Below are 243,793 nucleotides of genomic sequence, written 5' to 3'. Positions count from 1 at the left end.
ATCAATCAGAAAAGAAAAATATTGACACGTGAAGGCAAAAACAGATACATGTGAAAGCTCTGGGGTATGGAAATTCTTGGTATTCGGGGGACGGCATGACATGCCAAGATGGTATATGGGCGGCTATCATGGAAAATATGATCAGATTTATTACTGGAAAAGAATTACAGAGTGGCTGACTTGTTTGTTTGTTTATCTGCTCTCTCATCTGTCACCACTAAAATGTACGCTCTGAAGGGCAGAGATTCTCGTGGGTCTTGTTCACTGCTTGTGGCAGAGCAGCTAATGTGCCCAGTGGCCACCCTCCCCACTTGCTTTTAGTCATGGAAGCCCCACCTCCACTCAGCATTAGCGAGGCATGTGTTTGCCAACCAGAGCACACTTCCTCTTGCTTCTAAGTCAGGCTCTGCATCTAAGCAACTGCTAATAAATTGTGAATACAGAGATTACCATACTAGGTAAGTTTGACAGAGAAAGACAAATATCATACGATATCACTTCCATGCGGAATCTAAAAAAAAGATAGAAAGGAACTTACTTACAAAACAGAAACAAACTCACAGACTTAGAAAACAAACTTATGGTTACCAAAGAGTAAAGGTGAGGTGGAGGGAGGGATAACTTAGGAGGCTGGGATTAACATATACACACTCTTATATATAAAATAGATAACCAGCAAGGACCTGCTGTGCAGCACAGGGACCTCTACTCAATACTCTGTAACAACCTATGTGGGAAAAGAATCTGAGAAAGAATAGATATGTGAATACATATAACTAAATCACTTTGCTGTACACCTGAAATGAACACAACACTGTAAATCAACTATCCTCCAATAAAAAATAAAAATGTAAAAACAGTCATTCTTTAATTTTCAGGTTCTGCCTTAAAATTGGCCCCTTTCTGCAGGCTGGACACGGACATAGTGAGGATGAGCCATGTGAGGACCACAACTTGAGAAAGGCCAAACCTCCAAACAGAAGGAGCCCAAGTCTTCTGATGACACGCGGAATGGAGTTGCCTCCCAGGCCCAGCTGCCTGCTGACCTCCACACGGCGAACGAGAGAAAAAATAAATGTCCGTCTTGTTTTGGGGTCTCTTTGTTATAGCTCTGTGATGAACTGAATCGTGTCTTTCCAAAATTCATAGGTTGAAGCCCTGACCCCAAATGTGACTGAACTTGGAGATAAGGATTATAAGGGTGAAATGAGATCATAAGGGAGGGGCCCTATCGAACAGGACTGGTATCCTTACAAGAAGAGGAAGAGACACCGGATGTCTCTCTCTCTCCTTCCCTCCACACCGCCCTGCCCCCAGCCCCCGCAGTGCTCACACCAAGGAAAGGCCATCTGAGGACACAGTGAGAAGACAGCTGTCTATAAGCCAGGAAGAGAGGCCTCACCAGAAATCGACCCTGGTGGCACCTTGATGTGGGTCTTCTGGCCTCCAGAACTTTGAGAGAATAAATGCACTTCTGTTCTTTCCAATACCCACTCTGGGGTGTTTTGTTACAGCAGCCCCAGTGGACAGACACAGCCTCTTAGCGTTTACCCTGACTAATACAGCTGACCCTGGAACAATACTGGGGTTAGTTCACCTCTTACTTATTGTCAGGTCTCCATATCCACAGTCATTCCACATCTGGAAGTTCAACCAATGACAGGCCATGTAGTGCTGTAGCATTTACTACTGAAAAATATCCACACGTAAATGAACCTGTGCAGTTCAAGTTTGTGTTGTTCAAAGGTCACCTGTACACTGCTGCATCCCTAGTGCCTAGAACAATGACTGGAAATTAGTAGATGTGCAGTAAATATTATTTGGATAAATAATGAATAGAACACAAAGACAATATTTAATCTGTACAGTGCTATAAAGATGTAAAGAATTAACAGATGCTAACAGATCATATCTGTCCATTCACCCATCCAACCATTCATCTTTCTACCACCCTGGTTGTATTTTCAGGAAAATGAAAACTCATCTTTGAACTCTGATCAGTGCCTTCTCTCCCACAGTCCACCCTGAATCTACCCACTGCCAGCTCCTGTTAATTTTATCACCTCTATTACTCTATAATTTTCTACCATTACAGTGTAGAATGGTAGAAAATTATAATTATCTCTTGCTTACTTTATGATAATTGCTTCCAAACCATTTCTTCTTGTCTCTGTAGTTGAACCTGTTGCAGAGACTTTTAGTTGCTTCTCTTAAATCCATTTTGGCTTCTGGGAGCAGATCCCTCATTTTATTTAGTTTGACAATATACTCTGAAATAACGCTAATTCTCCACTGCTTCTGCAGCCTAGGTGCAAACACAGGACTCAATTCTGGCTGAGGAGATACGAGTGGAATTTGTTGGGTGAGGTTTCTGGAAAACCTCTTTCAAAGAATAGAAATAGCCTGTCACCAGGCTACTTTTTACCCTTTCCCCCACTCCTTTATTTTTGTTGCCTGGAATTTGGGAGTAATTGCTGGAGCTCTAGCAGCTATGGAAATGTGGAAGGTAGATAGGATGTGTGTCAAGAGCCTCATTTTACAGATGAGGATACTAGGGTTCAGGATCATACAGTTAGTAGATGTCAGAGAAAGGACTAGAACCCAGGTGTCAGGTGAAGCTGAGGGGTGACAAGGAACTTTGGAACTATGGAATGAGCTATGGGATTTGGAGATTTTATACATGCACACAAGCCAGTGCACGCAAACATATACACACACGGACTCTCGAGTGGATATGTGTTGCTTTTGCCTGTCTCCATACCATCTACCCTTTTCTGATAACACAGCCTTTCTCTTCTGGAACAGCCAGTCTTTCAACTGAAGTTGTCATTCACCTGCCTCAAGGTGGGCACATAATCCCGGCCCTCTTGACAATGTGATTAGTCCAGAAGTGGACATGTAACCCAACTGGAGCCAAAGTTCTTTCTGAGACTGTCACTTATTCACTGCATGTGCACTTGGGCCCATGTGCATCTCAAAGGCTCTGTCTCTTTATCCAAAAAAGGATGATAAGTGTATTACCTGCTCCTCCACTTGGTGGTTCTAAAAACGAGCTAACATAATTTAGTAAAGGCCTCCAGCATATGCTGGATGTTCACTTACTATTAGCTGTTCTTTAGATTTCTTTGGAAAGCTCTCAATTCCTGGGACACCATCAGTCTCTAGAATAGAAACTACTGTTACATGATATTAACAATTAAGCCCCCAAACCTCACTTAAATCTCCTGTTCTGTTTGCTCACTTGTTCCCCATCACACAGACAAGAGGTTTCTGTCTCTGATTTTCAGAATAACCACTTCAACTGATTCAAGTGATGAAAAGACAAACCTTGGGGACAGTCCCCATCCTTTATGTGTATCCAGAATGGCAAACACAAAAAATAGGATTAAGAAAGTCTGCATTCCTTCTCAATCTGGTAATCTTAAAAACTAGAGACATGTTCATTCCAACTTGAATCAAGAGTCCAGAAACAATGTGAAACACAAATGTTTGGGTGTGGTCATGGTATTTATTCATAGTATATTTTCACAATGTATTAATAATGGAGAATAACACTTACTCATACATTGAATATAACCTCCTGGGGCACTCTGGAGTTTGTTTGGGTTTGGAGAATACTGCCAGGTTTCTCCTAATCTCTTTGGTTTTTGGAAGTGGGAGGGTTTCTCAAATTGAGTGTCTGACATGGGTGATGACTGTTCTTCAATCAGGTTCGAAGGGCAGAAAGACCATGGCTTTGGCACTTCCATTCTGGAAAGAAGTAACAAACGAGACTTCCAAAGATGAATGGAATCCAAAGATTAATGGAAGATGAGAAAGACTCAGGCATCTTGTACTCCACAGTTTATTTCTTCTCACGAATGCCAATTACTGCTGCAGCCATGGACACCGGCAGGGTTTTAGGCTCATGGCCCAAAGGGGTCAAGTCGCCAGCCAATATTTTCATGCGAAAGGCAGTCCTGATGACTAAGAATCTGCTTCTGAGTTTCTCCAGGTGTGCTGAGGTGTTGAAGGTAACCCCACGCCATGCATCCTCTGTCACAACTGTTCACATAGACACCACTTCAGAATATCTTGGCAAAACGCTGAGTGGTTCTCATTTGCTCAATGTCACTTCGTAATGAAGCTGCTTGGGGGTGTCTCTATTTAACCACAGAGAGACCAAGGCACCATGAACTGAAGCAAAGTATTGATAAGAATAACAGCAAGAACAAACTCCAACTCTCTTCCCAAAAATGCATGTCCCAAAACAAGGGTAAACAGTTGGTCTTATTTTTTCCAAGTGATTCTGTCCATTGGAAGTTTTTCTTCGGCTTCTCCCTTTTATTAAAAGTGTTTATGTTTCTGAGTCTGATGATCACTTAAATACATACAATATTAGCACCAAGGCAGCGATTTTTTTTCCCAGAGATCACATGAAACTCAATAGATATTTAACATAATTAATAGCCGGTACAATCCATGACATCACTAAGTTACTGATTGGCTACTGATACGTTCCTAGAAATGCCAAAAATATCCTCATACGACTCTTGTAGCACCTTGATGGTGGACAGGTTGTTTTTAAAAAAATTATGATTTTAAAAAAGTAACAATAAAACATTTACAGATAGAAAGTAAACAATAGTGTACCGTGATAATGAAGGATCACTTTTGTCATAGTACTACATATAATGTAGAGTACGTAAAATGCAGTGGTCTGACTGCAGGGGACAAAATAATGTGAAAGGCAGTCATAATAGAATCATTTTACGTACAAAAATATTTCATCACAATAAATAATTTCAAACATAAATATTAAACTTTACATCATTAGGATATTCCACATTTATATACACACACATATACACATGTATATATATGTGTGTATATATGTATATATATGCATATGTACACACATACACAAGCAAACAAGTCCTCACACACAAACACACACACACACACAAACACAAATTTTAAGGCGGAGGTATTTCATCACTATCCTTCATCCATCCCATAATGGCTTCCTCTTCAGAGCACCTGAAAACAAATGAACCAACCAGGAAATGTAAATCTTCTGTCTCAAATTACATAAGTCAAGAGTAAGCAAACTATAAATTTTTACATATAGAACTTGAAAATAACCCTTACTATTTTCTCTGAATTTTAAAAATAATGCTTGCTATAAGAAACATGGGAATTCCAGGGGTATATAAAGAATAAAATAAAAAATCACTAGCACATGATTCCCCCAACGTGGGATAATGTTCTTCAAATACTTGTATATTTCCTTCTAGTCTTTTTTATACATACATGTAAATATTATGTACACGTGCTCATGCAAATGTTAATATATGAGGGTGAGTCAAAAATTATCCACACTCTGGTTATATTAAAACTTCTGTTGGCCGCACTATCTTATCAGCACGTTCTCTTCAAGGCTACTGTCTCCCCAGTCACTGCTGTGCAGGTGTGAATGTGTTACATCAGTTCATTTGTAACTGCAGTGTGAGCAAAAATGGATGTACCGCTTGTGATTTGCACGAAAGAAGAGCGGCGAGCAGTGATTTGTTTTTTGTGGTCTGAGGGTGTGCATGTCCACACACTTCTGCCCACACTGCTGACACCCCACAAAAACTTCATTCTGAAGTATTAAAGCATCCTCCCTATAGTCCTGATCTTGCTCCATCAGACTTTCACCTGTTTTGTCCCCTGAAAGCAGCCTTATGAGGATGAGGATTTACTTCTGATGAAGTGAAGACAGCGGTACATTCGCGGCTCATAGCTCAGCCTAAAACATTTTTTAATGAGGGAATACAAAGGCTTGTTGACAGATGGACAAAGTGTATTGCAAAACAAGGAGATTATGTCAAAAATGATGTATTTGTCTTTTCTAAAAGTTAACTACAATAAATTCTACAGCCAGAGTACGGATAATTTTTGACTCACCCTTGTACAGAAAACGCATACACAAATTTTATTGGATATAAAATACATATAAAATGGGGATCTCTTATGGATACCTGCTGATTTTGCCTGTCTCCATCCTATCTCCTCTTTTCTGAGCTCAAGTTCTTCTACTCTGCTATCTTGCCTCCAACTTAAAAGCTGTTATCCCATCTTCTCTTTTCTGATAACAAACTCCTTCTGGTCCTTTGAGAACCATCACTCTTCCAAATGAAGCTGTCAGTCACCTGACTCTAAGTAGGTACATGATCCCAGTCTCTTGGATGTTGTGATTGGTTTGAAAATGGCCATGTGACCCAATCAGAGCCAGAGTTCTTGTGCAGAACAGATGCTGGAGGTGAGCCTTTACTTAGGGTCATGAGCTATAAAGATGATGTAAGCCTAGAACTGCCAGGGACCACGGTGTGAGGGAGATGATGTGCCTGAGAATAAGGCCACTTAAGAGGCAAGCGTTGCTGATGGATGGAGAAAGAAAGAGTCCTGATGACTCTGAGCCTCTAGATCCAGCCACACCTGAAGCTAGTCACTGTTTCGACCTCTCAGTTACTTAAGATGGTAAGTTTCTTTGTCTTTTCTGTTTTTTTTCCTGTTGCCTCCTGAAGTAGAAATAATCCTAATTTGAGATCATAATTTTGAATATGGATGTTTAATTAAACATTGATATCGATACATAAGTGTCAACTAGGTTCTCTTTTGCCAGCATCTTGAAGAGCCTAACAAGCTAATGGGCTGCTGGAAGCTTGAGGGAAGCTGTAAGAGGGTCACACGAGTTGGCTGAGCTCACCCCTTGTATGTGGAAGGCACTGGGTTGAGAAAAAGGGCGATCCGTTCAGTCCTCTGCCCAGCAGAGGGAGCACTTGCTGGCATAATGTAGTTACACCAGGGATTGTCAAATTTTAACAGGCACCACTCTCCTGCAGATTTGTTAAAATGCAGGTTCGGACTTTGTAGGTCTAGAATGAGGCCTGAGATTTTGCATTTCTAACAAGTTCCCACATGATTCGGATCATGCTGGTCCTTGGATGACACTGTGAGTCACACGTGTGCAGAAGAGTACACTAACTGAGAGGCTTTGGAGTAGGACACTCCTGGGTTATGCCAAGGGAATCCATCTGACCTTAAGCCAGCTGTTTAATTGCTGTGGATCTCAGCTTCCATCTGTAAAATGAGGATAACAGCCCCAGATCGTGGCTTTGCTGTGAGGATTCACTGAAATAATGCCTGCCCAGAGCTCAGCATGGTGCCTGACATACGGTCAGGGCTCAGTGAATGGCATTAATATTACTCTTGTAACATTCCTCAGCAGTATTTCTTAAAGGCTGATCTGTGAGTCACCTGCATCAGAATTCCTTGCATTAAAAATACAGATTCCCAGATCCACCAGAGACTTAATGCAGCAGGACGTCTAGAGATGGAGCCCAGTGAGCAGCACTTTTAATAAGCACTGCAGAGGAGTCTGGTGCAGGACGTCTAGGGACCACATAGCCAAGGGTGGAGAGCAGATGGCCTTAGTCATGTAAGGACAGATGAGACAAAGTTCGAATAGCACTGAGTCAGCTTCACCTGTCTGGTGGCAAGTGACCCACCCACATTTGCTAATCATTAGACTACAGAAAGAATGACAGAGATAGAGACAGACAGACAGACACTTACCTTAACTATAAAACTCGAACCTCCAGGCCAGTGCCAGAGGACGGAGCACATTTTCCACAGTAACCACCACATTTGCCTATGACTCGGGTACCATCCTGCAAAGAGATGCACCATCTTAGTCCACCTGCTGGAATAATATGTTCCCTGGGCTTGCACTGGCTTTTGGGGAAAATCATTCCTGTATACACAGTAGGTAGTGCTTCCGGATAGAAGCTGGGCCCAACATCCTTACCACAGTCTAAAGCAGGAGCTGATGAACGATGGCCTGTGGGCCCCCTGTTTTTGTGTGGCTCACGTATTAGCGGATTACATGTCAGTTTTTCTGCCTTAGTGTTTTCTCATCCTCTTTGAAATATCTTTACTTGTTTTTCTTCCATACCGACCATTCATGGAGACTAATTCTGTAGTCCCTTCACACTCAGCATGGTCTCCTCAAATATACAACAACTAAAGAGCCTCAGTAAAGTCTATCTACTCACCAAGAACCAAAGGAAACCACTCAAAAAAACTGCTTTACTTTTTAACTGATTATTGATGTAGTTGCCAATGTCAAGAATAGCGTTTATATTTTTAAACGGTTGAGAAGAAGCAAACTAAGAAACCTATTTCTTGATATGTGGAAATGACATAAAATTCAGATTTCAGGGGCCATAAATAAAGTTTTATCGGAAAACAGCCACATCCATTCATTTCCCTCATGTCTGTGGCTGCTTTCATGTTACAACAGCAGGGGTGGGTGGTCAAGACTACTCTTGTGGCCTCACACTGCTACTCTGCACACAAGTCACAGTGACACAGTATAACCTTTGTTTTGAGTGGCATGCATGTTGCTATATCATAACATTTTCTTTTGTTTTTTTATTACCAGTATATGTCAAAACAAGAAAAGAAGACAAAAGTAGACTTGACTATTGCACTTTTTTTTTTTAAGGTTTTTGTTGTTGTTGTTGTTGTTGTTGTTGTTTATGTGGGCCATTTTTTCACAGTCCGTATTGAATTTGTTACAACATTGCTTCTGTTTTATGTCTCGGTTTTTTGGCTGAGAGGCACGTGGGTTCTTAGCTCCCCAGCCAGGGCATCGAATGCCCAGCCCCTGCACTGGAAGGCAAAGTCTTAACCGCCAGACCACCAGGGAAGTCCCGACTACTGCACTTTTAAGGTACAGTAGCATGTGGATTATCCTGTTGTCACATTTAAATGGCAAAGCCTTGTGTTCATCATACAACACCACTGCGGCTGTGCTAAAGGAATACAATATACCAACACCACCACACTCAGCACGTGTCACAACATTCCCAACTCACAGGAAAGCAACGGTCAGGAATTTAGAAAACTTAAAACAAAATATCTCACTGCAGCATAATTCTTCACAAAAATAAAAAATCAAAATGAGTAAGAATAAAAGATGAAAATGTGTAAGTTTCCAAATGGCTCATCTGTTAGCAAAACAAATGTTTTCTATGAGTGAATGAAATCTTGTTTAATTGTAACAGCTGAAGAAATGTGTCCAGAGAAAATCAACTTAAGACTGCTATCCTTTTGGCAAGACCAGTTGCTCAAAAAATTAAGGACATTTGGGAACCACATCAATAATCCATTAAAAAACAAAGCAAATTACTGGAGTGGTTTCCTTTGGCTTTTTGTGAGTAGATTTTACTGATCCCCTTCAGTTGTTTATTTGAGGAGACCATGCTGAGTTTGAAGTGATCAAAGAATTAGTCTCCATGAATGGTCTGTGAGGAAGAAGTACGGGTGAGAGTATTTCAAAGAGGTTGAGAAAACACTAGTGCAGAAAAACTGAAGTGTAATCTGCTAAGATGCGTTGACAACTAATAATGGTGAGAAATACGTCTGGAGCAGTAAAAGCTTTAGTTGGACCGATTTACAAAGCTTGTTGAAATGTAAGATGTTTAAAGCCTATGATTATTCATTGTGGAAAATACATGAACCTACTGGTGGTGTTAATACACTTCTTTTTCTATCATAAACTTAACCTTCATCAGTTTTGGAAATTTGGGGTCAGGACTAGAAGCTGAATACCCTGACTTACCCTAACACACAGCACTTTGACGACTCAACTGTGGTAAAGTTTTATTGTGAATTTTGAGCTCAGGGCTGGGATTAAAAATTTTCTGAACAAGAAGAACTGTTCTCAATGACTGTCATTGGACACAACGGATTTGGACATTATCTTTTGCTACCAACTTGATAATGTTTCTTAATGAAATGAAGCTAAAATTACCAGGCAAAAGCTGAACTTATAAGCAAAAGTTATACTGTGGTAAAGTCATTTCAATAACAACTAACATTGTTTCAATCATAAATCATGTTAAGGCGCTTTGTACACTTCCCACTCTGTCAAATGTTAAAACAAGAAGCTTTATCGCTATTCCATGTACATTTATAGTGGATATATTTTCTGCACGTGAACTACGGTTCTAGTAGCATTTTTTGGACTTGGATGTAAGTGCAAAGGAAATTTTCATATTTTGAAATCAATCTAATGAAGTAATTGAGGAGCTTCCATCTCACCTTCAATTACAAGTGATTCATCTCTAATGTAGTGACATGGTGAAAGGCAAATATCAAGTGAAAAATCTAACAGAATTCTACCAGCGCCTGCCAAGGCATGAATATGCTCAATTAAAATGATGGGGTTGTGGACAATATCAGCGTTTGGCAATACCTATCCCTGCAAAAAGACATTTATAAAGATGAAGTACAGAAGATCTCATTTCACATCAGCATTAACAAATAGACATTTAGAATCAATTTTGATAACGGAGTACACTGATTAAGCAAAACGTTGTCCTCTCTCAATATTTCATTCTTTTCCTTGGTAGATCTGGGTAACAAAAATTTATACTCAATTATTCTTACATTTTGAATTTAATCATTAAAATTTTTGTGCAAATTTGTTTTTGCTCTTGTCATATAAATACATATATATTAGCAAAGATTTTTACCTCTTGGGACTTTCCTGGTGGTGCAGGGAAGAATCCGCCTGCCAAGGCAGGGGGCACAGGTTTGATCCCTGGTCTGGGAAGATCCCATATCCTGCAGAGCAATTAAGCCCATGTGCCACAAATACTGAGCTCGTGTGACACAACCACTGAGGCCTGCATGTTGCAACTACTGAAGCTCACGCACCTAGAGCCTGTGCTCCGCAACAAGAGAAGCCACCCCACTGAGAAGCCCATGCACCAAAACAAAGAGTAGCCCCTGCTTGCTGCAACTAGAGAAAGCCCATGGGCAGCAACGAAGACCCAACACAGTCAATTAAAAAAAAAAAAAAAGATTGTTACCTCTTGGCTGCAAAGTCTAAAATATTTACTATTTGGTCCTTTACAGAAAAAAGTTTCCTGAACCCTGGTTTCCAGCCTTGTGCAGGCTGACCCTGCCTGCCTGTCTGGGTTCCTTTTGCCCCATCCTTTCCCTCTACTCCCCTTCCTCTGCATTTTGTTGGGTTGTTCTTCTAACATGCCTCTTATAACAGAGGGCCTTTGCACATGCTACTCCTCTCACTGGAACTCTCTTCCCTCTCCCTCTCTGTGTGCACTAGACCACCCAACTTTTGCCTGGTAAATTCCTCACAACCCAGCCCAGAGGCCACTTCCTCTGAGAAACCTTTCTGATGCAGTTACCTGCTGTGCAGCACCCTATAAAATGGGGGTAGTTTTCTCTTTCTGTCTGTCTTCCCGCTAGAATGTAAGCCCCATGATGGCAAGGCCAGCACCTTGTTAAAATCCGAGGGTTTCCAGAAGCTGGCTGTGTATGGCTCACAGTGGTCTAAATACACATTTGTTGAAAGAATGAAAGAAAAAGGCTGAAGAAGTACACTCTTCTTTGTGAACTGCAATTCAGATGGCCCTGCTAATCAGTCCTCTTAATGCTTCCCCATGTTAGGAAAAACTCCCTGTTTAATTGCGGCATCATATTCCAATTTGTAAATTATCATGTCATATGAGCCACACCCCACCTTCGACTCCTGCACAAGGTTTGGCACCTAAGCTGTTATATTTTCCTCCACTGGGACTAACACTGGTGTGAATCATACTTGTGGGTACATTTCAGGATATCTTTGGGCTATATTTGATTCATAGGGCCAAACTATGAAAGTCCCTTGAAAACAATGGATAATCTCATTAAAAAAAAATAAATAAATAAAAAGAAAAAAACACTTGTCAATTTTGAAAAAACAAAAAAACCCAGAGAAAATAGTTTCACTCTTTTAAAAATCTGCATGTTTTTGATTATGAGTGAGATTAAGTTGGAAGAATGATTTCTATCTCCCCACTTGGTCTTGGTTTTAGAGGCCCATGTTAGTTCTGGAGCTAGTCTGACACTAGCAACGAAATCTGATGCCAGACCAACTGGTTTGCTAGCCAGGCACTTTTTCCCTAGGCTGATTTAGGTCTGGTAGCCTTAAGGATGTTGACGTTGACATAGTAGGAATGTCAGTTCTGTTTCACCAAAGCTTATTTTTTACTCAAACTCTTCCTGCCCCAGCAGTAGAGATTAGATTGCCTCAGGCTTGTATCATATCCTTAATAACCTCTTTAAGCCTCAGTTTCCTGATGCATCTGTAAAATGGGGATAATATGAGTTTTCCCTAATGGGTTTGCTGCAAATGAAAGAAAGCATAAAAGTGCTCAGCTTAGCAGTTGGCCTAATGTACGTACTCAATAAGTACTAGCGATCACTGTCATAAAGGTGCTTTTTATGTGTGGATTTCCATCATAGCCTGTTCTCATGGAGATGAGGAACAGTCTGGGAAATTATAAAATCGCTGATACTAGCTCTGCAATGTTCATGTTATTGCATTAACTAGGACTCTATTAATTTGATTTAGGTAAAGGCTGAACTAAAACATTTCTATTACAGAATAAAACATATATACTGAGAAAATGAATAGCGTAAACATGATTGTTATGGAAACAGTGCCTATTTCAGAAAAAAAACTTATGTTTTCTAGCAATTTCGAGGCACCCACTCCCAAACAATGAAATGCTAATTGTAAACCATTTTTATTTCTTCATTACAGCAAGCCCTCTAAAAGTCTTTTTTCAATAAATATTTTGTTAGCAGAGTTTGAGCTATTACATACAATTAAAATGAATGACTCTCTGTTCCATTAAAAAAAGTTTATAGTGGGGGAAAAAGATGGCGGCGAAGTAGAGAGACGTGGAGTGCATCCCTCTCCACAGATGCATTGGGAATGCACGGAAGGACGCAGTCATTCCCACAGAGAACCAGCTGAACACCAGCAGACGGCCTCGGACACCAGAAAGGACTGCGGGGAGCCCGACATAGCTGGTAGGGAGGAATCTGTGAAGGCTCAAAGAGGGTGAAGCGGCGGAGCTGTGGCAGACGGGAGGGAGTGAGAAACATACGGAGGGTCTGCAGCGCAGCTCAGCGTTCCTGGACCGAGACGTCGATCCGCGGCTGAACAGAGGGTCCAGGAGCGGGAGCGTGGGAACCGGAGAGCTGGTTCAGGGTGAGAAACATTGTTGCCGGTAGGGTGACGGACCGAGAGGACAGGAGGGAGGAGATCCGCGGAGAGGAGTGCCCGTCCCTGAGAGCTGCCCGGCCATGATGGCGGCTGGAGGCTGCAGGCTCACGGGCGGGGGGGAGGAGTCGCGCACATAGCCTCTCCTTCTCTTTCGGCGCCTCTGCAACAGGCAGTGGAGAGACGCCAATGGGCCACCTAAGGCGCTCAGGGATAACAAGCACCCTCAGGTGCTTGGGCGGGGCTAGATTAAAACCCCTTGCAATGCCAGCAGCAGGGAGGCTGCCGAGAGAAAAAACAACAACAACAACAACAAAAAAAACCCGAGAGAGGCCTAACTCTAAGACTTTCTGTTTATGCCTGAGCCACCTGTGTCCCTCTGCAACAGGCACCTCCAAGCCCGACTGAAACAACAGTGCCCGACTGAAACAACAGTGCGCCACTGCTCACTCACTCCCAGGAGAAGGAGCCACTATTGTACCCTCTCCCTCCCCACACACCGATGCTTACAGACGAACAATAAAGGATCCTCTGCTGGTCACAGAATAACGCAAAAAAAAAACCAAGGCAAGGAGAAGGACACTTACAGCTGAGACGCTAAGGAAACAGAAATAGTAGTATCAATACCTATTGCACTGGTCCATTCTGGGATCAGTTCTGGATTTTTTTTTTTCTTTTTCTTTTTCTCTCTCTTTTTTTTTTCTTTTCTTTATTAAATACGATCTTAGCCCTAAGGGATCTACAAGTTTTATAACATAATTTTTTAATGATATTTTTTATTCTTTTTTTTTTTTTTTTGCCTTTTTATATACTTCTATATCTAGCTAAGTTTTTGGTAGTACAGACAATATATCTCTTATACTTTCCTTTCATCCCTATCTTTTATACATTTCTATTCTTTTCTTTTTATTTGCATATTTCCAACCACAGTACACTCTTCTGTTCCCCTTTCTTCCAGCCATTTTAAGTTTATTTTATCTTAACATACTTATAAGCAACACTATCGGTCTGCTCAGACTCCTTGCTCTATTCTCCAGATGACGCACTGCCTTGGTATTTAATATTAGGCTTTTGTCTTTATCTTAGTTCTTAGTACAGTTGTCTAATTACATTCTGAGAATCTCCATTCTCTCTGGTGGTACTCTGGCTCTTTTCTATATTTGATCCTAGCTTACAAAATCTCCCTGGATTAATGTTTGTATGTGTAAGGTGTTATTTGTTTGTTTGCTTTTGCTTTTGTCTCTGATTCGTTCTGTTTCAGTTGTCAATTTCTGTTGGGTTTCTCTTTGAATATCTGATAGCACACTGGGGTTCTGTCAGGTCTTTCTAGAGCCTTATGTCCTAACGGATGCAGTAATTGTGTGTCTTATACATGTATGTGTTTCCTAGACTTAATATTCATTTAATCCAATACTTGGACATTAGTCTGAGGCTTGGACAGTCTTCTATAAACACCTCTATTGCTAGGACAAGCAACCCCAAAAGTTTGGACAACCATGAGGAAACAAAGAAACACCATGCAGGCAAAGGAGCAGGAAAAAAACCCACAAGACCAAATAAATGAGGAGGAAATAGGAAAAATGCCTGAAAAAGAATTTAGAGTAATGATAGTAAAAATGATACAAAATCTCGATAACAAAATAGAGAAAGTACAAGAAACAGTTCATAAGAACTCAGAAAAACAAACAGCAATGGATAACAAAATAACTGAAATTAAAAATACTCTAGATGCTATAACCAGCAGAATGACTGAGGCAGAAGAACAAATAAGTGAGTTGGAAGATAGAATGGGGGAAATAAACGCCACAGAGCAGGAAAAAGAAAAAAGAATAAAAAGAATAGAAGACAGTCTCAGAGACCTCAGTGATAACATTAAGCATACCAACATTCGAATTATAGGCATCCCAGAGGAAGAAGAAAACAAGAAAGGGTCTGAGAAAATATTTGAAGAGGTTATAGTGGAAAACTTCCCCAACATGGGAAAGGAAAGAATTAACCAAGTCCAAGAAGCACAGAGAGTCCCATACAGAATAACCCCAAGGAGAAATACACCAAGACACATATTAATCAAACTAACGACAATTAAACACAAAGAAAAAATATTAAAAGCAGCAAGAGAAAAGCAACAAACAACATATAAGGGAAAACCCATCAGGATAACAGCTGACCTTTCTACAGAAACTCTGCAGGCCAGAAGGGAATGGCAGGATATACTGAAAGTCCTGAAAGAGAGAAACCTACAGCCAAGAATACTCTACCCAGCAAGAATCTCATTCAGATTTGAGGGAGAAATCAAAAGCTTTCCAGACAAGCAAAAGTTAAGAGCATTCAGCACCACCAAACCAGCCTTGCAACAAGTGCTAAAGGAACTTCTCTAAGGAGGAAACACAAGAAAAGGAAAACACCTACAAATGCAAACCCAAAACAATTAAGAAAATGGTAATAGAAACACACATGTCAATAATCACTTTAAATGTAAATGGATTAAATGCTCCAACCAAAAGACACAGACTGGCTGAATGGATACAAAAACAAGACCCTTCTATATGTTGCCTACAAGAAACCCACTTCAGACCAAGGGATACATATAGACTGAAAGTAAAGGGATGGAAAAAGATATTCCATGCAAATGGAAGTCAAAAGAAAGCTGGAGTAGCAATACTCATATCAGACAAATTAGACTTGAAAGTAAAGACTGTTAAAAGAGACAAGGAAGGACACTACATAATGATCAAGGGATCCATTCAAGAAGAACATATCACAATGGTAAATATCTATGCCCCCAATATAGGAGCACCTCAATACATAAGGCAAATGCTAACAGCTATAAAAGGGGACATCGACAGGAACACAATAATAGTGGGAGACTTGAACACCCCACTTACATCAATGGACAGATCATCCAAACAGAAAATAAATAAGGACACACAAGCTTTAAATGACACATAAGACCATCTCGACTTAATTGATATTTATAGGACATTCCATCCAAAAACGACAGACTACACTTTCTTCTCAAGTGCACATGGAACATTTTCCAGGATAGATCACATCTTGGGTCACAAATCAAACCTCGGCAAATTCAAGAAAATTGAAATCATATCAAGCATCTTCTCAGACCACAACGCCATGAGACTAGATATCAATTACAGGAAAAAAACTGCAAAAAATACAAACACATGGAGGCTAAACAATTCACTCCTAAACAACCAAGGAATCACTAAAAAAATCAAAGAGGAAATCAAAAAATATCTAGAAACAAATGACAACGAAAACACAACAACCCAAAACCTATGGGATGCAGCAAAAGCAGTTCTAAGAGGGAAGTTTATAGCAATACAGTCCTACCTTAAGAAACAAGAAAATGATCGAATAAACAACCTAACCTTACACCTAAAACAACTAGAGAAAGAAGAACAAAGAAACCCCAAAGTGAGCAGAAGGAAAGAAATCATAAAGATCAGAGCAGAAATAAATGAAAAAGAAAGGAAAGAAACCATAAGAAAAATAAATAAAACTAAAAGCTGGTTCTTTGAGAAGATAAACAAAAGTGATAAACCATTAGCCAGACTCATCAGGAAAAAAAGGGAGAAGATGCAAATCAACAGAATTAGAAATGAAAAAGGAAAAGTCACAACGGACACCTCAGAAATACAAAACATCATGAGAGACTACTACAAGCAACTATATGCCAATCAATTGGATAACCTGGAAGAAATGGATACATTCTTAGAAAAATACAATCTTCCAAGACTGAACCAGGAAGAAATAGAAACCATGAACAGACCAATCACAAGTACAGAAATTGAGGCAGTGATTAAAAATCTCCCAACACACAAAAGCCCAGGACCAGATGGGTTCATGGGCGAATTCTATCAAACATTTCGAGAAGAGTTAACACCTATCCTTCTCAAACTCTTCCAAAATATTGCAGAAGGCGGAACACTCCCAAACTCATTCTACGAGGCTACCATCACCCTGATACCAAAACCAGGCAAAGATGTCACAAAAAAAGAAAACTACAGACCAATATCACTGATGAATATAGATGCAAAAATCCTCAACAAAATACTAGCTAACAGACTCCAACAGCACATTAAAAAAATCATACACCATGATCAAGTGGGGTTTATCCCTGGGATGCAGGGAGTCTTCAATATACGCAAATCAATCAACGTGATACATCATATCAACAAATTGAAGGATAAAAACCATATGATCATTTCAATAGATGCAGTAAAAGCTTTTGACAAAGTTCAACATCCATTTATGATAAAAGCTCTCCAGAAAATGGGCATAGAAGGAAATTACCTCAACATTATAACAGCCATATATAAAAAACCAAAAGCCAACATCGTTCTCAATGGGGAAAAACTGGAAGAATTCCCTCTAAGAACAGGAACAAGACAAGGGTGTCCACTCTCACCACTATTATTCAACATAGTTTTGGAAGTTTTAGCCACAGCAATCAGAGAAGAAAAAGAAATAAAAGGAATCCAAATTGGAAAAGAAGAAGTAAAATTGTCACTCTTTGCAGATGACATGATATTATATATAGAAAACCCTAAAGACTCTACCAGAAAACTGCTAGCACTCATTAATGAGTTTAGTAAAGTAGCAGGATACAAAATTAATGCACAGAAATGTCTTACAATCCTATACACTAACAACGGAAGAGCAGAAAGAGAAATTAAGGAAACTCTCCCATTCACCATTGCAACCAAAAGAATAAAATACCTAGGAATAAACCTGCCTAAGGAGGCAAAAGATCTGTATGCAGAAAACTTTAAGACATTGATGAAAGAAATCAAAGACGACACAAACAGATGGAGGGACATACCATGTTCCTGGATTGGAAGAATCAACATCGTGAAAATGACTGTACTACCCAAAGCAATTTACAGAGTCAATGCAATCCCGATCAAATTACCAATGGCATTTTTCACAGAACTAGAGCAAGAAATCTTACGATTTGTATGGAAACGCAAAAGACCCCGAATAGCCAAAGCAATCTTGAGAAGGAAAAATGGAGTTGGTGGAATCAGCCTTCCTGACTTCAAACTATACTACAAGGCCATAGTGATCAAGACAGTATGGCACTGGCACAAAAATAGAAAGGAAGATCAATGGAATAGAATAGAGAACTCAGAAGTAAGCCCAAACACATATGGGCACCTTATCTTTGACAAAGGAGGCACGAGTATACAATGGAAAAAAGACAGCCTCTTCAATAAGTGGTGCTGGGACAATTGGACAGCAATATGCAAAAGAATGAAATTAGAACACTTCCTAACACCATACACAAAAATAAACTCCAAATGGATTAAAGACCTACATGTAAGGCCAGACACTATCAAACTCCTAGAGGAAAACATAGGCAGAACACTCTGTGACATTCATCAAAGCAAGATCCTTTTGGACCCACCTCCTAGAATCATGGAAATAAAATCAAGAAGAAACAAATGGGACCTCATGAAACTTAAAAGCTTTTGCACAGTGAAAGAAACCATAAACAAGACTAAAAGGCAACCCTCAGAATGGGAGAAAATAATTGCCTATGAAACAACGGACAAAGGATTAACCTCCAAAATATACAAGCAGCTCATGCAGCTTCATACCAAAAAAGCAAATAACCCAATCCACAAATGGGCAGAAGACCTAAATAGACATTTCTCCAAAGAAGACATACAGATGGCCAACAAACACATGAAAAGATGCTCAACATCACTCATCATCAGAGAAATGCAAGTCAAAGCCACAAGGAGGTATCACCTCACACCAGTCAGAATGGCCATCATCACAAAATCCGGAAACAACAAATGTTGGAGAGGGTGTGGAGAAAAGGGAACTCTCCTGCACTGTTGGTGGGACTGTAAGTTGGTACAGCCACTATGGAAAACAATTTGGAGGTTCCTTAAAAAACTACAAATAGAACTACCATATGATCCAGTAATCCCACTCCTGGGCATGTACCCAAAGAAAACCATAATCCCAAAAGAAACTTGTACCATCATGTTTATTGCAGCACTCTTTACAATAGCCAGGACATGGAAGCAACCTAAATGCCCATCAACAAATGAATGGATACAGAAGATGTGGCATATATATACAATGGAATATTACTCAGCTATAAAAAGGGATGAGATGGAGCTATATGTAATGAGGTGGATAGAACTACAATCTGTCATACAGAGTGAAGTAAGTCAGAAAGAGAAGGACAAATATTGTATGCTAACTCACATATACGGAATCTAAAAATGGTACTGATGAACTCAGGGACAAGAACAAGGATGCAGATACAGAGAATGGACTGGAGAACTCGAGGTATGGGAGGGGGCGGGGGGTGAAGGGGAAACTGAGACGAAGCGAGAGAGTAGCACAGACATATATATATACTACCAACTGTAAAATAGTCAGTGGGAAGTTGTTGTATAACAAAGGGAGTCCAACTCGAGGATGGAAGATGCCTTAGAGGACTGGGGCAGGGAGGGTGGGGGGGACTCGGGGGGGGGGGGGCGTCAAGGAAGGGAGGGAATACGGGGATATGTGTATAAAAACAGATGATTGAACCTGGTGTACCCCCCCCCCCAAAAAAAATCCTTGCATCTGATTCTGCCAGAAGAAATATTCTTTTAAAAATATGTTGATTATTAAACATTCCATTAAATGTTAAAAAAAAAAAGTTTATAGCTCATACTTTTCATTCATTTCTCTGCTTTCTGCAGTCAATATGACCAAGGGAGGTTGAGTCATGTAATTCAGGAAAGCCAGCACATCTTTGATTGAAGTGTGCTTATTTGCATTTCTTTGGAGTATGCTAGGAGTGAAACTGCCCATAAAACACAGTATTTGTTTCTCTTTTTCCGAATATAGTCCTAATCACACTTCTTATATAAACGAATATGTGTATAAATATTAACTTCTATGGGATCATACAGAATGTGCATGTATATAAAAGATAGTTCTACTCTATTTGTCTGTAGTATGATTTCTATACTTGGTGGATAATTGGATTTTCGCAAATGAATTGTGGGTTAGGAGGCAGCTTGTGGTAGATAAATGAGGACTGATTCTGAGCTTGCTACACGTACACCCACGTATTTATTTCACGTTACCTTAACTCCACTGGTTGCAAATGAACTAAAAGATTAAAAGATAGGAACTGAGTCCCTCTCTCTTATGGTAATACAACTTCCATTAATTTTTAATTTTGAAGCAATTCTTCAATTTACAGCTCTTCCCCCAGAATAAGGAATGACTGTTCGGCCCCAGGGCCAGGCACCTTAGAAACACAGACCCCCAGCTCCCCAGGTACACAGAGCAGCAAAAAGACCTGAGGGCACCTCTCTCAGCCTGCCCAAATGAACCTCCCTTCACTGTGCCTGGCTCTGAAGGCCATTCCGGAACCTCCTCCTGGACAGAAGGCCAGACAACAGCTCTGAGAACAGGCATCCTTCTGGGGGTGGGGGGGATCTTCCAGATGGGGCTGAGGACCCTTTCACACCCTGAGCACATTCATGAGCTGAGGGTGCACAGAACATCAGGCAGAGGAGCTCAGAATGCCAACCTTTTCTCTCCAATCTCACAGCTGGGCCAAGCCCCTCTTCCTGTCTGGCTGCCCCTCACACACAAGCAGAGCAGAAACTTGGTATCCCTAAGCCAAGCAGGTACAGCTGAGGCATTTGTCCAGAAGTCCATCCCCGGGCCCAGGGGACATCCCACATGCCTTATTCCTGAGTGGGGTGGGGCCCACATGGACAAAATCCACGTGGTGCAGTGGGTGCCAGCCAGGTCCAGGCTCAGTCTCTGCTCAGGCTGCAGTCCCCTGTCCTTCTATCTTGAGCAAGCCTACTTCCTTCATCACCTTGACCAATTCTGCAACCTTACGACAAGCCTCAGGCCTATGAAAATGCTGTAACGTTAACAGTTAATACTTACTGAGCCCCTGCTGCCTGCCCAGTGACACACAAACAGCTTTATCTCCCTATTTCACGTATACTCCACAAGATCCCAACTGGGTCAGGACCACCATGGTCCCCATTTTATGGAGAAAGAAACTGAGACCCCTGAGAAGTTAAACAACTTGCCCAAGATGGTAGAGCTGGTAAGAGCATGTCAGGTGATCTGACATAAAAGTCTGGGGACTTACCCTCTATACTCTGCAGCCTCTGTGGGCTTTGATTTCAGTACCCTCCCAAGAATTCGAGGAGAAAGCTGGAGGAATGGGATTGAATGCACGTAAATTGCCCAATACATGGGGGCTATCTCAATAACAAAAATAATTATTCTTAAGTGTTAAGAAAAAAGAAAGGAAATTCTTTCCACTACACACAGGCAGCCAAGGGTGAGCCTGACACTGAGACTTGTTTTTACCATGTTTGTGCCTGCTGGTGAGACCATGTTCCTGCCCTCCGAGTGGTTCTGGTAATTCAGTTTTACCCTGAATGACTAGAGTTTTTCTATAGTTTTGCTTGGGGAAACCATTTTATCGCCGAGCGGGTTCAGAAAATGGAGGGTTTCATTGTATTTTTCTCTCCGTAGCTCCCAGCAGAAAAGCGAAGGAGAGTGAGGAGTGATGATGTGAGGACTGAATCAAGGCAGGGCTGTTTGGAGAGAAGATTAAGACTGGCCAGGATCGGTGTGCTGTAGAGGAGACCAGCCTCAGCCCCTTAGAAGCAAGATGGTGGTAAGTCATGGTGGGAATAGGACATTACAGTTTTCCAAAGTGTGTTCCGTGGAACACTGGTAATTCGGGGAAACTGAAAGGTGTAACTTTGAAAAGAAGGCTCTGTGGTTGGTTTAACTTAGGTCAGTGATTCTCAAAATGTGGTCCAGATCAGGGCATCAGCATCACCTGGGAAACTGTTGGAAATGTACATTTCAGGCCCCTTCCCAGGCTGGCTTTGTTTTAGCAAATCCTGGCCCAAGTTTGAGAACAACTGATTTAGGGAAATGCTGGCTTGGATAAAACCACGCAGGTTTCTCTCCTGTACACTTTATTCCAAACTCCAATACACGCATGCTTACTATGACTCTTCAAGAAGGAAATAAAATATACAAATTTTCTAAGTGTCTTTGGCTGCGGAAGCCTATTTTCATGAAGCATCCCTAGGGGATGCTGCTCTCTGGACTGCACAGCATGTCAGGCACACAAAGCATCATTTCTCGGGGCTGCTAGGAGCTAGAGATTGCTTAGTTCTGGCTCCCGAGGATTCACAAGGAGTGCTCGACAGACCCTTGAGATTAATTTTGAGCTCAGGCTCTCTGAGCTGTCATGGAACACCAAGATTTAAAAAAAAAATGCTGACAGACAATTGTGAAACCAATTCCCTTCAGCACAGGCATGACTACCCTAAAGGCTAGGGAAACAGCCAGCTCATCTTGGCAGGGCAGTAATCTTTGTATCCACAAAGTGGCGCTCCCGGCTGTAATTATATTTTTAGGTTCTGGATGAAAACTGCAATAATGACGCTACCAAACAGAACAGAAGCTTAGGTTACACAGTTTACACAGATGGCTTTCTATATAATCATGCTTTAAGTCTGACCACGTATTGGGCAATTAACTTTTTTGTTTGTTTCTCTCAGTCACTGAAACATAATATATGGTAGGAGCGAGGAAGAACGTGATTTCAGGGCACAGTGTGAAGCACACATTCTAAAGCACGTGTGATGTCTGTTGGCTCTCTTCATTCCTTTCAGTACAAGGAAAAAATTTTAATGATTAATTTATAAGCAACCGATATGGCCATTTAATCAGACTTGAAGGTGGTGATTGGCTTAGATAAAGAGGGAGTAAGAGAGGAGGTTTTTTTTTTGCTTTTTTGTTTTTTCCAAAAACACAAATTTAATCCCGGAAGCTAAAAAAAAAAAAAAGGGATCAGGAACCTCCGAGATTCTTCCCAGGATGTCATAATTGATGTACCTTCCCTTCCTGAGTGGAAGCTGGTTGATTGAGCTGTTTCCTTATGTTCTGATTTTGATAGGGTTTAGCAAATAAAAATACCAGGCATCCAGTCAGATGTGAATTTCAGATAAACAACATATACTTTTTTTTTTAGAATAAGTATGTGCCATGCAATGTTTCAGACATGCTTACAGTAAAAAACAAAACAAAACAAAACTTTCTAGTTTATTGGAAATTCAAATTTAACTGGGTGCCTGTATTTTGTCTGGCAACCTCACCTTGGAATAATACCCCACTTTCCAGTCCTCTTCTTTTTCCTCCCTTACTCACTTGTCTGAGGAGACCCAGAGGCAGAGGTCACAGCTGAGGCAGGACTGGGGCCACAGGCCACACCCTGGTAAGTTTCCCATTTGCCTGCGGGTCAGGCTGCCCCACACCCTTGCAACTTCTAAGCTGGAAAGGGCAGCGCTTTCTGCCCTGGCTTACACATTAGAGTCACGGGGCGGGGCGGATTTCAAATTCTCCCTGTGTCAGAGATTCCCCTTCAGGGAATCTGGGTAGGACCTGGGCACATACACTTTAAACCTTCCCATGTGATTCTAACACACACCCAGGCTGAGAAGCAGTACGCAGATCACAGCATCGCAAGCTGTACTGTGCTCAGGACCCATCTGGGACCTCGTTCAGCTGCAGGTCCTGTTCAGAAGCTCTGGGGCCCCAGAAAGTACATTGTCAACAAGGTCGCAGGTGATGCAGGTACTGCGGGGGGGGATTCCACCCTGAGCAGCAAGATTTTAGAGCCTGAAAAACTGACTTGCCGAGCCTGTGTTTCTTTAATTCTCTAGAAACCCTCCTCATGAATTACCCCTTCTTCTAGCCTGGTTTGTATTCAATTCTTCTGAAACAGACAGACATCATTGTCCCTAAGCTCACATAGGTGAATCGCATGTTGGCTAATTCACTGCAAGGTGTCTGAGCCACACACTTCCCTTAGAGGCTGCTGACTGCTTTCAGCTTCCTGGTTAGGCATCCTTCTAATTGTTCCAATGGTTCACAGGTTCACATCTCTGGGGAAGAATTCACCAGAAAGGAAGCAAGACTCTCTGCTCCACTTACCTGTACATGCCTCAACCTTCGATTTATGTCCTAAATTTTCTTCCTGACACTTTGTAAAATGGTTTGAGGAAGTGGGAAAGCACACCCGTTGCTTTAGCACCACGGCCACGGAGGGAGGAAGGAAGAAAAAACAAAACCCATCCCCCAAGCCATTGGTAACCTTACCGGCGACTTCTTGATGTCAAAGACGGCATAATTCCCTTGGGAGATCCATCTGGCAGATTCAGCTAGAGACAGACCGGTTCCGTAAAGGTTGATGCTAAAACGACCCTGGAATAAATGGCCAACGACAAAGACTTTTAGTCCACGTGACGTCCCGGGCAAAGGCCGCACAATAAAAGGTAACTCGGAGAAAGATATTAATTAATTATGATAGCTACTAATGACTGAGGGTTCTTTTTGGGGGGTAGGGGGTAGCTCTGAACCAGGCACTTTACATGCATCATCTCATCCATCCTAGCAAGAGCTCTTAGAAGGGAATTTTCTTTACAGATGGGGACAGCGAGCCCCGGCGGAGGTGATTAACTTCTCCAGGAGACACAGAGCCCAACTCACTTTTTCCTGACTTCAAAGTCCTCGCTCTCAACTACCGCTATTCTGCGTCCCTAACACAGCAATCCTGATGTTGCTCACAATTATCAGATTCCTTCAAGAACAAAATGCCACACTGTAATTTTTCTAACAAGATCTCGCTGCCAAAGCTTCCTGGGCATCAGCTCCCCGCGGCGCTGAGCACGCCGCGTCCTAAGCACAGCGGGGCGGGACTTCAAAGAAGAGGCGCGTTCTCGGAAACGGCCCGCAGAGGGCGCGCGCGGCCCGCTCTGGACTGCGGGGGACCCGCCACAGCTTCCAAGCCCAAGGAACCCAGACCTGCTCCGGCACTCCTTTCCAAACGTGGCCTCGAGTGTTTCCATGTTTATTTCCAAGGAGACGGTGCAGCAGAGAGTCTGTCTTGCTTTCTCCATCCGTCTCTGTGTCTTTCTTGCAAAAATGACTCCGCAAAGGCATCTAAAATAGATTCTTGAGGTTTCCTACTCCACCATGTACAGTTTCAGAGTTAAGTGTTCTTTCTGCGCAAACGGGTAGACGTGAGTGAATGCTTCCTCTCCGAGCCTTATGATCCAGTTCTTTGTCAAAACGGACTTTTAATAAATCAAGGAGAGCAGAGAAGTGGAGAAGCACATCCAATCAGACCTAAGTGTAAATGCAGCTTTTCCACCTGGGCAGATTATCAACTCTGTAAGAACCTCAGTTTGTCCAACTGTAAAATGGAAGGTAACACAAGTGCCTCCTTCAGCATAGTGTAGTCAGGGACTAAATGAAATTAGCCATGGAGTGAATGGCTGGTACCTAGCAGATACTCAAAAATACTGGTATCAGTCCTACATTTTCTAATTGTTTTGTAAGTGTAAGTTTTCTCTCTATAATATAATAGTAAGATTATCAAGGGGAGGGGCTTCGTATTGCTTTCTTTATATCAGTTATGGCTTATATGACTAGGCACTTGACAGAGTCTTACTAAACATTACATCCTAGCTCTTCCATGAAGACTTCCAGGATTAGATGTGACTTGGAGGTTTCCTCTCCATGTCGGTTCCATAAATACTCACTAAACAGAGTTTATGAACTCTTTAGGGGCCTTAAATTCCACATCTGTATACTGGGGACAAACAGGATTCCTATTCCCAGAGGTGATGGGAGGATTTAGTTTAGTCTAAAGCAGTGGATCTTATCAGAGGACAGTTTTGCTCCCAGGAGAAATCTGGCAATCTCTGGAGACATTTTTGGTTGTCACATCACAGCTGGTGGGTGTGTATGTGCCACTAGCAGCTGGTGGAGAGAGACCAGAGATCTTGCTAAATATCCTACAGTGCACGGCATGGTCCCCCACAACAGGAATTATTCAGCCCAAAACATCAATCGTGCTGTGGTCTGGGGGATGAAATTATTCTAGAATCCTGACTCTGCTACCTTTAGTGTGACCTCAGGCAAGCGAGGTATTATCTCTTATCTCTCCTGAGCCCATCTGTACAATGGGTCAATAAGATATAACCTGTGAATAAAAGGGGATTACAGAAGGTATAACACACCTAGCTCATTACCTGGCAGAGAGCAGGTGATATTTTAAAAATATTTTTGGAACTTGTTTTATGACAGTACTACACAGATGTTAGTGGTATGTTAAGTGGCTTCAGTACCCAGGTATGTGACCATGGCTACACTGGAGGCTCAGCCTCCTTGTCCAGCCTCCTCAGACACTGGCTGTGTTAGCCCACCTAGCCATGTGCTTATCTTACTGTAATTCCTGCCCTGAGGAGGGCATCCACACTGATCACAATGCCCGGGGCTCACTGTTGCCAAGGACGCCCTCTTCTCTCCTTCCCTATCCTGTTTCCCACAAAGACTGCCTGTTCCGCTGCATCGCAGAAAGTAGATGATCTGCTTTGACGTCAAAGTCCTTCAAAGGTCCAGGCTTCTAGCCTGAGGATGCCCTGGGCTGATCGGGTTGTTCAGTGTCTGAGCACATAGCCAAACAGACTACTTGCTAGCTAGATCTGCCCTTTCAGAGCAGGTGATAAACAAGAGGTTTTTCTCCTTAGTCTCCTTCTGGCCTTTTCAGGTGCAGGGATTTGCATTTTCAGCCAGGGTCCTAGTTGATAATTAGCACTCTAAAAGCTGAGTGTCATCAGAGGAGTTAAGACCTACTGTCCTTTCTAGCTCCAGTCTGGGATGTCTCTGCCCCTGAAGGCCTTATCTTCAGGGTCTAAAGGGCATGAGAGTTTTAGCTACTATCTCCTGTTGCTAATTTAAAAGAGTAAAGGTAATTAAGACAGGCATACACTAGATGATCCAGAAAAGTTAGCGAAAGATGTTTAATACCTCTGACAAAGGGAGGTTTTGTTCTCTGTTTGGACAAGGTGAATGCTTCAAAAGTCTTGTCTGGAAATGGGATCAGTCAGACGTGTCTACCATCATGGATCTGGACTCAGACACACTTGGGATAAAATCAGGCCTCTACTGAGCACCAGTGTAGTTTTGGGTAAGTTACCCTATGTCTCTAGACCTCAGTTTCCTCAACTGTCAAAAGGGGGCATTTTCATAGGATGTTGTGGATGATTAAATGCTACACTGATTTAGAAACACTGAGCACAGTGTCTCAAGTGCAGTAAACGCTCAAGAAACGCTATTAACACCAGCATCAGTAACGGTAATGCCGCATCCACTGTGATCAGGAAAACAAAACACACTCTGGCTGTATCTTGAGTTGAGGGCTCTTGGGGGCCTCCCACAGCAACAGCAATGGATGAGGAGGAAGATGCAGCAGACTGTCAAACAGAGCAGCCCTCCGCTTTGATTTCTCTGCAATCACAGATCAAAGGACAAGCAGGGCTCCAAAGCAGTTTGCATAGTCATGCTTTCTACAGACTTTTCCCTGGAAAAGTGATTTGAAAAACTCCCTTCTTTCATCAATATAGTTGCTGCTCAATAAACTTCTAAGGAATTGAATTCTAAAAGTTTCCATTATGGTTTGAAGAATGGGCTGGAAAAAATACAACTTACCCTCTCACTGGCTTTGCTTTTCTCACTTAGCAACTGCTTTAGTGTCAGAATTTAGCAAATCAATCAGTCCATTTGTCTCTGAATTATGAAATAACTGAATGCAAATTACCTCTCATTTACTTAAGTTTCCCCAAAGATGCACATATCGAAACAAGAAAATCCTGAGGCATTTGAGAAAGGCAGGACTCGCCAATCTATAAGCTGTTAAATGCAACCCATACGAATGGGGTGTTTGAAGTCGTCAAGTGCTCTAAAGAAACCGCACTTCAAAAGTCTTCAATTCCTGGGTAATGGAGAAAAGGCCTCTTTTAACATTCTGTCCTTTGTTTATTTTCTTTCTCCCCCGAGAGCTTCCTTTTCACTTCTCTAAAATGTTTAGCAATACTTTCTAAAGCTTGGGGCTGAGAAAACACGTCATTAAAAGAAAATTCAGATGTGTTTGTCTTTCGATGGTCTCTGTGGTTGTGTGTAAACGTGTCCTGGGGAGACAGTGCCTGGGGTCCTGAGCATCACCCAGCCCCGATTCCTAGAATCTGGGAAGGCCCACAGCAACGCGGAGAATTCCTGCCACAGCGTTTGACAACTGCTTTGTGAAGTCCTCATGTAAATCAACGGAAAGACTGGGGCCACGTTCTCCTGTCCAGAATCACCTAATGCATTATGTCTGTCCTGCCTTCTCCTTGCAGAAGTTTCTGGCAAAGACAGATGCCCGCTTTGCAAAATGAGCTCAGGAGGATTTTCACAGCCTATTCCAAAAAGCAAGAAAAAACTTGCCACACCTCTAAGGAGGCAAAAACGTGTGCAACTGTAGCCTGGGTAAGACTGCTGTTCAGCTACTCTGCTGGAGAGCGGATTCATGAGATACTTCGCACTTCCTGGTCTGAGCACTGCACCTTTATACATCTGAAATAGGAGTGACGGTTTTTCTGTCTCATGCAATATTCAGAATTTTTAATGGCTCACAGTGGGGTGTTGGAACCCACTTGTACTGGCTTTTGAGAGGCAACTGTGTGCATCTCTCCCCAACTCTCCATTTTGTGACATGATATTGACAACTTGAAACCAGTCAGGGAGAAAATTTACACCACAGAAATGGGCAAATGCTACAAAAGCATTGATCTTTTTCCCCCCTCTTCACCTGGAGAGCCAGTTATTAAACATTTACTGACATGTCACTGACTGCATAATATTTTGTTTTAACATCATCATTTGTTTAACCAAACCCTTGCCATGTGATATCTAATTTGTTTCTAAATTTTCACCATGACCGTAGACACATTTCGCTGAATGTGGATGTTTGGCCTGTAGCTGTGCTCATTTCCTTAGGAAACACTCTTAGGAGCGGAGTGACTGGGTTAGAGGCTGTGAGCATTTGTGAGACCCTTGACACAGGTGGCCAAACTGCCTTCCAGAGACGCTGTTCTAATTACACCTGCAGAAACAGATGCAGTCAAGGGTGGGGGTGGGGGGCAGGGGGGATGCGGCTCCCCGGCTGGGGGGTGGGGAGGCACCTCGCACGTACCTGGGGGCACTTGGCGGCGCTGTAGCAGTCTCCGGCGGTGGCAAAAGGGACGGGATGTCCTTCGCTTGTCCTGGCAAACTGTAGGTCAGTAGCTGTGGGGTTTTGGAGAAAGTGTTAAAGGGAGCAGATTGATGAGAGTATGAGAAAGAGGTAGGGAAGGGACAGGATGGTAATAAGAAGACAGAAGGGAAGAAGGAGAGTTAGAGAAATCGTAAGAGGGAATGGGAGAGAAAAGAAAAAAAAAATCAACCCAAAGTATGATTAGTGAGCAAATGGATCCAGATGTATACTTGCACTCCCCCCGCTATATCTGTGGGTCCGAGAGCTTCCTTCCCTGGGTTTTACCAGCACTGCCTGTCTTCTCACAGTATGGAAGCCAAAAAGGGGGTTTAAGATGACTTTGGAATCTATTCCTATATAAATAAATATATGAATCACCTCCCTTAAAAGTAGTGTAATTGGCTGATTGTGAATCTCCCGGAGACGGCGGCCTCCGAGGCTGCAGGACGCGGGAAATAAGCCAGCGAAGCATTTCCAGCTACTTAGCAGTTATTCCCCGAGGCTCATCTGTCCTCCCGTGGCCCAGCCACTGTTATTGCCAAAATGTGGAGCAATTAGAACCCACATCTTGAAAGTATTAATGGCAGTTTCTCAAGTTTGGGGCTAACTTGTAGTTAGAAAAAAAGCCAATAAAAACAGTGCTCGTGTCTTTAACCCTCTTCTAGCTGAGAACAGCTCTGGGATGGGGAAGGCCAATCAGGAGGGGACAGATGGAGAATCCTGCAAAGTCTGGGGGGAACTGGAGACCAGCTTTCTGCTCTGTCGTTCGGAAAGAGCAAGAGAAGGTCTTAATCTTTCTGCAGATTTGTGGCAGGGAAATCTGAGTCCCCCGACCTCCAAGGGTCTTTGGAGGGGCCCTTGCCCGCCTCAGCACGCAGAAGCCCTGGGTCTCAGCCAGGATGTTATCTAAGCGGGAAACTGCAGACTCTTCCCTCAGCCCTCATCCGTCTGCCTGACGGCAATTAAAAATATCTTGGTACAAATCAAGTTTAATCTACCTCCAGAGGAAAGCAATGCAAGACTACAGGAACAACGTTAATGAAGAAAAATTAATTATTCATTATTCCTGTGTTTTCCTCTATTCGAGGGGACGCGCTTAGATATGTGAGCTGTCTTTAACCACTCCTATGATTAATGTCCCTAACAAAAATGCAGTGTTAGCCAGAGTATGAAATCAGCCCACGCACAGGCTAGTTTAAAAAAAGGTAATTCTGTCCTCCATTTTTCTTCTGTAAATTGACAATCAGAGAAAATTAGTTTTATGTGTGTGTGTGTGTGTGTGTGTGTACACTGCTGGTGGGAGCCCAGGGTGGGGTGAAGATTGCTACATGAATTTCATAGATTTGGAGTTTGCATCTGCTACCTTAAACCTTCTTTTCCCTTCCAAACTTCTGCTGCCATGCTTGCTCTGCCCACCTCGACACCTGGCTCACTCCCACTTGGCCTCAAGGTCTCCATTTCAATGTCCTATCTTGGGGGATGCTGCCCTGACTCCCCCACGGCGATGGCACCCTTTAATGTGCTTCCACCTTCTCCATTCGTCACAAATCTGATGGAGCACTACCACGTGCTAGGCACTTTCCAGGCACTGTGGGGGGGGCAGCAGTGATCAAAAGGTGCAAACCTCACCCTCAGGCAGCTTCGACTGGGACTGCCATGCCTGGACCCTAAGTTCATCTTCACACCCTCCAGGCCTCGGCCCAGCCCCCGCGAAGGACACTTCGCCGCCCGAATGGAGAGACCCACGGACACATCCCCCAGGACATCCCAGGGAACTCACTGATGATTTGCATGGTGGTCAGGTCTATTCTGATCTTCTGGAAGCTGGAAAACCCAGCCGCCGTGTAGTCCTTCCGACACTGACAGTCATCACGTCGGCTCCCGTTGTAGGGACATTCCGTTGGGTTGTGCAACCTACATGACAGAGAGAATGTTGCAGTAAGGATGGGGAGGCAATTCCAGGGATCTCCAGGTGTCCGAGCTATTCTGAGCCTGAGCTCTCCTACCTGTGCCCATAAACCTCAGAGAAATTCTCAGAGTCGCCGTGGACCAGTGTCATGTACTCCTTGGGGTGGTCAGAGTGCATCCCTGCACAGAAGACCTGAAAGACAGACCAGAATTAGCCTGCAAGGGGCAGCTCGGAAATGGGGCGATGAGATCCAGGGCTGCTGGCTCTGAAACCAGTCTAGAAATAATGACCGAGCTGCGACGCGTACCTTCAGGAGCTTTCCCGTGACGATCAAGAAATATTCCCCATCTTCACCGGCACCTTTCAGTCTTTTTACCTCTTTGCAGTTCTGGGGCAACTCGCCTGGAAAACACAAACCGTGAAAACTGGCTGTGATTCTGCAGGATGTGCAGTGGCCGCGAACAGAAGGTGTTAAGTTAGGCACCCTCATGTTTGTTCGCAAGAGGGCCAATCTCTTAAAAATAACTTCTGTATTTCTGAAAAAGGCAGGCAAGCACATCAACAATGAAACTTGTTTTTCAAGCTCCAGAAAGATGGCTTTGGTTGGCCAACTTACAGTTATATATATTGTGGCAGGTTTTTCTTTCTTCAGGCTTCAAATCAGTGGGGCATAAGTGGCTGGGCTGGTCCTCATTGGTCAGACACTGCACAGATCTGTGCATCACTCCGACACCACAGGACACGGAGCACTGTAAGGAAGAGCAGGCTCAGAGATGTGGCTATGGAACCTGGAGGCGTGGGCTTCTCCTGGTGCGGTGCTCAGAGCCTGGGGGCTGGTACAGGACCCCATGTTGCTGAAAACACAGAGCTGACACAAACTGAGCACTTACTACAGGCCAGTCTCTGTGCTAAGTTTTATATACACACATCTGTACATACGTACCTACGTACCTACGTATGTATTCATACATATGAGATATATATACACACACACACACACACACACACACAATTTTCTCATCTTAGCCTCACAAGCACCCTATGAGATAGTATTAGCATTATTCTCTTTTTTTTTTACAGAGGGGAGACTGGGGCTCAAATGTTAGGAAATGTGTTTAAGGTCATGGTGGAGCCAAGATTTAAACCTTAACCACTTTCAACTGGTCCCAAACTTTTTGCCCGGTCATCACTTTGCATCAGTGAAAGCCCCGTAGTAAGGAGTCAGGCGGCTAGAGCAATTTTCCAGGGCAGGAATGCCAATATCAAATATTCCTACTCATTGTTACCCCAGTGCAACCAAGGATTCCTGATGTAGAGGGACTAGCACTTATAGATTTCTTAGTGCCAGAACCTACAGCAATGAACACCTCTGTAACCCTTTTTCAGTGAGAGACTAGAATTCTGGGTGCCTTCTAATTTTAAATCGTGGTAAAATATACGGAGCTTCAAAAGTTGCCATTTTAACCCACATGCTTTTTTATGCATGAACTCATTTCATCTTCGCAACCACCCATTTTGCAGGGGAGGAAACAGACGTGAACGTCTGGCACCTTGTCCAAGGTCGTGTAACTGGGAAGCGGCAGAACCAGGAATCAGATGGAGGCTGTCTGGCTTCAGGCCCTCCCCACCCCCCCCAGCCCCTCAAGCACCAGGCCATACGGCCCAGCAAGCAGAGACGCCTTCTTTCCCCTTCAGCCCATTTCAAAATGCTAACCCCTGTTTCTCACCCAGGGCTCTCCTGGAAGGACAGCTCAAGCAGGACGTGTTTAAGTCAGGGTTTGAGATCCAAAAGCTTGCCAATTTGATCGCTCAATCGTCTACTTACGCTCCCCCAGTTGCCAACTCTCCAGGTGGCCGAGACAGGGCATTCCCGCAGGTAGCAGCGCTGGACGCTGGGCGGCTGCGTGCCTGGGCAGTGGATGGTGGTTTGGTAGCTGTACTCGTAATTCTCCTTCCCGGTGTAAATCTCGCTACAGGAGACAAGCCTTTGTTTGTAGCCCTTTCCGCAGGTCACTGAGCACTGGGAAGAGAGGGGTAGAGAGCAGAGGTTGGAGTGGGGCCTGGGGGGCAGCCACAATAGGCCTCTGACCTCCACATCGAACGCTGACCCCGGGACAACAGGGCGGAGAGCTCTCACTTTATTAGCTGCGTATGCATCGCGCGCAGCAGCCCGTGGCACACAGAGGACATGCAGCCCTACAGGAGCCTTCCCAGACGGAGGGCTGCCACGACATCTTCTGGCCGCCACTGTGGGTGGGGGCGCCTCAAGCCCCTGCTCTGGATTTCAAGGGGAGGAGGGGGGGGGAGGCGCCCCAGCGGTCACTGGGTCCACTCGCAGCATCCACAGCCCTACACACTGGCGGACAAATCACGCGTTTCCAAACCTCCAATGACCGCATCAGAGAAGTGACCAAGTGGGATGGAGAGAGGGCCCGAGACCACCTGTGTACAAAATCCAGGCGCTCTGCCAAGAGAGGACTCAGGGACAATTTTCCTTCCCTGTTTGATAGTTTGCTTTCCCACCTGCTCTCCACTTAATTTCTTTCTCTCTCCTCTCTCCTTGGCTGTGTATCGTGACTTAAAATTAATGTTACCTTTCTGCTTCCTCCCACCCTGGCTCTCTCTAAATCATGCAGTCATTTAGGCCTTCTGCTATAAGTATACAGCATTTAAAAATACCCAGACAAGACAGAAAAGGAGAAGGGAAAGGTATTTTACTGGTGTCTCAGCTCTCTTCTGTGATGGGACATCTAATTGGTTATTAATAAGATTTTAGATTATGTTCAACCTCCTCAGCGAAGTATTTTCTATATTATTTTTTAAAGAAAACAATTGTTTTGATGATATTTTTGGGCAAAGTCATCAGATAATGGGCCACTCCCTCTGAAAATGTGACATAAAATTAAGGTAGAGTTTCAGGATTCTCGAAATCAAAGGTTCTCTGAGGGGGGACCAGATGAACCCTGGAAACAGTACGCAGCATGTGGTGTGTTTTGCTTTTTCTGGGGTGAGAGACCATAGCGTCCATCAGTTCTCATTTGCTATTAAAACCAGTGTCTCTTTTTCCTGGAGTCTCCTGAGCTATTGCTTTAAACCACATGGCTTGCTGCTCCTGTAACTTTTCTAGGGGGAAGACTCCCCTTGACACGGTCCTGGAGGGAGGAGGGAACTGGCCCAGCCACAGGCATGCAAAGCATCCTGGGCCCTCCTTCCAGCTGGCTCGAGACCTGGAAATGCTCTGCGTACATTTCTTCCTTCTTTGGCTGCCGCTGTTCAAATGCCCAAAGACGCAGTTGATGCCAGGCCAGGGGAGAGCAGGGCTAGTCTGAGGTGTTTCATGCATGGACAGACAGCTTACAAATGCTGTCTATCCAAGCTGTGGGTATTTTAGAGTATCTAACTCAGTGCCTGTGTACCCTGACCTCAGTCTGTACTAATTTAAACAAGGCTGTACGTCTGAGAAGGCAAATGCTAAGACCCTTTCTCCCTACCAACCAGGAGCAAAAGCAGCCCAGTGGCCATTTACGTGGGGGATGCAGTGGGAGACAGGCACTGATGGGTGGAAATGAGCCCCAAATATGGTCAGGTTTTATTCAGAGGCCTCCACAGCTCTGAAAACAGCTGGAAAGAACACACTCTTCAGTAGCTGTTAAGAGCATCCTGAAAATGTTGAGTGCCTCTGACTTCCTTAATCCATTTCAGACCAGAATTCTGAAGTATAATAGGTTCTCATCTCTGGGGAGGGGAGAGAGGAGTGAGGTGGGGAAGGTCTTACGGTCGACTCTCCATACCTTGGTGCCATGTGCGTGCTTCATCATGAGCGTAGGTTACTTTTCTAACTTGAAAATAACCATAAAGCAAAATGAAACAGTAAGTATGTGGGCTCCTTGTACTACTGATACACTTCAGGCCTAACCAGGGAAATGCACACGTGGGCCAGGGGTGATGGAGTCCTCTTCTCTAATACAGAGCACACAGAACTCTCCAGGTAATAAAGGCCCCAGAGAGAAGACATATCTTGCTGTGCTTTTGTATTTTACTAGAAGCTTTTCTAGAGGGGATTCTGTTCCCGTTCCTTGGGTATCGCTCCCCTTGCAGGGTCCCTTCCTATGGTCCTTGTATCTGTACATGGCAGGACACACCTGAGAATCTGCAGATGTGTTGAGGGCTTTAAAAAAAAAACAACAACTTCTCCCAGGGACGTCCCTGGTGGTCCAGTGGGTAAAACTCCGCACTCCCAATGCAGGGGTCTGGGGTTCTATCCCTGTTGGGTTAAACAGATCCCACATGCATGCCGCAACTAAGAGTCCGCATGCCACAACTAAGAAGTCTGCATGCTGCAACTAAAAGATCCTGCATGCCACAACAAAGATTCCGTGTGCTGCAACTGAGACCTGGTGCAGCCTAAATTAATTAATTAATTAATCAAAAAAAATCTCCCTATCTCATCTTTTGGGGGTAAAGATTAAGGTTATGTTAAAGTCACAGGAGTAACATGACTCAAGTCTTAGAAAGAGATAAAAACTCTTTCAGGATAATAATAACAACACACCAAAACCAGCTAAGATGCGGATGTCTAGCTTGGCAGTGTGACTGGCATACAAACTCCAGCAAGATGAGTGATCAAGAACCAAGCCAGAAACCAAGAAGAAGAGGCTCCCAGGAGGCAGAGAGGTGAGTGGTCCAAGGGATAGAGGCCTGGGGTGGGGGGGGCCAGAAAGGAAGGCTTTCTGCTACTGAGAGCCAGGGTGTGGCCTCGTGCAGCAGCCCAGAGAACCCAAAGTTAGGGATCATGACTTTCAAGGCACGAGGAGGGGTGAACTGAAGAGAAGAGAGGAGCCCCCTGCACCCCCTCCCCACCGCCCTTGGTATCTGAATGGGTTGGAACCTGTTCATCAAAGCCAAAGTAAGAACTTGGTATACCCCTCAAAAAATAATAATAATAAAATAAGTCAAAGTCAAGGACTATTTTGAACACTCATCTGGACTTCCCATGTTTCTGGCTGTCCAAGAGTAAATCTGCTTCTAATGATCCAGACCACAGCTCCCATCCCTTCTCTGAGAACAAACCAAGCACATGCAGGGTTGGTACAGAGTATGGTTTCTCAGCCTCAGCACCCCTGACATTTGGGCTGCATTGCTTTCTGTTGTGGGGCTGTCCTGTGCATTGTAGGAGGTTTAGCAGCATCCCTGGTCTCTACCCACCAGATGCCAGTAGCATCCCACCTCCCCCCGTTGTGACAACCAAAAATGTCTCCAGACAGTGCCAAATGTCCTGCAGGAGGGGAGTAGAGTGAAGGATGGGGAGACGTAGTTAGAAAAGACTTTAGGAACAGTTTTAGTACAGAAACAATTCAACACCCAACACACATATCATCTAAATGCAAGTATTCATTCCATTAAAACATGAAATCGCTGCCCTGTCAAACTCTTACAAGACTCCAGTGACAGCAAGCACCTTTGCTATGAGCCCAGATTCTAAATTCTTTGTGGCAAATGTTGATGTTATAGGTCTTTCAGTATTTGAAAAGGTCATGAGGTTTGTAAATATAATCGTGTGATTAGTACTATTGGTTTATTAATAATAAAAAGTGTCTAGGTAGGCACTGTGTACAGGAGGAGATGAGGAAAAATAGACACCTGAAATTCCTTGGATATTATGAAAAATTATTTCATTCCTCTGGATTGGAGGTTGTTAAATGGGGAGGCAGCATTTGGCCCATGAAGGAGGTTCACCCCACACAATGATTTAAACAAACAACATGAGTTCACATTTTAAGATTAGGAGTCTCACATAAAAGACCAAATTTTTGTCCTCCCTTGAAAATGCAGGTTTGGTTACACTGGACCCACATTTCTGCACGGCCTTTGTTGGAGTGGAAGACAGCCTACGCTGTTCCCCTTACACATCGTGTGCTAGTTTGTCACAGTCCCTACCATTCCCTATTGCCTCCTTGATACTAAGACATTTTCCTATACTTAAGTTTCTTCAGGCACCTACAGGCATCATATGAATGTGTAGCCTCTGCAAGAATTCCTTTCTAATCATACTAATAGGACACCAAAGTGAATCATAGAATGTAGAGTTGAGGGGAGCATGCACACCATCTCATGCACCTCCCCCACTTTGCACATGTAGGCATCTGGCCCAGGAAGGCTGAGGGACTTGTCTGAGGACTCCCAGTTCTCAGGAGTAGAACTGGCAGGTGGGTGTGAGTCTCCCACATTCCTGCTGTCATCACTCTGTTGCCCTTAGGCCATCGCTGACCTGAAGGCAGTTCCAGAATCCCCAGGACCGTACCTCTGACCACTCTCCTGTGATCCAGACATACTCGCAGGGTTGCAAACTACAGCTCTCGTGATCCACAGGCCGCGTGCTCATGTCACAATGCATGCCGTGAACCTCGCCACCTTTGTCCTCATCTACACACACCACCTTGCGGTACCTGGAGCCTTCGCCACACGTCTTGGTGCACTGTTAAAGACAGACAAAACGGGTGGTGAGGTGGAAGGATAATACATGATTTCTCATATCCTGTTATCATAATAATTTATTTTCCTTTCTATATACTCTTTAAGACTACAAGATTTCTCCAGGGCAGGCACTGTCAGACAACTCATTATTTTACCCCCATTACTTAACAGTGTAACAGAGAACAAATCTGATTCCAGGCTGGACCTATTCCTTTAGCTCCAGCCCTTGTGCTCTGTTACCTGTGCTGAGTCATGCTGGCTTTGCACCTTTGTAAAAGAATGTTGCCTACAGCCTGAAATATACATTATAGCTTATTTGCAAGGTTCTGACTTTTAAAATATAACATGATCCATTCATAGAAAGATAAAAATTGCAGAAAAGAAAATAATTCTTATTGGAGTATATAGGAACATGGTGATCAGACCTACTTGGACAGCTGCAAGAACAAAGGATTCTGGCACCAAGAAATCCGCAACAACCAGCCACACCCCCTCCCCTTTTAGTATAAAAGAAGCCTAAATTCTAACTCTGGTAAGATGGTTCTTTGGGGCACCAGTCCACCATCTTCTCCGACTGCTGGCTTTCTGAATAAAATTGCTATTCCTTGCCCCAACACCTTGTCTCTCGATTTACTGGCCTGTCATGCAGCAAGCAGCATGAGCTTGAACTTGGTAACAACAACACTGTTCCTGGCATAGAAATCAGCATTCAATTAAGTGGCTGCCTGAATGAGGCAATGAAAGTGTGAATGAATGAATTTCAGGCTTGGAAAGGACTCTAAGGCCTGATGACTTCACCCATTCAAACACTGAATCTCTTTAAAACTTATGGCCAAATGGTGTCAAAATACCTCTAGAGTCAGGGAAGTTATTCCTTGTCCAGGTGGCCCATTTCATCTTATATCACGGAACTAAGCCTATCTCTTTGCCAACTCTAGCCTCTTGTCCTACTTGTCGATTCCAAGGGAGCACAGAGGACAAGTTTTGTTTCCCACAAAACACCCCCTTCAGGGACTTGAGGAGAGATTTCCTGTAGCCTCTACAGCCTTTTTTTCTCCAAGGTGAACTGCTCTCATCCCTTGATCACTTGGCCAATATTCACCAAGTTTCTAAGAAGCGTCCGGCCCTGTGATGGGTCTGCATGAACAGGAGTGGACACACATAGCACAGCCCCAGCCCTCAGAGAGGAGCTGTATTTTAGTAGCAAAGACAGACATTAAAGTAGACAGCTAGGCAGCAAGATTTAGCCATTATTATGATTTTCATTTTTCAGATGAATAAACTGAGACTTAGCCTAAAGAACTGATTCCAGGTTATCCATCTCTTTGTGAGGTGAGCCGGATAGATATTTTTCATTCCCATAAACCAAGTGAAGAAAATAGAGCAAGTGGTATGTTTCATTCTAGGATGATCTCTGTGCTGACCCAAAATTTCTTATTTTTTTTGCTTTCACCAACAGCAAACCCCACCACAGAAGTTTTACCTTAGTTATCTGTGTTGTTAAAGGTCTCCCAAACCTGTCTTATCTGAAGCATTTGTGTCACCCAACATTTCAAGACTCTAAATTACATAAGAAAGCCACTGTAACTGACCTGTGTCAAAGACAGTTTAGGTTTCCTTTAACAGGGGATTACAAACCCTGTTGCCCCTGGGCCTCATCCAACTACTCTGAGCTGTCACTGTTCACATAAAGTCTTTTAAACTTTTTTCTATTAGTCTTTTTAGGGATGGCCATAGACTCCACCTCTCTTTTGTCTCTCACAACCTCCTTCGCTTTTATTACCCAAAGCATCGCAAAGGCATTTGAGTTTGGAACCCACACTGACTCAGAAATGTCTTTCTTGATATACCTCTTGCCTTTCTTTCTTTCTTTCTTTTCTTTTCCACCCCCCCCCCCCTTTTTGGTAGCAAAATATACATGATGTAAAATTCACCATTTTAATCACTTTAAAGTGTACAATTCAGTGGTATGTCATCACTGGTCATGTTGTGCGACTGTCATCACTATCTAGTTCCAGAACATTTTCATCACCCCAGAAGGGAACCCTGTACCCATTAAGCAGTCACTCCCCATTTCCCCTCTCTCCCAGACTGCGGCAACCACCAGACTGCTTTCTGTCTGTATGCATTTGACTGTTCTCGGTATTTCACAGAAATGGAACCATCCGATATGTGGCCTTTTGTGCCTGGCTTCTTTCACTTAGCATAATGCTTTCAACGTCTTGCCATGTTGAACATGGATCAGTACTTCATTCCTTTTTATGGCTGAATAGTCCATTGTATGAATGTACCACATTTTGTTTAGTCAAATGTTAATGGACGTTTGGGTTGTTGCCATCTTTTGGCAATTGCGAAGAGTGCTGCTATGACCACGCGTGCAAATTTGCATACCTAATTTCAGTTCTTCTGGGCATATCCTTCAGAGTGGAAATGCTGGGTCATCTAGTATACCCATGTCTTTTATAAGCTGCTTTGTTCTCTCAGAAGGTAGAAGGGATATGTATGTGGTTGTGTCCTGGCTGCTCCTTATCATTTGCAAACTTAACTCAAAATTTCTGCTGTTTGGAAGCAAATCTCTATATCTAGAGTATGGAATCATTCCTAATTTTTCTGGGGCACAAATATGAATAGAAAGCAGTGTGAGATGAGCACAGAGGAGCAGATGTCTTCCCACCAGAAAGGAGGCTGGCTGAGCAGGACACCTAGCTCAGTTCTGACTCAGCAGGTCTGGGGGTTTCTCTTCCCCTGGAAGATGCTGGGAATCACTGTGCAGGAATAATGTCTTTATTTCTTCATTAAAAAAAAAAGCCAAATGAGCCACTGAATGTAACAAAACCAAACAATGGTTAATCTGTGATGTGTAGATCTTTGCTTAACATACTTAACTCCCCATAGAAAAAGTAACTCCTTAGAAAATCAGGACTTAGGTGACTCAGAGAAGATCATGATTGTTGAGTGGCCAACCTGGACTAAAGCTTCCAGTGTCCTCTTTCATTTTCACTAATCCATAGGGCTTCAATCGGTACCAATAAGTAACAGTTTAGAGCAGAAAAGCAAAGATTACTAAATACTTTCTGCTTATCAGGTGTTTCTCCCTTGGTGTTAAATAATGGTTAACTACCATAAAACCTATTTCGCCAATGTTGGCAAAGGGTGTTGGGAAACCTTACTTTGAATATAAATTTTAGAAAAATTACACTAAGTAAATAAGTGACTTGCCCAGTGGTTTGGAATAAGTCAACAGCAGCTCTGAAAATCACTTAGCATGGCTTTTCTCCTGGAGTTTTAAATCCTAACCAGAGCACAGGGGCTGGGTAATCAGAAAGCAAATCCAGCCCATACTACAGGGTTTTATCAGCTCTCAGTAATATCACTTCTCCCACTCACCTAGGATTTATGACTCCTTCCTGTGTCTTGGAACATGATCTAGAATGTTCTGAAAAAAAGCTGGAGCAGCTCAACGAAGCTTATTTTAATTTCCAAAAGATTTTTCTCTAATTTCATTACAGATTTTAGAAAAAACTATACTAAGTATACGTCACACCATCAGCATCTTTGAAATTCAGCCCACCTGTAAGTCAGAAAGCGACTATCACAGCCCGGGGTTAACTTGGGCAGCTTGCTCATTGCCCCATGGGCTGTGTGTGCCTGTAAATGGCTGAAACTAACAGGAGGGAAAAACTGTTTAAATTTGAGGGTGAGGAAGATCTAAAATAAACTATTTTATTTAGCTAGGTTGGTTGGCCACAGGGTAATGGTCTAAAAGGGGCCACTTAATGCAATGGGTAGAAACTAACTTTCCTTAAAGGTTGCAACCAAGTTGCTTTACACTTTTTTGGTGAGATGCCCTAACTATGGAGGGAAGAAAATCATTCTTCATATCCACCTGCTCAACCTTTAAGGTTGCTGATTTTCTCCATGGATGAAAGAATGTGTTGTGTCCTTATTAGGGCCAGACTGTCATTGTCAGATAGTGTGTGGACAACCAAGTCAAAGAACAAATGGGGAGCTTTACAGCACAGTGTTCTGGATGTGCTACACAGAGTCTTTGGCTAAAAGGAACAGGGAGTACAAATCAATGTATCTAACACTGTTTTTGTTGTTGTTATTTTTAAACTCTTTATTGGAGTATGATTGCTTTACACTCTAACAATGTTTTAGGTTAAAAAAAGAAAAAGCAACCTTCAAATTACCAACAACTTCATTTTAAAAGTCAGGTATGTGGAGTTTGGATATCTTTGCCCCAAAATAGTATACTTGCAAGGGAAAAAGGCAGAAATAATGCTATGGAGACATTTTGTAACTTTAAAGTCATTCACTCATTCAGCCAATACAAGCACACCTCAGAGACATTGCGGGTTTGGTTCCAGACCATCACGATAAAGGGAACATTGCAATAAAGTGAGTCACATGAATTTCTTGGTTTCCCAAGGCATATAAAAGTTATATTTACACTATAAATATGCAATAGCATTATGTCTAAAAAATGTACTTAATTTAAAAATACTTTATTGCTAAAAAAAAAAAAGCTAACTCACCTTCAGCAAGTCCTAGCAGTAGCATCAAACATCACTGATTCCAGGTCACCATAACAAATATAACATAGAAAAACTGAAATATTGCGAGAATTACCAAAATGTGACACAGAGATACAAAGTGAGGGAACGTTTTTGGAAAAAATGGTACCAATAAGCTTGCTCAATGCAGGGTTGCCACAAACCTTCAATTTGTAAGAAACAAACAAAAAACCCACGGTACCTGCAAAGTGCAATACAGTGAAGCACAATAAAACAAGGGCTGCCTGCTTGCAATGGGCCAAGTTCTGTGCTGGGCACGGGGATACAGCCCTGACATCTTCCTACTTACCTTCTCTCTCTGTTACGACACCAGGGATGGCTGCTTCTCCCAGCTAGGGGTCCATGTGTCAAGAGAGCCAGCTAGCTGGTGAACCCTGGGGTTTAACACTCAGTGCCGCCTTGTATGGCTGTGTGAGCAGGTATGAGTTTCATAACAGAGAGTATGATGGAGGTAGAAGCCATCAGGGTATCTGCAGCTGTGACAGCAAGAGAAGAGGAAGGACCAGGAGTGGGAATTCCCACAACACTAAAAGGGGTGCCCAGGTAGTGGCAGAAGAGGAGGAGCTGAGTTAACCAGGCACGGGGAAGGTGGGGGAGAAGGGGACACTCTCGGGAGGGGCTCAGCATGCCCCTGGAGGTGGATGTTATGGGGAAGTGGGGCAGGGGAATGACTACAGCAGTTGGGGGTCCTTAGAGCCTTTGGTTTGAGATGGGGATTCCAGGAGGTGGGCAGAGGCCAGGTCATAGAGGGGCTTGTAAATGTCCTACACTCCTTAGGAGAAAATCCAAACTCTTGCCCTGGCTTACAGGACAGGTCTTAACCCAGGTGCTCCTGCAGGTCCAACCTCATTTCAGCCTTTTGGTCCCTTAGCTGACTCTGCTCCCAATGTGCTGTGCTTTTGTCCACGAACACGCTGGGCTCTGTCCTCCCTCCCTCTTCTACCTAGAATCACTTCCTCTTGACCTTTACCCAACCACCCTAGAGAAGGTAGGACTAGCCTATCGTTCTCTGTATCTATCTCAGCATTTGTTGTTGGGTTTTTTCTTTTTCCCCATCACAGCACGTTTCACAATTGCCAATATCACGTAACAGGTCTGTTTGCTTGTCTTCTGTCGGTCTCTCTCACGAGATAATTAATCCCACCATAGCAATTTCACATTTTCTATTGCATTCTTAATGCCTAGTGCCTGGCATTTTGCAGGTGCTCGATAAAGATTTGTTGAATAAATTAATGAGGGAATGAGTAATAAAGAGTTAATATCTGGCCCTTGTTCACACATCAAAACCCAATCACTCCCTATTGTAAACTTCATAAAATCTTTGTAAGCAACTGACCAATGACCTGCAGCTCATTACTAATTTTTCTGTGCTAAGAAGATGAACTTGGGACTCATTCTATAGCTGATCTCAGTAAAAGTTTTTAGAATCCAAATATGTATTAGAGTGGTCCAAGTCCCTGCACTGGGTCAGACAGCCATGGGGTGGGCAGCTCTACAAAGGCCAGAAAGATCCAAGCACAGCTTGTCCATGGCAATGTGACAAGAAAACAAGACAGCTGTTCTTACAGGAAAAACAGTTTGTTCTAAAAGACAGTTTAGAGTGATGTGATTCTAAATAGTTAAAGAAGAAAGGCCATCAATTAACAGGCATTCTTCTATAATGCCTTTGTTCTTCCTTCCCTCTCTCCCTCCCTTCCCTCCTTCCACCCAACTATTATTTTGTCCCTCCATTCATTCATAAATTCATTCATTCATGAAGTGTCTTCAGTGCTGTAGGTACTGTGCTAAATGCTAGAGAAAACTCTGGTGAACAAGCTTTCTGACCTCCAACAGCTGATAACCTAGACAAGAAAAACAGGCAGCAACAATTCAGAATGCTAACTGCTGAAGCAGAATATTTTCAGGGTGATATGAGACCTGAGAGGAGGGTCATCTGACTCAGTCATTTGAGGAGAGGTGTGATTAGCAAAGGCTTCTAAAAGGATGTGACGTCTTGCTTGCAGCCTGAAGGATAAGCAAGGGTCACTGATGTGAGGGAAGGAGCAGGGCAGCCACTTTGTGATACAGAGGTACTAGGGAGGAAAGAGAGCATTCTGGGTAAAAGTTAAAAAAGAATACTTGCAAGAACTGGGAGATTTACTCCTTAAAACTAAGAGATGCATAACCCACATACTCACAATTCAAGTTGGATTAAAAGACCTCTTCAGCTATAATTAAATTCATATATCAGATTATAATACTATCAATAAGTTTTTTATGATAGTAAATTTCAAAATAATTAAAAAGTTATATATTTTTTTAAACTCAGCCTCATGAGCATAATAATTCTAAAGTGAATAAAACGGAACAGTGAAAAGCTAAATAACTAGCCCAAAGTTGGCAGGTAATCTTAAAAGCCCAACATTGTGATATATGCAGGCTAAGCTAAAGCGCTGGTCATCACCTGAACCCTCCATCGGGAGTCCACTGTACCAAAGAGAAGTACCATTTGTGGAAGGCCTAAAATATGCTAGGCACTGCACTGAATCCCCTCACTTAATCTCACTTAATCCTCACTATGACATTCAGCAAAGCCCACCATACAATTCCCATTTTGCAGATGAGCTAACTGGAGCCCAGACATTTGAAGTCAATTTCCCTGAGCCACACGTTGAATGGTCTTTTGTTTACAACATGCTGCTTTTAGGGCATACAAAATCAGGACATGAATGTCTAGAAAGAGCATTTTTCTCTTCTCTAATAAATTTTTCTCTACGTCTGAAAGTCCAGGCTCTACCCTACGATACCGTGAACGAACACTGATGTTCCTTCCCCTGCACAGTCAACAGGCCTCTCAATGAACAAAAGGGGACCACTGAAGTGCTCCATCAAGACTCCCCCCAACCACAGGGCTTAAGGTCTGATCGTCAACCAACTAGACCAAGAATTTCACTTTTAGAAGGGGGTGGGGGTAGTCACCAGTAAAGAGAATTCTACTCTGATGCCAACTCTGTAGAAAGAGGCTGGCCAAGCCAATAAAAAAAAAGAATGCACCTTAGGTTTATGTAGACATGGGAGGCAGTGGAATATAAAGATTCAGAGCATGTGTTCCAGAGGTCAGGCTGCTGGGCTTCAAGTCCCAGCCTTATTACTTAGTAACTGCATGAACTTGGATGAATTAATCTAGCTAAGCCTCAAGCTTCCTCATCTTTAAGTGAGGATAAAAATTTATTTATGACATCAGAGAGTTACAGAAAAGGTTTAATGAGGTCCCCCATATTAAAATATTCAACGTAGTACTTGGTCCATAGCTTAACAAACAATGAGATGTATTATTTTTATTATCATCTGTGTCAGGGCCACTGCACTATATAACTCTAGAGGATGTCCCTCACACTGTAGCCTATGGGAATGATACCCCTGGGGTTGTGCCGTGTACCACCTGTGTGACTGTATGAAACATCCCTGATGATCATGCTATTGTGGGTATGTGGAACTTGTGCTTCTCAAGGTGGACACCTGGGTTATGTCTCATGAAGAGGAGGGTGCCATCTGCTATGTGCCTGGAGTGAAATACATCTTACCAACAAACAGGTGGCTTTTTAATAGTGTTCAAGGGGGAAGCAAAAGGGGAAAATGCACACTCGAAAAGCAAACAATAGCTCTTAGTTGTAAAGAATGGCTAAGAAGAAGAGCATCTCCCATGATGGGGTTGGGGGGTGGGGTTCCCCAGCATCTGATACATTGGGCTCTGGGACTGTGCCCTGGTATCTCATCAACATCCGCTCAAGATGTCACTAGATGAGGGGAAGAAAGTCAAGACACATGCCTGCACAAAGCACGTATCAGGTAAAATGGTAACAGAGTCAGTGAGTGTAGAAAAGGTGAGAATCAGAATGGCGGTGAAGGCTGACTGAGGACAGCCTGTATTATCAATTGACCACCCTGCTGACTGTTGAACAAGGACACTTGATCATGGAAGCAGGGGCAATTAATAATCACATCGGGACTGCCCCAGGCACAAACCAGGACCTCTGTAGGCAAACAGAACCAGGGGGACTATGAAGGTGGTTGTCCAGCTGCTAACAACATTCCCTCAAAGCCTTGTGGATGTGGGGATGTTGGGAGAGGACCACCAGTATGCTTTGTAAATGAGGAACAATGGCTTCTGACGGGGCGTTTCCCTCCCCCGTCCAGCTGCCCTGAGCCTCCCTTTGGCCAATTCAGTGTCACATGAGGGCTTCCCAGAGTCCTCCAACCTTCCTCAACACCCAGGTCCACTGGCCTCAAACTCTCCACTCTGGGTTCAGACAGATGAGAAAGCATGTTGGCAGGCGGGTAACTATCAAAATCCGCTCTTCTTGTTGCTTCTCTCTGGTCAACTTCTAAATTTAGCCACAGGTCAGGCTATGTTAATAGGTCTTCCGTTCTTATATGGAGCTTGAGAGCAATATTTGAGGAAGGATTTGGAGAGCCCCATCTGCATGACACATGCAAAGAGGTAAATTTCTAGGCACGTTTTGGATGATCAGAGAAGAGGATTTCCTCAGTGCGTATTAGGTAAGGTCTTCAGGATTCAGGAGGAACTGTCAATGGAGCTTGCATTTTCCCAACTGGCTCTAGCATTTTCAGAAGTTGGCTAAAGTGGGGGCTGTCAGCTTAGATTCATTTCTGAACATTCTCTTACTTTGTGCTCCTTGGAGCAGTCACACAGGGTTGAGTTTGGCAGGACGTGAAGATGGAGAGGGAGAGGGAAAGACTGGGCAGTGGTAGGTCGGAAGCAAGAATTACAAAGAGAATCAAATGGTAACACACAAGCAGAGAGAGATGAAGACCCCTCTTCTTCCTTCTCTATCTGACCCTGTCAATCCCCAAACCACTCGATTATTTCTAATTTTCTTGGAACAGCTTTGCTTAGTTATCAGTCCCTGTTTACAGATGGCAAACTTACAGTTCAGGAAATTAAGCATCCTTGTTCTAAGTCACACAGCTGAAATGTGGCAGTGCTGGCATATGAGCCCCATCTGTAGAATTCTAAAGCCTCTGAGGTTCCCAATAACCCATGTAGCTCAAGTACAATTAATTTGAAATATAACTGCTTTAGCTATTCCTCCCTGCCACTGTCTAGTGGTAGAAGTAAAAAACACAAAAACAAAAACAAAACAAAACTCTAGAGGGAAAATGAGCCCCCAAAAATGAGTAGACAGAGAGGGTGAGAGTCCTAAAGAAAAGAGATGACTGAAAACAACAGAACTAATCCATCAGGAGGGGGAGGGAGAAGGAAGAACACAGCTGCAAGGCTGAATCCCCACAAGGGGTAAGAATGCAGCTGTAAGAAAACAACTCCCATTTAAAACTGCATCAAAAAGAATAAAACACCTAGGAATAAATTTAACCAAGGAGGTGACATATCTGTACACTGAAAACTATAAAACACTGATAAAAGAAACTGAAGAAGATACAAATAAATGGAAGATATTCTGTGCTCATAGACTATAAGAATTAATATTGTTAAAAGGTCCGTACTACCCAAAGCATCACATGCAAAAGAATGAAACTGGACCCCAATCCTACACCATACCCCTGAACGTAAGACCTGAAACCATAAAGCTCCTAAGCACAGGGCACGAGCTCCTTGACATCAGTCTTGGCAATGATTTTTTGGATCCGACACCAAAAGCAAAGGCAACGAAAGCAAAAATAAACAAGTCAGACTACATTAAACTAAAAACGGGCAAAGGACCTGAATAGCGATTTCTCAAAAAAAGACCTACAAATGGCCAACAGATATGTGAAAAGGTGCTCAACACTACTAATCCCCAGGGAAATGTAAATCAAAACCACAGTGAGATGTCACCTTACACCTGTCAGAATGACTATTACCAAAAAGACAAGAAATAACAAATGTTAGCAAGGACGTGAAGAAAAGGAAACTCTCATGTGCTTTTGGTGGGGATGTAAGTTGGTGCAGCCACTCTGGAAAACACTATAGAGGCTTCTCAAAAAATTGAAAATAGAACTACCATATGATCTAGCAATTTCACTTCTGTATATTTATTCGAAGGAAATAAAATCACTAACTTGAAAAGATACAGTCACCCCCATGTTCACTGCAGCATTATTTATAATAGCCAAGATATGGAAACATCCTAAGTGTCCAAGTGAATGAATGGATAAAGAAAATGTGATAGAAAGAAAATGTATGTATGAATATAATTTAGCCATAAAAAGAAGGAAATCCTGCTATCTGCAACAATGTGGATGGACCTTGTGGGCATTATGCTAAGTGACATAAGTAGACAAATACAGTATGGCCTCATTTATATGTGGAATCTGAAAAAAACAAAAACAAACTTAGAACAGATTGCTGGCTGCCAGAGGTGGGGGAGGTACAGAGTAAGTGAACAGGTAAAGGTGGTCAAAGGTACAAAGTTCTAGTAGTAGGAGGAAGAAGTCCTAGGGATGTAATGTACAGCATGGTGACTACAGTTAACAACACTGTATACTAAACTTGAAAGCTGCTAAGATCTACTGTCTTAGTAGAAAAAAAAACCCTGTAACTCTGTGAGGTGATCAAAGGTAACTGTGACATAGCTGTTAATACTAAGTACACTTACTGTAGTAATCATTTTGCAATATATACATATATCAAATCACCAGGTTTTTACTTAAAGTTAATACAACATCATATGTCAATTATATACAGGGGGAAATTAAAATGGGAAAAAACTCACATTGCCATTAGCATCTGCATTAAAAAAAAGAAAAAAGAAAGCAGCTGCAATATCTCATAATGGTTTTAGAGAATTAACTTAGGATCAAGCCTTGCTTCTTCCACTTGCTAGGTGTGTAACATTTGGACAAATGACATTGGCCCTCCAAACCTCAGTTTCCTTGACTGCAAAATGGGATGATAATAATAATAATACCCACTTTGTCTTTTAAACCACTCAGTGGTTAAAGAGATTAAGTGAGGTAATAAACACAAAGCACTTAGCACAGTGCCAGGCACTGTCTTTCCCTGTACTGAAAACCATTCCCGGTGGGAAATTCTGTCTTACCGTCCCTATCTCTGAACCTTTTACAGCTTGTACTTTGTTTCATTTCAATGTCAGTAGCTATGGTTTTGATTTTTAATATCCTTCCCCCCTTTTCTACAACTGAATCTTCTGTACTGGAAACAGAGTTTCCCTCCTACTAATGTCCTACCCTTGCTGGCCAGACCACTCCCCAGGAAGGCTTAATGTTTTCTTTAACTAGATATTAACTTGGGGCGGGATTAAAACAAGTCTGTCTATTTCTGCATCAATGGAGCAGTTCTTCAGATGCCCTCAGTTTTTAATGTTGGAAATCCTTCACTAATTAATCAGGGTTTCAGAGGAGTGCCTGTCTTCTAACTGATGGCCAAAGTTGTGGAAAGAGGAAAAAACCCAGAGTAGGTCCTACCTAGAGTCTGCCTAGTGGCTGTCTGAACTCATACAGAACCCCATCTGAATACACATATTTAACATATTTCTTCCATCTCCCCCTCCTTCTGGGAAAGTTATCTTTATGCATTTGGCCCAAGGTCTGTTCAACGTTTTCTGGAGAAAGCCAGATTTAGAACATTCAAGAACACAGACATCGGAGCGGCAGAAAAAGGAGGCGCTCTCCCACCCTTGCTGGAGCGAATTGCTGGCCATCTGACAGCAAACCTTTTGGGAAAGAGCCAGCCTTGTCACCGTGCTGGAGGGCTTCACGGGGGAACGGATGTGATGATAGCAAGGGGGTTGAGCGAAACGCTGGCAGGTGCCCACTTCCTGGCTCTACTTACTTCTTGCCATTCCTCTGCCCTCCAAGCATAGAGCGGACACGGTGGGGCTTGGCAGGCGCGCTCCGACTCTGGTCTGGTGTACGGGTTGCACTCAATCTCTCTGGCTATTTTGTGTGTTCCCATCTGACAGCCCACATTTCTCCGCCGCACGCCTTGGCCGCAGGACACAGAGCACTAAAAGGACGAGAGTGCGTAAGTGGGAGCTTTGGGTCATTTGGGGGAGGGGGTGATCATAGGGTGGGGGGGAGGTCACAGATCTGGGGACCGCATTCCTAATCCAATGACCTTCACAGCTATCACAAGGCTTTCTAATTTCCAGTGAAAGGAACCCAAGAGAATGTCTTAAATCCGCAAACTCACTGTCTATCAAAGGAAGAGACTCAAGTTTGGGGGAAATCTTTCAATTTAACAAAACTCCTGGACGATGTAAAAGACTGGGAGAGATCATTCTGAGACATTCAGTACAACTTAGAAGTAGTGCTGCCATGTGAAATGAAAATCCCAAGTGATTTCTATCCTGGAAGGTTGGAGAGTCTTGAAAATCAGAGATACAGTTCTGTACAAGAGAACTGCTTGGCAGATGAAAAATATAACTCAGGGAGAGTAAGTCACTGAAGCTTTCAGAGCCTTAAAAGTAGAATTATTTTCTCTAGTCTCTACTTCTTCTTGCTCCTATTCCTAGAGATAGGGGATTTTTTTTAACTATGTAATTCACTAAAGTATCTTTATCTATTTACAACCTCAGATGAATATAGAAAAAATAAAAGCTGACAAAGAAAAACCATTTTCTTGGGTGAAAAATACTGCTAATCAGGCTGAAACATTTTGTTGACCAAGCTGCAAAACACCCTATTAATCTGTAATTAACTTTCCTCTAAATTAATTTTTTAATGGTTTCCTCATTGCTGGGTTTCATAATCTCACTTATGGGCAGGCCAAGAATTACTGTCTTTATTAAGCTTTTGACAGTCACAAACTAAAGGCAACATCTGATTGGAAAGAACAGCTTGTTATTTCACTTAGCTGTTAAAAAATTATTTCCAAGTTTTTGTGATAAGCTCAGCCTCTATTCATTTGTCTGACTGAGAAAACAAGCTTAACATACATTAAAGCCACATTCCTAAGAGGAAGTCTTCGTAAAGAATAGAATCACGCTTTTAAATTAGACAAAAATGCTTGTCCAATTAACCTGCAGCAGGATTCATCTTACTGAGGCTAATACGAATTTACTATCAAGAAGCACACCCTAATGAATTCTGCTGTATATTAACATTATTTCCATTTCAGATTCTAAGAAAATAGGTGATACTGTATAGAAGGCAGCTTCGGAAATCATATCATTTCAGATGAGTCTATGCCAGGCAGGAGCTTAAATGTTCACATCAAAGCTAGCTGAAGAGAAGGAAATACTTTGGAGCCACATAGCTACTATTGTTTGGGTTTAATTGTATTAATTGCATTGAATGAGTTTGTGACCCACAAGAAGCCAGACTTTTAAAGTCATTATGTTCTGGGGGGAATGAGAGGGTGCCTGAGCACAAGTGATTGCCTTGTCTACAGAGGATGGTCATTTAATACTTATGGGAGCTACATGTATATTTCCCATTGATTACACAGGAAATGAATGAACTGCAACGTGGGAGAGTTAGCACATGAATGATAGAAATCATCATCAACCACTGACAACAAATAACAACCAAAATACCCTTTGGCTATATGAATTTGGGGTCTGAAAAACAGTACACTTCTGGAATGCTGTATCCAAGTGGAAACACAAGTAAAAAATAAGAAGGATTAAGTTGAGTTTTGACATAGAGCTGAAACATATCTAAAACCTCATAATGCTTTAATAAGGTAAAGGAAAAAGGAAAAAAAAAACATTAAAGGCTTTCAGGGTGTATACTATTCAGGCTCTAAGTAAATGAAACTTCTTTTTGATGCTACTGTTTGTTACTGAGTAAATTATTACTTATGGTTCAGCAAAGGCAAGGTATTAAGAGCCATAAGCATCCAATATTTTAAAAATCATTTCTACAATGTTTGATTTTTTTTCAAAAGGCAAATAAAGATAGAGGAAGTTTCAATTATACAATATGTCACTGTGGTTTCTGATTTTCATAGTCTCAAAGCTAGCCTTGTATTAACACACTCAGAAGTTTCGACAGGACTTATATGCACAGCAAGGTATAAGCCCTGTCTCTGTGAATACTGTATCCATGGTAATCTTTGTTCAAGATGAAGTATACTGCATCAGAGTTAGTTCTCTAACTTTTCTTCCTGTGCTGTCTCAGGGGAGGCAACATTTTACATACAGAGCCAGCCAGGCTTGCTTGGTGAATTCTGAGAGATCTGTGCAGAAACCCCATGAATAAAACGGCATCAGAAAGACCTCTGCATGACCCCGGAGGTGCTGATGGTGCTGGTGTGTGCATGTGTGCGTGCTTAATTCTTCTTGTTTTATTTAGTCCAAAGTTTAGTTTCCTCAGAAGAAAAAGGTTGAGCAGTGTCTATTGACATGCCTCCCTCCTTTGCCCCCTCCCCCCCCCCCCCCAGCTATCATTCCTGCATGGTAGTCTATTTGTGCAGGTTTGAAAGTAGATGTTTTTAGTTCCAAACTACTGAGCTGGGAGCTGTGTTTCATCTCTCTGTACCCCCTACTGTGCAAGGCTAGTATGCAGAACTCACCGATTTAAAGGGGGAAACTTAATGCTTATTTCTATAGATAAAAAGAATCTCTGTGGAAGTTCTGATGTTTAGGGAAGTGTAGTATACACTTGAAAACCTGGAAAGAATTTTACATGCTTTCTTCCAGTGTGACTGCTGCAATCATGGCTGTGACATTATTTGAAGGAGGGATTAGCTTGAAAAAAAACTATATGAACCAACTTTAATAAATAACAACTGGTAACAATGATAGCAAACTTAGTAAGCACTTACTAGGCCGGGCTCTATTCTAAGGTTTCTCAACCTAATCATTCATTTTTGTTGGGGGCCGTCCTGTGCATGTCAGGAAGTTTAGGAGCATCCCTGGACTCTACCCCACTACATGTCGGCTGCATTTCCCCTCTTCTGCCAAAGTGAGAAAACCAAAACTGTCGCTAGACACTGTCCAATGTCCCAAGAGGTACAAAATTACTGCCAGTTGAGACCTTAGTTCTATGCTAAGCATCTTGCATAAAATATCTTTCATACTTCCTAGTAAACCTTTTAAGTAGATACTCCACAAATAAATAAAGCAAAGCACAGAGATAATCATCGTAACTCAGGCAAGAACAAAACCAAAAAATAGTCCAAGTACATTCTACCCTAGGCAATAAACCAGAGCTACTGTGGCTTCCAGTTTTAAAATATGGTGCTAATATTATGCAGCCTTTTGTACTACCTCAGCAAGCATGTGGGTGAAAAGCCTGTATTCAAACAATTCAACATCAATGCTTGCAGTTCAAATACAAAGTAACACAGAGCACAAATCACTAAGGCAACTCTAGTTCTCATCACTGACCAGGTGCATATGGTTTCCTTGATTTCTCAACTGACACACACTACACATTTGCCATGTTTCTCCATTAAACGCCTGTGGAATACTTCAGAATCAGACACCACAACCAAGCCACTCTCCTTGTAATTACAAGGAAAACCCCAATCAAAAATGGCTGGTAGGTTCATAAAGCAATTTGCCAGTTTCCATTTTGGCAGAAGCTTTTAAAAGTTGAGTTATTTCCATGAATTTAAGACACCACTGATTGCAAGACACAGTATTACATTTGTATCATTCAGAAAGAAAACAAGAGCAATTAATTAAATCATGGCCTTCCCATTGGTTGTTAGGCCAATCCTGACCGCAGAAATGTTAAAGTATGAAAAAAACAAGTATCTCAGGATTGAATGAATTCATGATTGCTGAATGGTGAAAAAGTGTTACTTTCATTCTAATCTGATCATTTACTGTTTATTCCTAATCCTCATTTGTTTAAAAAGCCTTTCTATAGGAATAAGATACATTAAAAAATTTATTCTGGAATGCTTTTGAATCATGGGACTACAGAGTCTTCACATTTATCAAGCTGAATTAAGAATCAGATGCTGATTATGTCTGAAAATTTCATCCCTTAGCTCTTGATCAAAATCAACTGAACAAAAAGAACATGAACTTTTGGGAAAAAAACGATTTCAAACTTCAGTGAGGATGTTTTCCAATAAAAGCTCTTCTTTTATTGGAAAAATTTCCTTGACACATTCAAGATTTTCAAAAGATGTAAAAGTGAAACATTCTACTTTAAATTTCAAAACATCAATTTTGAAGGAGAGACAAAGAAGATTAGCATGGCTATACTAGTTTCCTATCCCAATATTCTCTATGTCTTTTTATCATCATTTTGACATGATGAGAAATTGCAATAATTATTCTCCCTACCTTGTAGATGAGATGACTAGAATACAGCTACCAGCAGAAAACAGAAGGACCAGATATAAAATCTTCTAAATATTGTTGCAAATGGATAATGATTACTCTTGCTTTATATTACTGCCTTAGGGATATTTCTGTTTACCATTGGATCATTAGTAAACCAATCATCTTTAATCATGCAGACTGTCTTTCTCCATCAACCTCTGGGTCTGATTATTTTCAGGTATGCTTCTAAATTGCACAAATCAGATTTTACCCATGTAGCACTCTGTCTTGCCTGCTTTTATAATTCATTGCTACAAATCAAATCAGAGCATTAGAAAGCTGGCCACAGACCATTACATAACTGTGTTTACTTGCATTTTCCACAAAGGTAACTAGACTTTTCTAAGCAATCATCTTGAACAGGTGCAGTCCTTTCTGGGGAGGCATTCTGATAATCCTATTACCTTATGTTTGAAAAAACCCCAAGGGTTCAAACCTAATCATCCCAGCTTTGTAAGCAATTTTAGACTTCCCATCAAGATCACAGGATACTAGAGTAAAACTCACTCTGAGTTTACCAATAACGGGTGAAAGATTCTTTTAATCATCCTTTTATTGAATGAATTGGCCTTTATAGTGAGTATCATTTAAGTGCTCTCAACTTAATATACAGGACAAGATGCAAACAGATAAGTACAGGCCAAGGGACATAAAGAAAAGTAACAGAGCATGAAAGTGTACAAGAGGACAAGCTAATTAGTGTGGTATCTTAAATAATGTTGGCTGTAAGCTTTTACATAAATAGCTCCCAAAATAAAAAGGGCTGGAAGTTACAGATGACAGTAGTCACTTAGACAAACCATTAAGGATGACCAGTATGAAATACTGCCTAGAAATTTGATCCCTTAGGGAAGCCAGAGAAGGAACTAGCTCTGGCTGGGCACAGATGCTTTGATTGTTAAAACAACAACAACAACAAAAAACATGATCATTATGGTAAAAGCACTGAGAGGGATGAGGCTACCCTGCTGGGAAATGATGGAGGCCACATTTTATTTTTCTGTGAAGCGAATACAACCAGGAGGTATAGGGGAGAATGATGGCAGCTCAGGGCATTTAAGAAAAATTCATGTTTCTGGAGGAGTTTTCTATTAGTCGTGCTGAAGTGGAGGATTCTCAGCACCTCCTCATGTTAACACAGCCATGCAAAGCTTCTTTGGGGTCTTAGGAATCAAGATCCAGGCTCTGAAAGAATCAATTCTAGAGGCTGCCAGCCTTGAACCTAGTTTTGTATTCATTCTCCAGAGTATCTGCATACATCTCCACTGCAGAGGAGAACCACAAGTTCAGCAAAACCTCACTGAGTCAAACTAATGGAGAGAAATAGCACATTAAATACAGAACAGGTGGAAAGAAATTGGGCCTTGTTACTTTGAAGTAAGCACCTCAGCCAAGCTGAGGAAACAGACAAGTGTGGAGTGACAACATCTACTTTAAAGGCCAGGTATGAGTGACTTTTGTTCACCCATCAACTGTTTATAGGTAAATAGAAGCTTCTAAAGTTCCCTTTAGAATTCAACAGGGAAACTCTTCCACCCAGCTCCTGACTAGGTTACCAAATGTTTAGAATTAAGAGTCTAACTGTAATCAGTTTCTTGGGTACCTACCCCCCTTCCCCATTGGATATATACATATCACACTCATCCAAACAAAATATTACTCTTGAGAGCTTATTAGATTGAAGACAACTGAGCTAAGTAAGTGGCATTCATTACTGCATTAAATCCTCATAAGAGCTATATGAAGTCAGCTCAGGAAGGTCAAACAAATCACCCAAGGTCACAGAGCTAAGAAATGACAGAGAACTTCCCCATCTATCCCCCACCTCTATTGTATACAAGCTAACAGGCAGAAAAGAATTCTCTAATACTTTATGTCGACGGCCCTGTCTTTAAGAACCTCAAAGGTAAATTCAGACTCAATTCCTGTCCAGTAACCATAGTCAACCTTACTGGAATTTGAATTAGTGGTTTTCTAAGTGGTGAATAATAATAAAAATGCCATCAGCAAAGGATTGAGGGGCTACTCTGTCCTAGACAGCTGACATCTACATCTACCAGCACTGAGAATTAATCCTCACAACTGTCCTACTGTAGGTATTATCCAAAGTGCCAAGGGCTGAAGCCACTTGCCCAGGGCCCCACATCTAGTGAGTATCCTGACATAAAGCTGTTTCCCTCCCTGTCCCCGAGCTCCCCTCTGAAAAATCAAAACTGTGCAGGAAAAAAGGCCAACAGGCTGGTGTTAGCCACGTGGCTGAAGGTAAGTAAGCAGTTGTTAGAGGAGAAGCATTGCTCACCTGACTCCAGGCGCCAGCCTTCCACTTGGGGCATCTTCCTCCTCGGCACTTTCTGTGCCCATTTGGCTTAGCAAGGTGTTTACAGTAATCATTTTTTAAATGGCTTCCATCTTTTGCCATGCAGTAAACATTTCGTTGTTTATGCCCTCGACCACAAGAGACAGAACACTGAAATATAAAGCAATGGCAAGGTTGTTGTTGTTTTTTCTTTAAATCACAAGGAATTTGATAAAAACCTGTGTCTTGAGATATTACCATCATACCTAACAAAAGTCACCATTCCCCCCTTCTGCAGCGCCATTTTGGATAACATTTCAAGGCTCAACATGGAAGGAAGGTAGCACTGGAGAAAAAAATGCGGACAGCAGGAATCCCATCTAGTATTTTGGGTCACTCAAGAGTGAGGGTAAATCCTGGTAATTTAGGCCAGAAATGAAGCCCACAAACCTGAAATTACCATGCAATTCTGATTTAAAGAAGCCCTACTATGAATTAGTAAGGATTCCCTTTTGGACATTTCACTTCATGCAATCTCTGATCAAGATATTTCTTCAACAAAATGCCTGGTGATTCACTCTTTTGGATAAAGGTGCGTTTCCAAAATATAGATGTGTCCGATTTCCTAGTGAATTGATTTAAGGAAACTCTTCTACCACTTTTCAGAGGATAAGCTCTCATTTTCCCAGTCCATTGGAAAGGAGGTAAAAAAAAAAAAAGCATGTTAGAAACTGAAAGGTAAGTTAGCAGGTGGGTCTGTGCCAAGTTCGGGAGAGAGGCATTACCTTTCAACTTTGATCTGCAGGTTCACTGAACTGTTTTAAATGTGACCTTGTCTGACCACATCTAAGAAACTTGACTTTGATTTCAGAGTTGGTTTCTCAGAAAGGTTTGGGAATCAAAGTGCTCATGGAGTCAGGACAAAAATTTGATATGACAGCTTGTGGAACAGGCAAGAGGTTGGCCCCAATGAGTACGCTGAGATATTCAACGTCCATTGCCTCATTAGCGATTACAGAAGTCATTACCACTTGGATCATAAGCTTGTTGGCTCCGGTTTTCAAGACACGTTATTTCCCAATATAATGTCCTTACATTTCAGAGGGAAATGAGTTTAAAAATGAAGAGCAAAAAGTGAAAATACAATAAAAATAGATTTCAAGTGTCATTTTCTTCTACTCAATATTTCTAATTTCCCCTGCTAACTTTGTGATTTTTGTTAACTTAAATGGCCAAAGTGCCCTCTTATGCCTAATAGGTAAACACCATATAAAACATGTAATCTAATATAAATTCAAACACTATTACCAAACAAGCTCAAAGTGATCCTGTTCATAAATGTGCCAGACACGTTTTTCTAGTGAACATAAACCATTATAAAAATTTCAACAGTAGCTGCTAGAGAAATTTAAAATATGTATATTAATATGTTTGGCTATAACTTTTTACTTTAGGACGTGGAAACACTGTTGTTTTGGGCTCTCATCTTGTGAGTATTATGATTTGGAGTAGTCATTCTGGAACTCTTAATAAAGTATACAGTGTGGAAAGAAAGAGCCCAATTTAATTATCTACACCAAAACAAAAATATCCATCTTTCAACCTACAGTGTTTTGATGTATATAAAGACTTTAGGCTATAATTCTAGAAGCTTTTTAGAATGAATCGCCAAGAAGTATCCCTATAAAACCAATGGTCTAATAACTTACACATGGATAATCCCTATTATTAGTGACTAATTTTAATATTTAAAATATACAGGCACAGTTAGAATTTGAGGTGAGTTCATTTGTTTATTCAGCAAACATTTATTGAGCACCTACTAAGTTTCAAAGATTATGCAAAGTGCTGGGAGTACAGTGATAAATAAAACTGATATAATCCCTGCTCTCACGGAGTTTTACAGACCAGTGAAGGAGACCAGCATTAACTGACAACAAAAATAAATATATACCTGTTAACTGAAATGACTACTCTGAAGAAAACAGGCTGGAGTGGTTGCAAGAGGGCTCCCTGAGGTATTCCCTGGGCCCAGACCATGCAGAGCTCATAGATCACAATAATATTTTCCACGAGATGGAAAATCACTGAAAAGTTTTAAGTTGGGGTGTAAGACATGGTCTGATTTTTATTTCAAAAATTCTACTTTGACTACTGAGTAGACAGTGGGTAGAAATACAGCATAAGTGGAAACAATAAAACTGCTCAGAAAGCTAATGCATTTGTCCAGCAAGGGGTGATGGTGCATAGACTAGGGTATAAAGTGGAGGGGTGAAGGAAGCTGGTGAATTTAAGAAACATTTTTGGAAGCAGAAATGATGGTTCCTGATGGATCAGCTGTGGGATAGAGGAGAGAGGGCAGAGTCAGGAAGGCCTCCCGGGTTTCTGGTACAGGCAACTGGATAGAGTGATGACATGAACAGAGATGGGGAAAACAGCATTGGAAGTCAAGAACAAATTACTTTGTAGGAAATAAACTGAACTTAAAGGATATGGATTCATGGGTGGTAATTTGTGCTTGATTATGGTGAAGAAACGTGGTTATCTTATTAATCAGATGAACATGGGTCAACTTACAATAAGTCTACCCTGAAGGATCATCATTTCAATATACAAACAGTCCAGATGAGCTGTCCTCTAATTTGGAGGGGAGAAAGAGAGTCGGTGGAAATGCTGATTTAGTAATCTACCCCTTGGTCTGTAAATCGCATGAGGGCAGGGATTGTACTCCCAGCACTTTGCATAATTCTTAGAACTTAGTAGGTGCTCAATAAATGTTGAATGAACAAATGAAACAAATCCCATTGAGTGGTCACTGGAAGAGATAACCTAAAAGTAGGGAGCAATCTACAGAGGCAGAATTAGAAAAGGCACAGCTTTCTCCCACTCATTAGGTGCCAGGCATTGTTCTAAGACTTTATATACATTATCTCATTTAACCATTCCAATAACCATACAGATAGATACTATCATTGGAAACTAGTTTTTCAAAATGGCATAACCAAAATGCTTTATATGTATATCTCTTTTCCCACATGACTCCAATACAAGTGGCTAGATGTGTGTTGGGTACATAACAGCACAATGAAAATAATTAAGTTACCAACAACATCACTGATAATAATTCACCTGAGGGGAACCACTGGTGCAACCAACATCTATTGCCCATGAAATGAAGATGGATAAAGTTGATTCAAAATTTGACACCTTAAAAATCTTTTAAATATCTGGATTAGCTGCATCCCATCCATTCCTATCTGTGGTTTTCTTATTTGGAGACTTGAATGGAACTGACTTGGAGAAAAGGATGCCATACTTCAGCATGACTCACTACACTTATTATTTGCCTAAAGTTAAGATCTAAAAGCGGTAAGAAAATTCTCAAGGTATCTAATCTGATAGCAAACACTTTTCATTTCATGCTTTCTAACTTACCAAGGAAGAAAAGCAGCTGCTTGTGGAAATTTTCCTATCTAACAGGTTTATTAATGGGTCTATTATGATTTCATAAAGAAGTTATCATCTTGATAACCAAATAAACACAGGTTTTAGCTCTTCTATTCTAAGGGAAATTTCCATCTGATTATTTCCAGTCCTTTCCCAGGCACTGATTTTTGCATCAATGTGCATCACAGATATCATAGTTAAATTTAGTGTGTCACCTAGTACATATTATTTATTGGCTACATATCTGAGGGTTCTTGCTCTGAAGAATATTTAATTCCTTATATTTGCAGCCAAAATAGCCTCCTAGTTTAACAGTAGGACTTTTTTCTCTGGGGAAAACAACCCAACTTGTTTAAGAGAATGATTTCCCGCCCACAACTTTGAGCAACACTCTCAAACAAAGTAATCTCTGCTTGTTACATAGAAACACCAAGGTTAGTATTTCAAATGCCTGGGTTTTTGTTTCTGCGAGGTCATTCAAAGGGAATGTTTAATGTGGAGCTTTGTTCAGATGTTGTCTTAACTTTTTAGATGAAGGTCTAAGAGTCTGAAATCCTTGTATTTCACCACATCTGGTGGAAATGGAACTTAAGGGATAGGCGGTCTGCTCAGAACCTCGACTGAGGGCTGGCTCTCTCTCTACTGGTAGCGTTGCATGTGGTGCGGATTTGTGTCTCACTGTTCCTGGCGTGCTGTCCCTGGCATTAGGGATGCCCTGCATCAGTCCTTTCACTTATATTGAGGGGCTGGGTCTCTCAGTCACCGAGAAGCCAGCAAACAACTCCAGAGTGTCCGTCTGGATGAGAAGGGGTGAAGACCTAGAGAGGATCAGATCCCCAGTGTTGCCAAGGCTGCTGAGAACCTGGACGTCCAAATGGAGATGGAGGACCACATGGAATTGGTAAGGATGCCATAAGGAACCAAGAAGGAATAAGAAGGGGATGGTGGAGGTCAGGGATGCACATAGAATCTGGCTAGAAGGAAGCTTCTTGATGGGGCTGGATGATGCTGGGGCTCAGAGGAAGTACTGGGGTGGGTGGGGTGTGGACCAGGAATACCTGAGTTGTAGCAGATGCTTGATACCTAGGGGTTAATGAATGGTCCAGGACAGCCCCAGCAGAGTGTCTGAGCACAGTTTAGCACGTCTGCGTAATTCCTGTCTCCAAGTGATCTGTATACGTAAGATCCTGTTTATATGAAATGTGTTGTGGAGGATGTTGATCAACTAGCCCGTATTTCCACAAAGAGGATTAGCTGACAGCAGGTCCAAAATAAGAAAGAATTGAAAAGCCAAGAGAAAGGTCATATACTTGAAGCCACTACCAAGCTAAGCCAAGACTCTGCTTATCTAAGGATTTTTGACAATCATGTAGCTAACCATCCCTCTGAGACTGGTGGACAGAGTTCAGCTGTGAGACAGGAGACTCTACTAATTATTTTCAAAGCCTTTCCTTTGTGAGTCTATAAAATATGAAAAAAAAAACCCTAAATTACTTCATCTAAAAGAAATGAAGTGTGTCTTTTCATAACAACAACCCTCTCTTGATTCTACTTTCTTTTGGCCTTCGTTTAAAAAACATAAAGGCAGACCTCATCTGCAAAGTATGTTATCAGAAATGAGGCAATGCTTGTGCGCACAGTTCTGAACTGCCTTTGCCAATCACAGTGACAAGTGAAGTGAGTACTGCATGAACATCATGCCATCAGGAAAGGCAAAGGGGTTCCAGACTATACCCACCTTTCCACTGGGGGCAAAAAAAGAATGTGAGTGCAGAGATATAGGGATCAAAGTTTCAAACCTACTCAGTGCAAGACCTGGAAAACCATGCAGGTTTGTCACATCGAAAAAAGGTAGTGGCTACAATCCAAATACGTTTATTACTGTTTTCCTCACTGTAGGCACCGAGCAAATATTTATGGGGATGAATGAATGCGTGAAAGCTATAGCCATCACAGAAGTGTGCTATAAACCAAATGTCATGTTTTCCTAAAGGTTTCGAGAAAGAACCACCCGGAATCTGACCCACAGTGCTAATGCTGACCTGATTTGGCACAGTTATTTAGATTCAAAGAGGCCATCCCAACAGCACTCTTTCAGTTGGAGCAGAACTATTAGAAATCACACTACGAGTACTTACTATGAGTGGAACCACAGGCTGAAAGACACTGGCTTCTCCTACTTAATCCCTACAGCAAGCCTGTGGCTCAGGTACTATTAGGAATCCTTTTTACACATAAGGATACTGAGGGTTAAAGAGGTGACATCACTTGCCCAGGGTCACAGAGCCAGGAAGCAGCAGAGTTAGCCTTCAAATATACCACGCGCGTTTCCAGAACTGCCATTTTCTTCCTTAAGTTATACCGAAGAGAGGGCCTGGTTAAGAAAACAGGCTGCTCACCTCTGCTTACCCATGCTGACAACAGAAAACTAGGACTTCAAAGAAATATCTCTTAAGACTATTTTAGAGACTTCTGAATCCTTAATCTCCCAGGAAGAGGATGGTTACACAATGTATTTCTGACTTTAATACTTTCTTCACAACCTCTTTAGCACCCTGGGAAGAAAGACGCTATGAAAAGCAAATATATCATCACGTATAATCACATAAATGTAAATAAACAGTCACATTTCCCTTTGGCCAAAGCCACTCTCTGCTTTTCTGTTGGCCATTTTTCAAGGCCGATTCACTCTTTGCATTTGGCCTTGATGCCACATGGTGAACGATCATCTCCATTTACCGGTGACCGGCCCTTTGCGTGGTCATGAATGGAAGGTAACAAGTGGTCAGGTTTGGCCTGCCGGTTCACCAAGGACTGAGCTCTCAAACGTCAGAGCTATAGGTCATCTCAGAGATTATTCAGTCCATGTATTTGTTTTAAAACTGCAACACAATGGAAAAGGAGACACCTCATGCTCACAGTTACACAGTAAAGAAGGAAGAGATGTTGGCTTATAGCAGGAGCTCCTGCGCCTAGCACAGAACACTATTTGGTGCCCATCGCACTAGAGATTTGTGACCAGATTCTGGGGTTCTGCATGTTGCTTGAGAACCACAGCTCACCAGACATCCTGATTCTTTCCACTTTAATTCAGTCATGCTCACATAGAGCTAGCAGGATGGGCTGGGGCCAGCCAAGGCAGGCGCAGATTCTGCACCTCTGGCTCGGAGGGGTTGCCGATACCAACGTGAACAAGCATGGGTTTAACCATCTCTTCTCCTAAGGTACCAGTTACAGACAAATTCCAAGGGGTGGCTGTGCGTGGGGTTACACAGCTCACCCCATGGGTGCTAATCTTCACCTTGCTCTAAAACGTAGCTCTTCAGGTACAGGTTTTAGAGTCACACAGACCTAGGGTAGAGTGCTATCTGCCATTTTACCATGATGCCATTTGGAGCAAGTTACTCTCAGCTCAGATTTATTCTCTGTAAATTGTGGAGAACAGTGCTATGTTTACGCAACAGGGTTGTCTTACAATTAGATGAGACAATGCATACAAAGCTCTTGGTGTTCTGGCTGGACAGTGTAAAAATCAATACATGTTCACAGTTTCTGCCACTACTACTTCTATTCAGTGGATTCTTTAAAAATATCTCCTAACATGAAGTTTAAAAGGTGACTATCTTAAAAAATATATGTTCACTCATGGAGTCTAAAATTAACATTCTAATACAGGCACTGCTGGGTGAACGAGGAATTTACTCTGGCAAAATCTTCTCTCTTGTGAATGGGTGAAGAGCTTTCTTTTCTAAAGGTCACAGGGAGAGATTCCCAGAACAGACATAAATGTTGATGATTCCTTCTCTTCTGCAGTGCCCTTCCCACACTCATATATTACTTATTAATACGGTCTCTTCTAACCACAGAAGATGGAAAGACAAGTAAGAAAAAGAAAGGCACCACATCTGAAAGCCACATCTCTTTTCCACTCCATCATTTCCTGCTCACGCTTACTATCTCAAGAACTCCTTGTGTTTCTCTTTTTTGTTGTTGTTGTTATGCTATTTCTTTCAATGTCCTGAAACACAGAATCTACATCAGCAATAACCACCACCAAACACACATTCACTCACGTCCCTGCTCAGTTCGGCTCAGCTGTGGGAGTTGAATCCTTTGTCAGAAAGCTTATCTTCTTATTGGCAATGTGAACATGTTTAGGGAAATTTTTATAGGGCTTCTCACAATACAAGAATGGCTCTGAAACAGGGGCATCAGGGAACCAAAGTGCCCGAGGAGGAAAGAGAGAAAGCTTGGCCAGGAAACAAGGGCTGTGACTTCAGGGCGTAAAGCCAGTGTTGACAGGCCTGCCTGATGGCCGTTCATGTCCAGGACCACCGTGGTACTTATTACCATGAAAAGAAGCTGAGAAAGCATGAGATTGGCAGGGAACACCAGGGAAGAAAGCGGATGCAGGAGTCATAGTCATCGCAGCCGGATGGGGCACTGGGCTATCCTTCCAGCCCCACTGCTCCCAACACCCCAGCCTTTGCAACGCTACAAAGGTCTAAGATTGTGGAAGAAAGGGAACTAAGATTCACATGTCAGCTCTTGGAGCACATTTGAAGGCTCTTGTCAATACTATATCCAAGTAGGTGGCCCTGCATATGCCTCACAAGGAAGATGGCAGGGCCAGGAAAAGAAGGGGAGGCAGTGAGAGATGCTCATGACCCCCACTTCCTATCACCCTGAAGAATTATGAGCTACCAGACTCTCCAGCTGCCCCCTGCAGCCTCATAGTATAACAACTTCATAGTAGAGGAGGGAAATACATTTTAACATGAAATGTAGTAGCATATGAAATTAGCTGTGGAACTTGTGAAACCCAAATTGCGCGTCTTCTTATTCTGCAGGAAGATAAATATTCCAGTTTTTCTCCCCATCGAGACAGAAACAAAAACCAAGAAAATTTGCAAAAGCCGTACGTGGTGAATTCTAGCATGGACACACCCAATGGTGCCCTCAGGGATGTGAGGTATATCACATCATCAGGCTCTGTTATCCCTAACATGCCTTCTGAATCCCCATTCCCAAGCACAGTGCCTATTTTTGTAAGGCTTCTTTTTCCCTTTCACGGTTAGACGTGATCATTTTTTTGTAACCTGACTTCAGCAACGTCACAATGTTGGCATTTTTCAGGAAAGAGGTGAAGATGGTACCAGGACCCACACTCTGTGCTAGCCATAGACGTATTTATGAAGGTAGACTGGAAGATGGGGAGGGTAGTGGGTGAGATTTTTGTTTCAGCATCCTTTATTCTCGGCTGTTCCAAAGGTAGATGCAGAAGAGTCTGAGTGAGTGATGGACGTTATGGGTGGAGGGAACAGGGACCCAGGTTTCTTGGCACTCTGAAGGTAGATTAGAACTAAAGGCCCAGGCTGGAGGGTTCAAGGCACCTGGAGATGGCCTTCTGCTAGAAGATGATAGTGCTTAGGTAGACCCACTCATGACTTAGGCTACTGCCAGGTAGGCAGGGACAGACCGGGGAAGCTTAAGTCACCTTTTGGAACGCTTCTGTAGAAAAGCGATCCAGGCAGGCTGTCTTTGGACTTTCATGCACCCAACCAATGTCCAGCCCTTGAGCTTCTTCCTCCTCCCAGAGAGCCAGTCTACGTATCATTCAGCATTTAAAAGACATTAGGGCAGAGTTCATTTAATTGCCTGTTTCAGCCTTGCTTTCTCTGCCTGTCTGGCCCTTCTTCTATCAGCTTCATAAAAAGAACATCTTTATCTGCCAGCACGTCAAATATCTTACACTGAAAATTTTTACAGCGTTCGGGGGAAAGTAGTTCATGTAATGAATTTGCTTTTGGGTAGATATTAATGCCATCCCTGAACTGAAATGTGCATAGCTGAGTCTGTAATCAGAGAAGTATATCTCAGTAAGAGGGAAGAGGTCATCTTAACTGTTATTGAAGGAGATGCCCAGCCTCCAACTTTGCAATGCTCTACTGGGGGTTCAGATAAGACCAACTTCCCATCAATATGCACAAGTCAAGTCCTTTGTGGCTTTCCTTGTCTCCTCCTCCTGCTTACCTTTTGGTAAAGAAAAGGCTCAAAAGTACCACTATGAAAGGATGAGATGAGAATAAATAAAACCCAGCTAAGATGTAAATGGCTCACAACGTGGAAGACTGGGCACAGAAGTGGCTAAAATCACGGCTGATGGTTTTCTGTGAATTTAAATTATTCCTATACTACTCTGAAATTTATTCAAATGGAAATCCAAGGGTTGAGGCAGAAGCATGTGGTAGTTATGAACTCATTCAGACCCAGTTTGACCAGTACTATTTCTTCCTCTTGTGATCTTATGTAAGAAGCTTCACCAGTTATGAAGTGATGGTGAGTAAGCATCTTAAACCTAACGTGCCTGAAACAGAAGTCCTGATCTTCCTACTGTCTTCTTCATTTCAATCAATGGCAACTCTACCCATTCACTTATTTACTGCACAAGATTTGGAGTCATTCCAACTCCTTTCTTTCTCTTGTACTGCATAACTAAACTTGGAGCAAATCCTTCGGCATTACCTTAAAAATATGTCAGAATCCTACCACTTCTCACCACTTCCACTGAATACTCTCATCTGAGTTATTCCGATGGCTTCTAATGTGCTCCTTGCTTCTATCTTTGTTCCTCCTGTAGCTTCCCCTAAATTCAAAGCCAGACTCATTCTTTCAAAACAAATTCACATTTCTACTCAACTCTCCCTCCCCTCAATGGCTTCCTACCTCAGTAAGTATAAGCAAAAGTCCCTCCAATGGTCCTTTTCTCTGCCCCTCCCATGATCAACTTCCATGTTCCCCTCCATCAATTTCATCTCTAATCTCATATCCCACCACCCACACCCCCTCTATTCCAGCCACACTGGCCTTGCAATTGCCAAGATATGCCTAGCATACTCCTCTTTCCAGGTCTTCACCTGAAATGCTCTTCTCCTGTAACACCCTTCTCCTGGGTACCAACATAGCTTACTTTGGTATTTTCCCGGATCTCTGTTCAAATGTCACCTTTTATTGGAGACTTGCGTGACCTTAAAATTACAGTCACCACCTTCTCTTCTACGCTATCTTCTCTCCTCTTTAATTTGTTTTTATCCATGGCACCACTCACTTTCTTTCACAATATATATTTCACCTCTTTTGTTTTGTTTGTGACTTATAGGTTATCTCTCCTCCCACTAGAATGTAAGCTTGATGAGTTCAAGGATTTTGGTCTGTTTTGTTCACTGCTATCTCCCCAGTGCTCAAAGCAGTGCCTCGTTTATAGAAAACACTTGAATACTGAGGGAACACACACATGTGTGTATGAATGAATTGTATCTAATAGAGCCTAGAGCCACTTATCTCACAAGAATTTTTAAGGATGAAGCAAACATTCTAAACAATGCTCAGTTCATTGGTGAGGACCAAATAAATAACTACAGCTCTCTCCTATCTCCTCTCTCTATCCAATCCAAAACTAGCTAAGTACTTTTGTGGTTTAATATTTAATTCATAGTTACAGAACTGAATACTGCACAGGGGACACCTAAGAGGAAGGTTATCATATGATGTAAGATAACGAATAGCAAGGGGTAGAAGCTGGGAACTCAGAAGCCCACACTGTCCTGCACAGGCAAGACTAACATCAAAAGCTCGGCTCACAGCCACTGAGACCACCATATGCTGTTAGGGTCACAGAATTTTGTTTCTTCTCCCAAGAGATGTCACCTTAGATTGATACTTTTGCCAGACGGTAAAAATGTAGGCATACAGATTGAAAATAGACTACAAAGAAATGTAATGGACCAGAATGGGTTCTATCTAGGCCAGATATTGTCTATGTCCATTCTGGTTGGAAACATCTAAAAGCAAAACAAAACAAAAACAAAAACAAACAAAAAACACAAAAAACAAAAACTAAAGACTTATACCACCTACTCCAAAATAATGTGTCTAAGTTTGAGCCTGATTTTTTTTTAAGTTCCCTTTCATGTAGAAAAATGCTCTTAAAGTATAGGGTATTCAGGATTACAAAACCAGCATCAAGACTGAAATTTTTGGTAATTGTAGATAGAATTCGATAGAATTAAATCATTGCCACCCTCCTGTACACTCTACAAGCTAGCTACAACAAGCCTCCCTACTAAGTGAGGTGGTTATTACCAAATAATAGGATTAGGCCACCTCCAGCAAAATTTAGTTTTCTTAGTTCAGCAGATCTTTCCTTACAGATGTACTAGTTCACATTGTTCTAGCATGCTGTAAATGTCCAGGGGTAAACCAACCCTTTTTAGAGCTCTGGTCTGAGAGTGTTAGGTGACCAAGCCCAATTTCTGAGTTCCTTTGAAAACCATTCAAAACCAAGTGAAATGTTAAAAGGGCCTATTAAAAAACTCAGACCCCCAAAGACTCAACTTCAATGGCTTTTAAAAAGCAGAGGAGTGCTAAACTGGTTTTCACTAGGGCAAGAGCCTATTTTTGTATGTATCACAAATCAAAATCAGTATTTCTAGAAGTTTTGAAAACCCTTCCAGAGAGGGAGTTGGAAATCATGAAGCTTGGGAGTCAGTTGAGTCTGAATCCCAGAATTACTGATTGTTGGATGCTGGGACACTTGCTTAGTCTGCTTGAAGCTCAGTTTTTCTACCTGTAGCGGACACAACAGGGACAATTCTGCAGGGATTATATGAAAATTAGCAATAATGCTTACAAAACACCAGGCCCAAAGCTTGGCTCACAGAAGATGCTCAGTAAATGTGGGCCTTTTATTATTCTTTCCCCACTTCTTGTCAAATCCATCTGGCCTATGACAGACAGGCACTTTTATGTGCCACATAAAAACATGTAAGACCATTGGTCCTCAGTTGGTGACTGGGATGTGGAGAAATCCATTCATTTAGAAAAGTAAGATTTCATTGGTGGGTTCAACTTCTCATAGCCCAGAATAACCGGTAAGGTTATTATTAGGTAAAAGGCAAAACTCCATTTCTAATTTGAAAGCGCTTTTGACATAGTTAGTCCATTGGTAATTTAAGGATCCAATTACTTCTGGAAGGTGGCACCCATTTGTCTTATGGAGAACCAAGGTATTATCGACTTTGAGCTCTGATGTGTGTCTTTCCTTTTATGAAAATTTCCAGTCTTTCATCAAATAAAGTTTAAACATTGTGGGAAGAATTCAATATTTCATTAGAGTTTAGGTCCTATCATAAAACTTTTGAGGTTGATGACCGTGTCTTGGATTCATTTTGCTTGCCTTTCCTCTGCTGATAGATTTCTTCTCCAGTCTCAAAGATTTGGAGTCACTACTAGAGTTTACAGTCACAATTAGTGACCTTTTTGAAGAAGAAGAATTGGGATTGATTTTCCTTCTAGGGCCAGGAGATGGATCATCTAAAACATTCTCTGTCCCATGGATCTCAGAGTTGCGTCTGCCATTCTGATCATAAATACGTGTGTCTGTGTGGCACGGCAGTCTGAGGTTGGTAAATGCAGAGTAATTGCCAGCTGATAAAGCAGAAAGGATTTGAAAAGTGGAAAAGGAGAGGTATGACGGGATAGAATTTCAGAAACTTTCTTCCCTGGGAAGTTCATGTATTGAAAAGCTAGGTCAACGCCACACAAGTGAAGAAACTGATCAGGGCTCCCTCTGATAGGTTAAAAGAACAACTGGTGGGAAAATAACTGTGAAAACCTGGTGATCTCTACAACATTACAACATAATGATTACCTTCCCTGAGAGGAGGAAGAGAACAATTTTAAAACCTCTAAGACTTCTCTGACTTAAAAAAATAGGTATTTGGTATCAAGCAAATTTGGGAAATGCTGCAGACTATACCTGCTTAATGCCCGTGAGAATATGGAAAGGAAATTCTGCTGCAAGAAACTCATTGAACCACGAGGGAGAGATGATATTGCCCCCAGGGGATATCTGCCAATGTCTAAAGACATTTTTGGTTGTCACAACCAAGAGGATATGCTACTGGCATCTAGTGGGTAGAAGCTAAGGAGGCTGCCAAACATCCTATGATGCCCAGAACAACACCCCACAACAAAGAAGTATCTGGTCCCAAATGTCAATAGTGCCAAGTCTGGGAAACCCTGCTTCAGACGTATTCATAAGTCACGGAACACTTTCTATACCACTGTCTCAGTCTCTAGTCAGAAACTACGTTCTATTTTCCTACATAAAATACTCATTAGGATTAATTATGCTTTTATAAAAGTACCCCCCCAAAAAAACTCCTAAATATTCAACTTTGAAACCAATTCCTAGATATAGCTGGATCATTGCACATGTGCAAATTTTACCATGAATGACAGCAGTGCTGTTTGTTTGAAACATAAAATGCAAAGGAATCTCTATCTCTATCTATCTATCATCTATCATCAATCTCTATACTATCAGTGCTATCAGTTCATACAACCCGAAAGTATGAACATGTTGGAGTAACCCTTGTTTTCGTGGAAATTCCCATCCTCATTTATGCCTTTCTATTCAAGGTTGGTGGTCCCTGCCAAAGCTGCCATGCATCTATGGACCACACCAGGCACAACTGCACACGTTAACAACTTCCCCTCCCAGCTCCAAAAAAGACTGAGTGACACTGCTTGTTGGTTTGCAAATTCATAGTCTGGTGAGACAACTCTGAAACCTTCTATTTTCAGTTCATCCTTGAAAATCTTTAATTGCTGGGTTCCTAGGATTCCACATACTACTTGATGGAAAATGTGACTCTCCAGAGAGAATTGTTTCTGATGGCTAACCAGAGTCATTCAACGGGGCTTGCAGCTGTGACTTCAGCCTTGACTTTTGATCGTGAGTCCTCCCTCTCCTATGGGGACCATGCTGTGCATTGCGGGATGCTTGGCAACATCCCAAGCTTCTCTTCGCTAGATGCCAATAATACTTCTCAAACCCATCTGTGACAACTAATGATGTCCCCAGACATTGCCCAGTGTCCACTGGGAGATAAAAATCACCCCTGACTGAGACCACTGAATTATTCCAAAGTTTTCAGAAAGTCCTATGAGCTCTCAAAACTGAATTGATTTTAATTGGTTTGGTGGGGCACAGGGCACAAAGAGCTTTTTTGTGGATGGGGGTGATAAAGGGCCCACTGAACATCAGTTTAACAAGGTCAAAATCCTAGACTAAAAGAGTTGGGAATCCCTGGGCTTTGAGAACGTGACATGTACACGTAAAATCAGTTCCCATGCACAGCAATGAAGATTGCAACTATGATGAAACAAACAGGCTCTTCTGGACAGCACTTCCTCCCTGACATCACAGCTGTGACCTGCCACTGCTAAGGGGTTCCCGGATATTTCACAGCTGATTAAGAGACAACCAAGGAGAAGGAAATCATGATTTCACTAAGAAAGGGCAAACTACAATGTGGGAATAGGTGAGTTGGTTGGGCGAGGGCTTTTTATGAAGCACAAGGAAAACAAACAGCATGTATTTTGGAAAAGTTCTTTAGTTTTCAAAGGATTCTGGGCTTTGGGGAGCAATGGATAAGAAATGGGGAGTCTGAATTTGGCTAAGTATTTACTGGAATTTACTAGCAAGACTGGCAATGAAAGTCTGGATTTCCTTGGGAAAAGAGGAGCAAAAAACCCACACCATTCCCAGAGGCCTTTCATTTTAACTGTCTGGGTGGGAGGGGTGAAGGGAGGAAGGGACGAACAAGGAAGAAGTTGTTCATGGGAAAAAAGCCAGTGAAAAACTAGGAAAGATGCTGTTTATGCTGAGCTCAGACTAGAGCACCCACTTTTATTATGTTACAGTGCAAATCTGAGATTAAAAACAGCTTCCTAAATGTGTCAGAAATTTTAAAGCCTTGAAATAAATCCAAACCCCCTCTCTGCTTGCTTGTGAAGTAAAATGCACACACTGAACATATTTTATATTTCTTTAAGAATTAAAAAAAAACTTATTTGGAAAAATTTCAAACTTAAAAATTGCAAGAACATCACAAAGAACTCCCTCCTCCTCTTATTCAGATTCCCCAACCGCCAGCATTTCACCACATGTGCTCCTTCCTTCCTCCTCCCTAAATATATACACGTATGCCATTATTATTTGGTCTTTTCCTGAACAATCTGCAGACATAATGTCCCATCATCTCCAAAACTCAAGGACACTCTCCTACATAAATACACCTCTCTAAGTCAGGAAATCGCTACTCATACACCACCAGCATTCAAACCTATGTGTTTCTTTTGATGATTCCCTCCTACAAGTTAGTGCTTTATTTCCACAGTTTTAGGCCAGTGCTATATGGATTCCAGCTCCTGAGTAGCCAGGATTGCTCATTCATTCATTCATTCATTCAGATATTGTTGATAGTAGGCCTACTTTGTGTAAGGCACCAAGCTTGAACAGCGGGCCTCTACAGCCCAAAGGAAATTAAGGTCTGGAGCAATTCAATAAATGATTCAGTTAAAAGGATTTTCACTTGAAATGTGGTGGCCATGTCTACATTTCTTCCTTTGTTCTGGTCAGTTTTTTTATGTCATCTTTCCCTCACTTCATCTTACACAGCTCCCAAACCATAACCATCTCTTAACATGCACTTTCCACAAGGATGGAGGAACGCATCTGTAGTTAGGAGAATGAATGGTAAAGAACAAAGTGAATGCAAGGACAGAACTCACAGCGGTTGACTGTCCTACCAACATTAAGGAGAAAGACTTAGCATTGACAGAAGAAGACTTCAACTCCTGTAGCTTAGTTTAAGCTCAAGAAAGAGTCTGAAAGATATCTCAACACATTTAATGTGTTTTATTTCAAGCAGAGAGTTATTAGTGTGAGATCACTTTTTAATAAATTTTAATTTCACCATTTTTCATAATTCACTTGCAGTACAACAGCACATCATGTTCTACAATAAACCTAATCACCACAAACACCTACAAATCCCCTAACTGGCTTGCCCAAAATCTTCTCTCTTAGCCCAGTTATCTATGTATCCCCTGAACAAAGAAAAACACTTAGATTCATTATCTCCAGTTATTCTATTTCTTTGTATATTAAATGTCAGAAACATCACTTAATGTGTGCTTAATAAACACTGGATGCTTTTTTTTTCTCCAAATCTTATAGAAAGCCCCCATCTTGCTCTTCACCTCGTTTAAGAGAAACCATTTTTCATATTCATCCTTTTAGAGCTCTGAGCAAAATCTGTAAATGGCTCAATAATTCCAGGATGTTTCAAGTAGTTACAATTTGGAAAAACAGAAAATCTTAAACTGTAGACATCCTCTTTCCACAGCTTTTTACCACTTCACCAACTAAAGAGTAAGATGAGGGGAGTATGTCTTGGTTACTAGGTTCAAATCCTGGTTCAGCCACAGTAGGAACTAGAACCACCTAACTAACTTCTCTGATGGTACTAAGCTCATCAAGTAGAAGAGATTAAATCTGATGTGTGTGAACTGCTTTGCATAATTCCTAGCAGAAAGTAAATGCTCCAAAATATAAGTGTTTATATGGGTTGTTATAATAAAAAGTCAAAACTCACAATAATTATGGGAGGAAATGCACTGTACAAAATTAAGTGAGGGGAAAGAGCTCTTTTGCAGATAACTGAAGCAATCCATTCATCTACTTTCTGAGATACTTCAGAAGAAGGTGGCTTAGAGAGAGTTATTTGACTTATTTACCATTTTAGTACATAGACAATCTAAGGGTGATGATAATAAGGGCTTCTAAAAACAGACCACCAGAATGGTTTATAGTTTAATACAGATGGCAAAACGAATGGTTTATAGTTTAATACAGGGGCAAACGAACAAACAAAAAAACCCCACAACTCTATCTGGTCACTGGAAAAGAGAACTGATGACATCAGTTCTGATGGCATCAGAACTAATGACAGTGAAACAAACCATAATGGTTTTCTTAACACTGGGGAGGCGAAGTTAAATGTTGGCAATTACAGTGATGGAGGACACATTGCCTCAGCTCTGATTCTTCTCAAGTGTCTTTGAAACAGCTCCATAAACCTAATCTGCTTACCCTTTACCTACAGGGCTCAGTGAATACGAAAGCTGCCTTCCTGAAACTTCTCCTTCAAAGAGGGAATGATCTCTTGGAATTCAGCTTCTCAAGGTGGCTACCTGGTGTTGTCCATTTTTGCCTCCTCCTAAAAAGCATCACTCTAACGTTGCCCTTTCGACCCACAGAACACATAAACATTCTTTCTCCTTAACTGAACTTACTGCCATGATGAACTTGAACTCTGAGATGCACAAGAGGAGAGTTTGTTTTAACAGCTGCTTTTACACGGAGGCCTTGGAGTTACTACTCTCAAGACTGCTGGTTCTAAAAGCCTCTCTTTTCACTGTCCTATTTTTTCAATGCCCAGCTGTCAAGGAACACCCACTGAAATTCTCCCAAACAAAGGCGCAAAACAGAAGAAGGACAAGAGGATGGTAGTTGTTAGATGCAAGGGCATCTTACATAGGGACTCATTACATGCTGACATAGGGTTTTTCTCCCCAATTTATTTTCTATAAGTTTACTGATCCCTTGGCTAGTTGAATATTAATTGCTAATTGCCTGAGGTTGTCCTGTCTAATACAGTAGCCAACAGGGACAGGTGGCTGTTTATATTTAAAGTAATTAAGTTAAATACAATTTAAAATGCAATATCCCTATTGTACTTTGCCACATAATTAGTGCTTAATATTAGCCACATGTGGCTAGTGGCTTCTATATTGGAAAGCAAAGATAGAGAACATTTCCATTATTGTAGAAAGTTATTGGACTGCTTTGGCCAAGGCATAACCTCATTCTTATAAGAGAAAGGGGATGCAGGCCTGACTAAGAATGGTGGCTTTGTAGGTTCAGCCTATATTGATTATTTTCCATACTACTTCCTGTACACTCTTTTCTTAGCTGCCGATTTTCTATTTTACAAATTTCTAGAAAGGCATGTTGTAGTGATTAAGACAATCCATGAAAATGATCCCACTTTAGAGGAAACAACAACAGCAAGAAGCAAAGATGGTGATGTGGCAATCCACACATTCCAGATCTTTTTATTGGTACCTATTAAATAACAAATGGGGAGATGTACCCTCAGCCACAACTTCCCATGTTAGTGTGGGGAGGCTGAGGGCCCCTACAGGGAGAGGCAGAAAGCCAGGCCCTCCACTTATCCTGGCTCTCAGACGCCTAAATTCATGTCTGGGTTCTAATGTAAAGGTGAACAGAAGCATATTTCCTGATAGGAGGTTTTTAAAGGCTCCATGCCATCAGCAAGAGAGCATTTATCACTGAGAATCATTGGGTGATTGCACATTTAAAAGGAAAGACAAGATCAATAATTTATATTTATTGAACAAAGATCATTAGCAACCATGAAGATATGTGTGTGTGTGTGTGTGTGTATCCTAATAGCAATTTGTATTTTTATGGCTGTAGTGAGGCTGCCAGGAAAAAATAATCAGTTCTTCATGTGTTTAATTTTTTTTATTTAATATCAAATTTTCTTTCCCCACTAGAATGAATAGCTCTGATTGTTCATTGCTGTATCCTTAGCATCCAGAATAGACTAGCCCCACAATAGGCACATAAAAAGTATCAGCTGAAAAATGACTTTTTTTTTTTAAAAGGAATGACCTAGAGTCTTTTACTCCCTCCTCATAAAATAAATCTTCCTCAACTGCCTTTAATAATCAGGATTCCCTCCCAGCCAATTAGACTTGGCCTCAGCCTCTACCTCCCACTCCACATTCCAAAGTTTCCATTGCTGTCCATTCCAGAAGAGCAACTTGCTGACCTGAGTCAAGGGGGAGGACCTACACTCCTTCTCAGGGTCTAATGTCTCTCCTACCCTTGCTCCCACCCCCACCTTTGGACTTTTTAAAACTGTAAAAACAGAAATCTGTCAAGCTATCATGAAATATCAGCTGTCAGAAAGCAGGAACAGAATCTCTGATAGGCATACAATCACTGTAAATACTGAGGAAAAAAAAAAAAGTCCAGCTAAGTTTTATCTCCAATGAAACAGATGCAGGCCAGTGTTTTGCTTTTTTGAGCACATGTGAGATGAGTGGTTTATAGACTCTTAATCTACCCTGAGTTCAAATAAACTTTGTAATTTCACATGTAATGTTTTCACTAAAAAAAAAAAAAAACTATCTTATTTTTTATACTCCATATTGATAGAGCCAAATAATGTGTTTATTTCTTTTTTAAAAGACACTAGCAGTATGTTTAAGATGTCTTCGTTAGTGAAAAAAATCTTATATTTATAAAAAATGCATACACATTTAATGTGATAGTCCTTATAGCCAAAATCTTTATATCATCCTCTGAATCTGGCTAGTATGATATTTTAAAAAGAAAAAGGAGAATTGTTTGCCATTCCCTAAACATAATTAGTTGTTTGAAGTATTCATAGCTGCCGATTATGGGAATTTACTGATAATAGTTATAAATTTAGATTTTCTATTGCTGGAGTCAAAGCGACAATGTCAATACTAGCTAAATAACATTGAGTCTAAACAGAGTGTGAGTTTCAGCCATATCCTTTTATTGAATGTAAGCAGGAATTTAAAAAATTCATTCTGAACATGAGCTGTTTCTTTCTACCAAAATAAGCGGGATTAATATAGTCAAGTATACTGACATTGGGAGACACTGTTTTGGAAAAGATCCCTGGTGTTCTCCTTACTGGCTGCAAGTAATAAATCCTTCCTTCTCCCAGAAAGAAAAAAAAAAAGAGGTGTACTGACAGTGAAGTCATCGCTAAAGTAGATTATCACACAGTCAAATGGATTCATAAAAACACCTCTCTCAACAAGGTAATATGGGGGCTAAATGTGACACAGATTTGCTTAACTTGGCTTGGTACCTAGCAAATACTAAGTAAATGTTAGTTAGCCTCATCTGCTTTGGAGAAGTTACCTTATTCAGCACCTCATAAAAAAAACCCTCAAACGCATATAGGGACTCCCTTATTTTGGTCCTTTCCCCCTCAGTTACCATAACAAACTACAGTGCAAAACAGAAGCTCAGAGGGGAATGTGGAACCAGTAGAGATCTGAGGTTATCTTTACGATTTATCATTTTTTGAAAAGTGCAGGTTCTCTTAAAACTTTCAAGTATACTGTTATGTTTTCTTTATTTTCTTTAATAAGTGCTTCTGATATGTATTGCAGGTGAATAAAATTGATAAATGTTGTAAGTCTTTTACAGTTATCTGAACACAAAGAATAACGTATGATCAAACTGACACACCTTAGGTGAGCTTTTTCCTGTTCCTGCCTCCCCTGACATGTTTAGAACAATTTCTCCTAATCACTTGTTTTGTCTTCTGGCTATGCCTTATCACTATCTACAAATTCAGTAAGTGGAACATTCATGTTTCATAGTTGAGACTCAATGAATCAGGACAAATGTATTAGAAAAGAAAAAACCCAACAAAATATTAAACCTCGTATATTTTTGTTTATATCACTAAGCATCATTTCCAATTCAGAAATATTTTTAAAAGTATCCCTTTAAAATACACATTTTCAACTATCCAATTACATAAAGCTTGCCACTTGGCCACTCATATTTGGAAGAGGGATGGTACAGGTTGGAAGGGATTTACAAAATTAAAACGTGTCTTTTTAAAACCAAAAGAAACATATACATGCATTTCTAAGCACACAGCCTATTTGCCTTTACAGTCTGCTGATAAACACTGATTTTTAAACATTGTATATAAAATTAAATAACATGGAAAAAAATAAATATGCTTTATTATATAAACATAGAAATCTGTACTGCTCAAAATATTCAGATAATACTAGCCTTGGCTGCTTAAAATTGTATTCAGAAAGTATGGTAGTGATATTTACAATCTTTATTTCTGCTAGAGATAGATGCAGTGAGGTGATAAAATACTGATGTCAGACGTTTTCTCTTCCTACCTACAGAAGCTGCAAACTTTAATATGAAAATGAGGTAGACACAAATTCATAAGTTGGCCAGGCAGAAACAAAAGCACAATTCCTTCATGAGCTCATAAATTCTCATTATTCGGGTCGACAGGCATTATTCCAAAGCACCTAAAGCAAGGCTCAGAGAACACATTTAGGTTTGTCATGAAAAACTCACACAAGAAATTTCTCCTAAGGAGAACCACAGTCTCCAAGGCAATCAGCAAGCAGATACATGGGGCGATGCCAAAAGGAAGGCTAGAGGACCACCTTGGATAGGTGACATCACCTAGCAACCTTTTTGACTTTATCTCGAAGCAGCTTACTCTAGAATGCTACAGATTTTTAACCCACTTCCCACTACAGTTTGACAGCTCTCTTTCCAATTTATCCCTCTAGTCACGGGATGTGTGCATGCAATAGGCAAATCAGTGTTAAGAACCTTATTTCAAAACCAAAACATTACCAAGTCATAGTGCAAGGACACGTTCAAAAGAGAATAGAAAAGATGAAATCTGGGCAGGGTGTTTTTCACAATCACGATTCTAAATCTCTAGTGACCTGAGCCAGAACTAAGGGTCTTAAAATGGGTACTTGAACCCTACATTCACAGAAGCTTCATTTTAGGGAGTCTGGACGCCATGCTAACAGCCATTTGGAGTTTCTCTCTTAAATACTGCTCCTTAGTAACAACTGTTGAACTAGGCTATCTTCATTTTGACCTTGGAAAAGACCTACTCACACAGCAATAGTTGCTTCTCCACACTATCTCCAGCGTGGGAGTAAGTTGGGAAAAGAAAGCAACACGGCCAGAGGGGGACTAAAGGCTACCCTTGGTCTCTAAGAAACCTAGTTCACTTTCTCTTGAAAGCAACATGTTAGCACCTTGAATATAGTTTTTGTTGTTTTTAATGTCATTGTCAGTTACAATGATGAAGCACCATAGAAGTGGCTTTATGGCTATTAACACAATTCACTGAGGTATGCTTCAATTTAGAATTACCAAGAAATTGTACCAAAGCATCCATAAAAATCCACATAAAAGTAAAATCCAAATCCTACAGTAAGACTCTAAAAGGCTGCCCTTGTACACATAATTTAAGTAATATATTACAAATGGATATATTTAAATAAAATGCTTTTGATTTAGTTGTTTTAAAAATCACAATGAAAAGCCTTGTAAAAGTGGCCTTGCTCCCAGGCTGCAGAGGCATTTGAATATATATTTGAATAATGGTCACTTTACAAAGGAAGCATTAAAATCATTTAGGCAGCAAAAATATTTTCAAAATCCATGTATTTGCTTCTGTGCATTACAGAGCATTTAGAATCTCTCTCTTTTTCTCTGTGTGTTTCAGAAGACTATGTGTGGGCCCAAGAATGCCCAAGAACAACAACTACAATAAGAAAAACTTAAAGTCTTCAGTTAATTAGCAGATCATATTTTAAAATTTAAGCATTGAAGCTCTTAAAATATCTGTGGGAGAGGATGGTGAGCCAATGTAAAAATAAAAAAATTAACTGTTTAGAAAGTGTTCAAGAAAGAGAATGCTATGGAAACTAATGTATATATACTATATATATCATATATATAGTATATATACAACATATAATATATAATATTATTATTATATTATATATATACACACACACATACCCTCTGAGAGTTAGGAGATATTTCTTGGTCAATATTAAAGAAACACAACTTTTTAGAGAGCTACTAGATTTTTTGATATATACTCCAGCATGGTGTTGGTGTTGGCTGAGTGAAAAGGGTGAAAATGTAATGGGCTCAAGAGGGAAAATTTCATGAAAAATAATATGTAATAGGTGACTTACGGAAGCTGGAATGTCAGAAGATGTTCTTGACATTCTAAGGTTATTTCTGATCTTTTGCAAAATGTTCACTTTGGGAGTGCTAGTATTGCAGACAAAATACTCCGGGTGAACAATACATCTGAAATGCCCTTGAATAAAATCCTTACAGTCCAGCTGAATAGTACCAGTTGAGATAACACTCTAAATTCTTCTAGATTTCTACTTAATACAAAGTACAGTAGTTATACAGCTAGTGTTCTACCTGCAGACACCACCTCCAACACTGAAACCCTTGACTCTTAGAAGTGTCAATAGGTATTAGCCATGTCGGGTCAGTTAATCTGCTCTTTAGTTAGTTTTAGGAACGGTTAAGACATCTCCTCAGAACCCCATGGAATAAAAAAGGCTTTGGGATGTGACTGAATATAATATTAATTCAACTTCAGTGCAATCAATGTATTCACAGGAGGGTTTACTCTATTTACATGAAACAGACCTAATGGCTTCATACCTATGGTACACTTTAGCCACAGTATTGTTTTGACATAGCTGACCCTTCTGTTTGCCAAGAGCTGCCCCAGAAGTTTGCATAGTATTTACAAAGCGGCAAATCTGTCTCACAATGCCATTGAAAAACAGACCGCAAAGGAAGTCTAGGACCAAAGGAAAAAATGGTCTCAAACAGGCTTTGTGTCTTGATAGAAGAGAGAGAACATTTCAGATGCCTTGAATGGCATCAGGTCACTGAGTCCACTGTTGGTCTTTTGAATTTTCCAAATGACTTCAGTCGATTTTGTGGGCACAGCCTTTATGTTGATTGTGTTGAAAGCTGTACCCGAGTCACACAGAGGCAAAGTACAGTCACTGAATCAAAAATTGCTTTGGCCTCAATAAGCAGGTATCTTCCCATTAAAGTCAAAACTATCAGCTTAGAAAAGGAGAGAATATCTGCTTTTGAGTTGTCTGCTTAAATCACTTTGGACTTTGATAATGACATGGAGTTATTTAGTTTCTTAAAAAAAAAAAATACACACACAAATATATATATATATAGTCTAGTTCTTGGAAAGGATGCTACTTCTGGGAGTTGGCAAAAAGCCTGTATGAGGTACATGTATCCTGTAAAGTCACTTTGGCAATCTCATAAAAAAATTAATTCTGTTGTATGTCAATATGAAAAAAATAACAGACTGTGTATAGCACAGTTTCAGGGATGCCCTTGTGAGAAGGATAATTATCTGTCTCAAAGGAGTGACCCAGAACACCTTGGAACTGGGTGTTAGTTAGATAGTTTGGTTAACAAACATGAACAGTTAGGGCCGTACCGAACTCCAAGGGCCAGTACTCCATGCAGCGTCTTGAGGACAAGCATGTGTGTTACATTGCTCTCGATCTGGAGGCTTGTCAAGAATCTCACAGCTCAGATCTGGAAACCGTTCCCCGCTGGGCCGCTGACAGACCACCAGTCTTGTTCGCAAGCCTCCACCACACAGCTTAGTACACTGGAAGAAGAAAAAGGAAGGTTGCAGTTATTTTGTCTGAACAGCCAGTGGCAAATTTTCTTTTCCCATAAGAAAATGTCTTAGCCAAACTCTATTACGGTATCAGGCAAGATAAGTCTGTAGGCAGAATGAAGCTGAATTACCAAAAGTAACAGAGCAGACTGGAGCCCTCTACTTTCAGGGTAAGCATTGTTCAGTGAGCGTTTGCTCTTCATCTGTACTAAATGCTTTTATATATATTATCTTATCAAGAGGAGAGTGTAATTATTTGCTACATTTTACATATGGGGCAACTGAGCTTAAGAGAGGTTAACTTGATCAAGGTTAATTCAACAGCCGGTGTCTAGGATAAGATTACAGCCTTTTCTTTGAGGTATTCAAAACCAAAAATCAAAGAAACAAAAATCTAAAAACCACTCAGTACCAAATAAAGGAAATAATGACTTAGCTGGTTTTATTTTCTGGAAATCTCTAAAAGTTGCCACCAACCTTTGGCTATTCAGTGACTTTAGTCTCCATAGACCTTTCTGACGTTCAAACATTCTATGCTATCTCTGAATCTAAGGATAACGATGGCTTTCCCCTAGGATGCGTAAACAGTGTGGTGGGAACACGGGATAAGGTTCTGCCTGTTGGCTAGACCCACACTTCTGAGGCAGGAACAAATTGTATTTCTTGGACAGTACTGCTCTGCTCACATCCAGGAACACTGACTGTTCCCCTGCTGTGTCAAGGCCAGATCTCCCACAGAATTTGGAATGATCTGGTCCGTGCTGACAGCCAGCATCCCAGCAAATGCGTATACTCTACTGGCTCCAATCCAATTACAGAAGCTTAAGCACAGGCCCCACGGGACAGAACTTTACGAGGAGTTTTGGGAAACCCATAATACGCGAGTTTCCAAACCTGATTTCCCCTTCCCGCCTTTCAGCAAAGCCCTCCAGAATGACGTACTATCAACGAAAGTTAACAAAACTCTCCGTTATGAGTGCCTATGACTACTAGGTTACGTGGGTGAAAGCATGAAATGTGGACACATGATTTCTGTTAGCCAGGTGTGTGGTCTAACATGTCCGTCCATCTCATGTGTCTTTGTTCCCCTCTTGGCCGGAGGGGTTTCTCCACGATGTTAATCCTCATGTTTTATTTTATAAATTTTACAGTCAAGACAGAACAACTCAACAAACTCTAAATATGTGCTCTCCCTGTGGATTCAAGAGTAGAGAGATATATTCTTTGTTAATTAAATACAAAACAATAAACATCTAAGTCCTACACATGATAGTGGCTCAAAGCCCCATGCAACAATAATAGTAATACTAATGATAATTATTAGTAGTAGTAATAATTCTGATTATAACTATTATAATAGCAGTTAACTATGATTAAAGTCTATGGGCTAGGCTTTTGACATGCACTATCTCATAATAAATGTGAATATTACGAAGTGGGTGCCATTATTATTCCCATTTACAGGTGAGAATACAGATATTTGGCAAAGTTATACTATTTGTCAAAGCCACAAAGCTTGTAAGAGCCAGGGCTGGGAATGGGACCCAGTTCTGTCTGCTCCAAATATTCCAGTGCCTTTCATTGATCACAGCAGGCAATTCTTAAAAGCTGAAGAGTTTTATTGTTTGAGACTACACAGCTAATTATTCATGTCTACGATTAAAATGAATCACCTCTGATAGGAATAACAGCTCCTATTCATTCTAGTTCATCAAGGATTTGAAATATTGGGAAACACGATGTCTTGGGAACAAGGATGCATCACAAACACCTCCAAACTAGGAAGAAGATGGCAAAATTTCCATTGACTAATTTAACACACATGTTCAATCATTTTATTTTAAAAGCTCCCATGTTTTAATCAGCAGAGGTTAACAATTTACACTAGCATTTATCTGTATTCTCGCCTAACTTTTCTCTCCTATGTAGTCAAGCTGTCTCTATTTCTCAACAAAAGCACTTTTAAAATAGTCCAGAATTAAGATAGGTCTCCTAGTTAATCTGAAATCAAGAAGCTTTAACTAGAGCTGGTTCTTCTTCCTTCAAATGAACTATGAACAATAACACTGTTCGGTGTTTTGTATTTTTCCCAAAGGATGTATAAGTGGAGTTCGCGCTTACCTCTCCCCAGCTGCCATAAGCCCATTGAGGGCAAGGGCCAGATTCGCAGGCTCTCTGCTCATCGGGTTTGATTCTCTCCACGCAGTCGTTGGCGGTGTACCCGTTTTCATCCTGACACACAACAACACGCCGCTGGGACCCACCAGCACAGGTACTGGAACACTGAACACAGCAGACATCAGTCAACAGACTAATCTCTACCTCGATCTCCATATCAGGGTCACAAAAAGCAACTGGTTGAAGGGTCAGAGACAAATGTGGCAGAAACCAATCCCAAGTCGCCCACAACGGACAGAAAGCAATCCTGAGCAACCGTGGGGCTGTTTAATGTTCCTGTTTTAGCAATACCTGGAGGGCAGAAACACAGCTTCTCCCTTGCACATGTCAGGTCTCAGTAGGTGTTTAATAAATGCCTGAAGAGTGGTCATGTCTTCTGATTTCCAAAGCTGTCCTTTTCACCCTTTGCATCCCTGAGAGGTACAGATGTGCTGACTGACACCACAGTCTGCCCGGAAATTCTTTCCTTTTGAAAACTGCAAGTGCTTATTTAGAACCAACATTTAACTTCCCTTTCAACACAGGGGTCAAATCACATGCTTAAGGGATTGCCAGTTGTTGAAATCAAACTTCTATACTAACTCCTTCAATTACCCAAGGAGAGCATCACGGAACGTCACTTACATATCATTTCCTTGCAGGTGATGTTCCCTTCTCTCCCATCACAAAAGCCTCTACTCCCGTGACTAATGGTAGCAAAGTTTGTTTTCCTTCTTTCTGTTTATTCCCCAGTGGACTTGAATTCCTTATTGAAAACCTCTCTTCAGGTGCTACTCTCATGCTTGTCATAGAGTTATGTTCACCCTTCAGCTAATTTCCCACACAAGCTTTTCATAGCTCTCTTATTTATCTACATCTTGAGTGTTTTTTTTTCTTTCCATAATTTTCTTATCTTTTGAAACCCGATGTGTTTGCTAGTCTCCTTCACTCTGACCCTTAATTTGTAAAATCTGTTTGCTTGTAAAACAAGCATCTAGTCCTCCAAGCAATCCGATTCTCACAAATTATCAAGTCTCCAACCGCATTTGCAACATTGTTTTGAGTTCCCGGTTCCAATGGCGGATCACTGTTATCAAACCCCAGCTCAAACCAGTGCTATTTGAAAATCCTGGTAAATACTGCTTCTTGCTGGTTGGCTTCTTCCATGTAAAGATGCGAAAATGTTTATTTTTTTGCTTATTTTGCTGGACTTCAGTTCAATTTCCCTGCCTGTGCTGGTCAAATTATGAATGATTTTCAAATATACCGAGTTTAATTTTTAAATGTAGAGCAGGAAAATAGATTTATGAAATCTGTCTGAGCAAATATTTAGGTATTTTTGATTTACAAAAATCCTACCTCTATTTTTTGAGGGTTCTGATATACTTACTCTAAACCTAAAAATATTTGTTTTCTACCTTTAAACAGCTTATTATGTGAGAAACACAGAAAGCTATTATTTTAATCGGCCTTGGGGACCAGAATTCAAAACGTTAGGAAGGACCTTCCATATTGTGAACAGATTTGGAATATATATTTTGGCCCTTGAATTTTTTCTTTGATAATAAAATCTTGTATTATTTGTTTATTATGTCAGCTGTGTTATTGCCCCAATAAAACAGTATGCTCCTTCAGAGGGGATCAGTGTCACACGTGTATCCCTATTAGGTCCCATAGTGCTGGTCACAAGATTTACTGCCTAGTCTGATTAGAATTTCTGGAAGCAATAGTTCCATAACCCATATGCTACCCTCCCTTCAATATGGCTGAATGGAGCAAGGAAGGACAACAGATCCAAGGTCAGCTAATCCACTGGCTACCCAGTGACCAGTCAGATGCTTCCCACTGAGATTTTGACCAGAGTTAGTACAGGCTGGGGGCCAAGCAACTGCACCGCACGGTCTAGAACTTGCACTTGAACAGTTATGAACCCTGGGTCGGCCAAGGTCTACACACAGGTGAAGTATTGTACATCATAATTCTCCAGGTCCAATTTTGCCATTTTTTGATTAACAGGGATCCTTAGTTCCATTTCCATGTTGCAGAATTTCACTCTGGACTTCTTTTGCTAACAATTTTCCTATCCTCTTCAGATGTATTTTCCTAGGTAAACGTTCCTTCAAACAAACCTTGTACCTATCAGCCACACTGGACAAAACAAGAGAGAATGGCCACTAGGGAAGCAAGAGATGATGGACATCTCGTTTTTTACCTGCCTAGTATACCTTCCCTTAACATCTGGCAGCCCAATTTTCCTTTAAGGAACCGTTTCTCCACCAATGAACATCACCTTAGTGGGACTGTCTTAAGATGCTCTACATTTTCCTGATCGAGGAGTACGTGGAACGGGCTGAGCCAATCAGACTTTCCTGGGAATTTGAATCCTGAACAGAGCAACTCAAGGATGGCTCAGAGTTGAAAAGGGTTCCTTAAGACAGGAACTCCTTAAAGAAATTACCCTGTAGATACTGTTCCATCTAGATCAGGGATTGGCAAACCACACTGTAGGGGCCAAATCTGGCCTGCCAGATGTTTTTATAACTCAAGCTTTAGGGGAACACAGCCATGTCCACTTGTTTACGTATTGTCTATGCCTGCTTTTGTGCTAAGACAGCAGAGTTGGTTAGTCACAACACACAGCTGAAAATATTTATCATGCGGTCCTTTGCAGAAAAAATTTGCCACCCCCTAGGCTAGATCCCTGAAGATGCCCTGGTCCCAGTCTCTACTGGGGCTAAATCAACAGTTTTGTTTGTTTGTTTTGCTTTCCCTTGAAAGAATCAATTCGTTTCCTTTTGCTTGTAACCAGAGACCCCCAGTTGGTAACGCACCGAAAACCTCGCAGAAGATTCAAGTTTACGTAAAAATGTACTGTAAAATGAGGTTCTGATTCCAGAATCTACTGCAAACTTTAGATTCCATTCTCTAGAGTTCATGATTCTTTGCTGCCTTTCCTGCTGTGGCAGGCAGGGAGAACCATGCATCCTAAACCACGCAGAGATGCATATACAAGTACTCCTGGGAGTTAAGTCAGGCATGTCAAGCTTGAGCTGAGAAATCACATTGTCCACCTTCAGCCTCACTTAACATAGAAAAAAAAAATCCCCAAACAAAAAACAGGCACAATGAGGAGAAGAATGGTATTGCCCATTGCTGCAAAAAGGTTACCTAATCCTCCCTAATTGGGAACTCTGCCCAAGGGCAGAATCATTCAATCTTAAAGGAATGCATTACCCACAAATGTAGTTCTAAATAAGAATAGCTTTCAATGTTTTTTTTTTTTAAGTTCTAGTGTTATCATTAGAATACACATGTGTAGTTGTGAATTTTTTCAACTACAAAAATCACGGGACACTCAGTGATGACCTCTCTTGATCACCCTTCAATTTCTTTGAACCCAAATTTCTTCTAACCCAGGCAAAGGCAGCCTCAAAGTGGGAAGCAGGCAGGAGAATGAGGTGGTGAAGGTCCTAGGGAAGTTGGCAAATGTTCTGCTTACAACCAACAGGTGCAGCGTGTGAAAACACTCAGTGGCTATCTGCATTCACAGGAAAGTAAAATTTATTAAAACAAAACCATGGTGGGAAACTGACAGGTTCCTTCTAATGCTTTATTAGTCCAGAAATAATTAAACACAATGAGCAGTAGTAGAAGGAAACGAATAGTAAACAGTTAAAAAGAAGACTTCAAAAGTGATTAATAAACACCAAACTCCCCATAGCTCCCCAGGGTCTCTTGCTACCTTACCCCTCCTGCAGTTCCTTTAGACATGTCCAGTATTCAAAGATATAATTATTTTTTGGAAAATTATTCAGTAAAAAATTCTAAAACTTTCAAGAGCATATTTTTGCTTTGAATGTTAAATATTATTTATCAAGGTCTTCCTAATTTGAAGGACAAAGCTAACAATAATGATAAGAGATAATCATTGCCACTCATTAAATTTTCTCTCTATGGCAGGCAGAACACTTTATTTGCACCGTGTTTAATTCTTACAACAACCTGAGAAAGTTGGAATTATTGTTAACTTTGTTTTACAGATGAGGAAACAGGCTCAAAGAGGAGAGGGACCTGCCAAAGACCCCAAAATTTGAAAGTGCAAGTCCTTGGATTAAACAGAGGTATCCTCCTCAAAGCCTGTGCTGATCACCATTCGGTTATGGTATTTTTCCTCTAAGCACAGATTTTACCCCTACTTAGTGTTTTTCTCCTAATCCAAGACAATGCCCCACTACTACAAATAGCATAGCAACTGTGCCACTTTAAGACTACACTCATCTGGAAAATAGCAAGAAGAAAACGACTTTCATTAAAAATTCCCTTTCAGAAGAGTTCTTTCGCCCTCTTAATTTTTCTTAAGGTTAAGAGCCGCCTGCCACCTCCAGGGTCAATCGTCACGGCCTTCACAGTACCTTCCAGGGAGCTGCCTGATCAAGTCATCCAGCAGTGACACTCCCTCCTCCAACCAGTTACGGTAGCTTAGAGGTGCGTGCAGACTATCTCAAGTTACACCTCTTCTGGGACTGCAATTAACCCCAACAAATGAAAACGCACAGCACCCATCCCTCCTGAGATAAAAATGCTCCGAAGGCATTCTAGATTGTTTCCCTCCAAGCACCGCATCGAGTAAAAGAGAAGAAAGCAAATCCGAGAGGCTTCAGGGAATACTCACTGCTCCCCAGGGGCCGGTCCTCCACTGGTTTCCTCCGAGCACGTGGGTGCGGCTCGGGCTGACACTCCTGGGGCCATAATCCTCATTTTGGAAAGGGTGCTGAGCAAGGACACCATCTGGGGTCCGCTGAGGGCATGGGGCCATGGAACAGTCCTGGTCAGTTTCTGGGGTATAATCCGGGTCGCACTCACTTTGATCAATCACGCGGTCACTGTAGTTGACACAGACCACTTGCCGGGTCGTCCTACCTTGCCCACAGGTCACGGAGCACTACATTGGATGTTCAGAAAGAGAAAGGGTGGGTCATGGAAATGTGTATTTTCTGTAAGCAGCTCACCACTCAGCCAGTGGCTCAAACCCAAATCCCTGGCATCATCCCTTCTCTTCCCACCTCATGGCCATTTCACGGAGAAACCCCGTTGGCTCAGTATTCAAAATACAATCCCCTATCAGCCCCTTCTCACCATCTCCACCATCACCTTCCTAGTCCTGGCCATCACGTTTCCTTGCCAGGACTATAGCAGTGGCCTTTCATCGTGGGCTCCTGCTTGTAATCTTGACGCCTCCCCGACAACCCCAAGTCTGTTATCCACATATCATAAACTGTGACTCTTGCAAACAACAGTCAGATCATGTCATTCATCTAGTGACTTCCCAATTCACTGTGAATAATATCCAAAGTCCTTACCTTGACCTAGTAGGCCCTTCATGATGTGGCCACTGGCTACCTTTTTGACACATCTCTTATCACTCTCCACACACTACACTCCAGCCCCACTGGCCTTATGGATGCTTTTTGAGCAGGTCAAGAACACCCCATCTCAGGGTCTTTGCAGCTGCTCTACTTTCTGCCATACAACACGGATATCCATGTGGCTCACGGCTTCACTCCACGCAAGCCCTGCTCAAGGCAACGTGGGGCCCTTTCTGACCACCTTGTCTAAAAGCACACCACCTCTTGCTCTCTGCCATTACAGTGCTTGACCTTTTTTCTAGTACTTATCAGTATCTGGTGCTGTATCATGTATTTTTATTTTTATTTGCTCATTAACTGGAATCTCCATTGGAATGATCTTCATAAAGGCAAGGACTTTCTTATTTGTTGGTCACAGCTATTTCTAAGTAAGTTTTACAAATATCTGATGAGTAGACAGATGGGTCTGATAGATGTACGTATGTATGTATGTGGGTACGTGTATATGTCTGGAAGCTCAGGGCATGAAAGTGAGATTATTTACCATTTACTGAACATCATCTTTGTTCTAAGCATTTAACAGACAGAATCTCAATTAATCCTTACAACAACCTTATAAGGTAGGTATCCTTTTTGGCCTCTTTTAAGAGCAAAAGAAACTGAGGTTCAAAGACTTACACCAGACTGCTCAAGGTCATGCAGTCAGTTAATGTCAACATCCAGATTGTTACACAGCTCTCTTTGAATCCATTTCTCAAATTTCATATACATATTATGGTGTTTAGTGAGACAGTCATCTCCAATCTCTTTACGTATCCTAAGCTTTGTATTTACCAGACTTGGGAGCTTTTGCAAGGCAGAAAGCAGCAGCTACCTGAAGACAAAAGTTTTTCCCCTTTTATAAGAGTCCACAGGCGGTTCTTGTGTGCACAGGAGGTTGGGTCCCCAGCATTGTCTGAGGATTCCCACTTCTCACCCCTGCTAGGGAAGCCAGAGGCACAGGAGTTCAAGGGACCATAGGATGCAGCAGGCATCCAGATTCAAGCTGAGGCCCTCTCCTTACTCCCCAACTTCTCCCTGCCACTTCTGGCACTCCACAAGACTACTTCATTCTAATGTGACTTGCCTCAATTAAGACTGCATTTTCCAATCAGCCCAACAGGATGTAGGCTTAAGTAGACTGTAAGTTGATTTACACATTTTAAAGAAATGTGCATTTCTTGCACATCTGGCTACGATTCCTACCAGCTGCACATACATGGAGAAGAATAACTCACAAACCAAGTCCAGTTCTGAACTAGTACCTGTTGACCTTTGGGACCCATGACCCGTCATCCCCCTCATGGCTCCCCCAGTCCTCTCCCAATTCCAAAGAATTCACTTGCTTACAGGGCTCCAGTCCAGAGCCTTCCACTGCCCACAGGGGGTCACAGAACATTCTTCCTTTGCCACTGGTCTAGGCAGGGTCGCACAGGCACTCTCGTCAGCCACAGAGCCATCCTCATCCCGGCAGCTGACATATCTCATCCGGGTACCTTTTCCACAAGTGGCGGAACACTGGGTGATGGAGTAAAATAATGCAGAAATGTTATCTGAGACGATCACTAACTGGATAAAAACCTGCTTTCTAAAGTCATGTCAGAGAACATTTGCCTCCCCTTCCACCCTCCCTATTTCCTCCATTCTACTTCTTACTGGAGTCCAAGACCCAAATCGCCACTGGGTCCTTGGAGCACTGTGTGTGCTTCTCCCTGCTTCCGGGGCAGCTGGGGGAGGATGACAAGATGGTAATTCACAGTCCTAGACATGGACAGGAAGAAAAAGCCAGTTACCTTTCAGTCATGGCGTATTCAAACACAAGGACCAAGAATTCTAAGATTTCAGACTTCTGAGTGATTTGGAGAAAGTCACATGACATCTCTCAGCCCCAAGTACAAATTCAACTGAAAATAGGATATAATCTGAGCCCCTTTGTGGATGCCTTAATACAAAACCATATTTATTTACCAGTTTGCATGAAGAAAGATATTGTAAAATGACACACAATTTAGGAAAGAGCAGCATACCCTTTTAAAATTATTAACTGTTAATTAAAAAAATTTTTTTGAAGGCCAAATTCTGCTCCTATATTTCAATTCATGTCCTAATCAGATTTTGTAATCCATGAACTTGCATTATGAGTGTACCTGAAGATACCTCCTGAGGCCCCAAAGAAGGACAAATCTAGATATAAGAGGTGTATTCAATATCCCAAAGCCTAGAATTTATACCATACCCCTCGATAGCTCGGAGTACATTCCTATGATGGACTGAGGTTATCATGTGTAGGTAATAGTCCCAAATTTACAAATGGGAAGATGGAAGTACATACCTGCTCATGATTATTCCTAGCCTCAGTGGTTATCAAATGTTCTTTGATTAAATACACATGCATTAAATGCCCAGGATGTCCTGGGCATGGTGCAAAGTGCTGGAGGCACAGTGTTAAAGCAACTTCAGGAAGCTTACAAACTGAACAGGAAATTCTGTTATTTGGCTCCAGACCTTGCCTATTCCTCTGCCTGGGGTCCAAAGAATGGCACAGGGAACTTGTCACACAGTGAAGAATTTATTCACATGCTACAACTGCAGGAGCTGTCCTATAGTCAGTCCACGGATATTACTGAATAACTTAGAAATATATGTTGTGAATCTCTGAGGGAGTCGCTAAGTCCCTACTTTCTGCTTGTTTAGATGTCGTAGCTAATTCCAAGGCATTGATCATGCAGTTGGTTGGAACATTTCAATGAAGTAATAAAAATAAAGATGACACAAGTCACAAATGGTGTTTGGTTAATTGATCAGTGATGACAGCATGAACGACACTGCCATATGCATTTCCTTTTCTGAGGCTCTTCATTCATCAACAACACATGCTGCAAAGTAGCTGACTGAGGGTGCTCAGAGCCGAAACAGTACACTGCCCAGATGGGGGCTCAGAGCATGTGTTCTGGGCATAGTCTGGGTTCAAACCCTGTCTTCTGCAATTAGCTAAGTTGATCTGCAAACCCAAGTCTTCTCTTTACATATTCTCTTAACACAAATGATGGCAAAATCAAGGTCCACATGGAAGAGTGTGCTGGTGAATGATTATCAACTAGCTATCTTGAGAAACAAGGTGTGCTTATGTGTGTGTATAGATATGTGTGTACATATATACATACACACATATCACATACACATACATGTGTATATATATGCTTGTTTATTATAAGTTTTTCTGATATAAAGAATGTACAGCATAAAATTTACAAATAATAAAATATACAAATGTTTATTTTAAATTTCATAGAGCCAACTGATTCTCATAGAATACTTTTGTTGTTTTTGCTGAACTCTTAAATGTGTGGCTAAACAATGGTTGTCTGTCATTATGACATGAATGTTAGTTGATATTCTGTTTACATTTAAGAGTACGTGAAAGAGAAACAATGAAAATGTATGTCAGAGCTTTACTCACTCAGGGATGATATGAATAATTTCTTTGCTGAACCAGAAAATAATTTTCAAATACCAGAAAAATATTTTCTTAATTTTTTTTGTGTTACTTACAACATAACAGCTGCAGACACAAGACTTTTAAAAGTTTAGTCTGCATTGTTAACATTTGTTCCATCACTTTTTTAAGTCTAAACAATCGACACAAAAATCATTTCAACTCTGAATTGCAGCATTTGCTGATTTCTATGGTGTAAGAACTTTTACCATGGCCACTTTCAAGCTACCAACTTGATATCAATGAACACAGTTAGGAAGGGGTGTGCAGTAGCTCACCATTATATCGTATTGTCACCATGCAAATACATACAAATGTAACGTAAATCGTAGTAAAATACAGGAAAATAATTAGAACGGGGCAAGTTCTGAGTATTTCTCAACTTAATTTTTAATATCATCTATTTAGTTATAGGTTTATATTTTCAATTTTTAATAATGGCTGTATTTAACAACCAGCTCGCAAAATTTCTGAAAATTTACCAACCATTGCTTGCAAGCTGGAACACGCCAGCTCCGGCACATGCAGCATGAACATGTGATACTATCTGCCAAACACTACATTGAAATCATTAAAAAAATCTGAGTTCAAGAAACCAGCCCAAAGAGTCAACCTTTGCCACCCAATAATAATCAGAATCAAGCCTGCATACAATTCCAATAAGCAGAGAAGAACAAAACCGGTCCGTCAAAATATGAGATCCAAACTATAACAAATAAGTAAATCTAGAACAACTTAATCTACTGTTTTCTATATTTACGTAGTTAACTACGAAAGGACTTCAGTTTTGACTGAGCTCCTGGGAAGTTTTGGCATCAGTGCCCAAAGCCAATAACTGATTTGGACAAAAGACATTTACCTGCGTATCAGTGGGTCTAGTTGCTGCATTGCAGTCATTGTCATCCACCACTGACATGTAAGTCCCAATGATGCATTTCACTGCTCTTAGCTGGTATCCCTGTCCACAAGTGACACTGCACTGGGGGAAAGAAATAAAACAGAAAGTATATACAATCTAGCAAATGTTCTTTTTCCCTAACTTTTACCCATAACGTTCTATAAGAGAAAAATACTTTCATCACAGTGGGCCAGAGGGCTGGCACCCAAAGATATTAGGTCAAAGCAGGTAATCCTACTCTGTACAAAGTATATTGATCAATTATCAAGGTACTACATGGAATTATTTCTACCTCCCATTGGAAGTATGTTTGTAGGAGTTCAATTCCTTGACTGTGAACCCCTGAAAGGAGGGGAATACATTTCAATCATTTTTACATCTTTTAAACTATACCTAGCAAAATGCTGGAAAATTTTCCTAAAGAAACAGAGTTTGCATGAATATTTTTGTGAAAGAACAGCCTTTGCAATATTATTTATAAAAGGAAAAATATTAGAAACCACCTAAATAGACAAGAACCAAAATGCAGCTTAAATGCACCATGGCAAACAGATCATAAAGAAAATGTAGCCACTAAGCCTAATTGTTAGATTTTAAAAGCATTAAAAAAACAATAAGTAGAGGGAGTGACCTCATGGAAATGGTAGTTCAGAAAGATCCAAGAGTTGATCCCTCCACTGAAGCAACTCTTAAGCTGGTAAAAACTGGCAGGATCAGTTTTTTGCTTTTTGGGGTTCTTTTGAATTCTGAAATCTAATCAAACACTTAGCACCTAGGTGAGTGCTTACTGCCAAATTTCAGTGGGAAAGTGTTGAGACATTTTTGCTCTCCCCCCCACCATTACATATTCCTCTCAAATGCACATGGGAACATTCTCCAGCACAGACTGTATATTAGGCCACAAGTCTCAATAAATTTTAAAACACTGAAATCCCACAAAGTATGGTCTCTGGCCACAATGGAGTGAAGTTAGAAAGTAATAACAGCAGGAAAACTGAAAGATTCACAAATATGTGAAAACAAAACAACACAGTCTTAAACAAACAGTGGGATCAGAGAAGAAATCACAAAAGAAATTAGGAAGTACTTTCAGATGAATGTAATTAAAAAAATAAAATTTATGTTTTAATAAATACAAATACGCATAAAAAACAGTGCTCAGAGGGAAATTTATGTCTGTAAACATGTATATTATTAAAAAAATAAAGATCTCAAATCAATAACCTAACTTTACACCTTAAGGAACTAGAAAAAGAACAAACTAAACTCAAAACTAGCAGAAGGAAAAAAAAAAAGACTAGAATAGAAAAACAACAGAATCAACAAAACCAGAAGCTCGCTCTTTACAAAGATCAACAAAATTTATAAACCTTTACCTAGACTGATTAAAAAGAAAAGAGAAGATACAAACAACTAAAACCCGAAATGAAAGTGAGATCACTGCTGCTGACTCAACAGCAATAAAAAAGGTTAATGAAACTACTGTGAACAATTATATGCCAACATATTAGACAACCTAGATGAAACACACACACATGCCAAGCACACAGAGATTACCCAGAAACACACAAATCACAAAACCTGACTTAAAAAGAAACAGAAAATTTGAACAGACCTATAAGAACTAAAAAGACTGACTCAGTAATCAAGACCTAATAAAGAAATGTCCAGGACCAGACGGCTTTGCTGTTAAATTCTACCAAACATTTATAGAAGAATTAAGCACTAGTCACAACAGCCACAGGGGCAAACAACCCAAAATCCTTAGGGGGATAAATGGATAAACAAATTATGGTATATTTACACATGGAATATTATACAGCCATAAAAGGAATGAAGAACAGGTGTGTGCTACAACGTTGGATGAACCTTAAAGATATTATGCTGTGTGAAAGAATCCAGAGACACAAACAGTCACATATTGTATGATTCCATTTGTATGAAATACTTAGAATAAGTAAATTCATGGAGGTAGAAAGCAGATTGTTGGCTGCAGGGGTGAAGGGGAAATGAGGAGTAATGGGTAATGCAATGATTGCTTAATGGGTATTTGGGGTGGTGAAAATGTTTTGGAATTAGATAGAGGTGGTGTGGTTGCACGACATTCTGAATGTACTAAACGCCACTGATTTGTTCACTTTAAAATGGTTAATTTTGTTATTGGGTTGGCCAAAATATGGAAAAACCTGAACGAACATTTTGGCCAAGCAGATAATGAGTTTTACTTCAATTAACAAAAAACGGACCAAATACAATCCTAATAGTTTTTAAAACATAAGAAAATCATAAACGTATTAACTCTGCAGTACAGAGTTAGTCGTGTGGTTATCTTCTTTTTGCTAAATTACTTTTTGCAAAACTTCCCTATGAACATGTATTATTCTTCAATAATATTTTTTAAAAGTTTGTTGCCCTGAACTGCATGTTTAGTCAAAGAAAGGACAGATCTTTGGCTAAGACTGACTTGGTATAGACAGATAAAAAATAGGCCTGTCAGTTCCAAAAGATGTTACATTCAGATCTTAACAGTGGCCCTGAGCTGTGCTCTCCTCCTCTTACTATTCACAAGAGTTATGCAGATGTAGACAAAAAGGAGGCAAGATTTGGAGCTGAAGGGGACTCTCCCTGTTTACTCAGCATGATCAAACAAGATCAACCATTCTGACCGAGAATGCTGTGTAATGGAGAGGATTCAGAAAAGCGCCAATGTGAATGGTAGAAATTGTAAGGGTGTAGTAATAAAGCTGCTTTCATTTACTGCACGCATGTTGGAAATGAGACATAAGCCAGGGGGCTGAAGAGGCTGTGGCTGTGGCTGGACAGGGTGGAGGGAGAGTCATTCTTAAAGAGATTACGTAAGTGACAGCAAACAGCTGCTCTGCTTCTCTTGGGAACTTGGAGTGCTACTTAAATAGTACCCGGAACGCTTTTGCTTCTATATTAGGAAAGACTTAATTCCAAGAGTAGTGGCTTCTTACATGCAAGCCCAAGGGAGACTTTCACTCTCTCCTTTAAGAATAGCTCAAATGACTGTGAAACCTACAATGGGGGCTTGGAAAAGATTCTTTCAAAGAGAGATGATCCCTGTAACCTTTGATCTAATTAATTCTGTTTGAAAAGTCTGTCTTATTTATGAGAGGTGAGCTTAGGAATCATGACACCGGGAGCCAAAACATGTCTTCCAAATCCCAGTCCAGACCCTCCTGCCAAAGACACTGGTACGGGATCACATTCAGTAACAGACTCACAGCCACACGCTAGTAGATAACATCAGGCAAGAGATCTGTTGTGAATTTGTTCAAATGCAAGTGTGCTCAAGCTACAGTTTTAACCCAAGGGCGAAGACACGCATGTGGGTCTGGAAAGGGAATAATCAGCTCCAGGAGGGTGAGCGGCAGCCCTCAGAAGTGGGGCAAAATGGTTGCAGAGTTTCCAGCGCTTGGCGCCATGGAGGTACAGTTCATGCCATATGCCACAGCGGTTAAATCCCTGCCGCTGGAATGTCCCTCTGCAGGCCCGCTCCAGATAAGAAGGAAAGAATGTAGTTAAGAACTTTATCATTCAAAATACCTGTCCCCAGGGACCCGCCTGCCAGGACGCACATTCTGGTTGCTGACAGGCCTGCATGGAGGCTGGCTTGGTCTCAGGGTCACAGATTCTATCGTTTAATCGATCTTCGCCAAACTGACACCAGACCTGGCGGTGCTTATGCCCTTTTCCGCAGGTGACCAAGCACTGTAATAAAAGGTACAGCCACTCAGGGTCATTTCGGAACAATGCACTGTGGTTCCCAGGGATTAGTCATTGATTAGCAGGACCAGGTGTGCTCTTTTCCCACAGCAATTTCTGTCTCTCACTGCAATTTGTAAATACATCAAGGCTCATGCCTTTCACTCATTCACTCACTCGTTCATTCACTCTGTATTTATCCAGGCTCTGGGCCAGTTTCAAGCACAGAATAAATTCAACACAGCACCATGCTCTGAAATCCTGAAACACAGCATTCGTGGTTTGGGAGCACAGGAGTTAAGGGTGGGGAATTTATGAGTCAAACTAACCTGGTTTTTAACCCTAATACAATCAGCCGTGCATATACCAAGTCGAGTGATCTCCCTGTACTTCAATTTCAGTCTGTACAATGGGGACTACAATAGTGCCTCCTGCCAGCAATTGTGAAAACTAAATGAGAAAAACCCAAGTGAAGTACTCAGCACACACTCCTTCAATGAGTCTTACATATAATCGCCATTATCATCTACGTTCATTGTAGAAAACCTGAGAAATACAGGAAGACGTAAAAGAGGAAACTGTGACGATCCCCAAACCTCACTCCCTACCTAGGGATAATCATTATTAAAATTTTGCTGTTTTCTTCCAAGTCTTTTTAGCGATGGAAAACTGGATCATACTGAATATATACTTTGATATTTCCCACCGCCATTTCATCAAGTATTTTTGCAAAGTGTTGCGACTTAATTTGAGGTGATACTTTAGTTAGTATTAGCTATCTAAGTAGAACTTAAACCCAACAGCTTCTCTCATCTTTCTGTTGTTGTTGTTGTTGTTGTTGTTGTTGTTGTTTTTAACCAAATACAAGAATTGAACCTAAGGCCACTTATTTAACATAAAACACAAGCACTAGGTTTGTTGCTAATTTGTCCAGAAGTCAGACACTGTTAGTCACATGCACTCTTACTTTGCCATTTCAAAGGCATTACTAGTATTCTTCTAAGAGTCATGTTTTACTCCCTGTTGAAAGTAAACAGTTAATATTGCACTTGCACAGAGGAGATAAGGGAATGGCTGCAGAAGCTGTAGCAGGGAAACACCTCTTTCTCCACATTCCTGACTTGGCCCCCAAATAAGGCCATTTCTGGTTCCCTGCCACCTGCTCCTTTGAAAGAAGGTGGAGGAGGGCACCTGCTCCGTGAGAATCTCACGGGGAAATACAAACACTGTCTATACATGCGAGAAAGAGGCTCTGCCTTCTTCCTCTTGCTTTCCTGGGGCCACAAACAACGGAGGGTTTGCCTTATGCTTCATCAGGTAAGGGGCAAGCAAAGCATAAACCTGGAATACTCAGCCTGGTCCTTTCTCTTTTCCCCAAGTTTTCCACTAGCAACTGGATGGGTAATCAAACAGGTCACTCGCTGGCAACTAATTCTCTTATTTCAAAGGTAAGAGATCAGGGAACCTCATTTTTTACTTCAGATCTAAGCCAATGCTGCTTTATAATCAATAAAGCCCTGATTTCCTTTACAGCAACTTAGCCAGGGCTCAAAGAGGAGGGAAGGTTAGGGGCTGGAACTTCAAAAATCACCAATAGAAGCTAGCATAGCGGGTGATGCAGCTAAACCCGCCGTGACTCTGAGGTTGCCAGTGGACCAGTCATGTCCAATAAGACAGTCATGGGGCAGGGCGAAGACTGGAGTTGTTTCCTCAAGGGGAGGTGGGAGAAAGGTGCAGCTGTTTTGGCCTTGAACTGACCTGGGGAGACTCAAAACTGAGTATCAGGGACGACCTGGGGGACATGACAGCCTTCCCATCTCACCTCTGACCAGTCTCCCGACTTCCACTGTGGACAAGCGAACTCACTGCACTTCTGAAAGGTGACTTTCTCTTGGTGCGTGCACTTGCTATCATCCAGTACATCATTACGGGTGTTGACACAAATAGCCCGTCTCCTCTGGGTTCCACCATCACAGCTTTTAGAACACTGAAAGGACCAAAAAAAAAAAAAAAAAAAAAGAAATAAAACTGTTGCTCACTTTCTCATCAAGCACGCTCAAGATACTGGCTAGGCTGGCTTGTTTCTTCCAATTCTTAAGAAACAACCAACTGACAAAGCCTGGTCAATTCTAGTTGTTATCCTAGGGGTATCTCTTCATGTTATCAATTTATTTACCAGGTTTATCCCAAAGTCAATATGAGCAAACTAGCAGAGGAAAATAAAATCAGACATGGCTTGTGGGATATGAAAAAAGCGATTGGTTGAGTTGTTCCACCGCTCCCAGTTTCCTACATGCCATGCCCACGTCAAATACTGCAGATTGGTTGTGGTACTCTTTTCTGAAGTTTTAATGGGGGCACGCATTATAAATCAATCATGCTACTTTAAATGGGGTTTCTCAATGCAGCTCTGCAAGGAGCCATCATCAACTAATCAGATTTAGCTTCCAAGAAGATGACTCTCTGAGCGAAAACCAACTTACTTCAGTCCAAGCAGAATAGCGCCAGCCACCTGTGTTACATTCTCCTGAGCATTTTTCCCGGTTGCTTGGTTTGGGGTGACTGCTGCAAAAACTGTCATCAACCTTCTCAGTCTTTCCATCTAGCCTACTGTATTTGGCACAGTAGATGTCCAGCGTGCGGTAACCCAAGCCACACTGGGTACTACATTCACTCCTGCTGGCCACATGCCACCTGTGCATAAACAATGGGGAGAAACCAACATTTCTATTAAATATACGTCTTACTGACACTCGACTGGTGGAAGAGTTGAGTTCTGTTTTCTTCCTTAACTCAAATACCATGCAACCCAAAGCCACACTGAGTTACTGAAATTCAATTTTAAACCAACATTTTCATCTATTTTTCATGGCAGCCAATGTACATGGAAGTCACAGAGTGACAGAGGTTCTATCTTTGTGAAGATCCTCCCCCGATACAGTCAATCTGAAATTCAAGCAACCAAAACAAACAAACAAACAAAACACTGGAATTCAACAGAGCAAAAAAAAGCACTTTTATATTTAAAAGGTTCATGCAACGCAGCATTTCATTTCTCAAGTAGGCTGCTGTAACAGAGAACCACTGTTGGAAACACTCCCTAGGAAATCTCCTTTACGTGGGCCTGTGCTGGAAAATGCTCAATGAATATTCTGTGAATTAATAAAGGAATGGATAATTTGGACTGTGATTGTGAATTTCAAGTATGCTAAACTGTGTACATTTTATCTGTGAACAAAGACTGTAAGTTGCTTGCAGACATGAATCATAGTCTACATAACTCAATTACAATTTTTTTCAAGACTAATGTTTTAGAGCAGTTTTAGGTCCATGACAAAATTGGGAGGAAGCTGCAGAGGTTTTCCATATACCCCTGCCCCTACACACGTACAGCCTCCCCATTATCCACATCCCCCACCAGAGTGGTATATTTGTGACAACTGATGAACCTACGCTGACACATCATTATCAACTAAAGTCTATAGTTTACATTAGGGTTCACTCTTGATGTTACATATTCTGTGGGTTTAGACATATGTTTAGTGAAATATATCCACCATTATACTATCACACGGACCTAAAAATCCTCTGTGCTCCACCTGTTCATCCCTTTCAGCTCCACGATTATTCACTTTTAAAGTTAGATTTGAGTCTACAAAATTTTGTCAACTTTGTATCCCTAGTATATATAATAATCATTTCTTGGCACACAGTAGGTCCTCAGTATGTACTGATAAATCAAGTGGTTCTTTTACTGCTCCAGCAACAGGGATAGTGCTTAAAAAGGAAAAAAAAAATGCTTAAAATGAATAGAACAGTCTAAGTAAATGAGCTTGAAACATGTTTCGTTGACCAAACTTAGCAATCCCAAAAGGATGATTTCTTTATAATCTTCACTTGAATTTGTTCTTGATCGTTAATTTTCTCCTGCTCAGAAACTCGGCGGTTTGCCAAATACCAATGCCCTAAGAGTTCTGCCACCTACACTCAGGAAGAAAAGAGGAGCACTGGACACGTGCTTATCTTGGAATTTCTCACAAATGCTCAAAAGTAGGTCAGAGTTGACCCACTTCTACATTTGGCATGTAAAGTGGGCTACTGAGATTTTCCATGAGAGTGACATGGTATTTGGAGGATTTTGTTCTAACCGGAACATGTTATATGGGGACTGTAAAACAGTGCTTTATCTCATCCTGTCAAAGTTTAATCTGGGCAAACTCTCACTTCCCTAAGGAAGTGAGGCAAAAAATATGAACCAATTCAACAGAGGCATCTGGAACTTTCATCTGCGCTTTGATTCTTTGCTACCTTCTCTTTGCCTTCATCATCATTTCCTTGTGGAAAGGTTATTTTCCATCCTGGATAAGGGAGCCAGGTATCCTGCCCCCCGCCCCCTGCCCCCATAAAGCACACCAGCAGCTTGGGCTGGAAAAGTGTACCAGAGTTTCCCTGACATTCATACAATCTCCAGAATCCAGGCAGAGAATGTGGGGGAGTCTGTGGAAAGGGCATAGCACTGCTTTAGCAAAGTTCTCAAAATGTTATCACTTACTTCACTTATTATCACCCTGGAAAGTCATCTTACCTTCAGTGTTCTGAATTCATTCATTCATGTCATGTGACAATTGTAATGTGTTACTATACTGCAGAAAAGCAAAGTGTCTGTTAATAAGTGGAAACAGAAAAAAATGTGTATGTCTTCGTGGGTGTGTGGGGCATTGTGGCATTAAATAATTTGGGGAACTACGGATTTAGGCAGGTTCCTCTATTGCAGAATTTCTCAGGGCCTTCAAAGTGTTAATCCGAATTACGAATCTTCACATAGTGGAGAAGACAGTCAGTAATACTTCTCACACATACTGGTTTGCCAGGGATCATCTTCTGAACTAGTGTTCCATAAACACGTGTTGGGAAAATCTATTTGAGTTTGAGCTACCAGTACCAAATCTCTCTCCAGTCATTCAGTTTTGCACATAGATACTTGGCAGTAGTTAGTATAAATCACAATTACAGTGACTGTCAGGTTGACAGAAGATAGACAGTAATGCCTTCTTTGGGCTCAGTTTCCACATTTGTATGTTTTTCAATGAACAACTTTATTCTTCCAACAATCTGTAAAAGCCAGTAAGATATGAGGTTGAATGCTGACAAATAAACATGATCTTCTACTTAATTTCAGATGTGAGCATGCACCTGGCTAGTTATGAGGCTGTATAAATCCTAAACACCCCTTTCTCTTTTCATTTCTAAATTCTGACCCCCAAGGTCTGTCACTTCTACCACAGATGCTTCTACCAAAAGGCATGGCTAAAATTCCTTCACTTTCTTTTCTCTAATCAGTCAGAGGTGCTATCATCACCCAAGCCTATTCCCTGAGCTACTGTCTTCTTTTGGTATCAATAAAGTTTTTTTTAAGTATAAAAAAAAAAAACAAGTGGCTTTCTCCAAATGAGGAATTTAAAACAGCACCTTTGACATACCTTCTATACGAAATGCAATGACTTTAAGCCCTGACTTTATTTACCTAGTTATTGTGAAATGAGTTTTAATAAAAATCAGAATCAGAAAGACCTGGATGCAAATACAAGCTCAACATTTATTAGCTAGGTGACTCACTTAACCTCACTGAGCCTCAGCTTCCTTATCTGTGAAATGGGGGTGAGTAGGATCAATTTCATAGGGCTACTATGACAATTAAATGAAACAAGGCATGTGTAGCATTTAACCAACAGGGCACACACTCATGAAAAGTAGCTGCTGCTATTATTATTACCCTTGGTGTTTTATTTCCAACCAAGTTCTCAGTATCATGTAACTCTATGTAAACCAACACTACAAAGTGAAAGAAATCCAGTTGAGATCTTATGCATAATTCTACATAAAAGTCTCATGGATATCCAAGACTACCTTTCAATGCATTCACTTTGTACAGTGCGCTTAATTTTTGTTCTCTGTTTGAAAGCTTCTGATGCAGGAGAAACTTTGGAGAACATCAGATTCACCAGTGTTGTCACCAACTAAATGGTGGCTTATTTTAGAATCTGTTTGAAGTGAAAAATATTAGTTTCTCGAAGAAACAGTTCAAACGTGATCTTCACCTTCAACCTGGTGCTCCTTGAGTAAACTTTAAACAGGGTTCTTCCAAAACCATTTATTTATTTTTTATGGTCATGTTCTATTACTTGTGGTTCTTTGTACAAACCCGCCTTCCTTGCGATTATAAGAGCGTGCTCAGTGCTGCAGGCAGGTGGTGCACAATATGTGCATTGATCCTTTGAGACTCTACCAGCCCCAGTTGAATTCAGCCAGTGCAGAAATGACATCTGAAGGGATCCAAGTAAGGTACGCAACAGACATGGGGCAGAAAACTCCTCAGTATTATTTCTTTTCAGCAAGGAAGAAAAGCTACACAGAATGGAGTATCACCCATCGTTAACGACTGAATTAAAAAATGAAAACACTGTTCTCCTAGGGCTCAAGGCTACAGGCTCAAGGGCTGGATGGAGCACACTTGAATCCCATCACTTCACTAAACAGTGGTGTGACTTTGGTGAATTTGCTTAACTTCTCTCAGCCTCTGTCTTCCTTATTTTTTAAGTGGAGATAATAATACTACTTATGTCACTGTGCTGTTTGAGGAATTAATAGAATATTAATTATATAGGATATGTATAAATTAATAGGATATTATATTAATAAGAATATATATAAGAACTATTAATATAAGAATATTAACAGGATAACTTTGAACTGTTAAAACCAGTTCTTACAGACTTCTTAGGTGGCGCAGTGGGTGGGAATCCGCCTGCCAATGCAGGGGACACGGGTTCGATCTCTGCTCCAGGAAGATACCACATGCCACGGAGCAACTAAGCCCATGTGCCACAACTATTGAGCCTGCGCTCTAGAGCCCGTGAGCCACAACTATTGAGCCCATGTGCCGCAACGACTGAAGCCCACACGCCTAGAGCCCGTGCTCTGCAACGAGAGAGGCCACTGCAATGAGAAGCCTGCGCACCACAATGAAGAGTAGCCCCCACTCGCCGCAACTAGGGAAAGCCCATGTGCAGCAACGAAGACCCAACACAGCCAATAAAATAAATAAATAAATAAATAAATAAATAAATTTATAAAATAAAAAAAACCCGTTCTTAGTAAATGGTCGACTCTACTAATACTTTCAGAGTAGTACCAGTCTGAATGATATTCATATTATTATTAACTAATACTAGTTAATTATTAATAATATTATTTTCAGTGATAATTTGAAATAAGGCTAGTCTGATAATGTCACCTCTCCCAATTTAATGAAGTTATGCCTCAAGCAATCTATTCACCAACTCAATGTTTTTCCCCTAAACTTTAGTGATTAATTCAGTTCAGCAATTAGCTAACTATTTTTTGAGAAGACCTTAAGTCTACTTTAAGTAATTTAACTCCACTGGACGAAGCAATGGGTTTATGTGAACATTACTTAAAACGTGAATTAATACTGCCTAGTATAAATATGTGCCCTTTAACATCCTATTTTGTTTTTCATTTATTTTCTATAAAGACTTTTTGGAGAAGAAGTGCAGTGGGGTAGAAAGAAGACAGGGCTTTGAAGTCAGAGCTTTCAGGTCATGATTGGCAAAGATGTGGCACTTGTGCCACCCCCCCCCCCCACGACAGACATTACTAGTTGATCATAGCACTGCTCTCTTCTCTCAGAGCCTTGAGAGTGCCTAATAATCCTTACCCCAGCCCTAGAGGCTGACAACGCCACTTGATAGGATTTGGCATAGTGATGCAGAGCCTGCAAAATGTTTACGTATTCACTTTGCTACTTATGAATGATGAGACTTTAACAATTTCCCAAACCATTCCTTGCTGATAATTTCTTCTGCAAAAGGAGGATAAAGCACCAATTCATCTTACCTGCATTTAACTGACATGCAGACTATGCACGCAACCCCCACGCTGCTGAATATTCAAACATGACACAGTCGATTGCAGGAAAATAGAAAAGCTTTTTAATTCTCTAATCACTCACCATTTGTTGCCTCAGATCTCACACTTTTCTTAAATACAGAACCGTGTGCATATCTAGACATCTGTACATAAATTTTCTTCTAGTTCCTTCCACGACTCTACCTTAGTGCCTTGCAACTTTCACATATGTAAAAGTTCTTACACCGGGTGATAAACACTCTGGGTGGATACAGAGCATTATAGGTACTTTGATGGATGAGGTACCCCCTTTTCTGCTGCCTTTCAAAACAAACTTTTGCATTCAATGTGATTCAATCACAATAATACCTATGCAGTGAGTTGTGAGGGTCAAATGAGAACTTTTGGGGGCAAGTGCCACACTCTATCAACTATTTTTAATTCTTAGGAGGAGAATAAGAAATCTGCAGGCATATGTCTGAGATAATCAGTTTCAGAGGGATGGAGAATTGGCGAAAGCTTATTTTACTGAAACACAAGGCAGGGAGGGGGTCTAAAGACTAACATCCACACCGGCTCCTCGTGTGCAGAGACCTCCTACAAAACCCTCACAACTCAGTACTAAAGACCATGAGGAAAACACTGGCCTCACCTCAGGTCACAGTCTGTGCCGCAGGGTTCAGTGATGGGTGCTGGCTGGGGCAGCCAATCACATCTTTGATCAGAAACTGTAAGCTGATCAGATTCCCTGGTGCAAACAGGTTTTCTTTTCCGCTCCCCTAAGCAAGGAGGAAAAAAAAATTATTCAGACAAAGTAGCCGATTCCATAAACTATTTAGACCAGGGACTGGCACACATTTTCTGTAAAGGGTTAGATGGTCAATATTTTCAGATTTGTGGGCCATATGACCTCTGTCGCAACCACTGAACTCTTGTAATAGGGCAAAAGCAGCCACTTATAGATGATATGTAAAAAATTGGTGTGACTGTGTTCCAATAAAAGTTTATATATAAAAGCAGGAAGTGGGCTGGATTTGGCCCACTAGCTATAGTTTGCCAATTCATAATTTAGACAAAAGGAAACAAGATAGATCGCATATGACTACTAAATCTATGTTTCTGGAAAATCAATTTGGCAGAGCTCATTTTGCTTCACATATGATGAGGAACCCTAATATATCCTCAATCCCTTAAACAGCTCAACTTGCCAGCCCCAAGTGACCAGATAGATGCAGAGAAAAATTAGAAAATGCATACAGATAGAAAGGTTTATGGATTGCATGTATTTGGCTGCTTCCAAAAAAAGAATTAAAAAACACCCGAATCCCACAAACTCAACATAAAAGTAGATACCTTGGCAGGGTTTGCTGCATGCTTGCCAGGGTCCATGACTGTTCCAGTAAAACTGCTGGGGTTTGTCTTCAATTGGAATATTGAAAGAATAGCGCACATCGGGGTTGTATAACTTTCCCACCGATAATACCTGGGATGTGAAGACAAAATGGAGAGGGTGCGTGTGGGCCTAGCGGTTCTTGGAGTCAGAAAAGGGGCATGGGCTCATGGCCATGTTTTTACCTGAAGCAAAAGTTCTTGTTCAATGCGATCTGTGCAGTTAATTCTTTCCACGACATTGTCGGACCCGCTGTATTCTATCACGGCATTCCCAACACGGATTTCCCTTTTGGACATTGTGACAACAAAGTCTCCATTGAGCAAGAATTCTCCTTTACTGCCTGATAAAGCTGGAGATGAGAAAAGAACATTCATTGATTTGCTGCCATTTTCCTGTTTGCAAAATGAAATAATACTTTAGTAGGCAGAGAGTAAGAGTACAAAGAATGTGGACTTTTCAGCCAGACACGCACAGGCTCAATCTGAGCTTTGCCAGTTGCCAGCTTTGTGGCCTTGGGACATCACTTTCTTACTCTTGGTCTTGATTTCGTTATCTCTAAAGTAGAGATAAAAACACCTGCCCTTCATGGTGTCTTTGAAAAATAGCTGAAATATAATACAAGCATGCTAATTAGCCTGGGGTTTGTGATACAAGCTCTGCAATTACAGGATCACAGATGGCAGCAATGAGCTGTGGTTACCACAGTGGGGGGGGGGGGGGGAGGGAGAGCAAAAAAAGATAAAGAAGATTAACTGGATGGTGATGGATGGAAACTAAACTTTTAGTGGTGAGCAAGCTGTGGTGTATACAGAAGTAGAAATAAAATGTTATACATGTGAAACTTACATAGTGTTATAAACCAACGTTACCCCAATTTAAAAAAATTGTTATGATTTAAAAATATGTAGTAATAAAATGAACGTTTACAAAATTGATTCCCACACAAATAATGGTTTCTATTTCATATGAGGATTAGTTGAACCTATTGAATCTTTCTTAGTTTTCTTTGTTTAGACAGATGTTGAAATGTGAAAATCCATAGCCAATATGGTGCTCAAATATCACTTCTTTGGCGAGGCTCACTGAGGTAGCCAGCCTCCAAAAAGCCCCCAGTGATCCTTGCCTTTTGATAGTCACACCTTGTGTTGTCCCCTCCCACACTGAGTAGCTCTGACTGTGTAATCGCTAGGATACTGTGACTTCCAAGGCCAGGTCAAAGGCATTAGGGCTCCACCTTGCTCTTTCTTGAGTCTCTGGCTTTGGGAGAAGCCAGCTGCCATGCTGTAAAGATTCTTAAGCAGCCTCCCTGAGAGGCCTCTTGCAAAAAGCAGCGAGGAACCAAAGCCTTCTGCCAATAGTATCTAAGTGAAGCATCTGGTAAGTGGATCTGCTAGCCCCAGTCAAGCTTTCGGATCACAGCCTTAACTGAAGTCTTCACAGCCACTTTAGAAAAGACCTCAAGCAAGAAATACCCAGCTATGCTGCTCCCACATTCAAGACACACAGAAACTGGGATATTATATATACTTACTGCTGTAAGCCATTAGATCTTAAGATAATTTGCTACATGGTAAAACCTACTCAGACCATTCTTTTTAAAACTGCAAACCCCTCCCACTGGTGGCACAGATTCCATACTTCTTACCCCATTTCCCACCTTAATTTTTCTCCATAGCACTCTGTTTATGCTCTCTCTCCCCAAACAGGAAAGTAAGCAAGGATTTTTGCACTATTTTATTCACAGCTATATTTCAGCTTCTGAAAGAACATATGGGGTAGATGCTCAAAAAATAGTTTTTTTGGGGAATGAATCTACTGCAAATCTTGCAAAAGATGAAACAATCAGTGAAGCTGAAAAAGTAATGTTACAGAACGGCTTGAGTCAAATGCCAAAAAAACACTGGCCAGCTGAAACATGACAGAGTTAGACCAGTTAGAAATTTAAGAAAAGGAAAGGAAATGGACAAAGAAGACGAGATAACAGCTGCTTCACATGGAATAATTTAGTTATCCAGGTGTCAAGAGAGACTATTGAGAAAGTGAATAAAAACCTCAGGAAGCTTTTTAAAAAAAATGATTCCTTTTTAGATTTTACTGTTAAATTCAAACTTTAAGCAAAGAATATACTACTTTGCTATCAAATGACTTGACTGGAAAACTTAGGCAAAAATATTTACCAATTGGCTTATTTTCCATTCTAAAAACCTGGGCATGATTAAAATCAAAATACAATTTTGTTGAACGTAATAAAAAATAAAATTTATTTTCATACTTTTTGATTAATTTCTCAAGATAAAATCCCAATTATATCATGATAAAATCAAATCATATTCCAGTCATATCTTCCTCCCAAGTATTTACTATAAAAGTTTGGTTTTATTTTAAGTACCACTTTTTTTCCCCATTACTACTTCTCTTTGAATAATGAATTCTCTCATATTTTGAGCTTGACATGTAGCAAGTACTAACAAAAGCAGAACTAATAAACATTTGAGCACTGAACAAAATATTAGAAAGAAGCCCCTTATCTTCTGTAAGTTGTGCATGATTAGCAAATCTTAGCAGGGAGGGAACCCTTGAAATACACAGGCCATGTATTTATGTGAATAAAAGGAATGTAGAAATTTAACTCAAGGTTGGCAAATAGGTTTCCTCCCAGACACCAATGTCAATCATTTGGTACTAGCCATTCAAGAAACTATGCAGAACAGGATTCCTTGATAGCATCATGTCTTAGCAGCATTGTGTCATCTGTCTTGGCTGTGGGAAGGGGAAGAGCCAAGTTATCTTAGGTATCTGCCAGATTCTAACCTGTCTTTCATTGATGCAGTGATGCACTGTCTTCCACCATGCAGTACAGAAGCAATGCGCGTGTAGAGGAGGTTGAGAGGGTTTAGGGAAAGTGGATATCATACTCTTATGTGGAAATTGAGGGCTGCAATGAAGCTCTAAACGTTCCCTGTGGCTCACTAACAGCAGGGTCCTTGTTTTCGTGGATGTGGAAACCTCCCAGAGTTCACCCAGGTGGGCACTACATTGATGCAAGGACTGCTCTTTGCAGGATCAGGAATTAGCTGTATCAAATTTGGTCCCTACATTGGTACTTCACCTACCAGAATTCCTACCCTTATAAGCCCCATCTTGGCTCTGAGGTAAGAATAAGATGCCTTCATTTGAAATGGTTGGGAAGAGTGTGGTAACACAGGAAAAAAGCTTTTAAAAAGATAATATTTTTAAAAAAGGCAATCCAAGATCTAAGCTGCTTCTTTTTGATTAAAAATCCTGTGATTGTCCCTACTACCGACAGAACGTAGTTCAAACTCCTTAGCATCACCTTCCTGCATCTTTACAAATCTTATTTGACCTATTCTTCCAACCTCACCATTCACTCCCACCAATAAACCTCAACTTCCAGTCATGTTCATCCCCAGATCAGCTACACATTTTTCTATATGGATGTAGTAAACTGAAGTGGTTAAGGGCATAGGGTCTGAAGTCAGACCAATAAGGATTTTAATTCTTCCCACTTTCTGTCCGTGTGACCTTGGGTAAGCTACTCAGCCTCTCTAAGCCTCAGCTTTGTCCTCCGTATAACGGATTTCTTACAGGATTGTTATGAACATTAAACAAGACAGTGCATACAGGATTTGGTAGCCGGCAGATCAAAAATGCCTTGAAATGCATTGTCTCCTCATCATACTTTTATATTTGCTTCATTCATGAATAAGAAGAGCATGCCTTAAACATTGTTAAAATATTTTCTGAGGCCGGGTGGAAGTCTGTAATCATGGAAGTCTGTCTCCAGAGCCTGTGAACCACTAAAGTTTTCCAAGAAGTTGTTCAACAAATGTCCATTAAAGGAGCGAATGAATTCAGGCATTCTTTATCTTATGTACAAACTGAAAGCAATTATGTTTAGATACAGATTTCTAAAAATTTAAGTTGTTTGTTTCACTAGACTGCATGAGCCTCTTCAAGTAACGCCAACATTTAAAAATGTACTTTTATATGCCTAAGAAAGATCCCAGCCCATAGTAGGTGCTCAATGAACAATGCTGAAAGAACAAGTGATTGACTGAAACTGACACTCATGACAAGGAGAACAGAGAGCTTCCAGCCACGTAACTGTTTCCCTATCAGTATAACCTCTGAAAACCTTGTCTCCCCTGCAGCTCCTGCAGTGTGAGACCCACCGGCTATGCAAGATGCAGGAGTTTCAGTGGGTCGCTGGTTGGAGACGAGGTTGTTTCCGTGGCATCTCAGGCCTCGTGAGGCTGCCTCCTAATGGGGGTCACTTACATGGTGGTGGCAGGATGTGCTGCCAATAAAATCACCCAGTTCTTTCAAGTGAAGTCGCGTGCTAGCTACCCAACTGATGTTTCACTACAAGGGGGGAAATGACATGTCACAAGGCCGGTTCCATAAATTAAGCAATAATTCAGCTCTGTCTGTATTCAAAATGGAATCGTCTATCCTAGGTTAATTCTGGGGCTCCTTTCCAACGTCTCCAGGCTTCCTCTCAGGCTTATGCTGACTTGGGGGCATTTCACCCTTCATTGCATGCTCCTTGTCCCAGGAGATGGTGAGTAGGAAAGGAGATAGGAGTCATCAGGTGAAATGGAGTTCTTGCTTTATCTTGAACTGAATCGATTCCTGTCTTCCCACTGCCACCATTCATCAAGGGCTAAGTATCCTGGAGACAAATAAGCACCATGGAAATGGCTCCTTTTTCTCCTAAAGAAATACGAACATGGTGGCACTGGGTGTAACTTGGCTTTAACCCAACAGGAGGGAGCGGTCTATGCTGAAAGGACGACCTTTGACACACAGACTTTCTGCTTCGGTACCTTGTGAAATAAATAGTTTCCTGAAAACAACAGTCTACTGCCCAACCTCCCACTAATGCGATTAGGGAGCTAATTTCCTGGGTTGGTTTCCCCCCCATTTCACCCATCAGAGCTGGGTTGCTACAAATGCACTCTCTCCTGGAAACTGCTTCTTCACCAACACATGCGAAAAAAGTATGGCTTGACTGACCTTGAAAAAAAAAATATGAGGGATAAGGATGACGATCGCTTAGCAATTGAACAGCTGGGACTGGACTCCAGCAAGACTCAACTGGGGGCTTTAATATCTTGTTAAAGCATTTGCTGCGCCTTCCTTCAAGCCAAGAGTAAACATTTACACACGCCAGATTTGATGACAACATCATATTCCTCCTAACTTGTTAAGAAACCACTGTAAGGTTCAAAGGCTCTGGGGTCTTGACCTTCACACTCAGTGAACTGTGACTCGCCATCTTTGCTTGCACTTTTCATTTGCTTCCAGAGAGACGTTCTTTGGCCAACAGGTAACTTTCCCATAATATTCCATTAAAGAGCCACGATTACCTCAGACTGTCTGCTCCAGATGACAAATCTTCTTTAATTTTGCTTTCATTCTTTACAAGGAGATTAAGAAACCTCTAGTGAGAAATAAAAGGATATCAGAAGGCCCTCCCCAGTTCAGGCACCTGACCTGGTTGATGAAGTTGAACTGAACTGAAGCCACTGCCTGGAAGGAGATTATTTTTTCCAAGAAGAAGAAGAGTGGAGAATCCTCCTTTTCGAGGAGAAGAAAGGAACAGCTCAACATGGCGTTTGGCTCTCGGGAAATTAACCAATAATGAGGTTACATGCAAAGCTGCTGGATTTAATTAGGAAGTATTAAGGCCACAGCAGTCACAGGCTCTAATTTATAACCCAGTCTACGAAGAAAAATGCTTGATCCATTTTGCACAGTGGTTGAAGGAGAAATGTGGCATTTCCCAAAAATAATTTGGAAAGAGTCCCCAAGAACTTTGTTAACTGTTTTGAAAGGTATCTCTCATTTGAATATTTAGGGTGAGGAAAAGCTGATACAACCACTGAGAATTGATTCCAAGTAAGATTTTATAGTATTTAAAAGAAGTTATGATTCTCTCTGTTTCCACTGTAATTCCTTCCCACGTTAAGCCATGGTAGGTACTCCGTAAAGACAGCATAAGCAATAATTATTATTCAATAACTCAGTCATTACGTACTTAGTTATATCATGTGAAGGCATCACATCAGGAGCTAAAGATACAAAGATACAGCTTCTGACCCTAAAACACTCGTGGTCACATGGATAAACAAGGAACAAGTCTCATCTGAGTTGATGGTGACTCCATCCTTTCAGCTGCTCAGGTCAAAATGGTAGAGTCACCCTTGACCCTTCTTTTCCTCTCATACACCATATTCGACCCAAATAATCATAACGGCTCCACATTCAAAAGATTCAGAATTTGACGATGTCCTGCCAACTCCACTGCTCCCAGTTGGGGCCAAGCTGCCAGCATCTCTCTCTTTGATTATCGCAATAACGTCCTAACCAGTCTTCCTGTTTCTACCCTGCACCTTTCCCCCTGACTCCATCTATCCTCAACATAACAGCCAGGGTACTCTTTTAAAAATATAAATATGATTATATATCATGTTACTCCTTGGTTCAAAACCTTTAGTAGCTACCCTTGCCTCCCAGAGTTCAAGTCCTTTGAATGGTAATATGGCCCTATATGATCTAGTCCTGATACCTGTTGGATCTCATCTAGGACTCTCTTCTGTGTTCACAAAGCTCCAGTCACACTGGCCTCCCTCTGTCCTTGGAACAAACTAGACATATTCCTGTTTTGAGGATTTTGCACTGGCTGTTCCCTCTGCCTGGACTGTTCTTCCCCTTGATATCCCTTATCTCTTGCTACAATGAAAGCATTTTAACTCCACTGTTCTCGCCCACCCTCAGTACCCCAATTTTCTTTATGCTGCTCTGTTTTCTAATTTTACTTATTACCTTCTAAAAGTTTGCTTCTCTATTGTTTATTGTCTATCTTCTCCCACTAAAAAGTACTAAGAAGACAAATTGTTATTTTATTTTTTAAATGTTTTTGTTCTGTTATGTTCATTGTGCCTAGAACAGGGCCTGGCACATATTAAATAAGTGGCTGACTAAATGAATGATGAGATATTGCAGAAAATGCTACATTAGAGGCATGTGTAAATGTTGTACTTGATTAGCACACTTGGCTAAAGGATCATTATCTATCTATAAATAATCTCATGCAGACATTCGAAAATATAGATACAGATTCTAATTTAATTCAACAAATTCTCATTTACTAACTCAGTATGTCCAGATGTTTGGAGTAAGTCTCTGCAGAGTCTGTATTCAGATGGATAGAGTCCCTGCCTGGACATTGTAAGAAAGTCCACTCATTTCTTTTAAAAATTGACTGCCCAGCAAGACTTCCCTGATTTCTTCTAGATCTGAGTACAAGTCGTGCTGCTTTTCACAGCTAAGAAGAGTCTGGTTGTGCAAGGTGACCAGCTAAATCCCTTTCTGTCATTACCCCAGTCCCCATGTCCTTTTTTTTAATTAAAAATAATCAGGCAAATTTCCTAATCACTTATGGAAGTTTACAGAATGATAAACTGAAGTGGGACTGAGCTGAGCAAACAGCTAAAAATGAACACAGCATTGTTGGTGAGTTGCGGTGTGAAAACAGGAAGAGAGATGAATTAATCTTGTGCCTGGCCATGGTGAGAGTAGAATGAAGGATCTACAAAGCAACAAGATGGGCCATGTTAGCAGTGACATAAGAAAAATATTGCTAGTAGAGAACTTTTCAGAATGACCGGGCATAATGAAACACTGAATAAGTCCACCTGTGGTCCGCTATCGGTTAAATCAACTGACACCTCTACTAAAACACTGGCATGTCAGTTACCCAAAGGACAGATTTTTGTTTGTTTGTTTTTAAGACTCAAAGAGAGCAATGATTTTAGGCTTAACTTACATGGCAGATACTTTCAAAATCTGATTTGGGGCCTATTTTCTAAGATCTGGAGTCAATTCCTTGCTATTGACTAGTATAACTACACAACTCTTAAATCAATACGCTGAGGGTATAATGTATGAGGGAGAAATAAAATAATGAGTTTCAAGAGCAACTTCTTTTATGAAAATACATGACATCTGAAAGCTCTCCACCTGCTATAGGGGAAAGGAAGTAGCCTCTGTCAGCTGCTCCAGAGAACCAGAATTCCTGCAAATGGCAGGGGGCACTCATCTCACCTAAGTAGTTATCATCCTCTGACTTCCCTGAGAAACTGTGCTGCCGCACATCGATATTGGTAGCACCAGCTGGAATTCGGACGACAATATTGTAACCTGAAAAGAATTGAGCAGAAATTGAGCATTCCACAGATTGGTTCATCTTCTCTAAGCATGGCGTAAAAGGTGGCAACAAAGGAATATAATATAATTCTCACCATTAGGTGCCTTACAGCCAGATGGGTAATGTACCTTATCAAGACTGATTTTACACTTGACATGAATACTTTTACATATTACATGTGGTTAACAATGTTTACACTTTGACCATTTTCCTTCTCATGGTTCTTAGGAACAAATTCTTACCATAATGTACTGTATTAAATGTTCCTGCCACTGTTTTGCACGAAGAATTATCGCCACCACAAACCCCACATTTATCTCTCCGGGCTTTTGAGTTTAAAACATGATCGCATCCAGCTTGCTTTTAAAAAGAAAACAGTTGAAATACATGGTAAGTATTAGAGAGATTATAAAATGATAAGTAATGTGTTTCTTTGAATGAGGTGCATTCAAAATGACAAAACCTTTTAAGTCTCTTTAAACTTTCAAGGGCTGGGAACTCAAATTGTCTTTAGCCTTGCTGTGGGAAAATGTGGTCCTTGGACCATCAGCCATGGGCACTCTCAGTGATGTTGGGGATGCAGAATCTTAGGCCCCACCCAGGTGTACTGAGTCAGAGTAGACTTTCTGGCATGTTAATAAAACCCCTTAGGTGCTTCATCTACAGACTGAAGTTTGAGAAGCACTAGTCTACAAGTAAAGTACAGTAAATGAGAAAAATAGCTCAGGAATGAAAAAAAAAAAAGGGGTTGAGGACTGTATCTCATTAAAGAGCTCACACTCCATCCTAAGGGAGCAGCCGCTGTCCACTCCAGGCTACTGCTGCATGCAGAAATAGGAGCCCAGTGTTGACATTTCCCAATTTCTCAAGAAGAACTGGAAAATCTAATTTTATGTGAAATTCTCTATATTTAAACACTGGCTATGAATGGAGGACAAAGCATGACTGCAGGCTGCCAGGCTGAGGCCTCAGGCTCCAAGTGGCCTCTTTAATTTCTTCACATCTTAATGCAATGCAGCAGTGCAGACTGGGGTCTGAAAAGGACACTGGCAATCACCAGAAGACCCAGAGGACAGAGTTCACATCCTCATCTATTGTGTTCCTTTGAATGAACTAGTCTTTGAGAGAAACTCAGTGTTTTGCTCTAGCATGGACTGACAAGGAAGTCCACGCTGTAGCTATAGGTCAGGAGGCGGGTGAAGCTCACAGGGGCTCTTCAGTCAAATGCTACCAATGAGGAGCTCCAACGCACCCTGGACCCCGTGCAAAGAACAAATACATCATCTCAGAGCCTGGCTGTGAGGGGTGATTTCTGACTGGTGAGAGCAGGGAAATGGTGCCAAGCCCTTGAGAAATCAGTGCTCTGATGCTTTCCCATATGCCAGAAGGGTCTTAATTTCCCTCCCAAGAATAATTTGCAGGTATGTCTTTGGTTTAAGTTATCCTGCTTCAATCAGAAATCTGAGGCTGGCTTTTCCTTATAACATCTTTTTGAAGCAGAGTTATTCAATCTATAAAACTTACTGTCAGGAAGCTTTTGGGTTTAATCTCATGCACTGTGGTTAAGGTAAAGAAGTGTGTATGTGTGTCAATTATAATAAATCTTCACAGGGAGGTTTTTTGCAGACCCCCACAGAGAGTGTCAGAAAAATCTAGGGCAGTGGTTCTCAAACTTCGGCATGCATCAGAAATCAGGTGGTCCTGGGAGGGATAAATTAGGAGTTTGGGATTAACAGATACACACTACTATATAGAAAATAGATAACTAACAAGGACCTACTGTATAGCACAGGCATGTTTTGTAATAATCTGTAAGGGGAAATAATCTGAAAAAGAATACATATATACACACACACACACATATACATACACAGACATATAATTGCATCACTCTGCTGTACACCTGAAACTAACACAACATTGTAAATCAATTATACTTCAATTAAAAATTAAATCAAATCAAATAAAACATAAAGAAAAAAAAGAATCAGGTGGTGCTGATGCTGGTCCGGGGGGCCACACTTTGAGAACCACTGCCCCGGAGATAATGCACAAACACTAGCAGCTGCTATTCTATCAAGGAAGCCACACATCACAGCTTGGCAGCAAGACGACACAGGGAAGAAAACGCCATCTGGGACTCACCCGGCAAAGGCCTTGGACACAGATGTCATTGGTGTCCTGGCCACACGGAGTTCCATCTACCACCCTGTCACGGAGCTGATAGTAGGCCGTGTTCCCCGCCACCCTGCAGAACAGCTTGCAGCGGTCCTTCATCAAAACTAGACAGGAGAAACACCATGCAACGTGACTGTCGTGCCTGGACCCCGTGCCATTCTGCCAGTCATGAGCGCCTCCCCAGATGCACTTACTTCCACTGTACTTCGGGACCCAGCGCACGTTCGGAAGCAGACCGTTGATGTTGAAATGCTTTCCGTCAAAGTGAGCACACTGTTCATCTCGGAAGTCTCGCTTCTGTTTGGGACATGGCTCCGTGTTGCAGGACTTAAATTTCATTCTGCGCCCTACACAGTACTTCCCACCATTTTTTGGCCTGAGAAACGGTAAAGAACACACATGCTGTCGTATAATGTATTTCTCCCCATTACTTTGTAATGTAAAGAACACACACGCTATATTATAATGTATTTCTCTAATGTATTACAATGTCATGTGTTATAATGTGGCCTCCTGTCTTTGAGGGAAGCAAATGTGAAGTGGTCAGTGACAGGGGCCAGGGCAAACTCTGGAATCTGGGTTTGAACTCTGCCTTCAATATCATTAAGTGTACAGTCTTGGGCCAGTCACTGAACATCCTCAAGCCTCAGCCCTTCCATGTGTAGGATGAGAAGGCACCATTTGGTAAGGCTGTTTTGAGGATAAAATGGGTGAGCATTTAACTTAAAGTTTGAAATATAAAGCCTGGGGTCTATTAGGCCATTTTCTGTCCTCCTTCACCTGAAGATCCACAGTCCTTCAGTTTTAAAAACACAGAAGGTGAAAGATACAAATGAGTACTTGGAACGCTCCTGTCTACCTTCCCATACCATGGTACTCTCATGGGCGATCATCCTAAAACTTGCACCCTTCTATTTCTATTCATTTCTGTCCTTCTTCTCTCTTCCTCTCTCTCTCCCTGCATGACCACTGTTTTTGCTTTGTTTTACAAATAAGATGGGATAAGATGTGCTCATATTTTGACTAAATAGGAGAAGCAGGAGACCGTGTACTGGTTTCATTAACTTTCATGTAACAAGAGGATGGAGGACGCCTTGCAAAGCATCACAATGCAAATTTAATCTCAGCATGCAACCCTGCTCATGGATTTTCCAGATGTGACCCAGAGAGTAAATTATACAACCCATCTCCCAGCAGTCAACAGCTTGCCAAGTGCATCACAGAAACGGGAAGATCACAGAATCAGAGGAAATCAGACCCACCCACTCAGGGCTGGAGTACCTCAGATACCACAGCTATTCTAGGGCACCTCTCAAACTGAAAGATTTCTACCTTTTGTCTTCAGAGTTATTCTTTCAGAGTAATTTGGACCATAAGAAGTGTTTTTTGCTTTGTTTTGTTAAAACAGGGCTTGGCGAATGGGAAATACATCCATGACCATAAAAGGCAGAATGAGGGGCAGTCCAGCCGAGCCCATAAGGCTCTAGAGCTGGATGTGGCTTCCTATCTTGGCCCTACCCTCCTGTGTGACCTTAGACAGAGTTCTCAGCCTCGCAGAGCTTCAGTTTTCCTCTTCACTGAGTACACACAGCAGATGCCTAAAAATGTTAGCGACCATGATGTTATATGTCAGTGCAATCCCACCTAATCCCACCCAATTCAGCAGTTTGTTTTGAATACCAAATCTGAACTATGATGTGTGCACTGGGAGGCAGGTCTCAGTGGTACTGCAGCGCGCCTGAATCTCAGAAGTGCTGCCTGGCCATGATGCTGTTAGAAACCTGTGCTCTCTACCAAAGATTTGCAGAGAGAGGTAAGAGCATGGGCTTTGCAGTTACAAGCTGGGTAACTTTGTGTGAGTCACCTGGCCTCCATGAGCTTCATTCTGTACATGTAAATAGAGATGATACTGTGCGCCTGAAAGGCTTGTTATAAACTAGGAACTCAGCAAGGAATCTGATAAGTATTCATTGTTATTTATCATGAAGAAGACTGCCTCTAGGGATCCGAAATGGCACATAACCCACAAGTATCTATGTCTGATTCTTTCCCCATTAAGCCCTTGTGATTTAGATCTGCCTTGTGTGCTTGTCTCGCCCAAACTCACTCATATCTTGCCCAAGGGGAGGTCAGCTGAGGTACTTTTATACCAAGGGATGGAAGGTTCAGAGAAGTTAAGGACTTTGCCCAAGGTAACACAGCTACTTAAAGAACAGAGACAGGATTGGAATTTAAGCTTCCCAGGTTCTCCTTCTGTGCTCTTTCTGCTTAACTATCCAGGAGCTATGGTTCAGAGTCCTGTCTTTTTCTTTTTCGGTGCCATTTAGAGGTATAGCCTTGGTTTCCTGGATACCAAGTTCTTCTCTCAGTACCAAAGCACCCCAGTCGCCTGTATAAAATATCACTGATGACACATGAATAACAGATCAGGCCCATATAGCTGTAAAGCCTGTTTTTCCTTCTACAAGGAAGACCCCTTTCAATTTTTTCTCAAATTGAAATGATCTTCGTGGAATCTTTTTAAACATCTCAATTAACTATAGTGGATCCATCATATCATTTACCGGTTGCCTGAAAGTAACTCATATTTGAAATTTTTTTTTCAGTTGATTTTTTTCCTTTTGGTTCTCTTATGTAAGGAGTCTTTTCTGGCTCTTGAAATTGATCAAGAGCAGCAGTTCCTTGGGCAGCAAATAGTCAACATTTGCAGGTGGCTTCCTGCTTCACATGGTAACAGAATCCACCTTTGCTTGCTTTGAACACTATCAAATGGCAAAGAGCATTTTGCGATTTATTTTTATAAACGACATTTTAAAAAATAAAGAACACAAAAAACATTCCATGTAAAAGGAAACATTGCTGAAGGTTATAGATACAGACTCTGGAAACAGAGGGTTTGAATCCCAGCCCTGCTTCTTAACCATGGTGCAATCTTAGGCCAATCGCTCAATCTCTCTAAGCCTCAGTTTCCATATCCATAAAAGACAGGTGATGCTAATATCTACTTCACGGGCTGAGTGAAGGTAAATGGGTTAATAGACTCAAAGCACTTGGACAAGGCCAGCCACACACTAAATGTTTAGCTATTACAAGGGTCTGTAAACTACAGCCCGTGGGCCAAATCCGGCCTACTGCCTGTTCTTCCATGGCCAGTGAGATAAGAATAGTTTTTACACTCTAAAATAATTTAGAAATAAATAAAAAGAATACTTTGATTCACATAATAATTATATGAAATTCAAATTTCCATGTCCATAAATAAAACATAGCCACACCCACTCTTTACACATTGTCCCCATATGTTTTTCACTACACCAGCAAAGTTGAAGAGTAGGGACAGACATCCTGTAGCCCACAAAATCTAAGATATTTATTATCTGGCCCTTTACAGATAAAGTTTGCTGACCCCTGAGCTAGTCTAGTGTATAGTGCACCATGTCGCTTTCCAAGTTCACTCACTGACTGTGCACAGCCATCCTTTGTGGTAGGCAGTGGCATCCTTGTTTCTGAACCCTTGCTTGAACTGGGTTCAGAAATGTTAAGTAACCTGGTAAGGTCACATACCAGTTAAGTGAGACACACTGGCTGAGAGACCAAGGCAGGTCTCTCTCACCCAAAGCCTATGATCTGGCCTCTCCCTCACACTGCCTCTCTTGAGACAGGTCTCCTTCCATTTCAAAACTCATTCTATGACTTTATTTGCTTTTTACCTAAAGGCAAATGACATTTTATGAATAAGCATAAATTTGTCCTTTAGAAATATATGGCTCTTTAAATATCCTAGACATCAGGATCTCTGCCTGATTTGCATGTTCTGTGTAATGAGGAGGGCCTTAGCCAACTGAACTTACCTTTCAGCATGGAAAAATTCATGTTTTAATTTAATAATTTAGCTGGATGGGTTTTTTTTTTCCCATATAGGCAAATGCTAAAAATTATAGAAAACATAACTTTAAAAATAATATTAGTCACATTTTCCAATTACTAAGATCTTTTAAAATAATGCTTGTCAAATAGGGATGGAAACGACTTAAGGAAATTACTGATTATGAAAGTAACTATATTCAGCATAGGCAAGTTGAAGCCTATATACAAAGAAAATTCACGATGCTGCATGGCCAAAGCTATGAAAGAATTTTTACAAAGATCATCGCAGGGGCATTCTACCCTCAGGAAAGCTAAACTTTGGTCTGCAAATGGGTTTGAACTGAAATCTCAACATCTATGTTTATTTACAATGAATTAGGTTTAGCACAAGAATGCAATTTCTAGCAATGCAATAGGCAACCTGAGAAGGTGGTGTGTTTTCTGCATTTGGAGGATTTTAAGAAGGGGTCTAATGACCCATTATGGAGGATGCTGAAAGGCCATTCGAGGATCAGATGGGAGGGCCAGGGAGCTGTACTAACAATCATTAACAATGCTGCCAAGTGGGGCAGTCTGTGGGACTGGGTATCTCCATTCATGAGTTAATGGCTCTCCCACAGCAGCCAATTCTCAATATTTCAAAGGACAGAGGCTTCTCGACTTATGATGGGATTATGTCCTGACAAACCCACTGTAATCTGAATATATCTTAAGTCGAAAATGCATTTCATACCCCACCTGCTGAACATCCTAGCGTGGCCTAGCCTACCTTTAATATGCTCGGAACACTTACGTTAGCCTATGGTTGGCAAAATCATCTAACACAAAGCTTATTTTACAATAAAGTATTGACTATCTCTTATAATGTATTGAAGACTCTACTGAAAGTAAAAAACAGAAGGGTTATCTGGGTACACAATGGCTGTAAGTGTAAAACCCTCAGTTTACCCTCATGAGCGTGTGGCTGCCTGGGAGCTGCAGTGGCCGCCACTGCCCAGCATCGCCAGAGCATTGTATTATACATCACTAGCCCAATATCAAAATTCAAAATGTGAAGCACTCTTTCTACTGAACGTGTATCACTTTTGCACCACTGTAAAGAAATCTTAAGTCTAACCATCATAAGGTGGGGACTATCTATAAATGCATCCAACTCAGTGTCTCAGAAAAACTTAGCTGCCATTCTTTGCAGCCAAATGAGAGGCTGGTTTTCTTAGATGAAACACACATATGTTTATTCTCTTTCATGGAAGATTTCACAAGCAGTTGCTACAGTCAAAGCCTAAATGGGAAATACCTAGTTTACAATCTTGTCTTTTTCTCAAATCTATGAGTTTATTATTATTCTTTAACTTAACCTACCTCCTAATTTAAAAGCAAAATAGAAGCAAAGGAAGTAGTATTTTGTCTTTCCTAAAAAACTCACATGATTTTTTAGTTTGATGGACTGTAACGATCTAATAAACCATTTTGTTCCAGCCACCAGGAAGCTCAGAGCCAAATTTAGAGCATGAAATGACAAGTACATGGCCCAATGGCCTGGTAATGCGTCTTCTATTTCCAATGCTTTGTCTTGTTGTGGTACTCCAAGTTATGTTTTTGGTGGTTCCGATTTAAAGTTTTATTCTATTATGTGTTTCTTATAGATCAGGTGGCCATATAATTGTTTAATTCAGGACACTTTGAGAATGAAAAGGGAAGCTCCCAATAACTTCTCCAGGACAACAGATGTAAACTGAGACCATCTTTACAATCCAGAACGTATGCTTCTCTTACATGTAGGGCATCGGTCAAAAATGAGATGAAAAAAAATAAAGTATTGAAAGACAAAACATTAGGGCTCCATTCTCATGATGGTGAACCAGATGGGACCAACAACTTTTTTGGGATTGGGAATCAGAAAGCATATGCTTTCTAAAGCTTGCTCATCAAGTATGCCATAATCCCATGCACAGGGCCAGGCTGCTTCTCTTTTTTAGCTTGATGCTTTCAAGGAAAAAAAAAACCTAAAAATATCGCTTAAAGTATCCAGATGCTAAATAAATACATTCTTGAATCACATGAATGCAGTGAAAACACAACAATCCAGTGTTCTTGACAGAGGCATACCTTGGATTCTAAAAATGGAGATCTTCATTATATTCTAACAGCTCCTCAAACTGAGAAAAGCATTGGGGGAGGGGGTACATTCTCTCAAACTTCTTGAGAATCAGGACAGCAACTACTTCCACATTCTACATAATGAGCCATCTGCTCTGCAAATTTCTCTGAGCAAGCTTTTAAAAGGATTTGTACCTGTTTTTCCCTTTTCGGTGTCCCTTTCTCTTGTCTAATTGACTCCCCCAGCGCTATCACAACCACAGTTTTGAGAGGCAGACTCCTCCTTCAGTTCACAGGGACATCCAAAAGTGCAAATAACTTGGAGCAGTTTTAATGAAATGATGTCAGCACTGACACTCAACTAGGTGGATTGTATTATTTTAAAACCTCCCATAGCAAACAACCAGGACAAGGACCTCTAATGGAAGTCTTTAATGATCGGTTCCTAACTTCTGAGTGAGAGGATCTTTGCTTTACTTTGAAGCTCAAGATCTTTTCCTGCTGAGATCTTTACACTGGGTGATTTTCTTTGTCTGACCCATTCCAATTATGCAGTAATTTATCTCTTTCCACTTTCCACACTACTTCTAGAATTGCTCTAAGTCTCAAAAAAAAAAAAAAAAAAGAAAAGAAAAGAAAAAGAAAGAAAGAAAAAGAGACCAAACACTTCTTTGAATGGAATATTCTTGAGTCAAAGTGTTAAAAGTACCTACTGTTTGCAATATCCACACCCTCATGATAATAATAGCTTACTATAATAATAATAATTTGGCTCAATGTAGTCAAGAGTTTTTAATTTTTAAAAAAATTCATCACATTTGCTGCTGGCTTAAAATGTTTTACTTTAAAACTTCAACAATACAAGCAGCTAGGATATATAACTGATTTTAACAAGCAGGTTGTGGAACAACAAATATCGGATGACCCTTATTTTATGTGATATTTATTTCCTATAATACGTATTACATCTATAATCTCTTTTAAAAGTGTGAAATAACACACAAGGAATTTTTTTTAGTAGTTATTTCCTGTGGGGAGTAGGAGGGGGTAAGAATAATAATGACAATAAGTTTTTATATCATATACTTTTATATCTGAATTTTTTGAAAGCATCTACTATATTTATATTATTTTAAAAACTAATATTAAATATATACTCTGTGGAAAAATCTAATGTGTATTAGTTTATATCCATAGCTAGAGTGTTAGTTTTACAGACCAGAGTCTACATCTTATAGCTCTTTACTTGTCCTTAGAGAGTACTACGACATGGATATGAGATAATGTTGGACTGTGAACAAAAGTAAATTAAAATAAAGTGATCACCATCTGTGATTTGGACTATACGGAGTATTCATTTAGACCCGGGCTTGCAACGGCAGGCTAAAGCCATGTCCTTTTTTGGCATACACAATTCATATTTTCCTTATAAAAAACTGGAAGCTTTGTCAACAGTAGGCCCTTTTCCTATAGATGAACAATCCTCTGGGCATGAGTAGCACCCCTCCCTTGGTCTGCAGCACTCTGCAGGACAACCTAGTCTATTACACCAGCCCACTTTGCTCCGCTACCTGCTTGCGTCTCTCTACAATCCAGTCTGCTATCCTTAATGTAGGCTGTTAAAAATAAATGAGTACTGGGACTTCCCTGGTGGTTCAGTGGCTAAGACTCAAAGCTCCCAACACAGGGGGCCTGGGTTTGATCCATGGTTGGGGAACTAGATCCTGCATGCATGCTGCAGCTAAGAGTTCGCATGCTGCAACTAAGACTTGGTGCAGCCTAAATAAATAAATAAATAAATAAATAAATATTTTAAAAAATGACTACTGCTGAGCCAAACCCTTTTACATAATCCCACAGCAGCTGTTCTTTAAAATGGTTGTGAGTTTGCACATCGAAAAAGTAATCTGGGAAGACCTCTTGGGCTATACAGGTTCAATGGCAATAATATCATGTATTATTTTCTATTCCTTTAAACTTTATGCATCTTAGATCCACACAAAATTTGACGTCATTCCTTATAATGAAGACAGCAACTTTTTAAATCCACTTATAAATAGCTTCTCCCCAAAGACACGGCTATAGTGATAAGATGGGGACAAAAGCCTGTGGACTTCATTTGCACGTGTAAATTTCAACAAGGTTTGGCTGACAGAGACAGCCATGATCACATTCTGAGGATTATCCTGAAAAGTGGTTGTGGGATGGGACCTCAGGAGTCTGGAAAACAACTAGTTTGATCCAAAAGTAAATCCTGACTTAGGGTTCCAGGTCCCTTGAGGTTCAATAATGCCACCTTTGGGGGTCTGTGTCCCCTTTCAGCATTTCAGTAGCTAACTGGAAAGGATACACTTATGTACAATCTGGATGGAAATGTCTGATTTCTTTGACTCCTCCTGAAAATCCACTTGTTCACTTTATTAGCGTGCTATCCCAAGCTCTGGGAGGCAGTGAGATATGCCTGTCAAAATCGTTGACCAAGTCAACAGAAAGCATCTATCATTTAACAGACAAAGCTTTTAATAATAAAGGGTCATAGGAGAAAAATAATAATACAGAGGGATAGAGCTTAGATACCATTGGTCTGGGCAGCTCTAGATGTCTACCCACTTTTTAATTTGGAAAGACCTCTTTAACTCGCCTTCAGTTAAATTATTCCCTTCAGGAAAAAAAGCGAGCTGCACCTCTAGTTAGACCTCTGCTACCCCAAATATAATAGCAATGAGTTCTAGGACTTACTCTGGTCTGTTGCACTCTCGAACAGCTGTTTTGATGCCCCCTCCACATGTTCTTGAGCAGGTTCCAAAGTGACTCCAACTTCCCCAGGATCCATCAGTCACGGGGACCTCCATTTCTTTGGGAACACAAAATCCAAACTTGCAGTGCTGTATTTAATAAGGGGAACAGTGAGGGAGAGCTCGGTGCTTGAGATATTGTAGGACCCGCTGTCCTTTTAAATATAGCATGCTTTCATTGTTTTCCATGTGCTGCTTTGAAATGCTGCAATTCTACCATCTATGTGAGTAATGGAAACTGTAGGGATTTTAATCTCAGGCAGTCATTTTAGGCTGTGTCTTCATTTACAACTGGCTTGAATAAAACTGGCCAGTAAGTAGCCGGCTCCAGGCTGTCAGGGTAAGTCCAATGGCCAGCCTCAAAGCACTCAATTAGTATACTTGGAAAAATGAGGCGTGGAAATGGGCTGTCTACTGGTTGTGGACGGGGCCAAAATGAGTTACTGGATTTGCATAACGCATCTCCGTTAACAAAGCCTAGAGATGTTGTGAGCCTGGTAAAATATAATGCTTTACTGCTCCTCACAGATTTGAAAGCCCAATTTTAATTCAATGGGAGAGGAAAAAAAAGCTTACATGATTCCTATAAACTCACTCTAGTAGAGCACACAGGATGAGACTAAAGCAAAAACGGACACATTACAGAGAGCCCTAAACTTTATTGCTTTTTTGGTTACTAATGGTTTCAGATTCTTCAGCCTGGAGCAGGAAGGCCATGATGCTTAGAGCAAAACAAAGTAAAACTCCTCAGCAGGACAAGGGAGTGGAGAAGCCCATTTCAACCCTCTGCCATTGTTGGGGTGTGAAGCCCTGACACAAATCCGAGGTCACTGAGCAATGGACAAAGGAAGAGGGGCAGCAGTGGCGGCAGGAGGGTGACGCCCCGCCGCTCGCTCAGATCTCTGAAGCGGAGCTGCTGGTGGCCACTGTGATTTATCTGCAGGGAGGACCAGGTTAGAAGCAGAGGGCCACAGAGGCCAGGCAGTGGGGGAAGCATGTGGGGAAAGCGGACAGATAAGAGGCTGGTGAAGCCTCAGTCAATGGCCAGTCCCAGCAAAGGCTTGGCAAACAATTATTTAAAGAACAAACAATTATTTAAAGAGCACAGTTAGGCTTTCTCTGTTCTGCCCTGCCTTCTCCCTTGTAATTATCCTCTTGAGTATCTGAGGACATGGCCCTTTCCCTGGGCTGCTTGGCTGAGTTTTAAAAGGTTCGGCCTCCAAAGAATCCTGGGTAACTCTATACTCAAGAAATGTGGGCAGAGGTGACCACATCACTCCCTGAAATCATTTTACAGTTGTCTTTACAGCGGTCTTGAACATTCCTTAGAGTATATGCACATAAAATAAATGAGAGGAAGCTTGTTCTAGAGCACCACTATCCAATAAGAATGTAACATGCGCCACATACGTAATTTTAAAAATTGTAGCAGCCACATCAAAATAAGTGAAAAGAACACTGAAAATAACTTTAAAATCTTTTACTTAGCTCAAAATGTCTAAGACATTACTATTTTCTCCATGAAATTGACATAAAATTATAAAAAAGATTTTCTTCCTACACTTTCTTTTTCATGCTAGAGCTTTAACACCTGGTGTCTCTTTTCATTTTAGCACATTTCAGTTCAGACTGACATTTCAATGCTTGCCAGTCATGTGTGGCTAGCGGCTACCATAGTGGACAGAGCAGATCTTCAGGGGACAAAGCTTAGCAGGCAAACAGTCTGGTGGTGTAGGGTGGCCATTCTACAATCTGTGAACTCGGGTGAGTCACTGAACTCTACTTCCATAGCTGAAAGATGGGGACCTACCTGCCAAAGTTGTTTTGAGTATAACATAAGACAATGTATGGAAACTGTGTAGTACACAGCTGAGCACATAGGAGCTCCAATTTGAATAAGGTTTGTAATAATAAGAGCAAATATTTACATAGCACTTAATATTTGCCAGGCATTGTTCTAAGCACTATGTATGTATTAACTTACTTAATCCTCACAGAATACTATAAAATAGGTACCACTATTACCCCCATTTCTACAGAAAAAAAAAAAATGGAGGCACAGGGAGGCTGATGTCAAACATCTGGTAAGGGGCTGGGCTGATACTGAAACACAGACAACCTGGCTCCAGACTGCATAATCTTAGCTGTGACATATGCTGCCTCTCAACTGTGAGCAAATGGGAATAACTGTTGACATCGAAATAAAGACCAAAATTTAAAAGCAAGATTAATGAGATGGATAGGTGAGGCTGACACACCCAACATCCATCCTCTCCTTCATCCTTATTAACAGACTCTATATTTCCCTAGATTCTTGTATGGTCAAAGGAATGGTCAAAGATATGTCAACAGAATTCGTTGGGTGAGATTCCTGGGAAGGTCCTTTTGCCCCTTTGTTCCTTGCCCTTTGGCTTCATTCTGCCTGGGACTCAGAGTTGATAGCTGAAGCTATAGCAGCTATTCTGTGACCTTGAGGACGTTGGCCATTTACATGTGATAGTAGAGCAGAAAGAAATTAGGATGCTGGGTCTCTGATGATTTTGTAGACCTACCATCACAGCTCCATGACCTGCCTCTGACTAGCTTTTTGTGTGTGTCAGAAAGAGAGCTGATTTGCTTACACTACCATAATTTGGTCTGACCTGAACAAACTTCCTAACTAGTTAACAAATGAGGTCACAGCTGATACCCAAATCCAGCCATCAAATCTTGATGCCAGATACACATTCTATAAATTCTGCACGCTAAGGAGAACACTCCTATGACTAGTCACGGACTTTTATAATGAAAAGTTGTCTGTAAATACATTTTTCCCTCGTGTCACTTCAGTCTTCAATCTGTTGGCCTTTCTCTATTCTTACAGACTCTGCCTCCACACAAAACAGTCCTCAAAGCAACCATAATTCTCATTAAGTATTACCATAAACCAGAGCAGAATAAGGGCATAGGTTAAGCAGAGTGTTGCTATTCAGCACTGGATTCAAACGTCCTCATACGGTCCCTTTTTAAAAAGAAAACCTAATAAAAAACTCATCTGCAAATTAAACATTTATTACTGATATGACCACTGACACGGGTTCAAAGGGGAGAGAGAACCTTAGAGGAAGAGGGGAAGAAGCTGAGGTGACAGAGGCTGCAAATGGGGACTATTTGGTGAATATGTATCAAGATAATCTATTTTACCAGGAAATTGAACAAACAATAATTATATACTGGAAAAGCCATTACATCATAACAAAGCATTAAGCAGCTGATGGAGCCAGAGCCAAAATATAGTCAGCCTTTCCTAAAAGTGTCCAGAATGATTTAAATTATATTTTAAATAAATGCTTTTTCAAAAGAGACTGGAGGAATGATCTGGAAGTCAATTTTGTCCCAATAAGGCTTAAAACACAAGAGTTTCAAACCTCAGATTTACAAACAGGGTTAAAATGAAAATGTTAATGGACTTAACAAGAGAATGGAGAAAATAAAGTGACAGGAGACAGTCATTCATCAAAATAACATCATGTCAGCAGCCCAAGACAGATTACTGCTGAGGGAGCAGGGCAGAGAGAAGAAAAAGAAAAAAAAAATTAACCCAGCAGCAAAGGGAGTCAGAATCTGCTAGAGAAAAAGGATAAGGTTTTACTGCCATTTCTATGAAAACAAAGCAAAATGGAAAACACAAAGAACATCTACGCCAACATATTCACCATCTTATTTGTAAAATGCATAAATGCTCTTCTGGAGAATAAACACATGAACGTGCACATCTTTAATATAAGCCACTTTTCTAAAACAAACTAAAAATGTACCTATCATGTTCTCTGCATAGTTGCTTCTCTGAAAGTGTTCTGAATCTGCCCTTTGGAATGCCTTGATGTCTCTTGCTTTTGCTGAACAAAAGCATACAGGGAAATGTTTTTTGAAAGATTTCCTCAATTTCCCCATTTATCAGGTATAAGATTACCCTGCAATCTCTTATCTTCTGCTTCTGTTACAAAAACAGATTAGAAAAAGACACAAGTTCTTTGCTCCACAATTGACTGGGATACCATAGTACTACACGGAGCTTGGTAGCCTGTACATGACTATTTTACTAAATACCATTCATTTCATCATATGATCGAGAGTTCTTCTTATGGCTTTTCGAGCAGTAACGTGTCAGAAATAGACATAGTAGGTGGATACATCAGATTGACTAAGAACCATGACACAATACCAGTGATTTTTCTGAGCTCAGATTCAATTTAAATACAGTATATAGTTGACTGGCTCCAACTTACCAACTAACCAAGCTGTCAACTAGATACCATGTCTACTGTCATATCCCATCAACTGATAGCAGCTGTATGGGTTGCTGTGTTTAGAAGGACTCTGAAGCCACATCTTCATTTAGGAAGAATGAGTGAATTCTTGATGATTGCCATGGAAACCTGAGAATCATATCCCCACTCAAACCTATGATCCTCTGGCCATCAACACACTGAGTTAAATGTTCTGAAAAAAAATGAGAGGTTCGCTCTGGCCAAGGAGATCTATATATTTTTTAAGCTAATGAAAGGTGTGGTGCAGAAGCTGTTATGCCTGTGTCCTTATGCAGTTTTCTTAGGCAGTCCTTGGAGAAAGCTGTATTCTCATTGCCGAGGTCCTAGCCATAGAGAGTGAGACCAGAGCTGACAGAGTAACCAAGCTAAGTCAAGTGTAAAATTATCTTCACTGTAATTTTATAAAACTACTCTAATAAAATTTTAAAAATAAAAGTAAATAAATAAAACCACTCTGAGAAATGAGTGCATAAAGCACTAGTTCTCCTGTCTGACCACGGAAACTTAAAGAGCTCAGTGAGCTGCAGTTATGGCCACTCCTGTGGACCCCCGCAGCCCCTTCAGACCAAGAAAGCAAAGGAGAGAACTGGGGAGGGAGTGGCCAGGGTGTGTGAGGACTCTGCCCTGGATGAGCTGAATGACCTTCGGCGAGTCACTTCTCCTTTCTCTTCCCTATATATAAAATCAGAGAAGGGACAGTTAGGTTCTCCATCTCTCAGGGCCCCATGTATCCAAGGAAATGCTCTGGGGGCTATTGATTCCAAAAGGTAAAGTGGAAGAACAGAAAATGAGATGAGAACAAAATATCAAAAGTGAGTCAAGCGGACAGTGAGAGAAGAAAGCAAAAAACTTCTGTAAGGATGACATGAGACTCAGACATAGTACAGGGATTGCATCATAGGTAAGTGACAGAACATCATTTTCTGTATGGATTTAAAAAATCAGGTGTATAGCTAAACTTTCTGTAACCAAATCCCAGGTGCAAAATGTTGCATTAATCATACTCCTAGCTGCTGGGACATTGTTATCATTGGGTTGTACAAGCAGCAGATTTGTTTGATTATTAACAAATAAGTGGGATCCATTATAACCAACTCAGAATTTGGATTTGGATATATCCCAGGTAACATCACAGCTCCTTAAAGGGATTAACACAGGCTGGGAAAAGCCTGGTATCCGAGTAGTGAGCACAGTAAGTCTTTCCCTATTTCCCTGATTTTAAGATGTTCCACCAACTTAGTAACAGGCTTCCACTGCCACCCCAAAAGACAGCAGGGGTGAGACAGGGAGAGAAAAGAAAAAGAAATGCAACCTCACATTAAATGTACCCATAAATGGAAAAGGACATTGGGATTTTAAAAACACTGAAATGAGAAAAAGCATGTCTTAAAATCGAGGCAATAATGATAGCTATGTCCCTTGTGTCAGTATTATGCTATAAAGTAAGTTTGCACAATTTTCAATAAGTTTAATTTCCTACCTTACAAAAGTATTACACATGCTGAAATATACTGTATTAACTTATATTCTAAACAATGGTGACTGAGCCTACAGCCCAAATCTTGCCCACATCTGCCCCAAGACACACGGATGGGTTGGGGTGTTACTTGCCTTTCCAGGCTCACACTCGGTCCCATCAGCCCAGGGAGTGTGCTGAGTCCGGCAGCCTTTGTGTGCTCCATCCACGTTATTGCACCAGAGCCGTCTACACTGCATCTGCGCAATTCAGTTGAATGACAATTCAGTGACAATGTGATTAGATGGTAACAAGCAAGGCAAGGGTTGCTTTCAACTAACGTTTTGCCAATGTTGTAGAACGTAGGTTAGAAAGGGATTTTTTTCTTGGTCTGATAAATGAAAAAATATTCCAACGGATATAGAGAGCAGCCCAGGAGACACATTTCTATGCCTGGTAGGACTTGTGCGGGTGCTAAAGGGGAACTACTGTGCAACAGAAACACGTCATTTGGTCCTGGTAACATCTCTCCATCTTACATGTGAGGAAACTGAGGCTGGCAAAGAGTAAAGGGCAGGCTCAGTATCACACTGGAAATGTGATGTGAGTTCAGGTTTGCAAGCAGCTGTGTGGAGTGGGTTTCGAGTTACACTGTGATTGGGGTTTAGGTTTGGCTTGATGCTAAAACTGGTGTTTTTTCCTTCTAAGCCATATATTATCATGATCATAATATGGCTCTTTTCTAGGGCTTTCCGGGGTTGTCAGAGGAAAGAAGGGACAAAATACTGTGAAATATTTCAGATATACACAAAGTATGAGCAATAACACAATGCATATCCATGTGTCCACCACCCAAACACAGAAGGAAGACGTCACAGGCCCAGCTGAGTGCCCTGCACACTCACTCTCAGTCCCAGTCCCTTCCCCTTCTCCCCACAGGTAAGCATCGTCCTGCTGATGCTCACCATCTCCTCTCTCCCACTGCTTTTACTACCAACGTGTAACTACTTACCAACAATACGCAGCATTTCAACAAATAATGCCGCTTGGTATTTCACAATATACAGATAGATCCTACAACTTGTTGTTTTCCCCCTCTACACAATACGTTTTTTAGAGTTATCCAAGTTGATATGTTTAGCTCTATTTCAAGACATCCCTTTTTAAAGATAATTTTTCCCCGATGATGAAAATGAACCATGCTCACAGCAGAAAAATGCAGGAGGTAATAATTTTTTTAATAGAAAAAAAGCTTTAAATGATCCAGTCTTTCCTGAAGCTTCCCCCCCCTTTTACATTGAGAATATACTTTGTAAAACAATTGTTTATCCTGTTATTTTAATTTAAAACTATAGCTGGAGCATGTTCCCATGTGTAGTTACTTTTCCATTTTTGTATCATATTCTATGAAATGGAGATACTATAGTTTGCTTAACCTTTGTATCCTCGGGCATGTGGATTACTCCTAATGTTTGCTATCATGAGTAACAGAGAAATTAATATAATCATAGATAAATTTTATGCAGTTTTTTGGTTATCTCCATGGAATCACCATACCTCCCAATTCACCATGATATCTCTGAACCTCTCCCAGAAAAACAAACAAACAAACAAACAACTAAAAGAACAGAATGGGGCTTTCCACGGAAGCACAGTTCTGCTGATATGCCTCCTGATAACCACTGGGTCATATTATTGGTCCAAATGTCCAGAACACATACATTTGCCAGTTGAGCTACCACCAGAAATGATTTCAAGCCCCAGATGGTCATAGGACACAGCCTTGACAAGCTAAAACAAGGAAACAGCTTTGTCTCATGAATTACTGAATCTAGAAGAGTCCCCATAATAAAAGTCATCTGGACAAGGCAGTGGGAAGAAAAGGAGACAAGGCAAGAAAAGGGCTGAACTTTGTCATTACCAGCTCTGTAACTTTGTCCTCTCTGAACCTCACTTTCCCACTTACAAAATGAAAATGGTAACGGCATCTTCCTTTTGGGCTGAGAGTGAAATGAGAAAGTGCAGGTAAAGCCCCATCCCACACTGAGCACTATTCCTATTAACCCCCATCATCATTATTACTATTGTCATTAATAGCCAATAGACCACTCAATGAGTGGTTTATGTTAAAAAGTGAGAATCCAATGGAAAACTATGGATAAAAAAAAAGTCCAGAATCCACTTATGAAGGTAGAAACAGCCCCCAGGCACTTACCATATATGGGCACACCTGAGAACCTGGTCCAAAAATCAATTCACATTGTTTATTCACGTTGTAAAGGAGGCCTGGCAGTTGGGGAGGCAAAGGATAGGGTCTGGATTCAGGTTCGTTGAGCAAACACTCGCCGTAACCAGTGCTATGGAAGGCAGAAGAACAAAGATGGTGAGGGCAATGGATAAGATGTGATTGTTAAAGGCTCTAGACGACAGTGAAGGCCACTCTGTCATTTTATAGGTACAGAAGATGGTTCTTTTTTTGTACTTGTTTTACTCTTTTCATCCAAACTTCAGTCCAGAGCTAAAGTTCTGTTTTTGGTGTATACTTGTTTGTGGAACAACCGGCTATGCGTACAACATAACCAGGAGGAAATATGTACCTGTTCTAGAATTTATCACCTTTCGGGCCAATTATCTGTTTATATTTTGCCATCTTTTCCAACAGAGTATAAGCATCTTGGGGTAAAAATATTGCCTTTTTCACCTAAGCATGGGGCCCTGTCCATAGCAACAAGTGTTTAGTAAATATTTGCTGATTAGAGGGGTGAGTGAATCAATGACTACAGTAAGACACACTTTAGATCATCTGGTTAAAACAAAAAAAAAAACCTGGCAACTCGCCAGTTTTTTCACGTTTCTGCAAACACAATTCTGGAAAATTCACACCCAGTGAGTTCTGATTAACAAAACCCCGTCTTCCCTGTGGTTGGGGAAATATACACCCAGTGACCTTGGGACAATCACTTAACCTTTTGTACATCTGGGAGAGAAAAGCAATAAATCTGTGACACAAAGATATTGTAAAATGTAATTGAATACTTGAGCAGCCTTGTGGGAAGCTTAAAAAAAACAAGAAAAGAGAGAAGGAGGAAGAGGTAAGGAAATAGAAAAGGAGAGAGAAAGAGAGAGACAGAAAGACAGAGAGAGACAGAGAATGTTCTCAATTCGACAACATGGAGGTCTTTGAAATTTTCCTCTACCCACATAATGTTCTCTGGGGGTGTCTCACTTCCCTACCCCTTTCCAACCTCAAATTACTAACTTAGAAGCATATAAATACTTGTGGCTTTCCTTCATGTCATCACATTCATGGTCCCTTCCCCAACATCTGAACGAATTTCACAGCTTTACCAAGAACGAAGGAACATTTACATACTCTCTTTAAGATCCCAACCTTTTTCTTAAGCTCAGTCTGTAATCTTCTAAATTCTGGTTGAGGACATGAGCTACACAGATGTCAGAGAGTATTTTTCTTTTCCCTCCTTCCAGGAATGTCAACAAAAATAACAACTCAAAAGGAATGCTTGACTCTACATTTTCTTTCCCACAGTTAGTTCACTGCATGGAGGCCAGATACTAGCATGAAGTCTGTGCTCAAAGAAAGTTCAAGTCTTACTCTAAAAATTCAGTGATGTATTTTCGACTACACTTTGACCACATCCAGGGGTTGGTGTAGAAGTTTAACGTTGGGGCCATGACATGCTGGGGGCTCTTGACTCCTTCTTCTTTGCACTTATTGTTGTCATCATGAGGCATGTTGAACCTAAGGCCAAAGTGACAATGATAAAAAAAAAGTCAATAAACAGTAAGGGATCGAGCTGTTATAATTGCTCTGAGAATGCATGTAACAAAAAATTTGACCACTGCATTATAGATTAGAATCTGAATCTTAGTGAGCAGAACAAAACTTACTAGAGGATTAAAGGTAGGGAGTAGAGTAAAACATACTTCTGATCCAAATGAATGCAAAGTGTCTTTAATGTAAAAAAAAAAAAAGATGTACATTGGGCCATTATTTGGTTTAGCTGTACTTTCCGGAATTGCAGAGGCTCTGGATGTGCTGTAGTTGGTGCTAGAATACAGTAGTTGGAATTCCTAATAAGCTGTTACAGGCCAATTTACAGAGTGAAGAATTTGGCAGGTTATGATAACGTTGTGCACATAAAGAGTCAGTCAAGTGTCAAAACTTGAAGCCAAAAGCTTCCTAATGAGAGGCTCACGGTGGGTCTTGGCATCTCCTCCTTTCTGGGTAAGGCTGACAGATGCTAAAACCATGCAAGTATACTGTTAGAGAGGTATGCAAAGTTCGTGCACAATAAAACCCATTAAGAAAAGCTGCAAGCACGGAAAGCAGAGGCATGCCAATTCAGTTGGCTTAACTCAGAAATGGCAAGTAGTTTCATGCTTCATGCCAATGACAATTGATTGGTGCTGGCTTCCTGAAAATCTGGGCACAAAAGGATTCTTAAACTAATCCAGGTTCCGCCCGAGAAAAGGCTGTGATGGAGTGCCAACGTCCTCTTGGGTCTGGGAGGGAACTCGGCAGCAGCTTTAACACATATTTGCCATTCTTGGCTCAGGGAGAGGAAGTGGGGCAAAAAGTGACAGGAAGCTTTTCTCAATCCAGAAACATCAGTTATATGACCCACATGCCTTTCTGAGTAAGATAATTATCCACTGGGTAACAAGCTCATGGGGCTGTCCTCTGGATGACTATTCCCAATCACAAAATTGATGCATGTGATTAATTTGGCATTTAAGGAGGAATTCCCTTCACTAGTTCATTTTGAGATACAAAAACAAGGGGGTCAGACAGAAGTATGCAGACTTGTTTCATATAAAAGTATAAGCTGGAATAAAAGTCTGTGAAGTCCATCCCAGTAATTTTTCCTGTTTGATTTCCTTTTTCTTTCAAAAATTTGGTTCCCTCAATAATTGCCAGATGGGAAATGTAAGATGGGAAAACTCCAGCTCTCTTGGTGAACTGAAGAGTGATACATGCTTAAGAGTCTATTTTCTTAAAGGAATGACTGCCCAGGTTTCCAAATCCTAGCTGCAGAGTCAGTGTAATACCTCCATCAACAAACCTAGTATGAGCAAAGCTTTCAAATCTTCCTTGTTTACTTCTCTCTGGTGCAAAGGAGCTGGTGTTTATTTGCCACCCCACCATGACTTGATAAAATCCAGTTTATTTCATAATGTAAACAGAAAACTTTTTCTTTCATTCAAATGTCAGGCACGTTTGCTCATAGCAGGGGTTGTATAACAATAACTGTTCATCAAGCGCCTACTAAAAAAATAATTACCAAGACTTTTTTTTGCATTCACAATGCACCAGCCAGTGTGTTAAATGCACTCGATGCTTTATTCCATTTAATTACTTATTTGACCCAATGAATAGTATGCTATTACTATCCACATTTTACAGAAAAGGAAACTTTGAGTTGTAGAGAGGTTTAACTATCAATATTTGATCAAGGTCACATGGTTACTAAGAGAGCTGGGATTGGTGTCTACTTGGATCTGATTCTAAAACCTCCTGTTTTGGAATATATACAAACTACATTCTCTCCTGTGAGGCAAGTTGTGAAAGATTTGTCAGGAATCCTGTGTAAGGATTTCTGTATTCAGTAGAGACTCAATTACCTCCCAAATTCTTCCTGACTCTAGATTCTGGGTGTCTATGAAGCTTGTACGAGAAGGCAGGAGCTATTTTTGAACATACTATGATGCTCAACAAATACACGGTCAGTTGCTTTTTCCTCCCAGCAGCTCTTGGGTTTTATATTATCAGAAAGTCATGGCCATAACATCTTAACATTTAATGTTGAAAAAGTTCATTAGAAAATCTGTTACAGAGTATGGTAACATTTTTTTTTTTAAAAGGATTTTCACTTTTCTTAAAATATGAACAAAGCTACCATTAAGAGACAAAGCGCCAAAACAAAAATAATTCATTAATGGGCTAGAATACACTTTCTTTTTAAGCCACAACTCACATCATTCACCAATTATTTCATTTCTTATTTCCTGACACTTCTGAGATAAGGTGTATATGTATTGTTTCCATCTTACAGGAAGGGAGATAGCATATATTTTCCTCAAGTCAAAGGGAATGTTAGAATAATTCTGTCCAGAACTTGGGTATCTGGCTGCCTGCTGCCTCTACCTTAGGACTGGTGCTCCAGCATCATATGCTCCTATACCAGCATTAGCTACTACACTTTGGGTAATTTAATATCTCTAAGTTAAACACAGGGACACAATAATATCTACCTTGTGGGGATTGTAAAGATTAAGGGAGATAACGTAAATGAAAGCTCCTCAAACAATGTCAACAACATGGTTTTTGCAGGGGGAGATGTTTGTTAACTGTGAGTTGAGACTTCTCTATAGCTTAAAATATTTTGTTTTTGCTACTCAAAATTCTTACTTTCCTTAAAATGTCAATTTTATAAACTGGCTATCTAAAAGTGGTTTATAAACTCTTTGGGGGAAAGGAGTTAATAGGAAATTAATTATGTTTCTTTAAACAGTATATTGTTGTTAGCCATATTTTGGGGGGAAATGTTAATCTGTTAATCACACAAACTCTTGCCCTTTCAATATATTCCCATCTCTGTAACTTTCCCCATTCCATTCTCTGGAGCAGAAATAGCTGCCCCATCGAAATGCCACACTATTCCTCACCGTGAAATCTATGCCTCCTTAAAAGTGTAAAGTAATTTACTAGATTTCATGTAAAACAAACAAATGTAAATCCCTCAAAGAGTCTGCTGAAATAAGTTTTGGGGAAACTCAGATAAATGAAATACAGGACTTGTCAGAGCCTTTACTTCATGCATTTGGCCTTGATACTCCAAGCATGGCTAGACTAGGAAAAATTTTTTTACATCACTGTGACTACAAAACTCTTTTTTCTCCCCCACAGACCATTCTCTTGGAATCAGTGTTAGAGCCCTGTACTTTGGGAAATGTTGATGGAATCAGTACTCTTCAAACCTAGTTCCAAGAAATCCTTGAGTTTCATGAAGGTGTTTCAGAAATGAAAGGACAGAGAGGCAGCTGACTAAGCAGGACTCTGATCTGCCACAAAGGCTTAACTGAAAGTCATGCCTCTTTTCTTCTCTAAACATTGGGCATCTGATGATATTTCCTTTGGGAAAAAATGGGGTGTGATCTTAAAATATGCTTGAAAATATATTCATTATATGTGGAACTGGATTAGAGATACCTCTATATATGCATCTTGCTTTACATCTATCAATACACTGCACATAACATGCCTTGAAAAACATTTGGTGAACGAAAAGCTTAAACATTTGCTTAATAGATGATGCTATCTCTAAATAAAGTTGACATCTGACATGCAGATTGATACACAGCTATATTACACTAAGGACATCTTTTGAGATGAATTTTTTTCATCTTTTGATGAAAATTTTTTACTTCAAAAAGATATAGGATAAGTAATTTAATCATTCTAGAAAGAAAAGAAGGCAGATCAAAAATCAGGATAATTTGGAGTAAATTTATACTGTTTTGCCTCATGTTCTAACCAGGCTCTGTCTCTAAAGAACAAAAAAGAAACACCAATTTCATAACGACCAGACATTTAGTGACCATAATTAGGAAATGGTTTCTTCTCTGTATCTTTGTTCATTCTTTCACCTGAAAGAGGGATAGCTCTGTTCCCAGAGGCTAATATCTAAAGGACAGTCTTGTATAACTAAAGTCAGGAATGATGTAGGTTTGGGAGAATCATGCTGGTCACAGCAATGTTGGAGGACCCTATAAACAAAAATGTTACATCAGGTAAGTTCTCTGCACTGATATACCCTCTGCTTCAGTGGTGGGGGTAGAAAGGCCCCCTTTCTTCCACTTTGCAGTAGGAAAGGAGCATACTAGACCTTGCCGAGAAAACTTGTACAATTAACCCACAGAGACACATGAGCTATGGCTAAAGAGGGTGCACTGAACGTACTCAGCTTCCGAAAGTCAAAGTCATTTCTCCCAATTAGGTTCAAAGCTTTTCAATCCTGCAAACTCAACTAGGATTCGAGAAGTGTCTTAAACCCTTTAAAATCAAGTGAATGATCACTGATGCAAAGGAACAAAAGTTTTAGGTCACTCCGAATTAAATGAAAATATGGAAAAGAAACGTACACATGGCCCAGTTCATGGGCTATTGTAAAAGCTGTACTCAATCCACTGTCCTCACTGATAGAGCAGCTTCTGTAGGGATCACAAATGGTTCCTAATTCAGCCAGACCTATTAGAAGGGGGAAGAAAAAGAAGGATTTACTTTAAAAAGCATTTGTGGCTTGAAAGAAAAACATGTCATAAACTGTTGTAGCCACAGACGATACGCACAGCGGACTCACCTAAGGTATCACATTTGTCATGAGCTCTGCAGATATCCTGTCTGAAAGCAAAGCAGACTTAGGGCCTTGACACCAAAGAGTAAATGTCAATACAAGCAAACACTTTAGAATCTTCCAGGTATTCACAACACCACCACTTTAGGGAAGGGGGTTGGGGGGCGGTTTACAAAAAGCAAACTAACAGAGCCAGGGGTTTGCAACTCAAAAAAGTTTAGGAATCTGGTTTACAGATTAAAAGCTACATTGAGAGGTCTCCTTCTGCCACAGGGGTAGCCAAGGGCAAGTGAAAACATTCCCATCCAAGATTTTTCCTCATATCTTGAAGCAAGCGATTCTAGTTTCTGAAACAACATTCTGAGAAGGCTCTAAATGCCTTTCATTTAAGTTGATTTAAGAGTAAGTGTTTGTGACCATATCAACCATGGCCAATGGGAGACACAAGTAGGCTAGCATACCTCTTTGTTGCCCCGCACAGCATTTTAAATATTTTTGAGCTAGAAGCTACCATTTAAAAATTGGGAGATTTCACATTTAAAAAAAAAATTTATTTCTGGCTTTTTACACAATCACAAAAGCTGGCCACACTGGATTTATATCCTGCACAGTAACGACCAGCTCAATCTGCATGGCAGCTGCCCCCTCTATAAGGGTGTTTACTTTCAGGACTGCCTAACACATTTATTGCCTACTTGGCAGCTTTGGGTTACTGGTTCTCAACCAGGGATGATTCTGCCCTCCCTATCCCCTCCCTCATCCTCAGAGGGCATCTGGCAATGTCTGGACAACACTTTTGGTTGTCACAGTTAAAAGGAGGGGGAGCTACCAGTATGCAGTAGGTAGAGACCAAGGATGCTGTAAACATTCTGCAGGGCACAGGGCAGTCCCCACAACACAGAACTATCTGATCCAAAATGTCAATAGTGCTGAGGCTGAAAAACCCTGGACTAGGTAGGGGCTGGCTACCAGGAATATATGACCTCATCCAATCAACTTCACCAGAAACTAAGAGATTGGAGGAATAACACATCTATATACCTTGTTACAAGAACCGCTGTATCATGCTGGATTCCACCTGGATGGTTCTTTGAGTGTTGCCACTGGCAAAAGTTTTTTAATGTTGTCTGGGCATTAAAAGATATGGAAGGTCCTTCCTAAATATAGAAAAGAATTATGGTTGGTCCACTGTACCAGCACCCATTAGATATGCTGTTTCGGATACAGAGTGAAGAAAGAAGAAAATAACTTTATTACCTGTTCATTATGAATCACAACTAAGTTCACAATAACAATATTAATTAAATTTCCAATACTTGGGTCTTTATAGATAGACGCTACCTGCAACAGAGATAAATTTTTCAAAGTTAATTGTGAACTCCATGTAAGCAACAAGCAATTCACTTCTTACGCTGGGCTCCACCTCTTTTTACGGTTCACGTAACATATGCATTTTGGAGTTACGAATTTTCATTCAGTCAACAAACATTTCTTAAAAGTCCCTTTGCAACATTCATAGATGGCAGTTTTAGACAGTAATGAATGCTAACAAGTTTAAATTTCAAGGTGCTTTCCAAGGAAACTGCATTGCCACATAACTTAGCAGTTCTCTGTGCCAAAACACTGGATATTAACTTTTGATCAAGCTTTTTCATCCCAGTTGAAGCTGGATTGCCATTTATGGAATCTCATGTGGACCACTTGCTTGCTAATACTGCTGCTGCACCAACCATTTGTATTCTCTGGTAACCTGGGTGTTTTTGTTTGTTTTCATTATTATTGTTAACTATGAGAGCTAACATCCACTGAATGCTTACTGTGGACTACATCCTTGCTGAAAACTGCACAGCAAGTTTTCTGTGACTAGGTGTGCCTACAATCTTTGCTCAACAAATGAGGAAACTGAGGCTCAGAGAATTGAAGCAACTTGTCCAAGACTGAACAGCCAGTGATGAGTAGCAGAGCCAGAATTCTAAACCAAGGTCAATTTGACACTGAGTCCATGCTTGTCATCAAAATTATTGACAGGTCTGAATTTATGGGGTAGAAATGGAGTTGAGTCTATGCAAGGCCTGCCTAGGTTTTCCTTTCCCTCCTCCAGGACAGGAGAGGGCTGGGGCATGTGGGACTGAGCTTGAGAAAGGGGGGTGAGCGAGAGTGGGGAGGGAAGGCAGGTGGGGCGAGGGGTGGGGAGCACAGGGGGATGGTTCACATCAGTGTGGGGAAACACAAAGAGAACCACAGACCATGGAGAGGGAAGAAGAAACTCCAAGTCAATGTTCCCAAAAGGCTGCTTTTCATATTCATTTGGTGGAATTTAATACTAGTAGACTCCCATTCAAATAAACTAGAATCAATCTATTCATAGGAATGCTATGCTGAGGCTTAAAATGAATGAAGGCAGAGCATATGGGCTATTATGGAATAATGTCCAGTATTTCAAGAAAACAGCAATATGTAACACTGTGTATGAGAATACCCAATCTCTGTTTGAAAAAAAAAAAACGTCTATCCATACAAATTTGCTTAAGAAATGTCCAGAGTTGCCCTGTCCAACATGGTAGCCATTTTGCCACATGGCCACTGAGCACTTGAAATGCACCTTGCCTGAACTGAGATGTTTTCTGAGTGTGAAACACACGCTGGGTTTTAGAGACTTAGTATGGGAAAAAAAAGTTAGTCTCATTAATCATTTTGGAAATGATAACATTTAGATATAAAACAAAATACATGATTAAAATTAATTTTATCTGTTTCTTTTGTGTGTGTGTGGCTAACAGAAAATTTCAAATTACATACATCTATATTTTTAAAAAATTACATATGTGGCTTGCGTTATATTTCTATTGGGCAGTGCTGGTTATAAACACAGGCTAATAAACTTATCACAGTGGTTGCCTCTGGGAAGGCGCCTGGGATCCTGGGTAGGGAAAGGCGCTTAGGTTTTCTCACTAGTCTTTGGACCTGCTTGATTTGTTTTTCCAGCGTGCAAATTTATTACTTTTTCAGTCCAAAACGGGAGTAGAAAAATTCAGAATGGGAGTGAGAGATTCCTAAGCCTCATCTCAGAGCTACTTAATTAGAATCCTGGGGAGGGGGATAGAGACATTTTACAAAGCTCCACCAGTGACTCTGATTCACAACCAACATTGAAAAGTCTTACTGGCAACCCACGCCTGGCTGTGCAAGTTCACGTGTCAAAGGTCACTGGTTTGGGAAGGACAGGCTGAAGGTTACACGTAGTCTCTAAGCCACTTTACTAGCTTTACATGACCCTGGGCAAGCGACTCAACTCCTCTGAGGCTCAGTTTTCTTATCAACAAAATGGGAATGACAATCTACCTAGTGGAGTTGCCAGGAGGATTAGAAATGATGCCTTTTAAGTAAGAAGCACACTGTCTAACACAGAATAAACACTCACTGTTGATACCCATTATTGTCACTGTCAAAAGGCAGCCAATAAACAATCTTAAGTTCTCTTCAGTCACTTGCCTGAATCGTTGAAATGCCAGCCCTGAATGGTCCTCCAAAGCACTGGGTGGAAACCCATTCCCTAATGGCATATTTAGGGACATCATAAATTACCTCCTTTTGAATGTACTTACAATGGACATTAAAGTTAAAATATAGTGTTGAAGGTTTGCTCCATGGTATAAAACCATTCTGTTGTCTGCCACCACCATCACTTCTACAAACCGTGGATAGGATAAAAAACGTTTTGTTCTTCTGTGGGTCCTCTTTTCCCTTGTGCTGTCCGTCTTGTTACCATAGGCAGAAAGCGCCCTTGTGGTTAAGCTGCTTTTTAATACTGCCACGTCTTCAGCCAGGCTACTCCTCTCTCCCCATTTTCTCGTCCTTGTTTTCCTCTTGTCCTTACTGTGACTATTTTTGTGTTCTGTAACAAATCAGATGGCATGCATTACATTTTGAGCCACATCTATTTCATATTAAGAATTTAATCTGACACGTCTTAAAATAATGCCTCTGTAGTCAAATTACATAAAAAATCAAGTTCTACATGCTGTGGACTGTCTAGTTGAAACTCAATCTGTGCTCTCGTCTGAATGACTAAGGACTTGAAATTAGCTTTCCTGGAAGCTTCTATAAATGCTCACTTAAGGTATTAGAAAATCAGGTCTGAGTTTAGGGGAAACAATTGCTTATTCTTTTCATTTGGTAACAAAAGTCTGTCTAGGGTTTAAGTGCTTTGTATTCATTGTTCTTTGCCATACACAGAGTAAGGGCCAACAACGCAGCTATAGGGCTCTAGAGAATGGAAATGGAGGTGCTTCATGTACACCACTTTTCATATTCAATGAGATACAGTATAAAGGGGCCAGAGAGGTGGGTAAGTTAATAGACAGTACAAAGGAACTATAGAAAATGCACGACAAGGTATTATTCTATTACCATATTCAATCATTGTAATGCATGAAATGTAAGAATAGGATCACTGCTGTTCAGTGTGTTCAAATTTTTAATTAATTTATTTCAGGGCTCAGTTAAGGAAGTAGAATATACTCAGGGAGTATGAATTGGTAGTTGGGACTGTGACATATAATACCAGATAAGCTCTCCTCATTTCTGACTCTAGCCAACATACCTCTTGATTCTACATGATCTTGCAACTCAAAGCGTGGTCCGTGGGCCAGCAACATTGGCAACCCCTGGAAGCTTGTTAGAAATATAGACTCTTCGGCCCTACCCCAGATCAGAATTGACATTCTAATAAGATCTCTAAGTGATTCAAATTCATGTTAAAGTTTTGATAAGCACTAGTACTGAACTTGGTTTGAAGCTTGTGTTGCTGGTGAAAATATTCAAAGTCATCAACCACACAATAAAAGGAATAAGCAAAAAAGGGCCTGCTAAATTATGCTTTGAGTAAAAACAGAATTTAATCAGTTATCCTGCCTATCAAATCATAAATGTGCTTCAAAGCTTTAATGCCACCAGTTTGTAGTCCAAACAGGAAAGAGAATTGCACGACTAAGAAATATGCTTTCCTAAGACACAAGAAATAGAATTTATTACATCAGTAATAACAACAACAAAAAAGTAAAACTCTAAGTGGTTTCATATTTGAAGGGCTCAAATATTTAACCATTATAACCTATTGCTAAAACAATCAATTTAGGCCAGGGTGTGTATTTTGCCCAAGTTGAGTGCTTTAGCTATAGATAACATGACTAGTCCTAAGCCTGGTATGCAGTAGGATTCAAAATTAGACTACTTTTCTTCCAGTCTTTCTTACAAGAGTATTCATATATGTATACCCATGCCATATAGGTACTAAGGCTATCATTCCATTTTTAAATCATCAATGGTTACAGAATAGATACTAATCAAGCACCTACTTCATGCCAGATATTGAACTGGGCTCTTTTACATATGCTATTTCATAATTCTTCTCACACTGAGAAAAATACCTCAATTTTACAGATGAGGAAAATAAATCTCAAAGAGATTGAACAATTTGTCCAATGTCACATACAGGATGTGGTGGTATCAGGAATCAGGCAGGGATTTGACCAACACCCTAAATAGTGCTCTTTCCATCAGGCAAGACTGCTCAAGAGCTGGGGACTGAAATGGGCTTATGGTTTGGTTGACAGTTTCTAAACTGAACCTGAACTGGAAAAAAGACATTGCCTGGTGGTATTCTGACAAACACTAAACACCTTTTCACAACAGGTGTATGGAAGCCACATTGAAAATTGAATATTTTTTAATATATTAAAATATGTCACTTATTTTTTGAAAACAAATTATCCTTGTTTAATGTCCTTTATAAATACTTTAATAAAGTTTAGTATAATCAGCAAAGTTTCAAAGGTTTTAAAACCTCTCTTGTTTTTCTATTCTCATTCATTAATTTCTGCTCTAATCTTTATTATTTCCTTTTGCTTGCTTTAGGTTTAGTTTTCCCTTCCTTTTCAAGTGTTAATGTGGAAGGTTATATTATTGATTTGAGATCTTTCTTCTTTCTTAATAGATGCATTTAAGACATAGCTATAAATTTCCCTCTAAGCCATGCTTTAGCTGCATCGCATAAGTTTTGATATGTAGTGTCTTCATTTTCATTTATCTCAAAGTATTTTCCAACTTCTCCTTTGGTTTTTCAGGACTGTGCTGTTTACTTTCCAAATATATTTGAGTTTTCCATTTTTTTCTGTTCTTGATTTCCAATTTCACTCCACTATAGTCAGAGAAGATACTCTGCATTACTTTTATGCTTTTAAATTTATTGATATTTGTTTTATGGCCTAGCATATGGTTTAGTCTCGAGAATGTTCCATGTATACTTCAGAAGAATGTGTGTTCTGCTGTTGTTAGAGTGTTCTACAGATATCTGTTAGGTATACTTGGTTTACAGTGTTGTTCAAGTTTTCTATATATTGGTTACTCTTCTGCCTAGCTATTCTATCCACTACTGAAAGCAGAGTACTGAAGATTCCAACTATTATTGTTGAGTTTTTTATTTCTCCCTTCATTTCTGTCAGTTTTTGCCTCATATTTTGGTGCTCTGATATGAGATGTGCATATGTTTATAACTGCTAACTATTCCTGATGAATGACCCTTTTATCACTATAAAACATTTTGATAAACCTTACTGTATCAGTAAAGTGAAGTAAGCCAATCACAAAAGACCACATATTATATGATTCTAGTCATATAAAATGTCCACAATAGGCAAATCTATAAAGACAGAAGTAGATTAGCTGCTTAGGGCTGGAGGTAGGGTGGGGACATGGCAGGGGTGGGGCATGATAGCTAACGGGTACAGGGTTTCTTTTTCAAGTGATAAAAATGTTCTAATATTGACTGTGATGATGTTTGCACATATCTGTGAATACACCAAAAACCACTGGACACTTTAAGTGGATGAATAATATGGTATGTGAATTATATCTCAACAAAGCTGTTAAGAAAAAGAAAATATATCAGTGTGTGAAAAGTAGATACTCTTTACTACTGTCTTCCATAAATATTTTGACTTATCAGAGAGAAAAGAGAAAAGTATAACTGCAGTGAGAAAAACACTAAGGAAATGCTATATAGAATTCACTCTTTGGACCACTCATGGGAATCATCTCTCAGAGAATCATCAGAGGGGACTAGGGCATGGGGAAACCTGAGGATAAATCAAGGCACTGACTGGAAAAAAGCTACACTTATTTAAGTAGCAAAGTTGAAGAAATTAAGGCATGAGTCACTAAAAGAGATTTCTAACAGAGAAGAGTTTTAACAGAGAGCAACCTATAAGACATTTCATTCACAACTCATCTGTGTATCAAACAAAAAATTCAGTATGCTTTATGTGGTATAAAAATGCAAGAATAAAATTACTTCTTCAGAATCAAAAGCAACATCTTCTAATACATACTTCCCAGTCTTTTACCCATCTGACCTTTTATCCTAGTGAGTTAGAATAATATTTATAGACATAATTAGCCCAACTAATTTCTACCACATTAACCATTTTAGCAAGCAGTTTTGAATTTGGCATTACAAAGAGTAAATGCTTTAAAGATTCAAATATTCACTATGACTACAAATGCAGGAACATTTTTAGTGACAATGGAAAAAACAGACACTATCACTGGTATATCTACTCAACTCTCTTGCCTCTGAATAGAAACTGTCAGTATCAGAGAAAATTTCTACCAAGGGACACACATTGTTAGGATAAAAAGAAAGTCATTCACATTTCTCTTTAGTGACCTTGTAACATAATGGAATTGAGACTAGCATTTGAAATTTGCAATGTCACTTTGCTAATAGTTCTATCAGAATGAACCACATAATGAAATTTCACCCTGGCAGGAAGCACAGTATAAATGGTCTGTGTATTTTTGCTCTTCATTTCACCCATATAAAGCATTACATTTGTTATTACTTTTTATTGAGATATAATTTATATACTATAAAATCCATACTTTCAAAAGTATACAGTTCAGTGGTTTTGGGTGTATTTATAGAGTGTATAATCATTTCTATTACCTAACTTTAGAATATTTTTATTGCCCCCAAAGAGACCCTGTACCCATCATCCATCACTCCCCATTTTCCTTCTCCCCCCAGTCTCAATTGTTAACCTATGTTTTGTATCTATGGATTCGCATTTCATACAAATGGAGTCATACAATATGTTGCTTTTTGTGTCTGGCTCCTTTCACTTAGCACAATGTTTCCTAGGTCCATCCATGTTGTAGCGTGTATCAGTACTCTATTACCTTTTACTGCCATGTAATATTTTACTGTAGAAATATACCACGTTTTGTTTACTCATTCATCAATTGGTGGACATTTGGGTTCAACAACTCAACTGAATAACGTTGCTATAAATACACATGTATAAATTTTTGTGTGGCTATATTTACATTTCTCTTAGGTATTGCTGGGCTGTATGGTAAGGCTATGTTTAATATTTTGAGGAATTGCCAAATTGCCTTCCATAGTGGCTGTACCATTTTCATGCCATGCCTCTTCTTTGAAGTTCAAATAGGAGACTCAGAAATAGGAAATCATTTTTTTGTGGTTCTTCTTCTTGAAGGATTCTTAAAAAATTTATCATGTTTACTTAACTAAATAGCTTATGAACAACGCTGGCCTAGTTCAAATCTTAAAGTAGCATGTTGTATCAAAGAAGACATACAGATGGAAGTGTATGAAAATTTGTGCCACATCATATATCAAGGAAATACAGATAAAACAGCCATGATATACCAAAATCTAGAATGCTAACAACAACAAATGCTGATGAGGATTTGGAGCAACAGGAACTCTCATTCACTGCTGCTGGGAATGCAAAATGGTATAAGTCACTTTGGAAGACAGTGTGGGTGTTTCATATAAAATTAAACATATTCTTAATGTATGATCCAGCAATCATGCTCCTTGGTATTCACCCAAAGGATCTAAAAATTTATATCTACTCAAAAACCTGTTCATGGGGTGTTTATGGCAGCTTTACCCATAATTGCTAAAACTTGGAAGCAACCAATATATCCTTCAGTAGGTAAGTGGGTAAATAAACAGTGGTATATCCAGACAGTGGAATAGTATTCAGCGCTGAAAAGAAATGAGCTATTAAGCCATGAAAATACTAGGAGATTCTTAAATGCATATTACTAAGTGAAAGAAATCAATCTGAAAAGCCTACATACTGTATGATTTCAATTATATTACATTCTAGAAAAGGTAAAACTATGGAAACAATTAAAAGATCAGTGGTTGCCAGGGACTGGGGCAAAGAGGAATATATAGGTAGAGCACTCAGCATTTTTAGGACAGTGAAAATACTCTGTATGATACCATAATGATGGATACTTGTCATTATGTATTTGTCCAAATCCACAGAATATACAGCACCTAGAGGAAATTGTAATGTAAACTATGGACTCTGGGTGATAAAGATGTATCAGTGTAGGTTCATCAGTTTTAACAAATGTATCCTGTGGTGGGGAATGTTGATAATGGCGAGGCTATGCACGTGCAGGGGCAGGGGATGTAGGGGAAATCTCTATACCTTCCTCTTAATTTTTCTGTGAACCTAAAACTGCTCTAAAAAACCAGCCAATTAAAAAAAATAGCATGTGATATCTCCAAGAATCAAATGCACATTTGCATTCAGAGAAAAGTAAAATATTTTGCAGTTTGAACCCTCACATGTGACTGTAAACAAATTTTGGCATGTTAAAAAGCTCTAACTTGAAGTTGTGTGCTTCCTAATGCCAAGTCATAGGCACTATAGTTACAATGCTTTATTCCAAGAACATGACTTAATGTTGACTTTTACAATTATTTTGGCCTTGAGAACTACAAAAGGGAACAATGATGCTTACACTACTACTAACAGCCAGTGTTCTAAGATCTCCTGCTCTGAAGGAAGCAAGCTTCAAGGTGTATTTGACCTTGGGCAGTTAACTGACTTTTTCTCACCCTCATTTCCTCCACTTATAAAGCTGAGTAAGAACAGTACCTATTTCAAAGAGTTGTTGTGAGAAACAGCTAGAGATTATGCATATAAAGTATGTAGCGCACAGAAAGCAACCAATAAATATTGTTATTATTTTTCCTATTTTTACCAGTTATAAAGTCATATAATGAGTTAGAACTAAAAGGAACCGTTTAAGGGAGAGTGACTATTCTTTTTTTTTTAAATTAATTAATTTAGTTAGTTATCAGCTGTGTTGAGTCTTTGTTGCTGTGTGCGGGCTTTCTCTAGTTGTGGCAAGTGGGGGCTACTCTTCGTTGTGGTGCACAGGCTTCTGATTATGGTGGCTTCTCTTATTGCGGAGCATGGACCCTAGGTGTGCGGGCTTAGTAGTTGTGGCTTGTGGGCTCTAGAGCACAGGCTCAGTAGTTATGGCACATGGGCTTAGCTGCTCCACGGCATGTGGGATCTTCCTGGCCCAGGGATCAAACCCGTGTCCCCTGCATTGGCAGGCAGATTCTTAACCACTGCACCACCAGGGAAGTCCCAAGAGTGATTATTCTTCTAAAAACCAATTTTCTGGCTTAAAATAAGTTTAAAGACAAGCTGTTTACATCCTTAAATGACCTTTTCTGAATCACTTCTCTTGGCCTCAGTTTCTTGACCTCTTAAATGGGTATATAAATAGCTGTTTCCACCTTAAGGCTATTTTGAGAATTAAATAAGAAAGTGTATAGAAAATTCCTTGTAAATTATAAACTGAATTTTAAAATATTCTTTTTTGCACCTATTTTGTGCAAAGCACTGGCTAAGTTGAAATAAACAACAGCAACAACAAAGCAGAAGTAAAACTTGGGGCCGATCTTTAAAAAGAAAGTATCATAAAAATTTAAGATGGTATCAATATTAAAAAGCCTGACAGCCAAAAACTTAAACATTTGCTTATTTACTGGTAAAAATGTTTTAAATCAGCTTCCTTTCACATTGCCATGCAATAAAATGCATATGACATTACTAAATAACTGGAATTATTTTAGAAAATAACATGCAGGCCTGGTTATTCTGCAGTTACTCATTGAGTGTTTCCCACCCACTGGGGCTGAGCTAAGGAGAGTCGAATGTTAACTTTAACAGCTGGGAAGTTAATTATTGCTCTCTATGTTTATAAGGTTTATCAAAATTTAACTGAATTTTCCCTAAGGCACTGAGCCACCTTGTGACCTCGTGGTCTAAGTGGGCAGGGGAATCATAGCACAGGACCAAAGGGAAGACAGGCGGGCAAGGATTCTAGTAAGTCCCCTTTCTGCTTCTCCAGGACTTGACAGCCAGAAGGAAGTAGACTGCAGTTGGTAGTGGTTTCACACTCGGATCCTAGAGCCAGAGCAGTCCTGGTTCGTGTTCCTGCCCTAGCGCTGCTCTAGCTGCCCTTTCTTGGGCAATTTCCTATCTTAAAGGCTCAGTTTTGTCATCTGTAAAATGAAGATACTAACAGCACATACTTTAAAGGGTAACTGGGAGGGTTAAAAGAGAGAATATGTAAAATACGCATGGCACAGAGCATGGAACACAGGAAAGATCCATTAAACATGTAATGCGGTAAGGACTATTAGCTGTGATTGCTTTACTAGTAGTATGCAAAATAGCCCCTCTTTATAAATTAGAATGTTGACGTCAGGGTTCTCAAATAAAACCATTCTATTTTTGAAAGAATCTTCTAAAGAAAAGGAGAGAGGGAGGGGAGGAAGGAAGGAAAGCCATAAAGACCAGCCCCTGTTCCCTCAGAGCTTCGAATCTAGGTAAGAGGCACATGCAGACTGACGTGGGAAGACCTAGTCTGAGATGTAATTAGATGGAAAGAAATGCCACAAATACTTCCGCCTTTTAACTGGCTCCAAAGGCTGATAACATACAGGCAACAAAAAGTGGAAGTCGATGGCAGCTCCCAGCCCTCTATTCTAGTCACGTCTAAGATGCCCTCAAAGAGTTGCTCAATGAAGCCTTCAGACAGGGGCTCCATGGGATGAGAGCCACAGTCTACTGAGAGCCAAGGAAGATGGATAAACAAGCACAATGCAGGGGGAAAAAAGAGATAAAACATGAAAACAAAAATAGTCATAAAACCAATGAATGTTCTAATAATAAAGAACAATGTGTTTCCAGAAACTGGGTGGGGAAGGAACTCAGAGAAGGAATTGTTCTGTGTATATACAGCTCTAAAGTGTATGAATGAAAATCACCAAGGTTTAATTTTTTTAAGGGTCTTCAATTTGATAACCTGAAAAACAACAGTGAATTCCTAGATACTCACAAGAGTCACTTCCCCAAAACCACTTCTCTGGACAAACTGCTAGCTTTGGGGTGGGGGGAGGGGGAGGTGACATGCCCAGCATCTAACAGCACTCCACGCACAGCACTGATGGGACATGGGTGCAAAGGGCAGTGGTGGAGTGATTTCCTTTCTGGCTGGCCAGAACCTTTATGGACAATGTTTCGCCAGGAGTGGTTTACGGAACATTAGTCCCAGAAGGTATTTCCAAAAACAAATCAGGTGGGTTTGCAAAACACTTTACACAGCATTCACATCTGGGACTTTCTGCATACATATTAGCATTTTAAGAGCTCTGAGAAGTCTTGCAGGAAAGAAACCAGCCTACGTTTTGTTTATCCATGGAATCGGGAAACTTATAGGATTTTGGCCAATTTATGAGGGGATTGAAAAGTCCCTGGAAATAGAATGAGATGAAGAGGAATGTATTGATGGCCCTTCCTTTTAGAGAGAGAAGGAGATGCTGCTGGGAAAGAATGATTGAGAAGCTTCTTGTAGTTCAAGGGGCGGTGATGGGTGGTGGGAGGCATGTCTGAGGGTCATCACACCACCTTCCAAGGGGTGGGTGCCTCCAGCTACCTGGGAAGGTAACTTTGCTGACTCAGGTGCACAAGCTGGGGCACTTGCCCCAAAGGCCCTGCCACACCCTCCCTCACTCAACATCCTATGCTCCTTCAACTACATGCGCTAACTACCACATCCATGTGATGGTACTGTTACCATAATATTGGCTAACATTTGTTTTATGCTTTCCTCTGTGCCAGGCACTCTCCGAAGAACTTTACATGGATTAAACCCATTATTCCTCACAGCAACCAGATGTGATAGGGACTATTATCTCCATTTCATAAATCAGGAAACTGAGGCACCCTTGAAATAACTTGAGAAATTATTTAAAGCACGTCTCTTTGAAATAGCATAAAATGCTGAACGTATCCGGGCCTGTATTTTACTGAGAGATTGTTTGGTGTTGATATGAAATTCCTGCAGAACACTCCTTAGGAAATGTTGGTTTTGACTCACTTCTTCTCTCAGCAGTAACGGAAGACTGGCCTTTCTGCCCAGTGGGGTACCAGTTGCCCATGATCACCCTGCGCTGTCTGCAGCCTGCATTTGATGCCTGCTTCACAGGTCCCTTTGTGACACACATGGCTTGGGGTCTTCCAGGCCAGCATTCTCCAGAAGAAATAAAATGTGAGACCCACATGGAAGTAAGAATTTCTAGTAGCCACATTTTAAAAAGTCAAAAGAAACAGATGAGATTAATTTTAATGCTATATTCTACTTAACCTAATACATGCAAATTATTATCCTTTCAACATGCAGCACCAGCCCCATTTCAAGGGCTCAGGAGCCACATGGGGCTAATGGCTAAGGTATAGGGCGGTGTTTGCAGAGTGAATACAGGAGGCAGTATAATGTGCTGATATGAGTTTGAGAGTCAGAGAGATCTGTGTTCAAATCCCAGCTTCTGTGCATTCAATCTGTGGGACCTTGGGCAGGTCATTGAAGCCCTCTGTGCCTCAGTTTCCTCATCTGTGAAATGCAGATAATAATGGTTCTTCCTTAACAGGGTGGTGGGAAGGGCTGAATGACTTAATACACAGAATGTGCTAAAATAGGGCCTAGTGCAGGGTAAGCATTCTAGGGGTATTGGCTGTGGCAACTCATCACTAAGGATGAGCAGCCCTTTGAGGCTGCTGGAAAAAATGGGCTCTTGCTATCTGCCATTTCACTGCAGATCCTGGGTGGCCCTGTGATGCCTGTAGTGGGTCTAGGTATCGCTCCCATATCAGAGATTAAATAGCACATGGGCTAGAGCCCTTTAAAAAGGCTTCTAACCAATTCCTAGGGAGCATATCTCCCACATTCCTTTGATACACAAGTCTCCCAGTTTACAGGCAACACCAGGCCTGCAGTAGAAACCCTTCCTTGCCCTGATGTCCCTATTCTGGCCAATATGATCATGACTGGCTGCAGGGACGCACTGTACTCTGACCACAGGTTGAACTTACCAGGGACCCTCCCAACCACAGGCCAACATCCCACAGTATCCTGGCCCAGCTCAGATATTTAGTTGCTTCATATTTAGCTCTTGCTGTGACAATTTAATCCCTTAAGTAAATTAAAAGCCTAATATTTTTCTCCATAGCCTTGACACAACTTCTTAAATGATCTCACTAGTTTATTCTTAATCATCCTTACATTTAAAATAAACCCAGTGGCACTCCTGAAACCCATCTGAGTTACAATTTCGAACGTCCCCTTAGAGCCTGGAAAGAATATAGGATGGGAAGGAAGAGGCCTGTGTTCAGGGCTCATTTTTCCATTCGTTTTAGATCCAAGATTACGAATCCCTTTAGAATTCTGAACCTCAATCTTCTTATCCACAAAGACAGGGACTAGAAGTTCTCTAAAGTTCCTTCCAGTATTGAAAAATGAGGAGTTCCTATATTTTATAGAATCTAAGTAAAAAACGCTGAGCCAGCACTCTAGAGCCAGCAAGCCACAACTACTGAATCCACGTGCCACAACTACTAAAGCCCGTGAGCCTAGAGCCTGTGCTCCACAACAAGAGAAGCCACCACAATGAGAAGCCCGTGCACTACAATGAGGACTAGTCCCCACTTGCCACAATTAGAGAAAGCCCGTGTACAGCCACGAAGACCCAACGCAGCCAATAAATAAATAAAAATAATAAATTTTTTTTAAATTAAAAAAAAAAGAGAATTAAGGCAACCTTAACCAAAAAAGGAAGACAAAACACTTAGTTACCACTAAACAGAGAGACAAACAATGCTGGGTGCTAGGTATGTGAAGCCCGTTTTTTCTATAAATCAGTCTGATGATATTTAACAACACAGAAAGCTGCTGTACATTTTTATTCTGTAATTCTACCTATAAAAGATTTATCACAAATATAATCCACCCCAAAATTAAACCTTCTCCAAAAAAAAGTGGAAAATGCTGAAAATTAACACCCTAAGATTCAAAAAGGGCAAAACCCAACAGTCTCCCCTCTTGGCCACTTAGAGAGGGTATCAAAGAAATAAACAGTATGCAGGGTGGGTAGGAAGAAGGAGACAGAATAACTGCAATGGAGAGAGACCAACAGAAAAGAAGTGGGCTGTGGCTGATGTTAAAAAATATCAAGAAAGGTGCCATATATGCCTCTCCAGGACTCACTGCAAAGTGTTTATTTTGGACCTGCTAAAATAGGTAACCTTCTCTGAAAACTATTTCTATTCTCTAATTTGACTTGCTACAGTGGAATAGCAACAAATGTGAGGATTAGAAAAACAGGCTTAAAAGGAAAAAAACTAATGTATAACCAAAGGTACCTTTGGAAAACCATTATACTGCCCACAAAGCACAGAACAGGAACACTGGGGAATAATGGAGTCATGTCTCCCATTCCTGTTTCGCCTAGAGTGTGTGATCATACACGGCTGAGTCTTGCACTACTAACTTCTATGTGTGTCTCTGTTTCACTGTCCTCTGGCTTTTTCCTCCTGTGTGCACACATGTGCAATAGCACATAGTTGCATTCTTAGGAATTCAGGGCTTCCTTTTTAACTGTTCTCATCCATAAGCCAAGAGGAATCCTTTCCTATCATTAACTACATGGGCTTGAAATTGAAAGTTGTATTTCTAGATATCAGCTAGAAATAAAACAACGATATCCCTTTCTGTTGGCACAGAAAATGGCTTTAAATAACCAGACCTAAATAAGCCTTCTTTAGTCCATTTCTCTGCACCTGTGTCTTCGGCAAACCCTATATACTCTCTACTATGCTTTCCTGCAGTGTCATCCCATAACAGTACGAAATCCACAGGGTATGAAATGTTTGCAATAAAATAAAGAAGCCACGTACGAAATAAGTGTCTGCAAATGAAGAGAACGAAAAGACAAGCCGTAGTCTGGGAGAAAGAATTTGCAAACTACATATCTGATAAAGGGCTTATATCAGAATACATAAAGTACTCTCAAATTTCAATAATATGAAAACAAATATTCCAATTTTTTCTTAATAGAATAGATTTGAACAGATACTTCACCAAAGAAAATACATGGACAGCAAATAGGCACATCATTAGTGATTAGGGAAATGCAAATTAAAACTGATGAGATACCACTACACACCTATTAGAATGGCTAAAATTAAAAAAACAAAACCAACCAAACAAAAGATTGGCAATAGCAAGTGCTGATGAAGATGCGGTAGAACTTTTATACCCTGCTGCTGGGACTACAAAATGGTACAGTCACTTTGAAAAGGAGAGGGGCAGTTTCTTATAAAGTTAAACACATGCTTACCATATAACCCAATTATCTCACTTCTAGGTATTTACCCAACTGAAAATGTACATTCACCCCAAAACTGCATGCAAATGTTTACAGCGGTTTTACTTGTAATTGCCAAAACTTTATCCCTCAGCTGCGTAATGGATAAACAAATTGTGGTCTACCCATACAATGGAACACTATTCAGCAATGAAAAGGGGTAAATTACTAATACAGGCACCCATGTGGACGAACCTCAAATGCACCATGCTTAACAATTCTATTTATGTGGCAATCTGGAGAAGGCCAAACTACAGAGACAGAAAACAGGGGGCTGCTGCAAAGCACAGCAGGAATCATTCTCTACCTTAATTGTGATGATGGTTACCTGACTATATGCCCAAACTTGCAGAATTGTACGCTAGAAAAGATGACTGTTTTTGCACATAAATTATACCTTAACAGAAAAAAAAAAAAAGAATAAAATACTAGAATAGATCAGTGGAAAATAAAAAGATCTGTAAAAAAATTACAATAAAATCTTAGCAGAAAATTTCTGAGATCTATCACATTAACTTGAACTTTTCTCGCACACCACAGACCAAGTGCATTCTCAACACCGCACTTTAATTCTAATGTCATGTGAGAGATGGGAAAGCAATAAAAAAGGAAGCATTTTGCCAACATTTGCCCCTCATTTAATTTTACTCCTTCTCAAAGTTCACTGCCTACATGCACACAAACCACCATATCTTGCATTTCCTCCTGCTCCTTTTTGTGATATGCAGAACGCTTCATGCCTATTGATGATTCGCGGTTGTACAGAATGTCCATGCAGATGTCTGATCCAGACACAAGCAGACTTTGGTTACCGATAAATAGCTACGATAATGATTCTATAATAATCTGATTATCACAAAGAACCTCACTTTAGCAGATAAAAAGTTTAAAAATCTAAAGCTCGAATTACATCTCAATAAAACTGAAAGAAAAAAATTTTAAACCTCAGTTGTATGAGTAAATAACACTTTATTAAATCAATGGGTTTAGATGAAGAGAACCAAGAAATTCTCCAGTGCCCTACTCCAAAAAGACAGCCTGCTCAGGTCAATGACTGAAAGCCCTCAGATTAACCCCAAGTACCTCCTGCCACTGACAGAGGGCTGACATCCCTCTGTCCCAGCCTTCTGCTATTTCTTACACCCCTTCTTTAGAGGATGTGCATCTTAACCTGTTTCAGGGGATTACTGGGAAGATGAACAAACTAGCCAGTATCTGCCTGACCCTTTTCCTTGGTAGTGAATGGGGTTTTGAAGTAAGGAAAATAAACAACCAAGATTTGATGACAGGTGACAGGGAAAGGTCCTAATTTGGGGCTGAAGGTGAAGTAGGCCACCCTCGGGCTATCTCTGGATCCAGAAGCTTATCAAAAGGGCTCCGTGGGAGGAGACAGGAAAGCACGTCGTGTATCAAGAAGACCTCATTTCACGTCCAAACATAACTTGCCGTTTTCCATTCCCAACTGCAAACTGGTTCTTCTGGGCTTGAAAACATAGGTGGGTGAAATTCTTGAACAGTAGATAAGGTAGCCTCAGTAAATACTGTAAACTGAGGCTCTTTCTATTGGTAAGTGGAGAAGAAGAAGAAAGAAGAAGAAGAAAGAAGAAGAAGAAGGCAGAGGAGGAGGAGGTGGAGGCGGAGGCGGAGGTGAAGGGGAAGGGAAAGGGGAAGGAGAAGGAGAAGCAGAAGGAGAAGGAGGAGAAGAAGAAGAAGAAGGTGGCTATCAAGGTACTCAAGACAAAGGGTCAAAAAAACCACCTAACACACCGCCTTCTGTGCTCAAGGAAATTACTCTGATAAAGTTGCTCATTCCTGGTGGCTTTGTTCTTGCTCTGTGTTCTGGGTTTGGGGGCTGACCCTGCTCTTTCATAGTGTTGCAAATGCACCCTGACCTATGATAATAAAGATGAATCAAAGAGTGAAAGAAATAGAAAGGAAAAAAGGGCTACAGGGAGCAAAACTAAAAGCAGAACTAAAATAGCGATTTTTAACAACAACGGCAATGACAACAAAGTGACAAGCTCCTTAAGAGACCTAACAAGCAACTGCAAAGTGCAGACCTTGTTCAGATCATCCTCTAAACAAATGGACTGTAAAAAGCCATTGGGGAAAATCAGAAACTTTTAACATAGATACTGTCTAGGTGATATGGAGTAATTACTGTTGATTCTGCTCACCATGACAAATACTATTGCAGTTATGTTAGAAAATACCCTCATTTTTCAGAGGTGTATATGGGGCTATGTAGAAAATGTCATGATACCTGCATTTACTTTAAAATACTCCAACAAAAAGGAAAAATATGAAGCAAATATGGGAAAGAATCTTTGTCATCACTAAATGTAGATGATGCATGTTGGTGGTTCATTTTACTGTTGTTCCTTTTTACTGTTTATGTATTTGAAGACATTTGTAATAAAACACTTTAAAAAACATGAAAATTTTTTTAAAAATTGAATAAGAACACTTCTTATATTAGAAGTTTCTTTTTTACTAACTTTTGCCAATTTTATTGGAGCATTGCACCATTAATAAGAATGTTAAAAGAAAAGCAGTTATGTTTAATATAAATGCCACAAGAAAGATAAAGTTGAAGAAATAAGCTCAAGCATTCAGTTAGTTAAAACAGTACTTTTCTAGTAATTTACAGAGGATTTTGAGGCCATTGCTTTTATTGACTATTAGACATAAAATCCATTGAAGAATATAAAAAAGGGAGAAAGGTATAAAGATGGATGAGGAACAAAAAGAGGTAAATTAAAAGACATTAAGCCAAAACAATAAACCCCAAATAGCAGAATCCATCTTTAAAGATTCCAATTGGTCCTGGGTTTGAGGGCCAGCTGTTTCCCTTACACACTGTGGACAAGTTCATTCATGTTTTTGAGTTTAGTTTTCTTATTTGTAATTAGGAGTTTTACACATCTTCCTGGCACATCTTCCTGCCAGGAAGCTGTGACACGAGTAAATGGAAAAACTCATCACGTGCTTTCACATTGACCAGCACACGGTTCCTTCGATGTGGCCTGTTCTTAGGCTACAAGGCTGGGGGGAAAGGATCTGAGGGGAGAGAGAGGCTGTGGGAAAATGGCAGCAGGCTGGCCTCTCACACAAATCAGTAATTAGCCAACAACCACCAGACCTGCTTACGCCCAGGCAGAACTGTGAGGTCAGCCACAGCTTCTGTCACTGCTTGGAACCCTCAAGCTGTCCCAGAATTGTTTACTTGAAGGCCCCTCAGAGGTCTCCTCCTTACCTCTGTCTCTCACTCCATTTGGGCCCAACTTTCAGGGCAGCTAATCTAATCAGCTAATCTATGCTAAATTATTAATGGCATGCAAGAAAGAGGTTAATGTGTAACAAGTATACACTCCAGCAGAGGCAAGCTGGAGACACAGGCCTCCATGAGTCATCAGAGCCTTGGTGGGAATTCCGGGCAGCAGGCAACTCTCCCCTTATCAAATCAAATTCTAGGAAGGCATTTTAAAAATGGTTCCAGCAAAAATAATTCATACACAAATGCAATCTAATCAACAAAGGGACAGCCCCCAAAAATCCTTTAGCTAGACCAGGACAAAAAGGGTTGTGGAAAATGGTATGTTTAGGAGTTCTATAACCCTTATGGACTTTTCTGTGTCTCTATTTTCCCACCTGCAAAAATGAAGGTTGACTTTAGGATTAAATACAATCCATGTAAAACACTTGCAACAGTGCCTGCCATGCAATATGCGCTCAACAAACATTAGCCACTGTTAGTATTACTTACAGATGATATTACATAGAAGTCAAAGGAGATGCTCTGAAAACTTAAGTGAAAAAGGATTTTCTAAGTTGGCAGCTCCCATTTGTGTTTTCAATGCAGCCTGGCTTACAGCATAGCACACTGGAATCAGATGTGGGTTCAAGTGTCAGGCCCACTTCCTACCAGCTGTGTGACTTTGGACAAATGGCTCAACCTCTCTGAGCTGTAATTTTCTCAGTGGTAAAATACGGGTTATAATACCTACCTTGTAGTATGGATGAATGAATTACCTATGACAATGTATGGAAAGTCTGTAGCACAGTGATTCCATAGATGCATCATAAGAGCCCAAGAAATGATGGCTTGAATCATCATCTTGTACTTTCTAGCCTTTATGATTGCATCCTTAGGAGCCCAACCAAGAAGTGACAGTATATTCTAAAGGGGATGATGGGCTGAGTCGCCATTTTCTAACAGAGACTAAGCCATGGCAATCCCATTGTGATCCTACGGTCGGTTAGTCCAACAGGCATAAGGAAATTTAGCTGGGTGAGGATGGAGCCTCAGCTTTGACCACCTGGTGTCCCAAAAGAAGTAGCTGCAAGGCAGGAATTTCATCTACCTGGTTATTGAGGTTATCTCATTCCAAAACAAAAATATGGCATCTTGGCTTGGCTGCTGGTCCCCGGTGGCAAGTGCCATGGGGCTACAAATTAACTATTGGGTTGGGCTGAAAGTTTGTTTAGGTTTTTCTGTAAGCTCTTGCAGAAAAACCCGAACGAACTTTCTGGCCTATCCAATACACACCACTACCTCCATTTCTTTTTAACTGCATTTTTTTGATTACGAAACTATTACAGAATCCTGGCAAAAAAAATATAAAAATATAAAATAAGAAGGTAAAGGCTGCTTATGTTGCTACTAACAAGAAATTGTCCCTTTTAATATTCTTGTCCATATTGTTTCAGATTTTTTCTGTATACATACACGCTCCCTCACACACTTTGCCATCATTTTTAAAAAATAAGATCATACCCTACATACTACCTCAGCACTTGTGTGTTCACTTAATATCTTTATTTCTGTTTAACCTAAACCTGTGCCATTATTTTTAATGGCTGCATAGTAACCCATCAAATGCAGACTTCATGAATTACTGATCTGTCCTCCAACCAAAGACATGTAGCTTGTTTCCAGCCTTTTGCTACAATAAACAACACCAGACTGCGTGTTCTCACAAAAACAGCTTTACACAACTGTCCAATTACCTCCTTAGAAGTGGCATTGATGGGCCAACAAGTGTCCTATTCTTAAATGCCTTAGGAAAAAACAAAACAGCGAGCCTTGCTGTGATGGGAGGGTGAGAGAGGCATTTCAGTAACAGAGAGACTGTCTTGTAGTTCCAGGTAAACAAAACAGCCTTCTGTTGCCCTTCGCCCCTGCCCTCCTCTCATCCACCTACTGGAAAACACATCTCTCTCACTGATAAAAACAACTAAATCCTCTTGTGCAAAATCCAGGGTCAAATAGCAAATGTCTGCGAGATAGAACTTGGGGTGTCCTCTGGAAATGCAATGTGAAGTGTCAGCAGGAAGTGGCTTATAAAAGCAACAAACTCTCCCAAAGAGCACCCAGGAACCTGCCACTTGACCCGCCTGGTGTGTAGGGCAGGCAGTCAGTCACCTCAGTGACCTCTACTGAGAACTCAGTGGGTAGGGGAGGCTAGCCACAAGGTCACGCCATAAGAAAGAGAAGCCACCCCACATCCCATCCTGAATCCTGAGGAACCTACAAACAGGATGAAAATCACACATCAACGAAGATACACTCAAGTGGCCCACGTGTATACACGCAGACACAACCAATGAGGGCAAAACAGAGACATGGTCACTGGGCCAAGAGAAAGTTGCAAGCAATAAAATTTCAACATGCTGCATTAGGTCCAGATAAACATGCAGACAGAAAGGGCTCTCAGTCTTGCTGCTCGCTGGCAGGGGGACCTTGGGCAAGTACCTTATGGGCCTTTTATGACCAGCTGACCAAGAAGCTCTAAGCTTAATCACAGGGATCTGACTAGCTTTGGGTTATGGTATTTTGAGTTTCCTCTTGGCTATGGTGTTTTAATTTCTATTTTTATGACCTTTTAAAAAAAATCTCCCATTCAGTGATTATCTACCATCTGTCCTTGGACCTTTCATTATTTCATACTCATTTAGTCCTGACTACCCACCTTGGAAGGTACATGTTATTATTTTATGCTCTAAACATACTTGAGGTCACACATCTAACTGGAATAAAGATGGTTCCTGGTTTTATCCTCACGGCACAGAGGAGTTACTCAATTAAGAGCTCAGGGCTGAATGAAATAAATGCACACATGAATGAATAAATTATGTTGTAGACTCCTTTCTATACCCATGAAGTTTTCACTACATAAGACTCCTTCTACACGTCTTTTCAATTAAAGTTATCTCAGAATCTTTTTTGAAAATTAGACGTACATCAACAATCAGAAATGAGCAAGACTTCTATTCCATCTGTAGGAAACAGGTGTCACCACTGCAGTGCCCTGCCCTGGGAAAACCCTCATAATCCAGCAACTAAAGGGTTACACCTAGCTCAGCAGGGGGCTTCCAGGGGCCTGCTCCCAGGCTTGGGCGATCTTAAATTCTGATGGTTTCTTGTTGAATGTGTAGGGTATTGCTCCTGGAAATAAGTAACTTAATATCCCAGGCCTACCCTTTGCTCATCTGGGCAGAATTAGCATGTTGACCTAAAGCTAGTTTCCTCTAGCTCGAATATTCTATCACCCTGTGAGAAGAGAAGATGGAAAGCAATGATGGAGAAAGCCAAGTCCAGGGCAAAGCCAGTGCCAGCCAGGATAGTGGTTACTGCCCTAAATTCAACTTAAGCCGGAACTCTCACATTTAGCTGAACCTCCGAATCACTTGGAGCGCTTCATAAACCCACTGATTCTTGCTCTATTTCACTTCCCTGTAAGAAGGGTTTGTTTGTTTGTTTAAAGACTCTACATGAGGCTCCCAGGGCACTTCTAAAGTTTACCTCTGATTACCAGCCACTGCTCTGAGTAGGGGTAATCCCTGAAGCTGAATGAATTGATATTTGCAGAGAGGAGAGGATATTTTCCCCTCTGGCCTGAGGGACTTCTCCCACTCCCACCTACTTTCACTCCCTGGTTTTGGAGGCTTCCGGGACCTGCTGGTCCATCCCTCTAATAGCTTCTGGTGAACTGTGCCATATGCCAAAGTTCTTTCCAACTGTTCTGAGCCTCCTGCATCTGAATTCAAAGAAGGGGTGCAGAAGCAGCTGGAAGAGAGAAACCTGAGTGGCAGAGTCCGGCAGCTACCTTTGAAAGAGCCAATCAAAACTGCCGGACTTCTGATTCATTACATGGGGTGAAGGAAGGGCGCACCATATTGGTCACTGGCAAGCAAAAACCAGAAAGAAAACTAAAAGTTGGCACTGGTGATTTGGAAGGTGGCACTCAAAGGCCCCAATACCAATAACTAGAACCCAAATAAGCTGTTCTGAAAAATTAAGGCATTGTTTGCTGTCCTCAATCTTTACTTTTTCGGATTCCCTCTTTTTTTGTGTTTTTAACTGAACTTGACCTGTCCTCTAGTCCAGAAAATCAAATGTCTATTTACTTGGGTGATTAATTAAAAAAATGAACCCTGAGGATTTTTGGAATGATAGTGTTAAGACTTCGCTCTTCCTCTCTTGAATCACAAATTTCTTTTCTATTACATGATATATGTATGTTTTATACACATATTAAATATGCACTGGCTATTTCAGATTTGGGAATTCAAGAAGTAAAGGTCAACATTCTTACTAGCATGGTCAGAAAGATGTGATAAATGTCTTGCCATTGAACTTGCAGGTGGCTGGCAGTCTTGGCACCCTGGCTCTCGTTTCTGAGTACACACCTCCCTCAGACTCCCACCTCCACCTCTTGGGCTCTGTAGAGAGTCTGACTGACAGAATATGTCAGTTACGTTCCATCTGGCCCTGGTGGTTAAGAACACAGGACTGGATGGGATAAAGCCGAAAGACGATGCCATACACTACGACTTGGCTATACCAGGTTAAAAGTAGCCAATGACATCCTTTGTTAAAGGATTCACTTTTGAAATAATAATTCCAGGAGACACTAGGACATCACACTCTGTCACAGTAGAAGAACCTGATATAGATACAAGATGAACAAGTGATTTTAGGAAAACCCCATTGGTCTTGAATTCTGGTCTTATTCAGAGAAGCCAGAAAGACACTGAGAGGTTATTTAATTTGGGGAAGCAACTTTTAAAAATAAAGAATAGGGAGAGGGATGAAGTTTCAGAAACAGGAAGTCCAAGAACAAAACAGATGGTATTTTAACAAACACCCTAAAACATAGGAGCAAATAGATGGTTTTTAATGATCACTATCATTAGCGAGAAAGTAATTAGGCTTCAAAGACCGTGAAAAGGTGCTTCAAGACTGCAGACTGAGAAGCATACACAAGCATAAGCTTTTCAGTGTGCCCAGAGGACATACCCCTGACAATGGCCAAGCGTGGCAGCATCAAGCCTCAAAGAACCTGACCAGGATGGAAGAAAATCTGTTATGGGCATATATGCATTCGACTGACACCTGACAGTGCAACCCACAGTTCCATTCCTGTATTTCCTGAAGCCACAGAACATTAACTAAACTGAAGTTGATTGGAAAAATTCCAATAAACATATAGAAGTTTTTGTATGTTCCATTTGTAAGACTTTTTCATAACCCTGCATTGTACAAAAAAAAAAAAGAAAACACCAACGCAGAAAGAAAACACAAGCAATTGCTGATTGAGGATACTGTGACAATAGTCTCAAGACATTACTAAAGCTTAATCCTAAAAATCAGAAACTTCAACAAAAGAGGCAGCTCTGCCCAGAGTGGGCTTGGAGTCACTGCTATTTGAGTTCGAATCCTGGATTTGTCACCTATTAATTAACTGTGTGACTTTGGACAAGTTACTAAACCTCTTTTTAATTTCCACATTTGTACAATGGGGATATACCTACCTGGTTTGAAGACTGAATGAAAGAAAATGTAAATGGTAGCGCTTTGCAGCCGATGAAAGAGCTACATCTTTGCAGCCTGGCAAATAACCCAGCTCAGGCAGCTGGGGTCTCTGCTTAAGCAAGAAGCAAATACCTGAGGTGTCACATGCATGCCTTCCTGTTGAGGGCTCTCTGTGGGGGGTGCTGCGCCTATAGATAATGTGGGGTTTGTTTTGTGCCTCTTCATCTTCCTGTTCATCAACCGACAGTAGTGGTTCAATAAAATAATCCCCATCATAGGACCGGAATGTGCCCAGCTGCAAATAAAGAGAGATAAGAGGTTGATTTAATATAACTCAGCCACTAGGAAGAAAAAGACAGTGGAACACTGCCGAGTGAATGATGCCACTTACCCAATCCCCTTCCCATGAGGGCTGCTTAAACTGAAAAATCCTGCCAATGTATCTGGAGAAGCAGTTTTGGTGTTTTGTTTTTTTCCCCACTCTGCCATATCAGTATCTTACCCCTGACTGGACTCTATCGCACCTGCTATCCAAATCTGTCTTTAAGAAATACTTCCTTGGTGCTCAAGTTCTAACTATATTCACTCCCAAAGGCTGTTGAAAGAGAATGTTTCTGTGCATTAAGACTGCCTGGAAACTTAGGGACAAGTATCAGCTCCAAAGGGAAAGGCTTACCCAAGAAAGCCTTATCGTGACTTCAAAATCAGCAAGCATACGTTGACCACAAGGTACTCAAGGTGTTGCCGCCTGTGACACTGGCTGGCACATGAGTCTCTTACCACCCCTCCTCTTGGCCATAGGGAGTGACATGGGAAAAGACTTCGCAATCAGTCTGCCCAAGCTTCCAGTCTGAGCACCGCCACTTACCCACTCACCTTGGGCAAGTTCCTTAACTGCTCTGAGCTTCAGCTTCCTTGTTTATCAATGAAGGATAAAAATACTGTCACTTACTGTGCAGATTAAACGAGATAATGCATGTGAAGTGCATAACAAACTGACAGGGCTTAAAACAGGGGTTTCCAACCCCCTGGCCGTGGACCTGGGGGCCGCATAGCAGGAGGTGAGCGGCCAGCCGGAGAACCTTCATCTGCCACTCCCCATTGCTCGCATTACTGCCTGAATCATTCTCCACCCACTTCCGTGGAAAGACTGTCTTTCAAGAAACTGGTCCCTGGTGCCAAAAAGGTTGGGGACCACTGGCTTAGAACACATGCGTGGCTTTTGGTGTTGCAGTGTTAGCCTCTAACCACCAGGATACAATTTGCGTTTTCCAATCACTTTAAGCACTTTGAAAGAGGTAACTCTCCTCCCCTTCCCACATACCCACAAGTTTTGCAGATGATAAATGATGCTTCAGAGTTGAACCACCCAAATGAAACATTACAAGAGCACTAAAAAGTTCCCCAAGCCACGCCAATGGGCAGTGTGTCGAGGGAAAAATCAAACTCTTCTCTCTTCCTCCATTGTTCCTTTTCCCTCAACAGGGGAAAAAGAGGCAGAGGCCTTTGACTTTCCCCTGGACATAGGGAAATGACTGGCCTTGAAGGTCAGTGGCAGCATCAACATCATGCAGGAGTTCATTAGATACTCAAAAATAATCACGCTCTGCCCCAAATCTGATCTACTGAATCAAAGTATCTGGGGGTAGGGCCCAGGAAATGAAATTTTAGATTTCTCAGTCATGATAAAGTTTTCAAGCACTTGGCTAAGACACTAGGGTTCCCAAACCCAGCTAAGTGTCAAATTGCCTGGGAAGTTGAAAAAAATAATTTAGCTTTGGGGCATTAACCTAGATCCGCAGATCTGGAATTTCCAGTGGTGAGGTCTAAGGTCTGTATTTTTTATAAAGCTCTCCACATGGTTCATGAGCCACTGACTTAAAGAGAAGACAGCTCTGGTGTAGTCTGGTGTCAGAATAAGAGAGAAACTGGTTTCCAGAGAAGTGATGTAACAGGTTTATTTTCATCCAGGCACCTCTCTCTGTTTTTGATACACGATTCTGGTGTTCTCTGAGCACAGAGAAGGAAGCTGACCACAACATGTGAAAGCTACTAGAGACGGGCTACAAATACTGAGAAAGAATCTGGGAGCCCATCTGGTAAAGATCTGGCATCTTTGATTAGTAAAAGGGGAAACTGAGGCCCAGAGGAAGGAATTGACTTGTTCCCTTCAGTGAAACAGAAGCAGCTGAACAGTACCCATGCTGAATCTAGAACCCAGGTACCCTGACTCTAGTCCAGTGCCTTAAAAAAAAATAAACTTTGAAATTCTCTTTAGGAACACAGATTCAGTCTCTGGCCAATGGTTAAGAGTATAAGTCAGAAGGACTGGTGGGAACCCCAACTCTGCCACTAACTAGCTGTGGAACAGGCAGCAAGTCCCCAACTTTCAAAGCCTCAGTGTCCTCATCTGCAAAATGGGTTGTTTCAAGCATTGGAATGTCTTAAGAATTTAGATAAACTAATGTATACATACTTATTACAGTACAAGACAATAAGAGTTCAATAAGTGATATCTATATGAAGTCAAATTAATTTTGTGGCTGATTCACAAAACAGTTGCTTGACTGAAGAGTAATCCTTTCTTGGTTAAGGTGACCATTTATTTAAACACAGGTACTAAGTACTTATAATATACAAGGCTCCAATATGGGACAGAAATGAATTGATGCTGACCCTACTGCCAAGGAAAAGGGGATAAAACACATGTTCCAAGAACCATAATACAGGGAGAGGATATTAAACACCACAGAGAGACACAGGTAAGAGTCTATGAAAGTGGAGAGGGAGAGATGACAGCAGTCTGGAGGATGACAAAGAGGTTTCCTGGGGAACAAGATATATTAGTTACACTTTGAAAGGAGGGTATGATTTGACCATGTGAAGCTGGATGAGCTCACCAAGTAAATCCAAAGGCCCAAAGGCTATGAGGTAGGACTAGGATGGGAGGGAAATGCAGAGAAATGCACAAAAACAGATTGCCTGAAATGCAGGATTTGTGAAGGAAAGCTTGACAGATGAGACTGGACATGTGGATGTGCAAGGGGTGGGAAGGTACACTGTCAATGATCTGAAGTGCCAGATGGAGCAGTTTATAGTTGTTCACTAGGCAATGGGGACGTCTGTGAAGTAACTGAACAGAGTAGCCATTCGATCTTGCACCTTGTCATCATTAATCTATTAGCAGTGTGTGGCAGGGATTAAAGAGAAAAGACCAGAGAAGAAGCCAGACGGAAATATTTCTTAGACATCAGTCCTAATGAGAGAGGAAGAGAGAGAGAAAGAGGTCTAGAGTCAGAGCAGGGATGTTCAGAACAGGTGAGAAACACTTTTGAGAGTGAATTCAGGGAAACTAATAACTGACTGGTGGGGTAAGGGGAGGGGGGAAGGTTGGCATGGCTCACTCTAAAGAGTGAAAGATCTCCAGGAAGGTTTCCTGCGTGGGCCATGAGGGATATCAGGATACTACTAGTACTGAAACGGTAAGGGGACATCTTGGGAGGAAAGATAAATTCCAGAAGGAAGACAAAGGGGCAAGGGTTTTGGAGCTAGATACATCCCTAAAGATAGAAACAGCCAGCTCACATATTTTTGGGATGTATGCCAGACCATCCCCCCTCCCGCCCGCCCCCCCCCCCCAAAAGGGCCAGATTGCAAATTAAAAGCAATACAAATGGACTCCTCAAGATCTAGGCAGCCAGCCTTTCTGAAGTCCCGGCCCTCAGTTTCCTAAGAGAGTTACCACTCCCCAGTTACAAGTATGAGTTACCATCTAAAATTGCCAGTAGAAAGCTAACGTCCTGCGCAGCAAAACATTTATACCACTGCTGGGGCCACTCATGGGGTGTGGAGGCGGGGAGGGAGGAGGAGTAAAGGCTGTTTACAAACTTGACGTACACACGTAGCCCTATCAGTAAGGTTCTGGAATTGTGGGTTACAACCTTAGGACTTGGGGACACTCTGATGCTCTGGGTTCCGGAACCTGACTTATGCCCACCCAGACCACAACCCTTCGAAGAACAGAAAGACTCCAGGCGTCTTGGGGCAACGATGACTCTGCATCACCCCCCCCCCCCCCGCCCCTTCGTCTAACTGCCGTCTCCGCCCACCCCCAGACAATCTCAACAACGCATCGCGGCTCTGGGAGCTTTGCTGGGGGCTAAAGGGGTTCATCTTCACTCTCGCATGCCGGCAGTCTAAACCTGCCCTCTTTGAGTCTTCAAACTTGCCTGGCTCCCCACCCAACCCCTCGGTTGAGCAGCGGAAATATATGCGATATCCAGATGCTGGTCTTTGGAGCCACTAATAGCAGCGCACGGAGAGGGCAGCCAAGCACCCCGGGTAAGTATCCAAGCTCCCACTTGGAAAAGGTACGGTGGGAATTATGGGTGCTCTGGGGAAAAGTAATCGCATCACGGGGGCGCAGAGCGCCCGTGCGCTGGGAGAGCCTGACCCGCGATAGTTTCTGCGTCATAGCGCGTGGCAGAAACGCACGTCGCTTGGGAAAGTCCTAGAACCGCTCTTGCCTGGGCCAGAACCTTACAGCGGGTCCTCAAATAGCATGAGGGGAGAGGGCAGACACCGTGTGGGGCCGACTGGAGGGCAAGTGGGGCGGGGGGAGGCAAGTAGGCAGGGGGTAGGGGCACCAGCTTGGATCCCCTGCTAAGTGCGTAGTTTGCAGCACAGGGAGGTGGCCGCCCCGCCCTCTCCCCCTCCTTCTATAGGGAAATGTGCGCCCCCCTCCTCCCCCCCCCCCCCCCCCCGCTCCCTTTTCCACCACCGTGAGGCTCTGGCACCTCATAGGTGGTGGAAACCACAGAAGAACTGAAACCTCCTCCGGGCAGCCTCTTCAAGCTCTCTCCCAGTATTTCTGTTTCTTAGGGCCACCCCGCCAGCAGGGTGCAGAGTCGGACTGTGCCGCACCCCCACTCCCAGGCTTCTCCCCAATGCAAAGCGTCCAGGGCTGGCCCCGCCCCCTGAGCCCTCAGCCCACCCTTCCGTTCCTGGGACCGGACCTGTTGCCTGTCAATCCAGTTCAGCCTCAGGGTTCCTGGCGCGTGAAAAAAGGCCGTGAGAGAACGTGGGGACTCTAGATTACGCACCGCCCTCTAAAACAAACAGAAGGAACTCCCCGTACCCGTGGCTGGGGATTCTCAGCCCACACCCCCGACTCAAGATGCGCCAATAAGGAGTCGGGTTCTCCCTGCGCTCAGCGGCTCCGCTCGTGGGCGGCGGAGTTTGCAGCAAGGAAGGACAACTCTCTCCGAGTTTGGAAACAGACTTCCTAGCCACCTACCCGTGTGGGGCAACACTCAGCTGAGTCGAATTCGGACCCTAGAAAGCTCCGAAACAGCCAGAACTCCCCGGGGGCGGATGCGTGCGCTCCTCTCGCGCGCTCACCAGGGTAGCCACCCAAAGCGTAGGACGCAAACAAGTTTGTAGCCGATATTTAACGGCAGAGCGGAGACGGCGCAGTGAGGGTCTTAGGCTCGAGAGCAATTAAGTCTTCCAGAAGCGAGTGAGGAAGCGAGGGGAGGGGAGGGGCAGCGCGCCCACTTACCATTCCTGAGCAGAGGCTGATGACGGCCGTGTGCTCGGACTTGGTATTGACATGGCCTTTGTAGAAACAGTGCTTGAGTTCCGCTTCCTCCTCAGAATAAAACTTTGTCTGGTTCACGCCGGGTGCCCCGAGGAGGGTGACAGTGAACGTTGGGGCGATAAATCCGGCATGGGAGGTGAGATTAAATAGAAATTGCTGGCCGAAGGCGGAGAGGCGGTAATGCGCCTGGGAGGAGGTAGCGGAGGAAGAGGAGGAGAAGGCAGGCCAGGGATCAGAGGCAGAGTTAATGCTCCGTCGCCTTCTTTTGAAGTGTACGTTCGTGGGAAAGGGTTCTCCGAGAGCGTTCACTCGGATGGGAGACGCGATTTCGTATTCGCTCAGGGTCTCTAATAATTTCACTGTAGAGAGAAACAGAGGCACATGAACCAGTAATTCAGTTTTCCGCGAGTTTTAATTTACAAATGAAGGGGGGGTGTCCTGAGTTATTTTCCAGCCCCCCCCCCCCCCATTTGAGTCAATCCCTTCACCTCCAGTCACTGGACAGATATTTGCTGAACAGCTACTATATGTCAGGAACAGTGTTAGGCACTGTCGGAGTCAGACAATGAACAAGTCAAAATACATAACATGATTACAGATTCTGACAAACGCCCTTAATGAAATAAAACATGCTACGATGTGGTGCCACCAGTTACTAAGTAACTATAGTTTGGGGCCTGGGGTGGGGAAGGAGAAAGATCCGGCTAAAAGTAGGGGGGGAGACTAAGTTCGTTCCACACTGTTTCTCTCTCTAGAAATTGGCTGGGAATGACCTAAAGGGAGAGGCTGCAAAGCGGGAGATAATTCTTTCTAGGAAAAGAAGAGGAGAGAGAGGCCTCCGCTTCGGGGTGCTCGCTGTTGGACACGGGCTGAGGAGGTGGCGACGGGGGCGGAGGGGTCCCGGTGGCCGAGCCTCGTTACCTTGCCTCGGGTGCAGCCTGTCCTTGCGCACGGCCGCCGCGGCGTCTGGGCTCCCCATCTCGGCCAGGTCCCGCACCAGGAGCGTTAGCAGTGTGGCCCAGGATACAAACTGCATGGTGCTCCCCACCCCTCCCCCGCCGCCCCCACCCCCCTCCCTCCTGCCCTCCTTGAATGCGGCGGCGACGCTAGGCAGCGGCCGCAGAGAGCGCGCGGAGCCCGGCGCCCGCCGCCAACTTTTGACTTTAGGAGTCGCTGAGGTCTCGCGGCGAGGGTCCCGTCTGCGCTCGGCTGAGCAACGCCGCCGCCTGCCGAGAGCTGAGCCGCTCGGGCCGCAGGAGGAGCCGGAGGAGCAGGAGGAGGAGGAGGACTGGGGCTCGGCTACTCGGCCGCATAATGTCCAGGGAGCGGGCAGGAGAAGGCGCGGAACGTGCGCTCCGAGGCGCGCCGGGCGCCCTGTGCTGGCGGGGATAGCGGAGCCGCTTCTTGAATGGGGGGCTGGGGGGGCGGAGGCGGGGGGGCCGCGGGTCCTCGGCTGCTCAAATACCCAGGTCCCCGCCTCTAGGAAGAGAGGGGAGGAGAAAGCGGAGCAAGCGAGGACCGCCTCTTCCCAGACCAAGTCCGCTTCTCAGCAGCGGTGCGGGACTCCTTGCTCCCAGATGCGCCAGGAGCGCCCAGGCAGCAGATTGCGGTGTCGCCACCTCACCAGGACGGGCTTTTCTGAGACTCCCTGCCCTGCGGAGGGAGAGAGGAGAAAGTTCTCTCCCTTTTACTGGAGCTCCCAGTCTATCTCCCGTCTCCTCTCTTTCTCCCTTCCGAATCTCTCTCTCGCGCCCTGTCCCTCTGTGCCACCTTCTCTGCCCCCAGTTTCCCCTCTGGGGTCTCTTCTCCCCCTCCTACTGTGTCCCTCTCTAGTTCCCGCATCTCCTCCCTTCCTTTTCTCTTTCTCTCCTGTCCCCATCTCTCCCTCTTCTCTTTCCCCCTTTATGAATTTCTGTCCCTGACTATGCCCTTCTTTTGGTTTCTTACGAGTGAAAGTGGCCCAGCGCAGGAGCTCCTTCCCTTCCTACAGTTTCTCACTAGGGACGAGATTTGGCATCGGAGCTCCGCTCTCGGTTTAATCGCCCCAAGAGGTTTAGAGTTGGGGTTCTTTATCTTGCAGTTCGGGGTGTGTTTCAAATCCGTGGTCTCCTTGACAGTTTCGCAAAGCTTTAAAGCTGTGCTTTCCCCAACCTCCGTCCACATCGCGAGAGGGTCCATAGCTTTCTGTAGGTCTCGGGCCCAAAAAAGGTTAAGAACTGCTCTGGGCAGCGAGAGGAGGCGGGGACTTCGGCGCCCCAAGTACCTCTGGGTTTAGAGATATGGGGCGGGGGGCGGGCGGGAGCAGTGCGAGAGGACTGTCGTGGACTCCAGGGGAAGCACCACTGCCTGGAAGGATTTCTCAATCACTTCCGCTTGCTTTTTGCCAGAGAGATGCTGGGAGTAGCTCAAAGCTGACACTTCCAGCTATACCTACCTCTCTGCCTTAGGATGCATGTTGGGAAGTCAGAAATTATGTCAGGGAGAGAGGGAGGGAGGTGTTTAATCCCAGATGTTTCAAACAACGTATGTACAAATGAATATTTGCCCCCAAATCCCAGGACCAGAGTTTTGTGATGCTTGGTAAGCTGGCACTCAGAGTGGAAAATACCAAAGATTGCCAACACCGGGGACCAAATAGCAATATTCTGTAAGCATCCACTACTCTGGAAACATTAATACATATATTTCTCCTGGTAGAGGGAAAAATGGCTTGGCAAGACTGGAATTTCCTAAAGAAGTTGTTCACCCGAATAGACCAATGTTGCCATCATCTGTCTGACTGAATTTGTGATGGGTACATACAATGTAAAGATGGCAAAATAGAAATACCTGTCAAGTGCACAGATTTTTAAAGGATAACATTTAAAACTTTTTCTTAAACCTTCAAAGTAATTGACTAAAAGACATTTCTTCTAATATACAATCTTTCTTTCCATTATGTAATAAAAATTCCTCACAATCACAGTGTCTGAGATTTGCTGAGAATTTAGCAAGGAACAGAAAAATAGCAAGAAATCAAGCTATTAGCTGATTCCTATGGAAAATATTCTAGGACTTCCACTATAAAATTACTCAAAAATATAGCACATTTCAATATTTCTTATTAAACAGTTTTCCTCTTTTTCAATTTAAATTCCTCCCGGTAGAGAATTTAACAGTATAGAAATTATTATATGTAAGGGTAGAAGTTTCATTGTGTACTCTTTCTCCTTCTTAGCTTTCTTTCTAGGACTTGGCATCAAACAATGAACTTAGTTTACCGTTGTTTAAAATTGCTTCTGATACAACCAATCCTTTCCACAGCTGATAGGGATGAAAAATAAAACGTATTTCTTGCAACCTCCTGAGGTGACCAAGAGCATGGATTTATGAATTTCTCATCCTCAGTGAGTCTGTTCATCCTTTCTTAAGTATTACTAGCTTACCTCTGAATTTACATCTGTAAACAAGTCTCAAAAAAAAAAAATCTTAGGAAGATGTTTGAAATTGTAAGAAATGAATAGGACAACTGAGCTAGCTAACTAAATAATTCAGGTCAAAATCTTTTGTCTGAGTAATAATAATGATAACAATCAACTGCGTACATATCATGTGCTACACCATGTGCATTTAATACAGCATTTAATTTAATTCTTACAGCAGCTCTATGAGGCAGGCAGTATTAATATCATTTTACAGATAAGGATATTGAGGTCTAAAGAGATAAAATAATTTGATAAGGGTCCCCCAACTTGTGAGAGACATGATTCAAATTCTGTTTCAGCAGTTTAGTCCAAGTTCATAATTATCATATATAAAGAATAAATGATTGATCAGAAATGTTGCTAGGTTTGGGGGGGTTGGTTTGGCTGAGGGTGGTTAAAATCATCGAGAGAATTAACTCAATTGTCTTTGCTATGTGTGATTTGTCTTCGGCTCTCTTAGTCCTTTTTCTAATGTTGAGTATTTCATGATAATCCTCTTATCTAGTTCACGGATATTTCACGATGTTTCCCTCAGCATTTAGTACGGGTCTGGCACATAGTAGGAGCTCAAGAAATATTTATTGAATGGATAAATAAATACATACCTTTTAATTTGTTTCAATTTTGCTAAAATGACATTCATATTTATAATATGTAATTGTATTAATGTATATAAATATGTGATATACAAATAAGTAACACAAATTAATAAATGATAAATAAATTTATACTTGATACCCTTTTAAGGAATATTTGCCACCAAATCTTAGGCTGGAAACTGACTGGAATAACTGTTTAGAAAAGAATCACAGCTACATGATTTTTTAGAATTTTGCTACATCCATTAAAAACTGTGCAAATTAAAATGTATGTGTACTGAGCCTCAAAGCAACCAATAAAGTGTAAATTATGAAAGAAAAAATACATACATGCAGTTTGCAAGTTGGTTCTATAAATAGGAATATAAAATTACCTGAGTGCAGGAGGGGAGACTGAATTCTGTGATAAATGGCCCCTCAGAAGTTTGCTCTGAAGGAAGAACAGCTTATTGAGATCACCTGGAGTTAACAGAAGGACAGATTTTTAACCCATTTTCTTCTCCCTGGCTTTACTGGAATTGAATGTTATTATAGGTTAAATGGAAGGCTTCTTTGGCTGCTGCTTCATGAAAATTGAATCCCAGAGGAGTGATGATGGAGATTAGTCACTAGGGAGAGAGAGTCTGGTCAATAGAAATGCGAAAGATGACATCACAAGTGACTTTGCAGAACACCAGTGAAAACAGCAGGAAGGAGATTTAAAGCAAAGCCATCTATTTCCACAGAAAGGGAAAAGCCACACCCAAATGATAGGGAGACACCAGGAGGCAGAATTTAAATGAATTGTTTCCCGAGTGGTCAGCAGTAAGTGGCTTCAGGAATAGATAAGCCTGTGGTACTGGGTAGCATAGGATTATGGTAAATGAAGCACCAAGCTGGTGATGGCTGAACTCTGCAGCCTTGAGCAGCCCCCTCTCTGATCCAGTTTCATGTCTGCAGGGTAGAGGTGGGGAGAAACTATGTCATCTTTTACTGGCCACATGGGAAATGATTTTAGTATATTTTTTAAAGCCTTCCAAATACTGACTTCAAACGTAGCATAAAATAAAGTTGTTTATATTGTTAGTAATAGAGATTCTTTGCATTTTCACATTTTGTGCTAATTACTTAATCCTCATAGCAGTCCTGCCGTCTGTGTTCTACTCTCATACATATGATGAAAATTAGACTCAGCAAAGTGACCTACACAGCATTGCAGAGCTAAATGTGCTGAATTGGCATTTGACCACGAGTTGGTTTACCTGCAAAGCTTGCCATCTCCGTGAATTAGAGCAGCCTAGTGACAGAAAGATGGTCACCTTGATCATTCAGCCTTTATACCTGGCCTGATGAGTATGATCTGTAAGAACATCCTTTCTTTAATCTGAATGCTAAATCTAAAGTTCTAAATAACTCCTCTTGAGCCTAAGTGGAATGTCATAGTCTGGTCTTTATGATGACTCTAGATAGCTCATGACTAGCTTATGGCAATTCTACAAAGTTGTTTACATACCAGGTGTTCCTTTCCTACTTATCATTCCAGAAGACCATACTTCAGCTATTGCCCAGGCTTTGGAGCCCCAAATGAATCCCACTGATAATTCCTTGGGACCCTCGGGCCTCAGATCCTTATTCTGCCGCCTCTAGTATCTGTGGAATGAGACCTTCAGAACTGGGGTTCAACATCATAACTACAAATGATTCAGAAGTGCTGAGATCCAAACCACACTTCAACTAAAGCCAAGTCAGAAAGCAATACAATGTATGCAAATACAATCTCACCATTTTCTAAAAGTCCACATTCAGCATACACAGCTGTTATAGATATGCTAGCATGGAATCTGACAATGCTTAGAGTACTGTGAGATGCACAAGCATGCTGCATGCCCCCTGAGCCCTGAACTTTTCCCGTCCTAGTTTGTTTCACCCCTTTTGTCTTATTGTTGTCCAGTGTTCTTTGTTAGACTTTAAACTACATGAGGACAAGGAGCAAATCTATTGCCTTCCCCACTGTATCCCCTTGGTGCTACATAACAGGCACTCTATAAATATTTCTTAAATGAATGAACTTGCATTTGCTACAAAATTGTTTCTAATTTTCAGAGCTGGTATTTCTTTTAATTTGTAAAAGTCATTCTCTCTCTCTCTCTCTCTCTCTCTCTCTCTCTCACACACACACACACACACACACACCCTTGCAGGAATGACGGAGGTAATCTCTGTTTCTCATGGTATCATTACTCATGGGAGGACAGTCCTCCTTTAATTAGAATCTTCTGGAGTAGAAATTTCCAGAGCTAAGCTTTCCCCAATGCCTACTTCAGGATCATGAGCATGGAAAGTAAGAGACCAGTACTGTGGGCACTTTCCATATCCTGAAAAGAGGATAATAATCACAGTTGCCTACCTCAAAGGGGTGCTGTGAAAATGAATGGACTGAGGTGTTGGCCTAGTGGCTGGCATAGAGATCTCTAAACATCCAAATCTGCAGCCCTCACCTGCTGACTAACACACCTACTACTTAGGAAGAGCACTTCCTCAGTTTGACAGAGAAGAGTGCTGGCCACCTAGCACTCCTTCCTCAGTTAACTTCCTTCTACTCCCACCACTGATTTACTGGCCTTTCTTCTACTGGGAAAGAAAATACGCTATGTGCGTGCTTATATTTTATTGACTATGTGTTTCTTCACATTCATCCTTTTTGTTAGCTCCCCTGTCCTTTTGAAACTTTTTTTTTCATTTTTAAACAGCTTTACTCCTTCTTTCTCATATTTTGCTTAAATTAGCAGTTCATATGACTCTGATTTAGCATTTTTTCAAACGTTGGGCTTTCTATTTTTCTGGCAGAATATTTTAAATAGTCAAAACATTAGCCAAAACATGATTTTCCCACTGAACATTCAAAGGAAGTTTTTGTATGGTAAACGATATTTACATATGGAAAAATGTAATTTCCTCTGCCAAATGATGCTTTATAGGCTGTCTGTCGTAAAGATATTTATTATAGTAATGGTTAACCTTTGGGACTGCTTGCTACATCTAGGCACAGTGTATAAGACAGTGTTCAATGCTTCTGACAACCCAATGAAATAGGAATGCCATGAGCTCCACTTCTGAGAGGAAGAAATAAAGACACAGAGAGGATAAGTAACTGGCCCAAGGTTACACAGCTAGTGAGTAGCTTAGTGGGCCTTCAAAGATAGGTTTTCTGAAATCAAGGCATATTCTTAAACCACAACATTATATTGACTCTCATGTATATTTATGCTTTTTTTAAGTTTAATATAGGATACACTGTGATGGTCAGGAGCACAATCTCAAAGAGTAGAAATCTAGACATTAGAAAAAATTCAGATATCAGGCCACCTGGGGGAAGAGGCCTATAGGGGGTCTGGTTTAGGGAGTCAGTCACAAATGGTGGGGCTTCTGGACATCAGTCCAGCTGGGGTTGAGGAAGAGAATGCCTTTCCAACACCCAGACCATTCACTGACCTAACTGTTAAGACTGGCCTTTTGGAATAGTGCTCTTCTTCAGTGGTCTCATGGCAACAACCATCCATATAAACTCTCATGGTCCTCAGTTCAGCCCAGCGTCTTTGTGTTATTCAGGCCCTGTGCCTCTTGCTATTAAAATAGTATATGGCCAAGAGGCCTGCCTTTGAGGTATAAAGTGATGCAGGATTTGAATTCCCTGTGAGTTTATGTGGAAGCTCGCTGTACAAAGAAGGTCTTCAAAGAACTTTTCAAAATACCCCAGCTACTGTGACTACCAATGACAACATAGAGGGGCTAGGGGCAGGGAGAAATACCTTCATTTTACAAATTAATGTGCAAAAACATAGATGCACTGCATGCACCAGCTTGACACAGTAATGAAATTATGCGACATCAGTGCCAGTGGAAATGGTATATTCAACATGCGCTGCCTTTGTATTAATTGGCACCAACAACACAAAGAGGTTGCTTCCTGAAATGCAAGCCTAGCAATTAGCACCTTGTCAAGTGCCTATCAGAAGTTGGCCAAAGAAAAAAAAATTGCGTTTTTCTTCCCCACTTAAAAACAGGTCTGACAGTACATATCGATGGCATTCATGGCAAGTATAACTGGAATAAAGTTCAGCTACTGTTGGACTCTGTGCTAGAGGTACAGTTACAAAAAGCAAGACTTTGGAGGTGTAGTTTTCTTCTGGGCACTCTCGCCATGGTGGTGGTGGTGGTGCCTGAATTCTGATTACAGTCAGCAACACAAATTCACCCACATACATTTTTTAAATCAGCACTTCTTACAGTTTATTCAGTTCATTAATTCTGACCACAAATCTGGACCTCATGGAATGTACATTTGCTGTAAGGTAACTTTTCCGACAGAACGGAGGTCACAGCAGAGAAAGTCACCCTGAGCAGTCACTTGGTCCTTGTGTCTAGGAGGGGCAAAGGTCCTAAAAATTGAAAACAGACACAATTCAAGACCCTGTCCTCCCCACTTCACTGATCAGGTGGAAAGGGAAGGGAACCATCAGGAGACAGTAAATGCAATGAAATATTAGGCAATTATTTAAGAGTCAGGAAGAGCAGTATGTTTTAGCATATAAACATGTCCAAGGTATATTATTAAGTAAGTGAGTCACAGTGTTGTTTGTGTAATTGGTTCCTATAGTAGTAAAAACAAAATAAAACAGCAAAATCTCAGCCTGTGCCAGAACAGGATCTGCCTAGGAAAAAAAAAGTCTAGAAAGATGGATATACATCATATTATAACCATATGACTGTGATCTCAAACTGGGAATTATGGAGATCTTTTACACTTTTTACATTTCTGTGATACCCATTCCCATATTGGTTGCTTATTTTTTCAACAAGAATATGTTACTTTCTTAACAAGAACAATAGTTGTTTTTTAAAATAAAGAGACAATATATAAAAAAAAATGATGTTATCACCACCCTTAGGGAAAACTTTTCTCATAAATTATGCATAATGTTAGCTTTTTTGGTAACATTTAATATGTGTTTCACTATTTGAAAATAACCTTATATATACTATGTATGTGTGAACAAACACTAAGAAGAGATTTATGATAGCTAAGCCAGGCTTTTGAGTGAAGTTTGAGGGGATCTTGTGATTTACATAGAAATAGAAGCATTTGATGTACACTAACTGTGGATTTAAAATGTGGTTGGAGAATAATAATTGAGTAGCAGGAAAAAATAGAAGCCTACCCAACCTCTGACTGTATAAACATGGAAGACGTTTATTTATTCAATAAATATGTATTGAACACCTACTATGTACCATGCAGTTTGCAGACAGCAGAAGAGCTCACAGTCTAGTGGGGAAGATAAACACAAAATAAGTAACTAGGTGAACAAGTATATAATTAAACACTGTTCTAAGTATTGTGGAGGAGATTAAAAGGGAGATAGTTGAGATTAGGTGGACAGAGAAGGCCTCTTTGAGATGTGCTAGATAAATGGAAGCCCAGATAGTAAGAAGGAGCCAGTCCCTTAAAGAAAAAGCAGAAGAATATTCCCAGTGGAGAGAACAGCAGGACACTGTCTGAGATGGTAAAGAAGCAGGAAGGTTTTAGAACCTAGAGAAGCCCTTGTGGTTCAAGTTCTGTGAATGTGGGGGAGGGGATGGAGAGTGGGGCTGTGAGCCAGGGTGCCAGGAGCCAGGAGCCAGGTGATATGGGGCCTTTCAGGTGAGGAGTTTGTGTTTTACTCTGAATGTAAGGGCAAGCCGCAGAAAATTCTTAGGCAAGGAGATGGCAAGGCATTCCAAGAGGGCAGAAATCCCTCTGGCTGCTGTGTGGACGATGGGATCAAGGAGGCTATTGTGTGGTTCAAACGAGGATGAAGGTGGCTTTAACTAGCGTAGTGGGAGTGGAGGTGGCAGGATTTAGATACAGAGAAGTATATTTTAAAGATAGAATCAACAGGACACGGTGAAGGATGTTATCACCGGGATAAGAACTGGGGGCATCAAGATTGAGTCCCAAAATGATTATGCAGAAATTGCTTTCTTTTATATATACAAATAACAACCAGAAAGAGACTATAAAAGAATAAAACCCCACATACAATAGCAACAAAATCACTGGGATAGAAATAACAAGGAATGTACACTGCCTGTAGGAATACTATTTTATAACACTAATGAAGACTTCAGAGATGTGAGTAGTTGGAAAAATACCATATTCTTAGGATGACTGAATGTCACCAAGGTGCCCATTCTCCCTAAGACAGTTTATAAAATGACTGGAAACAATATGAATACCAACAATTTGTTTCTATTATTTTTCTTTTATTTGTTTGAGACAAAATTGAACCAAAGTTTATTGGGGAAGATAAAAAATAGCTTGGAAAACTTTGAAAATGAAGAGCAATGTGGAGAATTGAGTATTAATACCAGATATTAAAATATAATGGAAAGCCTCAGTAAATAAATAGGGTGATACTGGATTGTGAATGAACAGAAAACCCAATGGAAGAGACCAGAAAATTCAGAAACAGATCTACTCAATAACTGGGAGAATTTAGTTTCTGATACAGATGGCTTCTGAAACTGATTACGAAAACTTGGACCAGATACTATGCAGTGCTAGAATGACTTGGTAGCCATGTGGTTTAAATTTTTTTTTAATAATAAAAAAAATTTTTAAGTTGATAGCAAGGATCTGGAGAAAAGGGAACCCTTGTACACTGTTGCTAGGAATGTAAATTGATGCAGTCACTATGGAAAACAGTATGGAGGTATCTCAAAAATTAAAAATCGAACTACCATTTGACCCACCAATTTCACTCCTGGGTATATAATCCCCCAAACCCCACTAATTCAAAAAGATACATGCACCCCAATGTTCATAGCTGCTTTATTTACAATTGCTAAGATATGGAAACAAGCTAAGTGTCCATCAACAGATGAATGGATACAGAAGATGTGCATTTATATATATATGTATATATGTGTATATATATGCATATGTACAATGGAACACTACCTGGCTATAAAAAAGAACAAAAATTTGCAGCAACGTGGATGGAATTGGCGGGCATCATTCTAAGTGAAATAAGTCAGACAGAGAAAGACAAATACTGTATGATGCCACTTATATGCAGACTCTAGAAAATACAACAAACTAATGAATATAACAAAAAAGAAGCAGACTCATAGATACAGAGAACAAACTAGTGGTTACCAATGGGGTGGGGGGGTGTGCCATGTAGGGCTGGGGGAGTGGGAGGAACAAACCCTTGGTGTAAGAGAGGCTACAAGGATGTATTGTACAACATGGGGAATATAGCCAATATTTTGTAGTAACTGTAAATGGAATATAACTTTTAAAAATTGTATAAAACTTTTTAAAAAGTTGAATCTGTACCTCATACTTTAAATTACATGCTTGATCCATATCAAATGGATCAAAAATTGACTGTAAAAATTAAACCAAAACAGGTTTAGAAGGAGTGAATAATTACTTTCTATCTGTGGCATAAGGAAGACCTCCTAATGCTGACTCAAAATGCACAAGCCATACAAGAAAAAAAATGGAAATATTTAACTTCATTACGAAACAAATAAAAACAAGTTCTACTTGACAAGAAACATCATAATCCAGATCAAAAGTCAGATGACAAACAGAAAACATATTTTCAGCTCATAACAGAGACAGATCTTTCCTCAATCCAAAAGAAAACTCTGCCAAAGGTATCAACTGACAGCTCACAACAAAGGAAATACAAATGGTGCAAGCTTGTGAAAAGATACTCAGTTTTATCATAATAAAAAAATTCACACTAAAACTATACCAATACCAGTTTTTCAGCTGTCAGGCACAATCCTGATAAATACAGTCAATGATTAAGAGTGGGGAACTCTAATACATTATTGTTGAGTGTATAAATTGAACCAAGCCCTAAGAAGGCAATTTGACATTTATCAAAACTATAAAAATCATATACCCTTTGACCTAGCATTCTACATGTTATATAAATCAGATATTTTTGCATATGTAGAAAAATGACATGCACAAGGTTCTTCGTTGATTACAGTGTCATTTCTAATGACAGAAAATCACAAGCAATGAAAACAAACTATAGGGACTGATTAAATCAATTAAGAATCATGCATACAATGAAAGACAATGCATCTAGAAGGAATGGGGCTTCTTATGTGTGTGTCTGTGTGAAGAATGGAGAAAAATAATCTTACATATTTTTATTTGCTTATATATTCTTTAAGAAACTCTGAACAGATACATAAGAAGCTAAGCACAGTGGTTACCTTGGGAGGAAGAAGACTGGGAACTGGACATATGGGGATGCAGCTAAGGCTGCATATTAATCAAGATTCTTCAGAGAAATGGATCCTAGGCTCTGTGTGTGTGTGGGATGTAAAGAGATTTATTATAAGGAATTGGCTTCTGTGAGTATGGAGGCTACCAAGACCCAAGCTCTGTTGGATGAGTCAGCAAGCTGGAGAACCAGGAGAGCTGATGGTTTAGTTCCAGTCGACATCTGAAGGCCCAAGAACCAGGAGAGCTGATGGCTTAATTCCATCTGAAGGCCAGCCGGCTCAAGACTCAGGAAGAGACTATGTTTCAGTTGGAGTCTGAGGACAAGAAGTGGCGGATGTCCCAGTTTCAAGGCAATCAGGCAGGAAAAATTCTCTCTTACTAAGGGAAGGTCAGCATTTTTGTTCTCTTTAGGCCTTCAACTGGTTGGATGAGGTCCACTCACATTATGGAGGGCAATGTGCTTTACTAGGGCCACTGATTTAAATATTAATCTCATCCCAAAACACCCTCGCAGAAACACCCAGAATAATGTTTGATCAAATATCTGGGCACCCTGGGGCCTAGTCAAGGTGACACATAAAATTAACCATCACAAAACACCACAGACTGGGTGGCTTACACAACAGAAATTTAGTTTCTCACCATTTTGGAGGATGGAAATCCAAAATCAAAGTACTGTCAGGGTTGTTCTGGTGAGGCCCCTCTTCTTGGCTTACAGATGGCCACCTTCTTGCCGTGTCCTCACCTGTCCTTTCTTCTGTGTGACACACTCCTGGTATCTCTTCCTTTTCTTATAAGGACACCAGTCCTATTTAATTAGGGTCCTACCCTTATCTAATTTAGCCTTAATTATCTCCTTAAATGCCCGATCCCCGAATATAGTCACTTGGGGAGTTAGGGCTTTAAGATATGAATTTGGCAGGGACACAATTCAGTCCATAACAGGGTAAGTGTGGGAGAGAGATTTTCATCATTTACCCTTTTATACTACTGGGTTTTAAGCCACCAGAATGTATTACCAATTTTAAAAGATTGTTAAAATGAATTCCACATTTCTGTCTCTAACAACTTGGAGGACACTGGTGCTATTCGTTGGGATGGAGAAGGCTGAGGGAAAAATATTTTGGCAAGGTGGGAGTGGGGTGGAGAGCATTGGAGATGTGGAGGAGGCACGCTAGTGGTATGTCAGTAGGGTAGGTGGTGTTCAGCAGAGGAGTTGAAGTTGGAGGTGAGAAAAAGGAAGTCTTCTACATGCTCACAGAGTCAAGGGAAGGCAGGGGATCATCCAGGGCTGTGGTTCTCAAATTGATTTAGCATGCTTCTGAATCACCTGGGGGGCTTGCCAAAACTATACTGTAGAGTCCCACCCTTCAGTTTCTGATTTAGTAGTTCTAAGGTCAAGCCCAAGAATTCACACATCTGACAAATCCCAGGGAATGCTGGTCCTGCTGGGTGGGAACCACACTTAGAGAACCATGGGCCTAAGACAGTGATTCTCCATCTAGTCTCCTATCAGTACCCAACAAAAAGCTAAGAAGGAAAAGACAGCATTACCTGGGATCCACCCCACTGCAGGCCAATCAAGTCAGAACCTCTGGGAAGTGGGCCTGGGCACTGGTCAATTTCAAAACCTCCCCATTTCATTCTAATGCACAGCTTGAAAAGAGAGCTTCTGGCCAAGGGAAAGAGACATGGGAGAAACAAGAGAAGGCCAAGAAGGAAGACCTTAGGCTGCTACCTTTGAAATGACCTGGAGACAAGGAAGAACCAACCAAGAGATTGAGAAGTAAAGAAAGGAAGGGAAACCCCCTCATGTGTCAGGCTCTGTGCTGGGTTCTGGTGATACAGATACAAATAAGACCTACACAGCCTTCAAGGAGCTTCCTCAGAGTTAAGGACCATGCTGCTCTTTTAAAGAACCAATGGCATCATCTATCCATTTCTTGATGTGTGTCCTGGAGAAATACTTGCTCACAAGCCCCAGAATGCAGGTCAGGGCTGTCATGGTGGCACTGCTTGTCATACTGAAGGACTGGAGAAGGCATGTCCTCAGCAGAAGGATGCCTATGGTACATTTATGTGGCAGAACCCTGTACAGCAGTTCAAAGGAGTGAACCAGGTAGCCAGTAATTGGTGAGGTCTCAGAAAATATTGTTGAAAGGCAAAGAGCAAGTTGCAGCATGATGTGTATACCATTTGTGTGCAAAACAACTCACACATGTGTGTTTGTGCATAAAAATATAAAAAGAGGTCTGGAAGGATGCACTCTAAATTCATCCCTGGAGAAAGGGAGAGGGGACAAATTTGAGGGTGGTGAGTAAAGGGACTATAGCTTTGTCATGTTCTTAAAGTTTTTAAGGCTTTTGATATATGCACATATTTAATTTCCTCAATGTTGTGCTAATTTAAATGTTTAAAAGTCATTTACCAAAAAAAAAAGTCATTTACAAAAGTCAATAATTGCCAGCAAATCTAAAGTTAATATATGCATGCACTAGAATTTTTGGCTTCATACGAGGTCTTGAAATAACACTCTCTGTATCTCCCTCCTGATTTCAGGGTTAATTGGACATCTTCACTGACCACATGAAGTATTATCTCCCAACCCATTTCCTAAACTGAGAAAAGGGCAGAAACTATAACTTCAAAAGGAAAAAGCCATTGCTTAGCCATTATTCTTCTCTGAATTTTTCTGCCAAAGAAGCATGTTTGAAATAGCATTTCAAAGATAGAGACAACTTCTTTCTCCAGAGCCTTGCCTGGCAGACATTCTAGTTATTCAATCAAGGAGCTATCCTGGAATGCAGTTCTAACAAGGCAGCTGAGATTTTTATTTTGCAGGCCTCTGACTCTTAAATAGCAGGTAAACAATGCTGGGAGATTCTGGAGATAAAGATTTGGAAATCTACTGAAGTACACATTAGCCAGACCATATCTGTGAATTTCTAGACAAATGGGTACCTGGGAGCCACCTGTGTTGACACACCTCATTGTCTCTCTGGGAAGCAATGACTTTTAAATCCTTAGATACCCATTTTCAGAGTCAGAAGACAGACTCTTTATGTAAGTTCCAGGAAAGCAGGGACCATATCTATATTATTGCCATTGTGTCTTCCAGTGCCTAGCATAGTGTTTGGTGTACAGTAGATGCTCAGTAAATATTTGTGGAATGAATGAAGCCACACAAAAGAAATATAAAAACAAAATCAGGGATGAATTTCTATATAAGGTTGAGTGAAAGAAACCTGCATCCTACGTTTTCCATGTGAATGATGTTAAATAACAGAACACAATTAATTGGTGATGAGAGAAAATGGTTACTTTGGTGGTGGGTAGTGATTTGGAAGGGCACAGTGGGGGCTTTTAGGATGCTGGTTATTTTCTATTGCTTGATCTTGGTGGTGGTTACAGGTATGTGTTCACTATGTAAAAATTAAGTTATATAATTATGTGCTATATAATATATTGTGTGCTTTGTTGTACGCATGTTATTTTTTTAAGTTTACTTAAACTAAACCAAAGTGACTTTTTCCATTAAAGAAGTCACTGTTAAATAAAGGTATGTAAACAGAGGTTTTCAAGTTTTAATCCTTTATGTTGTACATGATGTCATCCCTGGAAAATTATTTTCCAATCCTAAACATATTTTCATTTTGTATTTCTGAAGAGGAGATGTGTAACATCACCTCCAGGGCTTAAAGGCTTAGCTTGCCCTCTTCTAAGGTATTTGCTCTTCCTTATTGGAATTCAGCTGATGGTAAAACAGCTGTTGTAGGATTGGAGGCAGCTCTGCTATTGAGTTTTTAGCGCCCATTCTTTTTCCTGCCCTCACTCTTTTGAAATTTCTGACCCCTTGAACAGACGAGGAAGACTATTGAAAGAAAACCAGAAACTTCAGAGATGTGCAATCTGGGGAAAATATGTGGCATTTCCCACCATTTAATAATCACCAGACTCACTAAATTTTCTAATTTTTTTGTTTGCTTTCTCTCTGTTATCTTTTTTCTTTTTGGTAAGGTAATAATAACAAAAACATTTAAAAAAAATCCTTGAACCTAATAACCCAGAAGTTTAGCTTATTCCCTTCTACATGTACAAAGTGAGGGAATTACAGAGTAACTCAGATACATTGTCTGTAAAAGCAAAAGGTTAAAGGCAACCAAACTGTCCATCAAAGGGGAACTTTTATATAGCATTCAGCAATAGAAAAGTATATGACCATAAAAAAGAATGAAGAGGTGACGTTCATGATATATAGATAAGTGCAAGGTACAGTGTGTTTAGACTGCTACCATTTATGAATACATACGTGATTTCTGGAAGCATACACAAGAAACTGTTAATGTTGCTGGCCCCCAGAGGGGGATGGTGTACATGGACAGGAGACAGACTCCCTCGGATACGCTTTGGTTCCATTGACATTTAAACCAATTTACATATTGTCTCATCAAAAATACATTTTTAAAAACATAAAATAATACTTTTGGCAATGGTTATTAGAGAGAGCCTTGATTTTAAGAAGGATGTAGAACAGAGGCACAATCTCATGCACCATTGTTAGAAGCGGAAATGGGATAACCTAACAGGAAGGCAATTTATCAAAACATATCAGAAACTTTCACATTTTCAATTTGGCAGGATATTTCTAGTTCTAGCAATTTATTTTTAAGACTGTAATATTAAGACAGTGGTGAAAGCCACTGAAGAAGACAGAAATGAATGGAAAGATATTCCATGCTCACAGACTGAAAGAATTAATATTGTTAAAATGTCCATACTACCCAAAGCAATCTACAGATTCAGTGCAATCTCTGTCAAAATTCAATGGTGTTTTTCAAAGAAACAGAACAAATGATCCTACAATTTGTATGAAACCATAAAAGACATCGAATAGCCAAAGCAGTCAGGGTGAATGAAGCACAAAGAAAGTAAAAAGTGGAAAGAAGTGAAAGAAGAACAAAGCTGGAGGCATCATGCTTCCTGATTTCAAACTAGATTACAAAGCCATGATAATCAAAACAGTGTGTACTGGCATAAAAACAGACACTGAGATCAATGGAATGGAATAGAGAGCCCAGAAAAAGATCCACGTACATATGGTCAATTAATTTATGACAAAGGAGCAAAGAATATGCAATGGGGAAAGGACAGTCTCCTCAATAAATGGTGCTGGGAAAACTAGACAGGCACATGCAAAAGAATGAAACTGGAACCCTGTCTTATACCCCCTCACATCCCTAAAAACCAGATTAAGGACCTAAATGTAATACCCGAATCCATAAAACTCTTAGAAGAAAACACAGGCAGTAAGCTCCTTGACATTGGTCTTGGCAATGATTTTTTAGATTTGAAACCAAAAGCAAAGGCTAGAAAAGCAAAAATAAATAAGTGTGACTGCATGGAACTAAAAAAGCTTCTACACAACAAAAAGAAACCTTCAACAAAATGAAAAGGCAGCCTACAGAATGGGAGAAAATATTTGCAAATCATGTATCTGATGGGGATTAATATCCAAAATATATAAAGAACTCATACAACTCAATAGCAAAAGGAGCAAAGAAACAAACACAATCTAATTGACAAATGGGGAGAGTCTGAATAGGTATTTTTTCCAAACAAGACATACAGATGGCCAACAGATACATAAAAAGGTACCTCAATGTCACTAAGCAACAAGGAAATGCAAATCAAAACCACAATGAGATATCACCATACGCCTGTTATAATGACTATTATTATCAATAGGGCAAGAAATAATAGGTTTGGGGAGGATATGGCGAAAAGGGAAATGTTGTACACTGTTAGTGGGAATGTAAATTGGTTCAGCCACTATGGAAAATAGTATGGAGGTTTCTCGAAAAGTTAAAAATAAAATTAGTGCATGCCCCAGCAATTTTACTTCCAAAGGAAACAAAAACACTAACTTGAAAAGATATATGCATCCCCATGTTCACTGCAGCATTATTTACAGTAGCCAAGACATGGAAGTAACCTAAGTGTCCATTGATGGATGAATGGACAAAGAAGTTGTTATATATAATATATATGTAGTATATAATTTTATACATATTATAAAAATATAAAAAAGCCATAAAAAAGAAAGAAATCTTGCCATTTGTGACAACATGGATGGACCTTGAGGATATTACGCTCAGTGAAATAAGTCAACTAGAGAAAAATGAATATCATATGATGTCACTTATGTGTGGAATCTGAAAACAACAGCAAAGTTGGTACAGCCACTATGGAAAATAGTTGGGAGGGTCCTTAAAAAACTACAAATAGAACTACCATATGATCCAGTAATCCCACTACTGGGCATATACCCAGAGAAAACCATAATCCAGAAAGAAACACGTACCATAATGTTTACTGCAGCACTGTTTACAATAACCAGGACATGGAAGCAACCTAAATGCCCATCAGCAAATGAATGGATAAAGAAGACGTGGCATATATATAAAATGGAATATTACTCAGCCATAAAAAGGAATGAGATGGAGCTATATGTAATGAGGTGGATAGACCTAGAGTCTGTCATACAGAGTGAAGTCAGTCAGAAAGAGAAAGACAAATATTGTATGCTAACTCATATATGGAATCTAAAAATGGTACTGATGAACTCAGTGACAAGACAAGAATAAGAATGCAGATGCAGAGAATGGACTGGAGATCTTGAGGTTTGGGGGGGACGGGGGGTGAAGGGGAAGCTGAGACGAAGTGAGAGAGTAGCATAGACATACATATACTATCAACTGTAAAACAGATAGCCAGTGGGAAGTTGCTGTATAACAAAGGGAGATCAACTCCATGATGGATGATGCCTTAGAGGGCCGGGACGGGGAGGGTGGGGGGGAGTCGAGGGAGGGAGGGAATATGGGGTTATGTGTATAAATACAGCTGATTGACCTTGGTGTACCTCAAAAACTGGTACAAGAGTGTAAAGCAATTATATTCCAATTAAAAAAAAAGAAAAAAAAAAAAGAAAAACAACAGCAAACAAACGAAAAAACAAACTCATAGATGCAGAGAACAGATTGGTGGTTGCTAGAGGAGGGGGGTAGGGGTTGGGTGAAATGAGTAAATATGGTCAAGAGGTACAAACTTCCAGTTTTAAAATAAATAAGTCAAGGGATGTGAAGCACAGCATGGTGATTATAGTTAATATCACTGTATTGTATATTTGAAAGTTGCTGAGAGAGTAGATTTTTTACAATATTTATTTATTTTATTATTTATTTGGTGGCACTGGGTCTTAGTTGCAGCAGGCAGGCTCCTTAGTTGTGGCATGCAAACTCTTAGTTGTGGCACGCAAACTCTTAGTTGTGGCATGCATGTGGGATCTAGTTCCCTGACCAGGGATCGAACCCAGGCCCCCTGTGGTGGGAGCTCAGTCTTAACCACTGCACCACCAGGGAAGTCCCAAAGTAGATCTTAAAAAGTTCTTATCACAGGAAAAAATTATTGTAACTATGTGTAATAATGGAAGTTAACTAAACATTGTGGTGATCATGCTACCACTGGAAATACTGCATCATGCTGTACATCTGAAACTAGTACAATGTTGCATGTCAGTTATATCTCAAAATGAAGTTTTCTGAAGAAAATAATCAATGATACACAAAAGGTCTTTATATACAAGGAATTTCATCTTATTTTTCTTTATAGTAAAATTGTAAATATTTTGGTTAAAATTGGAAGCTGCCTCTCCACCCCACTCCCCCGCAAAAAAGAAGGAAGGAAGGAATGGGTGCAATGGAGCACAGTGAAGGACTAAACTGTAGAAATATTATGGAAATAGATGTATGAAATAGATGATCAGTTTCATAAATTACAGTACAGCTATACATTAAAAATGTTATTTAAAAGAATGACAGAGAAAATTATTCATAACATTAGGGAGTGAAAAATATAAAACATATATAGCAGAATACTATTTGTGGCCAAAAATGCACCCATATCACTGTACGTATGTGTGGGTGTACACACACATGTGTAAAACCAACATTTAACACTTTCATTCTAGGTGATAGAATGATGGGCGTTTTAATTTTCTATTTCTGTTATTACATGGATTTTCGAAAGGAACTATAGTATGCTTATATTTTAAACTAGAAAATTTATAATAAAAGAATTAATGAGAATATTTTTAAAGGTGCTACAAATAAACTCTGCCAATACAATGTAAGTGCAGCCCCAAAAGATTCAACTGCATACAATGAAGGTTGTATTAAATTGAGGTTAGTGAAGTGACAGAACCAAGACTGCTGTGAAGGACAAAAGCCAGTTGCCAATCACTTTATATCCCAAGTTATATTGGCAAGGGATGTGTTACTCTGGGGCACTGTCTCCATATGGCCCATGTGGGTCACTTATACTCTGAGAATTATTTCTCTCATACAAAACTGTTTTAATTCTTTCAGGAAGTAACTGTTTATCCTAAAACAAAAAGAATCTGAAAAGTAGAATCTATATAACATGGTGATATAATGCTTTGTAAAACCACTTCTAATCAAACAGTATCTTTTATTCTTTGTTACTTTTTTAAAAAATTGAGGTGAGTCATACAACAATTTTAACCATTTCAAAGTGAACAAGCTAGTGGCATTAAGTGCATTCATAATGTCCTGCAACCACCACCTCTGTCTAGTTCCAAAACATTTTCATCACCCAAAAGGAAGTTGCATACAAATTAAGCAAAGTGCTCCCCATTTTTCTCTCCCCAGTGCACCTGGCAACCACCAATCTGTGTTCTGTCCCAAAAGATTTACCTATTCTTGACATTTAATAGAAAGGAAATCATACAATATGTGGCCTTTGTGTGTGGCTTTTTTTCCCACGGCATGTTTTCAAGATCATCTGTATTGTGTTAGCTTGGCCAAAAAGTTTGTTCGGGTTTTTCCATAAGATGTTACGAAAACCCAAATGAACTTTATGGCCAACCCAATAAATATAGCAGTAGTCCACTCCTTTTTGTGGCTGAATAATACTCTGTTGTATGGATATACCACAAGTTGTTTATCCATCCTCTGTGATGGACATTTGGACTATTTCCACCTTTTGGCTGTTGTGAATAGAGCTACTATGAACTTTTATGTACATCTCTTTGAATCTCTAGTTTTCATTGTTTTATACCTAGATGTGGAATTGCTGGATCATATGGTAACCTTAATTTTAACTTATTAGGGAACCACCAGACTATTTCCCACAGCAGCAGAACCATTTTAAATCTGCACCAAAAATGTCGAAGAGTTCCATTTTCCCACATCCTTGCCAACTCTTGCTATATTTCTTCTTTATATTTCTTTCTTTTCTTTTTCTTTCTTTCTTTTTTCTTTTTTGATAACAACCCTAGTAAATGTGAAGTGGTACCCTATAGTGGTTTCAATATGCATCTCATGATTAATGACATTGACATCTCTTCCTGGGTTTCTTGTCCATTTGTATATATTCTTTGGAGAAAGTTCTATTTGAGTCCTTTTCCCATTTTTTAACTGGGTTGTCTTTTTGCTGATGAGCTGTGAGAGTTGAAAGTTCTTAATATATTCTATATACTAAACCCTCATCAGATATATGCTCTGCAAATATTTTCTCCCATCCTGTAGGTTGTCTTTTCACTTTTTTGATAATGTCCTTGGATGCCTCTGTTACTTTTACTTACTAATGTTTACCTAGAGAAAGATTATTTTCTGTTCTGTCAGTGCACCTAAAATGATAACTTGGATATATTTTTGTGTTTGACATTATCAGAATGGCATTCTTATCATTTTGACAGATGTATAATATTCTGTCACATTCATAATAATCCATGGATTGTTGGCAAAATATTTAAGGTTCTCCTGGTAACCGGAACAAATTAAATCCAATGAACCATTCAACAACCAGGCATTAAGAAGGGCAGGGAGCAGGTAGTTCTGAGGATCACATGAGTTCGTGGACTTTGCCTTGAACCCTGCGGCAAACTTGCCTCCCCACTTCCGGTTTCCTAGCTTTCCATTTCAAACTCTTGGACAACAGGATCCTCCTACCTCAGCATGGATCAGTGTTGACCCCTGCTGGGGACGCAGAACTGCACAGCCCAGCTCTCCCTCTTCTGGACTCAGGTACACTTTCTTCAGATGCCTGCAGTGTTGGCTGCTGCCGACTCTCAGTTGAATTCTTCCCCAGGACCTACCCTTGCCTGGAGATATCTTATTCCCACAGACCACATCCGGTGACGGGTGATGCAGGACAACTCTAAGGGGTCGTTCCAGCTCTAGAGCTGCTTGGGAGATTGGCTAAAGCCTTCTCATGACTGCATCACAGTTCACTTTTCTCTCTGCCCAGTCCTGCTTACCTCACTTCCCCACAGATACTCATCCCTAAAGTACCTCCTGCACACTAATATCTGGACGAGACACATTTCTTAGGAACCCTGCATGTTCAAGTCTTTACTCCATTCAGCACTGGCCCAGGCATTGGGGTAACATCATGGTATCTAAGACCAACACCTGAGGATTTCAAAGCTGGTCTCAAAAATGGGAGGGATGGCTTATGGTCTGCTACTGTGGAATACCAAAATAATTTACAATCGCGCTCTTCCAGGAATACTGGAATGCACAGCTTCTGCCTTTTGTTATTTCATTACTTCATTCATTATTTCATTTGAATAAATTCCTAAGAGTTAGATTATCATGATTCCTATGCATTTTCATACTGTTTTCGAGAAGGATTAACAAAGCCACCAAAAAGGAGAGCAAACTACTCAGAATTTTTAACCAGAAAAGGGATGGAAAGAGGTGATATCAGGTGTACCAGGAAACCTGCCATATGGTTTAAATAAATCCAGTGTTGGTCCCTTTATCTCTAGTTTTCTGCTTTATCCCTAGTAGTGATAATAATAATTTAAAAAACCCATAACATTATTTGAGCCATGGCAGCTGAGAGTGAACACTGTATTTCCTAACTTGTTCCCTAATTAGACATATGACCAAGTTCTGTCCACTGGGATGTGAGCAGTCAATGTGGAAAACTTGTACTGTGCCTTGAAAAGAAAGGGGCATACACTCGACTTCCCCTTTTCTCTTTCTGTTGGCTAGAATGAGATCATAGTGTTAAGCCATCTTGGACAATTAAAGACGAGAACAACACAGTGGGAACTGCAGAGCCACAAGACAGAAGGAAGCTGGGTCTGTGATGCTGTGGGAGCCGCCACACCAGCCCCAGTCTACTCAAGCCTTGTTTCTCACGTGAGAGAGAAATAAAAATCTTTGTTGTTTAAACCACTAATGTTATAGATCTCTGTGACAGCAGCTAGATATGTACACCAACTAACACAGTTTCTCTCTTCCCACTCCATCTTCACAGCAATCCTTTGGTGACAGCTATCTGTGTCATTTTAGATATTAAGAAATGGAAGATCACAAATAATAAGGAATTCACTCAAGTAATGTAGCAGGAAAGTCCAGATCAAATCTGGGTGTTTGATTGGAAAGCCCATGTTTTCTCACTGTCCTTTTCCTGAAGAATTTATAGTTCCTTATAGGCAGTTAATTTTCAAATCTCCACCTTGCGGATTATATGATGTTTATACACATTATAAATCACAGTAATCACACTGCTAACAATGTAGAGATAAACATATTTATGCTTTTTCTCCCTTTCCTGATTCATTTTTTCCTGACCTCCAAACAAAATACGTGTTGACAAATTTGATTCACTTATTCACAAACGGGTAGGAACACTCAACTGTGAGACACAGTGAAGAGAGCAAAAACAAATCAGTCCGAGCCCGTCCTCAAGGTGCTTACAGTCCTGTGAGATTGATAGTTTTAACCCACAGTAGATGACAAGAAATATAAGTTTAGAGTGCTAGGAGATTGTTAAATAAAAAAAGCCATCTCTCTTTTGAGGCCAGGAAGGCTTTAGGGATTTGGTGACCTTCGAAATGAACCCATAATTATGGGTAGGGTTTTCTATAACCAAGATTTGGGTTGGTTTTTTGTTTTTGGTTTTGGTTTTAGTTTTTAGCAATAGAAGCCCAACTCAAACTAATTTAAGCAAACATACAAAAATGTGTTGGTTTAGCTAACTGAAAAATACAGGAGTATCTTACATCAGGCAGAGTTGGATCCAGGGTATCTAAATGAGGCCATTAGAGAGCTATCTCTTGGTAGTTTTACCTTGTACTGGCTTTGTTTTCACACAGGCTTATTCCTTGTGGAGGTAAGGATGGACACCATCTCTCCTAGGCTGTCCTTGTTATCAGCTCCACCAAACCAGCATAAAGAGAGTGCCTCTCTCCTGATAAATGAGGCAGAATATACAAACAGGGCTGTTTGGCTGGGTCACATGTCCACTTCTGGAGTTGAAGATGGGCTCAGCCCGTTAAACCCACGGACTGAGCTTGCACAGGAGTGGTTCCCCCAAATTAAAAAGGAAGCTTTAAAATGAGAAAGAAGAGAAATGGATGCTGGGTAGTCAAGAACAACAGAGGTCCATCACAAATTTCACAGGTACAGATGAGAACGTGGAGGGAATCCCAGGTGGAGGCAACAGCCTGAATGAAGGCATGGAGGCAAGACAGTAGAGGAGAGTCCAGGTGTACGAGAAAGGAGGTGTAGGAAGAAAGAAAAATTAAGCTGGAACTGTATTGTAAAAAGCCTTGTCTGTCAGGATGTGTTTAAGCCCAGTTTTTTTTAATTGAAGTATAGTTGATTTACAATGTTGTGTTACTTTCAGGTGTACAGCAAAGTGATTCAGATGCTCAGAGATATATACGTGTGTGTGTGTGTGTGTGTGTATGTGTGTGTGTACATATATATGTATTCTTTTTCAGATTCTTTTCCATTATAGGTTATTACAAGATATGGAATATAGTTCCCTGTGCTATACAGGAGGTCCTTATTCTTTGTCTCTTTCATACATACTACTGTGTATCTGTTAATCCCCCAAACTTCTAATTTATTCCTCCCCCCCGCTCCTAATTTATCCCTCCTCCTTTGGTAACCATAAATTTGTTTTCTATGTCTGTGAGTCTCTTTCTGTTTTGTAAATAAGTTCGTTTGTATCATTTTTTTAGATTCCACATATCACATGATATTTGTCTCTAACTTACTTCACTTAGTATGATAATCTCTAGGTCCATCCATGTTGCTGCAAATGGCAATATTTCATTCTTTTTTATGGCTGAGGAGTATTCCATTGTGTATATATACAAGCCCAGCTTTAAAGGGAGTGGGGAGCCAAAGAAGCACCCCCAAATGTCATCATGCATTACATATACAATAAATATGTCATCAAGTATAATTGAAAATCAGTTAGTTTTCTGCATTTTCTTTAAGAGTCTAGTTTGTAGTTATGTGCCTCATTTATAAGGCATTTATTTTCAATTAAACTATATAAGCTTGCTTGACCTACGACTGCGAAGAGTTTCATTATGTTTGTTGAATGCATCTGTCTTCTTTCCTCAGCTTGTTAAATTTCCCTCTTGCCTATAACTTTGGGATTTGGCTAAACTGAAAAATACATATTAGTATGGGCAAATCCAGGTGAATTCACGGACCAGGGAACTCTTAGAGGTAAATACAAAGAATACAACCAACCACGATTCCTTGCACCTGATGGGCAACTGACAACCTTACCTCTTGAAGGCACTCATTCATTCTTCAAAGTTGTTCTCTCAAGCTTAGCACAGACTTTTGAAAAATAAACATTTCATTGTAATAATGATTAAAAAGTGCCTTTGGAGAAAGTAACTTGCTGATGAAGAATAATCGCTGTCTCCCTCCCTCTCCTATTTTCTCTATGTCTTCTCTAAAAACAGAGGTGAGAAACAAGTTGACCAGAGCCCAGAGTAATGGGCCATGAAGTTCCCAAAGGAGGGTCAACCTGGGTTGACCACAACATAGATTTTTTATTTTGTATTTTTAAAAAGATTTTTTTTTTCTGGCTCCAGATCAGGAAGTTTTATTGCTGACTGACCACAACGTTGTTTTAATGGCCTCCCTTCACTGTAAGGTCAGATGAGAAAGGGCTTTGCAGACACTGAAATGCTACACATGAATTTATTAGCATCACCTCAATGACCAGGTGAAACCCATGAGGTGGGGTTACCATGGTTCCCATTTTTCTGCGGTGAGGCAGGGTAGCTTTGTGACAGCTATGCCTTGACTCCCAAATAAGATGGTTCTGGCTTTTTGTTGCTTAACCTGCCTGAGCCCCCACAGCCTCATCTGTCATATGGGATAATGAAAGTATCTACTTATCTAATAGTGCTCTGGTGAGGATTAGCCGAGATAAAGGTGAATGAAAAGCAACTAGTTCAGTGTTGCACCACAACCAACACATCCCAGTTCTCCCAGAACTTCCCTGGTTTTAGCGTCATAAACCCCTTATTTTGGGAACCTGGTCAGTCCCAGGTAAACTAGGTAGGCTGGTCATCAAAGAGGCAGGAACTCAAACTTTCTTAGAAAATATTAGCTATTTTTGTTTTAGAAGAGAAAAGCGAAGTTTAGAATACTTAGCATGGTGTAAGGAACACAGGCATTTTGTTTAGAAAAAATCATCCATTATGACTAGAGAATTAAACCTCTTAGGATTCATATCTAAGGGTTCTAAATCCAAATCCTGTTCTTTTTCTATGGTGCTTCTATTCATTCTTTCATTCCATTCTTCATTCACCTAATCAATCCCTGCTCTTATAAAGCTTAAAGTGTAGAAGTCACAGACATTTAATAAATAGCTACCTTACAAATAATTCAAAGTGCCATAGTGTTAAATGTACTACTGGCAGGCAATTGTTCGTGCATGGTTTTCTAGGAATTTCCCTGAATCCATCCACTCTCAAATGTTTCCACTTGTGTCTGTATTTTCCTGCAATGTGGATGCCTTGGGGTTGCAGTATAGCCTTTGGCCATGGAGGAGGAGAAAGTTAATTAGCCTGAAACCATCATGTTTGGTCAGGTCAGGGAGTTTCTCTTTTCACATTTTCATGGATTAGTAGATCAAAAGAGTCCAGGTCCTCTTCCCTATCACATGTACCAGTCCACAGCCAGCCAGCTCCTCACCAAAAGCGAGGTCCTCCCTGATCCACACAGGTAAACTGGGTTCCTATCTGCCTGCCTGAGGTCACAAAACTCAAAAAGACCCGAGAGTCTTACATTTCACCTCACATTCTCACCATCCACGAGAAAGGGAAAGTAGGCTTTCCAAATGCATTCCCACTGCACCACTGAGTGGTCTTTTATTTTCATTTTGGTTGAGCCAGTTAATTCAAAATCAGTCACCTAGTCCAAAATATAATAACCTTTTGGTATTCTATTCAAGATAACATATCATAGAGAAAGTGAATATTTCCTGCGGGAGCCAGGGCAGTCACTAGGGGACTGAATTTCCTCAGCAGTACCATGTTAATAAACTCAAGAAAGCCCTATGCTAGGTTAAAATGCAACTTTTCACCCCCGCTGGCCTGACAAACTGAACGGGGAAGGCAACCTCTAGCAAAAGAGGATTAGATTTCACAAAAAGATATGGGAAGGAATACAAAATCCCTCACCGTGTCTCCTGCACAAATAAAAGAACAAAAGAGCCAGTGGTCATTTCTTCAAAGAAGAGCCTTTCCTGGACTGTTTCCACTTAAAATCTACTTTTTTCTTACTTTTAAATTTGGGTGGCTGGTGTTTAACAAAATCTTTAAGTGTTTTTTTCTTCTTCTTTTCATTTAGGAAACATGCCAGGAGGGATTTTTAGGTGTTTGAATTTGGTAGGAAATTCTATGATCAGGTCCTGAGAAGAAAATAGGGTTTATTTTTGGTTTGGGACCCAGCTGGACAGGCAGGTAGGAGACTGTGGAAGGACAGTGGTTCTATGGCATCAAGTATCAGGAGGCTGGCTTGAAAGTATAGCCTCCAGGGTATGTCGGCAGCAGCATTTTTATTAGCATTTTCTTTTCATTTCTTTCTTTTTTGTGAAATTGCAGCAAGTCTGTGGCTATTTCTTAAAGGAATTTAGTGCAAAGGTTGTGCCCCTTGCTATTCTGAGATCTTGCCTAAGATTTGAAAGTGTGCCCAATGGAGATATGATCTGAGACTTTAAATGAAGAAAATATGTCCAAAATAATTTTTTTTCATGGTGGTGGGGTGGTCGAGTATCAAAGAGAAGGTGCATATGTTTTCTTTGCTTTTAATCTTTTTCTTTCTCATTTTTTTAAAAGGAGGATTCTTTGTTAATCAGACATCTTAGCAGGAAAGAAAAAAGGAGAGATCTTGTCATTGCTAATCTTGCCAGTGTTATGGGGTGAATTGTGTTCCTCCCCCATTTCACATGTTGAAGTCCTAACCCCCAGTACCTCAGAATGTGACTGTATTTGGAGACAGTGCCTTTAAAGAGGTAATTAAGATAAAATGCTATCAAATGGGTGGGCCCTAATCCAATATGACTGATGTCCTTATAAGAGGCAGTTTGGACTCAGACATGCACACACAGAGGAAACACCATGTGAGGACACTGAGAAGGCTGCCATCAGCAAGTCAGAGAGAGGCCTCAGAAGAAATCAACCCTGCCAAAACCTTGATCTTGGACTTCTGGCCCCCAGAATTGTGAGACAATAAATTTCTGATGTTTAAGCCACCCAGCCTGTGGCATTTTGTTATGGCAGCCCCAGGAAACTAGCACAGTAAGTCAAATGACTATTTTTGCCAAAGAATATTGCCAGTGGGGCATAATAACTCTTTGTTTGAGGAGAGAAATAGTGGTGTGCTTTTCTTCCCCATTATGTTTTTAGCTAGCTCTTAAAAGTGCATACAGAATTAGGGAATTTAGGTTTCAGTAGAGTTATTTTTTTCGAGGGGAAGGGATGTGAGAATGTGTTTCAGTCACGTTTATGAATTTGAATTTATTTTAATATGATTAATAAAATTCTGAACCATGTATGGCCTATAGGATAATTTAAAAATTAAAGAGTATTAATGTAGTTTTTACAAGGCTTTGATTTCTTTGCATGGCCTAACTTAGATTTCTTCTTTTCAACTTAAGATGACAGTGTAAGTTTGTTTGTCTTTTTTCCTGATCTTTGTAAGTTGCTTAAAATGACCATGCTCAACCTCAGGGTAATTAAGATAAATATTTTAAAATTAAAATAAATAAATGTTTTACAAATGCAGCTGTTTTTAAAAAATGTAGCAACACCACGTCAAAAAACATTTTTAGTGTTAACTGAAAAATAATGTAAACTAATTGTATATATATTATTGCAATTATGCATAATTATATGTAGAGTACATACGTTATACTTATACCTACAGCATCATTATGACTAGGTTTTTTTTCTAGAGCCTACCATAGAGAAAAGATTGTGAGGAATATCCTGAGCAGCAATTACTTCTGGGGAATGGCATTGTGACTGCTCCCCTCCCCATAGTTTATTCTCCTTTCTGCCTACATTTCTTTCATAAACATGTATTTCTGTTATGATTAAAGAAAATTAACCACCACCAGTGTGAAAATGCATATGAGTTCATCATACATTAATAATTAAATGAGCTAACCACCAGATGTAAACACCTGGTGTAGTGCCTGGTCCAGGCTATGAGTTCAGTCAAGTTTAGTTCTCTTTGTCTGCATATGGGCCAGACTAGTTTCCAACCTTACAACAGGATACAGGTGTCTCAGGAATAGCTAATGATATTCAGTTCTAACTACCGAGAACAAAATCAGGAGTCAACACAATTTAGAAATGTGGGTAGGAGGTAGAAGGAGATGGAATGTAGGCCTTCTAATAAGTAGAATTTAATCTTCCTAGTGAATCAGTACTATTCTATGTCCCTGATGGTAGACTTACATATTGTTTATTAAGAATGTATTGATTAAATATTTTTGTGAAACTGCAAATACCATGAATGCCTCCCCCCACAAAAAGGATATTCTCTTCCAGAAAGATGGGTGGAAAAGTAAACACTGTTGTAAGTTAGAAAAGTTTTGATGAAAAAACATTCTTTAGTCATCGTATACACTTTACATAAAATACTGTTTGGAGTGCTGTTGAGATACGTAGGAAGTGCTTTGTTGATCAGGCTGCCTTTGCATGTTGACACAAGACCTTGGGGGAGAATCTCTAGGTGTCATGAAATTACTGAGCACATGGGGCTAATTTCAGTAGAAGGACTAACACTGGAACGAGCGCTCCCAGAACTGTGCTTTTTTTCTCTTGCAGTTTCCTGACCCACCTTCTTCCCTGGGGGGAAAGAAAAATCCCTAAGCCACTTTTAGAACAGCTAAGGAAGTTGTGTAATGAGGTGCAGGAAATGTTTGCTGGTGGCTCTAAGACAGGGATTTTTCAATATGGTCTATCCAACTAGAGAATTTAGAAATTCTAGGATTTTTCTGAAGGTACCTAGAAACCTAGAACCCAATAAAAGTAAAAGTAGATTACAGGGTGCAATTTGAAACCTAATTTGTCCTCCCATAGCAGGATAAGTACCTCCAGTAAGGATGGGAAGGATTCAGGCTTATCAGCACTGTTTCTCACCTGATATAATTCTAGCGGGTTCTCAGTAGAGACAAAAGAAACTGGAAAACAATCTCTGAAAGACTGGCCCAAGACATATGAGGATCACGAATCATTTGTATTCCTAGATTCTGAGCTGAGTAGTTCCTTCTCAACTGAACAAAGTTCTTTATTTTCTACTTTAATGTGAGTTGACCTGAAACGTTAGGCCTGGGCCAAGTTACAAATATACCCTACCAGGAATTGGCCTTGTTAACAAATTCCAAACTGGAGTCCCATTTTTAACTGAGGTCTTAGCTGAACCTTACAAGTTCAGTAGAGCTCACTGTAACAATATGAGCTTTCATAGACTTGCTATTTAAGATTCTTGTTCTCAGACTAAATAAGCAAAACTACTCTCAGACATCCATCCCAAGTATCTCAAGAGTGACTTACATATCATGTAACTTAGAATGGGGTGGTTTGATTCCTTCAGGCTTCCTGACTTCAGTTAGCTGCATCTGCTCATGTTGGGAATGTGTTTTGAAGGCATTGTATCACTTGGCCAAGAAAATGGAGGGCCAGACGGCTTTGAAAGAATATTAAATGGCAGAAGGCTGTCTTGGAGTGCTTAACTGTTTCTAGCCATCATGCTTATATTTCCTAAATAGTGACCTCTTTGGGGTAAAATTTTGCTGTTTTATCCAAACTGGAGATAATAAGGAAGGGAAATACTTTCAGGGTAGCTTCTAAAATAAAGATGATGAAAGCTTTTTGAAAAATGACAAATATAATTTTGAATATCTTTGATGGCATGGTGCTTAGGATGTTTTATCTTACTGACATATTCTGTTTTATTAGAGAAGGCATAATATTTACTGTTAGCTTTCAGCAATGTGTTTCCTATGTGGAAGGAAAATTTTTGAAGACCAGAATGATATATCCTTTGCTCCTAATTTGGAAACCTAAGTATACATCAAGAGGATTCAAAGAATATATGTTGATCTTTACTGTCAGTAGGATTAATAAAATCATGTACCAAAAATTCTTAGAATGATGCCTACCACATTATAACTGCTCAGTAATTTAGCTACTGTTATGATTATGATTAAGCTGTAGACTCAGAAAGTCAGCTTCTTATTTCACATCTCCTCTTGGCTATTCCCCAGCCACTCAAACTTGACATATTCAAAGATAAGTTATTTATTTCTTCCCTATTGCAATCTGGCTCCTCCCACAATCTTCTCCATCTTAGTAAATAATACCCCACATTTGTTCAAGCCAGAAATCTTGTGAGTCACACCTGATACCTCCCTCTCCCTCACCGCTCAATAGTCATCTATCACTAAGTCTCATTCATTACATAGTTTCTAAAAAATTTAAATTTATCTGCATATCTCTATCAGTATTGCTAAACCTCTAACCTAGGGTTTTCAACCTCTGCACTAATGACATTTTGGGCCAGAAAATTCTTTGCTGTGGAGGGCTGCCCTGTGCATTGTAGAATTGTTAGGAGTACCCCTATTCTCTACCCATTGGATACCAGAGGGCCTCCCCCATTTGTGACAACCAAAAATGTCTCCAGACATTGCCAAATGTTCCCCGGGGAGTAAAAATCTCCGCCACTGAGAACTACTGATTCAGCCCAAATTACTCTCATTTCCTACTTCAACTCCTACAAAGCTTCCTTACTGGTCTCTCCGCAGTAAGGATAAGACCCTCCTTTACTCCCTGAGAGCTTTTCTCCACGGAACAGCCAGAGAGGTCTTTACAGCATATGAATTCCATCAGTTCACACAGCAGCCTAAACTCCTGACCTGCTTTTCTTCACACACAGAACAGATACTCCCAACCATGTCCATCTCCATTGGGTCCTGGCCTTCTCTCCAACCTAATCTTGTGCATGTCCCTATGTTCCAGCCATAGTGGAATTCTTCCCCAGTATTCAGAACATATCCTCAGCACCTTCACATGAGGTATTCCCTGCCCAGACTGCTCTGCATCCTGACTTAATACTCATCCACATAGGGGCTCCCTGTTACTTTCTATCACAGGACTCTAGTTGTTTCCATAGGTGCCTTCAGCATAATGTGCAACTGCACATTTTTAATCTTACCTTTGTTGTTTGTCTCATACTAGACTATAAATTTCTTTAAGGCAGGAGCAGGTCTGTTTTATTCCTTACTCAATACCAGCACCCATCACAGTGTCTTGCACGTAATAGGAAATTGATGCGTATTGGTGGAATGAACGAATGATGAAAGAATGAAATATAAAAGCAGTTTTGGTTGAGAATTGCTTTCCCCATTCTTAGCACTAGGGGGTGCTAAATAAATAAATAAATAAATAATACATAAATAAATTTTAAAATAGTATTCAGGAGGTTTGGATGTTCCTTGCCCATGATTCCATTTAAACTGGGTAGTCTGACAAATTGTTCTTCATAGTATTATCAGATTCAGAGTTGTTCTAATTAAATGAGATATCTCTGCAAAGTGCTTAGCACAATAGCATCAGGCAATTAGAGGTACTCAGTAAGTGCTATTTGTTATTTGAAACTGTTAACCTATTTAAAAACTCAATTTTTATCAGCCTTCCCATGAAAAGGGTTAGAGCAAGTAGTTTAAAGTGAAGAACACTTACTAACCTATACTCCCCTTAAATGACTCTATTTCCATGTCCCAGGGCTTTCACTATTAGCACTGAAACATCTAACTTTCAACTCTTAACAAAATGTGATCATTTAAAGTACAAAATGGCTAAGATTTGAAGAATAAAATGTTCAATAAAAATATTAGATTGACTTCATTTTAAGTCAATCATTGGTGTTCTGATTCTTAAATAAAGATGTCATAGGATGAGATACTTATCTGAAAATTCAATCCTGACTCCATTTAAAATTTATTAGGGGTTTTTGAAAGTCCTTTTGCTGAGGGAGGATTATATGACACGTTTCACTAAATTGGAATAGCTACAGGTTAAGTGTATCCCTTTGCCAAGACAGCGGCCAAGTCTTAGTAGTGTCAAATGCTAAAACATTACTCTGATACTTCTCAGGCAATGTATTTTGATTTGCATGGTATTCACAGCCTTCATTCCATCCAGTATGCTGAAATTCTACCATCTAAGGGCATTAAAACCTCTTAGGTAGAGAGAGTATGAGAAAAAATAGCATGACCTGCAGATATCTTTTGTCATATTCAGAGTAGTAATGAATACTTTTCACACTGCAAAGAAGATGTAGTTACAAAGTGAAGTTGTAATTTCAGTGTTTTCTTCTTTCCCTTTAGATTTTCAAATTGCCCTGATTTCTTCATTTTTCTATGACACCTGTAATTTTGTGTCTATTAAATCACCACAATGAAATGGAGTGGTTACTCTTAAGTCCCAGGAAAGCATGTTACCTCCTTCTCAAGCCTTCATCCAAAGAGCCATTGTAACTGAAAGAAAAATATCCTAATGGAAAATTCACTGAGAAAAAGAAAGGATCCAAATAATAAAAATATTTCTTGCAGACAGGTCTATTGTGGAGCCAAAACAAATAATTCAGGGACTACTCTGGGATTTCTTTCTTCCTTCAAGTTGGACTAGTTAGCTCAATTGGTTACAAGTGTGGTGCTAGTCAGGCCAAGATATTATCCAAGCAGGGTCCCTCTCTGGGCCTGAAAGCAAACAACCATCTTACCAGCTGAAGCTCTCGTTCACAGGGCAGCCTGGCCTAGGGACTCCAGAGGAATAATTTCAAGTTTTCCTGTAGAATTAGAAATGCAATTCAAAGAGTTTTGGCCTGTAATGGTAGAGTTCTGTTATTTTTCAGGCTTGTATATATATAAAATTTGTCATTAGAAAAGCATCACAGGTGAAGGTATGGGTGGGGTGAGAGAGAAGCTTGTCACTCAGCTTCTCAATATCACACTTATCATCATTTTGCTCATAGCTGCCTTCTGCTTCCTCCTCCTCCTCCTCCTCATCGTTATCATCAACATCATCACTGTTTCCTGTTCTTGTTATCAGCCAGGCACTGGGCTAAATGCTTTAACTATGTTATTTAACCTTCCTAACAATTTCTTGAGGTAGTCTTCGGTATCTATCTTCCAGTGAACAAAAACCATGGATCTGAAAGACTGCCGAACACATGCAAGAACACACAGGTAGTAAATTTCAGAGCTGTGATTCAAATCCAGGTCTCTGATTCGGAAGTTCATGATTGCTGTATCTACACACATATGCTAACCTCAGAGCAATGAGGCTGCCAGCTTCTGTTCTACGTTAACTTTATGTGCAAAGGCTGGATTATTTTTTTCTAGCAAAAACTTTATTGTGGGAAAGTTTAAAACTCTTGAGGAAAACATTATGGTGACCCAATTTCTTGTGACCTAGATTCTCCCAGTTAGCTTACAACTGATACTTAGTCTTTAAAAAATAACATTATGAAACACACTTCTGGTTCAACTCCCCTAAAGAGTGTACCAAGCTCAGTATATGCTCACATACAAATAAAATGAAAGCTGCCTCTTAGACATCTGACACCCAGAAATGCTGTAAAGATAAATCCCGGTTTTCCTCGTAGAAAAGGTGTGTTTAGTCATAACAGTAGCTAACACTACTGAGCATTTCTCCATTCTCTTAAGAGAATGTCAGTCAATTACTTAAATATTTTATGCACACACATATAATTTTTGAGAGTTTATCTATTGTTTTTTCTTTTATATGTGGGATCTTAAGGGCAGGAATGGTATTTTATCCTTCTAGCCACTACAGTCCTTGGTATATAATAACTACTTATTCAACTACTTACCGGATGCTATTAACTGATTACTATAGCAATAGACGTACTGGCAGACAATGTCTGCAGTAATTGTTATTGTATCCATAGCACCCAGCACAGAGCCAGGAATACAGTAAGGACTCATTATTAACAGGTGATTAACACTGAATTAGGACTAAAGCTTAACTTTGTAACCATTCACTGTGCTGGACACCTAGCGTGTATTCAAATATATTCTAGAAATTTCACAATGACCTTTGGCTGAAAGCATGAAGATTTGACAACCTGCTGCTCATAACCTGCTGCCCTCTGGTAATGGAATTGCACTGGTCCATCCACCCAGTTCTGCTCTGTAACTTGAAATGGGACTGCCCATGGAATGGGGCCAAACATAGCAATAACATCTTAGGGTTTGAATAAAGAGAACTAACTCCTACACGGATCAAAACGACGACCTTCACCTCTTTAGTTATTGCTACAGTAATCGAAAAAAGCAGTCTCACAATAAGAGAAGGATAAGTTTAGGAGCAAGTGAGTACCATCTGGTCAGAAACTCTATATTAAAATGCTGGATGCATCCCAAGCCAGCTTCCCAGCACCTCATTAAATTAAGTTGTATTTCCTAAAGTGAGATCTGAGCTGCCAGGTGGCATGTAGGGCCACTTTGTGAGGAAAGGTGTTTTTTTTATTGCTAAGAAGCTAGTCTACAAAATTCATGGGCTGGCTCAAAAAAAACAAAAAAACAAAAACGAAAACCACTCATATATGAGTCTTGAAAAGAAATTTCAGTGTAGAATGACTTTGAATAGCAAAGCTGATAATAAAAGGAGATGGAAATATGAGCCTGTTACATTTAGGAATGTCATTTTGCAGCCTGGTATGGTGGAAAGACCCAGAACTTGCCGTTAGGAAGATGTGAATGTAATCTTTGCTATTCCCTGCGCTGACCTTGAACAAGTAATTACTTTTCTGAGGCTTAGTTTCTCCATCTGTAAATGAGGGATAAATCTCTTGGCCTAGCACCGTGGGGTTACCAAGGCCACTGACCAAGTCTCATGTCCATGAAGAGGTCCAAGTACAGATTTTTGACATCATCACCAAACAAGGTTTCATTTAATGTTTTTCAGATGGCAAGATGGAAAGAATTTAATTATACTGCTTTAAATGTATGTTTTTATTAATAGACCATACTACCTATGGTACATTATAAATTAATATGTGCTTTTTGTAAATTCTGTATTTATCTTGCTTTAGCACAAGTATATTACATTTTCCTTCTACTTTAAAAGCATTAATCTGGTTAACGTAAATATTTAAGAAAGCAGCACAGTTTTTTGGACTGGGGTAGTCTTTCACTACAACAGGAAGGCTGGACTGAGGTACTCCCTTTGAAGCGGCCCCAGTCCAAAAAATTGTGCCAAACTCTACACTTAAAAATGGTCAAAGTATGGAGGTTCCTCAAAAATCTAAAAACAGAGTTGTCATATGATCCAGCAATCCCACTCCTGGGCATTTATCCAGACAAAACTATAATTTGAAAAGATACATGCACCCCTATGTTTACAGCAGCACTATTCACAATAGCCAAGAGATGGAAAAAACCTAAATGTCCATTGACAGAGGAATGGATAAAGAAGATGTGGTACATATATACAATGGAATATACTACTCAGCCATAAAAAAGAGTGAAATAATGCCATTTGCAGCAACATGGATGGACCTAGAGATTATCATACTAAGCAAAGTAAGTCAGACAGAGAAAGGCAAATACCATGTATCACTTAGCACTTATATGTAGAACCTAAAATATCACACAAATTACCTTATCTATGAAACAGAAACATACTTATAGATATAGAGAACAGACTTGTGGTTGCCAAGGGTGAGGTGGAGTGGGTGAGTGATTGATGGGGAGTTTTGGATCAGCAGATGCAAACTATTACATATAGAATGGATAAACAACAAGGTCCTACTGTATAGCACAGGGAACTGTATTCAATATCATGTGATAAACCATAATGGAAAAGAACATGAAAAAGAATGTATATATATGTATAACAAACACTTTACTATATAGTATAAATTAACAGAACCTTGAAAATCAACTAAACTTAAAATATATTAAAAATGGTTAAGATGGTAAATTTTATGTCATATGTATTTCACCACAATTAGTTTTTTAATTTTATAAGAGATAATTATTATTTCTCATTTAAATCAATTAACTGCCCAATGTAAACCAGTTAATGGAAATAATTTAAAATTGTGGTACCAGTTCAGAATTTTAGATGTAAAAAGAGGAGCATCGAGATTTCTTTCCCTTCCTCTCTCCCTCCTTCTGTTCTACAAATATTTATAGAGCTTCTCCTTATTTGCTGACACTCCTTGAAGAGTTAGGAAACAGGGAGAAAATGAAGTTCTGGAGCTTATGTATCTTACCTTCTAGTGAGGGGTGGGGACAATAAACAAGAAAAGAAATAATGTCAGATAGAGATAAATGAGATGAAGAAAAATGGTCACGAAAGCAAATATTTATTGAGCTTCTACTTATTTGCCGACACTCTTTGAAGACTTGGAAAACAGGAAGAAAACAAAGTTCTGGTGCTTGTGGATCTTAAACATTCTGGTAAAGCGTGGGGACAATAAGAAGGAAAACAAATAATGTCAGGTAAAAATAAATTCTATAAAGAAAAATAGTCAGGAAAGATCATAAAGAGAATATGGTGGACAAGTGCTGCTTAGGGGCCAGGGGAAGCCTTCCTACAGCAGGACTGTTTGACTAGAGACTTTGAGAGAGAGAGCCTGCAGAAACCTGAAGGAAGAAGCTGTTCCTAGCCAGAGAAAATAGTAAGTACAAAGGCCCCGAGGCAGGAATATGCTTGGCATGTCCAGGAGCCATGGACGGTGCCCTTGTGGCAGAGAATGAAAGGTATGAGGGAGAGAATGGTGAGAGATACAGTTGAAGAGACAGCCAGGGGCCAGAATTAGTTAGGTTGTTGTGGGCCATTCTACAATGAAGTAACTGAGGCTTAAGGAAGGTAAGTCACTGGGCCCAGTCTAAAGATACTGCTCTTCCACTCTGGAAGATGCTTTAGATGGTTAAGAGCCTCTCTGGATTTTTCTACTGGGAACTTCTCTTGACTGTGCAGAGCCAAGTTACAAAACTGACTCAATCCTTTTTTCGCTCTTCCTGCTGAAAATGAAAGTTCAAAATGTTAATTCACTGTAGGTGAATGACACTTGATTCTCTCTCTCCCTAAATTTGTGACTACGTATGTATGCTTTGAAGGAATTGCAAAAAGAGGTAGCACGCTGAGGATGAAGAACACTCTCCTGTAATTTGGAGAACATGCATTATATATTCATTTTGGAGTTGTTTTTAATCTAAATCCAAGCACAGTTTGATAAGGGTTGTAATGTGCACAATGAGTTAAGCTTAAATTCCATACCTGAACATGTTTAAAGGCTATGCATATTAGATGCGTGAAATTATAACACTTTTCAGCCAATGTTGCTTAATTTTGCAAAGCAGATCCCTGGCTAGCAGTCTTCTGGTCTTTAGGTATGCTATATGTGCCTCTGTGCTTGTTACTTGTTCTTTTGATTTTTTTTTAAGAACTTTTATTGAGATACAGTTAACAGACAATAAACTGCATATATTTAGAATGTACAATTTGGTATTTTTTTCTTATTAATAATGTATATATGGCAATCCCAATCTCCCAATTCATTTCCCCCCAACCATCCCACTTTCCCCACTTGGTGTCCATATGTTTGTTCTCTACATCTATGTCTCTATTTCTGCCTTACAAACTGGTTGATTTGTACCATTTTTCTATATTCCGCATATATGTGTTAATATACGATATTTGTTTTTCTGTTTCTGACTCACTTTACCCTGTATGACAGTCTCTAGGTCCATCCATGTCTCTACAAATGTCCCAGTTTCATTCCTTTTTACAGCTAATATTCCACTGTATATATGTATCACGTCTTTTTTATCCATTCATCTGTTGATGGACATTTAGAGTTCTTTTGATTTTGAAACCAGTATTTTTTAGACTATTACATAGCATCGATTTCTACTTATGGGCATTTGAGGTTTTTTCCCAGAGTTTTAAACATGCTTCGTTTTCTAGCCACACAAATCAAACTCAAATCATAAATGGGGCAGAGCTAGAATGTAGTTAGTCTAGGTGGAAATTTTTCTGCAGTCCTGGAGTTACTTAGAGGTGCTTCTCCAACTTGAACCACCTCTCTAGATTGGTGTTTTATAAACTGAAAGAGTTTTAGAAGTAAAAGAGCCTATACAAATGCTGGGCGTAGTTGTTCCTGATCTGCATTCAATAGAAGAATGTCCCCAGTTGTACAGAGCTCTTTGTGGTTGCCAGAAGTGCTGAGGCCATGGTCTTCAAACACTGAAGTGACACAGCCTTCTTTATCTCTGATGCTGCACTGCTGCCAGAGCAATGTTCTGAACACAAATCCTGCCACTTCTATGCTGGAATTTATTAATTCTCTAGCACTTAGAGGACAGAATCCAAGCTCTCCTTAGAAATGTATGACTGAAAGAGTTCTTTGCCATCTCTTGCCTCTCCCCACCATGCACATGACAGTCATGCCTGATGCATACACACAGCAAGCTCTGCAGAGCTCAGTTCCTTTGCTGGGACAGCTCTTGCCTCCCTGGACTGTACACTGAAAAGGACTAAGGCCAACACATAAGATCTCTTTCCTAGCTCCCTGTGTCTGCCTCCAATGAATATCATCAACTTAGTGATCCCGCTAACTCCAGAGCATCCATGCTAGTGGACGCAGTAATTGTTGTTGAACAAAGGTCTGTTTCTGTAGCAATGATTTTTTTTTAAAGTGGATGTTTTAAAAACATTACTGTTATATATTTGGAATGTATTATGTCTCGTAATTCCTCGGGCCCAACAGATCTCTCAGCTTGGGTTTTCTTAGGTTACTGCTAGCGTCCACTTGGATGGCAGCACACACCAAGGATTGCTTACCAGTGCGCGAGCAATTCAACGACTTCTTTGAGATGAAATGTTTCCTTTGGGTAACTGTGTAAAATGTGTTGCAGGCATACAATTCATGGATGATTGGAGTCCCTTAAAATCATTTTTCCTTAAGGAATAGAATTCAGTAAATGTAACTGTACTACTCAATGAATCAGTATATATTTATCACACATGTCAAGCCTTGGGTTGGATAATCAGTCACACTTAAATTCTGCATATTAGGATTTCCAAATCCTTTTATTTTATTTTATTTTTTTGGCCAGTCCCTCTACAGCTTATGCTTCTGGCAGTGTTTATGTTCATTCTGCCTCTACAGGATAGTTTAAAGGAACCAATGACAGCATATGGGGAAAGCCCTTTGCGAAGTGGAAATCCTCGTACACATAGGAGGGCTTCTAATTGCTCTTTCATCACTGGGTGTACTTTACCCTTCTGCCTGTTCAACTGCTTTCTAGTCATGATGGACCAAGGAATCGACTTCTTATCAATCTGCTGAACTCTCAGCACCTCCCAGCTTCTTTGTAGAGTGGCAACAGAAAGGAAACCATGAATGAAGTCTGCTCTCTGCACATCCTGTCTCCTTGCTCCTTGCCCTGCCATTCAGGGCATACCAAAGTGTGGGCTTCAGCACAGATCAGACTGTTTCTCACAGGGTTGCATTCAAATCCCCAGATGTCACATACCAATGGGTGGCCATGAACATGTTACTTAACCTCAGTGAGCTTTGGTCATCTCATCTGTAAAGTGGGAATAATAAGAATACCCTCCCTCCTCGTATCAAATGAGGTAGTATAGGGAAAGCTGATGACCATCAAATAAAAAGCAGGTACTTAACAGGTCCTGCACATGGCATGAGTAAGCAGTGAATGTTATCTGCTATCATATTACCATTATTATTTATCACTGTCATTAACATGAGATCTTGGGCAATTTCAGGTGTGGCTAGCTCCAAATCCACCCCTTTGTCTCCTACTCAAAAAAATGGTTTAAGATACAAATACACGAAAGCATGTTTGGTCTGGATAACTTTGTTTCCAGACCAAGTTATTATTCTTAATAGAAGCCCTTATATACATTAATACCTTAACTAAAATTTGTAACAAATCTTTTGTCAAGCTTCGTGCAGCTGATTGGGACCCATCAGGGTGTTATGAGACTAAGTTCACAGAGGGGTACTGGTCTGGAACATCATGCCCTCCTGCAGTCACCCTAATTGTTACCAAGTGCCTTGTGTCCTTCTGGATCACCACTAAGTACATCGCTTCATGATTGGCAGCCCATGTTCCTACGCATAAAAAAACACTTTTCCAGTAATAATAATTTTAAAATAATTATTATGACACGAATGGAAGAAACTATTCTCTACTGAGGGCTTCTGCAGGCCAAACTTTGTGTTGCATTTCTGTGAATTATCTCATTTAATCCTATAGAAGTTCACAAAGGTGGATCCAAGTATTGTATTACAGTTGGGGAAACTGAGGCAGGGAATGATGAAGTATGTTGCCTGTGGTCATACTCTGAGGATACAGCAAAACTAGTATTTGAACCCACGTAGTCTAATTCCAGAGTCTATGCTCAACCAGTGGCCTGTGTGATTTCCAATTCTTTTTATTTTTCATATTTTCTTTTTCTTCCAAGTAGAAGAACCTCAAGGGATGCTCTAATGATAAGAACTCACATTCCTTGAGCACATCTATGTGCTGGTATTTTTGTTGTTGTTGTTTTTATACTTTTCTCCTTACATTTCTATATGTCCTAGGAGGGGAGGAAGGAAGATCACAGTGGAAGTAACAGATAAGGACACAGAGGATCTGAGAGGCTGGATAACCTGAAGTCAGATAGCTCCAAGGTGGTCTCTGGTTCCCTACCCAAGCACATTCTGTTTTCTAAGACAGTTGTCACCAAGCTTCTAATAACTATAAGACCTTGAGTTATTTGTGTGTGTTGTGCAAAGATGTACTACAAAGCTATATGCTCTGTGACTGGAAGTACATGGCCAGAAACTGTCCAAATTGTGCTGACCCAACAAACTGAATGAAAGTATTTTCTTCTGAAAGAAAAAAAATGATAGCTTTTTTAGCCATAGTCAAGGCTTGTAAATCATGGTGCCCTTTTAAGCTTCTCCAAGTGCTCCATGGATCCCCTGATGGTTTTCTGGTAGGAAATGTCCCCGACACTGACATCCTATTGCATGACAAGAAGACAACAGAGGTGAAAAGGGGCTTTCCCAAATGTGATTCCAAGGTGCTGGTGAGATGTTTTCAGGTTCTAAAATAGCCACTTCCATCCAATGTCCTACAGGATAATTATATCTGTGCCATTATTCCTGGCCTGGCCATGATCCAGAACTCTGTTCTCATTACCTCACTGCTTCATCCTGGGTCTGCTGGAGCCCTTTCCTAGGGATATGGGGACCGGCTGAGCCTTCTTGCCATGTTCTGCAGTCCAGGGCTCCCCTAAACCTCCCTGCATGTGCTGGGGAAGGTCATGAGGGAGGAATATTAAGGAGTAAATCTTTAAAAGAGAACAGAATGGACCAGAGCAGATTGAGTGTGTTTTATGGTCTGGGAGGCACAAGCGTGCTCTTAATTTTTTCTCCAGGTTTGGGTGTGTATTTATAGACTAATAGAAGGAGTGGTGGGTTTTGGGTAGACAGACCGCTGTCTCCAAGGAGGAAAAAAAAAAAAGTCCTCTCCCATCCCATTTCTTTTTAAGGCCACAGTTGAAGTCATGCTCACCTTCTACTGTGAGGCATGATGATGTTTTTCTAATTGTTTGGAGTCAGGTCTGCCACACTTCCTTGACTACATTTCTCCTTCCTGTCAGGGACAGGTTCCTGGGGTCCGGCATGCAGCAGGCTCCAGCCCAGTGTGCCAGCTCAGAAGTCAGGAGCCTCGGTGTCCCCCAGACAGAGATTTGTGGCGCGGGGCTCAGACTTCTGAACTGGGATGTGACTGGAAGCCACAATAAGCCCCCTGTGCACTCAGACTGTCCACAGGCATCCTCTGCCTCTCTATGCTGGTTTTTGACTGTCCTTCAGTGGAAGCCTGGCTCATTAAAGGGGCCTTGGCCAATCACCAGAGCTCTGTGCATGGACTTGGCCAATCACCAGAGCTCATGCAGAGAGGAGGTGGGGCTAGTTAAGGTGCGCTGCGGCTGAGAGCCGTGCTGGATGCTTTACAAACAGTATCTCAAATACGTCCTCATGACCATGTCCCATGATACAAATGCTCCTATTATTCCCATTTTATAGATAAGGAAACTAAGGTTCAGAGAGATAAATTTGTCTAGAGCTACACAGTGTCTTTTTGGTTTGTATTTTGGCTTGAAGCAGAATCTGTGACAGGATTTGAGTGAAAGTAGCTTATTTGGGATGTTCAGGAAATACCAGGATAGCCATGGGAAAAACAGACACAGAAGGGATGGCTGCTGATAAAGGGTTTACTGTCAAGCCAGTAGGAGTCTAGAGTGTTACCCTGCAGGGAAACTCTGGAAAACAGAATTATCCCTTCCAGAGGGTGAGGGAACTGGAGTTTTTACACCAACTTCTGTTGATTGTTGATTGAGGGTGGGTGGGGTGCAGGTGGAGTGTTAACTTCCTGGCTTGGACAGAGCCCTTGCAAGGCTTTGGAGAAAGCCCCCAGGCAGAGAGATCTGTATATTGGTAGTTGGAAGCCAGCCAGCCTGCACTGAACTGGTGAGCCCTTCAAAAACGTGAGCTGGGAACAGACACTGTGCTGTTGAATGGCTGAGCCACAGCCGCCCCTCTCCATTACTTATTCCTGCAGAACAAACCACCCCAAAACTTAGTGCCCTAAACCAATAGTCATTATATTTGTTCATCAATTTATGGGTCTGCAATTAGGGCTGAGTTCAGCTGGACTGTTCTGCTGGACACACCTGCGATCACTCATGTAGATGTACTGATTTGGTATTTAACTGGGAGCTGCTTGTTCTGGGGAGACCTCGGCTGGGACAGCTCCTCTCTGTCCCGTGTGGTCTCATCCTGCAGCAGCCAGACCAAGGTTCAGCAAACTTCTTCTGTAAAGGGCCAGATAGGAAGCATTTTTGGCTTTGCAAGACATTCAGACTCTGATGCAGCTTCTCAGCTCTGCTGTTTGTAGTGTGCAAGCAGTTATAGACAGACAGACACATGGGCATGGCTGTGTTCCAATAAAACTTTACAAAAACAGCGGGCGGGGTGAATTTGGCCCATGGGCCATACTCTGCCAATCCCTGAGCTGGACAAGACTTCATCATATGGGGCTGTAAATTTCAAGAAAGTTAAGTCAGAAGCTACCAGGCCTCTTGAGACCTAGGCTCAGAAGTTACACCATGTCCCTTCTGCTGCATTTTACCACTCAAAACAAGTCACGAGGCCAGCCCAGATCCAAGGGTAAAGTGATAGACTTCACCTCCTGATAGAACGCTCTGCAGCATCATATTGCAAAGGGGTGTGCATCAAGGATGAGAGGAATTTTGGTGTTCATCTTTGCCCACAGTCTACCCTCCAGCCTAAACCTGTTTGATGCCAGAGTCCTGTATATGTTACTACCACACTCTACCCCCATCTCTACTGTCTCATGTAACTGGCTGAGGGATGAAGTCAGAAGGCTGGGCAGATCTTGACAGTTTTAGATCATACTCAGTCTAAAATTTGAACAAGGTCTTTGCTGCTCCAAGTAATGAACTTTGCATCTTAGGAGTACTGGATGTCAGCCTCAGGAGTGGAGTTTTAGAGACCTAGAGAGTTCTCTGGTCCATTCAGTTTGCCCTTGTATGAAGGAATCTCTGCTATAAACTGCCCAGCAAATGACCAGTGAGCTTCTGCTTGATGATCCTTTGAGAAAGGAAGCTCCCTACTCCAGTACTTTGTCCTTGCATCATTCATATGCCACATCCATCCCTCCATTCGTGGGCGCATTCAGCCTAGTGTTTATTGAGTGAGTCCCATGTACCAGTTCCTGAGTTAAGTGATGTATAGATAAACCCAGTAGTTTTTTTTTTCCTGGAGCTTAAGGTCAGTTCATCTTCAGCATGGTGCTGGTTTTCAGTTTTCTTCTTGGGCACATAACTCTTTCTTTGTTCTTTGTGTTCTTCATTCTTTTAGGTCCAGAGTAGCTGTTCTTCAACCTTTGAGAATATTTAAAAATACTTCCCCCTCTTTACTGAAATGATTTCCACTTCCTTCCTGAAGTGAATGTCACAGATACAGAGATATCTACACAACTTCAAATGAATCTAAGTAATGCATTTGCTATAATTAATAGAACTTAAAAGGGAAGTAAGATGATAAATTCATATGTATTTCAATTCTAGGATTAAATTAGATTAGGGACTGAAGGAATTGGAGGTTAGTACTACATACAGAATCACTTTATACCAGGGGATTACAAACATTTCTGTAATGGGTCAGACCCATTTCTGTAATGGGTCTGCAAGCCATTCTCAATTCTGCTATTTTACTGAGAAAGCAGCCATAGATGATGATGATACGTAATGAGTGAGTTTTATTGGTTGTGTCCCAATAAAACTTCATGTACAAAAACAGGCAGCAGACTGGATTTGGCCAGCTCTCTGGGGTCTGCAGACTATTGGCAGATCCGATGGCTATGGATGAAGACTGACAAGGATATGTCGTGTGGACAGCATAAACGTCATTATTGTTATTGTCAGCCATAGAATTTTCCAACATGGTGGTGCGTACCTTTTGGCAAAGTTCCAAAGAAAACAAAGTACAATCCTCCCTTAATCTGCATAGTAGTTACACTCCTGGAAAACTCAGTGTATAATATTATCTGGCAAAAATTCCCCACTTTTTTTTTTTGCATTTTTATGTAGCTTTAGATAATTATACACAGGTTTCTCCTCTCACGAATGTCCTGTGGGGTATTTTAAAGGTATTCGGGACACAGAATTGTTTTTTGTCATGAGCACGGAACTGGGCACTGAAAAAGGTTTTGCCTCCCTGGCCACTGCCCATTAGATGGCCGTTGTGCTCCTCAGCTTTGTGACCACCAACCATTACTCTCCCCCTACAAATTCTTAAATGCCTCCTGTTACAAAGCACCATTCACTTTTGAGAACCACAGTTCTACACATACTCCCTGTATCAGTCTGCTTAGGCTGCCGTAACAGAACACCACAGACTTAAACAACAGAAATGTATTTTCTCACCATTCTAGAGGCTGGAAGTCCAAGATCAAGGTGTCAGCAGGTCTGGTTTCTCCTGAGGCCTTTCTCCTTGGGTTGTAGACAACCATCCTCTCACTATGTCATGACATGGCTTTTTCTCTGTATTAGTGTGTTCTTGGTGTCTCTACCTCTTCTTATAAGGACATCAGTCCTATTAGATTTGTCTCACTCTTATGACCTGATTTAACCTGAATTACCTCCTTAATGGCCCTGTCTTTAAATACAGTCACACTGGGGGTTAGGGTTTCAACATACACATTTTGGGTAGACAGTTCAGTCCATAATGCTCCTTCACCTCTACTGCCTAGCTAAATCTCATCCTACCCTTTCTTCAGGGCTCACAGAAAGTTCACTCCTCAATACAGCCTACAGTTGATGGCAATTATAATAATAAATCATATGGCTTTACATGTTACCTTATACTTGACAGAGTACTTTTATATAAATGTACAACTGTTTCTTGAAACAGTCTCTTTCCTTTTCTTCATCTATATTTTAAAAGTATAAAGCACTTAAAATTCACAGGAAAACACAGAGAATTATGTAGCAAATACCCATGGATCCACACCCATATTTCACAAATGTTAAGATTTTTGGCTGTATTTGATTCAGATTACTTCTACAAAGTAAAACTCCACAGGTTCAGCTGAAGTGCCTCTATTGCACTTCCCCCGTATCATTCCTCCCTCCCTCGAGTTAGTGTGTTTCCTTCACATCCATGTCTTTTTTTTTTTTTACATCCATGTCTTTATACTTTTTGTATATGTGGATATAGCCATAAACTTTATAGAACTGTGTTTTTAAAAAATATATTTAAGTGGTATTGTACTGAACACACGTCATTCAGCAATTTTCATTTTTCACTTTACATTCTGGTTTCAAGAATTATCTATTTTAGAGAACAGATTTGTGGTTGTCAAGTCAGGAGGAAGGAATGGATTGGGAGTTTGGGATTAGCAGATGCAAACTAATATATATATGTATAACTGAATCACTTTTCTATATACCAGAAACTAACACAACATTGTAAGTCAACTATACTTCAATAAAATAATAAAAAAGAATTATGTTATGTAGATCTAGTTTATTCCTTTTTAATTACCATGTATCATTGAATGAATATGCTATTTATATATCTATTTTCCTCTTGATGGGCATTAAGCTTTGTGATTTTTCACATTACAAATATCTGTGTATGTCATCTCGTGTATGTGTGAGAGCTTCTTTAGAGAACTCTGGTGAAAAGAAAGCCAACTAACAGTGAATTGATAGTACAGGAGGTTATTCTTCATAACATACCAACAAGCCTGGAGGTAGGCATTCCAGGACTGCCAGGCCAGTTGAGTGATGCCAATGGGATCCAGGTTTGTTCTACTTCTCTGCTCCATCATCCTTACAGGGTACACTTTTACCCACAGGTTTGCTGTTTTATAACCACAACACAGTTACAGCAACTCTAGGCATTGTGTCATGCTCCAGTCAGGAAGAAGTTTCAGGAGATAAAGTAGTGTAGTCATACTATCCCTGTAAACAAGTTTTCCAAGAGGCCCTACTCAGTGATTTTCACCTACACCCTGTTTACACTACAGGGTCATGTAGTTGATCCCTCAGCCAATTACAGGAAAATTTCTGGACAGCATAGGGCTGTGGAAAGGGACTGGGTCAGATGACCAATGGTATTTGCCATACTGCCTAGGGTACCATGGCTGGGCCCTAGGATATGCACATCTTCAACACCCACAGATGCTGCCAGATGCTCCTAGGTGTGGTCACATGCCCCAGTGTCTACACGCTCCAAAACAGGTGAACCAACTTAGAGTCTTGTCAAAAAGTGTAAAAGATACTGCTTCTCTATGTCAAAAAAAAAAATTATTATAAAACTACTGTGCACGTGAAATGAAAAAACAAATAGACAAACAACCCCCCCCCCCCCCAAAGCTGTACTTCCAGAGCCTTCAGCACAGGTGCCTAGAGCTTAGAGTGCTGTCAGACAGACCTGCTGGAGTCCCTGCCCTGCCACCTACTGGTAGATGATTCTATATAAGTTTTTCTGAGGCTTAACTTCCTCATCTGTAAAATGGGGATGAAAGACTATCTATCCCATAAAAATGTTTTAATGACTAAAAGAGAAAATGCCTCTGAATGACTACCATAGGAAGGGATGCTCAATCAATGTTTCCTACTGATATAAACATCATTACCTAGAGATCCTATGCCATATATGAGTTGACCATATTTTTTGAGCCTTAACTTAGGAAACAGATATGACACGAGTTCTACTCATGGAAAAACAGGTCCAAGTAGTTGAAATGGGACCATTCTGGAACTGTGGCATGATTTCTGTCTTAATGTGTATGCTTATACTAAACCATGGGCTTTACATCATCTCTGTCTTCTAGGACTTTGTAGAAAGTAGAGCATGTTTCAAAAGATGAGCCTCATAAACAGTTCATGCAGCGCAATATCAAAAAAGCAAACAACCCAATCGAAAAATGGGCAGAAGACCTAAACAGACATTTCTCCAAAGAAGACACACAGATGGCCAAGAGGCACATGGAAAGCTGCTCAGCATCACTAATTATTAGAGAAATGCAAATCAAAACCACAGTGAGGTATCACCTCACACCAGTTAGAATGGGCATCATCAGAAAATCAACAAACAGTAAATGCTGGAGAGGGTGTGGAGAAAAGGGAACGCTCTCACACTGCTGATGGGAATGTAAATTGATACAGCCACTACGGAAAACAGTATGGAGGTTCCTTGAAAAACTAAAAATAGAACTACCATATAACCCAGCAATCCCACTACTGGGCATATACCCAAAGAAAACCATAATTCAAAAAGACACAAGCACCCCAATGTTCACTGCAGCACTATTTACAATAGCCAGGACATGGAAGCAACCTAAATGTCCATCAACAGATGAATGGGATAAAGAATAAAGTAATATTCCATACATACAATGGAATATTACTCAGCTGTAAAAAGGAACGAAATTGGGACATTTGTAGAGACATGGATGGACCTAGAGACTGTCATACAGCGTGAAGTAAGTCAGAACAAGAAAAACAAATATCGTGTATTAATGCATACATGCGGAATCTAGAAAAATGGTACAGATCAACCAGTTTGCAAGGCAGAAACAGAGACACAGATGTAGAGAACAAACACATGGACACCAAGGGAGGAAAGCGGGGTGGTTGGGATGGGATGAATTGGGAGACTGGGACTGCCATATATACATTACTAATAAGAAAAAAAAATCCAATTGTACACTTTAAATATATGCAGTTTACTGTATGTCAATTATATCTCAATAAAAGTTCTTAGGACAAACAAAAACAAAACAAAAACAAACAAAAAGATAAGCCTCAAATAGCAAAAAGGAAAAAGAAAAAAGGTAGACTAAGACCAGATGACCATTATTGAAACCCATATCTTACTCCTTACTTTGTAGATATAATCAGCTTTTTTTTTCTTTTGTTTTTTTGTATTTAAGCCCTCAGAGAACAAAGATAAGAATATGGACCTCAAACATTTTCTTTCTTTATGAGATTTAACGATATGCATTAAAATATGAATAGTATGGAGAAATGAGAAAGCAATAAAAATTAATAGATTTTCATAGGGAAAAGTTTAAGAAGCCCAGGTTATTAATCCAGAGAAGAGAAAGCTAAAGGAAAATATCATAATTATCATGCAGCCCCTGAGAATTACTTTCACAGGGAACCAGATGAAGTGGAATGAGTTTAAACTACAGGAGGAGTACTTTGGGATCATTTTAGGGAAGAATGTTCCAGTAGTAAGTACTGTTAAACTTTGCCTAGGTTTCCAAATTATTGAGTGGAGTAACCTAAGAGAATAGACTGGCTGTTACTCTTCCACAATTGTTTATATTCCTTTTCAATCATGAAAAATTTCACTTTTAAGAACTGTATCACCTGATTCTAAACCTTAAAAGAAGTGACATGCTTTGTGGTTCTCAAAAGTATACAACATATGTTTACTGAGGTGTCTAACTATATCTCAGGCAAAATGCTAGACTCTGGGGATACAGAGGAATACCTGCTGGAGTTAGATGCTGCCCTCATGGAGTTTATAGGTCATTGCACTTATTAAACCATGATGAATGCTACAGGAGTCCCAAAGAAGTTGCTTAATCCTGCCGGAGAGAGCAGGGCATGGGGATCTAGGAAGGCCTTCTGGAGGAGGTGAGATCTAAGCCGAAATGTGATGGATGAATAGGAATCAGTTGGGTGAAAGGAGAGGCCAGCAGGAGGTTGGTGATCAGAGGTGAGGAGGGGGTAAGGACTTAGGATAGTAGCTTCTCTTATGGGGAATGGGCTGAATTGGAGAAATACAGGGCCTGAACCACTGTTTGTTGCCTGTAACGCTTTTACTTTCATGGTACTTTTCTATTATTTTTTCCTTGTTGTCTTAATAACCATGACATCATCATTTTATCTTAAAAACTGTTGAGAGGCTCCACTTGAGAAGGAACTCTGGTGGAACAAACCTCTCCTCTGTTTTCTCCTTAGCTACATGTTGGCTTAAACACTCAAATGGTGGGGGAGGGGAGGGTAGGAAGAGTGGGGAAGGAAGAGACAGGCCAGGCCCTGGAGGCTAAATTACCCTGCCTCTTCTGTTTCAGTGGTTTATGTTGTAATCACTGGATTTGTGGCTGTGTAACAACTTTGCATGGAGCATGATTAAGAGAGTGTGCTCTGGAGCTAAAGTGCCTGTTTTCAATGGAGAATGACGGGCAGTGTGATCTTAGGCAAATAAATGTTCCTTTCTGGACCTCAGCATACCCATCTGTAAGCTGGGAATACAACAGTACTCACAGAACTGTTGTGAGAATTGAATGAGCTAAATTATACAAGGTGCTTAGAACAGTGCCTGATACATAGTTAACTTTAAAGAGATGGCTGGCAATGGTCATCATCATTATTTATGTTATATAGAACATAAGTCAGGGATCAGTAACAATTATAGTTCTCCTTCATTGAGCATTTATTATTTGACAGTTACCATGCTTCTTGCTTTGCCCTTGTTATCTCGTATAATATTTGCAACAACCTTATAAGTTAATAGACCCCTGCTACAGACAGAAAAACTGAGGCTCAGAGAGGGTAACTAACCTGTTCCAAAACAATGGTGGTGTGATCCCACGATACCCAGTTTTGCACTACTTTGATGAGGAAGACTGCATCCTGGTTCCTTTTACTGTCCACTCAGAGTGCTTTGTTTTCTTTACGGCTGTGTTGGTAGACTCTTTTTAGAACCATGTAGTCAGTCTAGAAGTATGATCGGCTCTTTAAAAACCTCCTAGCAGTTATATTAATAAACATAGCTTAGATAAGTGCCAGAGAACTGTCCACCATCACCAAGGAACAGCCAAAGGGAAATTACCAACGTAATTTGCACTCGAACTATCAACAAATGTGTCTGGGGTGCGCCATGAGCTTGACTTGCTCCCAGAGATGTGGATGGTGATGCAACTCAGGGGAGAAGGTTTAGTCTTAGTCTTCAACTGCGCACATGGGGGCTCAAGATTCCTACTTTGGAGAAGCAGAAGTGAAAGATTCAACATGACATTTGGGGCACAACATGGCCCAAGACCTAAGAGCACAGGCTTGCTGTCCAACATATTGAGCTATGAAGCCTGCATCGGTCACTTCTAACTCAGTGAACACAGCCAAAGACTCCTGTTTCTCTGAATCCCAGTTTCACTAACCCGTGAGATGAGGATGTGAATACTTACGTCCTGAACTCCTTACAGAGTTTCTGTGACTATTAATTGAAATAACAAAATGCAAGCAATACAGTATATTACTACACACGGTCACCACCCAACGTTAGCGATTACTCTTTAGGCCTAGATATCGGTACATAATTAATGCCTTGGTTTGGGAAAGAGGACCTTCCCAAAAGGTTTTTTTAGAGAATGTGTCCTGATGCAAAGGGTATAAAAAAGGAGAAGAAATTCCAAGAGGGCAGAGACATTGTTCAGAGAGCTAATGAAGGAAGCAGTGGACTGAGTTTGGGATGCGACTTTAATAGCACTCCCTGTATTCTGTGCTATCTTTGTTCCTTCCCAAGCTCTAAAGGACTCTGCACATTTGGAGAGAGAATGCTAGTCTGGGAGGTGAGAGAAGATGGCTTCTTGGATGGGGAATAGGGTGGTCGTGTCTCTTCCTCCAGACAAAGATTAACAATGACTCAATTCCAGAAATATTGTCAGCAAGTAAAATAAATAGACTAATCACTGGGCAAATTGTATGTTAATGTATCTAGGCGTTGTTTCTAGTCTGACCCTTAAAGATGCATTTAATCAATCTAGACGGATGAGTCATCCTGCTCTTAATTAATCTTTTCAGACATTTATAGAGAAAAGGCAAACTCTTTACAATGACCTTATAAATGTGTTTGAGGTTAGTATGGATTTTTATTTATGTGCATAGCACGAGCGGCCGTTACTTCTAAATGATGGCTTATTTTGAATGTTCTCAGACTTTCAAAGTGTTTTATTTCCACCCTTGGGGAGAGAATCAGGGGTGAGTTGAAAGGAAACACATGATGGCCATTTCCTTAGCATGAACTGGGTAACCTTTCTGGAAACAAACATGTTTGTTTGGATTTTACAGCCTTGCAGTCATAGATTGGCAGAAAGAGATGGGGGCACTAACTCTTCCTGAGGACTTTGTTGGGAAATGGGGTCATATTCAGAGATGGGTCTCAGTTGGGATGACCCTGGGCTCAATCTCCTTTGCCACAGAAATCATCACCATCACAAAAGCCTTCCCCTGGAGCCTAAAGGCTGGCTCATGCAACAGCCCAACAACCCTTGATGCAGCGCCCAACAACCCTTGTCATGGGCTTTTTTTTCTGTTGGACATTGTTGTGGATCAACCATTCACTGGGACTCAGGAAAGGCAGTTCTGGTGCTATTTGCTGTAGGGATCTGACTTAAACTGGAGTCATTTCTTCTAGGACACAACCTATGTGTGTCTATGTATTGCAGAGAATGCCGTCTTTACTTGGTCCTCCAGTTCCTCTTGTCCACCAGCATTTTGGACCCCAGGATCAATTATTTTTGCTACTGTTGTGGTCCAAACTTTAGCTTTTGGTGTTCATTTGCATTGAGCACCTAAACCATAGAAGGCACTGTGCTGATATAGCAGGTGTTGGGACTACAGCGATATATACTAACAGCTTATATTCTACAGGTTTAGAATACATCAAAATTCCAGATATTGATAAATGTCATGAGAAAAATGAAGCAAGGTGCTGAGATAAGGATGGCATCTTTGAGAGGCAGAAATCAGTCCAGGGAGGCTGGAGGAGACTGGATCAGGCAGGGAGTGGGCTGAAATGTGGCCAACAGTGTGGGCAGGGACTAGATGACACTGGGTCTCCAGGGACACAATAAGAAATTTGCATTTGACCCAAATCACAGTGGGAAATTATTGGAGGGTTTTAAGCAGGAGACTGACATGATCTGATTGAGGTTTTCAGAGATCTCTATGACAGTCATGCAGAGCCTTTCTACTCCAGGCATAGTCCACAGGTGTACTGGCTGCCTGAGCATCAGCATTTGGGAGCTGGTTAGAAAGGCTGAGTCTTGGGTCCCACCCAGGTCATTTGAAGCAGCATTTGCATTTTTAACAAGATCCTTAGTTGGACTGTATGGAGGTTCCTCAAAAAAACTAAAAATAAGAGTTACCATATGATCCAGCAATCCCATTCCTGGGCATATACCCAGACAAAATGATTGATATAATTCAAAAAGATACATGCACTCCTATGTTCATAGCAGCACTGTTTACAATAGCCAATACATTGAAACAACCTAAATGTCCATCAACAGAGGAATGGATTAAGATATGGTACATATATACAATGGAGTACTACTCAGCCATAAAAAAGAATGAAATAATACCATTTGTAGCAACATGGATGGACACAGAGATTATCATACTAAGCAAAGTAAGCCAGACAAAGACAAATATCATATATCACTTACATGTGGAATCTAAAATATGATGCAAATCAATATATCTATGAAACAAAAACAGACTCACAGATATAGACAACAGACTTGTGGTTACCAGGTGGGAGGGGAGGGGAGGGGAGGGGAGGGGAGGGAAGGATTGGGAGTTTGAGATTAGCAGAGGCAAACTATTATATACAGGATGGATAAACAACAAGGTCCTACTGGAGAGCACAGGGAACTATAGTCAATATTCTGTGACAAACCATAATGGAAAAGAATATGAAAAAGAACATATATATATATTCATATAGATAAGAAATTAACACAACATTGTAAATTGACTATACTTCAATACAATTTAAAAAGAAAAAAATAGATCCCTAGTTTGAGAAGTGTTTTTGCAGAGAATGGATGGAGGACGGCAAGAAAGAATCATTTTACAAGCCACCCAACCTTGCTTTCTTCTCAGGTATAGGAGGTGAGTTGTTCTAGACAGATCTAAAATGGCCAACCGAAGCTTGCTTCCAAATTCCACTTCTGTTTGAACCCTTTCACATAGGTTTAATTTGTTCTCTTACTTCTCTAGTTCTTAGGTAACTCTCCTTCTTGCCTTGTACCCAGAGGTTGAACTGTCCACCTTTTTGTTTTGTTTTGTTTTTTGGTGTTTTGCTTATCTATTCATTCTGTAACTCCCTACCCCTCAAGAGATAACCAGAGTTTCTATCAGAATTCCAAGTGGCAGTTGCATGAAATACCCATATCTTAGTAGGAAGATAACTGGATCCTGTCACAAGGCTGTTATAAGGTTGACATTGATATTTGTAGTCTAGCCATTACTACTATCAGGGTCTTAGTGAATGCTGCTGGCATGTGTGTCAGTTAGGATTCAGTTTGCCTTAAATGAATTTAAAACAATGGCTTATAGATAGAAGTTTATTCTCTTATGTCAGCATCTGGAGATGGGCAGTATGGGGTTATTATGAAGGTTCTATTCCATGAAAACCTCAGGAACCCAGGCTTGTTCTATCTTACATTTCCACTATGTATGGCCTCTTTTCCAAGATTGCCTCATGGTCCAATGTCGCTGCTTTACTAACAGCCAGCACAATAAAATTCCAGCCATCAGCAAAGAAGAAATGAAGAGGATGGAGCAAAGGGAATACAGCAGCAGACTTTTCAGGAAGATTCTTAAAGCTGCCACAAGATACTTGCATTTACAGAGTATTGGGCAGAATTTAGACCCATAGCCCCAACTGACAAGTATAGTCTCTGCTTTGGGTGGCCAAAAAATCAGAGGTCTCTTTCTACAGAGAAAGGGGAAAGCATGAGGGAACAAGCAGTTCCTAATACAGCATGTTTCAAGGAATGTGACTTGACATCTAAATATAAAATGGTACCTCCCCACTAAATTTAACCTAGGCTGAATATTTTGCACGAACATCCCATTATGGTACCTTGCAATTCTTTCCACTTTTCTTTCCAAAGAGAAAGAAGTGTCTGATTTAGCAAGAATGCATTTCTACATTCAAAGTTGAAATGTGAGGATAAACCTCACTACTTGAAATAAGATAAAAGAAATTCCCTGAATAGAAGGAAATATGCAGATGATTCTATTAACATAAGTATCTTTTCCTGAGTTGGATCTCTATGCAACAAAGGAATTGGAGGTGCTCTTCCCTTATCCTTGAGTATTCTTGACAACTCCAGATGGCAACATTATGACCCAAGGATAGGGAAGGATGCAGACACTAGACTTTCATAGGATTCTATTCTGTAATTTCAAACCCGGAAGATATATTTAAAATGTTTCAATGCACTGGCTAGGAGGACAGGCAGTGGAGTCAGGCAGAGTTGAGAAATGGTGATTCTACTTACAAATGGGTTACCCTGGGGCAAATAATTGCTGATCTCAGTATATATGCTAGTTAAGTGGTTAAGAGAACATGCTATCAATTCAGAGTTCATCTGAACATTAAATGAGACATTACATGTAAAGCTCTTAGCGTAGAGCCTGGTTCACTGTAAATACTCAAAGAATGTTGGGTTTTCCAAGCTCAGCCCAGATTACAGATAAAAATAGAAATCTGTATTTTTTCCCCCAAGGGATCTTTAGGGATATCTTTGAATCATATGTGTGATATTATTTATTCATTCACTTATTGGCTCATTCATTAATTCAATATTTGACTCCTACTATGTGCCAGGTCCCAGTAGGTACTATTTGCTGGAAGGGGCAGGAAATATACTAAGATGAATAAAGCAGTTTCTGTCCTTAAAGGAGCTCAGTGAGAAAAATGAGAAAGTGTAAACTGTTATTAAAATGAAAAGGGAGAGAATCACGAGCACGAAATCTGTGGCATTTCCTTTATCATCAGCCTTTTTAATGGGGGAAAAGAAAAAAAATAAATCTTATATTAAATGTATATAATGATTCTAAGGCCTGTCAGTTTCAAAAACATGAATATGTCAAGAAAAATGAAAGCTTGTCTAACAGTTGAGGAAAATAGTCATTGCGGGTAGTAGATTACTTGGATTTGTTAGATGACACACCATTGGGTTGGTATGCTAGCTGCAGGCCTATGGTATGCTATGCAGAGCCCCAGAAAGGAAATTCCAGCCAGGAAAGGTTTTTTCCATCAGATGGGACTCATTTCCAACTCATTCTCACGGCAGGGTCTGGGTGCCAAGGAGGATGAGCATCAAATTTTGGAGTGTAGGGCTGTGTTGGGCTTCCTGTGCCTAGAAGATAACTTGTTTCTTACCTTCCTCCATCGGTCTGTAGTATCATCATAGCCATGGCAGGAACCCTTGGACTCTGCTAAGAGGATAGGGTGTTGTAAAGTCTTCACACCTTTTCTAATAGGCTATGATTGAGAATTAGGCATTGACATACCTCCCTGCAAAACTCATCATGGTACCACATGCACCCTTCAACTTGCAGCATTCCATTGCTCTTAAGACCACAACTTTTAACATGGCCTAAAAGACCTGTGTGATCTAATTCTTATCCTCTTGAGACACTTCAGTCCAGGAGAGCAGTTCCATGTTCAATGTCAGTGTCTGTGTGCCCAGATATCTTATACCATGTTATACCATTCTTGCTCTCCTTCAGTTTCTCTGGCTTTTTCCTCAGCTCCTATACACATCTTGTTTCCACTTGCTACGGGATCTCTGCATATGTCTAGAAGGTTCTTTCCTTCTACTCTTTGTCTAGATTATTTGGATTTCACTTCAAGAGCTTCATATCTTCCTGAAGCCTTATCTAATCCTCCCCTTTTGTGGGGGATGGAGGTGCTTACTTTGCAGTTAACATCTCAAGGTGTCTTTTTTAATATTTGTGTTTTTCACAAGACCGAGAGATAGTCATTTTCTGCTCATGTTTCTTTTTGATTCTTTTTCTTAGAAATTCTTGAGTATTTCTCTATCTCTGCTGCAAGTTATTTCTTCCTTCTAGGTCACCTTGTTCAGAAGCTCTTTTACACATCTTATTCCCTTCAAGAATTGGGTAGATGATAAGAGGAAGAATAATACTGATAAATAAGAGCAACTGACTTTTATGACCTTGTCTGCAGGTGACCATCATGCATGGGGCAAACAGCTCCCCACCCCACACACTGTTAACAAGGAGCTTCTGTATTGTAACAGAAATCCCCCTGCTTGGACTACTTCCATCTTGCGGCCAGGAAAATGCCTGTTCTAATTGGCCAGACTGGGTTTCCTAGCCCATCACCATGGTAAGAGGGAGAGGATTACTCTGCCTTTTCATCGAGCTGGGGCCCATCCCTAAAGCTAGGAGTGGAGCAGATCTGATGCTATGGCTGCTACCCAATGGGAGATGGGTGGGATTGACGATAAGGACACAAAAACCAAATCCCTGCAGCTGTGCTCTTCTCAGGCATCCCATTAACAAAATCTAGTGAGGAGGTTTGCTCTCCACACTGCTCAGCTTTGAGATTGGTGCTTATCTCAGACTTTGAGAGTAAGCAGATTAACACCTTTTACTTTAGGATCTTTTATTCTCAGCTACAGTGTTTGCAGGGACTAAAAGCCTACACTCCACTAATTCCTAGTACTAATCTCTAACAAAGTAAGGATACCATAGGGTGAGTAAACATACTATTAAGTTTGTTGAACTGCATTTAGCACGACATCTAGAAAGCCTCTCACAGGATGATGACTGATTAGATTTATCAGCTCCTTTTAAGAATCAATCACTTCTAGCCTGCAGACCCCTGAAACTCTACTTACTCACACCTGCTCTAAAGACTACCTTTCAAGGTTGGCTCAATCGCATCCCACCAACAACAGGATTAAAAAGTGAGGGTTTTTTTCTGTTTAAGAGTACCAGTAAAAGGGATTCATGTATGTAGAGGAGGTAAGAGTTCTCTAATATGCATCACATTCACCTGGGCTTGTTAAACACAAATCCACTCCCATAATTTCTGATTTATTAGGTCAAGAGTGAGGCCTAGGCATTTGCATTTCTGACAAGTTCCTCTGTGCTGCTGCTGCAAGGACCAGGCTTGGAGAACCAGTGTACTATCATGATCCCATTTGAAAATTTGGGATAGAGACTAGAATTTGCCCAAAGCTTACCACAGTCCCTTTTGAAAGTATGACCCTAAATTTGTAAACACCATCATCAGTTCAATCCAGGACAGCAATTCCATGATCATTTTTACATCTATGTATCCAAGTGTTTTCTTCACTGTGCCTTGTGTTAGAACCTAGAAATGCCCCCTCCTTCCTTGAACAACTAGAAGCTCTCCCCTGACCCCCTCCTAGTGTCCAGTTAACCACGGCTGGACTGAAGAGCTCAGCTGGGGAAGGGACCAAGCTCCCTGGGGATCCTAATAATCATTCTGGCAGCATCTGATGAACAGAGTGGTCTACAGCTTGGCAGGCACATTGCTAATGCCTCTCCCAGTGCTATGGCATTTAAACCTCACCCCACCCCTGGGGAGAGGTATTAATATTACCCCTATCTTCTGGTGAGGGAACAGAGCCTGAGAAGAGGTTAGGTGGCTCCCCCTCTTTACCAAACAAGCATTCAGTCCGGGCCAGTCTGACCCCAAGTCCAAGCTCTCAACAACCCAGTTATACTGCCTGTTAGCTGAAATTACGAGAGAAAAGTAAACCCTGATGGTTCTTTCTACCATGATCTGAGAAGCTCTCTTCTTCCCGCTCAGATTCCAACCCTATGCACCAAGATTCCCCCAATCTAAAGAAAACAGTGAAAGAGCTGTGATTCCGAAATACCTATTAATCAGAGAGAAGCAAAAAATTCCTACTGCGGCACCTTACTATTCATGTTACTATTCATACCAGCATCGCTACAGGGAAGTTACACCATTCATTACTTTGATAGGTGCTGGAGGGAGGATAAGAATGAGATCAGCCCCAAATGGGTCCAGAAACTATTGGCAAACACAGCTGTGGAGGGTGTGTTTGGTAATTTTTGCAACCCTGAACAGAGGATAAATAGCATATGACGGTAAGCAGTTATCTGTTTGAATATGCAACTCAAAATAAAAAGTCTTACCAAGGGAAAAATGAAGTCAATCAGGAGTTAGAGAAGGGAGATAAGACCGGGTGAGTGCTATATTCCTCTGCTACTCAGCCTTAGCCATGACTGTCATATTTCTCATCCCTGAAATGACTGCCACTCAAATTATTTCTAAACCTCTGACCCCAGGTTTATTTCTAGGCAGTGAAAAGAAAAAACAATCCTAGTTTTGTCTGTATGCACTGGTGAAAGGTAATTTTTTTGTTTTTACTCTCAGATAACTGTAGACACAGGCATGAGAATGAGCTAAAGACTGAACCTCGGCTAAAAGAGTGTTTATAAACAGTTGGGCTGGGATGACAAGAGCTTGGTGGTTTTTCTCTACATTTGCTCCTGTAGAAGGTTGTATGTTTAAAGTTGCTCTGCAACCTGCCAGGCAGTTTGGTGTGGGTTTGGACTTGACTTCCATGTCTTCTGTATTTATTATTTTAGAATCACTGGCCCCAATAAGTCTTCCCGTTCAACATGGGTTTCCAGTAAATGGCAAAGGCACCTTAAATCTGTCTTCAGTTTTAGGACAGACTGGCCTAAAGCCTTTACAATAACCCTGGGTGGGCATTCATTGAAGGGCTCACTGTCATGTTTATTTATCCAGTTCAAAGGTAGGAGGTTGCCCGCCAGCTCTGGGAATGAATACAGATGCTGTGATGAGCAGCAGCTGAAAGCTAGTGCAGGCTAAATAGTTGGGCTTGGAGGAAGCTGGCTGGAACCATAACCCAGCCAAGGTCAGAGAGGAGTTTTATAATTATTTCATTAACATTATCATCATCGCTGTTATTTCCCAAATTACCCTTTAATGAGTCCAGTGTACCTTCAAGTCTGTAACTAAGACACAGCTCACTTATCTTCTGTTCAGCAGTCGTTAGAAATGTCCAAGGCAGATTTCAGCCTTTCTAGCTCTAAATGCAATCTTGATCTTATCCAGCGGTTATTCTGCTCTTATTTATGTGTCTGCTTAGGATCGTCTTTAAACTGTGCTGCACTGAGGGTAAAGCCACAATCAGGGTTATTATGTATTCAGGTGGTTCATAGCTTTTATGTTCACTGTAGAGATCTTAAAAATATATTTTTTTCAATGTCATTTTGATATATAGGTGGTTCCACTATGCTGACATATAAGGTACAAAGACACAACAGAAATCCCTCATAATACCGCTGCTAAGGGAGTTGGATTTTTCTCCCTTGCCTTTTGCTATTGGATTTGGTTTTTCTTACACAAATTCTGCCTGGAACATCTTTGAGTATTAGAGAAGGATGGAAGTAAAATACCCAATGCTAGTCAGTCGTCAGTACATTTTAGATGGCTTTCCACTCTTACAATTCAGCTGTGTTTTCCATTCTTCTCATCTTAGAAGGATTAGCATCATCCTATATTCATGCAATGAATTTAGAGTGAGAAGGAGAGTGAATATATACCCAGTTCCCACAAGTAACGGGTAGACTTTCATTTGTCAATTTAAAAATATAACACCTAGAGCCCACTAGATTGGGAGCTCCTTGAGGTCAGCTGCTCTTCCAGACCCATTTCTATGTCCCTATTACCTAGCAGAATGCTTGGCCCTGAAAAGGTGTGTATTCAGTGATTGCTGAATTAAGCTGTCCCATTTCTGCATAGTGCTAAGTACGTTAGTAAGTGCAGAATGATATAAAATAAAGTATAATAAAATAATTGTGTTAGAAAGGATATTTTTAAAGATGGGGAAGCAGGTATGGAGAGGTGATGTGGCTTAAGGTCACAGAGACAGAACTACGAGGACTGGTTTCAGGTCACACCATCCCAGTATGGGGTTCTGGCCCACCACAAACTTCAAGTATATCCAACAATACATTTAAAGGTAACACATTACCCTGAAAAGCCATATGTTACCCAAACGTTTACATTCTAACCCCTAGTATCCCAGAACATCTTATTTGGAGACAGGGTCCTTACAGAGGTATTTAAGTTAAAGTGAGGTCATTGTGGGGGGCCCTAATCCACTATGACTGGTGTCCTTAAAAAAAGGGGAAATTTGAACACAGAGACACGCATGGAGGGAAGATGATGTGAACAGACCTAGGAGGAAGACGGTCATCTGCAAGCCAAGGAGAGAGGCCTGGAACAGATCATTCCCTCACAGCCCTCAGAAGGAGCCCACCCTGCCAACCTGGATTTTGGACTCCTAGGCTCCAGGGCTGTGCAACAGTACATTTCTGTTGTTTAAGCCACGCAGTCTGTGGTACTCTGTTATGGCAACCATAGCAAACTAAAACAGATTTTGGTATTAGTTTTCTAGGGCTGCATAAAAAATGCCACAGAATGGATGGCTAGAACAATGGAAATGTACTGTTGCACAGTTCTGGAGCCTAGGAGTCCAAAATCAAGATGTGAGCAGGGCTGGTTTCTTCTAAAGGCTTAGAGGGAAGGATCTGTTCCAGGTTTCTCTCCTTGGCTTACAGAAGGTTGCCTTCATGTTCAAATGGTGTTCTCCCTGTGTCTGCATGTCTTATCCCTTTGTATGTTATGAAATAGGGAATGCGGTTTCATTTTCTCTTTCTCCTTAGGCACATCTGAAGCAACATTAGGCCTTCTCAGGTTTGCCTCTCTGCACTTTCACAATCTTTCATTTACTAGGTAAAGTTAACAGCATCATTTTTACTCCCTCTTTCCTTGTCTCAATGTCTTTCTCCTTACTTTCGAAGCTGGCCCCAGGCCTCTTTCATTCAATTCCAACTCCCGGAGTCCCATCTCCGCCTCCTGTGTGTTGGCTTTCTCTTCCTGTATAACAGAAAACCACCAACTTAGTGTCTTAACATTCATTTGTTACCTCATAGTTCTACAGATCAGAAGTCAGACAGGTCTACTACTTAGGGTCTCACAAGGCTGAAGTCAAAGTGTTAGCCAGACTGTGGTCTTATCTGGAGACTCCAGGAAGAATCTACTTCCAAGATTTTCCAGTTGTTGATAGAATCCAGTTTTTTGCAGCTGTAGGACCAAGGACACCTTTTTCTTGCCAGTTGTCCTCTGGGAATTTGCCCTCAGCTCCTAAAGGTCTCTCCCAGGCCCTTTCCATATGGCCTCCTCCAATTTCAAAGCTAGCAACAGAATTTCTCTCTTGCATCCAATCCTGCTTACACTTTGAATTTAACTGGTGACCCTTCTGCCACCTGCTTTTGAGGAACTCATGCAATTGGGTCATGCCCTTCCAGATAATCTCCCTATTTCAATCTCCCTATTTCATGTGATTAGTAACCTTAATCATATCTACAAAATTCCTTTTACCATGTAATCATGGGAGTAATACTAGGGGGTAAGGATCATGGGGGCCACCTTAGCATTTTCCTACTACACCCTGCTCTTCAGTTTAAGGAGAAACAGTGGATAAGAGACAAATAAAACAATGACTTCATCCACTGGTCAGCAATGGGCACATTCCAAAGTAAGCTGGCATTTGAAATCTAAGGACGAAGTTAGAAAAAAGTGTTCATGTGAGGAAGGCCATGTTCTTTGATCCAAGTTATCTATTAATCACAAATTTATTAAGGGCCTTCTATGGTCAGTCACTTTTGAAGGCGGCAGTGCATTGCTGGCATTATTTTGAGTATTAACAATGATTCTTGGGACTTCCCTGGTGGCACAGTGGTTACGAAGCTGCCTGACAATACAGGGGACATGGGTTCGAGCCCTGGTCCGGGAAGATCCCACATGCCGCAGAGCAACTAAGCCCACGAGCCATAACTACTGAGCCTGAGTGCTGCAACCACTAGAGCCTGTGCTCTGCAACAAGAGAAGCCATTGCACTGAGAAGCCAGCGCATCACAATGAAGAGTAGCCCCTGCTTGCCACAACTAGAGAAAGCTCACGCACAGCAACGACGACCTAATGCAGCCAATAAAATAAAATAAAATAAAATAAAATTCTATCTTAAAAAAAAAAAAAGATTCTCCAAAATGCAATACACCAAAGAGGAAACTGAGATAGAATTTGATAATGTGCACAGGTGCTAGTGACATTCAAACCCATGTGTGGACAGTGCAAGTCCTGTGTTCTTTCCAGAACCACATGCTTACCTCTTGTGAGGAAAGCCCACAGACCATGTGTGGGATTATCTATGTATGGGACAGCACTGTAAAGCCAGCCTGTCTGATACAGTGATTCAGAGAGCATTTTCTTATAAAATTAAGGTGATTCCATGGATGCCACCATGAAGCAGGCACCCTAGAACCTCTAACTGAGGAGATTGTATCTTCTTATGAAAGTATGCTGAAGTGAAGAGAGCTGATGAAAAGAACAAAATCAAATAGGAAGATGGTGAAAAAGAAGATTCAGAGTAGCATTCTGGGCTAATATGTCTCTGTTTCCTTGAGGGAAGAATGATCCAGTTTTTAGACAGAAAAGGCTTTGGAAAACAGATATGTTATTAAATAAGCTATACTAAGTCTTGACAGTAACACTGTCTTATGTCCAGTTTCCTCCCTCGAACTCTGATTTATCATTTTGTATGAATCCTTCAATAAGCTGTTTTGTCTAGAAAATTAAACTTAGTTCTAATATAAGATGCTTTCTCCCTTCTTTTATCTCTTGTTAAATCAGCCTGTCAGTCAATAAACATTTCGTGAGCACCAAATCTGTTCTAGCAATTTGTTAGGCATGGAAGACAGGACATTATCTCTGTCCTCCAAGAGCTTCCAGCAATTCAAATGATTGCTGTCCCTGTTTTTCACCAGGTGGCATGCAAAGCAAGAAAATAAGATGGAGTTGACTAGAATGCCAAATAAGATGGCATTCAGAAAGATGGATGGAACCAGTGGAAATTGGGCAGGCAAAGAGTGATCTTCGAGAATTATCTCCAGGGACTAATCCACTGCTGTCTGATAGAACTTTGCATGATGAAAGAAATGTTCTAGACCTGTACTGTCTAAAATGGGAACCAGTAGCCACATATGGCTCTTCAGCACTTAAAATGTGGCTAGTGTTACTGAGGAACTGAATTTTAAATTTTATTTAATTTTAATTAATTAATTAACTTATTTACTTATTTATTTTATTGGCTGTGTTGGGTCTTTTTTTTTTTTTTTTGCTGTGTGCGGGCTTTCCTTAGTTGCAGTGACTGGGGGCTACTCTTTTTTCTTTTTTTTTAAAGCTTATCAGATTAGGTTTTTTTTTTTTTATTCTTTTTTTGGGGTGTACACCAAGTTCAATCATCTGTTTTTATACACACATCCCCGTATTCCCTCCCTCCCTCGACTCCCCCCCCCACCATCCCTCGAGTCCCCCCCATCCTCCCCCTCCCAGTCCTCTAAGGCATCTTCCATCCTCGAGTTGAACACCCTTTGTTTTTTTTTTTTTTTTTTTATGTAGATATATACAGATTTATTCAATATAACCAGGGTTTTACTATACATAGGTTTTTTTTTTTTTTGTTTTGTTTTTTTTTATTATTATTTTATTTTATTTTTTTTGGGGGGTACACCAGGTTCAATCAACTGTTTTTATACACATATCCCCATATTCCTTCCCTTCCTTGACGCCCCCCCCTCGATTCCCCCCCACCCTCCCTGCCCCAGTCCTCTAAGGCATCTTCCATCCTCGAGTTGGACTCCCTTTGTTATACAACAACTTCCCACTGACTATTTTACAGTTGGTAGTATATATATGTCTGTACTACTCTCCCGCTTCTTCTCAGTTTCCCCTTCACCCCCCGCCCCCTCCCATACCTCGAGTTCTCCAGTCCATTCCCTGTATCTGCTTCCCTGTTCTTGTCACTGAGTTCATCAGTACCATTTTTAGATTCCGTATATGTGAGTTAGCATACAATATTTGTCTTTCTCTTTCTGACTTACTTCACTCTGTATGACAGATTGTAGTTCTATCCACCTCATTACATATAGCTCCATCTCATCCCTTTTTATAGCTGAGTAATATTCCATTGTATATATATGCCACATCTTCTGTATCCATTCATTTGTTGATGGGCATTTAGGTTGCTTCCATGTCCTGGCTATTGTAAAGAGTGCTGCAATAAACATTATGGTACAAGTTTCTTTTGGGATTATGGTTTTCTTTGGGTATATGCCCAGGAGTGGGATTACTGGATCATATGGTAGTTCTATTTGTAGTTTTTTAAGGAACCTCCAAATTGTTTTCCATAGTGGCTGTACCAACTTACAGTCCCACCAACAGTGCAGGAGAGTTCCCTTTTCTCCACACCCTCTCCAACATTTGTTGTTTCCAGACTTTGTGATGATGGCCATTCTGATTGGTGTGAGGTGATACCTCATTGTGGCTTTGACTTGCATTTCTCTGATGATGAGTGATGTTGAGCATCTTTTCATGTGTTTGTTGGCCATCTGTATGTCTTCTTTGGAGAAATGTCTATTTAGGTCTTCTGCCCATTTGTGGATTGGGTTATTTGCTTTTTTGGTATGAAGCTGCATGAGCTGCTTGTATATTTTGGAGGTTAATCCTTTGTCCGTTGTTTCATAGGCAATTATTTTTTCCCATTCTGAGGGTTGCCTTTTAGTCTTGTTTATGGTTTCTTTTGCTGTGCAAAAGCTTTTAAGTTTCATGAGGTCCCATTCGTTTATTCTTGATTTTATTTCCATGATTCTAGGAGGTGGGTCAAAAAGGATGTTGCTTTGATGTATGTCAAAGAGTGTTCTGCCTATGTTTTCCTCTAGGAGTTTGATAGTGTCTGGCCTTACATGTAGGTCTTTAATCCATTTGGGGTTTATTTTTGTGTATGGTGTTAGGAAGTGTTCTAATTTCATTCTTTTACACGTTGCTGTCCAATTTTCCCAGCACCACTTATTGAAGAGGCTGTCTTTTTTCCATTGTATACTCGTGCCTCCTTTGTCAAAGATAAGGTGCCCATATGTGTTTGGGCTTACCTCTGAGTTCTCTATTCTGTTCCATTGATCTTCCTTTCTATTTTTGTGCCAGTACCATACTGTCTTGATCACTATGGCCTTGTAGTATAGTTTGAAGTCAGGAAGCCTGATTCCACCAACTCCATTTTTCCTTCTCAAGATTGCTTTGGCTATTCGGGGTCTTTTGCGTTTCCATACAAAGCGTAAGATTTCTTGCTCTAGTTCTGTGAAAAATGCCATTGGTAATCTGATCGGGATTGCATTAAATCTGTAAATTGCTTTGGGTAGTACAGTCATTTTCACGATGTTGATTCTTCCAATCCAGGAACATGGTATATCCCTCCATCTGTTTATGTCATCTTTGATTTCTTTCATCAATGTCTTAAAGTTTTCTGCATACAGATCTTTTGCCTCCTTAGGCAGGTTTATTCCTAGGTATTTGATTCTTTTGGTTGCAATGGTGAATGGGAGAGTTTCCTTAATTTCTCTTTCTGCTCTTCCGTTGTTAGTGTATAGGAATGCAAGAGATTTCTGTGCATTAATTTTGTATCCTGCTACTTTACTAAACTCATCAATGAGTGCTAGCAGTTTTCTGGTAGAGTCTTTAGGGTTTTCTATATATAGTATCATGTCATCTGCAAAGAGTGATAATTTTACTTCTTTTCCAATTTGGATTCCTTTAATTTCTTTTTCTTCTCTGATTGCTGTGGCTAACACTTCCAAAACTATGTTGAATAACAGTGGTGAGAGTGGACACCCTTGTCTTGTTCCTGTTCTTAGAGGGAATTCTTCCAGTTTTTCTCCATTGAGAACAATGTTGGCTTTTGGTTTGTCATATATGGCTTTTATGATGTTGAGGTAATTTCCTTCTATGCCCATTTTCTGGAGAGCTTTTATCATAAATGGATGTTGAACTTTGTCAAAAGCTTTTTCTGCATCTATTGAAATGATCATATGGTTTTTATCCTTCAATTTGTTGATATGATGTATCACGTTGATTGATTTGCGTATATTGAAGAATCCTTGCATCCCAGGGATAAACCCCACTTGATCGTGGTGTATGATTTTTTTAATGTGCTGTTGCAGTCTGTTAGCTAGTATTTTGTTGAGGATTTTTGCATCTATATTCATCAGTGATATTGGTCTGTAGTTTTCTTTTTTTGTGACATCTTTGCCTGGTTTTGGTATCAGGGTGATGGTAGCCTCATAGAATGAGTTTGGGAGTGTTCCTCCTTCTGCAATATTTTGGAAGAGTTTGAGAAGGATAGGTGTTAACTCTTCTCGAAATGTTTGATAGAATTCGCCTGTGAATCCATCTGGTCCTGGGCTTTTGTGTGTTGGGAGATTTTTAATCACTGCCTCAATTTCTGTACTTGTGATTGGTCTGTTCATGGTTTCTATTTCTTCCTGGTTCAGTCTTGGAAGATTGTATTTTTCTAAGAATGTATCCATTTCTTCCAGGTTATCCAATTGATTGGCATATAGTTGCTTGTAGTAGTCTCTCATGATGTTTTGTATTTCTGAGGTGTCCGTTGTGACTTCTCCTTTTTCATTTCTAATTCTGTTGATTTGCATCTTCTCCCTTTTTTTCTTGATGAGTCTGGCTAATGGTTCATCAATTTTGTTAATCTTCTCAAAGAACCAGCTTTTAGTTTTATTTATTTTTCTTATGGTTTCTTTCCTTTCTTTTTCATTTATTTCTGCTCTGATCTTTACGATTTCTTTCCTTCTGCTCACTTTGGGGTTTCTTTGTTCTTCTTTCTCTAGTTGTTTGAGGTGTAAGGTTAGGTTGTTTATTCGATCATTTTCTTGTTTCTTAAGGTAGGACTGTATTGCTATAAACTTCCCTCTTAGAACTGCTTTTGCTGCGTCCCATAGGTTTTGGGTTGTTGTGTTTTCATTGTCATTTGTTTCTAGATACTTTTTGATTTCCTCTTTGATTTCTGTAGTGATTCCTTGGTTGTTTAATAGTGAATTGTTTAGCCTCCATGTGTTTGTATTTTTTGCAGTTTTTTTCCTGTAATTGATATCTAGTCTCATGGCGTTGTGGTCTGAGAAGATGCTTGATATGATTTCAATTTTCTTGAATTTGCTGAGGTTTGATTTGTGACCCAAGATGTGATCTATCCTGGAAAATGTTCCGTGTGCACTTGAGAAGAACGTGTATTCTGTCGTTTTTGGATGGAATGTCCTATAAATATCAATTAAGTCGAGATGGTCTAATGTGTCATTTAAAGCTTGTGTGTCTTTATTTATTTTCTGTTTGGATGATCTGTCCATTGATGTAAGTGGGGTGTTCAAGTCTCCCACTATTATTGTGTTCCTGTCGATGTCCCCTTTTATAGCTGTTAGCATTTGCCTTATGTATTGAGGTGCTCCTATATTGGGGGCATAGATATTTACCATTGTGATATGTTCTTCTTGGATGGATCCCTTGATCATTATGTAATGCCCTTCCTTGTCTCTTGTAATAGTCTTTACTTTCAAGTCAAATTTGTCTGATATGAGTATTGCTACTCCAGCTTTCTTTTGACTTCCATTTGCATGGAATATCTTTTTCCATCCCTTCACTTTCAGTCTATATGTATCCCTTGGTCTGAAGTGGGTTTCTTGTAGGCAGCATATAGAAGGGTCTTGTTTTTGTATCCATTCAGCCAGTCTGTGTCTTTTGGTTGGAGCATTTAATCCATTTACATTTAAAGTGATTATTGACATGTGTGTTCCAATTACCATTTTCTTAATTGTTTGGGGTTTGTATTTGTAGGTGTTTTCCTTTTCTTGTGTTTCCTACTTAGAGAAGTTCCTTTAGCACTTGTTGTAAGGCTGGTTTGGTGGTGCTGAATTCTCTTAACTTTTGCTTGTCTGGAAAGCTTTTGATTTCTCCCTCAAATCTGAATGAGATTCTTGCTGGGTAAAGTATTCTTGGCTGTAGGTTTCTCTCTTTCAGGACTTTCAGTATATCCTGCCATTCCCTTCTGGCCTGCAGAGTTTCTGTAGAAAGGTCAGCTGTTATCCTGATGGGTTTTCCCTTATATGTTGTTTGTTGCTTTTCTCTTGCTGCTTTTAATATTTTTTCTTTGTGTTGAATTGTCGTTAGTTTGATTAATATGTGTCTTGGTGTATTTCTCCTTGGGTTTATTCTGTATGGGACTCTCTGTGCTTCTTGGACTTGGTTCATTATTTCCTTTCCCATGTTGGGGAAGTTTTCCACTAGAACCTCTTCAAATATTTTCACAGACCCTTTCTTGTTTTCTTCTTCTTCTGGGATGCCTATAATTCGAATGTTGGTACGTTTAAGGTTATCACTGAGGTCTCTGAGGCTGTCTTCTAGTCTTTTTATTTTTTTATCTTTTTCCCGCTCTGTGGCGTTTATTTCTTCCATTCTATCTTCCAACTCACTTATTCGTTCTTCTGCCTCAGTCATTCTGCTGGTTAGAGCATCTAGAGTATTTTTAATTTCAGTTATTTTGTTATCCATTGCTGTTTGTTTTTCTGAGTTCTTATGAACTGTTTCTTGTACTTTCTCTAATTTGTTATCGAGATTTTGTATCATTTTTACTATCATTACTCTAAATTCTTTTTCAGGCATTTTTCCTATTTCCTCCTCATTGATTTGGTCTTGTGGGTTTTTTTCCTGCTCCTTTGCCTGCATGGTGTTTCTTTGTTTCCTCATGGTTGTCCAAGCTTTTGGGGTTGCTTGTCCTGGTGATAGAGGTGTTTATAGAAGACTGTCCAAGCCTCAGCCTAATGTCCAAGTATTGGATTAGACGAATATTCAGTCTAGGAAACACATACATGTATAAGACACATGTATAATCCGTTAGGACATAAGGCTCTAGAAAGACCTGACAGAACCCCAGTGTGCTATCAGATATTCAAAGAGAAACCCAGCAGAAATTGACAACTGAAACAGAACAAATCAGAGACAAAAGCAAAAGCAAACAAACAACAAATAACACCCTACACATACAAACAACAATCCAGGGAGATTTTGTAAGCTAGGATCAAATATAGAAATGAGCTGGAGTACCACCAGAGAGAATGGAGATTCTCAGAATGTAATTAGACAACTGTACTAAGAACTAAGATAAAGACAAAAGCCTAATATTAATACCAAGGCAGTGCATCATCTGGAGAATAGAGCAAGGAGTCTGAGCAGACCGATAGTGTTGCTTATAAGTATGTTAAGATAAAATACACTTAAAATGGCTGGAAGAAAGGGGAACAGAAGAGCGTAATGTGGTTGGAAATATGCAAAGAAAAAGAAAGGAATAGAAGTGTATAAAAGAAAGGGATGAAAGGAAAGTATGAATGATATTTTGTCCGTACTACCAAAAACTTAGCTAGATATAGAAGTATTTTAAAAGGCAAAAAAAAAAAAAAAAAAAAAAAAGAGTAAAAAATATCCTTATAAAATTATGTTGTAAAACTTGTAGATCCCTTAGGGCTAAGATCGTATTTAATAAATCAAAAAAAAAAAAAAAAATCCAGAACTGATCTCCGAATGGACCAGTTCAATAGGTATTGATACTACTATTTCTGTTTCCTTAGCGTCTCAGCTGTAAGTGTCCTTTTCCTTGCCTTGGGTTTTTTTTTTTTGCGTTATTCTGTGACCAGCAGAGGTTCCTTTATTGTTCGTCTGTAAGCGTAGGTGTCTGGGGAGGGAGAGGGTGCAATAGTGGCTCCTTCTCCTGGGAGGGAGTGAGCAGTGGCGCACTGTTGCTTCAGTCAGGCTTGGAGGTGCCTGTTGCAGAGGGCGCTGGTGGCTCAGGCGTACATAGAAAGTCTTAGAGTTGGGCCTCTCTCGGGGTTTTTTCTTTTTGATGCTGGTTTTTTTTTTTTTTTTTCTCTCGGCAGCCTCCCTGCTGCTGGCGTTGCAAGGAGTTTTAATCTAGCCCCGCCCGAGCGCCTGAGGGTGCTTGTTATCCCTGAGCGCCTTATGTGGCCCCGCAGGGCCTCTCTCCGCTGCCTGTTGCAGAGGCGCAGAAAGAGAGAGAGAGGCTATGCCCGCGGCTCCTCCCCCCCGCCTGTGAGCCTGCAGCCTCCAGCCGCCATCATGGCCAGGCAGCTCTCAGGGATCGGCACTCCTCTCCGCGGACCTCCTCCCTCCTGTCCTCTCGGTCCGTCACCCTACCGGCAACAATGTTTCTCCCCCTGAACCAGCTCTCCGGTTCCCACGCTCCCGCTCCTGGACCCTCCGTTCAGCCGCGGATCGATGTCTCGGTCCGGGAACGCTGAGCTGCGCTGCGGACCCTCCGTATGTTTCTCACTCCCTCCCGTCTGCCACAGCTCCGCCGCTTCACCCTCTTTGAGCCCTCGTCGATGCCTCCCTACCGGCTATGTCAGGTTCTCCGCAGCCCTTTCCGGTGTCCGAGGCCGTCTGCTGGTGTTCAGCTGGTTCTCTGTGGGAATGACTGTGTCCTTCCGTGCATTCCCAATGCATCTGTGGAGAGGGATGCACTCCACGTCTCTCTACTTCGCCGCCATCTTTTTCTCCGAACACCCTTTGTTATACAACAACTTTCCACTGGCTATCTATTTTACAGTTGGTAGTATATATATGTCTGTGCTACTCTCTCGCTTCGTCTCAGCTTCCCCTTCACCCCCCGCCCCTCCCAACAGGGGTGTGGTGTGTGGGCTCCTCATTGCCGTGGCTTCTCTTGTTGTGGAGCAGGGGCTCTAGGCACATGGGCTTCAGTAGTTGCAGCACATGGGCTCAATAGTTGTGGCTCATGGGCTCTAAAGCGCAGGTTCAATAGTTGTGGTGC

The 243,793-nt window shown here is 40.8% G+C and overlaps 1 protein-coding gene across 1 annotated transcript; it reads right to left on the bottom strand.

Moving 5' to 3' along the window:
- Nucleotides 1-3,496: 3,496 nt before the first annotated feature.
- ADAMTS9 (ADAM metallopeptidase with thrombospondin type 1 motif 9) lies at nucleotides 3,497-171,861 on the bottom strand. Its single transcript, XM_057705101.1, has 40 exons — nucleotides 171,747-171,861; nucleotides 170,787-171,184; nucleotides 165,359-165,521; nucleotides 143,402-143,691; nucleotides 141,054-141,137; nucleotides 140,838-140,953; nucleotides 139,803-139,843; nucleotides 139,585-139,690; nucleotides 135,035-135,181; nucleotides 133,637-133,778; nucleotides 131,577-131,681; nucleotides 125,600-125,745; nucleotides 117,088-117,269; nucleotides 116,861-116,997; nucleotides 114,958-115,075; nucleotides 114,613-114,708; nucleotides 106,665-106,831; nucleotides 106,443-106,572; nucleotides 105,742-105,868; nucleotides 99,644-99,854; nucleotides 98,983-99,147; nucleotides 97,002-97,166; nucleotides 93,393-93,512; nucleotides 90,694-90,798; nucleotides 90,388-90,555; nucleotides 88,305-88,574; nucleotides 83,597-83,758; nucleotides 81,287-81,463; nucleotides 56,778-56,945; nucleotides 50,026-50,199; nucleotides 37,484-37,657; nucleotides 33,008-33,202; nucleotides 31,799-31,931; nucleotides 31,490-31,584; nucleotides 31,280-31,374; nucleotides 31,054-31,187; nucleotides 29,214-29,305; nucleotides 24,296-24,400; nucleotides 7,600-7,694; nucleotides 3,497-5,019 (listed from the first exon to the last, which is right to left on the bottom strand). Exons 1-39 carry the CDS (start codon nucleotides 171,859-171,861, stop codon nucleotides 7,605-7,607), a joined length of 5,808 nt encoding a protein of 1,935 aa, XP_057561084.1. The 3' UTR covers nucleotides 3,497-5,019; nucleotides 7,600-7,604.
- Between the last annotated feature and the right edge of the window lie 71,932 nt (nucleotides 171,862-243,793).

This window comes from Hippopotamus amphibius, chromosome 13 (assembly GCF_030028045.1).
Source record: "Hippopotamus amphibius kiboko isolate mHipAmp2 chromosome 13, mHipAmp2.hap2, whole genome shotgun sequence".
NCBI lineage: Eukaryota > Metazoa > Chordata > Mammalia > Artiodactyla > Hippopotamidae > Hippopotamus > Hippopotamus amphibius.
Note: the sequence above shows the minus strand (reverse complement) of the source record. Positions and strands in the feature narration are given on the sequence as shown.

Excerpts from the sequence above, each read along its gene's own strand:
- ADAMTS9 (XM_057705101.1), bottom strand. The coding sequence starts at position 171,861 with ATGCAGTTTGTATCCTGGGCCACACTGCTAACGCTCCTGGTGCGGGAC. Across the intron at positions 139,844-140,837 it reads ACAGCGGTTCTTGTAACAAG|ACAGGATATCTGCAGAGCTC; the intron begins GTATATAGATGT and ends CTTTGCTTTCAG. Across the intron at positions 29,306-31,053 it reads GACCACCATGCAAATCATCA|CTACTGACCTACAGTTTGCC; the intron begins GTGAGTTCCCTG and ends AAAACCCCACAG.